The 274,782-nt window shown below is 42.2% G+C and overlaps 3 protein-coding genes across 5 annotated transcripts; 1 reads left to right on the plus strand and 2 right to left on the minus strand.

Moving 5' to 3' along the window:
• The first annotated feature begins 47,939 nt into the window (after positions 1-47,939).
• rhoua (ras homolog family member Ua) lies at positions 47,940-201,449 on the plus strand. Of its 3 annotated transcripts, none has more exons than XM_034004865.3 (5): positions 47,940-48,573; positions 49,795-49,853; positions 105,637-105,702; positions 110,809-110,907; positions 196,785-201,449. In XM_034004865.3, the coding sequence occupies exons 1-5, from the start codon at positions 48,324-48,326 to the stop codon at positions 196,947-196,949; spliced, it is 639 nt and encodes a 212-aa protein (XP_033860756.3). In that variant the 5' UTR covers positions 47,940-48,323; the 3' UTR covers positions 196,950-201,449. The 3 variants fall into 3 exon arrangements, with proteins under 3 accessions (XP_033860756.3, XP_058880327.1, XP_033860751.1); XM_059024344.1 differs by lacking the exon at positions 196,785-201,449 and adding an exon at positions 154,395-155,925 and having other exon boundaries at positions 47,944-48,573; XM_034004860.3 differs by lacking the exons at positions 105,637-105,702; positions 110,809-110,907; positions 196,785-201,449 and adding an exon at positions 62,489-65,617 and having other exon boundaries at positions 47,986-48,573.
• A 2,587-nt stretch (positions 201,450-204,036) lies between these two features.
• ccsapb (centriole, cilia and spindle-associated protein b) lies at positions 204,037-210,554 on the minus strand. The gene is made up of 4 exons (XM_034005531.3): positions 210,456-210,554; positions 209,119-209,556; positions 205,289-205,581; positions 204,037-204,534 (listed from the first exon to the last, which is right to left on the minus strand). Exons 2-4 carry the CDS (start codon positions 209,489-209,491, stop codon positions 204,355-204,357), a joined length of 846 nt encoding a protein of 281 aa, XP_033861422.1. The 5' UTR covers positions 209,492-209,556; positions 210,456-210,554; the 3' UTR covers positions 204,037-204,354.
• A 7,592-nt stretch (positions 210,555-218,146) lies between these two features.
• On the minus strand, positions 218,147-222,252 carry LOC117402814 (actin, alpha skeletal muscle 2). Its single transcript, XM_034004301.3, has 7 exons — positions 222,109-222,252; positions 220,915-221,054; positions 220,262-220,586; positions 219,750-219,911; positions 219,182-219,373; positions 218,889-219,070; positions 218,147-218,631 (listed from the first exon to the last, which is right to left on the minus strand). Exons 2-7 carry the CDS (start codon positions 221,041-221,043, stop codon positions 218,488-218,490), a joined length of 1,134 nt encoding a protein of 377 aa, XP_033860192.1. The 5' UTR covers positions 221,044-221,054; positions 222,109-222,252; the 3' UTR covers positions 218,147-218,487.
• Positions 222,253-274,782: the final 52,530 nt, after the last annotated feature.

The following is a 274,782-nucleotide window of genomic DNA, read 5'->3' on the forward strand; positions in this document are numbered from 1 at the left end:
TTACTAAACAAATAAAATTTGTACTTGTCAGAGCTGGTTATAGTTTATCGAACAGTGCCAGATATCTGAATGGAGCAATATTACTGAACTGTCCATGTAGTAGTCTGCAGCCAGGAGTCTTAGTGCTAATATCTGGAAGCTGCTTTAAATTAGCTGCTTCTGTGAGCAGGTCAGTTTATTATGGTAGCTTCATTTACTGTGCATGTATTGAAATAAGTTTAGTTTGTCTGATTACTTTGTTGCTGCATTCTATCGGCATATTGACTGAATTCAAGTGGAAGATCCATAGAGTCATAGGTATTATATAACAACGGGCTATCATGAACCAGCACACTAAACGTGAACTTTGCGTATGTTTTTGTGGAAAAGCGGTTGTACCATTCTGTGGCATGTAATGTCACAGTGGTCCGAACCACTTGAGCAAAACTATCGCACACTGTCCTGTGTAGTGCAGGGTGGTCTGACCACTCAGGCTGCCGCTGTTATATTCAGATTTTACAGATTTATTATTAATTTTGCTTTTGGCTAATTATTTTGTTTTCCTAATACTTAACTTACAGTAATAAAGGCCAGTGTTTATTCCTAATAATAATTATAAAAATGATTTCCATTACATGAGAGTAGGTGTTAAAACTTCATGCTGATATTGGACTCTCACCAAGATAAGCACCAACTAAGACATAGCTTCTTTTACTGTAAACTAATGTGATCCATCTGTGTTTCCTTCCATCTGATGATGTAAATATCGTTCTGCCTGGTGTTGATGGCTGAAGTGTAATGCTGGCTCCAGGTATCAGCCTATTTTGCCTCCCTGGCGCATCAGCACACACAACAACTGCAATGCTGGCTCCAGGGATCAACCACAGTGCAGCCTCCCTAGCGCATCAGCATGACAACCGTCTGGACTGAGCTGAGTAGGGTACTTCTTTGGGGTCTTCAAGTGGGCACCTTCCATCCTTGGTGTTTCGTTGACTAGCCCATGACACCTTAAGAGGGCTCGACAGTGATTCTGGCACCCAGCATCACCCCCCACCATCCCCCACTCAGCTAAGTCCAGCTTACTCATCTTCCTTTTCATCGACGTTTCTTTCTACTGTGCTTGAGGTCCCAACCAGAAGCTTTTCGTCTCAACCAGAGCCAGTTGCTGCTTCTCTCTGCTGCTTCAGATAAGTTCTTCACTATGTGTCGCAACTGTTGACCACTGAATCCGACATCTTTGAGAAACCGGGTCATGGAGTGCGCCACAAATCCTCGACAACCCAACTCCACAGGGGAAACCTGGACTCTCCACCCTCGCTGTTGAGTGTGCCGAAGTTTCTTCCTTTCATACATCTCATCCGCAGCATCCTCCCATGGCACTGTTAACTCTACCAGGTGAACAAGGCGTGCTGATCCAGACCACAAGACAATATCTGGTTGAAGGTTAGTGGTGAATCTCAGGTGGGAAAATAAGCCATTGTCCAACATCTGCTAGCATTTTCCAGTTTTCAACACAGGTGCTGCTGCCTCCCTCACACATTTGTCATGTGACTCTACTAATGTCACCCTAATAATTATTTCCATTACCATGGTAAAAGCCAGTGGAGAAATGGTGCATCCTGCCATTATTCCAATTTCTAGACATTGCCATCTAGTGCTGAATTCTGAAGTTGAAAAACCAAATTGCAAATCTTCAAAGTAGGCTTTCACTAAGTTTGTTATTGTCATCGGTACACTGAAAAATCAAATGCTGCCCAAAGAAGTTCATGTGGTACTGAACCGTATGCATTAGCCAAATCCAGGAATGTCACATGGAGCTCCTTCCTCTTCTTTTTTAGCTGTTTGAATTTGCTGCCAGATCACAGTGATGTGCTTTAAGTATTCTGGGAAACCTGGAATACCAACTTTCTCTACTGAAGTGTTGATGAAACAGTTCTTCAATAGGTAAGCTGTCAGTCTCTGAACAACAATGCAGAAGAAAATCTTGCCTTCCATGTTTAACAGAAAAATAGGGTGAAACTGACCCCACCTGTTCGGCGCCATGCTCTTGGTACAACCTGTTTTTCCCATGCTACTTTTATCAATTTCCACAGGATTCTTAGAACACTAGGGGCACTCTTGTACACTCTTGTACGGAACTCCATTAGGCCCAGGAGATGATGACGCCCTTGCACAGAAGTTTTCTCAGAAGCTCGTGTCCATTTAACACCAGGCTTGTGCCTGGAGTTGGAAAAATATATTATTACGTATATATCTATATTTTATAAAAAAAAATGTTGTTATATATTTGTGTCGTTTGTTAAATCCTTAAATGGAATGTAAGAAGATAAATGTAACATTTTTTTCTACAGCTGTTACTTAAACAAGAGCTTAATTTTCTTTATTTTCACAGATAATTACTCTTTGTTATTATGCTGAAATGAAAAATTATTCAAAAGTACACAGAAGCCACTGCAAATGTATTTTTCAATGAAAGCATAACTTTAAAATGCACCAAGAAAAACATGGTAAGACACTTAAGTACTACAATATCTGTAGTGAATTAGCTAGGATTACAAAAACATCTGTTACATTGCGGTTGTTGTTTTTTTTTTTTTATATCTCCGCCTTATCTATTTGTTGAACAAGAAGGCTGAAGCTGCTCCACTGGTATATAGTAAAATGATATGTAATTGTATTTCTGTATATAGTTGAGTTTTAGGGTTTATGTTTATTTCATTTTATTTCATCTAATAAAGCTGTGGCCTTAAATTGTGTTGTGTTGTGTCATTATTGGGGTGTCATGAAGATATCATCGTACATCATAATTGACAGTTGACTGTGTTGTATAATTGAAAACCCCATTAGAAGGTTATACAATAGTAATAGTAATCCTTAAAAGAAATGAGAATATTGTGTTTATTTGATATGGCTGGGACTCAGGTTAATCCCTGCAGGACGGCACAACTATGCAGTCACAATATTGACCAGTATCCTAATTCTTTACATTTGTATCAAGAAAATGTTTTGATTGTATTTAAATTACATTGAACTAAAGGTTTGTATATTGAATTAAAAACTGGGTATATAGAATACCAAGGCTTAACTTTTCACTTTTAAAGTAAAAATACTGAAGCATGGAGACATGCATCTACAGAATTATCAGTAATACACAATCACATAGGAACTATTCATACACAGCCACAATCACCTCAAAACTATTTTCATAATGCTAAATATCAAAGTAACAATAAATAGCAATTATTTACAAACCATTCATCAATAGACGTGTCTATCGTTAATACTATGGGGTAGATGTACTAAGTTGCAGCCAGTTGCAGCGCAAACAAACTGCAATTTGCATTTTCCTTACGGCAATTTGCAAAGTATACATTTTTGTTTTATGTACTGAAAGAAAATATGTTAATAAAGAGCTGCAATATACTCATTTAAATATTTGTTATGTCATTTTACCGAGATCTTTAGGTAGTTTAATCCCATCAGATTCTATAGTGGGGCCCTGTGGCAAAGTGGTTTGTAGTGCACAGGTGTAGAGGTGATGCAGTGCTTAGTAACAACAGTCCAGTCTTGTGAAAACGAAGCTTTATTAATTGCTTAAATAATAATACACAGCGATGTGTAAAGCCAGTCAAAACCATGAGGTTCAGTCCCGAAATAATAATAACACACACTTTAAAACACCTACACGATCACCAGTCCAACAGTGAGTGCTCTGGGTGCAAGTGGTGTTGTAAATAGTGATAACAGTGTTGCAGTGCAGTCCAGATTTGATGCTGGCTTAACAACGACAGCTCCTGGATATTTAGCCGTCTACAATGACAAATAACAACAGTTAAATAGACAGACAAGACAACACTAAACACTCACAGTTTCTTTTTATTCCTCCCAGTCGTTTAATACCCAGTTTTGTTGCTGTTTGCAGTCGGAAGGAAGAAAATAGCAATTGGTAAGTAACTTTTTAATGCTTGTTTGCTGAGGTAACTACATCAGCAAGTTGAAGTAATTTAATTTTCTAAAGTGTTCAGCACTGTGGTAGATTTAAGTGAATTTTAATAGTGTGTAAACTGGACCGGCTCTAGACCTGCAGGACAGTATAAATTGGCAAACAGTGTCTTAGAACGCCAGCCATTCTAAGCGCCAGCCAGTCGAAGGGACACTTGTCCAAGGGCAGTCTGAGCTATGGCAGTCAGAGCGAGGACAGGTGGAGTGAGGACCTTTTCCAAATCCCTCCCAATTATTATTATTATTATTTATTTCTTAGCAGACGCCCTTATCCAGGGCGACTTACAATTGTTACAAGATATCACATTATACATTAGTTCACATTATACAGATATCACATTATTTTACATACAATTACCCATTTATACAGTTGGGTTTTTACTGGAGCAATCTAGGTAAAGTACCTTGCTCAAGGGTACAACAGCAGTGTCCCCCATCTGGCTTCTGACCACATCACAGTTCTGAAACTGCTCTGCTCTGGATTGTGAATGATTTCCTGCTTAATGCTGATGCTGGTGCTCCCTCTGTGCTTGTCCTCCTTGACCTAACGCCGCTTTTGACACCATAGATAAAAGCATTCTTGACCGTCTTCAGAAGTATGCTGGGATCTCTGGAACCTGTCTCTCCATGATGTCCTCTTACCTATCCGGTATGCTGTATGCAGTGGTGTTGCAAACCCAGTCACTTGTGGTGTCCCCCAAGGATCTGTTCTTGTGCCCCTTCTCTTCAATATCTTCATGCTTCCCTTGGGTCACTTCATCCGCCAACACAGCCTCATGTTTCACTCCTCTGCTGACAACATCCAGCTCTACTTAAAACTCGACCCTGGAAGCCCCTTTGCCATGGTCCGGCTCTCGGCTTGCATTCAAGACATCGAGGCCTGGATGTCTGCCAATTTTCTTCAGCTGAACACTAGCAAATCTGAACTCCTTCTAGTAGGATCTAAAATTCAACTTAAGAATCTCAATATAGTTGCCCTGAACCTCGGAAACTGTCTGCTGCTGCCTTCCCCCACAGTAACAAAGCCTTGGTATACTTCTTGACAACAACCTCTCCTTTGATGCCCACATCTCCTCCGTGGTCAAATCTTCCTTATACCATCTTAGAAACATCTCCAAAGTCTGTCCCTACCTTTCCCTCCCAGATGCGGAGATACTTTGTCATCCATTTGTCTCCTCTCGACTCGACTACTGCAACTCTCTTTATCGTGGTCTCCTGGCACACACTATAAACTGACTGCAGCTAGTTCAGAATGCTGCTGCCAGGATCCTTACCAGATGTAAAAAACGTCTTGCCCAGCTGCACTGGCTACCTGTAAAGTTCAGGATTATTTTCAAAACTCTCCTGTTCACCTACAATGCCCTTCATCACACAGGTACTGAGTAACTCCTCAACCTGCTGACCCGCTATGTCCCTGCCCACAAGCTGAGGTCCTCCAACTCTGGCCTGCTTGTTATCCCCAAGCAAAAGTGTATCACACTTGGAGAACGCTCGTTTAGCTTCATGGCTCCGACTCTCTCGAACTCCCACCGTCGCTCGCTTTAAGTCAGCTCTCAAGACCCACTTGTTCTCTCTTGCTTTCCATGCTCTTTAAGCCTGATATCTGCTATTAGCTGCTGTGTTGTTGCTGCTATTTAATGTATTATGCCACTATTTCATGTATTTTGCATTTTTTACTGTATATCATGTATTATGCATTTCTCTGTATTTAAAGTATTATGGATTTTCTTGTTGTTACTGCATCTTGTAAAGCATTTTGTGATGGTGGTCCACTATGAAAGACGCTATATAAAATAAAGATGGATTGATTGATTGATTGATAACAGAGGAACAGATTGCTTGGCCACCTCCCCTGATATACCCTCAGTCACTCCCCCTTCAGCATTAAGGCGATGACTTCTGGTATTGTGACTCCGCCCCCTTTCTGGATGGCCAACTTCCGACTGACCCTGGAATGAACTGCCAAACCATCCAGTCCGGGGCACACTGTTCCTGTTATATAGCGCCCTCACAGGTCGGGAGGGAGATTGTTGACTAGGATTCATTCGCTCTCTGTCACAGGCCCCCACCTTCACCCCCAAATAAAAATGTGTTTCTATCAAAAAGCTTTTCATAATCATACAGTAGCCCCTCACTACACATGTTTGTCCGTCATATGGAGGTGTCAGGTTTAAAAAAAATACAAAACAATCGCACACAATTTAATTTATAGTGCTCAATGTGTTTTAAATGTATACATCATTGTGCTGAAATAACACTAATGTGTTTGGGGTAGGCTACACATTACATTATGTACAAATATAAATCTGTACAGTAGGCCTATACAGTATACAGTACAGTAGTAAAATCTAATGAATACCTGGTGCACTTTCTTTTAACTTTAGCCTGTAGGCTACCGGTAACACAAAATACATCATGCTGCTGCATTGTACACATTAGTGTACAATGCGAATAAAATAATATTTTTTAATTTAAACTAAATGATTTTAGCATTTTTGTTATTATTATTATTTTTAACTTGGCAGTAGCCTAGACAATTAACACAAAATAGATCACGGTGCCACATTGACAAGTTATGATACTTACAGGAGGACAGTCAATGAATTTCAAGGAACCAGCAACAAATTTTGCATTATACCACTAATTATTATTATTTATTTCTTAGCAGACGTCCTTATCCAGGGCGACTTACAAATGTTACAAGATATCACATTATTTTTACATACAATTACCTATTTATACAGTTGGGTTTTTACTGGAGCAATCTAGGTAAAATACCTTGCTCAAAGGGTACAACAGCAGTGTCCTCCACCTGGGATTGAACCCACGACCCTCCGGTCAAGAGTCCAAAGCCCTAACCACTACTCCACACTGCTGCCCTAATAATTAGTATTACCATGAGTAGCTTATAAGCCAAATGTTACTGTCAGTTTTTATTTAAGTTAGTCAGTGGTGCAAACAATTACAAACCACCTGCACATTAATAGAATAGGTGTGTTTCCTATTCCTGTACAGAGAGCAGAATGAGCTGGAGGGGTTAACGGCACATGTATTCAGTCTATTGCTCCAACACGTTGAGGAAACCAGAAATGTCATAGAAATTTGATTTCAAGACTTGTAAGTACACCCTGCTTTTAGGGGAAAATAGGTATTTGTGTGTTTGCCTTAAAAATGCATTGCGCACAACTGACAACGCACAAGAAAAAGCTGGGAAATGCCAGAAACAATTGCGATTTGGTTAAAATGTGCTTTCAAAAGTTCTTAACAAACTGATGCAATTGTAAGTGTTGCAATTACCGGCAACTTTAGTACATCTCATTATAATATTTGAGAAGCCTCATTTGCACATCTCCACCCCATTTTTGCGAATTTATGCAGGAACGCCCATAATTTGTGAGTTCACATGTGTGACTGAAAAACAGGCCTAAAATGTAGCAAATTGTTTTTTTTTTTTTTTTAATGGAACGATAGCCTGCACTACTAGGATATACAGTAATGCCTGATTTGTAGCAGATGTTTCTTATTAATATATATATATATATATATATATATATATATATATATATATATATATATATATATATATATAACAGGGAGGGTGTTAAAATCCTCCCTGCGTAAGACATGTGCGCAGGCACATTTTTGTTAGTTTGCTTTATTGTTTAATTGAATTTGTTAATTGTTTTATTGTTTAATTATCCCCTGCACCTGGGTGATAATTGTAAATTAGGGCCAGGTGCAGGGTATAAGAGAGAAGCAGTCAGTCTGCTCAGGGCTGCTGAGGAGAAGGAGGCAGAAGGGGTGCGCTGCTTCCAAGCAGTCGTGAACAAGACGGAAAGTAAGTTTAAAGAAGAGAGTGTGTTTTTGTGTTTAGCAGGTAAACGGCTTAGCCGTCCTGCCATATAGTGAGGTTCCGGTGTGTTTAGTTAGTGCTCATTTAAGAGCTAGGTGTTTATGTTGTGTTTTGTTTTTGTGTTTATTAAAAATAGCGTGTCAGCGCGTGAAAAATCCATTCCTGTGTCCTGGGTCTATTTTTAAAGGGGCAAAGAACCGTGAGTGGTGAGAGTTCATTTACAATATTTATATATATATATATATATATATATATATATATATATATATATATATATACACACACACTGAGTGTACAAAACATTAGGAACACCTTCCTAATATTGAGTTGCACCCCCTTTTGCCCTCAGAACAGCCTCAATTCGTCGGGGCATGGACTCTACAAGGTGTCGAAAGTGTTCCACAGGGATGCTGGCCCATGTTGACTCCAATGCTTCCCACAGTTGTCAAGTTGGCTGGTAGTGGATCTCTACTCCGATTAGCTTGTTTCATCTCATCCCACAGATGCTCAATTGGATTGAGATCTGGTGACTGGGCAGGCCACTGCAATAAGCTGAATTCACTGTCAAGTTCATGGAACCATTCCTGGACAATCCTAGCCTTGTGGCATGGGGCATTATCCTGCTGAAAAAAATCCATTAGCAGATGTATACACTGCTGCCATGAAGGGATGCACCTGATTGGCAGTGATGTTCAGATATCCTGTGGCATTCAAACATTGCTCCACTTTTATCAAGGGGCCCAATGTGTGCCATGAAAACACACCCCACACCATCACACCACCACCAGCAGCCTGCAATGTTGACACGCGGAATGATGGATGCATGTACTCATGTGGTTTTCTCCATACCCTAGTCCTCCCATCAGTGTGAAACAGCAAGAACCGGGACTCATCAGACCAGGCAATGTTTTTCCAATCCTCCAGTGTCCAGAGTTTTCATTCCTTAGCTCACTGCAACCACAGTTTCTTGTGTTTTGCTGAAAGAAGTGGAACTCTGTTAGGTCGTTGGCTGCCATACCCCATTCGTGTCAAGGTACGACGAGTTGTGCATTCTTTTATGGGTCTTTCAGCACCAATGTTGTACTGGACTGTCAGTTGACTAACTGTAGCCCTTCGTTGCTCTGCACAATTTGTGTCAGCCTCCTTTGGCCTCTTTCATCAATGAGCTGTTTTCGACCACTGGCCTGCCGTTGGCTGGATGTCCTTTGGGTGGTGGACCATCCTTGATATACATGGGAAACTGTTGAGCGTGAAAAACCCAGCAGCGTTGCAGTTCTTGACACACTCAAACCGGCGAGCCTGGCACCTACTACCATACCCCGTTCAAAGGCACTTAAATCTTTTGTCTTGCCCATTTACTCTCTGAATGGCTCACATACACAATCCAAGTCTCAATTGTGTCAAGGCTTAAAAATCCTACTTTAACCTGTCTTCCCTTCATCTACACTGATTGAAGTGGATTTACATCAATAAGGGATCATAGCTTTCACCTGGATTCACCTCATCAGTCTATTTCATGGAAAGAGCAGGTGTTCCTAATGTTTTGTACACTCAGTGTATACAGTGCCGTGAAAAAGTATTTGCCCCCGTCTGATTTTCTGCATTTTTGCATATTTTTGACACTGAATGTTATCAGAGCTTCATCCAAAACCTAATATTAGATAAAAGGGACCCTGAGTGAACAAACAACACAAAAATGTGATACATATTTCATTTCTTTATTAAAGAAAGTTATGCAACACCCAATGCCCAAGTGTGAAAAAGTAATTGCCCCCTTAGACTCAATAACTGGTTACGCCACCTTTAGCAGCAATAACTGCAACCAAACGCTTCCTGTAGTTATTGATTAGTCTCTCACAGCGCCGTGGAGGAATTTTGGCCCACTCCTTCATGCAGAACTGCTTCAACTCAGTGACATTTGTGGGTTTTCGAGCATGAACTGCTCATTTCAGGTCCTGCCACAACATCTCAATGGGGTTTAGGTCTGGACTTTGACTAGGCCATTCCAAAACTTTAAATTTCTTGTTCTTCAACCATTCTGATGTAGACTTGCTTGTGTGTTTCGGATCATTGTCTTGCTGCATGACCCAGCTGCGCTTCAGCTTCAGCTCACGGACAGATGGCCTGACATTCTCCTGTAGAATTCTCTGATACAGAGCAGAATTCATGGTTCCTTCAATGATGGCAAGGCATCCAGGTCCTGATGCAGCAAAAACATTCCCAAACCATGACACTGCCACCACCATGCTTGACCGTTGGTATGAGGTTCTTACTGTGGAATGCAGTGTTTGGTTTTTGCCAGACATAACGGGGCCCATGTCAGCCAAAAAGTTCCACTTTTGACTCATCTGTCCATATAACATTGTTCCAGAACTCTTGAGGATCATCCAGGAGACGAGCATTTATGTTCTTCTTAGTGAGCAATGGTTTCCACCTTGCTACTCTGCCATGAATCCCATTTTTGCCCAGTGTCTTTCTGATGGTGGAGTCATGAACACTGACCTTAGCCGAGGCGAGAAAGGCCTGCAGATCCCTGGATGTTGTTCTAGGGTTCTTTGTGATTTCCTGGACGATTTTACGCCTTGCTCTTGGAGAGATTTTGGCAGGACGGCCACTCCTGGGAAGATTCACTACTGTCCCAAACTTTCTCCATTTGGACAATATGGCGCGGACTGTGGTTCGGTGGAGCCCCAGAGCCTTAGAAATGGCTTTGTAACCCTTTCCAGACTGGATAGGCATCAACAATTTTTTTCCGGAGGTCTTCAGGAATTTCTTTTGTTCGTGGCATGATGTGCCACTAGAACCTGTGTGCCAAAGTTAGTCAGATTTATATTGGGCAGGGCTGGCCCAAATCAGGCCTGGTTGTTAACCAAAGTACTCAAACAGCTGACCCTAATTATCCCTTTAATTGGGTTGAGTTAACTAGGGGGGGCAATAACTTTTTCACACCTGAAGATTGCATGTTTGATTACCTTGCTCACCAAACAAATGAAAGAAGTACCAAACTTTGGTTTCATTTTTTCTCTCAGACTCCCTCTATAGACTACTACTACCCACAAAAAAATCTGACCAAATACAATGTGAAAAATGTGCAAAAATGCAGAAAATCAGACAGGGGGCAAATACTTTTTTCACGGCACTGTATATATATATATATATATATATATATATATATATATATATATATATATATACACACAGTATATATACCGTATAACTTCGAATTAATGCCGCCCTCGAATTAACGCCTCACTCAATAAAGAAACGTAAAGGTATTTTTTTTCTACCCCTGCTCAAAAAATAAAGAAAGAAACACGCAACTCTGCCTATGTACATGACACCCCCGAAGAGACTGCAACCTCAATCCAGCATGTAATACAAACTAATGTACACCCACCTTAGTAAGCAAATGTTATTTAATGGTACAGTCCCGACAGACAACCCAAGATGAACTACTTACAGCACAGCAGTCCTTCACATCCCTTTTTTTACCAGCAGAGTTCAGTGCCAACACAGCAGGGGATAAAACAAGGGCTGTCTGTTTACCTCGTCATCAGTCTGGATGGTGAAAACATAAACTCAGAGGAACTTAGAGTTTAAGTTTTCACCATCCAAAGCGCTTGCCTAAGCGCTTCCGAAAGCTGGCTGACGATATCTTCTTGTAGGGGGTTTAGTTATGTTTTTTATACAATTGGAATTTTACTCAGTCCTGTACAATTATATATATATATATATATATATATATATATATATATATATATATATATATATATATATATATATATATATATATATATATATATATATATAGTGCCTTGCATATGTATTCACCCTCGTGGACTTTTCCATATTTTGTAATGTTACAACCTGGAATTAAAATGGATTTAATTAGGATTTTTTGTCACTGATCTACACAAAATAGTCCATAATGTCGAAGTGGGGAAAAAAATCTACATATTTTTCAAAATTATTTACAAATAAAAAACTGAAAAGTCTTGATTGCATAAGTATTCACCCCTTTTGCTGTGACACCCCTAAATAAGCTCTGGTGCAACCAATTGCCTTCAGAAGTCACATAATTAGTTGAATGGAGTCCACCTATGTGCTATTCAAGTGTCACATGATCCCAGATTAGATACACCTGTTTCTGGAAGACCCCAGAGTTTGTTAAAGAGCATATCTAAACAAACAGCATCATGAAGACCAAGGAGCTATCAAAACAAGTCTGGGATAAAGTTCTGGAGAAGCACCAATCAGGGTTGGGTTATAAAAAAATATCCCAAACTTTGAACATCCCCCGGAGCACCGTTAAATCCATTATTAAAAAATGGAAAGAATATGGCACAACCGCGACTCTGCCTAGAGAAGGCCTTCCACCAAAACTCAGTGACCAGGTAAGAGGGCATTAGTCAGAGAAGCAACCAAGTGGCCAATGGTAACTCTGAAGGAGCTAGAGAGATCCACAGCTGAGATGGGAGAAACTGTCCATGGGACAACTATAGCCCAGACGCTCCACAAAGCTGGGCTTTATGGAAGAGTGGCGAGAAGAAAGCCATTGCTGAAAAAACCCAAATCAAATCCTGTTTGGATTTTGCCAAAAGGCATGTGGGAGACACAGCAAACATGTGGAAAAAGGTTCTCTGGTCTGATGAGACCAAAATTGAACTTCTTGGCCTTAGCGCAAAACGATATGTGTGGCACAAAGCCAACACTGCTCATCAACCTGAGAACACCATCCCCACGGTGAAGCATGGTGGTGGCAGCATCATGTTATGGGGATGCTTTTCATCAGCAGGGACTGGGAAACTGGTCAGGATTGAGGGCAAGATGGATGGAGCCAAATACAGGGAAATTCTAGAGGAAAACCTGTTTCAGTCTGCAAGAGACCTGGGACTGGGGCGGAGGTTCACCTTCCAGCAGGACAATGACCCTAAACACACAGCCAAAGCAAATGGTAAAAATCCCAATTAAATCCATTTTAATTCCAGGTTGTAATATTACAAAATGTGGAAAAGTCCAAGGAGGGTGAATACTTATGCAAGGCACTGTGTGTGTGTGTGTGTGTGTGTGTGTGTGTGTGTGTGTGTGTGTGTATATATATATATATATATATATATATTGTAAAAGACTTGACCCACTCAGGTTCGTTGCCCCTTTAAAAATTGACCCAGCACACAGAAATGGATTTTCACAGCGCGGTTGCGCTAATTTTAATAAACACAAAATCAAAACACACAAAACCAAATAAACACCTAGCTCTTATCGAGCACTAACTACACACGCAGGAACCTAACTAACGCAGGACGGCTAAGCCGTTTCCCTGCCCCAAACTTAATTAAACCACGCAGGTTTGCACCGTACCTTCTCATCCGACTGCTTGGAAGCAGAGCCCCTTCTCTGCCTCCCTCTCCTCAGCAGCCCCGAGCAGACTAACTGCTTTACTTTTATACTGCCCAATAACGCTCAGGTGCGGATAATCATTACTAATAAAACAATTAAACAATCAAACAAATGTGCATTCTCACATGTTTCTTTTATGCAGGGAGGATTAACCCCCTCCCTGCTGTCTCACTCCACCTACTTCCTCACACATCCCCCCCTTGTCTTTTCAAGACACAGGCCACGAGACGGCCACCTCCTCCCCTAAAACACAACCACCCAGCCTCAAGTCCAGCAATGTCCATTGCCGCCCTCTTCCACGGGCGGGCTTGAGGATGGGTCGGTTCTTTCGGCGCTGCCAGGAAGGGACCGCAAACCGGCGACACGGGACCCCACCGGGCTAACAGGGCCGACCGAAGCGTAGGCCGGGGCACTGGAGGATGCCGCAGTGGACACAGGTCTTCCCCTGGGGACTGGCGCAGTGATGCCCGACCACCCAGGGGGAGCGAAGCAGCGAACAGGGGGAGCGACAGCGACGTCTGGCAGCAGCCCAGCGACGTCTGGGTGCTCGGGAAGAGCGGAGCAGGTAACCAGGGGCAGAGCTGTGGCCAGTGCTGCAGACCCCTGGGCTCCAGGTCCAGCACAGGGAGGTCCAGGAAGACCGGCAGGGTGTCCCGGAGCAAGGGGTGAGGGACTGGACGCAGCGGCGCCGAACTGGACTGTAGGGGTGGTGGTCGGGGCTGTGGTGGAGGTATGCTTTCCACCTCCTCCCCGGGCTCCGGCTCCTCCCCTCTGGGCTCCGGAAGCGGCGGCTCCTCCCCTCTGGGCTCTCGGAACAGCTGCTCTACCTCCCATTTCTGGAGCAGCAGGTCCAGCTCTGTAGGCTCCGGCTCCGGCAGCCCTAGCTCCACTCTCCACTTCTTGGTCTGCTCCACTTGAGCAGCGGTGTTTCTCTTAATTTCCTCGATCAGTTCCTTAAAATCCATTTTTCCTTTTACTGGGTCGTAGGGGCACCCCACTTCTGGTACCATATGTAAAAGACTTGACCCACTCAGGTTCGTTGCCCCTTTAAAAATTGACCCAGCACACAGAAATGGATTTTCACAGCGCGGTTGCGCTAATTTTAATAAACACAAAATCAAAACACACAAAACCAAATAAACACCTAGCTCTTATCGAGCACTAACTACACACGCAGGAACCTAACTAACGCAGGACGGCTAAGCCGTTTCCCTGCCCCAAACTTAATTAAACCACGCAGGTTTGCACCGTACCTTCTCATCCGACTGCTTGGAAGCAGAGCCCCTTCTCTGCCTCCCTCTCCTCAGCAGCCCCGAGCAGACTAACTGCTTTACTTTTATACTGCCCAATAACGCTCAGGTGCGGATAATCATTACTAATAAAACAATTAAACAATCAAACAAATGTGCATTCTCACATGTTTCTTTTATGCAGGGAGGATTAACCCCCTCCCTGCTGTCTCACTCCACCTACTTCCTCACAATATATATATATATATATATATAGTGACGGGAGTGAGGTTTTTAAGGGATTAAATATCTACATAGAAGGACCAGAAACTACATTTTCCAACGACCCAGGAAACCAGGCAGTGCATGACGGAGAACGGCGTTGACTTTAAAAGGCTGCTCAGTAGTAGAGAGGGAGAGGAGAGAACAGGTGCTAGTAATACTACGGACGAAATTAAAATAGCAGACGAGAATGGGACGCTGCACTTGGCTCGAGTCTGCTATATTGCAGAGTGGTGAGCATTAAGGATTGCAAACAAAATATCAAATGAAAACGGGACTGTGACAGGGTAGCGTTGTGGGCCCAGATGTTATTCGGCAGGCAAAGAGACTCAGAGGCAAGTTAACAGTAGTTAAAGCGCTTCTGCGTAGTTTAATGAACAAACAGAAAATAAAAATACAAGACAAAACACTGCTCACCGAGCAAAAATAAAAGGTCAAACAAAAACAAATCTTGCACACAATAAATAATTACAAAATAACCGGCGCAAGAGCCAAAACAAAAGTTTAAACAAAAATCAAAACTGTTCAGGCTGGGCAGAGCCTTCACTGAACTTTGTCACACTAAATAAATGCAGCAACACAGTAACAAACTGATAACTCACCCCCAAAACTCCCTTCACCAAACAAAGGATTTTCCCCTTTTTTATACCATGTGGCTGGAGCCTAATTATCAATTACTCAATTAGCTCCAGTCACATTCTCACATGTATTTTGGCAGGGATAGGAAATTAACCTCATCCCTGCCAACCACCACCAAAATCACCACACACCAATATTATTATTTACAGGCAGGGCCCTGCCCTGCCACAGGGACGCTGCACTCGGTTCGAGTTTTCCACCTGACAAAGAGGTGAGCAATAAGGATTACAAATAAAATATCAAACAAGACCGGGATGTTGCACTCGGTTTGAATTTACAACTTGTCAAAGAGGTGAGCATAAGGAGCGCACATTTAATACCAGACAAGAGTGAGACGCTGCACTTGGCTCACGTCTGCTACATAGAACAGAGGATCACTGAGGATTACAAATACCTCCCGACAGAGGACCAACATCATGGAACAACGCGTACAACACGGACCCGGTCACAGTGAGTACGGCATGTTGTGTTTGTTCCTGGGTGTGTTGTGGTATGGGACTGGTGCTTATTTTTAAGAAACCCTTGCTGAAGTCAACGGGGTAACGGGACGGTAACTCAAAGCTCACAACATATGGGGTATTTTCAGAGGGGCTATCCACAACGGGATTGATTTCGATAAAGAGAGGAACCCTGTAAGGAAAGATATAATATAGAAATATGAACAGTACTCTGACTGTAGTTACAGTACAGTTAATAAATTATTCAACTTGAAGAGTAGTTTGTTTTTACCTTCACAAAAGGTTGGCTGGGCTGTGCAGTTCTGCAAAGGACCACCGGACAATAGTAAGTACTAACCTGGATGTAGTGAAGCCAGAGGGACCTGACTCCACAACACCATCTGCTGGAAGCTCCACAGCACCTGGAAAGAGCAAAAAGGGGACACAGCAACAAACCAACAACAGGAAAAGAATTGGAAGAGAACCATCAAGTACTTACCTGAGTCCTGGTGCAAAGGGTCGCCTCCAGAAACAGTCCATCCATGAAGAAAATACTGTACTGTGTTCACTGTAGTAGTTATTAATTGTGAAGAACCTGTGTGTTTTGTTTGTTTAATTTTGGAACTATTAAAGGAACTTAATACTTGCAATTACGGTCTGGATCACATTTGTCTGCACTACAATACAGACACCTTAGCCAGGTCCCAAACTACGTGATGCGCAATGCGCTATTTTGTTTTAATAAACACAAAAAAACAAAATAAACATCTAGCTCTTTTTTGAGCACTTAACTAAAACACATATGCTGGTCCCTGTCTAATCTTCAGGACAGCTAAGCTGTTTACCTGACATAAAACACCAAAACAAAACAAAATAAACAGAGTTTCCTCACAAAACACTACACCAGGTTTTAACACTACCTTTTTTTCCTCTTTACGGTTGAACACTCCCAACCCAGACTCTTTACTCTTCAGCAGCGCAGAAAACTCGCTGCTTTCCTTTTATACCCTGCACCTGGCTCTAATTTACAATAATCACCAGGTGCAGTGGATAATTAATAATAAAACAATTAACAAATCTAATTAAACCATTAAACAAAAACAACTAAATTAAACCCATGTGCATTTGCACATGGTTTTCTTCAGCAGGGAGGAATTTAACCCTCTCCCTGCTCACAATATATATATATATATATATATATATATATATATATATATATAAAAAACTTGCTTACTATCTATGAGAAGATTTAGTTTCGGTTTCTCTTACAGAGAAATTACAAACAAGCAGGTAAATTACAGTGAGAAAAAAAAACGAGTAGGATATATTTTAGTTTTAACAGAAATCAAACTAATATTCAGAGGTAATATTTTTCGTTAAGAAAAACGACTGCATCAAGCTCAACTACCGTTGTCTCTCCTCTTCTTGTCCTGCATACAGGAGCTGTGCACGGACAGCGCCTGCAGCTCACTGATCCACTTAGCGGAGGTGATAGCTAAAAGGAAAGCTGTCTTCATAGACAGGTACTTCAGCTCAATGGAGTTTAAGGGCTCAAACAGGGCCTTAGTAAGAGCCTCTAGTACAATGTTAAGGCTCCACTCGGGGAGAACAGTCCTCCTAGGAGGAGGTAAGTAAAGACATTTTAAAAACAAGAATCAAACGTCTCTCTTTCTGTTATTCCTGTACAGTTTATTTGGAGTTAATGTAACATTAAGGATCTCCTTCCTGACCAAGTATTGTGTAACTCAAGCATATTTTTTGTTAACTCGCGTTACTAAACATTTTTGTAATTTTGTTCAGCTGTCCTTAATAAAGACTCTTTTAGTACACTCAGTGTGTCATATAAACGTTTTTTTTTTTATACAAACTGGGCATTGCATCCCACAAGACACATTCCCTCTAGTTCCACACATAATCTCAAGCTTCTGCATCTTAATTACCTATTGATTAGGACTGATTGGAAATGCTCAATTGGCTCTCTGACAGTATAACTAAAATGTAATCAAATTTGTGACTATAATGAAGAATATGTACATTCACACAGAAATGAAAGTTGAGATTTCTCTTCAGAAATATATATATATATATATATATATTGTGACAAAGCACAACTCACTCGGGTTCGTGCCCCTTTAAAAATACGACCCAGAACAATGAAATGGAGTTTTAAGCGCTGGTGCGCTATTTTTAATAAACACAAAAATCAAACAAAATACACAAAATAAACACCTAGCTCCTCTTGGAGCACTAACTCAACTCTCAGGAACACCCTGACTAACGCAGGACAGCTACGCTGTTTTCCCGTCCTTCCCAAAAACACACTGGTGTCACACCGCACTTACTTCTTCTCTGGCTACTCGGAGACAGAGCACCTCTCCTGCCTCCTTCTACTCAGCAGCGTAGAGCAGACTGACTGCTCTCCTTATAAACCCTGCACCTGGCTCTAATTTACAATCATAGCCAGGTGCAGGTGATAATTAACAATAAAACAATTAACAGAAAACATTCCGCACATGTTTTTACTGCAGAGAGGTTTTAACCCCCTCCCTGCTGTCTCACACATCCCCCCCCATGTCTTTTCAAGACACCGGCCATACCACGGCCACCTCCCTCCACCCTTAAAAGACCACCCAGCCTCAAGTCCAGCAATGTCCATTGCCGCCCTCTTCCACGGGCGGGCTTGAGGATGGGTCGGTCCTTCCGGCGCTGCCAGGAAGGGACCGCAAACCGGCGACACGGGACCCCACCGGGCTAACAGGGCCGACCGAAGCGTAGGCCGGGGCACTGGAGGATGCCGCAGTGGACACAGGTCTTCCCCTGGGAACTGGCGCAGTGATGTCCGATCACCCAGGGGGAGCGAAGCAGCTAACAGGGGGAGCAACAGCGACGTCTGGCAGCAGCCCAGCGACGTCTGGGTGCTCGGGGAGAGCGGAGCAGGTAACCAGGGGCAGAGCTGTGGCCAGTGCTGCAGACTCCTGGGCTCCAGGTCCAGCACAGGGAGGTCCAGGAAGACCGGCAGGGTGTCCAGGAGCAAGGGGTGAGGGACTGGACGCAGCGGCGCCGAACTGGACTGTAGGGGTGGTGGTCGGGGCTGTGGTGGAGGTATGCTTTTCACCTCCTCCCCTCTGGGCTCCGGAAGCGGCGGCTCCTCCCCTCTGGGCTCCGGAAGCGGCGGCTCCTCCCCTCTGGGCTCCGGAAGCGGCGGCTCCTCCCCTCTGGGCTCTGGAAGCGGCGGCGCCTCCCCTCTGGGCTCCGGAAGCGGCGGCTCCTCCCCTCTGGGCTCTGGAAGCGGCGGCGCCTCCCCTCTGGGCTCTGGAAGCGGCGGCTCCTCCCCTCTGGGCTCTGGAGCTGGAGTCAGCGGGGTACCTCTTGCTTGCTCCCATTTTTGGAGTAGCAGGTCTAGCTCTGTCGGCTCCGGATCCGGTAGCCCCCACTCCTGTCTCCACTTCTTTGTCTGCTCTTTCTGAGCAGCGGTGTTGCGATTGATCATTGCAATTAATTCTTTAAAATCCATTTTCTGGGTCGTAGGGATGCCCACACACTCTGCCCGCATTCTCCACCATATGTGACAAAGCACAACTCACTCGGGTTCGTGCCCCTTTAAAAATACGACCCAGAACAATGAAATGGAGTTTTAAGCGCTGGTGCGCTATTTTTAATAAACACAAAAATCAAACAAAATACACAAAATAAACACCTAGCTCCTCTTGGAGCACTAACTCAACTCTCAGGAACACCCTGACTAACGCAGGACAGCTACACTGTTTTCCCGTCCTTCCCAAAAACACACTGGTGTCACACCGCACTTACTTCTTCTCTGGCTACTCGGAGACAGAGCACCTCTCCTGCCTCCTTCTACTCAGCAGCGTAGAGCAGACTGACTGCTCTCCTTATAAACCCTGCACCTGGCTCTAATTTACAATCATAGCCAGGTGCAGGTGATAATTAACAATAAAACAATTAACAGAAAACATTCCGCACATGTTTTTACTGCAGAGAGGTTTTAACCCCCTCCCTGCTGTCTCACAATATATATATATATATATATATATATATATATATATATATATATATATATATATATATATATATATAATTAAATAATACATGTACAGAATTTGGAGTTTTAACATCTAAAAGAGGCAATGTGCACTGGGTTATTTCTTAAATCGGAACCACAAAATGGAATGCAACAGTGCAACGCCATAACTTCTCTCCACTGCAGTTGGAGACATCAGCGACCGGAAGCTAGCAGCTGCACTCCAAGCCTCGTTTTGAGTCTGGCGTGAATAAGGTGTATTCCAGCATGTTTACGTGCAGGGGTGCTCCCCTGCCCTCCCAGACTGCTCCCCAACCCCGGTTGGAGGCGTCTGTTGTCACCACTTGGTGATTTAATACTACTCCCATTTGCACCCCTCTGCGCAGGTGAGAGGGAACCCTCCACCAGCATAGGGCTGCTGAGAACGCGTGAGACACAGTCAACCTGCGGTGTCTGTCGCATTTGGCGTTGAGATGAAACGCATTGAGCCACGCTTGCAGCGGGCACATGCGAAGCAGACCCAGTTGGATCGCTACTGTGGCTGCGGCCATCACCTCGAAAGGGAGGAGGTCCCGAGTGAAACTGAAGCGCATAGCCGGTTTGCACAGTAGCGAGCACCCAGGCATCTGAGGTGCAAGTGCGCCAGTACTGCAGCTGTTGTGCCGAAAATGGGGTCTGAGGCCACCAGCCTTCAAGGGCCCTGCTGGGGCTGCTGAGGCTGAGGCTGAGCAGTTTGGGGTGAGCGCGTAGCGCGCTGGCCCTGAAGACGACCCCTGGGACGCTGATATGTGGATCGCCCACAACCTGCGTTCCCTCTGCCTGCTGGTTGGGCTTGGTTACCCTGAAGGCAATGCCTTAGGTCACCATGCGGAGCAGTGGGAACTGGAACCGTTCTGGTGACAGTTCGAGTCTGGGAAGCCTCCCGCTCCCGAAGAGATTTCTGCAGAATCTCCTCCACAGCTGGCCCAAACGTATGACCCTGGGATATGGGCGCATCCAGCAGCGCAGCCTTATCTGTGTCAGGGACCCTGGCTTCTGACAGCCACAGCTGTCTACGCGCCACAATTAAGCTAGTCAGACTCCGGCCCAGGGCTTGTCCTTGAAGACCGGAGATCTGCAGCAGTGTACCAGACAGGAGACGCAGCTCCGAGGCCACCGGCTCCGGGAGCGGGGCCTCGCGCAACACTTCGTCCAGATACGTGGTCAGCACACTCACTGTGTTAGCCAAGCGGGTTGCCTGCGCCTCTGCTGCATACGCTCGCTTCAAATGCATCTCTGTCACCCTGCATGAGGGTTAGGACACATCGGGTCTCTAGCAAGCCCTCCCACTGACAGGGCCCTCACCAAGGCCACGATGGTGGAGTCTACCGGGGGAAACCCCCCTCCAAGGAGGAGAGTGGTGTAGTCTGCTTGGAGATGCTAGGACCCGAAGCCGGCCTGTCCCAGGAGGAGTGTACTTCCTCCATAAAGTCTGGGAAGGCTGGGAAACACTGTGGGCGAGGAGCCAGCACCAGCATCTGGAACACGGACCGGCGCAGCTCTGCCGCAGGTGTCCAGGGAACCTGCAGAAATGCTGCAGCACGTTCCATGAGAGCCGAAACCGAGCTCGACAACGGGGTGGTATTGGCTTCTGACACACTCTCAGAGCCGGGTTCCTCCTCCGCAAGGGTGTCCCCCACCTGCATGTCGGAGGAGAACGATGCTGAATCACCCGAGGCCACTATGGACAGAGTGTCTTCCTGTGCCAGCTGAGGCGACCCTTCCCACCCCCCTTGCGCTCTCTGCGGGGAGGGGGGTATGGTGCCTGAGGCTGCAGCGGGGCCTGGACGGGGTCGGGGCTGCTGTAGCCTGTTTGGATAGTAGCTCCAGGACCTGGGCCATCTGGGTCTTCAGCTCCATAATGTCCCTCGCCTGCTTCGATTGCTTCACCCGCTTCGCGGCCAGAGACGGGGAGCAATTGTGCTGCGCATTCGAGATGCTAGGCAGGGAGTCCTTGGACAGGGCGTCTGGGGCACCTAAGGCCACTGACGGCCCTGCCGCGGAGGACCGGAACTCTCTTTCCTGGCTCTCTCCAGACGAGCCTCTTTCAGCCTAGGCTGAAAGGCCTCGCAGATACTGCATGCTACGTCCCTCTCGAGGGCCATGGTGGCGTGTGGGACGCCCATGCACTGTACACAGAGGGTATGATTATCCTCTTGTGGGATGTTGGCGTTACAGGCGGTACAGGGTGGAACCCCGACATGGGTCTGGTCTTGTGCATAGTCGCCTTATTATAGGGGACTAGTGTGCAACAGACTACGCCTCACATTTAATGTACACCTGCAGCTCTTGAGCTGAGTTACGCACTAGAACTACCGTGCAGCGCCACAAGGTATGTGCTAGTAGCGCAGTGCTTACAAAAAGAGAGCAACGTGCACCGCACTGCTTGCCTCGAGTGTTCCAAACGCCTTGCGCCTTGCGTAGCATCCTCTCCGCAGCACCGGAGAGGATGCTACGCAAAGTGCGTACCCTAACCGTGTGGTCAACACACACACCTGGTCAGCGCTGAACGTGTACCAGGGGGGGACAGAGGCCAAAGCCGCAGTGGGTGAAGTTAGCAAAAATATCACAATTTTTCTAAAGAAGGGAGGAGAGAGAGAGAGAGAGTGAGTACACCGATTGCACACGAACCGACTCATCACAGTGGTCAGGTTCGGCCGGCGGCTCCACTCGACAACGGGGATATGGCAGTACCTAGCCCCGAGGAGGAGAGCGTGGCTGGGTCACTTGACAGCGGGGATACAGCCAGGCCTGGCCCCGAGGAGGATACTTGTGTAACTCTCAGGAATAGACAACTCACTTGCGGATGACTGCACAGACAGTCGCTCACATACGACAGACAGTAAAAAAGAGAGTGGCCCACCAAGGGGGGGGCCGCTGAAAGACAGAAAGAGTCATTGATTCCAGGAAAGCGGCAAGCCAGCCTTCAGCACGAATGCTAGGGAAATACAACTGACCCGAATCGACTCGAGGGCTCTTCCTATCAACACGCTCAGTCTAGACACAGAGGTCTTACCTTACCTTAACATCTTGAGAAGGAAAAAGAGGGAGATCTTCCTGTGAGTGACGATTTTATACCCTTGGTGGGCGCGACCGAGTGCGTCATCACAGGAAGGGGCCTTTGGCAGCTCTGATATAGAGAGCTCAGTATTACCTACCTCAAGGGCAGGGGAAAAGGAAAAAGCCTTGCATGTTTTTGGCCCCTCCCCAAAAGCAGAACTAAAAAATCTCTGACATCATAGAAAATCCGCATTACAGGCCCTGGGCAACATCGAAACGGTGGCCTAAATCTGCCTTTTTCTTTTTTGGAGCATTCACTTATGAGAAAAGGCGGCCCTGGTACACCGTTATTTAACTATAACAGGGGAATTTGTGTCCTACCCTTTAAAGGGAACCACAGCCCATTTTATAAATGTCTAAAAATGGCCATGTGAAATGTGTTCTTTCTTAAGCACTTCAAAGGATTATGTAAAAAAAAAAAAAACCAAAAAAACAACCTTGTAACTCAAAATTGGGGAACAACACAATATAAAGTTTTTTTTTTATATAGCTGAGCAAGTACCTTGACGTTTGACTTGCATAGTCACAAAGGGAATATTGGAAACGTGTTGCCAACTTAGTGATTTTGTCAGATCAGTCGCAAGTAAATATGGCTTCAAGACTGGAAGTAGCTAGTAGTAGCTCAGATTCCGAGTCCGATGCCGTTTTCCTCAGACAATAGTGGCTTAAGGGAGGATCTGTTCATGTGAAACATTTATCTACAAAGGAAATGCCGTTCAGCCATATCAGTTTGAACCATGTCTGAGTGATGGTCGAAGCTCTGCGTATAGTGGCAGTAACACCAATCTGACCGACAAAGACATTAGTCCTCGTCTAGACATACAGACTGGTAAGATATCAGGCATACTTAGTTTTGTAAGTATCTAATTTCCAAGTTATAACAAATTAATGAATGCATTTTTTATACTTAGCTAGATGAAGATAGTAGGTTTTTGCACTTTTATTGGTATGATATACTTGTACAGTTTGTTTCCTTATAGAATATACCAGTACAAAACCACTTGTTCTAGCTCACTTCATTTTGAAATAAAATTGTTGAACAGGTGTTCCTGTGGTAATTGCTAGAACATGTAGACTGCCAGGTAAAGTGTGTGTTGCCAGGAACTGGAGAAAATAAAAGGAAAATGTGAAGAACAACCTCCAAGTAGTTGTATAACACAGCATGCCGTGTGTCTGAATCAGGGGTGTTGAACACGGCTTACTACCAGTACAGACAGCAGTATAGTGTGGATGAGTCCAATAAAAGAGAAGATGAGTAAGTAGTATTAAAGTGAATGCAGGGATTACTAGTAGTTTAACAATGAGCTTAATGATTACTGGCATAGGCGCCTGTAGCAGGGAGCCGGGTCGCTGGTTCCTGCGTGTGTGTGCCTGTGAGAAATCGATGTGTTGCTAAGCAATCAGCTTAGCGGGAGGCTCGCCCTGAGCTAAGATGATCAGGAGGTCTGGATTGGCTGGGGGGCGTGCATGGGGATGCTGCGCAGACCTCAAAAAGTGGCTGCACTACAGCTCGTGGCTGCTGCAAGGCCATTGCTGTACAGACGGGCGCTGAGTGAGAGAGTGTTTGTTTATATCCAGGAGGGAAGCGTCCGCTCTGCGGGAACTACTACCACGGAGCCCTTTAACTGCAAGATGGGGCCTGTGAAGACCATTGCCCAGCCAGGACCGTCGGAATGGCCCGGAGTCGCTTGGAGGCCAGGACTTCAGAAGCAAAAGAATAGAAGTAGGTCAGCTTAGGGGATGTGGATCCCAAAATAGTATAGAGAGGGTTTACCTTAGAGTAGTAAGGTTCTTGGAGCAGGACGTTCCTTGAAGTGGGACTAGAGCTCGTCATTTTGTGTGGCAAACTTTTATTTTTAGCTTTTGTTTTTGTTTTTATTTCTTTATTAAATATGACACCATTGCTGGTACCCTAGTGTCAGCTCTGTGTTGCAATTAAATCTGCACGCCTGAGCAGCGTATCAACACCAATGCTCTGTCTGTGTCAGTATTTTCCAGTGATTACCCATACATGTAACATGTCACCCTGTTACAGCGCTGATTAAATTAAACAGCAGCAACACAATTTTAGTATTTTTTTTCTTTCTACATATAGAATATAATAATAAGGGATCACATGACCTGTGAGAGCGATGGTAGTTTAGGATTTTTTCTCCTCAGCTGCCCTTGCATATGTTACTCTTTGAGAAGGGTTTAATCCCTTGCGATATCTTTCTTTTACGGGGCGGATCATCCACTAGGGGCGCTAGGGTGCTGCCCCACCATAGCAGAACACAAGAAAAAAAATAAAAAGCATAAAAAACGACTGTGAACATTTAAGTGCTTAATTCTGACATTTACTCACGTTCTTAGTTGTTATTATCCACAGCAAATGTGCATTTTATGGAAAAAAAGTATTTATGCCAAATTGCTGGTTCCGGGGGGTCACTGTTTATGAGCATGCGTAGTTATGATTTTCTGCCGAAATTGTAGCCTAGCTTTTCGCTGCTCCTATTAATGCCATTTGGGGTGGCGAATTTAACGCCCATTGGGGAGTCTATGCAGTTACCACCTACACACTCTAGATGACGGTTTATAAAATATTGCTATATTTATCAAGATGATTAATGTTGTAGCCAAATTGCAGCCTCAGAATAAGAACATTAAACAAGGAGAAAGAGAAGAAGTAGTTTGTAGCTCGCAGCCATTTTTGTTAGAAAGTGAATGATGACAGAACAAGAAAGGCCAATGAATGCCATCCTGTCTCTACAGCAAAGTCCGTTTGAGGGGAGAACTCTGCCAGAAAAATTACAGATCTAGGGGTCCTCGTCAGGGCTGTCCGCTGTCTGCCAGTCGGTGCTCTCTGACCCTATCACTGTCAACACTACCCAACATCACATCTCGCTCTGTGCAGATGGCGTGTTATTATTTGTTGAAAATGTAAAACTGCTCACTTTCTCACCTTTTAAATATTTCTGATAATTTTAGTTTAATATCCAGATATAAAATTAATTGTTCTAAATCTGCTCTTATGCCTCTCAACTCTGCAATCTCTGCAACCCTGCCTTTTACATACCGCTGGTTAAACATTTCAAATATTTTGGTATTGATATCCATCCATCCTTACAGTCTGTATCAACTTACTGTATCAACTAATTTTAACAAAATCTTAGCTTAGGTGAAGTCAGATTTCGGTAGATGGGCATCTCTATTATCAAAATGAATATACTCCCTCGCATAAATTTTTTCAGCTCGTTGCTCCCTCTCTCTCCCCCTCACTTTGATATTTAAATTGATATGGAAAGGCAAACGCCCACGTATAAAATGTTCTACTCTACAGCGTGAAAAAGATTTCGGGAGGTTTATCACTGCCAAACTAGATTACAAGACTTGATTCACTCAAACATTCCTCTCAAGCACTGTAGGTTACGCTTCGGTCCTATAGTCACAGTTAATTACTATTTGGTGTTCTGTTGAAAGAGGCATTCCCACACACCTATCTTTAACTATGCACTCCTGTCGGGGGGTCGTCCCTTTTCTTTCCCACCTTGGAGAGATAGAGGTGTACATACTATCACTGATATTTCTGATACTGGCTGTCTTTGCACATATGCTATATTGGACACAGGGGGAAAAACAAAAGGGTTGGTTTCCTCGTTATATGTTTATCTTTTAAAAGCCTCATACAAACCTTTAGCAGCTTATACTATGTGGAATAACGATTTAGTTTCCTTAGATATGGAGATTAGCTTGGAAACTATCTGGAATAATTTAGGCTCAGCTTCTAAGAACCCTAACCATCAGTTGATTCATTTTAATTTTCTTCATAGGACATACTTAACCCCTCGTAGATGCTTTCAAATGAAGCTTGCCCCTACCCGTATCTGCTCGCTTTGCCCCCAGGTTGTACTATATTTGGAAAGATAATCCCTTGGATCCCTCTGGTTTTCTTATTGATCGACAATACATCCCTTGATTTAACACCACAACAGATACGCATTTGGTTAGCTGGCCTTACTGCAGCAAAAAAGATGGTGGCTCTGCGTTGGCAGTCGCCGCACTCTCTTCCCTGGTACCAATGGATCCTAATGTTTCTTGATATTATTTACTTAGAACTTTCTACCGCTCAGATCCATGGTGCCAGAGAGAAGATGATCCAAGCCTGGGAAAGCATAGCAGATCTTATTAAGCCTTTGTTAAATCTGAATTAATTTTGGTTCCAGGGGGGGGGGGTGGGGGGGGGGGGGGGTGTTAGCCGCCAGGAGAGGGAGGGAAGGGAGGGAGAGGGTAAAAAGGAAAATGGGCAGTTCATTTAAAAACTTGGTGCCTATGATTACTGGTACTTAATATTAAGAATATATGAAAGAGGAACAATACAATAAAATGAGAGTACCAGGAGACAAGTAGGCTGTCTATTATTGAAGTTATGTTCAATAATAATTATTTTATTATACAACTGAGGTTATCAATACAAATGATTAAAGTTGTTAGAACATAGTTTTTATTGGACATATTGACAGAAGCATTATTATTTTTGTTATTTTGCTCAGGGAAGTTCTGAGGACAGGAGAATAAGAAAGTCACTGTGTTGTGCTTTGCAAAGTTCAAGTGAACTTTGACTTTGTTTTTACAGAAAGCACTGAATAAAACAACTAAGTTATATAAATAATTTCTCACAATACCTGCAAAAGCAAAATCCAAGGAATGGAAAGCAGAGCCACAAGGTGTCCCTGTAGGATTGAATGAATAAATAAATTAAATAAATACATAAATAAAAATAATAATGTACATACCCTCGATCTCTCTCGTTTTTCAAATGCGGTTCTTGACTTTGGAGTCAATGCCAGTATCCCGTTTAAATTGGGCACAGTGTCCTCTAAATTTTTACTTTCCCAGACCATCTCTGTTGGGCTGTTCTGTACCATGAATGATTTACTGTCGTTGTCGTTGTCAGTGTCAGTGTCAGACCCATGGGGCAGAATGCGCACGTGCCCCCCAACTTTGAATATGCCTCTCCACTTGTTGAGTTTGAAATTAGTTTGCTTTAAAATCTTTAAAATAAAATATAAAAATGGAAAAGTATTCAGAGGATGGACCACATTTATAAACAATCTCAATAAATTCTCCCTACACGCACAAACACGTTGGTTTGACCCAAGGTCTGCACCGTGGCTGACATTAGCTAACAGTAAGAAAAAATGTTGTCAGTGAATGTGTACTTCGCATAGGCGGTCAGGAGAGACAACTGCATGAAATATTAATACTTAGATATAGGCATGTATTTTGTATTTATTACTCACAAAAATATCTGAAGGAAGAGAGAGTATAAGACCATGTTACAGAAACAGAATGATTCTTGGTGATAAATCTCCCTCCTGACCTGTTAGGGCACTGGATAGCCAGACGATTAATTCCCACGGTTAGGCGGAAGTCAGCCATCTAGAAAGGGGCCGGAGCTATGGTACAGAAAATCATCGACCCGGAAGGGAAACCATGTGGGAGCCGCAGATTGGAGGAGCATTTGCAATTGTTAACCAAGTGGGCGTGATTGACAGTATATAAGGGGACGCAGCGATGTGATCTGTTTCTTTGTTATGGTTAACGCTGAACCAGAAAGAGAACCGTATTGTTATCATGAGTGTTTTGTTTGTTTTGTCGTGTCTAAAATATACTTGTTTGTTGTTATTAGACGGCTAACACGATCCAGAGCTGTCGCTAAAGGCCAGCACCAAACCCGGACAACACTGCACTTGTGTCACGATTAACTGTATTTGCACCACGAGCACTATAGCACTCACTGTGGACTTGTGATCTGGTTTGTGTTATTTGTGGGTGTTTAAATACCGGGACTATTATTTCGGGACTGAACCCGTGGATTAAACAGAGCAATACACAATGCTGTATTGCCTGTTATGATTATTGTTTACTGACTTTGGATTACAAAATAAACCATCATTTCACCAGTACTTTGTTGTTTGTCCTTGTCTTGAGCACTGCACCACCCATACACCTGCACACTGCAAACCACTTTGCCACACGCGGTGTCAGAAATAAGGGATGGATCACGCTACACTGTCAGCGCTGCTGGAGGCGCTGGATAGCAGACGGGAGGCTGAGGAGAGAAGGAGAGAGGAGAGGTACACAACACCCATCAAGAGGGTTGGTCTGGCAATAACGCCAAATGTACCAGCAGGACCTGTGATAATGGCCCCAAAGGTACAGGCACAGAAGATGACGGCAGAGGATGACCAGGAAACTTACCTGGTCGCCTTTGAGTGGCTGGCTACCACCGTGTCATGGCCACAGGAGTTTTGGGCAAGACAGCTGGGACCCTGCCTGATCATGGAGGCTCAGGCAGCACACCAGGCCATGATGGATGCCGAAGCTGCCCAGTATGACCTGGTAAAGCTAGATACCCTCCGTCGTCTCAACATCACTGGGGAAACACACCGCGCGTGGTTCACGGAGTACCAAAGATCCCCGGATACACGCTCCAGTTGGCTGAACCCCACCAAGAAGACGAATCTACAGATGGGTGAGGCAATAGTGCTGGAACAGTTCTGCCATGTGGTCGGCGCCGAATCACAAGAGCGGTTACGGCGCCACAACCCCGACACCCTGGTAGATGCAGTGAAACTGGCTGAGAATTTTGAAGACTTCCTGGTCTCCACCAGGACCAGCCTACTCATTGCTCCAATCCAACAAAGCAGTCGAGCACCACCTCCTTTCTCTGCTCCATCGGGACATATATTTAACCTCTGCTCCCTCCTTCCCCCCTACCTGTTTTAGATGCCAACAGCCGGGACACCAGGTCAAGTCATACTCATCTGCGATGGAGTGTGATGTGGTGACGTGGAATTGGGCATCAGAAGCGGGTAAGCGAGGAGAAAATGGTCAAGAGGGGCCTTGTATTGTTAATGTGGTTTTAGGAAATGTGAAAACCCACGCATTAGTGGACACAGGGTGTGGGCAGATCTTAATTAAGGCAGCTGTCTTGGCGAACAACAGTAAATAATAACAATGTCAATGAGAATCAATACAGCAGCGTGTACTGCTTATTTGTAATCCACGGGTTGGCCCCCGAAATAATAACAGTCCCATTTTAATTCACCCACACGTAACACATACACAAACACAAACACCCATCCACAGTGCGTGCTCTAGTGCTCGTGGTGAAGATACAGTACTTTAGTGTAAACAAAGTGAAGTGTTGTCCAGGTTCGTGCTGGCCTTTAGCGACAACTTCTGGATTGTGTTTAGCCGTCTAAATAATAACACAGAAGTATAATTCAGACACGACAATCAACAAACAAAACATGATTTTATATCACTGGTTCTCTTCTGGTTACATAATTTAACCATTCACAAAGGAACAGATCACCTCACTACGTCCCCTTTATATACCGTCAACCATGACCCCTTGGTTAACAGGTGCATCCACTCCTCCAATCCGCGGATGCCACACCGTTAACCTTCTGGGTCAATGATTTAGTGTAACGTAGCTCAGTCCCCTTTCTAGATGGCTGACTTCCGCCCAACCCCTATGAATGAATTGTCGGGCCATCTAGTCCACGGTACTCTGTTCCCTTTACTCAGCACCCTCACAGGTCGGGAAGGAGAGCTAACACGAAGAATCGTTCGATCTCTGTCACATATCCCACTGCTCAGAGTGGAGCTGAAGGAACACTCGGCTAAATCTACTTTACCCATTACTCCCTCCTCCCGGGAAAAATAATCCGCATTTTGGTGGTCTTTCCCCGCACGGTGTACCATGTTTTTTTTTTTATTTTTATTTATTTCTTAGCAGACGCCCTTATGCAGGGCGACTTATAGTCTTAAACAAAAATACATTTCAAGAATCACAGTACAAGTATTAATACAATTAAGAGCAAGATAAAATACAATGACTTCGGTTCTAGCAAGTACAAGTATGACAAAATACAATTAAAAAACGGAGCAGATAACAGTGTTAATGATAGTTACATCAGGATATAATTAAATACAAAATACTACAGATTAAATAACACTTGGCAGATTACAGTACTCTAAAGTACAGGATTAAATGCAGTAAAATAGGGAGCAGGTAAGAGCCAATAAAGCACATTAAGGAAGAGTGATAAAGTGTCCAGAGGGAAAAGAGGAGTTCTACAGGTGCTGTCTGAAGAGGTGAGTCTTGAGGAGGCGCCGGAAGGTGGTCAGGGACTGGGCAGTCCTGACATCTGTAGGAAGGTCATTCCACCACTGCGGGGTGAGGGTGGAGAAGGAGCGGGCTCTGGAGGCAGGGGAGCGTAGAGGAAGTATAGCCAGTCTTCTAGTGCAGGATGAGCGGAGAGGTCGAGTGGGGGTGTAGGGAGAGATGAGGGTCTGGAGATAGCTGGGTGCAGTTTGGTCAAGGTATCTGTAGGCGAGTACAGGAGTCTTGAACTGGATGCGAGTGGTGATCGGGAGCCAGTGGAGTTGCGTGGGAGAATCGAGGCAGAGAGAACACCAGGCGAGCAGCGGAGTTCTGGATGAGCTGGAGCGGATGGGTGGCGGACACAGGGAGGCCAGCCAGGAGAGAATTGCAGTAGTCTAGGCGGGAGACTACCAGGGCCTGGACCAGGAGCTGGGTGGCGTAGTTAGTGAGGAAGGGTCAGATTCTTCATATGTTGCCAGGAAGAATTGGCAAGTGCGTGCCAGAGAGGAGATGTGCTGGGAATAAGAGAGGCAGGGGTCCAGGGTGACTCCGAGGTTCTTAGCTGAGGAGGAGGGAGAGAGTGTGGTAGATTCCAGAGGAATGGAGATAGAGAGATCAGAGGAGGGGGAGGAGGAGGAGGAGGGAAAGAAAAGGAGGTCAGATTTAGAGAGGTTGAGTTTGAGGTGATGCGAATGCATCCAGGAGGAGATAGCAGACAGACAGGTAGAGATACGGGAGGGGATGGTGGAGTCAGAGGTGGGGAAGGAGTGGAAAATCTGAGCATCATCAGCATAGAAATGGTATGAGAAACCATAGGATGCGATGAGGGGGCCCAGGGAGCGGGTGTAGAGAGAGAACAGGAGAGGACCCAAGACTGACCCTTGGGGGACTCCTGTTGAGAGAGGGCGAGGTGTGGAGGTTGCTCCACGCCAGGTTACCTGGTAAGTGCAGTTGGAGAGGTAGGAGGAGAACCAGACCAGAGCAGTGCCAGAGATTCCCAGGTCAACGAGAGAGGATAGTAGAATAGAGTGATCGACAGTGTCAAAGGCAGCAGAGAGGTCGAGGAGAATTAGGACAGAGGAGAGGCAGCTTGGGCAGAGTTTAGTGAGTTAGTGACAAACAGGAGGGCGGTTTCATTGGAGTGAGCAGAGTGGAAACCAGATTGGAGAGGGTCGAGCAGAGAGTGGTTGGACAGGAAAGCAGAGAGCTGGAGGTGTACAGCCCGCTCGAGGGTTTTGGAGAGGAAGGGTAGGAGGGAGACAGGACGGTAGCTCTAGAAGGAGGTGGGGTCGAGGGTAGGTTTTTTGAGGAGGGGAGTGATAGAGGCTTGTTTGAAGGCAGAGGGAAAGAGACCAGAAAGGAGAGGTGTTGAGAAGGGAGGAGATGAAGGGAAGTAGAGCAGGAGCAGCAGCTTGAAAGAGGTGAGTGGGGAGGGGGTCCAGGGCACACGTTGTGGGTTTGTGACCGTGGAGCAAGGAGGAGAGGTCAGAGTCTGGGAGGGGAGAGAAGGTGGAGAAGGAGGGTGAGTTAGTAGGGGATGCAGTGGGTGTAGGGGTTGGAGCGGGAGGGGGTGGGGGGGAGGGAGAGGTGTTAAAGAGTTTGCGGATATCTGAGATTTTAGAAGAGAAGAAAGAGGCAAAGTCATCAGAGGAGATAGAGGAGGGAGGAGGAGGGGCAGAGGGTTTAGGCGGGAGGAGAAGGTAGAGAATAGTTTACGTGGGTTGTTAGTGGAGGCTTGGATTATAGATTGGAAATAAGAACATTTAGCAGAGGAGAGAGAGGAGGAGAGGAGAGAGCGGTAGAGGTCTAGAGCAGCAGGGAGTTTGGTTCTCTTCCATTTCTTTTCAGCAGATTGCAGTGTGGTTATTGTTGAGCGGAGCACAGAGGAGTGCCAGGGTTGGGGAGGAGAGGGGCGAGCAGGTCGGGAGGTGAGGGGACAGAGGGAGTCGAGGGAGGAGGTGAGGGAGGAGAAGAGGGTGGAGATAGCAGAGTCTACAGAGAGTTGGGAGAAGGAGTCGATAGGAGGGAGGTGAGAGAGAGCGGTGGAGGAAAGGACAGAGGGGGAAAGGGAGCGGAGGTTATGGCGAGAGGTGACAGTGGGGGTAGGCGGAGCAGGGAGATAGGGGAGAGACAGAGAAAAAGAGATGAAATAGTGATCAGAGAGGTCCAGGGTGGTGTCAGAGAGGGCGGAGGGGCAGCAGGCCCTGGAGAAGGTGAGGTCCAGTTGACGACTAGCTTTGTGGGTAGATGGGGATGGAGAGAGACAGAAGTCGAAGGAGTGAAGGAGATGGAGGAATCTGGCAGAGTGGCTGGGGTTGGAGAGATGGTTATTGAAATCACCTAACAGGACAGTTGGGGTAGACAGAGAGGGGAGGGAGGAGAGTAGATAGTCAAGTTCATCGAGAAAGTGAGCGAGAGGTCCAGGGGGATGGTACAGTACAATTAGCAGGAGTTGACAGGGAGAGGTTAGTTGGACAGCACGAAATTCAAAGGTGTTAACAGAGAGTGAGGAGAGGTCGGAGGGGACAGAAAAGCGTAAGGAGGGAGAGAGGAGAAGACCAGTCCCACCACCCCGTCCAGTGAGACGCAGGGTAGGGGACAGGACGTATAGAGAGGACAGGGCGGCAGGAGTTACAGTGTTATCAGGGGACAGCCAGGTTTCAGAGAGAGCAAGGAAATCGAGAGAGAGGTGGGAGGCAAAGGCAGAGATGAAGTCCGCTTTGTTACCAGAAGAGTGACAGTTCCAGAGGGCTCCAGAGAGTGTGCGGGAGGGGGGGAGAGGCAGAGGGATGAGGTTAGAGGGGTTGGAGGAGCAGTGGCGGAGAGAGGGCAGAGGACGAGAGTGAGAGGACAGAACAGGGATGTGAGAGAAGCATGTGGTTCATGAAGGGCTGCAATGCCAGACACCACCGAGTTATCCGGGCATTGCTGTCCTTCATTGTGCTTAACCACTTGAGTGTAGCGTGGTCAGTGATGCGATCAAATGAATGTCCCAGCAGGTAGTATCATATAGAGTGAGTAGCCCATTTAATGGCCAAACACTACTTCATGGAGTAGTTGCACTCCAGCGGGAGCATCTTTTTACTGAGGTACAGGATGGGGTGTTCTACTCCGTCTACCTTTTGAGACAAGACTGCACCCAAACCCACATCCGATGCACTGGTGTGGAGGATGAAACTCTTAGTGAAGTCTGGAGTGATGAGAGCAGGGGCCTGGCAGAGTCTCAGCTTAATAGTATCAAACACCCCCTGACATTCTACTGACCACTTAATTGAATTTGGTGTGCTCTTTTTGGTGAGGTCAACTAAGGGATTGACCACTGTGGCATACTCAGGGATGAATCTTTGGTAATAACTGGCTAACCCCAGTAGAGACCTCATCTGAGCCTTGGTTTTGGGGATTGCCGCGTCCACCAAAGCCTGGACCTTGGTGATAACGGGTTTCAACCTGCCATTCCCCATTATAAATCCCAAATTTTGTGTCTCTGTTTTGGTAAACGCACATTTTCTCAAGTTAGCTGTCAGCCAGGCTGCCCTTAGAGGATGGTCGTGATCCTAGCCAAATGCTCTCGCCAGGTGGAGCTGTAAATAACCCCACTGAAATGTCTCTGGTGCTAGAGGTCTCTAGACTGGGGCTTAAGTCATCCTCTACTTCACCTGAGGCTATAAATTAGGACTCCCTTGCCTGCCAGGGCTTTAATAAATTGACATGATAAACTGATCTTTCATTACGGCGATCGGGCTGTCTAATTTCATAATTCACCTTTCTTATAGCCCAAATCACTTCGATTCTGAAGAGGGATGCAGCAGCATTACTTTGTCTCCTGGTCGAAAGATTTGAATTCGTGCACTTTGATTGTAATGGTGCTGTTGCCAGTGCTGAGCTGATTTGAGGTTGTCCTGGACCAAGCGACTGACCAAATCCAGGCGATCTCTGAGTAGGAGCACATGCTGCACTACATTTTTGGACGAGCCTTTGTGCTCCTACCACCCCTCTCTCAACAGATTGAGGATGCCGTGAGACTGTCGGCCGTATAAGAGCTGGAAGGGGGAACCCTGTCGAACTCTGCGGCACCTCTCTCACTGCAAAAAGGAGGTAGGGAAGAAGCAATGCCAATGTTTTTGCTCTTGGTTCACAAATCATCTCAGCATCTGCTTCAGGGTCTGACTGAAATGTTCCACCAAACCATCCATCTGTGGATGATAAACAGATGTCCTGATGGGACGTATTTTTTGTATTTTACAAACTTGCTTTAACATGTTAGACAGAAAGTTAGTTAATCAGTCAGGATTTCCTTGGGGATGCCTACTCTAGTCATAATCTGCAATAATTATTTGGCTATCGCAGCTGCACTAGTGGACCTCAAAAGAACTGCCTCCGGGTATCTTGTTGCATAATCTACCACCACTAATATATGCGTATACCCGGAATCAGAAGGTAGCAAACGGCCCACTATGTCCATTGCAATGTGTTCAAAGGGTGTTGAAATAATCTGCAGTGGGACCAAAGGGGCGGGGCGGGGTGCACTCGACCCGGCGTTACTCGCTGGCAGTCTGGGCATGTGGCTACATATTTTGACGCACTGGTATGAAGTCCTACCCAATAAAATCGAGCCAATATTCGCTCCCTTGTTTTGTCAGCTCCAAGGTGCCCCGCAAAAGGGATATCATGCGCCAGCCTCATGACCTCGGGCCAACAAGACGGGGGAACTAATAATTGTGTTACAGGCTGCCCGTGGCAAGGTTTACCCTATACAGTAATTGCCCCTTGATAATGAAGTGTGGAAATACTAGTGCCCCAGCGCCTTCAACATCCTTACCTTCAATAGACCGGACCTGTCCCCAAGTGTGCACTAGTGAGGGGGTTTTGTGTTGGCCCCACACTATGTCCGCACTTGAGTGCCACATGTCTGGTATATTGAAAGGGGTGGGAGTAGCATCTGCCCTAGATGGCCCAGTAACCTTGTCCTCTCGGTCACACTGCATTCCGACCCCCTTTGACTGGCGTTTGTTACCATTGGAGCATTCTCCCACCAAACCCCAGCCTTGTCTCATTAATGCCCCCTCTCTTTTTCTTATCCGTCTCTCTTTATTTGTTTTTCTTGGATGAAAAATGGGGGAAAACATTTCAGTTTGAAATGGAAAAACATCACCAATTATTTTCCTTTTCTTTCTTCCACGTTTACATGTGCGGTCGAGACTGCCATTCATTTCAACAATTCTTTATAGTTTGGCCAGTCTCAGCCCAGAATTACTGGGTGTGGTAGCCTTTCCGCCACCCCAACTACTAGGTGACATTTTATCGGCCCTACCAATAAGTATGCTTTGACTGTGGGGTATGTTGCCGTGTCTCCAAGGATACAGGAGATAGCTACCTGATCCTGTGGCTGCCATGACACACCGCCCAAAAGAGCTGTCCGAATTAAATTCTGCTCACACCGTGTCTACTAATGCATGGGTTTTCACATTTCCCAAAACCACATTAACAATACAAGGCCCCTCCCGACCATTTTCCCCTTGCTTACCCGCTTCTGATGCCCAATTGCACGTTATCACGTCACACTCCACCGCAGTATGACTTGGCCTGGTGTCCCGGCTGTTGGCATCTAAAACAGGTAGGGGGGAAGGAGGGAGCAGAGGTTAAATATCTGTCACTTTGCTGGTATGGCAACGGGGCAGGGGCAGCAACTCTACCCCAGCTGGGGGTCAACCTTGGTCTCCATGGAGGGGAGGCAAGGTTGCCCATTGGGGTCGGCGGTCTAGAAAGTCTCAGACCCGGTCCCGGTGATGGTGGAGCGGAGAGAGGAGGTGGTGCTTGGCTGCTCCGTTGTGCTGGAGCGGTGAGTAGGCCGGTCTGGGAAGAAACCAGGGAGTCTTCGAAGTCCTCAGTGAGTTTCACTGCCTTTTCCAGGGTGTCGGGTTTGTGGCGCCGTATCCACGCTTGTGTATTAGCGCCGACCACATGGCAAAACTGCTCAACCACAATAGCCTCTCCCATTTGTAGGCTTGTTTTCTGTGCGGGGTTGAGCCAGTGCACCATGTAATCACACAGTTTTTGTGCAACAACCCTGGGGCGTGTATCCAGGGACCTCTTGTACTCCCGGAGCCGTACATGGTGTGTTTCCCCCATGATGTTCAAACGGCGCAGAATGGCTTGCTTTACCAAGTCATACTGAGCGGCTTCTGTGTCAGTCATGGCCTGGTAGGCTGCCTGAGTAACCCCGATCAGGCAGGGTCCCAGCTGGCTTGCCCAGAACTCCTTGGGCCAATACAGTTCTTTAGTGAAAACAAAGTGAAGTGTTGTCTAGGTTCATGCTGGCATTTAGCGACAACTCCTGGATTTGTTTAGCCATCTAAATAATAACACACAAGTATAATTCAGACACAACAATAAACAAAACACTCACGATTTTATATCACTGGTTCTCCTTCTGGTTACGTAATTTAACCATTCACAAAGGAACAGATCACCTCACTACGTCCCCTTTATATACCGTCAACCATGACCCCTTGATTAGCAAGTGCACACGCTCCTCCAATCTGCGGATGCCACACTGTTAACCTTCTGGGTCAATGATTTAGTGTACCGTAGCTCAGTCCCCTTTCTAGATAGCCGACTTCCGCCTAACCCTGGGAATGAACTGTCGGGCCATCTAGTCCAGGGTACTCTGTTCCCTTTACTCAGCACCCTCACAGGTCGGGAATCATTCGATCTCTGTTACAAACCTATACATTCTCTTGTTTAGGCTTGAACAATTGTTATGGACTCAAATAGTGTGCCGTGTATACCTGTTTCGAAGAGTACCATTGAATAGTATGGATGCTGTAAAAACTCACCTGTTATACTACTGTGTGATGCATAGCCTGTACTGTGTTTGCCTTGCAATGTAATTAAATGCCGAATCGGATCGAGACGCATTGTTTGTATACATTAACTGTGCGTGGGCATAAGGGAAGCTAACGCTCTTGAATGGCATGGCGTGTATGCTGACCCAACAGCCTTTAGTATATGGACTGTGTTAATAATAAAACAACCTGGTTTATATGGACTATGCAAATAATAAACGGCTGTGTTTAAAGGACTGTGCAAAATAAAACAGACCGACTGGGTGACTTACCTGTGGGGGGGGGGGGGGGGGACGACTCATTATAGGAAGATTGCAAGCAGGACCTGTGAACCCAGTGGCAACCGGAAAACCCGAACTGGACTGAAAAGCTTACAAGTGTGAGTTTTTTTTTACTTTGTGCAAGTCTAGTTAGGGCCAAAAGAAGAACGTGTAGTTAGCGCCTAAGTGGGCAAGTTTTATTTTGCTGCTGATTAAAATAAAACTGCCCACTCTCAACTTCAATTTCTGTCTTCTTGAGTCCTCTCTCATCACCAGTTGGCTACCACAACAAACACACAAACACACTGTTTACAATATATATATATGGTGGTGGTTGGCAGGGATGGGGTTAATACCTATCCCTGCCAAGTGCATGTGAGAATATGGCTGTTCCCAAATTAGATAATTGGTGCTAATTGGGAACAGCCACAGAATATAAAAGGGAGCTTGAAGCTCCATTAAGAAGATGACTGCCAGTTTAAACCAAGGAGTGCTGGGTGTTAGCAAAGAAGGTATTGTGTGTTGATACCTGAAAAGTATAGTTTGGAACTAGTTTAGATTAGATGTACGGTGAGTTAAAAAGAAATCCAGTGAAGGCTTTGTCTAACCTGGTTAATTGAAAGAGCGGTTTTGTTGGGAAAACGGCTTAGCCGTCCCAACCCGTTAGTTAAGAAAACCTGTGTTTAGTCTAGGTCTCCAAGTGGAGATAGGCTTTTGTTTTTGTTGTTTGATTTTGTGTTTAATAAAAAGTGCGCTTACATGCTTTAAAACATGTAGGACTCGTTTATTGGTGCACCCATAGAAAACAGTGGTAAAGTTCCAGACCGAACCTGACAAGGAGGGGCTTTGCCACAATTTATATATATTGTAGGGGCGGGGCAACCACAATGAACAGTATACCACACATGGATGGTGTTATGGACTGTGGAAGGGGTTGGGACTCTGTACTGTACCCATAATGTAACCTGTGTTGTGCGCTGCTCTGTGTGTGTGAGTGAGTGAGTGTAAGTCTGTTTCGCCAGCTAATCTTCTCCTCATATCCTTGAGTAGCATGTCTGCCTGTCAGGATCTGTGTGTGTGTGTGTGTGTGTGTGTGTGTGTGTGAATGCGAGTGCATACAGATGGGCCAATGGTTGATGAGTGGGCAGAGTCAGCATCCATAAAAGGAGTGCTGCAATTGAGGAGAGTTGAGTTGGGAGTACTGTATGAAAGAGAGCTAGAGAGAGAGCCCATTGATAAAAGAGCACGAAAAAAATCCATTGAGACAAAGAGCCAAAATAAAACAGCAGTTTTCACTGCTTTCACTGCACCCAGATGTCTGCCTCTTCATTGACCACCAGAATCCCCTGCACATAGCCGGCCGCTACACTGATGTCAGAAATAAGCAGTGAGATACAATGAGATACAATAGAGAAGACACATAGCGGGACCTGAGAAAGTCAGGATCCCACAACTGCCGCCCACAACGAACCGACAGCCTGCCTCACCCTGAGGACCAACACTGAGGCTGCTCCAGTTCAAGGACTCTTCGTCCAGTTCGAGCTGTTTGCTGCCGACTATGACTGGACGGACCGCAGGAAGGCTACCTATTTGTCCCAACCCTGGAGGGTTTAGTCTCTGAAGTGCTGTTAGACCTGAGCTGGGAGGAGAGGGTCGACTGAATGGTGCTGACCACGGCTTTGAAGCGGCGATTCAGAGGTTGTGACTCCTACCTTGGCTTACAGGACCAGCTCCAACTCCAGAGGAGAGGACTGGGAGAGAAGCTGGGCGCCCTAGCCGCAGACATCGCACACCTGGCGAGACGGGCTTACAGCGATGAGCCCAACAGCTTCAGCCATTGGATTGCCATAGATACCTTCCTGTGCAGCCTGCAACCACCGCCTCGCTGGCCCACAAACACTGGAGGAAGCAACGAAACAGGCCATAGCAATTGAGGCCATGCTACAAGATGAAGAGCCCCTGCCACGTCATATGACCACCAGGCCCGTTCGCTCGACCGGCCCCACCCCTGAAGGAAACCCAGGCTGCGAATATGGACACGATCCCCAGCCAAGAGTAAGAGCTGCTGCCCCCAGCAGAGAGCGAGTGAACCCTAACCCTAACCTTATGGCTAACTGCTACCGCTTGGAACCCCGAGAGATGTCTCCACCAGGACAGGCGGGAAACGGGATGGGGTCTGCGTAGGAGGGGAACCACGAGCCCAGTGACTCAACCCCAAAGCTGACGACTCTCAGTCCTGACACCGCTGTGAGGGTCCACATAGAGGGAGTCCCCTGCACCGTCCTGATTGACATCGGGTCATTGATCACCATCATCCGACCAGATGTGTTGCACCAGGCAGTTACAGACTGGAGAGCGAAAGTCCGCCTAACCCCGAGGTAGTTGAAGATGGTCACTGGGGAGCTGGCACCCATGGAAGGCAAAGGATGGCTGCAAGGTGCTCACCCCTTGTGGTTATTAATTTATCATATGTATATATTTCCATTTGTATTATTTGTATTATTCGTATTGTATTGTATTATTATAGTTGTGTTTGTGTGTGGACGGATGAAAGCCGTCCGACGTTATTGTTTATTATTTGAGACCAGCGAAAAGCAGGTCCTGCAAAATGTAGTCTGTGTGGATGGGGTTAAATCCCCATCCCAATAAAGCTTGTGGGAATGTGGCTAGAGCCTTAATAAGGTAATTGTTTAATGGGCAATTAAGCCACAAAATATAAAAAGACCCACTGCAGCTCATTATAAAAGCTGAGAATTAAGAGCGAGAGCAAATGCTACCAGAAAGCGAACCAAGGTACTCGCTTTATAAAAAGGATTATTTGTTAGCGTTTATTTTGTTTTGGCCAATGTGCCTGTTTCTTTGTGGGAGGGATGTGGAGGACCGCTGCCGCTGGTGCTATGACTTCACAGCCTGCAAAGGACCCCCTGGACGGTCCCACGGCCCGCTCCAGCAGTTCCCAGTAGGGGCGCCCATGGAGAGAGTCGGGTGTAAGTCCTTGGCCTCTTCCCCGTATCACGGAGCTAGTTAAGATCCTTGGATATTTTGTGGAAAATATACAAAGTAGGAACAGGTGTTCATGCAGGATCTTTGTCTAATTCAGTAGTAGAAATACCAACTTACTGTAGTTACTGTTCTAAAGTGTGGCAGTCTGGAGACATAAAAGGAAGACAATATTAAAAATGCATTAAAATGGCTTATGGAGTACCTAGAATGATATACCTGTGTGAACAGATTGAGATGGATAAGTACGGGACTTTTCATAACTGTCCTGTGGGAGATCTGGGCTAAGGGTAATAAGTTCTGAGAAAAAAAAGATTGTAACTGTGACAGATGTCAGAAAAGAAAGGGCACAGTTAGGAGGGGAGATTGTACAGTCTGCTTTTCTAGATGGTACCATGCTTATACCAGAATTAGCCCAGGAGAACCGATCCATATGCCTGATGGAAAATAAATGGTGAGGGCAACTTGTCTCAATCACATAGAATGGGCAGCAGCTGAAAGTCCAGAATGTATACTATAATAATAATAATAATTTATTTCTTAGCAGACGCCCTTATCCAGGGCGACTTACAAGATATCACATTATTTTTACATACAATTACCCATTTATACAGTTGGGTTTTTACTGGAGCAATTTAGGTAAAGTACCTTGCTCAAGGGTACAGCAGCAGTGTCCCCACCGGGAATTGAACCCATGACCCTCCGGTCAAGAGTCCAGAGCCCTAACCACTACTCCACACTGCTGCCTGTATACAGTGTAGGGAGGATACAGAGGACATTTCAATACATTACAGGAGACAGCCAGAACTGGCTTGGCATACCTGTGACGCTAAATACTGGACAACCGGGCGTGCCTTGGAAAAGAAGGGATCTGAAGCAAGGTTTTCACACTGAGTGTATGAACCGCAGTCAGAGAAGACAGAAAAAGATGGAGAGCCTGCTTGTTTCCAAAATAACAGCTTTTATGAGCTGAACCACACATTGAACTAAACTGGGGCCTATGTGCTTTCAAAATAAATGCTTTTTTTGAGAATAACAACACATATGAGATTACCATCTAATGAACATTCCGTAAACTGAAAACCATGGTGTTGCTTGGAACTGCAATATAACGAGCGGACCATTGCGGTCTGGTGATGTTCTTCTGAAGAATTGCCACAAAATGTATTATCTGCTAAATGATCTAGTGCCAAGTCAGGGCATGATGTTTAATGAAGATGATAGTATAGTCAGCACTCACATATCCGACCGTATAAAATTTTGACTTCTGGGACAGTTAAACGCGTGTGACACATATCTGATTATTTCATTTTGGCCTGTTCCAACCCTTGTCCATTTTTCAGGGAACACAAAACAGATACAACATCAAAAATACATATCTGAAAAAAAATAAGTAGGCTTCCATTTAGATGTACTGTATTGGTTTTGTTGATACAGTATTATATTTTCAACAGAAGTAATATTTTAATTCAGAACGACATGATTCTGAAAATATCACTTGCCAAAACTAAAGAGACGTTAACTGTAATACGTACTGTAGCGGTATGTAAAATTTCCCATTAACGACCTACCAACAAAATGAAATCTAAATGTTATCCATGCACAGAACTGTGTAAAACGTAAAAGGCAATGCAATTTAGCAAAACCAAAAGATAAAAAAGCAACAACACAGCTTCCCAAGTCAGTATTTAAAATTGCAGAATATAGTGCTCGATATGTCCTTAATGTCACTGTTTTCTTGCAAATGAAAATGCACAAAAGCAAAAAAAGATCACAGATAAAAAAAAATATACATCACAGCAGCTGCACTCTGACAAGGAGAGGAAATTCGAGTCCAGGGTGCTCGCTGAGGTATGTTGCCGCCTGGGGATTAAGAAGACCTGCACCACCCCCCTTCACCCTCAAAGCGATGGTCTGGTTGAGCGATTTAATCGCACGCTCTCCACCCAACTGGCCATTACCACCAGTCACCACCAGCGAGACTGGGACCTTCAGCTGCTCCTTATCTTCCTGGCATACCAGACGGCAGTGCAGGAGCCCTCAAGCTGCACAACGGCCTTGCTTATGCTGGGTAGAGAACTTCAGACCCCCACTGAGCTGCTGTTCGGGTGCCCACTGGACACGGGTGCACTACCCCCTGTGCTGGAGTATGCCCGTCACCTACAGACTGGCTATAGGCTGCAGGAATCCGTCAAAAACAGAACTACGATGTGCGGGAGAAGGGGCGACGCTTCCAGGTCTGAGAGCTCATCTGGGTCTATGGACCCAAGAGAAGGAAGGGCCGCTGCCCGAAGCGCGACAGACCCTGGGTGCGACCCTGTAAGATCATCAACCACCTAAGAGAAGTGGTCTACTGGGTGAAGCTGCCCCCGACCAGTCGCAAATATCATCCTGCACCGAGATCACCTCGCCCCTACCAAGGAGACTACGTACCTGGCGAATCACTGCCTGCTGCCCGACGCCAATCAGCAACCCTCCTAGTCATTCCTTTGCCCTCCCCCGAGCAGAAGCATAGGAGACAGCGACATTGGCGGGACCGCCTGTCAACCCCACGCCCCCCCCCCCCAGCCTGAGGGACCTTCTCCAGTCCCTGCAACGCCTTACCCCGAGCAGTGGACTCCCCAGGGCCAGGGAACCCCCCCCAGTATCCTACTCGGGTATGTGCTTGAGTTGCCCCCGCACACCACCGTTTCTATGTTTTTAAATTACTCGAGTTTGCTCCCAATTCGGGCAGGAGCCCGAATTCTCTGGTCCGATTTCACTCCTCGGGCTGGCCTGAATTCTAAAGTCTGAATTGGGGCTGGGAGGAAATTACATTACTAAATGCCAATCAAAAATGTTGTAGGGGGCGGAGGGCGGAATCGCCACTCTGACGGAAGGGGACCCTCCCTAGAGAGGAGGTCCGCTGCCCAGTTCACCACTCTGGGAATGTGCGTTGCCTGCAGGGGCAGCAAGTTCCTCTGAGCCTACATCAAATGCCTGAAGGCAATGTGATGCAACCCCGGGGACTGTATGCCACCCTGGTGGATGACATACCCCACCACTGTTGTGTTGTCCGTCCGGACCAACACATGCGTAACTCTTAGCACTGGGAGGAAATGGCGGAGAGCAAGGGAGACCACCTGCAGCTGCAGCATGTTTATATGAAGGGACGTCCAGCGGTCCGACCAGTATCCGCTGACTCCTCTGCCTTCCCAGACTGCCCCCCAACCGAAGTTGGAGGCATCTGTCGTCACCACTTGGCGGTTGAAGACCACTCCCATATGTACACCCTCACACAGGTGAGAGGTCATCCTCCACCAGCATAGGGCTGCTGAGCATACGTGAGACACAGTCAGCCGACGGTGTCTGTCATTCTTGGGATTTAGATGGAACGCATTGAGCGACGCGTGTAGCGGTCGCATGCGAAGTAGACCCAGCTGAATGGCCGATATGGCTGCGGCCATCAGACCCAACAGTTTCTGGCAAAATAATAGGGTGACCTGCAATCTCTATCGAAACAGGGAGAGGCAACCCTGAATAGCTGCAACTCTGTCATCAGACAGGTATGCGCGCATTGTACTGGAGTACGTCGTGCACTGCACTGGTGTAAGCCAACTCTTTGCATCACTGATGGTGAGGCCCAACCACCTGTCACAACTGCCGTGTGGGCCACTGCTCCCTCTCGCGACTAGGAATGTGACAGTGAGTCAGCATCTGGAACCTCCTCTCTTTTAAGAACCTGTTGAGGAGCCTCTAGGGTGGGGCAAAAGCTGCCTTCTTTTTTGGGCACTAGAAAATACATTCGAGTAGTACCCCTCTCCGTGGGAGGTGGGGCCTACGAGACAAATGGATTGCTTGCACAGCACGGTGGCCACTTCCTTCTGAAACACCAAGGCCTGGAGAGGGTCTGTCATGAAAGTATTCGTGATACCTCAAAAGGCAGGAGGTCCAAAGCGAAACTGAAGTGTGTAACCATTGTGCACGGTGGTGAGCACCCAGGTGTCCGAGGTGCAAGCGCGCCAGTACTGTAGCTGTTGTGCAGAAAAGGGGGTCAGGGGCCCTGCCAGAGCTGCTGAGATTGCAGCGGGACAGTTTGGGGTGGCTGTCTAGGGTGCTGGTGTGTGGGCTGGCCACATCCTGCGTTCCCTCTGCCTGCCGGGTGGGCCCGGTTGTTTGCTGCTGGTGTGCCCTGTAGGCGATGCCTTAGGTCACCCAGCGGAGCCATGGGGACTGGAACTGTCCTGGTGACAGTCGCGTCTGAGGAGCCCGCCACTGGCTGGCCCAAAGGTTTGTCCTGGGGATATAGGTGCATCTAGCAGCGCGGAAAATCCGCATCAGGAATCCTGGCTTGTGACAGCCACAGATGTCTACAAGCCACAATCAAGCTAGCCAGGCTCCGGCCAAGAGCTTGCCCTTGGAGACCGGAGAGCGAGCCTCGCGCACTACACCGTCCATATAGACCGTAAGCACACTCGCCGTGTTTGACAGGCGAGTTGCCTGTGCCTCTGCTGCATACGCCCGCTTGAGATGCATTTCTGTCACCTTGCATTGACTGTTTGGGCATGCCGGGTGTCCAGCCAACCCACCCACCAGCGGGGCCTTAACCAGGGCGGTGATGGTGGAGTCTACTTGGGGGAACCCTGCTAGGCCAAGCTAATCTACCTCGAAGCCAGGTTCTTCCTCAGCAGCAGGTTCGCCTACCTGCATGTCAGAGGAGAAGGAGGCCTCCTCCCCAGAGGCCGCTATAGAAAGCGTGTCCTCTTGGGCCAGCTGGGACGCCTCTTCCCATCCACCCTGAACTCCCCTGGGGGGGGGCTGGTACGAAGCTGGGACTGCGGCCAGGGCCGCAGGTGCCTGTTTGGGCAAGAGCTTCAGGTCCTGGGCCATCTGGGCTTTGAGGTCCATAATGTCCCTCGTGCCTGGAACGCTTCACCCTTCTCGCCTGGGACAGGTCATGGAGGAGGGGCTCTGGGGCTCCAAGAGCCGCCGATGGTCCGGCCACTGAGGACGTGGAACTCGCCTTCATGGCCCTCTCCAACCTAGCTTCCTTCACCCGGGGCTGAAAAGCCGCACAGATGCTGCAGGCCACGTCCCTCTCGAGGGCCAAGGTGGCATGTTGGACGCCCAATCACCGCGCACAGAGGGTATGTTTATTCTCCTGCGGGATATTTGCATTGCAGGCCGTGCAGGGGTGGAACACCAACTTGCCTGACATGGGCCTGGTGTTGTGCATGGGCTGTGCACTGAACACCACTTGCACTGCGCTCAAGCACTGATTAACAGTGCAACGCCATGCGCTCACCCACTAGCGCTGTAACAGAGGGTATCAAACATCGTGCACACCATGCACGTACTGAGCACCGTGCACACCGAGTACCGTGGGTGAATGCACAGGCAGTCGCTCACACACGACAGACAGATAACAAAGAGCGGTCTACCACGCAAGCGAGTAGGCTGCTGAAAGACAGAAAGGCAAAAGGCTCGGTCTTTTCAAAGTCGTTGATTCCGGGAAAGTGGCGAGCCAGCTTTCAGCACGAATGCAAGGGAAATATAATCAGCTCGATTTGACTCGAGAAGCTCTTTTCTATCAATATGCTCAGCTCAACACAGAGGTCTTATCATACCGTCTTGAGAAGGAAGAAGAGAAATGGCTTCCTCAGGATGACAGTTTTAATCCCTCAGTGGGCAGGACTGAGTGCATCATCCCAGGAAGGGGCCTATCAGCAGCTCTGGTATAGAGAGCTCAGTGATACCTACCCAATGGGCAGGCATATCCCAAAAGTAATGTCATTGGTGGTCGTCTTCGAATTGAAAGGGAACCCTCCTTTTCCAAGTGCAAATTAACTCCTGATAAATTATGACAATTAACACAGATTTGCTATTAAATTCCCACGCAAAAAAAACACTGCTCATTAACATATTCCGTAAATCAACATAATTTTGGAAATCACATTAGGACGATTATTTAATAATGAAATGGGTATAATGACCGCTTGAAAATGCCAAAATCAATGCTACATACCGAATTCTTCATTAACACTGGAATTATCATTGAATTCCTTTTGAAAATCCTGCCCATTATCTTGTGTGCATGTGATACTAACCTTTTTATTTCACACCATGTACCTCGGGGTTCCGTACAAGCCATTCCTCTGATAAAAAACAAAACAAAACAGAATTATTAAGCTCCACCAGATGGTGCTGTTTCATAATAAACTGGCATCTGGACTGCCAAAAGACTTTTAAGTGTGACAATAAAAATACATCCTCAGTTGTCCTGACAGGAACATTTCGTGGTACCTTTGTAAGCACTGCGTTTATTTCACCTGCATTGATGTTCCTGTCAGGACAACTGTGGAAGTCAGCAGCTCCAGTCACTTTTTTTTTTAACAAAAACGCTTATTCACTGCAAAACATGAACTACTTTCGATGTGTAATGACTGCAGTATAGGATACTGACCTTAAGGTTACGGTTTCGGGGTAGGGAGAGGATTATTCATTGTTTTATTAACAATAATATGATAGCCAAGCAGTGTCCTGACAGGAGAATTTCGTGTTACCTTTGTAAGGACAGCGAAATAAACCCTCCTCTGGAATACATCAGTGGGGGAGGATGTGCACTTGACCAATCAAGAACTTAGAAACAGTTTGATATTTTGATTGACTTACCAGTCACCCAATGAATAAGACGTGCGTTTGTCGTGGTCCCGGGATTCCTCCAGTGGCTGCTATGATTGGTCAATGAAGAATCAGGATTGCACTTTTTTTTTTTTGAGTTACAAAGGTTCGAAATGATGTCATACTTTTAGGATAACAGGGTATTGGAATACTGGACTGACCAAGGCTCCATCTGGAGATTAGAGATACGTGAGTTTAAATGGAAGTGAACCCAACTCTTCATATCTTATTATATTATTGCAACATTTGCATTTGATTTGCGTTTTACTAATTTGGATAATATTTGTTATTTTAAATGGATTGGCACCACCAGCGCTGTTTTGTTTAATTAAAAGATTGTTCAAACCAGAGAGAGAGAGAGAAAGAGAATGTCAGAGCTCCTAATGTGGCCCGCTGTGTGTTGTTAACTGGGTACGGGGGTCGACCGCCTGGTATCAGATTGCGATGCCGCCGCGGGGAATGTCGGAATACAAACCCGTTTCAGTGTCGGAGATCCCACCAGTGCCCCCTCGGAGGGTGCGGAGCAGGGAGTTGTCCTCTGCATCACGATGTCGGTCCGGTTCGACCACAGAACGAAAGGTTAAGTGTGTACTGATCGGGGATGGAGCCGTGGGTAAAACAAGCCTTGTCGTCAGCTACACTACCAATGGATATCCAAACGAGTACATCCCGACTGCATTTGATAACTTTGCAGGTAAATATTAAATAGGGACAATCTGGCAATATAATTTACTTTAAATCGAGAAGAAACCAATTGTATGCAAACCAAATCCTGCATGATTATATTTATAATAGTTGACGTCATGACTGGGCTAGTCTAATTTTTGTTGAATAGTGGGGGGGTACCACAATTTAGAAGGTATATTATTTGTATGCAACTATGTTAGTATATTTTCACAGAATATTAATGTAACTATTGACAACTGTTTAAATGTAGTAACCATATCAGTTCAAGTGTACAAATCGAAGAAGAGTAAGACAAGTCTGTATCTATCCTCGCCGCTGTTTTTTTTTTTCTTTCAGTTTTACACTGAGCAATTCCATCTGGTGCATTTATCAGCCTTGCCTTAGAAACTCCCAGGAGATGTGAAGAATAGAAAGCTTTCCTCAAAAAATAAAAAGTGTGAAATTTGCTCTCTCAGTTGGCAGTTTTCTTTGCCAATAAACAACGTATTTTTGATAACATAAATAGACTGAACAGTGGTCTACATGTACACGGATGTGAAAAAAACACACAAAAACTACACCACAGTGTCTTGCCCGGTATCTTTTTTTTGTCAGTATTTGATATTTTACAAAGTCGTCTATTTTTGTGTACCTATATTTAACTCCAGTCTTGAGAAACCTTAAAATATTCCACCATAACTATACTATATACATATGAAAATAACATAAAAAAGAAGTCTTCCACAACACTGTAACAAATCGGAAGAAAAACGAAGCGTGGGCAGAAAAGGTTTACTGCACTAAGTGATGCATGTTAATATAGTTCTGCCTTTCCTCGCTCTTAAGTTTTTACTCCTTTTAGATTTTTCTTTTACATAACAAATGGTATTTCTCTAGTTTTTATACCTGTTCTCGTGTTTAGTTTTTTTTTTGTGTGTGTGTGTGAGTACAGATCAATGGGCAGTCTCACAGATTATTATTATTATTATTATTATTATTATTATTATTATTTAATCATTAACTTGACTAAGGAAAATACTTTTAGTTCACTGGTTCTCCAGATTCTTGGTTTGGGTGAAATTAGATGAAAAGCTTTGCAGGCAACTGGAGTGTAAGTGTAAGTGATAGACCTATTTCCAGCCCTCTGGGTCATTACATGGAAACTAATTGGAGTGAACCATTCAAACGTGGTCTTTCTCATAGAAAGTGTTGAACAGTCTCATTAATGTCCATGTTTTCCTTTTTCTAGCTGTAGTGGCTGTTGATGGCAGGCCTGTGAAACTTCAGCTCTGTGACACAGCTGGGCAGGTCAGTATGGTTAATTAAAAAAAAAACATTTATTTCTACACTTTCGCCAAACAATTCATTCTTCTTAATGGTGACACTTCAAATGTAAAAAACTTTTTTATGAACATAAACATATTGCCAGTTATAGTTTGGGTGACAAGACGTCCCAGTTTTCTATCAAAGGTCCTGGTGCCCTGACATTTCTCAAAATCTTAAAAATGTCCCAGTTTTCAACCACTTCATGTCAAAGTAACGTACACAACTGCTTTTTATATAACTTAGTTTATGGCACCTGCACTGAAAACTAAATAAAATTAAAAAAAAGTACTAGGGTAATCAAGAACATTATTTTTATGAAGTGATTAACCCAGATATATGTGCATTTTCCTCAGTACACAATGCATTTTCATTCAGTTTATATTAAATATGAATCTACAATTATGTGTAATATATGGTGATTTCGTAGCTGTTCAGATCTGGCGGGATGTAGCCCAGACAGAGCAGCGAGAGGTTACACTTGCAAGCCTCCGAATCCACCAGGTTAACCCACATCCCCAGCATCAATAAATATAGCCTGCCGCAGTGAGTAAAAAAAGTAAATATATTTAACAGCGATCTATAGAATGTATTATTATTATTATTATTATTATTATTATTATTATTATTATTTATTTTAATAATAAACTCAATACAAAAGTAGCAATACGTATAGCATAATATGGCAAGTTAAACTATTTAGCCACATATGATACACCCTGGAGTGTACAGAAATTAGCTAGCTGCTTAAAAAACAAACAGATAATACTAAAAGTGAGAGGATTGCTATTTAAATAACCATTAGAATAGCCTATATGTAAATGGTTTGGGGGGGGGGGTAACCTGTAATATTACTTTTGTCAATAGCAAGGTAATATAACACGTTAGGTTTTTAATGGGAGTAATAATATTTCCGAAAAAAATAAACGACTTTGTCTCGTTACCCTGGTACACATCGACATTAGTTGTCTTTTCCTTTTTAAAGCCAAAGTAAATTTCCGTTTCTAAACTCTAAGCAAATAAAATATCTAAATAATGTGTCAAATGTGATTTTCCTATTGCTAACTGCCAAGACCAGTTTCAGAAAGCAGCGCCACCATGTTTGTAGTATCCGGCTTAAAGAGTAAGTAGTGGGGTTCCGAAAAATATACTTATTACACATCCCCACGTGTTGCTGCAACTGTTTAAATAATGTACCTGTAATTGTTTTATTATTATTAACATCCTGACAACTTTTTACACTTACAACTTTGAAGTGTGTTTCAAAGGTCTTTTGTAAAAATAAATCGTACAGTATCATCTGTCGAGCCATGTTAGTATAAAATAGCTGAAGTCAATAGTAAATTAGGGCTAAGCCTCCTCCAGGGTAGTCTTAAAGTTAATTCCATTAAGAATAAGACAAGTCCAAATTGATGACTTGGTCAGTCTTAGATCTAAGTAAGCTTTGTGAATATCAATCAATCACAATCTTTATTTTATATAGCGCCTTTCATAGTGGACCACCATCACAAAGCGCGTATGGCCCCAGCAGTCCTGGTCTCCTTTCTCGGGTACCATGCCCTGCCTACAAGCAACAAGATAAAATACTACAAGGTTAACTGGCTTGCATACAGAGCTTAATTCAGTAACCTAAGCTCCTTTTGATGCGATACAGCAAGGACTGTTTATATATAGTTTGACTGAATGTACACTTTGAAGAACTCAAATTTCATGAATATGCAAAATACAACAGTTCAATTGATGCATAGGTTGAGATATCGCTACCCATCTTCACTTTTCTCCACACAATTAAACGGTTTGTTGCCCGACACAAAACTTGAGGTTTTTAAGCGCTGACACGCTGTTTTTAATTTACAAAATAAACAAAATTTAAAACAAAAACCTAGCTCTCTCCGAGCACTAACTACACACTTCAGGATCCTATCTAAATAACCGGACAGGTAAGCTGTTTACCGGTTTTAAAAACACAGTTTCACACGCACAAAACAAAAAGGCTTCACACAATACCTTTTGAATATAACTGAACACACTCTGTCGGGATTCTTCCCACAGCAGAGCCCCCAGTAGACTGGCTGCTGTTCTTATATACACTGCAGCTGGCTGCAATTTGCAATAATCACCATCCGACAGTAATTAACAAACAATTATCAATAGTACAATTAATAAACACTCATTTTTATGTTTTTCCACAGGGCCTTGTGCCCTGTCTCACAATAGATATATAATATGTACAGTGTCTATAGAAAGTCTACACCCCCTTGAACTTTTTTCACATTTTGTTGTGTCAGTGCCTCAGAGTTTCATGCATTTAAATTAGGATTTTTTTCCATTTATCTACACACCATACTCCACACTGTTAAGGGGAAAAAACGTTTTTATTGAGAAAAAAAATTATATATTAAAAATACAAAACTGAAAGATCATAATTGGATAAGTCTCCACCCCCCTGAGTTCATACTTGGTGGAAGCACCTTTGGCAACAATTACAGCTGTGAGTCTGTTGGGATAGGTCTCTACCAACTTTGCACACCTAGATTTGGCAATATTTGACCATTCTTCTTTACAAAACTGTTCAAGCTCTGTCAAGTTCCTTGATGGACAGCAATCTTCAAGTCATGCCACAAATTTTCGATTGGATTTAGGTCGGGGCTCTGACTGGGCCACTCAAGGACATTTATCTTTTTGTTCCTTAGCCACTCCAGTGTAGCTTTGGCTGTGTGCTTTGGGTCGCTGTCATGCTGAAGGGTGAACTTCCGTCCCAGTTTCAGCTTTCTTGCAGAGGGCAGCAGGTTTTCCTCAAGGACTTCTCTGTACTTTGCTCCATTCATGTTCTCTTCTATCCTGACAAGTGCCCCAGTCCCTGCCAATGAGAAACATCCCCTTAACATGATGCTGCCACCACCATGCTTACAGTAGGAATGGTGTTCTTTGGGTGATGCGCTGTGTTGGGTTTGCGCCAAACGTAACGCTTTGCATTTAGGGCAAAAAGTTCCATTTTAGTTTCGTCAGACCACAAAACTTTTTGCCACATGGCTACAGAATCTCCTGAGTGTTTTTTTGCATACTTCAAATGGGATTCAAGGTGGGCTTTCTTGAGTAATGGCTTCCTTCTTGCCACCTTACCATACAGGCCAGATTTGTGGAGCGCTTGGGATATTGTTGTCAACTGCACACTTTGACCAGTCTTGGCCATAAAAGCATCTAGCTCTTGCAAAGTTGCCATTGGCCTCTTGGTAGCCTCTCTGATCAGTCTCCTTCTTGCTCGGTCATCCAGTTTGGAGGGACGGCCTGATCTAGGCAGGGTCTTGGTGGTGCCATACACCTTCCACTTCTTAATAATCGTCTTGACCGTGCTCCAAGGGATATTCAAGGCCTTTTATATATTTTTTTTATACCCATCCCCTGATTTGTGCCTTTCAACTACTTTGTCCCAGAGTTCTTTTGAAAGCACCTTGGTGCTCATGGTTGAGTCTTTGCTTTGATATGCAGTACCCAGCAGAGGGAACCTACAGGAACTGCTGAATTTATCCTGAAATCATGGTGTGTGATTTTGAAGGCGAAGGTGATTTTGAATTACTTTTAAACAGCGAGTGTGAAAATAAATTGGACCTGACAGGCGCTGAATAAATGGACCGCAAAGGGTTAATGCAACACAGCGCACATGCCCTGGAGTGTTATCCCACTTATAAAACGGATCCAATTTAAAAAAAAAAAAAAGTATTATATATTCTTCAGCTTTGGAGAAAAATATTCACTCAAACAAGGTCCTGTAAACATTAAACTGGAGGTTTTCAACGTATCCATTTATTGTAATTAATTCAAATGAATGAAGCCTCCATGCTGCTCTCAATCGCTCCATAAACAGAGCTAACATAACCCGCAATGTTAGCCTTGTTAGTGACCAAGCATTTAAAAATGCCAATCATGTATTTTTGTTGATAATGAAAAGATACAGAAAAGGAGGCAAAGACAAAGTTCACTATCCACGCATTACTACCGCTGACCTGGAGAAGCCAATACAAAAATACATGAGTGGTATTTTTAAATGCTTGGTCACTAACAGGCTATCATTGCGGTTTATGTCAGCACTGTTTACGGAGCGATTGAGACCAGCATGGAGGCTAAAATAACAAAATGGATTACAGTACTCTTAACCAGCCGAACTACGCACTGAAGCGTAGAATTATCGTAACAGGCCATTTATATTTTGAAGACACTGTTTTAAAATTGATTACCATTTCTTTATGTTTCATCAAATCAATAATAAAAACACCAGCTGCACAAAATGTTTTGTTTTCTTCGATTTCATGAAGTTGTTGACTAAATCTTTGTATCTCTTGGTTTTGCTTCTTCTAATTCTAGTCATTCTACTGTCATGCCTCTGAAAAATCAAATGTGATGAAAGGAATGTCAATCATTTTTAAAAACTGTAAAAGCCCTCTCACAACAATGTGTATATTTATAGAGAGTTTAATATGTTGTGTGTTGATCATTTATTAATTGATTTGTGCTTCGGCAAAAATAAGTTCCGCCGAACTGCAGGGTAAAAATCCTCAACAGCCAATCAGCGTGCAGCATCCAAACATTCTGTTTTATAAATAAAGATTATAGCTGGAGGTGTAGAGCTGATTACGAAACAGAAGACAGACAACAAAGTTCACAATCCAAACAGACATTTATTTTTGTAATCTCGGTCTGGTGACCACAAAGAATAATTACACAGCATTTGTGTACAATTGTGAACGTAATTAAGTATAATTGGATACGACAAAACAAAACAAACACGAAACACTCATGGTACAATTATAGTTCTCCTTTAGCGGTTTGCTCGCAACCATAACAAAGGAACAGATCACCTAGCCACTCCCCCCTTTTGTGCCGTCAGTCACGCCCCCTTGGTTAACGAGTGCAACCGTTTCTCCTCCAATCCGCGGTTGCCACATTGCTTCCCTTCTGGGGTGATGACTTTGTGTACCGTAGCTCCGCCCCCTTTCTAAGTGGCCGACTAACACCTTTCCCTGAAATGAATTGTCAGACCATCCAGTCTGGGGCACACTGTTCCCTTTTACACAGCGCCCTCACAGGTCGGAAGGGAGATTTATGACCAAGATTCATTCTTTCTCTGTCACACTTTGATTGTGCTGGTACCTGATGGATGCATTGTAACTAATTCACATAAATACATTTCTGCTGTAATTATCACTTTAAAAATAAGTCTGTTTTTTTTTTCCCCTCTGTAAATTTGTGCTAATGAAAATTAAACTAGAACTGTGCTTTATGTGATTTTTTTTTTTTTTTTAAATATAAATGCTCAGTAATTGTATCCCGCTAAGCAGTAAATGGCAAAACAACGCAGACTACATTTAAGTGTAGTTCTCAAACTTAATGGACCGATAATAAAAATAATAAATGAGCACTGGAGCACTGAAACAGGACTGGCTCAGCGAGAATGGAAATACCCAAACGGCAGTGAACAGTGAGTGAGTAAGATTCGCAAGAACTGGACACTGTACAAATTCCCTTAAAACCGGATGTCTGGTCGAAAACCAGACAGCTGGCAAAGCCTAGACTGTCTACTTTTCATTGATGGTACCAACATGAATCATAGTCAACAGACTCAGAAAAATGGAGCTTGAATAAGAGTAGCGATAAAAAAAAAACTACCATGGAACCGCAGCAAGGGTTTTATACCAAAGCACTTGGGTTGGAGCGGGGGGGTACCTATAGCGGCTGTATTGCTTCAATACAATATGTACTGAATACCTAGTGCACAAGACATTGTAACAGAAGTGTTATGATAGAATAAGTATGAAACATAAAATATACGCTAACAGTAATAATTTCATTTTGGAAAACTGAGCACTGAGTAGGCTAAAGTACTGTACCTTAAAACAAACAAAAAAAAAATTTGAAAGGTTGCAGGACAGAGGAAGGCACATCTGCAGTGTCCAAGAAACTGGTTTCAGAAAGATAGAAGACATAAAAAAGACAAGAAACAGAGAAACCTCTTGTTTGTCTACAGTTTGCAAAAAGATGTTCACCCGGTATGAAGTATTTCGTTGAGCTATGTTTCGGTTTGTTTAGTTATTTTCAGCAGACTAGGATGGGACCAGGGAATACATGTTCTAAAGATACATCGGGGTACCCTGCACTGTGCAAATAAGTTGCAAGTAATAAAGTGTAAGTATCCATTTATGTTTATTTTGTAAAGGTTGCAGCCCTACTTCTTGGGTTCAAAAATAAATTAGCAAGAGCTGTATATGAAGATCCCAACGGGGGTTCCAGTAACATACGGTCTGTGTTTGGAATTGGAAACGGTTCAACAGCTGAGATTTTGTAATCGCAATTTAGAACTTGTATGAACTGGAAAGCATTTTTCAAAACACTGTTTTCTTTTTTATTTTGTAAACAAGTTAGCATTAACAAGGCACATTATCTTAGGAGGCTGTGTGGTCCAGTGGTTTAAGAAAAGGGCTTGTATCCAGGAGATCCTTGGTTCAAATCCCCCCTCACCCACAGACTCATTGTGTGACCCTGAGCAAGTCACTTAACCTCCTTGTGCTCCGTCTTTCGGGTGAGACGTAATTGTAAGTGACTCTGCAGCTGATGCATAGTTCACACACCCTAGTCTTTGTAAGTCGCCTTGGATAAAGGCGTCTGCTAAATAAACTAATAATAATAATTACAAGAAATTATATATAATTTTATTTATTCAGACCAGAATCAAGATTATCGTGAGGATTTCCAGCCGATATAATTGATAACAGAAAATTGCATTATTGTCCAACACTACTGTATATGTATGAGTATCGCAAGCGGCTTCAATTGCGTGTACATAAACATGGATTTTTATTTGTATTTAAATAATAAAAGAATGATTACTGTTCTATATAACATATTTCTAAGCTACATGTGAATGTTTTATTTCATGTATATGGATTAACCCTATAGGATTTTCAATCAAATATAAACAGTTGCTATGGTGACGGTCACAAGTAAATTATGCAAATTAGTAGAAGGTTCGAACCTTTGGTAATGTGTTCCAAACCCTCGATGGTCAAAATGTACCCTTCTTTACAACCTAATGATGGTCTTTTCTGTAGACATTTAAAGTGAGTCAGCCATTTGCTTCTAAACACATGCATCAGTTAATCTCCTGTTATCTGATTGCCTTTAACTGTCTAAAATATCCATTAGAATGTTTAGGTGCCACTAAATCATGAGAGTCGGTGTTAGTGCTACACACAGAACAAACAGAAAAGTACCAAATAACAGAAGCGTGGGTTGGAATTCTCTACATTTAATAATATCAAACTACGGTGAGGATCGGTCATAAATTATGCTGTGCTATTTTAAAAACATGTTGGGCCTTATTTTTCCTTAGGCAAGTGCAAAGCCATTTAATTTGGCAAACTTCTTGAGTAATAGGTATGATAAAACCTTTATTGTGTAACCAAACCTTTTAGCATCTGTCTCTCTATAAGAACATCTTTATAGAACTGGCATAGCAGTAACAAATGATGAGCTATAAAATATATACAATATAAAAGGGTTTTGTAATTGGAATTTATGTAAGACAGTTTATTTTAGTGTTTCATAATATCCAGGGCTCTCCAGAACTTTCCCATTGAGGGTCCAGGACTCTAAACTAAAACAACTGAAGGTCCCAGAGGAAAAGGGTGAGGGGGGCCAATAAAGTACAAAGTACGGTTTCCAGATTTCCAGCAGTAAAACCGAGATTTCTTTCTTCAATTAAAATAACTAAATATAATAACACAATCGTAATTTGAAAGTTAAACATTGTGTGTATTTATTATAGATCATAATAATTAATTGTATTCTTTCTATTGTCATCTGACCAAAACTGGCTAAGAGACCCCCCCCCCCCCCCCCCCCCCCGGGATGCCACTGAAGCGTTCTCTAGATAAGACACAGAACCGGACACAGTATGCCGAGGCCAATCGCAATATTAACAGAATAAGAGAAAAACAATAGGCAAGTGTATGTTAATAAACTATAATAATATAGTGACGTTAATAAACTAACTGACAAACTAAATGTACAAAGCGCCCCTACATCTGGTACAAATGCAGCAGCGGCTCAAACAGTAATTATGAATACAAGACTATTCAAGACGAGCATGAATTTTAACACAATGGTTTTTAACCCAGCACCCCTACACCTTAAAAAATGCAGCAGCAGCTCTAGATTAATCTTGTGATAAATCCGTTTTGAAGAGTTTGAAAAAAACATCTGAATTTGAGTTTGATGATGATGAGTTATCATGTTACAAAACAGTACTGTATTAGTTTTGAATCGGTTAGCAACGAATCGCTATTGGGGCCAAAAAGGTGTTCTTTTAGTGGAGTTCCTGTTCCTTTAGGCGGAGCATTTACAATGAGAAAAATCTGTTTCATCACAAAGTTGTTCCCTAAGCGGAAGTGCTCTCTTAGGAGGTGTTCCTATATGCGGAGACTACTGTATGTATGTATGTATGTATGTATGTACAGTATGTATATATTAGAGGTCGGCACGGGTAGAAAATCTGGAACCAGGTACCAGGCGTGAAAAATACCCGGGTACTCTGACCTTTTTCAGGTAATGATTTAAAACAAAAAAAAAAAAAAAAAAAAAATCACATTTGAATGTTTTAAGTGCATGATACATATTTAAATACTATATAGTACACATACATTTAGTCCCTTCAGATCTGTAGACTTGTGTAACCTTTTTCAGTACTGGAAACAATAATAATAATACCTTCATTGTTCATTTCTTGTAAAGACGCCGACATATCTGAATTTTGTTCATCGCGGTTTTCTTTTGAAACCTCTCCAATCACATGAAAATAATTTGTTATTTTCCTCATCTTGGTTTGACAACTTTTAGGAGTTTCAAGTGGCACACGTGCACCTAAATTAAAATTTACGTTTCCATAAGCAAATTTTTAGTCGCATATGCGACCAAATTACTCCCACTGTAGAGCCCTTCTGTTATGCTGTTTTGTTTCTGATTTAGTTCCTGAGAATAGTCGCTGCAGTTACTGTTACTGAGGTGTACATGCATGTTATTGTTTTCTGTAAAACTGATATCCTGTCAGTTAAGAAAAGGCTTAATGGAAACGTTAATGTTGTCTTTATAACGCTGGCCAGAGACCTGCGCTTACAACTTTATTGTCATATTTTCTACATTTTCTTTAAATTCTCAAAGTAATAAATCAAAACCCGGATAGTAAAGAGACCCCGGGTAGCGTCGGGTAATTTAAAACCCGGGTTTTCGGGTACCTGTGCTGACCTCTAGTGTGTGTAGATGTATGTGTGTGTATATGTGTGTGTGTGTGTGTGTGTATATATATATATATATATATATATATATATATATATATATATATATATACACACACATACACACATACACACACACACACACACATATACAGAGGTCTGCAATTCGTATCGCCCAATGTCCGGGACAACAGGATTTGTGTGAGGGACAGCAAGTATTGCCATTATTAAACTTTGCCCGTCGGACAAGTAGTTTTTATTTATTTATTTTTACTATGTTCATTCTGTTGCTAGAAAGGGTATGTTTATAAATAGTCACGCAAGTTTTTAAAATTGCGGAAGTCTACCAGTTACACAAATATTTTAAAAAGTGTTTACGTCCCACCCCTATCACGTCTGATTGGCTAGCTGTGGAAGAAGCTGATCTTCTATTGGTTACAAAGAAACCCAGAAATGGCTGCCCGAGAGCCTCTGTCAAGGCACAGTCTAATCTTATAAACTATTATTATTATTTATGTTTTTTGTAAATTAGCAAATAAGTGATACTGCTTTCTAATACATTAAAATGACATTTAAATGCAGCAATCTAGTAAAGTTACAAAAAAACAAACGTATGTTTGCAGATTACAAAAAATTGGTTTGTATAATTTGTAACACTTTGTAGTAAAGCGTGCACTTTACTGTTTAGAAGCATTTCGAGACAAACTTTGCCTGATTTTTGTTCTTATGATTTGAGTGTTGCTAACCTAGTTTGCTATTTTACCATGTTTAATTTTTTTTTTAGATTTAAACGCTATTTTATTTTTTACTAGATTTGAACAGAAGCAAAATGAGTTATTTTATTGGACATGCACAATCCATCAGTTTGTGAAACTATTAAAACATGAAGATTGACAAATATGTTTAGAATGATAGAAATTAAATGCTTATATATGAGATTATCTGTACAATATTTTGTTATTATTTTAAAATAAAATACAGGCAGGGAAAGAATGTTGCCCCCCCCCCCCCCCCCCCAAAAAAAAAGAAAATTACACCAGGCTATGAAACCAGGACCCCCCTGCTGCAACAGTGTTCCAGGTAACCATCGTGGGACAGGATGTTAGATGAGGAAAAATAGCTGTAGAATCTTGTACACTGTAAAAAATATATATAATAGAAATAAACAAAAGAAAAAACATATTTTGTCTTTGCAGAATTTGATGGAGTCTATTGTAAATATTGCATGCATTTTGGTAGCAAAACATTACAAAATGCAGAGAAACGTGACAGGTTATACACAAATCCTTTAAAAATCTGGGTTCAAAAACTGAAAGAACATCAAGGAAAATCAGAATTGCACAAAGCAGCAGTAATAGTTGGCAATGATTTCATATCAGTGATGCAACAAACTAAAACACCTGGGACCGGTTTTTCAAAACTGTAGTAATCACATTTCCACGTTTGATCTGGATAATATTGTGCAATTGGGTTTTTCAAAACATCACAATGCAATCGGGATTACTGTGATCCAGATTTCGTTTTGTTAATCCGATTGCACTTTTAATCACAATTAAATGTTGCAGTTGGGTTTTTCAGAATTTAAAGAGGAGATCAGGATCACTTTGATCCAAAATACCAGAATTATTGTGATCCTACTGCGGAGGTGGATTTAGTTTTTAAATGATCATAGAACATTGATATTTTGTTTGGATTGTCATAGCAAACGCACTCTATATGTCCAAATAGAGTGTTAGAATATAATATTTACATGCAAGCAAAAAGAAAAACATGTATTTAGTGGTTATAGCTTTAATAAAAAAGCACACGCATACCCCTTCACATACACCTCCTTAAAGGTCGTCTGAGAGATGCTGGACTCCCGACCGACGAGAAAGACGACGAAGATGTCTAAAAACACATATCCTTTTTTCAAAGGTTTTATTTTTATTCAATTTAGATTTAGTTATTTCATTTCTGCTAAGTAGCCATGAATAAAATAACCATTATTTGCATGCGTTATATGTGCACTAATATTAAAAGTGATTTAGATTTATTCATTATTACCACAATCGTATTTCTTTTGTTAAATTAGGTTATATCATAAATAAGGCCTCTTTTAAAAAATAAAAAAATATTAAAAAAAACAATAATAATAATATTAAGAACTAGCCTACTTCAAAAAACTGGATTTCGTAATTGTGATTATTTGTTATCTGGATAAATGTAATCCAGCAGTGACATTTTCTGAAAAACCAGATCAAAATGATCCAGATAAAAGTAATCTCGATCACAAAATGTAGGATTACAAAATCTTTGATCAAGATTAAGAGTTTTGAAAAACCGGCCCCTGGACATTGAGTTGGATTCAGCTTATAGAGAAAGAGTGGGTTAAAAAACAGGCAGAAGCTATTTTTATGTTTGAATCACTCCCAGGTATTGCTTATTATAGTTGTACTCTAAGTATGTTACTTAAATGTACAAGTAAATGTGTTCCAAACTGCACTGAAAGAAACATTTCCTTAAAGTATGTTATACATTTGTTGAGATCACAGGGAACCTTTTGTGTAATTTGAAGAGTTTAGTGAACCAGTCAAGCTACAAGGCTAGATCCGCCCCAGTTATTTGATTGATTTTGTTCACTGTTAAATAAAACCAAAATCATACACGTTATATTCTATTTTTTTGTGTGTGTTTTGTGGGACAAGTAGATTTTTAAGAAGTACAAGTAGATTTTTAAGAAATACAAGTAGATTTTTAAGAAGTACAAGTAGAATTTTCTAGCCAAATTGCTGCCACAGAGTTTGAACCAGTCAACATGCTGAAGCTTGCACTTCACACAGCGCAAGTGTATTACCAGCATGATAAAAAAAATAAAAATAAATGCAGTGGGGCTGCCCGTATCAGACGGAAAGACGTGCAAACTGAGAGTCTGGACAAGCCAAGCATGCGTAAAGGACGCGGGTACCGCGTCCCTGAGAGCCTTGATATCAGCATAAGGATTAAACATTTTAATTGATTTCTTGCATGTGTCACAGGGCCGTTACTTTGTGTTTTTAAAGAAGATTCAATGACAATGATTTATTAAACTACACAGATCTTTTTTGTGGCAGCAGAGTTGGTATTGTTAAGATATCAAGGTAAAGATATGTTCCATGGAACAGAAGTATTCATAATACTAATATTAAAGTGTTGAGGAAAGGAAACCAAGATAGTGCTGTGTTTTCTATAAATAAGGTGATAAAGAGCTTATACTTTTGAGATCCCAATCCCATATAGGATCTATAGCTGTAATCAATCCCTTTTCTCTGTTGGGATCCTAAATGATATCTGGTTCAATTTGTTTTTCATATACAGGATGAATTCGACAAGCTTCGACCTATGTGCTACACCAACACAGGCATCTTTTTGCTGTGCTTCAGTGTAGTCAGTCCTTCCTCGTTCCAGAATGTGACCGAGAAATGGGTTCAGGAAATCCGGTGCCACTGCCCCAACACCCCCATAGTGCTGGTGGGGACGCAGTGTGACCTGCGGGAGGACGTGAAGGTGCTGATTGAACTGGCCAAATGCAGAGAGAAGCCAGTGGACGAGGAGGAGGCACAACACTGTGCAGAGGAGATAAAAGCTGTCTCTTACATGGAGTGCTCTGCACTGACTCAGAAAAACCTCAAAGAAGTGTTTGACACTGCCATTGTGGCGAGCATCCAACACGCAGACGCCCAGCCGCTTCAGAAAAAAACAAAAAAACGGACTCCGGACAAAATGAAGAACCTCTCTAAATCGTGGTGGAAAAAGTACTGCTGTTTTGTATAGCTATAGTAGTGAAATGCACCACTGACCCACGCCACAGAATGAGATAATATATAAGCTACATTAGCTCAATATAAATGTTCTGTTTTTCTTTTTTCTTGCACTTGTTCAGAAGACTTTGAGTGGTGCTGGTGACAGTGTGCACTGAATGTCGGCGAGTCCCACAGCCTCCCCAGGAGGGTTCTGTCTTTGTTTCAAATGCAGACTGTTGCAGCAGGAGCAAGAATAGTACATGGCGATCCCCCTGAAATTGTGGCTGCTGGGAAGCTTTGTTTTGCTTATAATACTGTTGCACAACCTTTATCAAAGCTAGGGCAGAGGGCAGAGGCAATGACCTAGGAACTACCTATATGTGTTTAGAAGGTTCTTTTAAACAAATAAAAATGCTGCATAACTGAGGAATACCCCCTCCCCATTTCCCATTCCCCAGCCCTAATCAAGTAGTGCCTAATGTACTTAGAAAAATATTTTTGTGCCGTTTCAAAGTAATAAATGCAGAAGAGGAATGGGTGATAGAAAATGATCTAATTCCTAATATATTCTACAGTAATACAGGCCTAGATGTAATTCAAAGGATTAGGTCTGTTGAAGAAGGTGGTTCTATTCCCCACTCATTGGCATATGATTAGTATACAATGATTCAGATACACATCTTTTTACATTCCTGGGCTTAATTTGAAACTTTATTGTTAGCATGTTTTTTTTTATTTTTTATTATTATTAAAAATAAAGACACAAATGTTTAGTTCAGTAATATAGTAAGAATGAATGTAGGTGTACTATGATATGAAATAAAAGTTGTGTTTGTATGATCATTTAAGTGCAGTTAAACAATGATATGGATAGCCACATTATGAATGTTAGATACAGGAAAAATGTAACTAAATCAGTGTAAAGAATGTCTTTAACTAGGTTAGTAAGACAACATGGGTTTATCAGCTACTTTAAAGCTAACTATTTTTTTTTTCCAATGGAATTAACATGCCTGACCCTCAATTGACATGTAATGGGTAATGTTGGGAGGGTTTCCCGTAAAAGGTGAACATGTCTCCCTTATAAAAGTTTACCACAGTAAATTTGCATGCTAATTTTGCAGTTTTTCCATGGTTTACCATGCTTTACATGACCTCTCTGTGCTTTACCATGCTGTCCTCACCCCTTGCTATGATTTTACTATGGTACACGTTTATAAAGGTTAACCCACTTCTTATTTGTTAAAGAGTAGAGCTGTAGTATACAGTATATACAAGAAACTTGCTGTATCCTGTGTTGCTGTGATAGTTTGTTAACGTTTTTTAAAAAGACAGCTTGGGAATCAAACATTTCTCAGCTTTCACTTAATATTATTTATCCAATGCTGGCGCTTTGATTGAAATGAATGCCGCTTGCAGGACCCAGACAACGAGCCTTGTCCCAAAAGGGAGCACTATGATGCTACAAATTCACACATCATTGGTCAGAAATCAGCTGGGCAATTCAACTGAAGTCCTCTTTCTCGTCACGAAGTGAACATTTAGTAATGTGTTCAGTTTTATCCCCAATACTATTTATGACCATAATGTGTGAATAACAATAGCAAAACAATCGGCACATATATTGCTGCAATACAGCAGAGGTAAAGTAATGTGTTTCTGTAAACCTTTAGGCATACTGTGTTAATGTACACAGTCCAGCCTTGGCCTTGTATGAATTGCACATATGTTTACTTTTACTGGGATGTCCACAATGTTATTCTTTGTTTGGTGAAGTACATTTGAATACAGTTGTCTATACTAGCTAGAACCCGATGTTGATAGTCAAAATGAGTTTTTTCCCCAATCAAAGTGTCTACATAAACAATCACAGTACAACCACTGTACCTTTTAATATAAATGTAAAGCGATGAACTATATTGTAAAAATTAGAGCTGGATTTCTGGTTGGCACATTTACAAAGACAACAGGCACAAGGTATAGTTAAAGTGCAGATCAAGATAACCACGGTTTGACTGTGTCTGAATGCAGTCACATCCCCAGTGAGGTTATTTTCAATGTGGAAGCATCTAAAAAAACAACATAAGTCTTTTTTGTAAGTTATTCCACTGCTACTATTATTATACTATTATAAGAAGTAATTAAAAAATGTAGACAGGGGCATATATCTTTTTAAAATTATAATTCAACAGCGTGAATCTTGGGTAGACCTCTTGGGATATTAATATCTATCTATTGCAGGGACGCATTATAAACTGACTGAATAATTACTCCAATGTGTGAGAACGAATGCCTTTTCTGCGTATTGAATGTGAAATGAGAAGTCTTGCAGGGGTTACTACAGGGTTTCCCACTCCTTTTGCCAGTGTTCCTTCTTGTTACACCTTTTTTAGTCACATTCCTTCAATGACTTAAGTTGTTTGAGACATAGCAGGATTAAGCAGGTTGTCTGAACAAATCTATTGAAGTAGTTGACTGGAAAACCTAATTGTGGGGGACCAAACAAGGGGTTCCTTTCTAAACTTGCAAATGTTAGTTTAGTCAAAATTTAATACATGTTGTGATCTGTCTTGGGGTTTGTTTTACAACGAATCACATGTATCCTCTGTACTCAGTATCACAAGACCTTTAATAACTCAACTGCACTTTTTTACATTTGTACAGGAGTCATTGATTATTCTTTTCTAATAAAGTATTAAATTTATTCTGTGTGGTTTTTCAATCCATTTCCTGTTTGTTTAATGTTGTAATCTAGGTATGCGTAGACATTTTGTGAGTTGTTTGTATTACAGTGTTCTCTTGCAATCCAATTTACACAAAACAAAACTGAAAATATCTCGGACAGAGAACAGTAGTTAAAAGTCAAGTATTTCAATGTGAGGTGACATTTACCAAATTAACTGAAGCTACAAAGGTAGTGTAATTTTGGTAACTCCATTAAGACTCAATGGTCTGTATTTTCCACTTTATTAAATTGTGTTGAAAATGACACTTAAGAGAAATACTCCTATTAAAGGGACATGCAATATTTGTCTAAATATAAAATACAATAAAATATGAAACGAGTGCAAATACAGAAAGGGGATCATTAATTTTCCCACGACTTATTGCAGCACAGTGGTGAATGCGGCCCAATATTCTTTTCATAGGTCCATTTAGTGCTTATACTCCTCTCTTCCAAGAGAATGTACTTTAACTCAGTCTCACCTTTACAGAGCCACATGTTAAAAGCAGAGACAATGTTGTGAGAGAAAGCTAGTAAAAGGAGAAGTCACGGTTATTGGAAGTTTTAATGTTTTACTATATATTGTGATAATTATTTGCAGAGTTATCATCCAATCCTAATCCTCAATTAATCTTAATACAGCTGCATTTTAACTCAGCATTAATCCTGCTGGTGTTTTCCACCAGGTGTGATTTATTGACATCACTAGAGATGATAAAATACAGCAGAATGAGATCTGCAAAAGCAGGACTAGAAGTTTCAATTGGCAGTTAAAGACTCTTCTGTTTCTTCTGTGAATATTTTCAGCTTCAAGACCTTAAACCCCTTGTTTTAGTACTAACAGCTAATTTAATATGTATTTTAATTGCCATTGGCAATCAATAAATCAATCTTTATTTTATATAGCGCCTTTCATAGTGGACCACCATCACAAAGCGCTTTACAAGATGCAGTAACAACAAGAATATCCATAATACTATAAATACAGAGAAATGCATAATACATGCTATACAGTAAAAAAAAAAAAAAGGCATAATACATTAAATACAGTGGAAAGTACATAATACATGATAATAGCATAATACATTAAATAGTACATTACATACAGTGGAATGTGCATATTTCATGATAGTAACATAATACATGAAATAGTAGCAGCAACACAGCAGTTAATAGCAGATATCAGGCTTAAAGAGCATGGAAGGCAAGAGAAAACACGTGGGTCTTGAGAGTGGATTTAAAGCGAGCGACAGTGGGAGCATCATGCACCAAAGCTGGGAGAGAGTTCCAAAGAGTCAGAGCCATGAAGCTAAACGAGCGTTCTCCAAGTGTGGTGCACTTTTGCTTGGGCATAACAAGCAGGCCAGAGTCGGAGGACCTCAGCTTGCGGGCAGGGAAATAGCGGGTCTGCAGGTTGAGGAGGTACTCGGGACCTGTGCGATGAAGGGCATTGTAGGTGAGCAGGAGAGTTTTGAAAATAATCCTGAGGGAAAGTTAGGGACGGACTTTGGAGATGTTTCTAAGATGGTAGAAAGAAGATTTGACCACGGAGGAGATGTGGGCATCAAAGGAGAGGGGGTTGTCAAAAAGTACACCAAGGCTTTGTACTTTGGGGGAAGGCAGCAGCAGCAGTTTCCGAGGTTCAAGGCAGCTATATTTAGATTCTTAAGTTGAGTTTCAGATCCTACTAGAAATTCAGATTTGCTAGTGTTCAGCTGAAGAATCCAGGCCTCAATGTCTTTTTTTTTTTTAATAAATTTAGTCATTGCCAATTATTTTTATTATTTTCTCCCAATTTGGAATTGCCAATTATTTTATTATGCTCAGCTCACCGCTATCACCCATGCGCTGACTCGGGAGGGCGAAGACGAACACACGCTGTCCTCCGAAGCGTGTGCCGTCAGCCGACCGCTTTTTTTCACACTGCGGACTCACCATGTAGCCACCCAAGAGCTACAGTGTCGGAGGACAACGCAGTTCTCGGGCAGTTTACAGGCAAGCCCGCAGGCGCCTGGCCAGACTACAGGGGTCGCTGGTGTGCGGTGAGCTGAGAACACCCTGGCCGACCTAGCCCTCCCTCCCCTCGGTCGGCAAAGGAATAGCCTGGACTCGAACTCGTGATGTCCAGACTATAGAGCGCATCCTGCACTCCACATGAAGTGCCTTTACTGGATGCGCCACTCGGGAGCCCGCTTAGGCCTTGATGTTTTGAATGCAAGCAGAGAGCCGGACCATGGCAGAGAGGCTACCAGGGTCGAGTTTTAAGTAGAGCTGGGTGTCGTCAGCATAGGAGTGAAACATGAGGCTATGTTGGCAGATGAGGTGACCCTAGGGAAGGATGTAGATATTGAAGAGAAGGGGCCCAAGAACAGATCCTTGGGGGACACCACAAGTGACTGGGTTTGCAACGCCACTGCATCCAGCATAGAAAACAGACTGCATGTGTCCAGGTAAGTAAGAGGATATCCAGGAGAGACAGGTTCCAGAGATTCCAGCATACTTCTGAAGGCGGTCAAGAAGAATGCCATGATCTATGGTGTCAAAGGCTGCTGTTAGGTCAAGGAGGACAAGCACAGAGGGAACACCAGCATCAGCATTGAGCAGGAGATCGTTCACAATCCGGAGCAGAGCTGTTTCAGTAATGTGATGCGGCCGGAAACCAGACTGTAGAGATTCAAGCAGGTTGTTGTCCGTGAGATGTTTCATCAGCTGACTGGCTACAGCCTTTTCAAGAGTTTTTGAGAGAAAAGGGAGATTGGGGATGAGATGGAAATTAGATAAGTCAGCTGGGTCAAGGGAAGGTTTTTTGAGTACCGGCGTAACTCGGGCAAGCTTAAGGGCAGCAGGAACCAAACCATGGACAGCCCATGGACAGGTTGAGAGTGTGCATAATGGAGGGAGCAAGATCAGAAGCACAGAGACGGACAAGGTTAGTTGGCCAGGGGGCACGTGGCAATAGTTGATTTCAACAGTAACCGGAGATATCAGCAATGGAGAGAGGAGAGAAGGAGGAGAGGGCAGGAGGGGCAACCGGAGGAGCATCAAGGCGGTCAAGTAGTAAACTGGGTTTGTGGTGGGAGAGCGTAGAATAGATGTTGTCGATTTTGTTCCGAAAGAAAGAAGAGAAATCATGACAGGTAAGAGAAGGATGAACAGGAGATGGATCTGTCGGTGGCTGGATGTAGGATTTGGTCAGTGGTCTTAAAGAGAACATTGGGTTTACCGTGTCCCATAGTTATGATTTCAGAGAAGTATTTCACCCTGGCCGTGGTGAGCGCACACCTGTAGCTTTCGAGATGATCGGTCCAGATCTCTCTGTGAACCATTAGTCCAGACGACCTCCACTTGCACTCGAGCTTGCGGCAGGCAGACTTAAGCAATCGAAGTTCGAGGGTGTACCATGGGCAGTTTCGATCTTTCTTGACGGTTCTGGTTGTAAACGTGGCAACAGTGTCAATGATTTGAGTAAGGGTAGAGTTGTAGAGGGTCACCACATCGTCAACAGAGGACGGGAGAGTACCAGTTAGAGGAGATGCAGAGACACATTCTGAGAGTTCCAGAGGATTCGGCAGATTCTTGGGATGGAAGGAGATAACAGTATCAGTAGCGGAGGAAGGAGCAGGGAGATTAATATTAGCAATGATTAAGAAATGGTCAGAGAGACAAATATCTGAGACAGAGAGATTGGAGATGTCAAGGCCCATGGTGATGAGCAGATCCAGGGTGTGAGTGGGGACGTTGACAGATTGAGAGAGTCCAAGACAGTCTAGAATTGTGTTGAAGTCGGTCACTAGGGGGGAGGAAGGCAAGTCAACATGAATGTTGAAGTCACCGAGGAGTAGGATTTTGTCAGTAGAAGTGCAGACGAGGGAGAGGAATTCTGAAAACTCAGCAATAAAAGCAGTTGCTGTTAGGTGGACAGTAGATAACAGCAAGGGTGAGGGACATGGGAGAGGGGAGCTTGATGGCAAGATGCTCAAATGAAGAAAAGGCAGGCAAAGAAAGAGCTGAGGAAGCAAGCACAGATAGTGCAATAACAATAGTGCCGCTGACTCAGTCAGGAAGGCGAGGTTTGTCAAAGAGGGAATAGCTCTTTGGGGTGGCTAGATGCAGTGAGTTCATGTGGTTTACAGAGTGCCAGGTTCCAGCTAGACAGAGAAGATCAAGATTGATATCGGTTATAAGTTCGCTGAGAAGCAGAGATTTGTTAGTCAGAGAGCGACAATTGAAAAAGGAGATTTTCAAGTTTGTAGCTGCCTTTGGGGAGAAGGAGTTAGTAAGGGTATGTGCAGCAGGTAATTACCAGTGTTCATTCTGGAAGTGGAGAACGAGTGAGCCGGCTTTGTCTGGCGTTCTAAGACACTGATTGCCAATTTATACTCACCTGTCAGCCTGGAGCCATATACTTAACACTATATTTGCATCAACCTCACAATTCAACACACCCCAACACAGTTTGGATCACTTAATTACTTTAAAATGTTTAATTTAAGTGCAGACTGCTTATCTAAGCAAGCAATGATAAACTACAATCCACTTACCTATTTCAACACCGATTCAAACAGCAAAGTGAATTCCAGCCAGGGGAAGAAGCAGAATCCACACGTGTGGTCTGCTATTTCTTCTTAAAATTAAAAAAAATGTTATTCTTAGTTAAAGGTATTCTAACCAAGACTTTAAAACACACTGGCAGAATTTTCACATTCCAGGATATATACCTGGTGCACATAACAACATAATAGCCTCTATGTCTTACCTCTCATTAGAATACCAGTATTCTTACAAGCCCTCATTGTTATGTTAAAAATATATTTTAGTTATCCCGACTTTATTGCCTAAATCTAATAGTTAATTTTCCAGTTACAGGAAATAACCCTTTATATTGTCTTACATTTGCATTTTAAGTTGCATATAGGAATCAGTGAGGATTACAATGGGGCAATGAAATGTAGGAAAAAGTGGTTCACTTGAGTCAGCAAATATCTGAGATTTTTTTAAAATAAAATTATGCAAAAAAATGTATCCCTAGTTGTCGTCCACAGACTATGAATAGAGACAGGGATATAATGGAGATGCGTGAACGAATATATACATATATGAAAATGATCACCTTCTGATTTCGCTAGATTCCCATTGACGGCAATAATAAAAAGGGGATATAGCAACTGTGTCTGTGAAGTTTCACTATCTCATTACATTGGATAGGTAGATACTGAATCAAGTTAGCGCAAGTTAACAACAATTACAGGTCATCCTGGTGTTAGAATTGTAATCAGTAATTATTATTATTATTATTATTATTATTTATTTCTAAGCAGACACTCTTACCCGGGGCGACTTACAGTTGTATACAAAAAATACATATCAAGAATTACAGTACAATTAAGAGCAAGATACAAAATACAATGACTTCAGTCCTAATAAGAGCAAATACAAAACACAGTATGATTTGATATTGGGACAAGAGCAGATAAGTGTTGATAGTTACATCAGGGTTAGATACGAGTGCAAGTGAAATATAAAATACTACAGATTGGGTTAAGTGCAGGATTAAATACAGTACAATAGGGAGCAGATAAATGCAAGTTAAAGTGCATTAAAGGCAGAGTGCTGTATTGTGCAGAAGGGAAGAGTTGAGTTTTACAGGTGTTGTCTTAAGAGGTGTGTCTTGAGGAGGCGCCGGAAGGTGGTCAGGGACTGGGCAGTCCAGATATCCATAGGAAGTTTGTTCCACCACTGCGGGGCGAGGGTGGAGAAGGAGCGGGCTCTGGAGGCAGGGGAGCGTAGAGGAGGTACAACCAGTCTTCTAGTGCAGGCGAAGCAGGGAGGTCGGGTGGGGGTGTAGGGAGAGATGAGGGTCTGGAGGTAGCTGGGTGCAGTCTGGTCAAGGCATCGGTTGGTGAGTACAAGAGTCTTGAACTGGATGCGAGCGGTGATCTGGAGCCAGTGAAGTGAGCAGAGCAGTGGAGTAGCGTGGGAGAAGCGAGGCAGAGAGAACACCAGGCGAGCAGCAGAGTTCTGGATGAGCTGAAGCGGACGGGTGGCGGGCGCAGGGAGGCCAGCCAGGAGGGAGTTGCAATTGTCTAGGCGGGAGTGTACCAGGCCTGACAAGGAGTTGCGTGGAGTAATTTGAGAGGAAGGGTCGGATTCTTCGTATGTTGCTCAGGAAGAAACGGCAAGTGCGTGCTAGAGTGGAGATGTGCTGGGAGTATGAGAGGCAGGGGTCCAGGGTCACTCCGAGGTTCTTGGCTGAGGAGAAGGGAGAGAGCATGGTAGATTCCAGAAGAATGGAGATATAGAGATTAGTAGAGGGGGAAGATGAGGAGGGGAAGAAAAGGAGGTCAGATTTAGAGAGGTTGAGTTTGAGGAGAGGCGAGTGCATCCAGGAGGAGACAGCAGAGTGACAGGTAGAGATACGGGAGGGGATGATGGGGTCAGGGGGGGGGAGAAGAGGAAGATCTGAGCATCATCAGCATAGAAATGGTATGAGAAACCATAGCATGCGATGAGGGGGCCCAGGGAGCGGGTGTAGAAAATAAATAGTTTGTGGATATCAGAGATTTTAGAGGAGAAGAAAGAGGCAAAGTCGTCAGAGGAGATAGAGGATGGAGGAGAAGGTAGAGAATAGTTTCAGGGGGTTGTTAGTGGAGGATTGGATAATAGATTGGAAATTGGAGTGTTTACCAGAGGAGAGAGTAGAGGAGAAGGAGGAGAGGATGGAGCGGTAGAGGTCTAGGGCAGCAGGGAGTCTGGTTCTCTTCCATTTCTTTTCAGCAGAGCGCAGTTTGGTTCTTGCGGAGCGGAGCACAGAGGAGAGTCAGGTTGGGGAGGGGAGAGGCGGGCAGGTTGGGAGGCGAGGGGACAGAGGGAGTCAAGAGAGGAGGTGACAATGACCCAAACAACAAAGCCAAAGCCACAATGGAGTGGTTGAACAAGAAGAGAATTAATGTTCTTGAGTGGCCCAGTCAAAGTCCTGACTTGAATCCAATCGAAAATTTATGGCGAGACTTGAAGATTGCAGTCCATCGACGATCCCCAACAAACTTATCAGAACTGGAGCAATTTTCCCGTGAAGAATGGGCAAAAATGTCACCATCCTACTGTGCAAAGCTAGTAGAGACCTATCTAAAAAGACTCATAGCAGTAATTGCTGCAAAAGGTGCTTCTACCAAGTACTGACTTAAGGGGCTGAATACTTATGCAACCAGTAAATTTCATTGAGTACATTTTCTTTGCAAGTTTTGCTTACATTTAACCTCCTCCTCATATAACAGTGTTCAGTTTAACCACTAAAGCTTTGAATAAAAAAAGTTTGTTTGAAAAACTGTGCATATATTATTTGTAATTCAACAAAATGTGACATTACTGGTAGGGGGTGAATACTTCTGCAAACCACTGTATGTATGAGCTTACAAATTGAAATTGAATGTCTATTTGATTTTAATATTGCATTAACAGACAGTTCCCGCTAATATGAACAAAAAGCACTGCAGGCATGGTACGATCCGATCGTCCATGACTATAATGACATACAGCGAAAAAGTAAAAAAACTGTGGGAGTTAAATCCCCAGAAAGCTAACATTACTGCCGTGGATCCGCAAGATATGTACAATTCACGAAAACATGGAAAAACGAAGGTTACCGCCAGCCCCCATTTAACTCGCAACACGGGAGGGGATGGGGAAAAGGCTATCAAAATGAACAATGCCCACAAAACCAGGGAGGTTGTGGAACTTGGCAAAACTGTGAAAATAATGACAAATGGCCATACCAGGACCTGCAAAGGGAATTAGATTAACCTTAACAGAAATTTCAGGAAATGATCGAACTGGGTCCATTCCAAACCAATTAAGTTTGTTGCCGCATCCTTAACTATCGTTCATACAATACAGCCTGACCAGTCACCTTTTGCATCAAATAAAACAATTGAAAGAAGCGGGTTTGAAGGCTCTAGTGTGCAAGGCAGGTTATCAAAACCTATAACAATTCAAACGGAAATGGAAATGGAAATGTGTATTGTGTGCTTTGCCAGATAAAATATCTATTATGGGCTCCGATTACATGAAAACACATGGGGTATGTCATTGACTTGGCTAACAGAGTGCTGTGGAAAAATATAGTCTAGGGGGACACTATGTATTTTTGACTGTCATGCTGTGTTTGCTATTAAGAAACCAGAACTGTTTGATCTCGCAAGCTTAACCACAGAACTCATTGAACCGATTAAAACCATTTCCGATTATGTGAGACACAAGCATCTCTCTGGGTATATATCTGTCTGTGTAAATATTCAGGGCACAGTCCCTCCAGCACATAAGTTGTTGAACCATTGTTACAGCAGGGCTTTTTACGAAAATGTGCATCAACAAACAACTCCCCAATTTGGCCCGTTTGAAAACAAGACGGCTCCTGGCTATTAACTATTGACTACAAGAAGCTAAATGATGCAACCCCAGCGTGTGTCCCTCTGGTAGCATCAGCACCAGACACATTAGCAAAACTAAATCCAACTGTTAAATGGGTTACAGTGCTTGATATTTCAAATGGATTTTGGTCTATCTCACTCACACAGGAATGCGAGTACAAATTTGCATTTACCTTTGACAGTCAGCAATACATTTGGACTTGATTAGCACAGGGAGTTCATAATAGCCCCTCAATTTTCCACCAGCATATGACCAACTCTCTGAAAACCTTCTTGACACCCCATAATTTATTGCAGTATGTAGATGATTTGTTGTAAGAAACCGAAACTGAATCTCTTTTTAGAGGAACTTCTAAAACTGTAGCAACAAAATGGCTTAAAGGTTCACCCGAAAAAAAATCCAGATTCTCAAAACAGAAGCAACATTTTTAGGGTTACAATTGGTAGAAATGGTTGCACCCCCGATCAACATAAAGTTAAAACTGTACAACGCCTCCCACTTCCTACTTCGGTAACTGCACTCCGCTCGTTCCTGGGTTTAGTAGGTTACTGCAGAGATTTCGTTGAAGGTTTATCTACCATTAACACACCATTGTACCACTTATTGAAAAGGGAGTAGAATGGAATTGGGGTCCATAACACACTAAAGCAATAGATAGCCTTGTTTACTGCGCCTGTCTTACTTAGCCCTGACAGAGCTTCCCTTTCATCACGAGATTGCAGCTGCGGAAGCTTCACTCTCTGCAGTTCTAATACAATCTAGACATGACAAGCTGCATCCTGTTGCATACGCCTCCAAAATGCTGACACCAGTGGAATTGACATACAGTGCTTGTGAGAAACATTTGTTTGTAACATTTTGGGCTGTTAAACATTTGACCTATATTATAGGATTGTGTTAAATACTTGCTACACCTCCACAGAATTGCTCCTGAAAGGCTGCATTAAGAATGGCACGCTGGACTCTTATGTTACAGGACAGGGATATTCAAGTAAAACATGTGCCAGGACCACCCATGTTGGCTGGAAGTCTGCTGTATCAAGCTACCCCACATGAGTGCACACTACACAGCCACACACGTTAAGCCCTTTTCTAACAGCCTCACAGGAAAATGCTACAGACATTTATGTAGATGGTTCAAGTTATTGCATCGAGGGAAAACGACATACAGGGTTTGGTATATTTTCACCCTAACTGCCCACCGCACTGGGTTTTCAGTTCAACTGCCCATGGCATGGGTCCTTCAACACATTGCTGACTTTCCCCAACCATGTAGCATTCTTTCAGATTCAGCCTGGGTCTGCAACGCCACATGGAGTAGTTGCCCATATGGCATGCTCGTGGATACACTTCAGCCTCCAGTACACCCCTCACGTATGCCCCTTTACTGATGCATATCCTCACCTTAGCACATCAATAGTATTGTTAAGGTTAAAGCCTGTACAAAACTCAGATCCTACTGGATCGGGAACCATAAAGCCGACCTTCTTGATAAAGAAGTGGCTCTCTCTGGTTCTCAATGGACTCCAAATGGGGGAGGAGAGTATGACACTGAACCTGTGGAAACCAGCTCAGATTTCTGCCTCAACACCAACAACACTTGATTTAGAAACAGCACAAAACCACGACCCTGTATTCAAACAATTGAAAATAGCTTTGACTAATAATGGCTCACTACCAGACACCTACGAGAAATACAAAATACAACTCCAGATCACTGAAGGCCTACTTATGTACCAGCATTTATACAAAATGACAACCAAGTTATGTAATGAATGTATATACATGGTGCATGACACACCTACAGGGGGACTGCAGAATAATTTGTACACAGTGTAATCCAATGCCCGCAAGCAAGCAAGCTAAACTAAGGCACACAAGACCAACAGAAGGACAGGGATGGCTTTAGTGGTGATGTCAGGCCAGATGCAGGAAGAACTCAGACACTGCAGGTACGGTGCAATGGCGCTTGCGGCGTTTTGTTTTTAAATAAAAAAAATACAAGTTTAACAAAAAGACTGGCTCACAAAGCGAAAATAAATATTTAAACAAAAACAAAATCATGAACACCAAAACAAATGCCTCGGTCAGGCTGAGCAATCGCCTTCACTAATCTGATAGTATAGTAGTTTAGTTTAGTTTAGTTTAGTTTAGTTTAGTTTAGTTTAGTTTAGTTCTGTTCTGTTCTGTTCTCTCGCTCCTGTTTGCTCCTCTGAACACCCACCCAGAGCAAGGAGAGCTGCAGGCTTTTATATTAGTGACTGAATGATTAACTAGCTGTCAATTATCTGATAATCCCTCGGTCACATTCTGCACAGGTTTTCTAATTACTACTGGCAGAGGACGAGCTGCCGACCTTGCCTCTGCCAGAACACATTTAAATAAAAATAATAACAAAACAAAAACGCACGGTTAAGCCGTCATATATATATATATATATATACATAAATAAATCAACACTAATCATTATAATAATAATAATAATAATAATAATAATAATAATAATAATAATAATAATAATAATAATAATACAAAACAAATATACTTTATAGTCTCCTGGCCCTTTTACAAGGACCTTTGCCAAGTACAGCTCCAGCAAATAAATATGCATTAGTTATTTTAGATTTGTTTACAAAATGGGTGGAAGCATTTCCAACTAAAGTGGGTATCTTACTTTTTTTTTTTTAAGTTAGTCGTTGCCAATTATTTTTTATTATTTTCTCACCAATTTGGAATGACCAATTATTTTTAGGCTCAGCTCACCGCTACCACCCCTGCGCTGACTCGGGAGGGCGAAGACGAACACACGCTGTTAGAAGCAGCATTACAAAAGTCACTATAGAGAATCAGCAGAGTTGATTATCTTGGTAATATAGAATAGATTTGGTTTCAGGCTTTAGCTATCAGAATGTGCTTGTGAGAGGCATGGTTCTATGGAACAACAGCACTTCTCCCCATTTCTCTGTGTACTGGACCTTTCTTTTTTCATTTCAAGTACTGCCTATTATTTTATGTGTTTTGTACATTTCACTAATGCTGCTTCTGCTTAGATACAATTTACCAGGCTTACTAACTGAGGTCCTTTTTTCAACCACTGGGACTGCTTCTGAAACAGAGGGGTTTAGAAATGACCCCTGCTAGAAGGGGTTTCGATTAGAAAAGAATAATGCAACACTCGGTCGAGTTTAGGGTCGGATCAATTAATGTTAAGGTCTTACAGTGTACCCCATCTCCATAACGCAAAAGGTGATTTTCTTTGCTAATGGTTTTTTTTACTGCTGATGAACCTCTCACAGTACCGTTGTTGTGCCCGAATTCTGCATTGTTTAGAGGCATGCGCGTGTGTTCCAGCATCAAGTGTTGCTAGTGAGGCTGCTTTTAGTATTGCAGCCGGTCTTACACTGGAGAATCGGTGCACTACTCTAGGAACAGCATGTCTAAACAATCTTTTATTTTTGAACAGCAATATGAAATGAAGTTATATATAAGTATATGTTTTGAACTCTAATCCTGCTGTGTGCGTGTATCTCCCCCTACATAGTGTTTCTACATTTCTGGGACTGCACTCGTTATAGGAATAGCCCGAAAAGCAGAGGAGCCATTATTCTTCAGGTTCGGGTCGGATACAGGTCTAGTACGCGCTTGGTTCGAGTCGAGTAAAAACAATGGCGGTTCCAGGTCAGATCGGGCTGTTAATTTGCACTAGTGAAGACCTTGAAGTTGCACACCCCTGTCACTTTTCAAACCACCTCAAATCAGGAATTGACCCAGTGGTTGAAAACTTACTTTTTCACTGGAATAGTGTGTATGGCAAATACTGATCTAACCAGAAACAACATGACTGAGAACACACACAAAAATAAAATATTATGAACATATAGATTTATATAAAGTATTCCTTTATACAATATTATCAACCCTAACCTAATGTTTTTAAGTTATTGTGTCTAAAGTTCTGCATTGTTTTTGTAAAGACAGATAAAACATGAAAATGATTCCAACATAATGTATTTCATGAATAACAGAGAGTAGTCTCCATGAAATTACACATTCAGTCCTGAATTTTCAAGATTGACAGTGATCAGCGTTCCAGTTTGACGGTTTTAGGAAATACTGCAATTACCAGGGAAAGCCCTGCAGTGTTACAGGAAAACCTTTAATATCTATCTATCTATCTATCTATCTATCTATCTATCTATCTATCTATCTATCTATATTATTTTTATATATTTTCCCCTGTGTAAAATATAGGTAAAACAAATAAATTAAAACACAAACAGTTAATTTTCTGCTTTTCTGTTCTTAGTGAACATGGTTTAATTAACTTTTCAGTTTATTCACTTTTTAAATGTAATGTGACTTTGACAGCTCTACAAAGCTGACTGAAGGCAGCACTTCCTTGTTTTAAAACTACCTAGAACATCACCAGGTCACATCTCTCTCTGGAACAGCAGAGGCCAAGGATCTGCCTCATGAACTTTGTTGCCTGGTCACTTCCTGTTGTATAACAAACACAGTGAGTGAAATTTGGAGTGGGAATATAAACAAACCACATGCTTCTGCTTGTACCGTTTCTTTGTAGACGATGTGTCTGACCCAGTTGCAAAGGGCTACATTGCTGGAGTTTGTATTGAATTCACTTTTGATAGTATTGAATTTTAACAGGCTTAAATCACAATAGCCCTCAAAAGTAATTTATAGAATGTTTGTTTTTGCAAAGTCTTTTTTATATTCATAAAACCATTTTAAACTATAGTCAAAAACTGTTGCATGAATACAAACTGTTTTATTCATAAAAACAGACTGAAAATAAATTGCAGTGAAAATCTGGCAACATGTTTTTGTAATTCCAGGGAATAGCAATCCCAAAAGTATGCTGCAAGTAATGGTTTCATCATGTTTTGCCATGTTCTGTTATTCTGTTCACAGAAACAATGCAGTAACTGAATCTTTGTTGAAGTTATTAAACCAGGTTTATTATATACATTTAGTTTTCAGTTTCTAAAATATGTAATTAAATTATATCATGTTTTCTTTTACATAATACAATAGAGATCAATGATGGCACTTTGAAGTTGGTATCTTATGTAAGCAGCCAAGCTTCTTATTGTGTTAAAATCCACTTCTATTATTTGTGATAAAAGAATAGATAGTCAATGTAGAGTGAAGATTGTACTCTGCAGTTCGTTTGTGGTAGTCTTGGCAAAAAGCCATTCTTTGTCTATAAACATAATGATTAGTGCTCTGACATCAGTGGTGTCAGCATTCACCAGACACTGAGGAGAAAGGTTTAAAGCCTGTGAGGCCGCAATGCATACAGCAGTGGGGGGTTCCGAGAAACAAGGGAGGGACAGGCTTGCCATATTAAATCAAACCTCACCCTTGATACAAGCTTTTTCCACTGAAGGCAACCTTAGACAGATTTATTGCTGAAACTCCCTCTGATAAACCTTGGTTGTGGTAAAAACAGGAAAAGAAACTTGAATCATTGATCCTGGCCTCTGAATTCCATTACACATGGTTCTTTTAAACTCCTGGGCATGTTATCTAGCTACAATTACACTGGCTCATGGTAGTAGCAATTTATTTGGGCATCAGAATTAAATCCACCTGAAAAATAGAAAATTCCTCTGCTTAAAATTGGCAAGCCTGAAAAATCCATTGGCAGTATAATTTAAGTTTTGTTTTTCACTAAAACATTGATCCTTCATTACAATGCATACAGTGCCTTGCAGAAGAATACTCCCCCCTTGGACTTTTCCACATATTGTAGTGTTACAACCTGGAATTAAAATGGATTTAATTGGGATTTTTACCATTTGATTTACACAACATATTTAACACTTTGAAGGTGCAAAATATTTTTTATTGTGACACAAAAGTTAATTAAACAAACAAAAAAAGACATTTGTTGGTTGCATACATTCATTTAAGTTTTGGTCTCATCAGACCAGAGAACCTTTTTCCACATGTTTGCTGTGTCTCCCACATGCCTTTTTGCAAAATCCAAACGGGATTTGATATGGGTTTTTTTCAGCAATGGCTTTCTTCTCGCCACTCTTCCATAAAGCCCAGCTTTGTGGACCGTCTGGGTTGTGTCACTGTTCATTGGTTGATCGAGAGAAGACTTTAGCCGTTCCACGTGAAAACAGCGGTATGGAGTAATTATTGTTTTCTTTAGTGCGGCAGAGAAAATATCTGACTATTCCAACAACCATTGCTGCACAAATTTGAAGGCAAAAATCCACGTCAGTGTCCGCCATAAATGACATAGTTGATAAATATTAGAAATAATTATCACAACGTGTTTTGCCTTGCACCGATTTACCACCTTCGCAGAATCTGCGCAAAACTTTCTAAAATGGTAAGTGATGTGTGGGACAGTAGGGATTAACATTAAGAGATTAACATTAAAAAAAAAACAGGTCAACAAAGTGCTGCTTCAGATTTGGTAAGTGCGTCAGAATCGGGATACAGATGTAGGTGTGCTTCACACTTTCCAAACACTGGCCCAACTTGCAAGGTATATGTTAAGTATAGTGATAAACGTTTTGTTTTGTTGTGATCCTAATATTTTCTGTTATGAGGACGTGTGGCAGGGTAGCCGAGTGGTGACGACAGGCCAGAATGCAGGAACAAAAACAAAGAAGCAAGCACTGCGGTGCCAAGGCGCTGCGGCGCTGTTTATTTAAACAGAAAGAAAATAAAATATTTAAACAAAAACACACTGCTCACAGAGCGAAAATAAAAGTTTAAACAAAACTCAAATCACAAACACAAAACTTACTACAGGTCAGGCATTCACCTTCACTTTTCCTCTCGTGGAGGATTATGGGACTGTGGGAAGAGCTTGCAGAAAGGCAGTAGCATTTGAACGCATTTTTTAGAATTTTCTATAATTATTTCTTAATTGTTTAGTTTGTTTATATATCTTTGTTTCCTTGTTTTTGCTTGTATTTTATTGTGTACTGAGTAGGTGTGTGTGTGTGTGTGTGTGTGTGTGTGTGTGTAGATCCCGTTATGGGATCTCACTCTGGAGGGCTGGGGGCTCTCTGCCGTCAACACTGGGTTAGCTGCTTGCCGGATACCGGCGTGTCGGTGGAGGAGTGCCTGCTGGCAGTGGGAGAGGTAGTCGGGTATGACAATATAGTGTCGGCATCCCGCATGAATAAAAAATTTGTCATCTTTTTAAAAGAGGTATCGCTGGTCAATCAACTAGTGGAGGAAGGTTTTTTAGTCAAAGGAGATTTTATTCAAGCATCCCCCTTAGTAACCCCTATTCCCAAGTTAATTATGTCTAACGTGCCGCCGTTTTTAAAAAATGAGACCTTGGAGAATGAACTTGCCCGATATTGCAAACTGGTGTCCTCAATTGAAATATTCCATTAGGGTGTAAAAATACTAATGTTTAGCACATTCTGTCTTTTCGGAGACAGACGTTTTTACTGCTGAATAACACGGGGCAGGTGACTGATGTCGCTTGGAGCTTCAGTGTGGAGGGGACGGGCTGTGTTGTATTTGTTAGCTCAAACACAATGCGGTACTTTAACTGTGGGGAACAGGGACACCAAGGAGAGCCTGCCTGAGGAAAAATAGAAATGAGGAAAGGCAGGAGCAGTGTACTGATGGCAGGGAGGAGGCTGGGGATGTTGGGGGTGAGCGGGAGGATGAGGCAGCTCCCCCGTCGCAGCGGCAGCCGGAGTCTGCAGAGACCAGGGAGACGCCGAATGGGATAGAGACACACCACGCTGCGTCACATTTCAGACCACGCCCACAGTTTGGGGGAAAACAAAGCCAACCCAAAGCCATAGAAAAGCTGAGGACTAGCCTACTACTCCATTCCCCGCCCAACACCATCCGTCAGACTCAAATCTGTTAAATTCATAACAATGTCGAAAAGCTGCTGTGTTCCATTTTGCACAGCTAACAAGCTATAAAAACCAAGAATTAAAATTTTAAATGATTCCATGTCGCCGTACGGAGCCGGAGAGAAGGACTCAGTGGCTGCAAGCTATTCGCCGGGAGGAGGGTGGCAAAATTTGGGAACTCAGCACTCAAAAACCCTAAAAACAGTGATAGCAGTAGCAACATGAGCAAACATGACTATAGAAGAGACCTCATAATCAAAGATTCAGAAGGTTGGTGTATATCTGATAACATATAATATAACTTTAGCTAGTTAGGTTTAACTAGCTAGCTAACTGACGCAAATCGCTAAGTATCTTAGCTCGTTAACTAACGTAAACTCGATTTGACCTAGCTAGCGTGTCAGATAAAAGCACAAAGTCATTTATAAAAAGTTCAAAGAAATCAGTACATACCGGGAGATTCGATTAAGTAGCTATATACATTTGGATATGTCACCTCCGGCCAGCTTTTTGGGTCATTCCTCCAGCAATCATTTTGCAATGCGAAGGGACAGTCTGCAATCCCTATATTATTAAGTTTTTAAATATATCTGGTCCGGTGTTCTGGGCCCAATGAATTAAAGTAGTCACGGGACATACATTTTACATGTTAAGTTAATATAGCAAATTAAATATGTATTAATCGATTATGAAAATAAGCAGGATTTCAGTGGATCCCTATGAGAAGCACCGGTTTGTTTTCCACCAAGCGGTGGGCATGCCCTAAGCGTGGTGTGTATCTATGGAGCCGCCCACACCACAGCTGACACGGTCTATCACAAAATGAAGGTACTGAAAATGAGGAGTCATTTGTGGTGGTAACTAAAAAAAAAAAAAAAAAATAAGAAAAAAATAAAGAATCTGCAGATATGCCTAAAAGCGAGCGTGGAACGGATCAGAACCCTGAGCCTGTGCTGGAGGGGAGCCTGCAGTCTAAGGCAGGGGTGTCTGTCCCTCCTGACATGGAGGGAGAGGGGAGCGGCACAGCGACAGGCTTACAACCCGGCGCTGTGCAGCGCTCTTCTCTCTCTCTGAACCCCAGCAAGAGGAGGCAGAGGCAGCGGTGACGGCTGTGGCTGTGCTGAGAGGGGAAGAGGAGAGCGGAGCTGTAGAGGTGGAGAGAGCCACGAAGGAGCTGACAGCCGTGCACAGCGGACCAGACAGCAAGGACGGAGCAGAGGAAATAGAGGGGGAGCTCTCTGACTCCTCGCTTATCTCTGACATCCCTGATAGCCAACCCATTAACAGGGGGGAAAAAGTTTATACCCTTGAATAATTTAAACAGTTCACGGAGAGTACAAAAGGGAAAAGGGGGCTTGAAATTGAAAACTTCTTCCCAGATTTGAGATTATTCCTCCACTCAGCACACATCGTCACATGAAAGGCAACATTAGAGGAATTTGACCAGTAAAAAAGGTCTTAAAAAATATGTTAAAATAATTAAGAAAAAGATCGCTAATGTTGCTAAATAATAATTTTAAAATGGATACTTCTTTTAAGAATTATTTTATTGTTGCTTGTTTTATTTTTTTTAGCTGCTATGGAAAAGTGTGTTTTTATTCATTTTAATGTTAACATCTTTTAAAAGAGCGCAGCTGTGTAAGTTTTTAGAGCAGAAGCGGGCGTGGCTGGCAGAGTGGATGGGGACATGTGTTTCTGAGCCACGGCTCAAACACTAGTGTGGGAGTATTATTTAATCCCAGCCTTGGAGCAACAATTTTAGATATTGAAGAGATTGTAAAGGGGAGGTTATTAAAAGCAAGAGCAAGGTTGGGTGGCACTGTATTTGTTTTTATTAATATTTATGCACCAAATAAGGGGAGGGAACGCATTTTAATTTTTACCAAATTAAAGCAAGCTCTTTTAAGTATTGATGATGATGTGGTGGTAGTGGGAGGAGATTTTAACTGCACCATTAATTTTACCATGGATATAAACAATGAGGAACCCAATCCTCGAGTGAATTAGCTGCAGTTTTTCAATTCAGTGGCCTGGTTGATGTCTGGAGGTGTCTGCACCCTAATGCAAGACAATATACCTGGTCTCATTGTCACTCACAACAAATATATAGAGCAAGGTTAGACCGCTTCCACACGTCATACACTCACCTGAATAAATTTATTAAAGCCAACATCATTCTCAGTAGCCTCTCTGACCACCACTGCCTGTTAGTCACAGTATTACTTACCACTGACTCTCACAGCCTCCTACTGGCATTTTAATTTAAAGTTATTACAGGACACACTTTTTGTAAAGCAATTTCATGAATTCTGGAACATATGGAAAAAAAGACACACTATAAAAATATAAGGCAGTGGTGGGACATTGGCAGATTAAAATCTTTTGCCAGCAGTACACATTTAACTCAACCGGGTCACTGAACGCAGCGGTGAGAGAGCTGGAGGTTAAAATTCTCTAGTTAGAGAGCAGCCTGGACACAGACCACCAGGAGCAGACCCTGCAAACCCTGAGGGAGCAGAAACACATGCTGGGCAGTCTGCTGAAGGAGAGAGTGAAGGGGGCACTGGCGCGCTCTTGCTTCATGGAGCTCAGAGACATGGACACCCCCTCCAGTTTCTTCTTTGGCTTGAAGAGGAGGAGAGCAGGCAGCCGGCAGATGCACTGCATCCGGATGCCTTGCAGCAGGGAGCTGTACAGCCGGGAGGAGATCAGCAGGGAGGCAGTAAAATTCTATACTGAATTATATAGCAAAGAGCCATGTGACCAGCAGGATACAGATCTGTTGGTCCAGGATTTGCCCAGTCTGAGCGAAGAAGAACAACATCAGTTAGATAAGCAGCTAACATATCAGGAGCTGACCACTGCTGTTACACAGCTTTCGAACGGAAAAGCTACTGGCATTGACGGACTGGCCCCTGAATTAAAAAAAAAATGCTGGACTGTGATTGGTGAGGACTTTTTGCAGGTGCTGAGAGAGAGCCTCTGAGATAAAGAACTGCCCCTCAGCTGCAGGAGGGCAGTAATCACATTACTGCCCAAGAAAGGAGACCTGTGTTTACTAAAAAACTAGAGACCTGTTTCGATTTTATGTTCTGATTATAAAATAATTTCAAAATGTCTGGCCAATAGACTAAAAATGTGTATAGGAGCTGTAATTCACATGGACCAAACTTACTGTATACGGGGATGTTCCATTTTTTATTTATCTTTGGGGTTCCCTACAGTTTTAGAAAGAGAAACACATGTGTTTTAATTAATTTTATAATGGATCAGGCAAAATTGGCCATTTTTAAATCCAGAAAGAATAGTATCTCTGGAGCCGGGCTGACTGATGTTGTGGTGCAGTTCAGGGTGTTGGTGGTCAGCCGGATAAGAGTGGATTTTGAATTTTTTTAACTAAATAATAACCCAGAGGACTTCCATGAGAGGTGGTGTGTGGGAGACGCCTTGTGTGCTGTGAGTGAGGAGGGGGAGCTCCAGTTTTTGTTCAAGTTTTAATTTGAATTTTATTGTTTTACAGTGTTTTTATTAATTTTGGCTTTAATCTGTTTTTAACAAATATTTTTTATGATCCTTTTATTTTGTTTAAAATCTGTTTTTAAGGAGAACATGATGTATTTTAGGATTTTTTAATACTGATGAGGCAGTAGGAATCTTAATTTTGTTGTGTTTTACCTTTATTGAATTTTAAAGGATTTTAATTGGAATATTTAATAAAGGATCTTAAAAGTCTCTCTCTCTCCATCCACGCTGCAAAACAATACAAAACATATGGCTCCACCATCATATTTATAAATAAATAAATCATAACAATAATAATACTAATAATACTAATAATACTACTACGACTAATAATAATAATAATAATAATAATACAACAAAACAAATACAAAATAATAAATTGCACAGGGGTGGAGGGGTACCCTGTTCTAAAAATAAGCAATACATTAATGGCAGGGCAAAGCCCTGCCCCCTTTTCATGTGCAGGGCTCCTCTCCCTGCCACAGGACTGTAATAAACGAAAACCAAAACACTGAGGTGTTTTTTTCTTTGTGCAATGTCCCCTTTTCTAAATTTTAAAAAAGTGTATTTAAGTTAAATTTGTCTACATGTAAAAAAGGCATAAGAGTAAACCCCCGTATTGGCATTACTTTATGAAAATGTGGAGATTAAAATGAACTATGGAGATAAAAATGTTCCATTAAAAATTAGAGAGGAATTTTAACCCTTATTGTGCATTGTTTGATTTAGGCCTTTCAATGGGGTCACGCATACTTGTGCAATTATTATTATTATTATTATTATTATTTGTTTATTTAGCTGACGCCTTTATCCAAGGCGACTTACAGAGACTAGGGTGTGAACTATGCATCAGCTGCAGAGTCACTTACAACTACATCTCACCTGAAAGACGGAGCACAAGGAGGTTAAGTGACTTGCTCAGGGTCACACAATGAGTCAGTGGCTGAGGTGGGATTTGAACTGGGGATCTCCTGGTTACAAGCCCTTTTCTTTAACCACTGGACCACACAGGCTCCAATTAAATATATATATACAGACATGCTCAAATTTGTTGGTACCCTTACAGCTCATTGAAATAATGCTTCATTTCTCCTGAAAAGTGATGAAATTAAAAGCTATTTTATCATGTATACTTGCATGCCTTTGGTATGTCATAGAATAAAGCAAAGAAGCTGTGAAAAGAGATGAATTATTGCTTATTCTACAAAGATATTCTAAAATGGCCTGGACACATTTGTTGGTACCCCTTAGAAAAGATAATAAATAATTGGATCATAGTGATATTTCAAACTAATTAGTTTCTTTAATTAGTATCACACATGTCTCCAATCTTGTAATCAGTCATTCAGCCTATTTAAATGGAGAAAAGTAGTCACTGTGCTGTTTGGTACCATTGTGTGCACCACACTGAACATGGACCAGAGAAAGCAAAGGAGAGAGTTGTCTGAGGAGATCAGAAAGAAAATAATAGACAAGCATGGTAAAGGTAAAGGCTACAAGACCATCTCCAAGCAGCTTGATGTTCCTGTGACAACAGTTGCAAATATTATTAAGAAGTTTAAGGTCCATGGAACTGTAGCCAACCTCCCTGGGCATGGCCGCAAGAGGAAAATCGACCCCAGATTGAACAGAAGGATAGTGCGAATGTTAGAAAAAGAACCAAGGATAACTGCCAAAGAGATACAAGCTGAACTCCAAGGTGAAGGTACGTCAGTTTCTGATCGCACCATCCGTCGCTTTTTGAGCGAAAGTGGGCTCCATGGAAGAAGACCCAGGAGGACTCCACTTTTGACAGAAAAACATAAAAATGCCAGACTGGAATTTGCTAGAATGCATATTGACAAGCCACAATCCTTCTGGGAGAATGTTCTTTGGACAGATGAGTCAAAACTGGAGCTTTTTGGCAAGTCACATCAGCTCTATGTTCACAGATGAAAAAATGAAGCTTTCAAAGAAAAGAACACCATACCTACAGTGAAACATGGAGGAGGCTCGTTATGTTTTGGGGCTGCTTTGCTGCGCCTGGCACAGGGTGCCTTGAATCTGTGCATGGCACAATGAAATCTCAAGACTATCAAGGCATTCGGGAGCGAAACGTACTGCCCAGTGTCAGAAAGCTCTGTCTCAGTCGCAGGTCATGGGTCCTCCAACAGGATAATGACCCAAAACACACAGCTAAAAGCACCCAAGAATGGATAAGAACAAAACATTGGACTATTCTGAAGTGGCCTTCTATGAGTCCTGATCTGAATCCTATCGAACATCTATGGAAAGAGCTGAAACTTGCAGTCTGGAGAAGGCACCCATCAAACCTGAGACAGCTGGAGCAGTTTGCTCAGGAAGAGTGAGTCAAACTACCTGTTAACAGGTGCAGAAGTCTCATTGAGAGCTACAGAAAACGTTTGATTGCAGTGATTGCCTCTAAAGGTTGTGCAACAAAATATTAGGTTAGCGGTCCCATCATTTTTGTCCATGCCATTTTCATTTGTTTTATTATTTACAATATTATGTTGAATAAAAAATCAAAAGCAAAGTCTGATTTCTATTAAATATGGAATAAACAATGGTGAATGCCAATTACTTTTGTCAGTTTCAAGTTATTTCAGAGAAAATTGTGCATTCTTTGTTTTTTGTGGAGGGGTACCAACAAATTTGAGCACGTCTGTGTATATATATATATATATATATATATATATATATATATATTAGTTTAAGAAACAGGCATGTTAATTTATTATTATTGGCACTTTTTACTGAGTCCTCATTTTCTCTTCCTGCCTTTGTCTGAAAGTTCTGAACTGGTTACCTAGCAACCAACTAAGGCTTTTATATAATTATAATTGGGTTAAATCTGTGCTCGATTAGCTAATTTGGAGATTGGCGGGAGCTTTTGTCCGATTGGAAAACGATAAAGTGGTAATTTTGTGTTCTGCTGCATACCACCTATCCCTCTACCCAGTTTCTGTCCTTGTGCCTTCTTTGCCATAGCAATAATATTTTGTTACAGTTTTTTAAAATGGAGCGTTTTCTTAAGAGTATTGGAAATTGTACTAATGAAGGGGAGTCAAACATCACTATAGGACACCATTTGTGTCATGCATCATTTTGTCCACAAAAGGGCCTTTCATGCACAAAATGAACATACTTGTGCAAAAATGTAAAAAAAAAAAAAAGTAAAAAAAAACCCCATGAATTTCATTGTGTACACAAAAGGCAAAAATGCTTTTACTTTATGTGGACAGTGATTTTACTGATTAACATTTTGTGTTTTTCTAAATTCATTTAGCAAATTATGCTTTATCTTTTCTCACCAAAATTATTTAAAATAAAAATACGCAAAATGCTAATTTTATGGATGAAATGTGTATTCTGTGGACAAAATACATAATTGTGTGGACAAAATGTGCATTTTGTGGATGAAATGTACATTTTGTGGACAAAATGCATAATTTTGCAGGCGGAATGTACATTTTGTGGACGAAATGCATCATTTTGTGGACGAAATACATAATTTTATGGACGAAATGTGCATTTTGTGGACGACATATACATTTTGTGGATGAAATGTGCATTTCGTGACATCATTGATGACACACAATCACATAGTACATGTGTCAGCCAATGGTTTGAAACTGGTGCTGGATGGGGCATATCCATCTCCTTTGCTGTGCTTGCTTCCTGGTGGTACGGCTGATGGAGGGAGTAGAGTAAGTGGGCCTTCTCTGAGGACTCTTGTGGAGGGGGTCACCTCGTTAACTCAACTGGTAGAGTCTTTAGTTTCACCAGAGAGAACTAATACTGTTGCTTCTGTAATCCCCACTGCTGTTCCTGTCAGTAACCCACACCCTCAAACACAGCTCACACTAGAGATGTCTCCGGTAGGTTCATCTCATTGTTTATCAAATTATGGTGCACATTCTGTGCCTGTTGGGCAAACCATGGTTCTACAGTGCTACAGTTCTACAGTGCTAAATAGGAAATAGGTATTAATTGATAGGAAAGAAAGGCAGGCAGAGCCCTACCTCGCTCCCGAGAACCTTGCCTACTTCAAAAAATGAAAAGCTATAATAAAATAAACATTTCAAAAGAAACTAGTGTGTAAACAGGTATATATACATACAGAACTTGAAAATTGAAAGTAGTTCTGAATTTAAAATGAAAGTAACATGTTTTCTCTCGTGTGTGTGACTTGGTGCAGCATAGAATCAAGATTGAGCTGCGTTTCCCTGCTGCTTTGTAGTTTTCTGATCAAAATGTTTCTGTCAAAGTGCTGTGGCTAGCTTCAAGATGAAATCTCTCCTACTGATATTTTCCATGGTGCATTCCGTTTTTAAAAAAATGAAAAAATTGATGGCTGCCAGGTCCAGTAGAGATAACAACAGGCTTGTATATACAAATTAAATATTGTAAGGTTTTTGGTTCCCGTAGGCAGGGGTTTCTCACAGGTAGAGGTGGGACGCTAACCCGGGACCTCCTGCACTGAAGCGTAGTGCTGATACCGCTGCACATAAGAACCTGCTCCCTTGCAGGAGCATATATCGGGCTTATGTCTTTTTTTTTTTTTTGATTGCGTCACCTACCAGCCCTGACCCCTACCCCTGTGCACGCTACTCTATATTGTAGGTTATATTCGAAATAAAAAACCTGTATTGTAAAAGGCAGTCACAATGACTGCTCTGGCAGTTCTAGGTAGAGGGGATTATAACCTTTTTTATTTTTTACCTGCCTTTCAAACACCATCAGGTATTTAATACATGTATTTAGGAAAGGACAAGAATGGACAACCGCGTATCTTTCAATCACAGAGTAATTTACATTTTAAAAGTGAAAACCATCAAAATGACTGCCGTAGTGGTTCCCTTTCAATTCGAAGATGACCACCAGCATTACTTTTGGGATATGCCTGCCACAGGTCAGGTATTTACTGAGCATTTTATGTCAGACCTACCAATAGGCCCCTCCGGGGAGTGACATCCTCAGTCCCGTCTACCAAGGGATAAACAGTCAACCCACGGAGGCCATTTCTTTTTTTGCCTCTCAAAACGGTAAGATAAGCTTCTGTGTACTAAACCCGAGTGTGTTTTTGAAAGAGCTTTTATGAGTTGACTTCAGTTCTCTTGCATTCGTGCTGAGAGCCGATTTTGCCTCTTTCATGGAATCAGTGGCTTTATTTTTGAGTTTCTTTCTGCTTCTTACTTTCACAGCCTGCTTCGCTTGTGTCGCAGGCTGTCTGTACCACGACTGTCTGTGGTATGTGAGTGACTGCCTGTGCAGTATTTGATTAAAGTGTGTGTGTGTTGTCTTTTCAGGCTACAGTCTCAGGGAGAACACTGTTACTCTGCCGGGGCTCGGCTTTGCTGTATCCCCGCCGTTGAGTGACTCCGCCAGCTGTCGTTCACGCAGCTTGGGCGAAATAAATATAAAATAAATATTATTTGTGTGTGTGTTGTTGTTGTGTGTTGACCCTGTCGCACAACCCTGCTTTGCCTGTGTTTGTGCAGTGAATTTTTGCTGCCAGTCAGCGATGCACTTCCTCCACTGGAGCTGTGTTTCTACCTGCCCCGCTGTTGAGTAGATCTTGCCAGCTGCCTCAGCCCATTCACCTCGGTGCATCCGGCCATAAACCCCCCCCCCCAAAAAAACAAAAGTGTGTTCTCTTGTCCGTCGCGGCTTTCTTCAGCCTGTGTGTCTCCTCTGGTGTATGCTGCGCGCTGACCAGGTGTGTGACTACACGCGGTTAAGGTAGGCACCGTTGCATTGGCTGCCCCCCGGTGCTTCGGTACCTCGGTGCATGCTCAGACCTTAGTACTTCGGTGCCTGGTGCTCGGTGTGCACAGTACTTTGGTCCTTCAGTGTGCATAGCCCTTGGTGCTTCGGTACCATGGTGCACACGGTGCTTTAGCACTCCCGTGCCTTGCAAACATGCTCCAGGAGGATGGGCATTCATTATGTGCACGATGCTTGGGTGTTCAGCTTGCCACTTCGGCCCGAAGGGATGAGACTTTCTGTGACATCTGTGCAGCTTTTCAGCCCCGGGTGCTTCGCAACAGGCTTGCCAGGGCCATGGGGGCGGAGTCTTCATCCCCTGTGGCCGAGCCTTCAGCGGCCCTGGGGGCCCCGGTCCACTCCCCCCTCCTCCAATTTTATTTTATTCCATCATGAACCTACGCAGAGGACTATAAAATTAAATATATAATATGTTTGTGTAAAAGATACAAAGATAAATACATTATCTGAAAATCAAATGAACTGAAGTACGATCTCGTAAATGCGTGATTTTATTACAAACTTAACATAAGAGCAAATGGAACCGAGATGTAAAATTTCTGTTTTGCAAAACTTGTGTCGCACACCGTAGACCTGCATTTTTCTGTGAGCTTTTGATCATGGAATTTGTTTTTTTTAAGTTTTTCTTTCATAAACAAATCCATTACTCCAACTTTCAAGAATGATCTAAAAGAAACACCGTCGATATGGGTCGTGTGTCTGCTGCTGCGCTCTGCAAGCCATGTCGTGTGTTACTGGGGGAAGCCAATCCACGCAACATGAATTATAAACAATGATTTTTAGTACCAAAGAGAGCCTCTTTAACAGTAATCGACAGTTTGTGTATTACTGAGTAAACAAAATCGGACCCAACCCAAACCGAGTGTTACGTGACAGTTTTGCAGCCGAAAACCCGTTTGGTACGAGTCGGGTCTCTGGTCCTCAGGTCCGGGTAGACCCGTGAAGACCTCTACCTGAGACTCCTCAATGAGTTTTTCAAGGAGAGGAAGTTCCAAATGCTGACTCGCCATCACATTCTCCAGACCGACTGGTCAGGCGACTTATTTACCACCGTGGACTTACGGGACGCGTACTTCCACGTTCCCATTTGTCCCATGCACAGGATATACCTCTCGGCCTCTCCTTAGCTCCTCGTATGTTCTCAAAGTGCGTGGACTCTATCCTGACCCCCTTATGGTTGCAAGGGATCAGAGTATTGAACTACCTCGACGACTGGTTGATTTGTTCCCAGTCGCGAGAGGGAGCAGTGGCCCACACGGCGATTGTGACAGAGCATCTGGCGAGGCTGGGCCTCACCCTCAACAATGCAAAGAGTCGGCTTACACCGGTGCAGTGCACGACATACTACGGCTGGACTCCAGTACGATGCATGCCTACCTGTTGGACGACAGGGTAGCAGCTATCCAGAATTGCCTCTCCCTGTTTCAGCAGGGATCAAGAGTTACCTTGGTGTTGTGCCAGAAATTGTTGGGTCTGATGGCCACAGCCGTATCAGCCATCGAGCTGGGCTTACTTTGCATGCTCCCGCTGCAAGCGTGGCTCAATGCATTCCACTTGCATCCAAAGCACGACAGACACCGTCGGCTGACAGTGTCTCGCTCGTGTTTGGCAGCCCAGCACTGGTGGAGGCGGGCCTTTCAATTTCATGAAGGCAGGCGGATGGGAGCAGTGGTGAGCCACCAGATGGTGACGATGGACGCCTCCAAATTCGGTTGGGGGTCAGTCTGGGAAGGCAGAGGAGTCCGCGGCACCTGGTCGGGCCGTTGGACATCCCTGCACATAAACATGCTGGAGTTGCAGGCGGTTGACCTTGCTCTCCAGCACTTTCTCCCAGTGCTCCAAGGGGCACATGTGTTGGTCCGGATGGACAACACATCAGCGGTGGCGTATGTCAAACACCAGGGTGGCCTTCGGTCCCTGCGGTTGCATCGCATTGCCTTCCTGCTCCTGACTTGGGCACAATGGAACCTGCTGTCCCTACGGGCGACACATCTTCCTGGAGTGATGAACTGGGCAGCAGACCTCCTCTCAAGGGAAGGTCCACATCCGTTGGAGTGGTGGCTCCACCCTTAGGTGGTGGAGCACATTTGGGAATGGTTCGGGAAGGCGCAGGTCAATCTCTTCGCCTCGGCGGAGATGACACACTGCCCGCTGTGGTACTCCCTCCATCTACATCTTCAGGGCCCAAGATAATGTATTACATTATATTTATAAATTAAGGTGAGTAGACGACAGTCCAAGGTTTATTATAATTATTGCTATTATTATTTTAGGTTAATTTGTGCCAGACCTTTGCAAATTTAAAATAAATAAAAACGTATGTTCATCCTGGCTATATTTATGGAATACTTTGTTATCTTTGTTGTTGCAGCTGCTACTGCAGTAATATTAAGTAAACTGCTTTTTTACTGAGGCTATGTGTAGCGCCCCCCTCCAAAACACCGTTCACTAGTTCACCAAGGATAACCCCCTCGGTTATCCCTATAATTAAATTGACTATCTTAAATAACCAATTTAAGTAGAATTAATGACTACGCCAATTTGAAGCTAATATAACTCCAAATAAATAACAGGTTCTTTAAAAATCAAGACAGCACAGTGTGTAAAGTGAGGACAACAAGGTATAAAAACAACAAAAATTTTATTTAAACAAACTATCACAGCTTTTACCTATAGCAGCAGATTTGATCGCAACAACCTTTAAACTATAGCAGCAGATTTTTAACAAAGAGCGATCCCATCAGACCCTAAGCACTAGGATACTTTAAACTAAGTCATGTCACACCAACACTTCTAAATAAAAAGATAATTCACAGCACAATAACACTTTTAAATAACAGCCTTCAAAGCAAATAGTGGTTTCCACAAACACAATTCCAAACAATAAAATAAACCTTAAATAACACACTTTAAAAAAAAACTAATAATCAGTGATTTTCATAGAAAAACAGAAAACGTCATGCAACCTAAAAAATGCCTAATGCTTAAACACTCCAATAGCCGCTATTTTAGTTAATACACAAGTTGATAAAGTGCAGGTGTGCAATCAACAGTTAACAGGCCTTTTATAACTATACATTGTAAACACATACACAATTACAGTTAGGATAATCAGGACAAAGACGCTACTCTAAAAGTCTAAAACAACCAATAATACATCAAAATTCACAGGATCGTAATTACCAACTCAGAATATTCTCTTTTGTAATCAACCCCATACAATTGCGACCGACGTCTAAGAGCACGGGGGATACTTCACTGAAACCACTCCAATATAGAGCGGACCAAACTATTCAATATGAATAGTCGTAGTTTACCATTAACTTCTAGCGCTTCAGCCAATTCACAGCGCCTCAGTATTACACTTGTAAAGTTACAATCCTTACCAAACAGTAGTTCCCCGACCCGTGCTCTCAGCTCACAAATCTCACAAACCCGATCGCTCTCCTGCTGATTAACCCCACCTGTTTTTATACAGCTGGCTCCATTATGAATTAGCACTGCAATTACTATGGAGACCAATAGTCTCCCTGAGGTTTACAGGGACAGTGCAACAGTAAAAATAATAAAAATCACACAATAAAACTCAATCTTATTACATTCAAAAAAATAAACAATACATCCATTGCACATCTGTTACATATGCGAAATATGTACAACAAAGGTAATAGTTTTATGGCAATTAAAGTACTTTCTATCTAACAACTAAACAGCACAAAGGAGAAAACAGGCAAAATGATCGATGTAAGTTATGTAGAAAAAGCCTCTTGTTAACCAGTTCTGAATAACACTAAAAAATCGTTCATCCTCTCCTGAACAGGATGTGTTGACTATTCACAAACCGTGGGTGTGATCAGTTGTTTTATTACAGCTTAAAATAGAAGAGGGTTGCTTTCTTTTAATTATTACAAAACAACACAAAATTCAAATACTGTGTTTGATATAATTAAAAAGATAAATCAATGCATGCTTGCCCTGACCTTCAACAACCCCCACAGAACTACTTATACTGATTTCTTTTTTTTTCTCATCACAGTTTTTCCTGTTAAATGCAGTACTGTTCCATTCCTTGGTTTGGATTAGATAAAGCAAGGTGCTTTTTTAATTATAACTTGTACAGCAGCCTTCCATATTTAAACATTTGTAATTTGCTACTAGGCCGCATCTGCTTTGAACAAAATCAATAATCAGATTTACGCTAGTATATCCACACTTCATTATCAAGGGGCAATTATTATATAGGGTAAACCTTGCCACGGGCACAGGACAGCCTGTAACACAACTGATGGTTCCCGTCTTATCGGCTTGAGGTCATGAGGCTGGCACATGATATCCCTTTTACGGGGCACCTCAGAGCTGATAAAATAAGAGAATGCATTTTGGCTCTATTTTATTGTGTAAGGCTTCATAAAGAAGTGTCGAAATATGTAGCCACATGCCCAGCCTGCCAGCGAGTAGCGTCGGGTCGAGTGCGCCCCACCCCTTTGGTCCCACTGCTGATCATTTCCACTCCCTTTGAGCATGTTGCAATGGACATAGTGGGCCCTTTGCTACCTTCTGATTCTGGGTATACACATATATTAGTGGTTGTAGATTACACTATGTAACACAATTTTTGTTCCTGGGTAGTAAGTGTTATTTCCTAATTGCTTATGCCTCAAAAGTATAGAAAATGGCTATTATTCCCCACAAACTTTGCTTTTGTGACCAGGACAGTGATATTTTGAAATTTACCTATTTCCAATGAGAAAACGGGCGAATTTGTGTCTTTTCGTTCACATAAAGTCAGAAAAAACAACGTATGAATCCAAATTAACATGTATTTATACTAAAGTAATACAAAAATGATTACAAAAGATTTAGAAGTGAGTAGTTTTTCGAGATTTACGATTATACTGTAAATCACTGTGGCAGGATGGACCGAGGTTTGAGACTCAGAGACAGTTTTAAAGTTCAAAAATAAAGTTTTTAATGAACAAAAATACAAAATAAACCAGCACAAGGGCCAAACAAAATGTTTTAAACATAAAATACAAACACAAAACAAAAACTTACAAAATAAAGTTTCCAGGCTGGGCGTTGCCTTCACTGGAACCAAAAACTTACAAAGACACAGCACAAACAAAACACTCCTCTTCTGGAACTCTCTTTCTCCTCTCTCTCCCCTAGCCAGGGCCTCTCCCCTGGCTTTTATCCCCTGTGGCTGGAGCCCAATTATTCAATAATTAATGATTGGTCAATTAGGGCTCCAGCCACATTCTCACATGTTTTTTCTGGCAGGGAGGAATTTTAACCCCCTCCCTGCCAGTCCCAACATTGATCATAAAGACGGGGCAGTACCCCGTCACATATCCCCCCCCTTGTGCCAAGCACAACATGGCCTAAATGGCCACCTCCCCCCTCAGTCTCAGTCCCGGAAGAGGGGGAAGCACAGTGTCCATGGGGGTGGCCATGGTGGGACGTCCGGCACCACCCAATTCTTCGTGGCCAGCAGCTCCCTCTTCCGGGGCTCTGGCCACACACCATCTTGCCGTGAAAGTGCCGCTGGGGGAGCTGGTCTCCTGACCTCCCTCCCCCTCTTCATGGCCAGCAACTCCCCTCCGTGGGGCTCCGGCCATAGTGTAGCGACCCCAGGCGAAGCAGGATCCCTGGCAACCCCAGGCGACGGCAGCAGCAGCGGACCCTCGGGAGGCGACGGCAGCAGCAGCGGACCCTCGGGAGGCGACGGCAGCAGCAGCGGACCCTCGGGAGGCGACGGCAGCAGCAGCGGACCCTCGGGAGGCGACGGCAGCAGCAGCGGACCCTCGGGAGGCGGAGACGGGAACGGCGGCCCGGCTCCCTCTGGTGGCGGAGGCGGGAACGGCGGCCCGGCTCCCTCTGCTGGCGGAGGCGGGAACGGCGGCCCGGCTCCCTCTGCTGGCGGAGACGGGAACGGCGGCTCGTCTCCCTCTGGTGGCGGAGGCGGGAACGGCGGCCCGGCTCCCTCTGCTGGCGGAGGCGGGAACGGCGGCCCGGCTCCCTCTGCTGGCGGAGACGGGAACGACAACTCGTCTCCCTCTGCTGGCGGAGGCGGGAACGGCGGCCCGGCTCCCTCTGCTGGCGGAGACGGGAACGACAACTCGTCTCCCTCTGCTGGCGGAGGCGGGAACGGCGGCTCGTCTCCCTCTGCTGGCGGAGGCGGGAACGGCGGCTCGTGTCCCTCTGCTGGCGGAGGCGGGAACGGCGGCTCGTCTCCCTCTGCTGGCGGAGGCGGGAACGGCGGCCCGTCTCCCTCTAGTGGCGGAGGCGGAAACGGCAACTCATCTCCCTCTGCTGGCGGAGGCGGGAACGGCAGCTCGTCTCCCTCTGCTGGCGGAGGCGGGAACGGCAGCTCGTCTCCCTCTGCTGGCGGAGGCGGGAACGGCAGCTCGTCTCCCTCTGCTGGCGGAGGCGGGAACGGCGGCCCGGCTCCCTCTGGTGGCGGAGGCGGGAACGGCGGCCCGGCTCCCTCTGCTGGCGGAGGCGGGAACGGCGGCCCGGCTCCCTCTGCTGGCGGAGGCGGGAACGGCGGCCCGGCTCCCTCTGCTGGCGGAGGCGGGAACGGCGGCCCGGCTCCCTCTGCTGGCGGATGCGGGAACGGCGGCTCGTCTCCCTCTGGTGGCGGAGGCGGGAACGGCGGCCCGGCTCCCTCTGGTGGCGGAGGCGGGAACGGCGGCCCGGCTCCCTCTGCTGGCGGAGACGGGAACGGCAACTCGTCTCCCTCTGCTGGCGGAGGCGGGAACGGCGGCTCGTCTCCCTCTGCTGGCGGAGGCGGGAACGGCGGCTCGTCTCCCTCTGCTGGCGGAGGCGGGAACGGCGGCTCGTCTCCCTCTGCTGGCGGAGGCGGGCACGGCGGCCCGTCTCCCTCTAGTGGCGGAGGCGGAAACGGCAACTCGTCTCCCTCTGCTGGCGGAGGCGGGAACGGCAGCTCGTCTCCCTTTGCTGGCGGAGGCGGGAACGGCAGCTCGTCTCCCTCTGCTGGCGGTGGATGTGGGAACAGCCTGTATTCTTCCCCTGCGGGTCCCTTCAGCCCTGGGCCTGTGGGCTTCCCCTTCTCGGGCCGTGGACGCACCGACTCCTCCCGCTCGGGCCGTGGACGCACCGACTCCTCCCGCTCGGGCCGTGGACGCACCGACTCCTCCCGCTCGGGCCGTGGACGCACCGACTCCTCCCGCTCGGGCCGTGGACGCACCGACTCCTCCCGCTCGGGCCGTGGACGCACCGACTCCTCCCGCTCGGGCCGTGGACGCACCGACTCCTCCCGCTCGGGCCGTGGACGTTCGGGCTCCTCCCTCTCGGGCTGTGGACGTTCGGGCTCCTCCCTCTCGGGCTGTGGACGTTCGGGCTCCTCCCTCTCGGGCTGTGGACGTTCGGGCTCCTCCCTCTCGGGCTGTGGACGTTCGGGCTCCTCCCTCTCGGGCTGTGGACGTTCGGGCTCCTCCCTCTCGGGCTGTGGACGTTCGGGCTCCCCCTCTCTGGGCGGCGGCAGCGGCCCCCATTCTGGCTCTCGGGACGGCAGCTCCTCCCCTTCTGACTCTCGGGACAGCGGCTCCTCCCCTTCTGGCTCTCGGGACAGCGGCTCCTCCCCTTCTGGCTCTCGGGACAGCGGCTCCTCCCCTTCTGGCTCTCGGGACAGCGGCTCCTCCCCTTCTGGCTCTCGGGACAGCGGCTCACCCCTCTCTGGCTCTCGGGACAACAACTCACCCCTCTCTGGCTCTCGGGACAACAACTCACCCCTCTCTGGCTCTCGGGACGACAGCTCCACCTTCTTTATTGGAATGACTGGGGCATCTCCCATATCTACCGCCAGGTAGTTAACAACCATCAGGGCAGGACGCCGGGTGATGCTGTTCCTCCCACTTTTCCCACCTCCCCCCATCTCGACGCCACAGCGTGTTGATAACTATGGGGAGGTCATGGAAGAGGTCCGCCTCAGGGTGCATCAACCAGTCCCATATTTCCTGGGATGGTGGTGAAGGCGGTGATGTAGGAAGTGGTGGGGTGGCTGCCGAGGACGGGGTTTGCAGCTGCTCCTGGTCCCGATTGTGGGGGCATCCTGCCCAGTTGTGGCCATCCACCTCACAGTACCCACACCAGTCAGCTGGTAGCCCATCTGGACAGGACCTCCACCGATGATCCTCCTTCCCGCACCAGGAACACCACGGGAAGAGGCTCGCTGGGTCCTCCAGCTGGGGTGGCTGTTGTTGCAGCAGCCTACATTTCTTCGGCTGCTGCATCTCCTGCCTTTGCCGCTGTCTGCTCTTCTTCCCCATTTAAATCAAGTTTCAAAAAAAAAAAAAAAACTCCCAAAAAAGAAAAAGAAAAAAAAAAAAATAATTACTGCTCTGAGCCTCCAGGTGGCGCTCTCCCGTTTCTGACACCAACTGTGGCAGGATGGACCGAGGTTTGAGACTCAGAGACAGTTTTAAAGTTCAAAAATAAAGTTTTTAATGAACAAAAATACAAAATAAACCAGCACAAGGGCCAAACAAAAAGGTTTTAAACATAAAATACAAACACAAAACAAAAACTTACAAAATAAAGTTTCCAGGCTGGGCGTTGCCTTCACTGGAACCAAAAACTTACAAAGACACAGCACAAACAAAACACTCCTCTTCTGGAACTCTCTTTCTCTTCTCTCTCCCCTAGCCAGGGCCTCTCCCCTGGCTTTTATCCCCTGTGGCTGGAGCCCAATTATTCAATAATTACTGATTAGTCAATTAGGGCTCCAGCCACATTCTCACATGTTTTTTCTGGCAGGGAGGAATTTTAACCCCCTCCCTGCCAGTCCCAACATTGATCATAAAGACGGGGCAGTACCCCGTCACAATCACTTTCACGAATTAGCCCCCAAATGTAGTCTCCCATAATGTTCTCGTTATACTGTCCTTGGTAGCGGTGTTCAAAGTCCAGTATATCCTGGTGGAAGCGCTCACCTTGCTACTCCGAGTACACTCCCATGTTCTCCTTGAATTTATCAAGATGAGCATCAAGGATATGGACTTTGAGGGACATCCTACAGCCCATTGTGCCGTAGTTCTTCACCAGAGTCTCAACCAGCTCACATTGCCCAGGAAGCCCCGAACCACTGCGACAAAGCTGTTCCAAGCCATTTTCTCCTTACTAGTGAGCTTCTTGGGGAATTCATTGCACTCCAGGATCTTCTTTATCTGTGGTCCGACAAAGACACCGGCTTTGACCTTTGCCTCAGACAGCTTAGGGAAGAAGTCTTGAAGGTACTTGAGGGCTGCCGACTCCTTATCTAGAGCTCTGACAAATTGTTTCATAAGGCCCAATTTGATGTGCAGTGGTGGCATCAGCACCTTCCGGGGGTCCACCAGTGGCTCCCACTTGACGTTGTTCCTCCCCACAGAGAACTCGGTCCGCTGTGGCCAGTCCCGTCTGTGGTAGTGCGCCTTGGTGTTCCTGCTGTCCCAAAGGCAAAGATAGCAGGGAAACTTGGTAAAACCGCCTTGGAGACCCATCAGGAATGCCACCATTTTGAAGTCTCCTATGACCCTGATGCCATCTCAGAAAAATGCAGATATGTATCCACTTAGGCAGCTGGAACTAAACTGAACTGGTGGGCTTAAGGCCCCTGTATTTATACTACTATTTATATTACTGGAAAGTTCTAGAAAGTTCTAGAAGTTACTCCAAGTTTACTCAGCACTGAATCTATCTGGAATGTTCTGGAAAATAGGTAAATTTCAAAATATCACTGTCCTGGTCACAAAAGCAAAGTTTGTGGGGAATAATAGCCATTTTCTATACTTTTGAGGCATAAGCAATTAGGAAATAACACTTACTACCCAGGAACCAAAAAAAAAAAAAAAATTGTTACACGGTGTTATGCAACGAGATACCCGGAGGCAGTTCCATTGAGGTCCACTAGTGCAGCTGCAACAGCCAAAGAACTAGTGCAAATTATGTCGTGAGTAGGGATCCCCAAGGAGATACTGACTGATCATGGAACTAACTTTGACTGATCATGGAACTAACTTTCTGTCTCAAATGTTACAGCAGATGTATAAAATATTAAAAAATACGTTCCTGTGTAAGGGTGTGGGAAAACACAAGGCAGACACAAAGCTCAAATATGAAATGCCAGCACAGGCGCCCAGATTTATTAGTCCATGCTCAATTGGCAGGTGCTTCTGTGACAGTTCGGGGGCACTCTACCAGCAATGGTATTGTGCCCTGTCTTTATAAATCACACACGCAGGTGTGTAAACCAAAAATGAATAAGTAAAAGACGAAAGGAAAAAGGAAAAAAAAACACTTTCTGGAAAAACTACAAAATAAAGTGTGCAGGTTTTTAACCGCAGCTCGTTGCTCCCTCTAGCAGTGGAAGCCCCGAGAAACAGGCACTACTCAATATCCTCTCTTATACACTGTGGGACGGCATAGTCCCACTAAGCTAACTATCTAAGATAGTAACAAATATATAACCAGTGTGTGGCTTGCTTGCACCACCGGGTCTGTGTGCTCCAGAGTTTCCAGTTTCCCTTCAGAGTCTCAGGATTCCGCCGTGAAGTCACGCTCCACTATACTTCCTGTATGAGCCAGAGAGGATACAAAACAGTGCCTTTTTATTAAGTCATTCACCCCGTATAGTCCCACCCCCCCAGCCAATGACAGAGCGTCAGCCGATTTCTTCACAGCTGACTTCTGTCAACAAGACATTGCCTGACAGCGTGGGAATACACGGGGTGTCCGAACTCCCTACAAGCTCACGCATGCGCCTGACAGCCAGTCCAGATCCCTCCCCTCTCACAGTCCCACATGGACTTCTGTTTATCATCCAGAGAAGGACGGTTTGGTGAAACATTTTAATCAAACATTAAAGCAGGTGCTGAGACGATTTGTGAACCAAGAGCAGAAACATTGGGCAACGCTCCTTCCCCACCTCCTTTTTGCAGTGATAGAGGTGCCACAGAGTTCGACAGGGTTCTCCCCCTTCGAGCTCTTGTACGACCGACAGCCTCACGGCATCCTTTGATCTGTTGAGAGAGGGGTGGGAAGAGCGCAAAGGCTTGTCCAAAAATGTAGTGCAGCATGTGCTCCTACTCCGTGATCACCTGGGTCGGTCATTTGGCCCAGGACAATCTAAAATCGGCTCAGCACCGCCAACAGCAGCATTACAACCAAAATGCACGTATTCTGACCTTTCGATCAGGAGACAAGGTAATGCTGCTTCTTCCCACTTCAGAATCCAAACTGTATGCTAAATAGCAGGGGCCATATGAGGTGATTTGAGCTACAGGGAAAGTGAATTATGAAATTCAGCAGCCCGATCGCCTCAGTGAGCAGGAAATTTACCATGTCAATTTATTGAAGCCCTGGCAGGCAAGGGAGGCCTTATTTATAGCCCCAGGCAAAGCAGAGGATGATTTTGGAGACCCCTAGATACAGAGCATTCCAATGGGGGAACAGTTACTTCCAGATCAGCAGAAGTTAATTGATGTTTTTTCTGATATGCCCGACAGGACTAATCTTGTTGAATATGACATTATCACTCCCCCAGGTACCATGGTTCGAGAGAGACCTTACCAGATCCCGGAAAGTCGACAAAGTGGCGTTAGCAAAAGAGGTGCGGGCGATGCTCAAACTTGGGGTGATTGAGACTTCCAGGAGCGCGTGGTGCAGTCCAAATGTGATAGTTGCCAAAAAGGACCGCACCAACCGCTTCTGCGTTGATTTCCATAAGGTAAACGCTATTGCCAAGCCTCGGGTCGACGAGCTTCTCGACAGACTGGGAACGGCAAAGTTCATCTCGACTTTCGATTTGATGAAGGGATACTGGCAGATCCCATTAACCTGCAGATCACGTGAGAAAACTGCATTTTCTACCCCTGATGGTCTGTTTCATTTCACAACCATGCTGTTTGGGCTACGTGGTGCGCCCGCTGCCTTTCAGAGACTAATGGACCAGGTCTTACACCCACATCATGAATATGCAGCAGCGTATATTGATGATGTGGTTATTTACAGCTACACCTGGAGAGAGCATTTGGCTAGGATCACGGCCGTCCTGCAGTCTTTGAGGGTAGCCCGGCTCACAGCCAACTTGGGTAAATGTGCATGTGCCAAAGTAGAAACACAATATTTGGGATTTGTTATGGGACATGGGCAGGTGAAACCCGTCTGTCTATTTAACTGTGTCTTCTTGTCATTGTAGATGGCTAAAGATCTGGGAGCTATTGCTGTCGCTGTCAAGCCAGAATTAAACCCGGACTGCACTGTACCACTGTAAAGCACTTGTTTCACATTCACAACACCACTTGCACCCGGAGCACTCACTGTTGGACTGGTGAACATATAGGTGTCTTAAAGCGTGTGTTTGTTATTATTATTTCAGGACTGAACCCAGAGGTTTTGCGGACTATACACATTGTAAATAAATATGTAATACTAATCCACTCACTGGACCAAAAAATAGCAACACAATGGCTATGTAGGAGCTTAGTAATATGCTCTGCATAATATGTTATTAAGTAAATGTTCCCTCACTGTATGTTGTGGTAAAAAAAAATCCTTATGTATTGGCCCAAGTCCAATATTTCCCAAAATTGGGTTTCCTGATTATAACCTTTTAAGAAATCAACTTACCATAACACTCAATGTTTCATCATACAGTTTTATTCCAAGTAAATGCATATACATTATCTTCTACTCAACAGAAAGAGCACTGAGAGTGTTTTAAAAGAACTCTGTACCTCAGTTTTTGTGGACAGTTGGCAGACTGTGAAGGTCAGGTGGAAACATGCTTTCAATAATTTGTTTCGTTGGATGAACCGGCCTGATTATTGTTGGAACAAGCATCTCAATGTTTGTTTCTTTGGTGAATTTGGGATTGAATCTGGAGGACCTAAGCGCAACCTAATGGAGTTGAATGTTCGTGGCTTGAAAAACTGGGGAGGAGTTTGGAGATATATATATATATATATATATATATATATATATATATATATATATTTGCACTAGTAGTATAATATAGGCATGTGTAATGATAATCTTTGTAATATACTGTAGCACATAAATACTGTTTACACAAAATGCTAAACAGTTGGTAGCGTATTACTAAATTAGAAAGTTTAGTATATTACACCAAATATGTTATAGCTATAACTGGATGATATCAAGTTTTTTGCAGGTATGCTTAGTGTATAAAAGTCATTAACGGGCTTCCTCCTTTTGTAGGTTTGTAGGATATCTAAAGATATCAGTTTTTTAGGGGATGTCAATGACACACCAAAGCTGCTGCAAGATATTACACATCTGTAGTCAATCAAGCTCAAATTGAAGATTTTAAGGAAGGCCTTGAAACTTTTGGAAGAGTTTACGCTTTCTCGAAAGATTCCGTGTTCAGTCTTAACTTCTAGAATAGTGTATCCCAACCTGACCTGAATTGATCCGTTCAATAAGAAATCCCTTACCCACCATTATTCCTTTTAGTCCCTAAATCAAAAGCTTATTAGTAGAAGAATATTCAAAGACTTTTACTTTTAGGTAGTTCTGACTAGCCATGAAAGTATTTCAAAGTATACCTGGTTTGAATGACTTTATTCGCTTAAGATAGTTTTATTATTGAATAGACTGTATTTTTGTTGACTGTATTTTCATTCAAGTCTTACAATTAGTATAATTTTTAGTGACATGTTCTAATGTACAGCCTTTTATTCTCAACAGTATGACTGGTGCTCAAGTACTCAACTATAACTTGAAATTCAAAACCCTAATGTTGTGGTATACTTTTCCCCTTTATTACAGATGTGTTTAAGTCACTTTTGTGTGGTCACAAAAAAAAATTAAACCAGATGAAATATATGACATGTATGAGGCACAACTAGAATCTGGTTCTAATCAAAGGGATTTGGAGGAAGAAGCAATGATGCATTTCATGATGTTTTTAAGTGGCTTGACAAACCTAAGCAAGCTGTATTTTTATCGTAAACTCTTAATCTATGCAGGGTCATACATCGGTCCCATTCACATTTGGGAGTGTAATTTTTATTTAGATTCCGTTAAAGCTTGTTAGCAGGACACATCTAATGGTTCATACTGGAAAGCAACAATAACGACTCTGCAATGAACATTAGTGAATTTAACAGAAATCATCTCTAAAAAACTGTGGTTTGCCAATTTAAAAATACACACAATGTGTGAAATCATTGTTCTGTATACTGGATATATAAATAACGATAGGACATAAGCCTGCATGTAAACATGACCATCAGGATTGTGATATAGTATCTAGCTACAGTTGATCTTAATTTAGTGTCCTGAATGAGGCAAATATTCTGCTTGCAATTCCATTGTTAATGATATGATTATAGCAGCCCCATTGTTAATGAGTTGTTTTCCTGATTACAGATGGACCATGTACAACTGTTGAAGTGCCTCACTGGAGCAAAACAGTTTCCTATTGGTGGATATGAGGTACAGCCTACAATTGAGTTCTTAAGAGATGCACAGTTTCCAACAGTCAGCACTTGCGCTCTTATATTGAGGTTGCCCATTGGATTGACAGAAGAAGCATTCAAGAACAATTTTGAACTAGCAGTCCAAAGCTGCCATGACTTTTCTTTTGTTTAACCATCAAACCAGATTTTAGTTTGACATTTTTTATTTTATTTTGAATTGCTGTTTTGGAGGTGATGTGCAAATATGTCAACAAGTAGTCCTGTGGATATAATGATACAACTTAAATAGCTGAGCCAGTCATATGTAAGTACTCGAACACTACTTACTGCAACCTACAGTTACAGGATGTTGAAAAACATCCTTCAGATACCAATGCAGAGTCTCTTCAGTTTCAGTATTAAAAAGAGAAAGGTAATGTAAGCACACAAAATGTGAAAATTATATTAAAAAATATAGATCAGGACGTTTCTGACTACAAGTCCTTCAGCTGGATGGAAAAAGCAGTGCTGTTGCTATAAATGAGTTGTCTTTCAAAAGAAAAGTTTATGACATGATGACTTGTAGAAAATTTATTCCAAGAGTTTCCAAAGTGCCTAAATTAAAAACCATGCTCTTTTTGCTTCCTGGCTGTGTTATTCCTATAGCAGTGATTTAATCCACAAAGTGTGATGTCTTCTGTTGCAGTACTTTATATAAAATTCCTAATTATGATCCAGCAGCAGACTTGAAACAGTATCCAAAGTCAGTATTCAAAATTGCAGAACTACAGTATATGCAAGTGTGCAGCAGTGTGGAGTAGTGGTTAGGGCTCTGGACTCTGGACCGGAGGGTCGTGGGTTCAATCCCAGGTGGGAGGACACTGCTGCAGTACCCTTGAGCAAGGTACTTTACCTAGATTGCTCCAGTAAAAACCCAACTGTATAAATGGGTAATTGTATGTAAAAATAATGTGTAAAAAAAATAAATAAATAAATAATGTATTTGTTTGTAAAAATAATGTGATATCTTGTAACAATTGTAAGTCGCCCTGGATAAGGGCGTCTGCTAAGAAATAAATAATAATAATAATAATGCAAGTGCTCGTCACAGTGCAGTTGTAAACAAAAATGCACAAAAGTAATAAAGATTACAGATGAAAAAATATATTGCAGTATCTAAAACTGTTTAATGCTCAGCTGTTTTACATTACTGTAGCTGGAATCGATGTAATTTTTTTTTTGTTTGTTAGGTTTTTTTTTACATTTTCTGCTGCCTTCTGCCTTTTTATCTTCGCCCAAATAAGGCAAATTTGAAATCAGCCTTAATTTCTGGACCCTTATAGGGCCAGCGCAGCGCATCATAAATCTATTTCTAATATCACAGACTTCATTTACAAATGAACCCCACCTACAATTTTCCCATGCATATAATTAAGGCTTGACACGCCTTAAAATGCATGACTAATGAGCGGGGGAGTGCGTTTTGGCGGCACTAACGTGGCCTTAAGTTGCCAAAAGTGTCTTTATGCATACAGGGCAATTTTTAAGGCCGACGTAAACTCTGTGCTATGGCCTTAACGCCAGTGTAAATACTTGATACATGACCCCTTAGTCTTTAAAGGTACTAGAGTAGTAATCCTGTATTTGGGGTGGGGTGGGGTTTGTGGTGTTGGGTTTTTCCCATAGTTGATATAAAGGTTGTTAACTGTTCTAGCTTGAAAACAAACACTCCATCTATCACAGAAGCACAAGGGACTTTCAGAGATGAAGTTTGTTCTCTAGTGTTGTGCCGGCTGAGACTTTTTTAAAGTTAGAAAAGCATATTATAGCGTTCCGGGGGAAACAAAAGGGAGGCAGGCGACCGCTGCAAGATCTCATTCAGATTTTATTGATGTCAGCACACCACAACACAGCCCACAGCAGCGTGCAAGCTGCAGGTCCTCTTACCTGTTATATCTAAAGTGTTAATGAATAATGAGTAACATTAACATTAACTAAGGAGTGCACAGTTATCTTGATTTATGTAATCTGCAAAATTACTTGCTCAAGGCAAAAAACTAACAACAGTTCTTACAATAAACAAAGTATATTAACTATTTTGGAAATTGAAATTGACTACTTTGGAATCTAATGGTGTTTTAAATAAATAAAAAAATGCCATTAAACAAGATGTTGCACTGTGGCAAAGTGGTTTGCCGTGCACAGGTGTAGAGGTGATGCAGTGCTCAAGACAATGACAAACAACAAAGTGAGCAAGTGCTACAGTGCTAGTGGTGAAATACAATTTATTTGTGTATAGTTGTTAAGTGTTGTCCAGGTTTGGTGCTGGTCTTAAGTGACAGCTCCAGATCGTGTTAGCCATCTAACAAGAACAAACAAGTAGAATTAGACACGGCAAACAAACACTCACGGTTATTTTACAGTTCTCCTTTAGCTGTTCGCACTTAGCCATAACAAAGGAACAGATCACCTAGCCACGTCCCCTTTAGTACCTTCAGTCACACCCCCTTGGTTAGCGAGCGCAACCGTTTCTCCTCCAATCCGTGGTTGCCACATCGCTTCCCTTCTGGGGCAATGACTTGGTGTACCATAGCTCCTTTCCTTTTACAACAATGATATAATCACATTTTCAATATGGATAATATAAAAAACAAATAATTCAGCGGAAATTTTCCAATTTTTGAGCAATGGTAGACATTTTTAACTTTTAAGTGGTTAGTATTTATCCTTTTAAATTTGATTGCTTTATTTAGACAACCAGTTAGGTAATAATGTTTTAACCACAAAAGTTGTTAAATATTTTTAATTCAAAAAACAAATTCTGTACACTCTGTGAAAGATTTCACTCGTTGTTGGTTCTTTTATACCTTTTTAATGGACACAAAACAGGACTACATACCTCTCCTCTCCTTTATGACTACGGGGAAGTATTCTTATTTTTACCATACCCCAATGATTTTCATGCAGTTCACCTAGAAGTTGTGGCTGTAACATTTTAGGAACCACTACCTGGTAACCCCATAACAAACTTTCTACACTCAGTTCTGTTTTCCTAAACCAGTAGGGTTTTATCTCTGTATTCATTATATGATTAGGCCAACCTGTGAGTGTGTAGTGTTTCACTTGCGCTAACACAGGGTCCTTTTTAGATTCCTGAGCTATATCTTGTGCGGAGACAGGCAGCTTATCCAAAAAAGACACTCTGAAATGTGGATTACACTTAGGAGACTCCGCCTGAATAGGTAACCTTGATAATGCATCTGCATTACCGTGTAGTAAGGAGGGCTTGTACTGTATATCATATTGATACGCTCCAAGGATTAAAGGCCATCTCTGCTATCTAGCACCGGCAAGTGCAGGCACACCTGTTTTTGGTCCTAAGATCTTAACGAGGGGTTTGTGATCAGTGATTAGTGTAAATTTTCTACCAAAAAGGTAGTCATTAAACTTCATTACCCCAAAGATAATACCCAGAGCTTCTTTTTCGATTTGTGCATAGTTGCATTAGGTTTTTGTCAGAGTGCGTGAAGCATATGCAATAGGTTTTTCACTGCCGTCTGGCAATCTATGTGAGATAACCACCCCTATCCCATAGGGTGAGGCATCACAAGCCAGAATTACTGGCAAGTCTGGGTCAAAATGTACCAATACAGAAGCAGAAGACAACTGTGTTTTTGCATTGTCAAAAGCAGCCTGACATTTTTCTGACCACTTCCATATTTTACCTTTTTGCAACAGTTCTGTCATGGGTTTAATCAAAGCTGACAGGTTAGAAATGAACTTTCCATAGTAATTTAGCAGTGCTAAGAAAGCTCTGAGCTCTGTTACATTAGAAGGAACAGGAGCTTGCTCTATTGCTTCTGTTTTCTCTTGTATAGGATGGATTCCTTCTGCATCAATTTTGTGACCCAAATAAGTTACACTTGACTGAAAGAATGCACATTTCTGTTTTTTTACTCGTAACCCAAATTTTTGCAGTCTCTGCAATACTGACTCAAAATTGTGCAGATGTTCTTCTGTGCTTTTACCTGTAATTAAGATGTCATCTAAGTAACAGACAACCCCATCTAGCCCTTGCAAAATCTGATCCATGGTGCACTGAAAAACCGCAGGAGCACTGGCTACCCCATAGGACAATCGGTTATACTGGTACAATCCTTTTTGCGTGTTTACCGTAAGGAATGGTTTACTGTGACTGTCTAATTCCGCCTGTTGATAGGCTTATGTAAGATCTAACTTGGTGAACCGTTGTCCACCTGCCAATGTGGAGAACAAATCTTGTGTTTTAGGAATGCGATATTGATCAACCTCCAGCCAGGGGTTGATAGTTACTTTGTAATCCCCACAAACACGTACCCCACCATCTTTTTTTGGTATACAAACAATGGGTGCAGCCCATTCACTATGTGCTATTGGGGAGATTATTCCCTGCTGCTCAAGTTCGTTTAGCTGCTGGTTTACAGCTTCCCTCACTGGTCTGGCTTTGCAGAATTTGGGACTTGCTTTCTCTGACACATGTAATTTAGCTTTAATTCCTTTAACCAAACCCATTCCAGCCTTGAACACTGATGCATATTTCACACACAATTGCTCTATTAGACCAATCCAAGTTCAGATGTTTAATCCAGTTCCGACACATGAGGGCCTGGGCTTTACCACGGGAAACTAGCAAGTTTAGCTTCACTTTTTGCTTTCCGCATTCTACTGTTACATACATTTTTCCAGTAACTCTAACGGTTGGTTGGTGTATGTTCTAAGACTAACATTACACAGGTCTAGTTTAACATGTTTAAACTTGCTTTGGTACAAACTTTCAGAAATGATTGACATGGCTGCGCCAGTGTCCACTTCCATTCTAATCTTTACATTATTACATCTAATCATGACCATGTACGGTTTTACATACTCGCAATCAGAGTTCACAGCATAAAGTCCCAAATCAGTCTCTGTATCTTCTTCATTGCTGCTGCAGCCGCAGCAGCTGTGTGACGTCACCAGGGGGGCCTTCTCGCTGTTGTCCTGTTCGGTTGCCAGGTAACACGTTTCACTCACGTTGCTGCTGGCGTGCGTGTCTCGTGAGCAGGGCCTGGCGGAGCTATGCGGCTGGTTCCCTGATTTCAACGAGTGGGCCTTGGTTTTGCAGGCCCGTTCAAGATGCCCGGACTGTTGGCAGGCTCTGCACTGGAATTCCTTGTATCTGCAGGACTGCGGCGAATGTCCGGTTCCAAGACAGCGAAAACAGGTAGGATCTGATTTTCCATTCTTCTTTGCTGATGAATCGAAAGCTTGCTTCCTGTGTTGCAGTCCTCTTGAGTTCCCTTTAGTCGTGCCCACGATGTCGGTTTTCAGCTGATTAGGTTGGGTGAACTTTTGCATACTTTTAGCTGTGCTCTCAAAGTTGCTTGCAACATCTACAATTTTAACCCATGTTAAATTTCCTCCATACGCGGCACTCAGCAATTTGCTACGCAGTTCTTTACTGTTTATTCCTTACACCAACTGATCTCTCAATTGCTCTTCCAGCGTAGTGCCAAATTCACACGTTACTGTCAAGCCTTTCAAAGCTGCAATATACTCAGCTACTGATTCACCAATTTGTTGTCTGCGAATTCTGAAACTGTACCTTTCCGTTAGTACATTCTTTTTAGGCTAGTGAAAATCCCTTAGTGTTTTCATTAACACAATAAACTCAGTCTCACCTGGCTTTCTCAGCGCTACCAGATCCTTCAGTAAGGCAAATGCTTTTGGTCCGACAACTGAGAGAAACACAGTTCTTTTCTTGTCCTCCTCGATGCTGTTTGCTTCCAAAAACTGTTGAAATCTTTCTTCATACGTGCTGAAGGTTTCCGAAGCCTCATTGTAGCACAACCCGGTCTCACTGCTAAAGAGCGCCATTTTTTTTTTTTTTTCTCCAGTGGCTCTCATTGTGATCAGGATTTTACCCGACATCCCATCGCCAAATGTTGTATCTTGGGTTCATATATGTACACAAAAAACAACAACAGAGTCCAGAGATGTATTTCACCAAAAAGTAATTACTTTCTTTATTTATTTATTTTTTATAAATTTAGTTGTCGCCAATTTTTTTACCCCTGTTTTCTCCCCAATTTAGTATGCCCAATTATTATCTGTATCCTTGGCTCACCGCTTGCAACCCCCCCCGCTGACTCGGGAAACCGCAGCTGGAGCATGCGTCCTCCGAAACGTGCTCCTGCCAATGCCAGACCTATAGTGCCGGAGGACAACACAGATCTGGCAGCTCCATTGCAGAACCAGAGGTGCCCTATCGACCACAGGAGTCGCTGATGCGCGGTGAGCAGTGGATTCCCCTGCTGACCTAAGCCCTCCCTACCCAGGCAGCACTCAGCCAATTGTGCGCAGCCCCCTAGGAACTCTCGGTCACGGTCGGCTGCGACATAGGCTGGATTTGAACTTAAGATCTTCAGGCAATAGGGTGCATCCTGCACTCCGCGCGAAGCGCTTTTACTGGATGCGCCACTCGGGAGCCCCTGTAATTACTTTATTTACTCCATTACAGACCTCACTATTTCAATAGCCAAGCTCAGACTGCCGCTAAGCGCAGGAACATACCTTTATGAGTCCATGAGCCAATCACACGAAGCCAAACAGCGGCTTACGTATTCTTAAAGAATACAACAACATTTATTAACCCTTATGGCGTAATACACCACATTGTCCAGGTATTGGTGGAAACAAAATGAAACACTGATGGGGACTAATGTTTTTAAGTGGAGTCATGAGTTTTGGGATCAGTAGGTATCACCTTCCCCTTTAGGCAACAACATAACAGGTTCAGACCCAGCTGTAGAGGAGCCTGAATGCAATCTATCTCCCACAACTCCTACAGGTTGTGTGGGGTTGGGGCAAGGTTCTGCCTTCCTTTAAATTAGATGCAAAACAGAGATCCTGTCTGACAGATAGACAGAACCAAAATGTAATTGTACCGGGGTGACCCATGTCACTTTATTTAGGCACATTTGATTTTGTTATTGTAATATTGTCATGTTTTGATTTGTCACATTTGATTTAATGTTAGATTGTTTTTGGTCCAGTGTGATGTGAACCCAGGTTTGTCTGGAGTGGAGGCTGGACGCACAGCCAGCAGGAGCAAAGAAGGCATTCGACTTGTTGGGGTGGGTTGGGGAGAAAAATGAAGGAAACAGCCGCCGACATTTAGAGTGAGTCTCCTGCTGTGCTTCCTGTCTGCCTCCGTGTGTGTGTGTGTGTGTGTGTTTTTAACTGTTTTAGAAATTAGTATTTTAAAGGCATTGGGGTTTTAGAGGAGTGCTGGAAAAAGTAAAAGTATTGGTTTTATTGTTGTTTTTAGTAAGCCCCGTCTCAGCTGTATTGAGCAGCACTGCACTTTGTTTTTAATTATAATTAACCATGTTTTTTTTATTTTTTTATTTTTTTTATTGAACAGTGCAAACCCCATGCCGTGACTGTGTATTCTAGACTTGTCCTGTTTGTTAAATATGGTTAACCATCTGTATTTAATAACACAATGTCCGTTGCCCTGCATATTGTTGTGGTCTTAGTTTATTTCCTTCAGGTATTCTGCCTTGACTGATCCCACCCCGATCGAAAGGAACGAGTGCCCCTCCCGGGTGCTACATTATGTTGCAGTTAACAAGGAATACTGACCTTAGTGCTCCTGCTATATCCTATCACTTAGTCATGAGAACAGGGTATATCAGCAAGATTGTCTAAATAGATAAAATATGATAAAATATGAACCATGCTATTAAAAAAGTCCTTATCAATCCTGATAAAAGTTTACAGTAAATTTGAAGTTTTCCCATGCTTTTCCCAGTTTTATTATGCTTACCATACATTATCATGGCATGCCATGTTTTTTTAATATGTTTTACATTGCTTACCTCTGCTTTACCACTGTGCTTTATTATACTTTGCTATGTTTTTACTGTGGTAAACTTTAATTAGGGGAATGATATTCAGTAGTAGCAGTGCTGCAACACTACTGGTACACTTATATGAGCTATTGTTTTGACAAACCAACTGTATCACAATCGTATGAACCAACACTAACTTGTAGTACCATGGTTAGTGAATGGTTAGTTCTTGAATGTACTGTATGAAAATGTCAACCATGTGAACATGTGAGCTGCTTTTATGATATACACTCTCTTGTTTGTGTTAGATGTTTCATGTGCTATTTGTCCTGCACCTCACCAAGAGCTGCTTTTATGAGTGGAATAAACGATTCTGTTAAACATTAACCATAGTCACTGTTTATTCTATGTACTGTTTGTCTATTCTTTACAATAATATAATTAAACCACAGGACCAGCTTCGTCATCCACTTTTCCCTGAACTGTTTACAAGAAGCAATAGCATATGTTCCTCAATGGATGTGCTGGCTTTATAAATAGTGAAAATAAAATCCCTGAATAACCAGCCATTCTAGTAACGCAAGGGGTTGTCAAAGAAAGACGGTGCCTCTTTAAGGTTTGGCAATTTAATCCATGAGGGAGTGTAATGTAATGTAGAATGAGATTAGACAACCACTTTGAAAACACAGATAACTGAGCATGCTGGTCACCCTCCAACTCTGAAGAGAATGTTTCTTTTGCTTTTCTGAAGCAAAGTTTATAAAATAATCAGTCACTCTGCTCTAGCATGGGTTTCAGCCAAGAACTGAGGCATGACTTATAATGAGCCATTATCCTGGCCTCAAAAACCAAAAATAATTGTGCACAGCTGTTGGCAAGTACAATGGCTGATTCTTTTATTGAGCAAACTTATCCCTTTGTTGTACCTCCCCATTTTTTATTCACACTGCGGGGCACCTCAAATCTGTTTTGTCTTAAACTGGAGATAAAATAGAAGCCACATCTTCTTTTTAATGTGGGCTGCAATATATAGATTGTTTATTTAGTAAAACATTTTAAAAGGGCATGTTTATGTAGCAACCCTGCAACTATATCATTGATCATTTCTGTGTAACTAGTTACCTTGGACTTTATGATCTCCATTCAAATGTAAGAGCATGCTGGGCACTGAAAGGACTTGATTCAGCCTCTAGGTTACAGAAAGCTGAAATCAGATGCTCTGGGTTATTTTCAGCTTCACCAGTCCCAAGCTGACTCTTGGCTTTATTCCAGAGGCTTTGTCTCATTTTAACATCTTGTGCCTTTGTGTTGTCAGGCATGGACACTGTGCTAGGAAAGTCTAAGCACCTGCTGTCCTGAAAATTTCCAAATTCCTGCCAGTTGCTTGTATATTACCAAAAAAGAAGGATAGTGGGAGACATTGAGATGGAATTCATAACTAGCCTTGCCAAGAAATATGTGTTTCTGTCATAGTCATAGATGGATTCACATGATCATTCCAGATTTTTGGTAATTCCTTTTTATTGCCATTTCAAATAAATACAAAACCAATACAGTAAAATAAATAAGGTATAAACATTTCTAATTGGGGTGCCCCCAGATTAAATAAATACTGTACATGTAAGAGCTGTAAATACAAGCTTCGATCATTTTTGATTGTACTACTGTATAAGTCAACATAATGTATACTCTACAAGTATATTAAAGATTATTACATGCAAGCCTGTGCATTTTATGAATGACACTAGAGTCAGTAAGGTCAGGAAATAAACTCAACGTCCAGCTGTCATTCAAGTGAAATTGTGACTTTCTCCTACTGTGTAATGAACACATCTCTAACCTAATATTGTGCAATTGCCAGCTGAATAAACTGCTATGGCTGTCCTTTACCCACCCTCTTTTGAAAACTCCGGCTCCCCAGTGTTTGACGGCAAAGTAAACATGACATGGCTACTTTACATGAGTTGTAATTACAGGATAATTAGTAGTATATTGAAAGTTGTCTTAATGTATTGTTGACATTCTTGATGAGGACTTGTTAAGCAGGTCAAACAGTAGAGCCTAATGAAAATAGTTTAATAACATTCTGAGTCAGGCTTTGTAATACACGTTATATTCCCTTAAAGAAGTGCAAAGCAAGTTATCACTGATCCCCATTTCCTCTGTTAAAGATATTTAGGTTCTTCCCTTATAAAAGTTTCCCAAGGTAAAATCATAGCAAAGTATAATAAAGCATAGGTAAGCATTCTAAAACCAAGAGAGGTATTGTAAAGCATATATAAAAATGGTATTTACAGTGGTTTGCTTGTATTTTATACTTCAATTTAAAATATTCAGATTTATATCCATATCTATGGTATAAAACTACTTCCTGCACTGTACCTCCGTTTCACCCCAGTGATCTAGCTGTAATTATGCTTTGTGACTTACCACTTTTTTGTCTACATCACTGTATTTGAAAAGTCCATATATTCGGATTTAAAGCAGGGATGGAAATAAGACTGGTTTTGCTATGAGTTTAGTAAGACATACCTGAGCGTGTTACCGATACACTGAGGCTAATCAAGTCAGTAGTAAAACCTGGAATAGGTGAAACTGCTATGCAATAGTATACCAGTGGCGGCTGGTGGCCAAATAACTGCGGAAAAAAGCAAAGGGCAAGTGTAACAGGGTGATGTTACATACGTGGGTCATCACTGAAAAATACAGAGGCAGTGTCATGGATAGCTAGAGTGGTGCGTGTGGGTGGTGGTGTCAGACCAGGAAACAAAACAACAACACAGGATGGTACGGGCAAAATGGCGCTGCTGCGCTTGTATTTAATAATAAACAAAAAATAAACAAACAGTTTAAACAAAACACACCAAAAGAAAAGGGCACATTGGTCAAAGCAAAATAACCAACACACACTAACAATTATTGTCAAAAACGAGTACCTTTGTTCGCTGTAATTCAGTAGCATTTGCGCTCTCTTTCTCTATACTATAGTTTCTCCTCTAACTCTCCTCTCTCTCAACACAACAACAACAATACATAAATAATAAAAGGGGCAGGCATCTTGCCACAGGCAGACACAGAGCATTGGGTGTTGACACGTCGCACAGCAGTGCAGATTTATTCAACACAGTTGCTGCCACTACCAGCAATGGTAGCCCTAGTGACAAATTGAATAAAGAAAATTCAGTAGTTCGGGACAAACACCAATTGAATATTTTTAGTACAACTATTTATTGGGAATAATGCAGAGTATGCAAAATTACACAAATTTTATGCGCATTCATTTGGCATCAAACCTAACTCGACTGAACGAGGCGGAGACCCCCCATAGATAAAACCTACATTTTTAAAAGAGGTGGTGATGGGGAGGTGGTGGGTTATGATGAAATCAAAACGCAAATGAGAGGTAAGTGAAGAGGGTATTTATAGTGCTAACAATTAGATAATGTGTAAACTGAATGATTCAATTTGGTGATGCAAAGGAATGCGGCTACAGCGACCGGATACATCTTGTACAATGACAAGGACTGATCAGGTATAGGAATGGTGCTGAATTCTTCAGGCCATGGAGCAGGCATAGTTTAAATGGCCTAGGAGGGACAGAATATTACATTTGGCAGGTGTGGGACCGGAGAGAAAAGTGGAAATAATAGATACAATACATTTTTTTTCCCCCAGGGGAGTGAAGCTGAAAAAGATTGAGAATCCAGGGTGATGCCTAGAAACTCGATGGAAGTGAGAGGACTCCGGGTCTTTTCTGGTGCTAGGGGGATGCCGAGATTTTAAAATAATGATTTGAGAATCGTTTTTTTTGGTTCTGGGCAGGGCAAAGCTGGGGGTGGTGGAGTTATGGGGAGCGGAATGCATGGGAGGAAAGAGGACGATTGCGAGGGAGGGACATGAGGGAACGGGGTATTAAATGGTGGGGTGAGCAGTGGAACCACATACAGAGCATGCTAGGATACCAGTGAAGAGGTAAGGCATAGAAGAGGGCTGCAGTTCCGTGTTGAAAGCCCGCAGCTGGAAAGGCAGAAGGAAGAGAAACATTTGACAGAGAAGGGACCACTATGGGGGCCTGCTGCACACTCATAATGGCGACGGAGGTCACTGCAGGGGCCTGCTGGATGCCTGCAGTGAGGGTGGGAGGGTGACTATTTGGGAATGGGCTGCTGGATACCTGCAGGGTGGGGGGGTAACCTGAAAGGTTACAGTTGGAGGTGCAGGGGGGGGGCTTGTTGGAGAACAGTGGCAGGTGCTGGAACTCCGGGACGGATCGCGGGAGCAGCCGGTCCTCACTGTGAAACAGTCTCTGGCTCCAAATGGTCAGAATCTGCTGAATGTACCTTAGATTGACAGGTATTGTGAAGGTCCCGCCTTCGGTGTCTTCCGGATATAGACACAGGGTTTTGTACAGTTGGGGCTATAGGTGTGGGGCGAGCTGGAAAGCGACAATCTGTGCTGTCGTCATAACGCCTGCGACGGGAAGGATGCTGCAGAGTGGACAGAAAAAGATTAAACAAATTCTCCTTATGTGCTGCCGATTTTAGCCTTTTCACACTTGCTGAGCCGAGTCGAGCCAGAACCAAGCCGAGCCCACCCAGTGCGGCTCGCGTGTGTTTGCACTACTGTTCAAAGTGCAAGCTGCACTGTGGAATGTGATGTTAAATTCAGTGAACACAGGCGCACAGAGGAGTGGTGTGGATTTGTTTTGAGAATGGATCCCGAGGTCATGGTTCTCTTCTTGTTTGTATTTGTTTTTCACATGTTGCTGAATACAAATACAAACTGAATAATTTAATTTCATGTTATTAAAGTTAGATTAATCACCACTACTATGAATAATAATAACTTTAAAAAGTTACAGATAGTATTTGAAAAATGTCAGTAAACACTTCAGAAAAATAGATTTAAAGTAGGCCTATTAAAATCAAAATCTAAACATAACATATTTAAAGATATTTTTCTTTACAACTTGTTTTTATACATGAAATGTTAATATATGGTATTTAAAAAAATAACCACATTGAATGTGATTTTCAGATACTTTGCACATTTCCAATATATGTATCTTATTTTTTATTTATTTATTTTTCTGTTAAGGACTGGTTTATAAAGGAACCACAAAAAGTGCACAATTACTGATCACTTTATTCATTAGAAAAAATATATGGAATACAATTAATGAAACAGCAGTAGATCTTGCAGTTAACACACTAAGTTTTTTTGCCACTGTTTTAAATTATACCTGTCAGCGTTAAACAATTTAAAGGAGAAATACTTTAAAAAAAAAAAAGTGGCAAAGCTTAAAGAATGTTGTAATATGTAAACTCTCCTTCATTCCGTGTGTGACTGCACATCGATTCCAGAAGACAAGTCGCCGAATTCAACATATCGGCGCCAGTCATTGCAGGTCTGTGACTAAGAACTGAGTCCCTTAAATCATAATATTTACTTTTTTTGCGGCCTGACCCACTTTTATTGTTATGCTCTTTTATTTTTTTTGTAATCCTGATTTAATGTTTTTATTTTTTCACAACACTGTTTTGTGCTGTGGTTTAGTCCCAGATTTATCAATTACTGTGAAATCTTTTGGTAGACTTTATCGTTTCGGACAGTACGAGTAAACCCTGCCTCCAGCCTTACTCAGCACCGAGCCAGTACCAGATATCTTGCAAGGTCAGAGTTTCACGGTTCCGGCTCTGCTCAGCTCGACAAAATGACCAGCGTGAAACTAGCCGTACCGTGAGGGCTTGGCTCAGCTCGGCTTGGCTCGGGTGTGCAAGTGTGAAAAGGTAAATAGTGTACTCGGAAATAGTCACATCGTTTGTTGCAGATTTTAATACATGCATCACTATACTAGAATTTAAGATGCAGATCATTTTGAGAAGAAAAAAGTGGTTTACAAAGTGTGTCTTAAATTTGAAGGAATACTGTACTTTGCATATAATATTGTTAATAATACACATCCATTTACAAAATGTAAAATATTCAAAAACAGACTTAAATACCATAGCTGCTCTGAGGTGTTACTGCAAACAAGTGCATCACCTGAGAGGCAGCGGGTGTCCTGCTTTTAAGCTTGTAATCAGGGGGCATGTTAAACTACAGGTTATTTTCAATTTAATGCCATAATTGCCAACTGGCCACATTAAAAATGCCCAGCTCTCTGCACACATCTCTAGACAAGCTAGACAATCCACTTACAAGTGAAGAGTTGAAAAAAGCTGTGCTTGCCATGCCTCATGGGAAATCCTCTGGCCAAGATGGATATCCAATTGAATTTTATAATCACTTTTGGTCTCTGTGACAGAGACAGAATGATTCTTGGTGATAAATCTCTCTCCCGACCTATGAGGGCGTTGTATAAAGGGAACAGAGTGCCCTGGACTGGATGGCCTGACCATTCATTCCTAGGGTTAGGTGGAAGTTGGCCATCTAAAAAGGGGGTACAGCTGTGATACATTAAGTCATGGCCCCAGAGGGAAAGCAATGTGGCAACCGTGGATTGGAGGAGAAACGGCTGCACTCGCTAACCAAGGGGGCGTGACTGAAGGTACAAATAGGGGACGTGGCTAGGTGATCTGTTCCTTTGTTTATGGTTAAGAGAACCCCTGAAGAACAAGTATAAAATTACCATGAGTTTTTTGTTTGTTTGTATCGTCTAATTGTACTTCTTGTTATTTATTAGACGGCTATTACGATCCAGAGCTGTCGCTTAAGGCCAGCACAGACCCGGACAACACTGCACCATAAACTGTATTACACTACGAGCACTATAGCACTCACTTTGGACTTCTGACAGTGTTTGTGTTTTGTGTGTGTATTTAACTGTGTCTATTATTTCGGGACTGCAACCTGTCGTTTATTGAACTGTACAATACACATCGTTGTGCATTTCTTTACTGTTGTCATCAGACTTTGGATTATAAATAAACCACCATTTCACCAGTACTTTGTTGTTTGTCATTGTCTTGAGCACTGCATCACCTCTACACCTGTGCACTGCAAACCACTTTGCCACAGTCTCTTATATCTCCAGTCTTTTTTTAAATGGCTAATCATTTACTTGTATTTCTAATTTACTGCCATAGTGTATGAACACAGCCTTAATTAATCTTCTTTTGATAAAGATCCTTCACTTTGTGCCAATTACTGTCCATTATTATTAAAATAATACATACAACTATTGTATTAAGGTGTGACAGGGTGGTCGAGTGGTGACATCACAGACCAGGAAATAAACACACAGGCAAGGTACTATGGGTGAGTCGCAAATGCGCTCTTTCTTTAATAATCAAAATAAAATGTTTAAACAAAACATAACACTGCACAAAACAAAACTGCATGATGGCCAAAATAAACAGACACAATAGTACTGGTTGAAATCCAGCACGAGTAGCAATTGTATTTTTATATCTTACTTCTTACGTTCCTCCTCTCTGAACAACCAACCCTGATGAGCGGCTGATCCGCTCTTAATATATACACTACCGGTCAAAAGTTTTAGAACACCCCCATTTTTCCAGTTTTTATTTGAAATTTAAGCAGTTCAAGTCCAGTGAATAACCTGAAATGGTACAAAGGTAAGCGGTAAACTGCCAGAGGTTAAAAAAAAAGTTTAGGTTACCAAAAACTGAAAAATAATGTACATTTCAGAGTTATACAAAAAGGCCTTTTTCAGGTTTTTACAGCTGTTCTGCAGCAATGGAAGTAAATTAAGCCTTGAAAGTTGATGCTAACAATTCCTACAGGTGTCCCAACTTTTGTTGATTACTTACAAACCCTCTGTCTGTATACAAGCAGTGTTGGAACAGACTGTGTTACTACACCCTCTTAAGCATTATTTGGACAGTATTGTACTGCAGGAAGAGTATATTGCTCTCATAGTGACAAGAAAAAGGCAATTAACAAAGGAAGACAGACAGACCATTATAACCCTTAAAAGTGTAGGTCTTTCCTTTAGAGAAATTGCAAAGAAAGCCAAGGTGTCAGTGAGTACAGTTTCCTACACCATCAAAAGGCACTTGGAAACTGGAGAAAACTCTGACAGGAAAAGGTCTGGCAGACCCAAAGCCACAACATAATCAGAAGACAAGTTTCTGAGAGTCAGCTTGCGTGATAGGCGGCTCACAGGACAACAGCTTCAAGCACAGCTTAACACTGGTCGAAGTAAGCAAGTCTCAGTTTCAACTGTGAAGAGAAGACTTCGAGCTGCAGGTTTGACAGGTCGAGTGGCAGTAAGAAAGCCATTGCTAAGATGACAAAATAAGAAAAAGAGGCTTGCCTGGGCCATGAAGCACCGCCAGTGGACTACTGAAGACTGGAAGAAGGTCTTATGGACCGATGAATCAAAATTTGAAATCTTCGGTTCATCACGCAGGGTTTTTGTACGCCGTCGAGTAGGCGAAAGGATGGTTCCTCGGTGTGTGACACCAACTGTCAAACATGGAGGAGGAAGCGTGATGGTCTGGGGCTCTTTTGCTGGATCCAGAGTCGGCGACTTGCACAGAGTGAGTGGCACCCTGAACCAAAACTGCTACCACAGCATTTTGCAGCGCCATGCAATACCCTCTGGTATACGCCTAGTTGGTCAGGGGTTCATCCTACAGCAAGATAATGACCCAAAACATACCTCCAGGCTATGTCAGAACTACCTTAGAAGAAAAGAACAAGACGGTAGGCTTCAAATCATGGAATGGCCAGCACAGTCTCCAGACTTAAACCCCATCGAGCTGGTTTGGGATGAACTGGACAGAAGAGTGAAAGCAAAGCAACCTACAAGTGCAACACATTTGTGGGAACTTCTGCAACAGTGTTGGGAAGAAGTTTCCAAACAATATTTGATTTCCATTGTAGAAAGAATGCCACAAGTGTGTTCGGCTGTTATTTCTGCAAAAGGTGGCTGCTTTGATGAGTCAAAAATTTAGATTAAATTTTGTTACACGAAGCGATTCCAAAACGATTTCTTTTTTATCTCCAATTGTTTATTTGTTCTATGCTTTAATTTCAGAGTACATTGAGACATTAAACTGCGTAAATTTCAATAAAAACTGGAAAAATTGAGGTGTTCTAAAACTTTTGACCGGTAGTGTATGTGGCCATCTCCAAATTGGTAATAACTTCATTCATTTGGAGATGGCCACATTAGGCACGCATTTAGCTGGATAGGGAATTTTAACCCCATCCATGCGCTAAAACAATAATAACATAACACTGTGTTTTTAAACACCAACCGATATATTTAAATCATATAATACAACCAATTATAAAACTCGGTTTATGAAAAACAGACACTCATCAGATAACACAAGACCTCTTTTTAATATCATTCATCTGGCTAGTAAAACTAAGAATCATTAGTTTATTATCATAACCCTGGTTCCCTGAAATAGAAGTGTAACCACTACCTAATGGGTATTTACTTGCTAAAGACCCAAAACCTGAATAGATATATCAAAGTTGCACGCAGAGCCTGTGATGGAGTCATGCCCGTCCCCGAGGGCATGTAAGGATTGCCCGCACAGATTACAGCATCATTTTTCCTTCAAGCCTGCTGCAATCATGGATGCAGATACCTTGAAGGTTAATGCTTACATTTCTATTTCAGGGAATGTGGAAAAGTGGTTAACAGTGTGCAGGTGTAGGAGTGATGCGGTGATCAATAACAGACAGACAACGATAATCCAGGTGCAATGGTCTTTTATTTGTAATCCAAAATCTGATGACAAACGGTAAATAATAATGAATAATAGTACACTAGACTGTGTACTACACAGTTCGTTCAGTCAGTGAGTGCTGTAGTGCTCGTGTTGCAAATACAATTTATTGTGAAACAAGTACAGTATTGTCAGGGTTTTGCGTCTCTGTTTTGACAAACGCACATTTTCTTAAGTTGGCTGTCAGCCGGGCCACCCTTAGAGACTGAAGGACGGTCATAACCTTAGCTAAATGCTTTCACCAGGTGGAGCTGTAAATAACCACATCGTGCCAGTATCCTTTCTCGAGCCCTAGGTCGAGATTAACTTTGCCGTTCTTAGTCTGCTGAGAAGCTAAGGTGACTTTCGTCATGGTCACGAGACCTTGGTAAGGGAAGTCCCGAGTTAGCGTGATGCCTTCTACTGTCGGGAGGCTGAATTACAGACCGAAATCCCTTTTACTCATCACAGGCTGATTTTAAATAAAAAATACAGTACCTGTTAAACACAAACAGTAATGAACATTCCGCTGTCCCTTTTCATTCCCAGCTACAGCTAGAACAGCAATACAATGCAAATTATTTTCAATGTTTTACAACAACACATTGCAAATAGTATAACACATTATATCATGTCTGTGGCAAATGAGTGAAACATTGTACCTTCATTCTCTACAGTATATAATGTTATGGAGAAAATAAACAGCATTCGAATATTTTATACCTTTTTTGTTGGGGTTATTATACATAAATATACTTTTTTTCTAATATGGAAATAATAATAAATGTCAATGATAAAATTAAAATGCAACTCCAACCAGTCGATCATCTCTTTCTATACACGGCAAAATATATCAAATTAAATAAAGATAGGATCCAAAATAACCTATTTATATTCCGATTTACTTATCAATCATAATATTCAGCATAAAACACTCTTATTATTTATTTTTCCAGATTTTACATGTACATATAGATTGGGAGAGCACAAAGCAGTGCTTACCTTCTTTTCAGTGTCATAGCACGAACTGAATTAAAATGGCGATCGTGCTTCACAGATCTCAGAGCCAGATTGTATTATTGATACCATAATCTTTAATTTCCAGCAAGCTGTCTTACAGTGGAATAAATGAGTATTTCCAGGGCTAATTATATATTATTCAACCCTCAACAGACTCACAACTGAACAATGAAGGTCCTCTTATTAAAATGATTCCCCCTTACACCATACAGTGCCACCACCCACACTCACAGTTTGTGCTGCGCTCCCCACCCTCCTACCCACATTACATTACCTAAAAAAGAAAATCTGGGTGCACTGGGGAGGACACGGAAGAGGCAGCAGGCTCATCATGAAAGATGGACTGCCTTGTCTCATCTATAGGCCAGGGCACTTGCAAAACATCGTCCCTCTTAATCAGTGGCAGAAGCTCTGCTGACAGATTAACCACTGGGGATTTGCTGTCTGACTCCACCTCCTCAGAGGGGAACGCCAGCTCTTGTTCGCCCACTTCCTCAGAATCGACGATGGAGAGCACACCATCCTGCTGCCAGTCTGTGTCTGTAGCCCCTTGGTGCCCCAAAGGGACAGGAGGGACAGGCGGAGTCATGCGCTCAAATAGCCGCTCTGCAAGCAACATTCCCTGATGGGAAACAGCTGCCAAGAGTTTCTCCAGCTGCTCGGAGTCTGCCGCCTCTTGGATTGGTGACTCTTTCTCTTTCTCTTCCTTGCAGAAGGAGAAGGAGAGGCAGAGGATGATGAGGAAGACCGTGAAGATGGCTTCCTACGTGGAGTCTTTCCCCAGGCATGTCGCCTGCTCTCCTTTGGCACAGAGCTAATTGGAGAGTGACGGGGAAGTGGACTGCCCTGGGACTGTGGACTGCCCTGGTGTAATGGACACCAAGCGCTCTGTAGAGCTGTGAGATATACTCCAGCGTGCGCTTACAAAAACTGGCACAAAAATCACAGGAACTGCAGTCAGTGAGTGCCTCTTTGGCATGCTCCGGTACCAGGCAGGAAGAACACCTGCCGTGCTTATCCTCAACGGGCAGCCTTGCACAAGTTACAGAGATAAAACACAGGCATGATGCAAGCAGCAACGCAGTGTACAGTACTGCTGCCTCAGTCTGCTCAAGCTCTATAATGCAACGGGGCAGGTCAAGACCCAAACCGAGTCCTCTGGTACTAGACCAGGGATGGTACCGCAGTTGGGAACCGGTTTGGTGACTTTGCACGAGTCGATATGGTACGGTACGGTACCAGGATGTTGCCAGGCCAGTTCAGTACCGGTTCAGTGCCTTAGCGCCGGGTCAGTAAGGTACAGTACGGTATGGTACGAAGGTTTGAACCAGAATGGTACCAGGGCGGTACCGGTCGATTCGTTAACGGTACGGTGCCTTAGCACTGGGTCGGTACGGTACAGTACCGTCAGTGCGGTACATGAACCGGAGTGGTACCGGGATGGTAACCCGTTGGTACGGTGACTTGCACCAGGTTGGTACAGTACCGGTGCAGTAACCTCATTCCCTGTTCAGTACGGATACCGGATTGGGAACGGAGTGTGTCGGTGACCTACAGGTCTACTCAGTTTGCGTTACAGCAGGATGCAATATACAGGGATGCCCACCTCTAGCAAAACCACACAATCACTGAGGGAAGCCTGCTTGTTAGAGCCCTAACAGCCTTTGTAATGGTGCTGCAAGCAATCTCCAAGGCGGCAACGAGATACTGTGGCAAAGACTGCAAGCAATTTCAGCCAAAGCATGTATCTCGGTGTGGCAAAGTGGCTAGTAAGGGGAACAGGTGTAGCGGTGATGCGATGCAGGAGTGACAGGCAGACAACGGTAATCCAGTGAAATGAAGTGCTTTATTTATAATCCCGGTCTGGTGACCGTAAAATAATAAATCCCTGGCTATACACAACAATGTGTAAAGCACGGGGATAACAAAACAGGGCACAGTCACGAACCAAATGCAAAACACGGTCACCAGTCCGGGGTGAGTGCAGATGTGCAGGTGCTTGGTGCAGACACAGTGGGGTGGTGTGTAGTGGTGCTCCGGATAGTGCTGACCCGATTTCGACAGCTCCGGAGGTGCTTTAACTGTCTAAGTGAAAAACACAGAACGTTAACACACAAACACAACACGTAATCTCTTATTCAATACGAGAGTTCCTCTCTCGCTCCTTCTCTCTCCAGCGTTTACCCAAACGAAGGAAAAGATCAGCGTTACCCTGGCCCCTATATGTAATCCCGCATGATATCTAGGTAAACGGTTGCAGCTGCTTTATTACTTGCAGCTGCCTCTCGTTTACCTTTCAAGTCAATACGGTCTTACAACAGTCTCGCTTCTTTCCAGGCTGACCCACTTCCCGGTCCCGGAAACGAACTGTCAGGCCAGCCCTTCCAGATACTTCTCCTCCCGTTCTTTAGCGCCCTCACAGGTCGGGAGGAAGATTTATCACCAGAACTCATTGTATTTCTGTCACACTCGATCAATGCAGAGCTGCTGAGCCCAGAAGCTGGACTCGTTTTTCTGTAAAAAAAGACAGAAAAACACACAAGAGAAAGACATTTTCTCACAGAAAACAGTAATAAAACAATTACAGTTCAGAAAATAATAATATCATTTACAAAAACAAAACTTTTAATTTTAACTGCTTGGTCTCTGGGAAGGGGCGACAAGAGCCGTCGGCTTCACACGGGGTACAAGGCAGCTGCGGGATGTAACAAACAACAAAATTATGTGTAATTAGTAAACTAATACAACTTAAAGAATTATCACATTAATTAGTGTAATACACACATAGCGAGTAATATATGCAGATAAAAGCAACAAGAACTCATCTGTCTATGGCTCTCCATTCAGGTTCAGTTCTCTGAAAGGAAAAATTATGCTGTGATCTGTGCGGACAGTCCTTACATGCCCTCAGGGGTGTGCATGACTGCGTCACAGTCACTGCGTGCAGCTTTGATATATCTATTCAGGTTTTTGGGTCTTTAGGAGGTAAATACCCATTAGGTAATGGTTACGTTTCGTACTTGATAGGGAACTGTGCATGGTTCTGCAGGGAGAGGGCAGCAACCCGTAAGATCCACCTGTCAGTCATGGCAATGACACAGAGAGGTGGGACGAGGGTGTGTGGTCTCTGCTTCTCTCTCAATGGTTGTGAGGCAGGCCTTGGGGGATTGCTGGGTGTATAAAATAACGCTCTGTTGTTCCCTCAGGTTGGCCCCTATAGGACGACAAACAAGCGAGCAGAAGCTCTATTGCCAGGCCGAGAACAAAACAAAACAAAAGAAAATAAATATAGGGCTAGCGGAGAAACTGTGGACAGGCCCTAAAAGTATAGACCGTAGTCTGAGGGAACGGTGGAGTGTAGGACCTTTATTTTGTACTTTTGTTAGTAGTGTTTTGTTTTCCCTTTTTCTTTGTGCCTTTTGTTTTCATTATTATTTTGAGCAGTTGCATGTGCACTGGACTGTACACCTGTATTGGTAACCCTGTGGTACTGTTTTCTGTTGTCAGTATTCAGGCCACAGACAACAGCGCCCTCTGCGGGTAAAAATAAATCAGTGCGCCTGAGCGGCATTACAAATAAAGTTATGTCTCCTGTGTGTCAGTGAATTGCCCACCACCCTTCCACACGTGGTGTCACAAGGTGGGATTCACAGGCACTGCCCATACAGCAGTGCAAGAACCGAGGGAGACAGAATGGATCATGATGGACCACATGTGGGACCGGACCCAGGACTACAGCGGTTGACAAAAATGGCATCAGAGGATCGACCCGATGCCTACCTGGAGATATTCGAGGCTATGGTAGGTGGGCTCAAGCACAGTGGGCTAGCCACCTCCTGCCACAGCTGATTGGGGAGGCGCAGGCGGCGGCGGCGAGGACCTTGGATCCGGTGGCAATGATGGACTGCCCCACGCTGAAAGCTGCCATCCTCAACCATGTGGGCGCGACTCCGGAGGGCTACTCTGCCGAGGATCACCCCAGGGCCATCACTCACCGCTTGCAGGATTACACCCGGAGATAGCTGAGCCCAGGGGTGACCACCACCGCCAGGCTGGTGGAATTGATTATAGTCGAGCGGTTCCTGGAGTGCTTGGCTCCGGGGCCACACTTATGGGTGCGATGACAGGCACCTGTCACCCTGGATCGGGCAATCCAATTGGCAGAGCGGTACCCGGCAGCAGAACCAACACCCACTAAGCTGCCTGGAAACAGCGCTACTCCAGTATCACCTCCTCTACTGGCCCCAAGGAGGGCGAAGGGACTGAGGGGGAGGGGTAGTCAGGTCTTTGGATGGAGTGTGGTGGCCTGAGCTCCCGGCTTGAGAACCAGGGTAGGGTGGGGTCACCCACGGGCTGCTGTGGTGTTGGACCGGGGTCTCACCCGGCCACCCTACCGTCAAACCCCTTTGATGGCTCCTTTGTTTCAACATCCTGCTGAAGCTTCATGGCAAGAAACCAGTTCACTGATGTGTTGAACAAGCTGGGAGGTGAGCCACATCAACCGGGATTGCCCCGCTATGTGATCTCATCTGACCAGGTAAGACTGTTCCATTTTATCAGTCACTCCAGCAGACAGGTTTTGTTATTCCTGTGTCAGTGGATGATACACAAACCCAGGTTCTCTTAGATTCAGGGTGTAGTCAGTACCTAATACAAGAGAGTTTAATCTCACCAGGGCATAAGCAAATAAAGGGGACAGTTATTTATTGGGAATGTACGCACTTATCCTAAAATGTATGTGAATTAAAAAATTGGCCGCGAGTGCAATTGGGTTTGTGTCCTTGGTTGCCAGTGCCTATAGTTCTGGGGTGGGACTGCAAGCAGTTCAAAGATTGTTTGGCTGCTGTAACGGCCCCGTCCTCCCTATTGGCTAAGAAAGAGGAAGTAATTGGAGAGATCATTCCCTTTCGCGATCCGGCATGGTATTGCCATAGATTTAGACCCCGAAAAACTAAACGGGAACGCCGGGCCGCTAAGAATGAGGGCTGGCAATGGAGGGAGTCCGAGAAGTTTCAAGTGGTGGTGATTGGTTTAGAGTCTGGGGGGGAGGCCACAGAGTCAGCTCAGGGGTCTGGCTCGGCTGCCTCCACTCAGGACTGACCCGATCCCGAGCTAGAAGCCATGGGAGCTGACTCCCGACTCAAGCAAGGGCGTGACGACATGCTGGGCAGGCTCTTTGACCAAGCATCTGTGGTTAATGGTCAGGTGATCGAGCCCAGACGCGCCGCCACGTACCCTCACTTTGAAATTAATTGAGATCTTTTGTACTATGTTGAAAAGTTACCCCAGACGGGGGAAGTGCTTCACCAGTTGCTCATTCCTCAGCCCTTTAAGGAGGATTTGTTGCAATTAGCTCACGCTATTCCCCTGTCTGGTCATTTGGAAAGGGACAAGACCAAAGCAAGGCTTGTGACACGGTTATATTGGCTGGGGCTGGACGGTGACGTCAGCTGTTTTTGCGAACGCAGTGGGGAGTGTCTGTAGGCCACATAAGGTTCAAAATAAAGCTTTTTAATAAACAAAAATACAAAATAAATCGGCACAAGGGCCAAACAAAAAGGTTCAAAACACAAAATACAAACAAAATGAAACTTACAAAAGAATAAAGCTTCCAGGCTGGGCGTTGCCTTCACTGGATTGCAAAAACGAAAAAACACAGCACACACAGAAAAACACAGTGGCCTCCTCTCCTTCTAGAACTCTTCCTCCTAATGGGAGGCTGAAACCTCCTTTTATGCCAGGTGGCTCAGTCCTTAATTGAATAATTAATTAGTTGATTGCTCCCACCTGGAGCAATCAATTTGGGCAGGGAGGAGAATTTAACTCCTTCCCTGCCAGTATTTCTAAGGGCAGAGCCCTGCTCTGCCACAGTGCGCCTGAGCAGCGTTACAAATAAAGCTCTGTCTCCTGTTTGTCAGTGAATTGCCCACCACCATAGAGAGGCCTAATTTTGTCCAATTTTGTAAGGTGCTTTCATTTTTTTGGATAAGAGGGAGGAGGTTATGTTTTCCAACCCTGGGGTGAGCTTTATGCCCAGATAAGTCATTCCAGTTGGAAGCCATTTAAACTGCCAGTGTTCTCTTATACACTGGGACATATTTTAGACAGTGGAATAGCCTCTGATTTTGTCCAGTTGATTTTATATCCTTATATCTATGAAAAGGAATCTATTAATGAGAGAATATGTGGGACAGCTGTCTGTGGGTTGGATGACAGTAGTAATATATCATCCGCATAAAGCAAAAGCTTATGTTCTTGCTGCCCTGCGCAGATACCCACAATGTTAGAATGATTTATTTGGGCTATCGCAAGAGGCTCTAGAGCAAGGGCAAAGATTAGTGGGGAGAGGGGGCACCCCTGTCTTGTTCCTCTCTTAAGCAGAAAAGGGGAAGACATTAGTAAATTTTTAAAACTGCTGCCATAGGGCTAGTATATAACAACTGTAACCAATGTATATATGATGGACCTAAACCAAACAATTCCAGAATACGAAAGAGATACCACCACTGGCAGAAGGCACAGGTGTCATTGTCCATCCATCAACAGTCCAATTTATGTGTTCTTGTCCATATTTTAGCCTTTTAGTCTTGTTCCAGTTTCTTAACAGAGGTAGTCTTACTGCAACACATCCTTTAAGTCCTGATTTCAAGAGTGACCTTCGTACTGTTGATTTGATGGACAACGACACCTGTGCCTTCTGCCAGTTCTGTTGTCAATTCAACGCTTGTCTTCTTTCTATTCCTTAAGGATATTATCTTCAAGTATTGCTGATCCTTGTTAGACAGCTTTTTGGTCTTCCAGTCCTTTGTTTGTCAATTATAGATGATGTTTCTCTGTACTTGGTGATTATGCTTTGGCTACCACACCTTGAAAATTGAGTGATGCGAGCAATTTTTTTCCTTCTTTATGCAAGTCAAGGTTGTTATAATAATATAAAACACTAGTGGAGGCTTTGAGTAAATTGTTGATGTTGAGGTAGAGTTGAAAAATTCCACATGTCTAAGACATTTGCAGAGCAGTGTATATATACATAAATATAGATACATACTTACAGATACATGTATACACATACATACCTACATACATACCCACACATATACATACACATACACACCCACACACCTAAACATACATACCCGCACACAAACATACACATACATATACATGTATACACATACACATTCATACACATATACCGCACATAAATACATACCTACACCCATACATACACATACATACACACACATACGCACATACTGCACATATATACAGTACTGTGCAAAAGTTTTAGACAGGTGTGAAAAAATGCTGTAAAGTAAGAATGCTTTCAAAAATAGACATGTTAATAGATTATATTTATCAATTAACTAAATGCAAAGTGAGTGAACAGAAGAAAAATCTCAATCAAATCCATATTTGGTGTGACCACCCTTTGCCTTCAAAACAGCATCAATTCTTCTAGGTACACTTGCACAAAGTCAGGGATTTTGTAGGCATATAGTCAGGTGGATGATTAAACAATTATACCAAACAGGTGCTAATGATCATCAATTCAATATGTAGGTTGAAACACAATCATTAACTGAAACAGAAACAGCTGTGTAGGAGGAATAAAACTGGGTGAGGAACAGCCAAACTCAGCTAACAAGGTGAGGTGCTGAAGACAGTTTACTGTCAAAAGTCATACACCATGGCAAGACTGAGCACAGCAACAAGACACAAGGTAGTTATACTGCATCAGCAAGGTCTCTCCCAGGCAGAAATTTCAAGGCAGACAGGGGTCTCCAGATGTGCTGTCCAAGCTGTTTTGAAGAAGCACAAAGAAACGGGCAACGTTGAGGACCGTAGACGCAAGGAAACTTACTGCAGCAGATGAAAGACACATCATGCTTCGTTCCCTTCGCAATCGGAATATGTCCAGCAGTGCCATCAGCTCAGAATTGGCAGAAAACAGTGGGACCCTGGTACACCCATCTACTGTCCGGAGAAGTCTGGTCAGAAGTGGCCTTCATGGAAGACTTGCGGCCAAAAAGCCATACCTCCGACGTGGAAACAAGGCCAAGCGACTCAACTATGCACGAAAACACAGGAACTGGGGTGCAGAAAAATGGCAGCAGGTGCTCTGGACTGATGAGTCAAAATTTGAAATATTTGGCTGTAGCAGAAGGCAGTTTGTTCGCCGAAGGGCTGGAGAGCGGTACACGAATGAGTGTCTGCAGGCAACAGTGAAGCATGGTGGAGGTTCCTTGCAAGTTTGGGGCTGCATTTCTGCAAATGGAGTTGGGGATCTGGTCAGAATTAATGGTCTCCTCAATGCTGAGAAGTACAGGCAGATACTTATCCATCATGCAATACCATCAGGGAGGCATCTGATTGGCCCCAAATTTATTCTGCAGCATGACAACGACCCCAAACATACAGCGAAAGTCATTAAGAACTATCTTCAGCGTAAAGAAGAACAAGGAGTCCTGGAAGTGATGGTATGGCCCCCACAGAGCCCTGATCTCAACATCATCGAGTTTGTCTGGGATTACATGAAGAGAGAGAAGCAACTGAGGCTGCCTAAATCCACAGAAGAACTGTGGTTAGTTCTCCAAGATGTTTGAGCCAACCTACCTGCCGAGTTCCTTCAAAAACTGTGTGCAAGTGTACCTAGAAGAATTGATGCTGTTTTGAAGGCAAAGGATGGTCACACCAAATATTGATTTGATGTAGATTTTTCTTCTGTTCACTCACTTTGCATTTTGTTAATTGATAAATATAAACTATTAACATGTCTATTTTTGAAAGCATTCTTACTTTACAGCATTTTTTCACACCTGCCTAAAACTTTTGCACAGTACTGTGTATATATATATATATATATATATATATATATATATATATATATATATATATATATATATATATATACACACACACACACATATGCCCACACAAAACTACCTTCCTGTCTCCCTTTCCCTTTCCTCTCTAAAACCCTTGCGTGAGCAGTACATTGCCAGCTCTCTTCTTTCCTGTCAACACACTCTCTGCTCGGCCCCCTCCAATCTGGTTTTCACCCAGCACACTCCACTAAAACTGCTATTTCTCAGTCACCAACTCTCTACTCTCTGCCCGTGATGCCTCCCTCTCCTCTATCATAATTCTCCACAACCTCTCTGCTGCCTTTGACACAGTCAACCACTCTATTCTCCTTTCCTGGGACTCTCCGGCACTGCTCTTGCCTGGTTCTCCTCCTACCTCTCCAATCGCATGTACCGGGTGTCCTGGCGTGACTCATGCCTCTTGCTCTCTTTCAACAGGTGTCACCCAAGGCTCAGTCCTGGGACCCCTCCTGTTTTCTCTCTACACCCACTCCTTGAGTCCCTACATCTCCTCCCATGGCTTCTCGTATAATTTCTATGCTGATGATGCCCAGATCTTCCTCTGTTTTCCCCCTTCCGACATTTCCACCCGTATCTCTACCTGCCTTGTGGCCATCTCCTCCTGGATGCACTTGCATAATCTTAAACTCAACCTCTCCAAATCAGACATCCTTTTCTTACTCCTCTTCCTCCCCCACTGCTGATCTCTCTATCTCTATTCCTCTTGAATCCACCACCCTCTCTCCCTCCTCATCCATCAAGAACCTCAATGTCACTCGACCCCTCCCTCTCCTACTCTTAGCATATCTCTACTCTGGCACACTCCTGTCGCTTCTTGCTCAGCAACATACGTAGAATTTGCCCCTTCCTCACAGATTACGCCATGCAGCTCCTAGTTCAGGCTTTGGTACTGTCCCGTCTTGATTACTGCAACTCCCTCCTAGCTGGCCTCCCTGTCTGCAATCCGTCCACTCCAGCTCATCCAAAACTCTGCCGCCTTGTCGTTTCCCTTCCTCGTTTCTCCCATGCTAAACCGCTGCTCTGCTCCCTCCACTGGCTCCCTATTGCTGCTCGCATCCAATTCAAAACTCTTGTACTCACCTATATCTCGACCTTTCTTCTCCCTCCTATCTCCAGACTATTATATTATTATATTATTTCTCCCTACACTTAATTGTACCCAGCGCACACCATTGCAGGGCCGGGTCTGCGTACAGGTATCTCTGCAGGGTCTGTAGGCGAAAGGTGTGCACCTGGCTCCTGATGCAAACCAAGCCTTGACCTCCCTCTTCCAGAGGGAGCCACAGAACCCCAACAGAGACCCAATGCTTTCCGGCCCAGAAGTCTGTCATCTTTCTCTGGACCCTGGCGACAAATTCTGGGGACGGATGGTCAGTCGATGACATAGCTAGCTGGTTGATCACCAGGGGCCGGTTGTACTAATGAGATAAAAAAAACTGGGTCAGATCTGGGCTTACTGGAGCCTGAGCATGAAAAGGCATTGTACTAAGCTGATCAGGATCAAGCGCCACTGATCCGATCCTGGAGCTGCGCAGCCGTACCTAGGGAAACTGACCAATGAGAAGCGAATATGCATGGTGCAGAGATTGAAGATTCTGAATGTCAGAAAATGAAGTGCATTTAATTTAAATGACATAAATCAGAAGCAACTACTGTACATTTATAATTTAAAACTTCAACGATTATATATGGAGTATATTAATACCGGTATCTGTTTTTGTTTTGTTTTTTAACTTCTAAAAATGTTTTAATAACTATTACCATAATCACGGTCGTGCGTATTTTCTGACTGACACACAAATATTATTTTACAGCGGTATAGCCACCATACACACAAACATCTAGCTGCAGCGTCAGTTCAGGGAAAATTATCAGCACATTTTGAGCAAATGTAATCAAGTGCTGACAGACAGCTGCAACTAGAAAATGTGGCGGACAGGGGGCGATTGAGGCTGTCAGAAGTTAAGCTTGAGTTATTGAGAAAAAGGAATTGGAAAAAAATGACCGCCCTATGCATTAAAAAAGACAATGTTAAATCTAATTAAATCAATGATTTAATTGTAATCGATAACATGATAACACCAGTATGACTTTGTCAACACACAAAATGTAGAAATAATATTTATGAAACCTTATTACGCAGTCAGGTCTATTTTTTTTCTGTAGCTATACGGTGAAAACAAATGTCAGATATAGCTAAACACAACTAAACTAGTATTGTACAACTTTTTTTTTCTGACTGATATTATCTTAATACAGTACTGTTACAGCTATTTTTAAATGCATTGTTGCTTAATGTTTTCTAAAACGTTAAATCATCTCCGTTTCAATCTGAAGGAAATATTTTTGGATATCCCTGCAAGCAGGTTTTAACACTAGCACCGCCATAGCCGCTTTTTGAACGGCTTTTGCAGTTCAAATTTAAATATCTCCGCGTATGTGAATATCTCGTGCATGTCTGTTCTTAACTGTTACTAAATATTTTTATTTAATACCCATGCGGTGTTTCAGCTGCAGAATCGTAAAAATGAAAAAGTTATAAGCACTTGCTTCTTCAACCGCCAGACCCACAGTTTATGCGGCATATTGAAGTCAATACAATATAGCCGACAATTTAGTCTGGGCTTTGTAATAAAATCAACGTCATTGTGAAATAACGTATTATAATCCTGTTGAGTGCTTGAAACACTGATGAAAGTCATTCTACACATCATATATTATTATTATTATTTACACTACATTTCTCAGGCAGAACGACTGTGCCACCCTGAGTTTGACGGTGCAAAAAAATTAAAAAGATGTGTGTATTCTAAGCTCTCTGCACAGATCAGTGACCATCGGGACTGATGCTAAACAAAAGCTAGAGGCTGTTGCATTTTACAATGCAATAAAGTATGGTGTGGATATATTGGATCAAATGGAATGGCTGTATTCTGTCAAAGGTGGTACTCGCAGGTGGCCTGTGTGTTTTTTATAATGTTTTGGACCTGCCAGCCATCAACGCTTTGGTTTTGTACAAGGAGTGCACCAGCATGGTCTGAAGCCGAAACTTAGCTCAGGATCAGCGCTGATCCTTTTAGTGCAACCCAATACGTCATAAGAGCAAGATTGGAGCCTGGATCCCCTGAAAAAAAGCAATTTAAGCAGACCCAACCAGGACCTCAGTCTCGCAGCATCCTTGTCCTCCAACTCCACCCAGTTGGCTGTACCTGAGGTCTTCGCTGGGCTCAGGTGGACTCCCAGATATTTGATGCTGTCTGCGCACCACTGGAAGTGTTGGAGCATGACAGGAAGGGAGTCCACCTGCCAGGGACCTACCAATAACCAGGAGCATTTGTTCCAGTTGATCCTGGCAGAGGACATGGTAGAGAAAACACTTTGGCATCTCAGAATCCTCTCCGGATCAACCGGAATGGCGGCCACTAGGAGCACGTTGGTGGCATAAGCCGAGAGTACAACCTTCGTGTCCGGTCCGCCGAGCACCATCCTCGTGAGTCTCCTTCGCAGGAGTCAGAGGAAGGGCACAGTGCGTATAAGTGACTGGACAGAGGGCATCCTTGACGTACTCTCCTGAAAGTGAGGGGCACCGTCAGGGACCAGTTAACCTTTAAAAGGCACTCAGCAAAGGTGTACAGCATTTGGAAAAGCCGATGAACCATGGCCTGAATCCAAGGGTTCCAAAGAGATCATCATGATCCACCCAGTCGAGAGAGACAAAAAGGCGACTGTCGTCCTTTTGTAATGCAGCAGGTCCCGAACCAGGAAGATGATGTTTAATATCATCCAGTGCGGTACCGTGTAGGACTGGTCTGGGTGGATCACATCTGCCACCTCAGGGAGGTGACCTTGGCCACAATGTTGTAGTCTGTGCATAACAGCACCAGTTCTTGAGGCAGCACAGATCCCAGGCTTCCGCCAGGAGCTGCACAAAGGCAGGCCTCAGCAAGATCCTAAACATTTTGTAAAACTCCACAGTCAGGCCGGAGATGCCCGGCCATCTGTTGTAAGGCATCGGACGGAGGGTGTCAGAGAGCTTGACCAGGGTCAGTTGGCCTTCAAATGCTTCCTGACTGTGGACAGCCCATCCCAAAGAACCCTGCACGTCTCAGAGTTGATAGGATCCGGAGAGAAGAGAGCAGATGCTCATCGTATCTGTTAGAAGGGAGATCCTCTGCTAGAAACAAGTGATGTTCTTCTTGTCTCCCTTCTTTTTCTCCAATGCATATAAGAAGTGTGTCCTGGAGGAACTGGACCCGCAAGTACACAAACACCCCCCATGACCACTGGAGCTGCAGGTCCCACAAGGTGCACTTCTTCTCCTTGTATGCACGCTGCAATCGTTGGTCCTTGAGCGCCAGGCAGCGTTCCAGCTTGAGCAGCTCCTTTTCCAGCTGCTGAATCCGTGAGTTTCTCCGCCTGCTGGCACCCCTCGTAAATTCCTGACAGAACATCTTGATCTACTCTTTCCCCATGTCCCACCACTGGCGCCACGTGGGTAAGCGAGATCGTCTGCCATGCCAGGCCATCCAGTTGTCCCAGAAAGACTGCGCAAAGTGCTCATACTCCAACAAGCGTGCCTAGCTTGCGTTAGGGCTACCATCATGGCCACCAGGTTGTGTTCCATGAACGGCGCCGGCTTGATGTTGGAGGAGTGAACGCAATGCGTGTGGACTGAGACACCTGCCCCTCCCTCACCCTGGTAAAGGTGAAGGCAGAGGCGTTCAAATGTTGCCATCGCCTGATGTCGACCAGTGCAGTTGAAATCACCCCTGAGGACCACAAATTCGTTGGCGCTAATGGTACTCATGTAGGTCGGTGAAAGAACTGGACTCTCCCCAGACCCGAGGACGGAGAGTACACGTTCAAGAAGTGAACCATACTATCTCCATCCTCCACACCATGCCGGGCCGTGGTGTAAAGACGGCCCGGCATGACGTTGTTCACATTGAGTACCATGGGATGAAAGGACCGGGAGAAGAGCATCACCACCCCACAAGATGGTCTCAGGAAAGGCTAGATTAACTTTGAACCCGAATGAGTTTGTAGTTAGGAGGGAAAATAGAGAGGTATTTTTGTGAGCTGTGGAGACAAGTTATTAAAATGGAATTCGGCAAGCGATCTTGCAGGTAAATGTGCAGGCTGCAATCCAGTTAGTTTTGGAGAATGGAAGTATATATATACACATACACAGAGATGGGTATCCTGAGTAATTATGTTAAGACTGCGAATTCAGAGACACTCTGACTGGTTTCTAACAATTAATCAAGGTAATTTACTCAGAATCTAAATAACATGGGGTAAGCAGTAAACCTTAACACCTCAAAGGAAGACCATTTGGCTAATTAGGTAACACTCAGATTTACTGGCCTCTCAAAGGTCCTTGAAGGTAAATGGAGAATGTATTTAGGGAATTAAAAGATTTAAAACTAAATACATAATACAAAGTCCATAGGAGTTACGTCAACACTGAGACAAAATAAAGATATCCTGAATCAAACAAATCAGTAATAAATAAGATAACATTAAGAATATCTAAAATGAACTAAATTAAAGCTCTGATCTGTCTGCATTGAACACTGACGTGTTTAATACCAAAAGAAAGGTACATTTTATAGGAACATATAAATAAGACCTGATATAAATTAGGCATGATGTGACAAGTTTTATTACCTTAAAGTTACAAGTACTAATTTTAAAAACTCATTCTGAGATTCAGAGCTGACAAGAGACAGTGCTCAACACCTTCATTTCAAAGGAAGCATGAACGGTCATATGACTGGCCAATCAGAAACTGTCTCTGGCCTCCTTTGTTTCAAAATCACATAAAACAAAGGGGGCTTCCGAGTGGCGCATCCAGTAAACGCACTCACTAGAGTGCAGGATGCGCTCTATAGCCTGGACGTCGCCAGTTCGAGTCCAGGCTATTCCACAGCCGACCGTAGATGGGAGCTCCAGGGGGCGGCGCTCAATTGGCCGAGCGTCGTCCGGGGGAAGGGAGGGTTAGGTCGGCCAGGGTCTCCTCGGCCCACCGCGCACCAGCGACCCCTGTAGTCTGGCCGGGCCCCTGCAGGCTTGCCTGTAAGATGCCCAGAGCTGCGTTGTCCTCCGACGCTGTAGCTCTGAGGCGGCTGCACGGTGAGTCTGCAGAGTGTAAAGAAGTGGGTGGCTGACGGCACATGCTTCGAAGGACAGCGTGTGTTCATCTTCGCCCCTCCCGAGTCAGCGCAGAGGTGGTAGCGGTGAGCTGAGCCTAAAAAATAATTGGGCATTTCAAATTGGGGAGAAAATTATAAAAACGAATTGGCAACGACTAAATTAAAAAAATAAATAAAAATAAAAATCACATAAAACAAGAATTTTAGCAACTAAAATTGGTCCTTCAAAATGACTGCGAAGTTGTTAAATTGTACCACTCCTCGTCTTCAAAAATGGCTTCCAAACTATTAGTGCGGTACCATGTTTTTCAAGAGGAACCCAGTCTTGCTGCCATAAGAAGTCCTTACTGCTAACTATACAACTGAATCTTCATGCAAGTATTACAGAAGGCTAATTAGGGTTACCTAAGAAGAGAGGTGAACCATGATATAGGTGTAAAATATATGCATGTTTATGATTACATAAGAGATATTACAGTATAAATGTTAGTTTAAATAATGTTTTAGGATTAATTAAGGTACTTCTTTTGTTAATTCTATGTGTTGATGCATGTGCGTTGTAAGAATGTACTCCGGTAACCTCAGCCTCAACCTGCAAGCCTTTCTGTTTACGTGCATATGCTATTTTATGTTTGTAACCCATTACTATCTTCTGTATTCTTGTAAATGGGGAAGGGTGTAACTGGTTCTAACTGGTTCTAAAACCACAAAAGTGATGCGCTATAACTTTAGGTAAGCGTCACGAAACACCTACTAACACACCTCCTGTAAAGGGGGGCCAACTCTGATCACTGGTGCAGAGATGCCAAAGGTTGCCTTTCCTTAATAGTCAGATTTACAGCCCCAAAGAGTGAGATTCAAGGTCAAAGAGTGAGACTTTCCAGGTGTGGTGTTAGGTCATTGCTTAAGACAGGGACTCTCATCTTTGGTCCTTGGCGACATCCATTCAGGTTTTTAATAGTTTGTTTGTAAAATGTACACTGCTTAATATTGAATATGAAACACTTAAATGTCCTAATTCATACTAAAGTCTAGGGCATGTGAGAATTCTATATGCAATGCAAACCAGTGGATTTTAATAAAAACAATTACTTGCTGGTTGAAATAAAAACCTGGATGATTGGAGATCCCTAATGACCAGAGTTAATAAGCCCTGGTTTAAGCACACCTGGTTGTGGACAGACAAGAGAAATATTCAAAAATAAACATTATACCAGATTTTCACAAGCATGTATGTTAATAATATAATACAAATAGTTTTTTTGTGATATACGCATATCAAGTTTGTGTCTGTAACTTTGTATATGTAACATACTGTATTTTAATAATCATGTTGCCTTGGATAAAGGCACCAGCTAAATTAATTAATATTTAACCCTCATAAGGACACACTGAAAACTGTACAGAAAACAGAAAATCCTGAGAGAGAAGGAGGAGGAGAGAGAAAAGAGATTAAAGACGCCAATAACAAATGTATTCATAAAAGCAATCAAAACTTTCTGAAAGAACATTGCAAACAAAGTTTCTAACAAAGTACTAGGAATAAATTACTGTACTACCAAAAAAAAAATAAGTCTTGCCTGCTACAATGAAGGACAGTGAAGGGCCATGAATTTGTCTGTTGTGGTTTAAATTTTGAACTGTATTTTGCAGAAGCTGCTAACTTTCGATAAAGTCCCGTTTTGGGCGAACTCATACTTTTTTTGCCTGTCACATGCTCACACTCACAAAAAAAACCCTGCGTAGCCTCCTCTCTCCTCTTGCACGCGTATAGAACACGGGCCTGTAGTCTCCATGGTTACCACAGTACACAAGCTTGGAAAGCAGCTTTCCATGCTCTAAGTCTCGTGCCCGAGGCCCCGGATGTACTGTTGTCTCTTGCAGCCCTTCAGAAAAAATAGTTTAAATCTTTATATATTTACTCAAAAAATGGGCTACGGGTACCTTGTACACGCAAACCCTATTTGACATTGATCCGAGTTACAAACAGTAACATCTCATTCAACTTTGTTGTTAATCACGAATTTAACTGCAATCAATTAACACCACTAACATTTTCTCAAAATGCGTGAGATAATCTTAGGAACGCGTGTGAGCTTGAGATAGCATGCCAGTGCGTAAGACTTGACATTTGTGTTGGTGAAAGTAGGTGATTTCCACTCCCTCTAGGGGGAGTTCCACTCCCAGTAGGTGTGCGCTTCATAGGTACATTAGAGCTTATAACAGGTCTTTTGGGGCTCGGATTCCACCTACCGAGACCTGTAAGTTTACTTGAAGTCCTGTTGCTGATGTGTTCTGTAATACTTTGAATTTGTTTGTTCCAGAATAAAACAATTTTGATTGAACTTCTATGAAGAGACCACCTGGATGGGGAGGCCCGCTTGAGATTAAACATCGGTCAAGGGAGGACCGGGAGGACCCTGAGGCTATATTTACCCTCCTATTGGGGTTAGATAGCTGTTCCCAGTCCTACACAGGACTATATAAACAGCTGCCTGATTATTATAAAGAAGAAAACCAACCTTACAGTATCATGACAAGTAATAAATCAATTTGTATTTATTGATTCATATCGTGATTGGCCTTGGCATTTTGTGTCCGGTGTCTTAGAGAACACTTCGGCTAAGAGAACACTTTGCTTGCTTCTCGTGTCCAAAGTAGCTTGACAAGTAATGCCACAGAGTTGCATGGAGGACACAAAGGTACACCAATAAGCAGGCAAAGCAGCATTGGCTTAAAAAGGTTGCTGAGGGACAGATACAGAGTCAGCTCAATATAACTTTAAAAGGACATAAAGTGACCAAAAATAAAAACCGAAATGAAGAGCCCTACCTATACTACATTCTCCACATTAAACCTAATTACATGAAATATAATTACATTTAAGCAAATTTAATAATTAGTTAGTTACATAGTTTGTGAAAAGTAACTTTAAATTAACCTGTAAATAACTATAAGTTAGATTATCTCATGCATGTACATTTAACTTTTAAAGTAAACTGGATATTTGTAGAGAAGTATATTTAGATAAGTTACGTTCAAAGTCTGATGCTATTGATTATCTTTGATGCATAGTACACACTTAAGATTTGCTTCAGATTTTTGAGATTTCTATTCTTTAATATTTCTGTATTCAATAAACTACTGCTGCTATTATTTGAACTTCCCTTGTGTCTAGTGTGAGTGTTCATAGTAAATCCTTCATCTCTCTGAACCTAAATGATATTAATATTGGAACTAATCAATTTTAAATAATATTTCAAATGATACATTACTCAATTGTTCCTGCACTATGAAACTGTGCACTTTGTCCGCAGGGTTGAAGGATTGAGCCCTGGGTGCTGTATCTGCGATGAAGATGTCTCATTCATTACTATTTTGCACTGTGGGCATGTATGCAAAGTAAAGCCTTGCTTGTCACATTTGAAACAGCTCACAAACAAACTGGTCTTGGTGATTGTGGCAGAAAGACAATGATTCTTGGTGGTAAATCTATCCCCCCAACCTGGACTACTTGGCCTGACACTTAGTTCCGAAGGTTAAAAGGAAGTAGGTCATTTAGAAAAGGGGCGGAGCTTTGGTACACTAACTCATCGACCCGGAAGGGATCATTTACCAAAGAGTCATGAGATGGTATAAATAGGGGTTGAAGCGATGTAATCTGTTCCTTCATTTTGGTTTATGAAAAGTGACCCGGAAGGACCTGTGTTTCGTGTATCCGTATCGTGAGTGTTTGTCTGTTCTGTCTATTTGTTTGTTTGTATTCACTAGACAGCTAACACGTTCCGGAGCTGTCGCCAGAGGCCAGCAAAAACCCGGAACAGCACTGCACTTGTATCACAAATAATTGTATTTGCACCACGAGCACTAATTCATACACACTCGGACTTGTGTATGTGTTTTGTGTTTTGTGTGGGATATAATAAAAACTGGACTATTATTTCGGGACAAACCCGGGGATTACAAATTAAGTAATACAATGCATCACCATCCTGAGGGGGTGGCCTGACCTTAGCCCTAGCCCCTAAGGCATCATTTGAATCAGTGTCATTATCTTGATCTAGAAAATCAGTGAATGTACTAGTACGAGACTCCGTGGTGTATACGTGGTATAAATAAGTTGTGATACTGTACTACATAAATAACCAACAAAATTGAACATTCAGTTGACCAGGTATTGTTACTTCTTGTACTGTTTTATTTATTTTTTTACACTTACAGGGTTAATATTAAGTGGCTGGAGTGTGGCAGATATTTATAACTTAATATTATTATCTAGTGTGAATTAAGTTAAACACAGTATCTAAATGAATTACTGTATAGCAAAAGAAAATGGTATTTTACCAGCTAATTTAAATACATTAAATTAAAATACTTAATAATTCAATAGATCCTTTTTATGTTTATATAGCTAACTGAATATTTTAAATAATATTCCCTACTGGTTTAATAGATGTTATTTCTAACAGTGCTTAATTAACATTCAAAAATAAAATCAGACAAATCGGTTTACAAGTAAAATTACTTTTGTGTATTTCAATTATAAGAAATGAGGTAGGTTAAAGGTATTAGCATGTATTTATTTATTTAAATGGCAAGATGACCAGAAACAGACAGCAGTAATTTCACATCCCTAAACTATAATGCAATAATAATAAGGATTTCTAATAACTAATTTTGTAATTAGTTGTGTGTTCAGAAAATTAACCATTATTTTATGAGTTTACGTATTGTTTACGTAAGATGTGTGTATTGTTTTAATTTTTTTTTTGTTTAAATTTTGACCAATACACACACCTTACGTAAACAGTTGTAGCAACACATGGGAACATGTAACACAATAAAATAAAAAGGTCCTTATGTACCCTTAAATATATTCTATCAAATTCAGAATTCAAGATATGTTCAAACAATGGATTAACTAATCATTTCATCATACACCATTTAAACAAATTAACCCTATAATTCTATGCACCATCTTGTATAGTTACCTATCCTTATATTTTAGGAATAGGTTGAAACAGAATAGCTAGGATTCAGATGAGGAATAAATTCCTGTGTTGAAAATATTATTTTTGTCTGATACTTGAACAAAGGACAAAAGAAGCAAGATGGCGTCTGTTGTCCGTTTCGTTGCTTTATGAGCCTGCATTTTATGCAATGGTATTTTCCTCAGCTTGGTTTCACAACCGCCGTCAATGTGAGGAAAAGTAGAATGCAATCTTTTGATTTTCCTTGCAGTGTCATCTTAGAAGCTTGTAGTGATGTCGAATAGGATACACAGCTGTTTATAATAACAGGCCACTCTGTGTATGAAATGACAGTCAGAGGACGCTGAAGAGGTCGAAGGTGTTTATTTTTTTGTGTGTGAAGAAGAATAGAGAAGACAGTGGTTCTTTGGGAGAAAGCGCTTTTAAAACCTCAGAAAGTAGGCAATCCCTTCCCAACTTCTGGTCCATGATTGGGCAGTTTGAAAATAAACTAAGGTAATTTTGTTAGCTCCATAGCTCCCCCCATTTCCTGAAGACAAAGCCATTTCAGAACTATTGAAAAGACAAACAACACTTCTTTTGTCTACAGAGGGTGCTGTTACTCTATATTTGATATAGTTAACCTCAGAGGAGTCACACTGTCTCTATAATTAATTTAAAACGTCTGTGGATTGTATCACTTTTATTGTCTTAGGTGACAATTAAATTACTTCTGCAGCTTGGTGAGTAATTGGGTTTCAACCCTAATCTCTTTTGAATGGAGATTTTCCAGAGGCATGCAGTCTGGCTTGCAGGCTTTTCCAAGCTTCATCAGCTTCACTTTGTCTTGATAAATCCAAGACAGATTTATTTAAATTCTACATAATCTATACAATATATTTAAAAATGTTATAAATTGTAGACCTTTTTACTTCACAGGAGTAAGCAGTAGAAAATATCCAGCAAATTGCAAGCGAAAATAGCCTTATTTTATCTTCATGTTAAAATAATTAAAATATAATTTTAAGTATTTGCATCCTTTGGCACCAAAAGGGTTCATACTTTTTTCCTTTCTTTTTTTAATAGCACTATTACATTGTAACAGCAGGGGGCGCTGAGCTTCTAGGGGCTTATTATATAGTTACTTATAAATATAATTGCAACGCTGTAGTCAATTCTGCAGGTGAAATACTGTAATATAGTAACTCCAAGGAAAATAATAAAGTAGTTAAAACGAGAATAACGAGAAGCTAATTATTAAAGTATACTGCAATCATTAAACACTAGACCATGCTTTGTAGCTGTGCTAAACAACATTAACAGTCAGTGTACTACATTATTATTATTATTATTTATTTCTTAGCAGACGCCCTTATCCAGGGTGACTTACAATTGTTACAAGATATCATTATTTTTACATATTATTTTTTACATACAATTACCCATTTATACAGTTGGGTTTTTTACTGGAGCAATCTAGGTAAAGTACCTTGCTCAAGGGTACAGCAGCAGTGTCCCCCACCTGGGATTGAGCCCACTACCCTCTGGTCAAGAGTCCAGAGCCCTAACCACTACTCCACACTGCTGCCCTAAAACATGCAATTTTAGTTACTGTATATTAATTATCCATTTTGCAATTTACCAAATTGTCTATGGGCTTTATGCAATCAAAATAGTTTTTACTTGTTACAATTCAATTTCACGTTCAGTAGCTTATATTTATATCTTACTGTACTGTAACTTTTGTTAGTATAAATTGTCTGCTGTATATCACAGTAACTAACAGTCTGTCTTTATTTTCTACAACCTGTATTATTTATTTATTTATTTATTTATTTATTTCTTAGCAGATGCCCTTATCCAGGGCTACTTACAGTTGTTACAAAATATCACAGTACAAAGTATCACATTATAGAATTTCACATTACAGATAAGAGCAGTTATAAAGTACAGTAAAGGCGTTCCGCGTGGAGTGCAGGATGCGCCCTATAGCCTGGAGATCGCAGGTTCGAATCCAGGCTATGTCATTGCCGACCGTGACCGGAGGTTCCCAGGGGGCGGTGCACAACTGGCCAAGCGCCGCCCGGGTAGGGAGGGCTTAGGTCAGCAGGGCAATCCACGGTTCACCTCTCACCAGTGACCCCTGTGGCTGATAGGGTACCTGTGGGTCTGCAATGGAGCAATTCAGATCTGTGTTGTCCTCCGGCACTATAGGTCTGCTGGCTTTGCTGTGGATCCGCAGTGCGAAAAATGACAGCTTGGCAGGAACACGTTTTGGAGGTGTTCCAGCCTCTGTTTCCCGAGTCGTCAGAGGGGTTGCAGCGGTGAACTGGGATTAATAATAACACAATTAGCAATTCCAAATTGGGGAGAAAACTGGGGTAAAAATCATTGGCAATGACTACATTTACAATAAATAAATAAAGTTCAGTAAAGTGAGTAGAAAATGAGATCAAATTCAAATAAGAGCAAAATAAAAGCAATTAACTAAAAGCAGTTAACTTACAGTAAAAAAAAAATTTGCTTATACGAGTAAAGTCCATTAAGGGCACATAGTAAGTACAATTAATGGATAAGAATGATTTCAAATAAGAGCAGTTACAAAAAACATGAATATGGATACCTATAAGAGTAAAATTAAGTACAATATACAGGAAATACTTACAATTAAGAGCAGTGGTAGAATACAGCAAGGCATGGAGCAGTTCAGTGCAAGCTGATGCAAGAACTGGTACAACTGGGTACCGAATAGTCCAGTATAGTCGAGAGTTGTGAGATTTACAGATGATGTCTGAACAGGTGTGTATTGTACAAGTCCAGTTCTCATTTCTTTATTTTCTCTGCTGAAGATCCATTGGCTGTACAGCCGTCGGTTTTAACAATGAGACAAGAGGATACTCTCCAAGTGGGAGCGATGACAGGGCTCCTCTGCCTATAAGATATATTTTTTATAGCAAGCAAGTTCTCATTGCCAAACTAAAAATGAGTGGGTTTTCTTTATATTAGGAGTCCAAAAAAATATAGACTTAACTGAAAGTGGGTATTTCCTGAAAAACAATATCGTACTGTCACTTATAACTGATGCTCACTTGGTAAGCTTGTCTGGGTGGGGTTGAAACACATCTGGATGCCACGTTGTAATGAAATTCTCCCCTTGGTCTAGGTAGCAATGAAAGTCCATCACACTAGCGGGGTCCGTGAAGATAGCAAGCTGGCTAGGGAGTTATTGTTAACATCAGCCGGAGGCACAATTGCAGCATCTTTGTTACGTTTATTTGAGCGTACAGGGTAAAGCAGGTTCCTGTCAGAATCTGTTCTGTAGTGAAACCAATACAAAATACAACTTTACTATAAATAATTATTAACATTTATTTTCACAAGGACCGTAGCAATTTATTTTCATGGCAATTATTACAAGTGAAAATATTTATGTAAATTATATGGAGAGCAGCATAAAAACAGGAGTGCCACATATGACTGACAGAATGCAAAGAAATGCTTGGCAGGGTCACGTGAAGGTTTGGGGTGTGGTGTGTGGTTTACTGAATAGTTGAAATTCATCAATATGAGTAAAAAAAATAAGATCACTAATTTCTTTACAAGAAAGAGGAAATTCTCTGATTCTGACAGTGAGGAAATTAGTGGTGTTAAAGAGGAGGAAAAGGCAGTGCAGAACGTCCCCGAAGAATCAAATAAACATACTGGAGGCAGAGCGTCCCAATTAATCAAATAAACATCCTGCAGGCAGAGCGTCCCCGACAAATCAAATAAACATACTGGAGGCAGAGCGTCCCCGACAAATCAAATAAACATACTGGAGGCAGAGCGTCCCAATGAATCAAATAAACATCCTGGAGGCAAAGCGTCCCGATGAATCAAATAAACATCCTGCAGGCAGAGCATCCCCGACAAATCAAATAAACATACTGGAGGCAGAGCGTCCCAATGAATCAAATAAACATCCTGCAGACAGAGCGTCCTGATGAATCAAATAAACATCCTGCAGGCATAGCGTCCCGATGAATCAAATAAACATCCTGCAGGCATAGCGTCCCGATGAATCAAATAAACATCCTGCAGGCATAGCGTCCCGATGAATCAAATAAACATACCGGAGGGAGAGCGTCCCGATGAATCAAATAAACATCCTGGAGGCAGCACGTCCCCAACTAATCAAATAACCATACTAGAGACAGAGCGTCCCCAACTAATCAAATAACCATACTGGAGACAGAGCGTCCCCAACGAATCAGATAAACATCCTGGAGGCAGAGCGTCCCTGACAAATCAAATAAACATCCTGGAGGCAGAGCATCCCGATGAATCAAATAAACATCCTGGAGGCAGAGCGTCCCCGACAAATAAAAAAAAACATACTGGAGGCAGAGCGTCCCTGACGAATCAGATAAACATACTGGAGGAGGTTCCGATTTTGTTTAGCCTGTTTCTACACAGTACGGAACACTCTGTTTTTAGTTTCAATATGCTGTGACTGCCCTTGCACTTGACACAATATAAATGTATCTTTTTGTGCCTCATTCTGAATACTTTTGGCTGCTTTCTGACTCTCCGAGACTTTGTGCTCACCTTTTCCTCAGAGACTTCATTTGTTTTAATTTACTGTCCCCATAGCATGAAATATCACAAGTAGTTCAAGCTTTAGCAATCTTCAAGCCATGACCTCTGTTCATCACTCCAAGGGACAGTACTTGCACATGTCCTCATTGTAGCTGTTTTCTACACAATGAGCTTTCTGACATTGTGCGATTGTAACACAGTGGTTAATTTATAATTATATTCACATTTACTTTAAATATCCACATTAGATTTACACTTTGTGGCTGTTGGGTTCCGGGAAATATTCCATGAGAATTTAAGCCCTGGTCAGAATAATACATTTTATAAACCAGGGCTGGCAATGGAACATGAAACAAGTAATGTGATTGGTCGAGCAAGGTTCCAGCTGTCTGTATATTGGATGGATATGGACAGTTCAAGCCTTATCACATATTAGAAATGACTGCGCTTCCTCACAGAATTTGCAGTTTACCAGCAGCCATCTTATTTACAGTTACAAAGTTATAGCAACTATAAAACTGAGTGACCAACTATCTATTGGCGTAAGGATATTTGATAAAAATGATTTCTGCTTTTTTTTTTTTTTAAATCCACTGTTTGACCTGGATTATAAATGCAATAAGACCCTTCAGGGTGTCTATACACGTCCAATATATGGACTTCTTGGGGGTAGGAGGCACTGTGCTTCGCCTTATGGCTTACAACGCCCCAAGGCGTCCATATATTGGATGTATACCGACACCCTGTCAGGCCTTATTGCAAACATATTATACCAGTACATAATTCCTTTACACATCAGAAAAGGTTCCCACTTCAAAAGATCATCTGTTTTCGTTACAATCCTAAGGTCGGAGATATGTCGCAAGCGACTATAAATTAGTTGGAGTTGTAGTCCATGGGCCAGACCAGATATTGGTACCACCTGAGGCGGCAAAATCTCATTGTGATTTTTTTAAAGGTCTATGTCTATGGATTATATTTTTTATGATAGCCATGGCAGAGTGGCAGCTTAGTGGTAGTTTACAGCATCTGAACATATCCACCCTCAGAGTGACTTTTTCGCAACTGGATAGGCATTATGATGTATGAAAATGTATGAAATGATCAGTCTGGACTTTTCTGAATATCATTGCACATGTGCTAGACCAAGGAAACACATGTGTTGACATGATGACTATGAAATGTCATCAAAATAGTCTTGGAACTGAGATGTGGTCATTTAAATATGAAATCGCACCCTGTTTTTTGGACATTTTGTTATAATTCAACCATAGGCATGGCTATCACACTTGTATCCCATTCCCCTGTTATTCAGAAAGTTATTATGCAGCTCTTCCAACAAGCCTCATGTCATTAATTTCTTGGTAGAACAATGGAAACTGCTGAAGTATGGAGAGGTTACAGGGCAAGTCAAAAGAGTGCAGTTGGCGACAGATGATGATGGCAATCTTGTCATTGAGTGGATGCGTACACACCAAGCTCCAGATGCAGTTTTGGAGCTGTTGTCATGCGAGTGTGTGCGTTCCTGCAAACTCAAAAAAGACAAAGAGGTCGCAGTCAAATTGGGGGACTCTGATGATGATGGCGTTGACTATGGGAGTGATCATGAAAATTAGAATACTGCATAGCTCAGCAGGAATTAGCTTTTAGTAGGGTAAGTGGTTAAATAGGGTAGTAGACCAGATGTGGGTGATACAAATGCAAGCAGGCCACTTGAATGAAGTATAGCAGGTTTATTATTACAAAACTGTATTGTATATATCATATATGTTCCTTTGCTTTGAACTTTTTTATTTGAAGTCTTTGGCTGGCCACAGTTTCATAGCTGTACACAAGTTACATGTGCTGCCAAACTGGTTTATATGTACAGAATGTTTTATAAGCCAAAACTATGTTGATTGGTTAATATTACTAAAACATGACTATAACCTGGTGGAAATGGAGACACTAATGTTACATTCAAAAATATCAGTGCTGTTCTAATTACCTACCAGTAAATGTTTACCAAGATAAGTCCAAGTTCTGACTTGTAATGTATTGTACAGTCATTGTTGGTAGCGTGCACAAGTTTGTTATTTTGTGTTATTGTTAATAAATACTGCGTGCCAGTGCGGCATGTTCACCACATCTATGAGTCACCGTGCTTCCATTACACCCCTCACCTGCCTGCCTGCCTGCTTCAGCTGCGGTAAATGACCCAGTCCATCAGACATGTACTCCCACACATTTTATACAGGGCTGTGACAGAAATACAATGAGTTCTGGTGATAAATCTTCCTCCCGACCTGTGAGGGCGCTAAAGAACGGGAGGAGAAGTATCTGGAAGGGCTGGCCTGACAGTTCGTTTCCGGGACCGGGAAGTGGGTCAGCCTGGAAGGAAGCGAGACTCTGTTGTAAGACCGTATTGATTTGACAGGTAAACGAGGGGCAGCTGCAAGTAATAAGGCAGCTGCAACCGTTTACCTAGATATCATGCGGGATTACATATAGGGGCCAGGGTAACGCTGTTCTTTTCCTTCGTTTGGGTTAATGTGAGGAGAGAAGGACTGAGAGAGGAGCTCTCAGAAATATAAAAGAGAACTAAGTGTTACGTGTTGTGTGTTATTTCTGTCTGTCTGTAATTGTCTGTCTTTTTTCGCACTACTAGACAGTTAAAGCACACCTCCGGAGCTGTCGCTACGAAAGCACTATCCGGAGCACCACTGCACAGAGCACCTGCACGGTTGAATTCACACAGGACTGGTGACCGTGCCTTTGTTTTTCTGTTCAGGACTGTGTGGGATTATTCACGCTCCCCGTGCTTTACACATTGTTGTGTACTGCCGGGGGTTTATTATTTGACGGTCGCCAGACCTGGAAACAGCACAATAAACACTTATTCACAAAATTACCGTTGTCTGCCTGTCACTCCTGCATCGCATCACCGCTACACTTGTTCCTCTTACCAGCCACTTTGCCACAAGGGCACATAGGAAAATTGCCCAAACTAAAGAGATTAAAACATGTTGGTAGCAGTTACATTATTCTAAAGACATTAATAAGTTCATGTTTATAGTTCATAACAATAAAAGACTGATTTAGTGAGCTTTATGTCTGGAGACTGTTTCATGTATCATTCTCAAAAACTGTTAAAGGGATAATTGTATCCTCATTTGTTTGTAAAATTTTCTCTGAATGCCACGTGAGTTACACTAGAATTGCCCATAACAGCTTCAATTTGTGTTATTTCTGTACAATTTTTGCACCACATTGACTTGAATAACAGGGGAATGGGATACAAGTGTGATAGCCATGTCTATGGTTGAATTATAACAAATTGGAAAAATTTCAAAAAACAGGGTGTGATTTCATATTTAAATGACCACATCTTAGTTCCAAGACTATTTTGATGACATTTCACAGTCTGATCATGTCAGGCACATTGTTGCTTATTTTGTATCACTGTGTTTAAGTTATTTACTGTCAAGTGTGTTCTTATTTGTAATACAGCAGAGGTGATCAGAGAGAGAAAAATAGTTCCATTCTCCAATTCCAAATGCAGCCACAGGTGTTTACCATTTGCACCAATTACAGTACCTTGCATAAGTATTCACCCCCCTTGCACTTTTCCACATTTTGTAGTGTTACAACCTGGAATTAAAATGGGTTTAATTGGGATTTTTACCATTTGATTTACACAACATACTTAACACTTTGAAGGGGCAAAATATTTTTTATTGTGACACAAAAGTTAATTAAACAAAAAAAAGACATTTGTTGGTTGCATAAGCATTCACCCCCCTGAGTCAATACTTGGTAGAAGCACCTTTGACAGCAATTACAGCTGTGAGTCTTTTGGGGTAAGTCTCTACCAGCTTTGCACATCTGGATCCTGCAATTTTTGCCCATTCTTCTTGGCAAAATTGCTCAAGCTCTGTCAAGTTGGATGGGGACCGTTGGTGAACAGCAATTTTCAAGTCTTGCCACAGATTCTCAATCGGATTGAGGTCTGGGCTTTGACTGGGCCATTCTAAGACATTCAGGTTCTTGTTTTTAAACCACTCCAGTGTAGCTTTGGCTGTGTGTTTAGGGTCATTGTCCTGCTGGAAGGTGAACCTCCACCCCAGTCCCAGGTCTCTTGCAGACTGAAACAGGTTTTCCTCTAGAATTTACCTGTATTTGGCTCCATCCATCTTGCCCTCAATCCTGACCAGTTTCCCAGTCCCTGCCGATGAAAAGCATCCCCATAACATGATGCTGCCACCACCATGCTTCATCGTGGGGATGGTGTTCTCAGGGTGATGAGCAGTGTTGGCTTTGCGCTAAGGCCAAAAAGTTCAATTTTGGTCTCATCAGACCAGAGAACCTTTTTCCACATGTTTGCTGTGTCTCCCACATGCCTTTTTGCAAAATCCAAACGGGATTTGATATGGGTTTTTTTCAGCAATGGCTTTCTTCTCGCCACTCTTCCATAAAGCCCAGCTTTGTGGACCGTCCGGGTTATAGTTGTCCCATGGACGGTTTCTCCCATCTCAGCTGTGGCTCTCTACAGCTCCTTCAGAGTTACCATTGGCCTCTTGGTTGTTTCTCTGACTAATGCCCTCCTTACCTGGTCACTGAGTTTTGGTGGACGGCCTTCTCTAGGCAGAGTCGCGGTTGTGCCATATTCTTTCCATTTTTTAATAATGGATTTAACGGTGCTCCGGGGGATGTTCAAAGTTTGGGATATTTTTTTATAACCCAACCCTGATTGGTGCTTCTCCAGAACTTTATCCCAGACTTGTTTTGATAGCTCCTTGGTCTTCATGATGCTGTTTGTTTAGATATGCTCTCTAACAAACTCTGGGGCCTTCCAGAAACAGGTGTATTTAATCTGAGATCATGTGACACTTTAATTGCACACAGGTGAACTCCATTCAACTAATTATGTGACTTCTGAAGGCAATTGGTTGCACCAGAGCTTATTTAGGGGTGTCACAGCAAAGGGGATGAATACTTATGCAATCAAGACTTTTCAGTTTTTTATTTGTAAATAATTTTGAAAAATATGTAGATTTTTTTCCCCACTTCGACATTATGGACTATTTTATGTAGATCAGTGACAAAAAATCCAAATTAAATCAATTTTAATTCCAGATTGTAACACTACAAAATGTGGAAAAGTCCAACAGGGGTGAATACTTATGCAAGGCACTGTAACTATCATTGACAATCTCCTATAAAAAGGGAACTAGAAATACAAGAAAGGAGCACATAGTTCCAGGGGGAATCAAACAGAAGTACGGCAACAAGGATGATATGGAACTCAGAAAGGAAGACAGAAGGATAAAGACACGGCAGCCTGATGGAAGGAAGGACCAGTCAGAAACTGACAGCAAAGCGAACTATTCATCCTTAAATTACGCTATTAAAGCGGCACACTTTTGATCAAAGGAAGACTGTTAAGATTATTAGGCCAAGGAATGTGTGGCGTTTGACAATTGATTCAAAAGTAAAGATATTTGGCCGAAACATATATAGTTACCGTTATTAATTGTGGTTTATGACAAGGCGTTGTATTGCTTCCCTTCAAGGCACCCCCCTCCATGACCGACGCCCCAGAGCAGAAAACAGGCACCAACTGAGGGACGGACTGCCAACTCCCTGTACACACCCGAGACACGAGGCCTTACCCTACTTAAGCTAAGTACCAGTAGCTGGGTCGGAAGACCAAATAAGAGTAGGGAAGGCCGAGATCGGGGTGTACGTAGGGACAGAGGGAGTGTGAACAGAGTGTTGTTCGTTTTTCCGTTGCAGGATTCTGCGTCGTGGTGCTGGAGAGGGGGGATTGAGCCTGAAGGGGGCCAAATAAAGGCCTATACTGGGACAAACAAATGGATTAGGAGGTTCTTGGACCAGTCACTTTCAACTTCACCTTTCCTTGTTGGTGTTTCTACCGAGACAGGTCCGACATTACAATTATTCCTTTCTGGTCCGACATCATCAAAAAGACGTCAAGCACAGGTCTCTAGTTGCTTTTTCTCCTGAAAAAGCAGAGAAAACCATTCAATGGCCGAGAGAGAGCGATAGGAGCTGAGAGAAGTAAAAAAAAAAAAAAAAAAGAAAAAAAAAGGGAAGATATGAGCAATACACATAAACCCTACACCACAGAGATAACACGGACATAAACAAACAAGATAGCTGCTTCCGCATCCAGCGCTCAAAGAATATCACAGACATTTGCAGAGCTTTTGGAGATGTTATAGTAATAAAATAATGACTTGGATCGCATTATTGAGGAGTTTGGTGATAAAACGAGTGATCAGAAGACGATTTTTCAGTATGCACGTACTGTGTGTGCTGTTGATATGCAGTGCCTTTTAAACCTGTTTTACTGTGAAAAAAAATACTTTTAAACGGCGCATGTAAAGTAAACAGCGCGTGTGAAAATAAATTGGACCTGACACGCCTGTGATGCGCTGATTAAATGGACTGCAAAGGGTTAAGTATAGCATTTACAAGTTTTCTAGGCCTTTTTGAAGTCCATGTGAATTCACCACATTGCTGCTTATATTGTTCGGGACTATGTTGTGGTAATATATTGTGTGGAGTTACAAGTAGTCTGCTAACAGTGGCTTGGTTTACATGCATGTGAAAATCAACTCTATAGTCATGACTGTGTGTCATGCGAATACATAGTGAAACAGCAAAAGAACGTCCTTTAATCAGTGCGACTTTAAGGGCAGGATCAATCCCTTTGTGTGTGTGTGTGTGTGTGTGTCTGTTGTAAAGATAACAAGACACAAACAAATAATGCGTGATAATTCGGAATGTGCGCGACAAGTTGATTCTTTTCTCTTCTTAATTTTTTGGCAATGCATGAAGCTCTCCTCATGATATTCAAAGTCGTTCTTTTCCTAATTACTAGGCAGACATGGACATTAAAATATCCCCTCCCTTAAATTACTATGAATTTAGTAGTCTGCATTGGTACGGACAACTTTTTTTCCTAAATCAGAACAGCATAGCAACGCATTTCCTGAAAAGTACGGCAAAAACATTGTGAGGACTTGTCCACATAAAAGTGTCATTGGAAGGTTTTAGTGGTTTTATTGGGGGAACAGTTTTAGGTGTTTTTAGGATAGCTTTTGTACTGAGATATACTGCAAGGTGTTTTGAAGGGGGGGGGGGGGGGGGGTTGTAAATTCTTTCATAAGGTAAGCTGTAGTCAATTGTATTATTTCCTGTATTAAAGAAATCATTATTTTTACTTACCTGTTTGTGTGGTTCCTGTACACTCATTGGGAAGGTCCGGGTGGTCAGTTCGAAATCCAAAACAAACAGTGGGCAAAGGGTTATAAAGATAAACGTATACTTACCTGTAATTAACAGTATAGGAAACCCTGGCAGATACACAAGGATTTAATTTGTTAATTCTAGTTGACAGCAAAAAATTGACAACATAATTGCAGTTGCTAAATGTGCCACACATGACACAGTACAGTATTCATAAACAATTAACGGTTCTTCTGTTCTACCCAGTAATCTTTGGGACAAGCACTATGGCAACTGAGAGCATGCACGTGACCAGAAATAATATACTGTAGAACTGCTGTTGCAATTACCCATCGCATATATTTTATGAATAATATATTTCACGGCACATTCATTTTGCAGATTTTTAATAAACACAAAATTTGCAAACATTTCTTAAAATGTGATGGTTTTACAGTACTGTCTCCACCTTTTAAAAATGAAATGCCCAGTGATGTCGCACGGAAAAAAAACAACCAGGCAGTGAAATTCAATCCCTCCCCTGCCCAATGATATATGTTTACAACCTGTACTGCAAAGTATGGTGGCCCAGTAACTCAAAGAAAGGAAGTGCGTTTTTTATCGTGTTTACCCGATCATGGGCCCAGAATGACACTTCAGTATTACTGTGTTTACACCATCATGGTCCTTAAAGGGTTAAAGGGGCCGCACTCTGGCCATTATTAACACTACCATTATTTAATGCATTTCCATAATCTACATAAAATGTAGTGTGATTAAATCAAATCTGGGAAAAGAGCATAGTTTTGACTTGCTAAAGTCCTATTTTGTGAAAACAGAATGGGCCTATTTTTAATGGCTTCATGACCTATTTGAAAAACAATAGGAATTAAATGTGTTCTTTACACTGTGTGGCAGGGCAGAATCATGTCATGTAAATAGTGTGTTTGTATATATTGTGGTATAATAAAGATGTATTTATTTTGTATTCTTGATTGAATCATTTATGGTCAATCAAGCCCCAGCCACATGGTTTATAAAGGGAGCCAGACCCTTTTTGTTGGAAGCAGTGGAATTTGCAAGTCCAATGAAGCCATGGCTCAGCCTGGACAAGCAGAATCATTCATTTAAAGTAAAGCAGGTATTGTTTTGTTTAACCTTTTATTTTGGCCCCTGCACCTTTGTTTCTTTGTTGTATTTTTATTTGTTGATTAATAAACATGCACAACAGTGCTTTAACTGCAGCTTCCTCTGAGTCTCCTTTATGATGCAATCCTGCTACACTCTGTAACTGTTTATAGATATTGAGAGAACATAAAAAACAGATGATTGGACTAGAATTCTTGTGAAATATTGCATGCCATTTTCACATAACCTTTGTATATACAGTGCCTATAGAAAGTCTACACCCCCTTGAACTTTTTTCACATTTTGTTGTGTCAGTGCCTCAGAGTTTCATGCATTTAAATGAGTTAAGGGGAAAAAAAAAATTATTGAGAAAACAATTTTAGATTAAAAATACAAAACTGAAAGATCATAATGGATAAGTCTCCACCCCACGGAGTTAATACTTGGTGGAAGCACCTTTGGCAGCAATTACAGCTGTGAGTCTGTTGGGATAGGTCTCTACCAACTCTGCACACCTAGATTTGGCAATATTTGAACATTCTTCTTTACAAAACTATTCAAGCTCTGTCAAATTCCTTGGGGAGCATTGATGGACAGCAATCTTCAAGTCTTGCCACAAATTTTAGATTGGATTTAGGTCGGGGCTCTTGTCACATGCACACTTTGACCAGTTTTGGCCATTAAAGCCTGTAGCTCTTGCAGTCTCTGATCAGTCTCCTTCTTGCTCGGTCATCCAGTTTGGAGGGATGGCCTGATCTAGGCAGGGTCTGGTGGTGGTGCCATACACCTTCCACTTCTTAATAATCGTCTCGACCGTGCTCCAAGGGATATTCAAGGCCTTTGATTTTTTTTTTATACCCATCCCCTGATCTGTGCCTTTCAACAACTTTGTCCCGGAGTTCTTTTGAAAGCACCTTTGTGCTCATGGTTGAGTCTTTGCTTTGAAATGCACTACCCAGCAGAGGGAACCTACAGGAACTGCTGAATTATCCTGAAATCATGTGAATCACTACAATTTAACACAGGTGGAGGCCACTTAACTTGGTGTGTGATTTTGAAGGCGATTGGTTACACCTGAGCTAATTTAGGATTGCTATTACAAGGGGGGTGGACACTTATCCAACTAAGCTATTTCAGTTTTTATTTTTAATTAATTTTCTACAAATTTCTAGAATATATTTTCACTTAGAAGTTGTGGGGTAGGATGTGTAGATAAATGAAAAAAAACTATTTTAATGCATTTTAATTCCAGGCTATAAGGCAACAAAAGGTGAAAATGTTGAAAGGGGGTGTAGACTTTCTATAGGCACTGTATGTTGTACCTGTGACATTTAAGCTATTTATGTTATCATACCACTGAGGTTGTATCATATATTTGGCCTAGGGATAGGCAGATTTGCATGTTAAGGATAGGGAGTCCAGTCTTTAATGAATATATAAAAGAAAGGTGCTATGCTGATGTTCTCATTTAGTTCATGGCTTCAGCGTTACCTTGTTTAGACGTAGTACTCCAATAGCATGTATTTAATCTCTAGATGAATACTTATTTTGCTTCATTAAATCTAATAAAAACATTGCACTTTTCAGCTAAATGCAGTTCCAAGACTATATAAAATTGAAGCTCTCGTTATTCCACAGAGCTGGCCCCTGATTCAAGATTTCAGGTCCTGTTCATTTTGGCCTAGGTTATGTACAGATTAAATTTAAGTAATTGATCACTCAGCACCTTCTTTAATTTTAGCTGGAAGCTTCCAAGCATATAATAATAATTACATCATAATTTTTATTGTGAGGAGAGCTATCAACATCTGCTCTGTGCTTTGTTACTGTGGCAGTGAGAGAATGAATCTGAGCTGTAAACCTCCCTCCCAACTAGAGAAGGTGCTGTGTAAGGGGAACAATACACTCTTCACAGGATGTGCTGAACTTCAACCCTGGAGAGAACCGGAAGTCGGCTATCTTGGTGAGGAGTGAAGCTGTAATACAGCTGAATTCTGTGTATTCGCAATCAGCACTGTTGTATTCGCCGATTGGATAGAACGTAGCGACATGGTAATTGTGTGGGTGGGATTTAGGGGTGCAACGACAGAGTCTCCCCTTGCGACTGGAACCTGTTGTATGCCGAGCAACACCATGTTTGTTGACTTTTGTGTTCCCAGGATACTAGTGCGACTCAGGAGAGAGAAGACTGGAGCTGAGAACCTCACTCAGCACAAGCACCAGCACCTTCCCCAGCACACCACAAGCCTGCACAGCACAGCACAGCGAAACACAGAGCACAGTTATTGGAATTGCACTGTTGTCACCATTATTGTGGAACTATATTATACACTGTGTCACTTTAATTAAAACCCTTTCTGGTTCAACTGGAATACTTGTGTGTGTGACGTCACTTCCTCCTTATCACTCTCCATCTGTGACATGTGGTGTCATCGCAGGATTTTGAACCAGGAAATGGATCCACAGGAGATGGCGGCACAGAGGAGGAGAGGCCAGGGAGACACAGAGGCAGTTAGAGGAGGCTGACATTGCCCCCACCTCCCTGGTGACTCCCCTCCGCCAACTTTCCGGGATTCAGGTTAGTTCTGCCAGGCAGATCAGAAAAAACATCCTCAAAGCTCCCAATCAAATCTCGCAATTCCCATTTCTGATCGGGAAGTAACGGTTCCCCCATTTAAATCTTTGTTGTGCCAGAGCCATTACTACTGGGTCCGGATTCGAGCATTATTGTTGTACTGCTGCTCTTGCCAATGTTGAGACAATTTCATTTTTTCATGTGCCAATCGACCGATCAATTCGAGACGATCCCTCAGTAGTAGTACATATTTAACTACATTTTTAGTACTCATTTTGTTTTCTTTCCAACCTTCTTTTACCAGATCGAGAATGCGTCTGGGTTGTCTGCCGTACAGCAACTCGAAGGGTGAAAACCCTGTCGAGCTCGCTGGTACCTCCCGAACTGCAAAGAGAAGGTATGGAAGCAATGATGCCCAATTTTTCTGATCGACAAATCATCTCAACAGCTGCTTCAAAGTCTGATTAAACCGTTCCACCAGCCCATTCGTCTGTGGAGGTAGACAGAGGTTCTGATGGAACGAATATGCAACAATGTATACACTTATTTCAGGCACTGTGACGTTAAGTTAGTTCCCTGATCAGTCAAAATCTCCTTCGGAATCCCTACTGTCGACATAATCTCCACCAACTCCTTGGCAATTGCTGCTGCATTGTGGACTGCAGTGGAACTGCCTCCAGGTATCACGTTACTTGATCCCCCACTACTAAAGTATTTGCTTGAATTGTATTTGCTTACGATTGTAAGTCGCCCTGGATAAGGGCGTCTGCTAAGAAATAAATAATAATAATAATACTAAAATGGAGTCCGCGGGACTCAGCGGCCCCCACAATGTCCAGAGCAATGAGTTCAAAGGAGGTACCAACAAGGGGTAGTGGGACCAACAGAGCTGGGCGAACCCGGCAAGGCGCTACTCTTACCCTGACATTTAACTGGAAAAGCAAAATCTCCTACCGACCCCAACCATGTCTCATTGGGATACCTTCCCATCATCTAAAGTGTGGGTGCTCACTCTTCCTACTTTCACATCAATGATACAAGGCCCCTCCCTATCAATTTCCCGGGTCTTACCTGTGTCCGATGTTGGGTATCTCGAGGCCACATCACACTTCATGGCTGCTGGACAGAACCTGGCAATGTGGCACCGGAAACATTGCAGGGGAGGAGGTGCTGTCGGACCTGTCATCATGTTAGGTTAGGGGAAATGGTTCTTACCCAGCTGGGGGCCAACTGTACGCTTCCATCTTTGGGAGGTTGGGCTGCCCATTGGGCTTTTCGGGCGAAAAGCTCTGGGTGTAGTTGAGGTGCTTGGAGGGTTGGAAGGCTTCGGGGCAGCCGCTGGTGTCGGACGGGTGGAGACATGAAGGGGGCGGTCACTGTAGCCAGAGAATCTTTGAAAACCAAGGCTAGTAGGATGGCCTGCTCCAGGATCTTCGGTTCATTCCGGCTGACCTAGAGCTGGGTATTGGGCCCCACCACATAATTAAATTGCTCTATGGCTATACTTTGTAGTATTTTCTCTTTTGTTTTATGGGTGGGGTCCATCCAGCGGGTCAGCTGATCAAACAAGTTTCTGAGGGAAGCCTGGCTGACAGTCAATCTGGGTAAGTATGCCTTTGGTAAGGAAGAGACTGAATATTTAGGGTATATGGATAATGGTGAGGTAAAGCCATTAGCCTCCAAAATCCAGGCCTTGATGGATGTGGCGATCCCGAGAACCAAGAAGCAGGAGAGGTCCCTTCTGGGGTTGGCTGGCTACTACCACTGATTTATCCCTGAGTATTCCACCATAGCTAACCCACGAGTGGAACTCACCAAGAACAGTGCACCCAAGTTAGTAAAGTGGTCAGTTGAGTGTCAGGGGGTATTTGACATGATAAAGCAGAAATTGTGCCAGGCCTCTGCTTTGATTACACCTGATTTCAGTAAGGAGTTCATCCTCCAGACCGATGCCTCCGATGTTGGTCTGGGGGCAGTCCTGTCCCAAGAGACAGACGGAATTGAATACCCAGTTCTGTATCTGATTAAGAAGATGGCCCAGAGAGAACAGAACTATTCAGTTATCGAGAAGGAGTGAAGGAGAGGGCTACTCACACTCTCCGATATTATCTCTTGGGAGTTGTGTGGTAGCGTGACTGATGGTCAAGGCTGGCCAGCGGCAGCAATTAGCACACACCCAGAGGCAGTAGTACAGTTCAGCGCTTTCTGTGCATGTTTCACGGGGCGTGAGCTGGGTTGAAGAGTAAGGCAGAAGAAGCAGCAAGGAGCTGTTAGTAGGACAGAAGGTGGTCACTGACTGAGGGCGACGATGCCGACACATCCCAGGGGTAGAGGACCCAGCAACCGAAATGAGATAGACAAGATGATCGCTGACTGAGGGCGACGATGCCGACACATCTCAGGGGCGAAGGACCCAGCAATCGAGGACAGGATAGAAAAGAGGTCGCTGACTGAGGGCGACGATGCCGACACATCCCAGGGGCAGAGGACCCAGCAACCGAAAACACTAATGAGGGTTATGACTCGAAAAGCCGCCCCTCGAGTGGAGATTGGAGAGGTACCCAGCATCTGAGACTTCTGTAAGAGGCGCTCGTAAAACCCCTGATAGGCCGAGACGTCACGCTGCCTGGGACCTGAAATAAGGACAAAGCATTGAGGTTAGTATAGGACTCAGTACGAGTGACCACGTCCTGAAAGAGAGGCAGAATAGAACAGAACCTCGAGTAAGGCAAGATGAGCGCAGGAGCTGCGACAGGACAGAGTTTGGCCGGGGGTCCGCTCTGACTCACATGGTGAGAACCCCCCTGAAGGTAAGGGAGGCAGATGCCTAGCCCTGAGGTCGGGGAAGTGAGACTCACTTGCCCCCCAAAGGATGGACCCCCGGCACCTCACGAAAACTCCCACACCGTGCGACAAACAAGAGACAGTACATGCCTACGCATAACATAAACAAAAGACCAGAAGGACCAACAGGACATACAGAGGGAGATTAGTAATTTGTTAGTAGGATGCGACTATGTGTATACCTGCCGCTCAGTGGAGAGGAAAAAACCCCTTGAGGCCGATTAGGGGAAAACCTCTGGTGGCTCCGGCAGACAGGTAGCCCCCACTCCGGGCATGCTAGCGATTTTAAAATGGGCTGCAACTTTATGAGAGGAGAATGAATGAATGAAAGAATCCACTGCAGAAGAGGGCCAACTCCCCACACTCATGATCTGACTGTGATTGATGTTGGCCCTTGCAGTAGAGGGGGCTGTGCCTACGGAATGATTTGGGGGGTGGGGTAGGGGAGGCGTGCTCTGGAGGCGAGGTAGGTTGAGATCCAGTGACGAGTGATCCGAGGAGTGGGGTAGAGTAGAGGAGGGAGGCTTGCTTTGGAGGGTGGAGAGATGGGTTGAGAACCAGTGATGAGAGATGATAGGAGCGAGAGGAATCAATTAACTGAGGGTCCTTGGGGGGGGGGGGGGGGGGGGGGGGTAGAGGAAGGAGGCTTGCTCTGGAGGGTGGAGAGGTGGGTTGAGAACCAGTGATGAGAGATGATAGGAGCGAGAGGAATCAATTAACTGAGGGTCCTTAGGGGGGTAGAGGAAGGAGGCTTGTTCTGGAGGGTGGAGAGGTGGGTTGAGAACCAGCGATGAGAGATGATAGGAGAGAGAGGAATCAATGAACCGAGGGTCTAGGGGGCAGGGGGGGGGGTTAAGGTTTCTTGCTGGGGAGATACCTTGATGTTGAAAAGAAGGGAAGATAGTGGATTCTACTTGACAGCTGAATGAACTAACCATGCTGAAATTGATCCATCTTGGAGGTACGGCCAAATGATGAAGTAAATTAGAAGCAGAAGAAACTTCGAGTTCTGAGGAGACTGAAGAAGGCTGAGATGCAGAGAAATACCTTGACATTGAAAAGAATGGGCAGATAGGGGACTCTGCTTGACCGCTGAATGAAGTGACCATGCTGAAATGGATCCGTCGTGGAGGTACACAACTGAATGATGGAGTAAAATTAGAAGTAGAAGAAACTGTGGATTCTGAGCTCCTGAGAAGACAGAAGAGGGCTCAGATGCAGATGATCTCCATAGGTAGATCCTTGTATGGGGTGAAGTGGCGTTTCCGAAGAGTAGAATGAGCAAACAGAGAATGTTCATTGATGTAGACAGGCGGGAAGGGGAGGCAGAAGGGAAGGCTCTTAAGAATCTCACGGAGGGTCAGGCGAACTGCTGGTATGGAGAAAATGGGGGGGGGGGGGGGTGGGGGGGGTGGAGAGAGAGAATCCCTACCATGGATGATGAAAGCCAGGATCTGGTTTGTTTGAAGGAATAGGATGAATCTGATTCTGGGCACAGAAGGCTGAACACACTGATCAAGCTGTCAAATATGAAGCTCTCGAAGAAGGGCGAGGGATGCAGACATGAAATGCGGAGCAGATTGAAGCAGGTTACTGAGAGTAGGATTCAGTCAAATAGCAGCTGATGAAGCTGGGGAGTCTGGAGGGGGGGGGGGGGGGCAGCAGACGGGACCAGCTGACGGAACTTGGATACCGAAAGTAGAGGCCGAAGGGGAGCTGGAATTGAGGGTTGAGGTAGCGGCTGGAACTGAACGAACATTGTAAATTGACTGCTGGGGAAGCTCAGCACCCTTTGTGCTCCATTTTCTGGAAACAAGGGAAGAGAGGAGATGTCGACCATCCTATGTGTTAGTTAATACAGGATCGATCAGCGGTCTGCTACTATCCTGTCTGCTTGAAATGGAAAAGGTGAACTCACGTTCAGAGATTGGGTTTCACAACTCCAGTCGTTCTCCTAGTAGTGGAACTCCTCAACTCATAATCAAGACGGATTTCCAGTCTCATACCACGTCTCTCACCATGCATTAATGCTGTAATATTTGAGAGGATGTGAGGACATCCGAATAGATTGCTGAGAAGGTCAAGCACCTCGTATTTTGATTAGATGGGGATTAGCATTAGCCTTGATTGTGGAATGCTGCCGTGATCTGCATATTGGAGGAAAACTGAAGCGTTGGAAGCTCTGGAGTAGTGCAGGTACAGATTTAGACTGTAAACTAAAGCAACTTTGCATGCTATAATAGTGAGTAGATCTGAAGAGGAAGCAGAGATCTGCTGCAGTGAGGAGCAATTAACAGAGAGGACGGGATCTGCTGAACGGTGCAGAGATCTAAAGAAGTAACGATGAAGCGCGGTCAATGATGAGCAGTGGTCTGCTGCAGAAAGAGAGATCTGCTGAAGCAGTGATTTGTTATTGTGAATGGTGGACTACCATTGGAAGAGTGTGGTGGTCTGCTGCAGAGCGCAGAGATCCGCTGAAGCAGTGATCTGTAATGGTGAACGGTGGACTGCCATCGGTAGTGTGGTGGTCTGCTGTAGAGCACAGAGATCTGCTGAATGCGGTGGATATTGGTCTTTGAGTGAAAAGTGATTTAGATAAAGCCAGAGATGAAGAATGCATAGAGCTGAGGCCGCTGTGGAACCTGAGAGGATAAAGAATGCGTTGCTCTGAGGCTATTGCAAAATCTATTGATTTGGTCGGAAGCAGTCGGAGTGTATTGTCTAATCGCAGGGTAGGAGGACACTTGACTGAAATGATGATAGTTGTAGGACATGGTTTCCATTTCTGACTGGCAGCTCACGTTGCTGAAATGAAAACTTGAAGGTTGAATAAAGTGCCTTGGTGAAATTTGTCGGTTTGAAGGAGAGAAGCCAGATGAGGAAGCACGAATCCGGGAACAGGAAGAGGTCACTGGGATGGAAGCCTGGTGCAGGGAAGCTGGAAGTTAATGTGACGGTAGATTCGGAGCATCACAGAAAGCCGACAAGAGCGTGGCTTCATGAGCATGTCCTCGAAGGGTGGGGGTGGTAGGTAGAGTTGAAATTGAAGAATGTCAGTTGATATAGATAGACAAAGGATGAGGCAGGAGTGGAACTCCGAGAATAACTGCGAGAATAAATAGAAAAGCAGTAGTGTCCGAGCTTCGCAGCGATACCAAACTCGTTTAATATATAGAGAGAACTTGTGGTATTATACTGCCATCCAGAGGTTATGATTGGAATTAAACCATGACTTGAGTGAAGCAGGGTAGAATCTATGAAGTTATTACGATTAAAATCCTTGTCTATGTAGAACAACATTTGCTTATTCCCTTAGATTTAAATAATAAATGTTCTAGAGATGTTAGGACAGCTAGTCATGTATATAAATAAGTAAACGCAGTACTTAGAGGTCATGATTCGGCGCGTTGAATTCGTCTCCACCAGTTGTGAAAGCGCAGCAACAGGAAGCCGGAAGACAGCAGTACTGAGTCACAGAGCACGCAGAGCCTGATGAAGCTGCCTGGTCACCATGACAACTTACCACTCCCCGCAGTCACTCAAATGAGGGCGTTGCCGTGGTAACCATGGTCTGTAAGGCGCGGGTGGAAAAGTTGCAGTGCAGCACTGTCGTTGGAACATGTTGTGACCAGTCAAACCACGAGCCGCCACTGGTTGAAATGGGCAGGATACGTCTTTTAAAAGATTGAACGTAGCTAATGGAGGTCCAGGGCAGGATCTTCCGATGGAACGGTAACTGTGCTGGCTCTGTGGGAGCAGGGGAGGGGCGTCTGATTGCAGGCGAGGAGTAAAGAGAGATTCTGCAGCCAAAGCTTAATGGTGGATTTAATAGATTTAAAGTAAGGCAATCGCTGACAACGTGAATGTCGATGTCTTGTCGAAGGAGCTTGAAAGTTTAGCAGAGGACCAGTCTTTCTGAAAAAGTTGCAGACAGGTTGAGTAATGACGCTGCGCTTGAACGGGGCTGTTGCTGGATGGAACAGGAAAGACAAACGTTGGAGCTCTTGAAGCCGAAAAGAGACGCTGTCTGAAAAGAAGGATCACCTGAGCAGGTAGGAAAATGATTGATAATATATCTTGGCAGCGCTGTGTAGAGAAATGACCTGCAGAGCGAGGCAACGAAGTTTAGATATTTAGCGGTGGAGCACGAAACGACGGCGTCTGAGCGTTTGCTACAAAAACGAAACACTAGACAGAAAAGGTGCAGGTGATCAGGGCTTAAATAGAAAATAGATGCTAATTAAGAGGAAATTAGAAAATTGGGAGATTGAAGGATTGGAAGCACCCAGCTCCACGCCCCCTGAACCACGCAAGCTAACATTTATTGTTTACACAAATTAAAAGGTTTAAACAGTTCACTTAACAAAACTTACAAAACAAAACGTACCTCGATAACGAGGACTAACTCAGCATGAATACTTTCAAATGACCTACTCGAATGCATGTACACAGACTCCATGAACTCCTTCACTTCCCCACCCTGAACAATGTTACACTCGTGGTTTAAGTACTGTGGTTAATTACAAATGATCCATTTACTAATAGAACAGCTGTGCTCTATTACCCTTCAAACCGTAATACATATATTAACATTTTAGTATTGTGACGACCCCTAGTGGTCATCCTTAAAACTACACCATACAAACCCAATAGTTTGCTTAACATGGGACAATAGCACTTTTCATACGGAGGCAAATATATTCTCTGTTCACCACTCTCCCACAGTGGTTAGACGCGATGAGGGACATGAATGCCCGGATAACTTGGTGGTATCTGTCGCTGCAGCCCTTTGTCTTCCAAATGAACACTGACCAAAAGCAGCTGAAAAACAAAAGGTTGCTGTGCAATGGCAGTGCGCTGCCCCTTCTAAAAAGGAGGTCCTGCTGACACACACATTTTAACCTTGTGGAGTGATCAATTACCAAAATGAAGTTGTTGTTTTTTCCAAAAAATAGAGAAGGCTATTTTCAACTTCAGGGTTGTATGTAACTTCTAATCATAATAGATTTATAGTTGATTGCAAATTTGAGCCTAAATGTCTGTGAAAATGATTACTAGTCTGATGAGCAGGGTTCTCAACAAGAACTCATCTTAGCATGCACCTGAAAACCATAACATTGGGGCAGTGGAACAGCAGCTTTAGTGTCCTACCAGTGAAAGCTTCACCCCCCTATGCTTTTCATGCATAAAATAGTGAATAAACAAAACATTTTGGTCAATAGATGTCACAAAGAATCCTGCAGCATGAAGTGCATTTAACATTAATAACTGTATTCAAATGGAGATTTATTATTATTATTATTATTATTATTATTATTATTATTATTATTATTATTATTATTATTATTATTATTATTTCAATGTTTCCTCTACTTAAATAGACTACAAGTCTACAGAGCTGAAGGGAATAAATGTATGTGTACTATATAGTATTTACATATGTATCATGCACTTAAAACATTAATAATTGTGATTTTTTTATTATTATTGCCCAAAAAAGACCCAGATAGCCGGGTATTTTTCACAGCGAGTGCCCAGTTCCATTTTCTACCCTATATTATATTATATTATATTATAGTATAGGGGCGCCTGAAAAAAGGGATGCACTGTCCCCTGGGGTAGATTGGTGTGGAATGTAGCGTTCCAGTCGCTTGTGCAGTTTTTGTGATACAGGTAAAAATGCATAAAATCGATTTCTCCCAAGCCCTGTGCCAATACGGTCTGTAATTTTGTTGTAGAACACACCTGAATTTGTTTCATGTAAAAATAATAATCAGTTCAAAAGTTATTCACATTGTTTTAATGGGATTCCCGCCTTTGTGTATATTTATTTATTTTTTATGTTGTAAGCAGGGCCGGATTTTGGTATCATGGGCCCCTGGACAAGGAACCAGAACAGACCCCCACCCCCCAGACTGAGACCAGATTCAAATAACCACTCCATTGTTTTAACGTGAATACCAAACGTGCAATATATTCATGAAACAATTAGCTATAAAGACTTGGCATTACACAGCGCCATCTAGTAACTTAAATACACTACTTTTAATAACTGGATTAATATGAAAAGAACCTTTAAAAGACAATGGGCTGAATGGCCTCCTCCTTGTTTGTAAACTTTCTTATGTTCTTATGTTCTTAATGTTAGGAACATTAAAATGTTAGTAAGTGCTCAATATCACAATCTATCTTAAAACTAAACAGCATGTTACTTAAATTTTCCTAATCACCTCTGTTCTAAGTAAACCTTGCATCGCAGAGTAATTAAATCAGACTTACCTTACCTTCTCGATTTCATCTGTGCAAAGTCTCTAATAATGTCAGTAAAATCCAGTTTTCTGAGTATATCACGTTCCGTGGACATGATGGCAAGGCTGTTTAGGTGCTCCTGGTTCATGGTGGCTCTCATTTCATTTTTAGTGAGTCCCATGTGCGATCATTCTCCAGAACAGTTTGTGCACATTAAGGATAGGTAAATGCACAGAGCATTGTTGACAATCGGAAACGTGGAAATCACTTGAGAATTCAGGATAAGTTGAAGGTGGTCAAACGCTGTTCTCTTGTCCTTGCCAGAAACAAATTTAGTAAACTGGAGCATTTCTGATGGGAAATATTCGTCCAGATCTGAAGGATAGGTTTGCACGAGTGTAGCAGCTTTGTTTTTGATGTCGTATTCTGACATGTTCTGAAAGTCGGTAAGGAAGCCAAACAAGTTATGCACAGTAACATATGCTTTTGATCGGTGCAAGCAATCTGAAAGAGTATCCAGAATCTTTAGGAAAATATGGACACGAAATCTGTCTCTGACCTCTAGTAAAACTTTAGTTACACTGGGGCAATCGTGATCCTGCAAAGCACTGAGTGGTCATCTCTGCCGTCACTCTTCGTCCGATATTTCTTCAGCACTGCAATTTCCATTGCATGGTTTTCAAAATCATCAACATAATCACGAATATCATCCAGAAATGTTTTCAGAGATTCAAGTAATTCAACTATTACTGACAGTTCGATGTTTTGTGCTTGAATGGATTTACTAGTTTTGTCAAATCTCTCCAGAATGTTATTCCACAAGCCTGTGGGTTAAAGCGAAACGAAAGGCAGGGTCCTGTTACCCTGATCGTTGATTGGCGATGTGGGCAGACTGGGTCCAACTCCTTGTTCTGTACTACTTTGTAATTCTTCAGGCACGTTATTTGGAACAGTAGCGCCACCAAAACTCTTGTTCACCAGTTGTTCAGGTTCATTTGTTGTTGTCGTTACTTCATTTGACAGTCTCATAATGTTTTCCAGCAGGCAATTTTCACTAGCTTGCTTTTCCTTTTGTTTTTTTCATTTCGCTGCACTGCTAAGTTTTTCCATTTGTTCTGTATTAGTCTCTCTCTCGCGCGCTCTCTCTCTCACTCTTGCTCTCTCTCTCTCTTTCACCGTCCTTCAGCGTGCCCGTGACCAGTAAGAGACGCAAGTGTTTAGTGTATAGCATTTTTTATTTATGTATTTATTTTAACCAGGCTGCGGGCCCCCTCGGCAGCTCAGGGCCCTGGACAACTGTCCCGGTTGCTCCCCCTTAAATCCGGCCCTGGCGGAGAGTGACGAGATGCTCAGACTGGGTGTAATAGAGGAGTCCCAGAGTGACTGGAACAGTCCGATTGTTTTAGTGGATAAGCCGGACAGGTCAACTTGTTTTGCATTGACTTCAGGCGAGTTAATGAAAAATCGAAGTTTGACGCTTATCCCATGCCCCGGATAGATGAGTTACTGGAACATCTAGGCATGGCTCATTTTATGACAACACTGAATTTAATGAAGGGGTACTGGCAGATACCCCTGACCCCGGAATCCAGAGAAGGGGTGGCGTTTTTGACTCCCTTCGGGTTATACCAATTTAGGACCATGCCCTTTGGGTTGCACGGAGCACCAGCCACTTTCCAGCGGATGATGGATCGCATTTTGCGGCCCCATCAGCAATACCCCACTGCTTACATAGATGACGAGGTTATCCACAGTGAGGATTAGCCGAGTCATCTGTGTAAAGTGGCGTTGGTATTGCAATCCTTGCGGGAGGCTGGGCTCACTGCTAACCCAAAGAAGTATGCCATTGGGAAAATTGAGTTGGAGTATTTGGGGTATCGAGTAGGGAGTGGCCAGATCAGACCGCTGATTGCTAAGGTGAAAGCCTTGGCTGACTGGCCGGTCCCTATGATCAAAACCAAGGTGCGCTCTTTCTTGGGACTAGCGGGCTATTACAGGAAGTTCATCCCGAGCTTCGCCACGCTCGCTAATCCCTTGACAGACCTCACCCGGAAGGCTGCCCCAAATATGGTTCAGTGGACGGAGCCATGCCAGAGAGCCTTTCTCACTTTGAAGCGAAGGCTGTGTAGCAAGCCAGTGCTATACAGTCCTGATTTCAGTAGGAGGCTCACCCTGCAGACGGATGCGTCAGAGACAGGTCTCAAGGCAGTGTTGTCTCAGGAGGTGCGGGGAAGCGAGCACCCGGTCCTGTATATCAGCAGGAAGCTCCTTCCCCGCAAGAAAAACTATAGTACCATCGAGAAGGAGTGTCTTGCAGTAACATGGGGAGTCGAGTCGCTCCAGGACTACCTCCTGGGGCGACACTTCACCCTGGTTACAGATCATGCACCTTTAGCATGGCTTCACCGGATGAAGGATAACAATGCCAGAATCATGCGGTGGTACTTGGCCCTGCAGCCCTATGCCTTCAGGGTAGTCCACCGAGCAGGGAAACATCAAAATGCAGATTTTTTCTCTCAGGAAGGCATGGGGTTGTAGGATTTTAGAATGGACCAGTGGTGCCATTCTGAGGGGGAGGATATGTAACGGGGGGGGGGGGGGGTCTGCAGGAAGAGGACGGCAGCCTCGTAAGATCCGCCTGTAAGTCATGGCGATGACACGGAGAGGTGGGGAAGAGGGTGTGTTGGCTTTCCCTCTCTCTGAGTGGCTGAGAGGCAGGCCTTGGGGGATTGCTCAGCCCATAAGAACTGCGCTTGGTTGTGCATTCGGTTGGCCATGATTGGGAATACACAGAGACGCTGGCCATTGTAAACATAGACCAGGCAAGAATGCCAGTGGTTGGAGCGAGCGACCAAAACAGGCAAGCACGGCTGAGGAAGACAAACCATTTATTTAAATATCTGGTTACGTACCCGAGGGGACGTGTGTAGTGATAGGGGAACCTTGGCCACCCTAGTGTATTGTGCACAGCGAAGCGTAGGACGGAGACCCGAGCTGACCCGCATAGTGGCAGTGGGGGCACTGCGTAAGCAGCACTTTTGTTTTGTAATTTTATTACTGTGTTTTATTTTCCTTTTTCATTTCACCTTTGGTTTTCATTATTATTTATGAGCACCTGTGAGTGCACCTGTGTGGGGCACATGTAATAATGAACAGCGAAGCAGAAGGGGGGGGGGGGACTATTTCTTATTTTTCTTTATTTTGCAAGGTTCAATCTGTAGTGTACTTACCTATAGAGACCAGTAGGTGGCAGATGCGAGCCATTTCATTGTGAAGTGAACAAAACACGAAGCTGCAAGGTGTAACGCTCGCACTGTCTTGACGAGTTTTTCTTTATTTTAAAATACTTACCAGGCAGATGCAACACCTGCATATACCTGTGTTGGTAACCTGTGGTCCTGATTACCGGTGACAGTATACAGGCCACAGACAACAGCGCCCTCTGCGGGCTAAAATAAATCAAAAAGAAAAGAAATAAATCTGGGCACCTGTGCAATCTTCTGTCTCCCGTGTCAGTGAATACCCCCACCCTTCCACAGGGACGTATTTTTTATATTTTATATACTTGCTGTAACTTATTAGACAGGCAGTTAGTTCCATGATCAGTCAGTATCTCCTTGGAGATCCCTACTCTAGACATAATCTGCACTAGTTCCTTGGCTATTGCAGCTGCACTAGTGGACCTCAATGGAACTGCTTCAGAAGGTAGCAAAGGGCCCACTATGTCCATTGAAATGCGCTCAAAGGGAGTGGAAAAAAGTTGCAGTAGGACCAAAGGGCCGGGGCGCACTCGACTCTGCGCTACTCGCTAGCAGTCTGGGCATGTGGCTACATATTTTGACACTTCATTATGAAGCCCTGCCCAATAAAATCAAGCCAATATGGGTTCCCTTGTTTATCAGCTCCGAGGTGACCCGCAAAAGGGATATCATGCACCAGCCTCATGACCTCGAGCGGACAAGATGGGGGAACCATCAATTGTGTTACAGGCTGTCCTGTGCCCGTGGCAAGGTTTACCCTATATAATAATTGCCCCTTGATAATGAAGTGCGGATATACTAGCGCCCCAGCGCCGTCAACATCCTTACCTTCAATAGACCGGACCTGTCCCCAAGCATGCACCTGTGTGGGGTCGTTGCTTTGGCTCCACACTAGGTCCACGTTTGAGGCCCACATGTCTGGTATATTGAGATTGACTGGAGTAGCCTCTGCCCTGGATGGCCCAGTAATGTGTCCACTAATGAGTGGGTTTTCACATTCCCTACAACCACATCAACAATACAAGGCTCCTCCTGACCATTTTCCCTTTGCTTATCCGCTTCTGATGCCCAAATACAAGCCCCACGTCACACTCCATCGCAGATGGGCATAACCTGGCAATGTGTCTCAGTTGCTGGCATCTAAAACAAGTAGGAGGGGCAGAGTAAGCAGAGGTTAAATATCTGTCCCGTTGCTGGTATGGCAAAGTGGCAGGGACAGCAAATTTACCCCAGCTGAAAAGGAGGTAAGGTTGCCATTTGGGCTGCCTGTCCCTCCCCGATCAAACAGGGTCATCCTCTGCCATCATTTTCTGTGCCTGTGCCTTTGGAGCCATCATCATGGGTCCTGTTGGTGCATTGGGCATTATCGCAAGACCGACCCTCTCAATTAGAGCCGTGTAGCTCTCCTCTCTCCGTCTTTCCTCGACATCCCATCTGCTATCCAGCGCCTCCAGCAGTGCCGATAGTGTAACGTGATCCATCCCGTTTGATGACATTACATGTGGCAAAGTGGTTTGCAGTGCAGAGGTGTAGAGGTGATGTGATTATGAAACAGAAAACAGACAACAAAGTTCACGATCCAAACAGGTTTTATTTTTATAATCCTAGTCTGGCGACCGCAAAGAATAATCCCAGGCAATACACATCAATGTGTACTGCACTGTTCCAAAACAACGGGTTACAGTCCCGAAATAATAAGACACAGTTTGTAAATAATAATCACAGTAGAACACACACAAAGACACACAAGTTCACAAGTCCAGAGTGAGTTTAGTGCTGGCCTTTAGCGACAGTTCCGGATCATGTTAGCCGTCTAATAATAACAAACAAGTAGATTTTTAGACACGACAAAACAAACAAAACACTCACAGTAATTCACAGTACTTCTTCCAGTTCAGCTTAACCATACAAAGGAGCAGATAACCTCACTACTGTACTGTCATTCACTCCCCCTTGGTTAGCGAGTGCAACTGTTTCTCCTCCAATCCGTGGTTGCCACATCGCTTCCCTTCCGGGTCGATGACTTGGTGTACGGTAGCTCCGCCCCCTTTCTAGATGGCAGACTTCTACCTAACTCTGGGAATGAATTGTCAGGCCATCCAGTCCAGGGCACTCTGTTCCCTTTACACAGTGCCCTAAGAGGTCGGGAGGGAGATTTATAACCAAGATTCATTCTTTCTCTGTCACATGGGGTAATATGGGTGAGAAGTAAAAACAAATAGGTGGTAAATGATAAACTACAAGAGACTATAGATAAATTAGAGTTAGGATTTAAGATTTCATTAGAAAAAAACGAAAGTGTGTTTTTTTTCTAAACAAATCAAAGTAAATAAATTAAATATAAAATATGGACAACATATAAGTAAAGAAGTGGATGGGGCCAGATATTTGGGGGTTTATTTAGATAAAAAAAATAATGTGGCATAAATATTCTGATAGACTAGATTCCAAGTCGGGTATATTAGGAAATTAAATTGTGGATTTTGAAGCAAAAAAGGCAACTCTAAATAAACAAATAGACATAATAATAATAATAATAATAATAATAATAATGATAATAATAATAATAATAGCGTTTTAGCCAGAGTCAGAAAATGGAGAGGACATGCTCTTTTCAATTCCAATAATTCTTTATTTTGGACGCTAGCTCAGCACCCATTCAGAGACCACTGCTCTGTCAGCTTCACTGCATTCATTTATTGATTCAAGAACAACACACACATTTGGCGTTGCAGCGCCCTCTTATACCTTCAGCTCTGCCCCTTATGCAGATCAGGGTACACATCCCATTCACCATCAGCCGCACACCAGAACCAATCGTCACAGACAAACAACAACCAATCACAACAAACAGATAACAACCAATGGGGAGTGGACCAGGGAAGACAAACAGGCAACAAGTTACACAGTACACGGGAATATACACACAAAATGTAAACAAAGCAGCAGCAGGATACAGCGGGGAGGGAATAACAGACAGCATGTAAACAGAAACAGACAGCAGGGAATACAGTACATAAACACAAATGCACGGTTCACTACAATACCCTTGAGTCCTTCAGAGGTGAATGCTGTGGCTAAAGCAAAGGTAATGGATGTATGGCAAGAAAAAATGGGAAAACAATGGAAAGGGAAGATTTTATTATAAAAAGCACTCAAAAATAGGGGAATATAAACATATGAGAAAAGGGAAAAACAGGGAGGAAGAAACTAATATAAATAGACTAAAGTTAGACATACAGCATTAAATTATATCATTTATACAGTTGGGAGTCATAAAAATGGGGCATTTAATAATTGTGGTGAACAAGAAACAATGGAACATTTATTCATGGAATGCAATACATATGATCAGCAAAGAAACAGAGTAAATAGAAAGTTGAGGGATATAGAAAATGGAGTAGAAACAGTAAATGATATTTTGAAGGTAGAAGGGAGAGAAAAACAAATGAAGAAAGATACATGTATATTTAAATTTATAAAAAGGATAGGGAAATGAGGGAAGATATAAGGGAAGAACTATGTACATATATAATGGCAGAGGGCGATCATCGTCTCCATTTAGATGGCAAGCGCCAACAAGCCCTAAGAAAAAGTAGTCTCTGCTTATAGGAACACCTCCTAAGAGAACACTTCGCCTTAGGGAACACCCTTGTGGTGAAACAGATTTTTCCCATTGTAAATGGTCTGGCTATAGGAACAGGAACTTCACTTAAAAGAACACCTTCTTGGCACTGATAGCGATTGGTTCACAACGGATACAGTACTGTTTTGTAACCTGATAACTCATCATCATCAAACTTAAATGTAAATGGTTCATTCAGCCTATTCAAAAGCGACTTCTCATCACGAGAGTGTCTTGAGGCACACTGATTGGTTTATTAAATCTTTCCAGAACCGCCGTCATATCATTGACTCGTTTTGTATTCTGATTTCCATAAGTGTGCCGTGGTTTCTCTTGCTACAAGTTGGAAATTGTGAACCTGAATCAGACGAGCAATTTGGTGTTTCCCGTTCTGGTGAGTTGTTTCACCATTCTGTTAAGTAATGTGCATGTCTTGTGCATATAGTTTGAAAGTTTATTAACATTAGTTTGTCTGTTACTTTATTATTATAGTTTATTAACATACACTTGCCTATTGCATTTCTTTTACTTATTCAATTCATTTCATATGTTGATGCACGTGGAAGGTGTAAGGAAAAATTGATGAAACCTGAAAAACAATATTAGTGAAGCCAAAAATATGTTTTGGTTTTTGGTGTAATACAAGAATAGAACTATTTGAAGAAAGCAGAGACAAATGCTCTGGGTCACAGCGGTTGGAATCTGTGCCACAGACAATGGCTGCAATCACTTTTTAATAACATAGAACACTCCCCTATAATGACATCATTTGAGACCCTCCCCACCTAAACCTGTATACGTGGCCAGTCGCCAAGCCTCTCCCACATTCCTTTGCATCTGTAGATTCTCTGAGATTCTCCCATTCCCCCATGCAATCAAGCAGAGCAGAACAGAGACCCTTTCCACAAATGCCCATAAATGGTCATATTTGCTGTCCCTGCATTCCAAAATACCCCACCTAAACTCTGTGCTCAATGTCTCTCCATTGAAAGTACCATACAAACAATATATTAATATGGACTATCAAATTTCCTTACAAAGGCCAGGCCAATTTAACCAAGAAGCCATTAATTGGACTTGCTGATTCACTGGAAGATGTGTTTATAACAACTTTAAAATGAACCTGCAACAACTGTACAGGAGTGTGACAGGCTGGCTTCAGTGATGACGTCAGACCAGAAAGGAGTACACAGACAGGCAGTACTGATGAGTGAAACTGAGCCGCAATGGCTGCGCTCAGTAAGTTTATTAAACAAACAAAATAAAAGGTTGAACAAAACAGAAAACAGGACACGGCACTTTACGACAAAATAAATAGACAAACAAAACGGATTAACACTTAAACAGCGGACGAACAGACAAACAAACAAACACGGTGAGTAAAAATAAACAAACACCCTCTTTATACGCTATATCCAGTTACATGACAGCTAGCAGACGTCTGAAACTGTTTTCATGGGCTGCCTTTAAATAGCCCTCATGCCAAAGCAAAAATGATCATTTGTTGCTTATCATAGCCTCCATTAACCCCAACATTTAGCTCTGCACTTTTTGTTGCATTAACTGGCCTGACCTTTAGCCATACACAGGAATGATACTCACTAAGGAGGCTCACAGCTGGTATCTATATTTGTGTTTTCTCAATTACAGAAATTGACAAGGGGGTAGTAGTTTCTTCAAGATCTATCTTGGGACTCTTGCTATTTTTGGTCTCTCAGTGAGCTCCTGGATTTATGGATGCAGCTGACGCAGTACTGCAGGGACCTGCTTTATACCCATATTAACAGACATCTTTCACAAAAGCCTTTCAATGATTTGAGCTGAATGCTATTGTACAACTTTCATACAAACCCCAAGCCTTTTATAGGTTGTGAATAGATATTAACACAATATGGAGTTATGTGGAAAGTCTGAATCACTCCTATTAACAAACTAATGTTAACTGTATGTAAGATTACTGCAGAATAACTAGTCACAAACCTTTTACATAAATCAGAGGAGCAGTAAATATCTGAAACAGTACATTAGCGTTAAACACTTACTGGAAAATTGTCTGTTGTATTTTTTTTAAATTTAAGAACCCCACAATTCATTCTGGCTTTGTAAAATATATTTCCGTGCACTGCTGTTTCTACTGTCTGTTTCCTAAATGTGATAGTTATGTTCAGGATTTTAGTTTATAATGCTGTCTTAATTCACTGTTTTGAGTGTTCAACAGTGTACCTTTTCTGTCTGTACAGAGAAGGGTCGGACCTTTTACGAATAATCCGTTGTAAAAATAATAATTGATTTATACAAAATGCAAAACATACGATTATTCGGTTACACCAGATTGGGCTTAAAGGCTGTGCAGTTCACTTCCTTTCCTTAATCGAGACAGTGTTGGAAATACCCAGAGTGTTAAAACCCTAACCCCAGCCCATGCTTGTGGCACAGCACACAAAGCCCAATTTGCCCAATACAGACATGAGTTCATTTTTAAAAACTGAATCATCCCCATAACCTCTTGCTTAAGTATTTCATGTATAAAATATTGATCACACTGTAAATCTTCTAAAAGAGTGTTTTAATGACTGAACTACAGAGAATTAAAAATTGATTACACTAATGGTTTTAATTAATTGCTGTATCCCATAAACCAAAAAATGTTGAAATCATTAGTGGGCTTAATCGGCTTAGTTGTGTCTTACTGCACAAACGAGTTGTATTGGTTTGTTAACTTTTGGTTTTGTTTTATAAATATTGGTCCCCTAAACTCTAATGTCAGTTCTGGTTGCCAGTGTGATTGTTCTTAAGTTGGTGTTTCCTAATACTTTTTTGTTGTGTGTGTTTTTTTTAATTTTATTTTTTTATAAATTTAGTCGTTGCCAATTATTTTTTATTATTTTCTCCCAATTTGGAATGGCAAATTATTTTATTCTGCTGTTCAATATACAGTACAGTGAATTTATTTTTTAATCCCCTTTCTCAGTTCATGTCATATCAAAAAGGATTGTGTAACAGGTACGGTAACTACCAGAAAGGTGAATGAATTAGAATGCTTACGGGACTAATGAAGCATTAAGGCTTGCCAGGGGGTGGATTCACATGATATAACTGCACACTTCAGGCTGTGCCTTTAACCCTGAAGTGTGCGGTTATATCATGTCAACCCATCCCCTGGAGTGTCTTAATGCTATTATAAAATGATTATAAAATGATTAGATGTATTTATTTTTTAAATTAACACAGCAAATTAAAAAAAATCTTTCCAATAACAGTAAATATCACTACGCACAAGAAAAAAAAGTTCCAGTGAAAAGTAAACAACATGTTTGAAAGTGTTTTATTTTAATAAATTAACATCGGTTTATTCATAAATATAATAAATATTGATTCAAATGTGTATTAAGTAAATCATTTCTGTATGTCAATTATATTAACATATTTACATACATAAATCTGTGTGACAGAGATAGAATGATTCTTGGTGTTAGATCTCCCTCCAGACCTGTGAGGGCACTGTGTAAAGGGAACAGAATACCATGGACTGGATGGCCCGACAATTTATTCCCAGGGTTAGGCGGAAGTCGGCGATCTAGAAAGGGGGTGGAGCTACGGTACACTAAATCATCGACCTGGAAGGGAAACGATGTGGCAGCCACGGATTGGAGGAGTGGTTGCACTCGTTAACCAAGGGGTCATGGTTGACGGTATATAAGGGGATGTAGCGAGGTGATCTGTTCCTTATTATGGTTACGCTAAAACCGGAAGGACCTGTGTACGATAGAGAACCATGAGTGTTTTGTTTGTTTTGTCTGTCTGTCTGTCTAAAACTCTGTTATTTGTTCACTAGACTAGACAGTTAACACGATCCGGAGCTGTCGCTTCTGGCCAGCACTAAACCTGGACAACACTGCACTACTTGTTCACTATAAATTGTACTTTCACCACAACCACTACAGCACTCACTTTGGACTGGTGACCGTGTTTGTGTTTTGTGTGTATTGGATTATTGTTTATTATTTGCGGGACTGCAAGCCTTAATGTATCGCCAGCCCTCCTATTGTTTACTGTTTGATCATCAGACCCCTTGACTTAAAATAAACCGAAACCATTTTACCCGTACTTTGTTGTCTGTTTCATTATTGGATTACTACACCTGCTCTACACCTGCGCACTAATTACCACTTTGCCACAATCTGATAAAACTTGAATTAACTTTAATTATAGATCAGTGATTTTTGGAATAAATGTTCAGTTGAAAATGACCAGCTATTGTACATTTTGAAAAACTGCCAGAAGGGGAGCTGCAGTTGAAAGCAGCAACATCTGTGTGATAATGCTCACTTTGTGCCTTGCAAGGGAGGGGAGGGGTGCTGTGTGTGATTTTTTTTAAATAATAGATGCTCAGTAATTGGATCCCGCTAAGCAGTGAATGGCAAAATAACGCAGAATACATTTCAGTGTAGTTCTCAAACTTAACGGACTGGTAATAAAAAAGTAAACATTTGGACAGTGGAATGGAAATACCCAAACAGCAATGAACAGTGAGTAAGCAAGATTCGCAGGAACCAGACTTTTGCTGTCCGGTCAGTGGTTCTGACCGTACAAGGTACAAATTCCCTTAAAACCAGATGTCCGGTCCAAAACCGGACAGTTGGCAACCCTAGTTACTGGGGGATAGTGTGTTGTTTTGTCTTTTCCACTTTGTCTTTTAATTACTGTTAAGAATATGTTGTTAACATTACACTACATCTTTTGCTAAATTCACTTTTCTGAGGGTTTTTTGGTGGGTTATTCAAAAAGTGATTGATACCAGCTTGCAGACTTATATAGCTTGATAGGCTGTATTGTGCACCATCTTTTTTCCTCACTGAACCAACATACAATTCCCAGAGGAGACTGTCCTTAGAAATTACATTCAATATAAGTCTACCTTTTTCTTGTAGGATATTCACAGCCCATTTAGGACCTTTATTGTGGGTTTGTTCGTTTCAGTGAAGTTCGAGTTGATTCATTTCTGGTTCTGGTTATTTCACAGTGCTTTCTTTTAAAGAAATTTGAATTACTGGTACTTTGTCCAGTTCAGAAAATTCATCTTCATACCATTCTTCAGCAGTTTTTTCATTAAAAAGATCAACATTTGATTCTGGGTCTTTTTAAGTTAGTGGTTACTTATATATATATATATATATATATATATATATATATATATATATATATATATATATTAAATGTTATTGTCATATAATTGAGCCAAGAATTGTTTAACTTCTGTTATTCGAAACACAACATACAAAACACGTTTTCAGGCAGGCAGTGTATCACATCACTTCCGTTGCGATCATTATTACATTCCGGGTCATAACCCCCTCAATACAATTTTAGTCCCGCCTCCATAAAGAGATAGGTCCCTTTTATTAATAGTCGCATTTCACTACATCTCCATTGCAACAAATGCAACACACATTTCCTAACTGGACCTTGGGGTAGACTGCCCTTGGTCTGACAGCAACTAGGGGATTATTCTGCCCCTGCAGTAGTTTGCTGTCTCTTATGTAACAATCTTCTCTGTAGCGCTCACAATTTTTCCACTTGATGTTGTTCTTAATTCCAGCTTTGATGTTTCAGGTGGTGGTGAAAGGTTGGTTGGGGACTGTTATTGCTGGATCCACAGGCTCAGTTATGTTATGTGGCTGCAAAGTTTCCTTTTTACTCTGGGCAATTGGGAATAGCTGAAGATGTTTACAGTTTCTGCGAAATGTAACACTATCCTGTGTCTCCACTATGTATGACCTTGGTGTTGCATACTTACTCCTTACAACAGCTGGTGTTCTCCATCCTTTCTCTCCATCCAGCTTGATTTTGACATACTGTCCAGATTCCAGATCTGGTGGTACTCTTGCTGAATGTCTCTGGTTAAAGAAATGCTGATAACCTATTTTGGCTCTCTTGTCTTTCTGCTCTACTGATCTGTGGTTTAACCATTTGGGTTTAACCATTTTCCTCCAACATGAGCTGAGCTGGGCTGACTCCTGTGGCAGCAATCAGTGTTGCCCGATAACACATTAATGGGATCCTGTTGTTTCAGGATTTGCTTTGCAGTCTGAACTGCCCTCTCAGCTGCTCCATTAGCCCGAGGGTGCTCCAGCATGCAAAAATACTTTTGAACTTGGTAATCACCTGACAACTGGAGATCTCTGACAGGTCGGCCATTTCAATGAACCTGGAATAGTAGTCAACAACTAACTACAAGGTACTTTTGTCCCTTTTTTGTCACACAGGTCTGCTGCAGTCTTATGCCAGGGCCCCTGTGGCAAGGGGGTGGTCATCAAAGGTTCCTTTCTTTGAATTGGTTTGTTAATTTGACAGAACTCACATGTCAGCACTTTTTCTCTTATATCATTGCTGATGCCTGGCAACCGTTCGTGACATTTAGTCATGAATCCTAATGAGTATCTCTTCCATCAGCGAGGCTGGTATCACGAGTCTATCCTGGTAAATAAGCAAGTCATTTACTTCACACAGTTCTCCACGTACAGCATAGTACTCTTGTAGGTCATTGGGAACATGATGAATGTATCTAGGCCAGCCTTGTCTTGTGTACTTAACAGTCATGTGTAACTGTTTGTCAAGCCGTGTTGCAGCTCTGATGCACTCCAGTCTTTGTCCTGACACCACTTCCGCTTATGCTTTTATCTCTTCCTTAGTTTCTGACACAGCTATATCTGAAAGAGGGTTTCTCGACAGTGTTCGCTATAATGAGATCTCTCCCTGGAACATGCTGTGCCTTGGCATTAAATCTTATAAAACGCATCAGTAGACTTTGGCATCTCAGTGGCACCAGAGGTTTGTGTTCAGTTTGGAGATGAAAACTCTCAAAACCGTGCAAGTAGCTGGTAAATCTTTCACAGGTCCAAACTCCTGCCAAGCCACTCCTTCTCAATCTGGGCATACCTCTTCTCTGCCTCTGTCAGAAGGGTACTGGGAGGAGTCTGACACCATGCTGCTGCAGCAGCGCTCCTCCTAAACCAAAGTTGCTTGCGTCTGCAGTAACCACTGTGGGTCTGCTTTCATTGTTGAATGTCAGAACTGGAGGAGCTACTATCATTGTTAAAAGCCTGCTTACTGTGCATGACCCCATACCCATGACACATCTCCTTCCAGCAGGTCAGTCACTGGATACATGACAGATGATAAGCTGGGTAGAAATCTGCCTAAGTAATTGACCATACATAACACCTGGCAAAGCTCTGCAACATTTTCCAAAGCAGGCAGTTCTGTGATTGCCTTGACTTTGTCTGGGTCGGGTTTAATTCCGTCTTCACTGGTTACATGTCCAAAGTACTGTAACTCACTCTTTCTACAGCTGGTATTTATCTTTATTTAATTTTGTCACAGTTAAATACAGCATGTAGACATGCATCATGCTCTTCAACTGTCTTGCCATACACAAGAATGTCATCCATTATAGCCATAGTGTCTTCTAGCTTCTCTAAAAGCTTGATCATCTTCCTTTGGAATATTTCTTGTGCAGAATTAATTCCAAAAGGAACTCTTTAGAAACAGACTACCAAATGGGGTGATAAATCTTGTGAGCTTGGTGCTGCTGGGGTGCAGAGGTATCTGCCAGAACCCACTAGAGGCATCAAGTGAAGAAAAAACTCCAGACAGCTTGGGTGCAACATCTTCTAAAGTGGGCAGTATGAACCGTTCCCTCTTCACAGCTTCATTTAAATGTTTCAGGTCTACACAAAGCCTTACTTAACCATTTGTTTTCATTACTGGGACCATTGGTGCACACCAATCAGAAGGCTCAGAAACTTCTATAATATCCATTTTCCTCATTCTCTTTAATTCTTCTACTTTTGGAAGAACTGAGAAAGACACTCTGTGTGGTGTAGTTACACTATAGGGGACTGCGTTGTGCTTCAGCTCAATATTCACTGGCTCACATTTTAACAATCCAATATCCCGAAATACATCCACGTTAACATCCTCAGCTCTGTATACTAAGCCTATTTTTCATGTAACACTTCTGCTTAAAAGATCACTTACGTGTGTCCCTTGTACAGTAAAGATCCAAAAATTGTACTCTTCCCCTTTAAATTCAGTCAGTGCTGTAAACTATCCCAAACACTTTAATTTCCACCAAGGTCTGTGCAGATTAGCTTCTGATGGTTCCAACAGAGAGCGCTGTGGCAGACTTTGGTACATACATTGAGACATGACTGTAATGTCAGTGCCCGTGTCAATTTTAAAACTCACAGTTTTGCCATACAGAGGTAGCTCCATGCACCATGTTAGATCTGTATCCTCCTATGGCTGCATGGCAGGGTGAAAGCCCTGCCAGTGCACGGGTGTGTGTGTATATGTGAGGAGTATTGGGTGGTAGGGAGGGAGTTCAATTCCTTTCTGCAAATACACGTGGGAATGTTGCTGGAGCCGTCAATTTAATACATTTTCACTGCCAGAGTTGCCCCTGCTGGAGGAGCCAGCCTTGCCACTGTCAGTATTGAAGGCTGACAACATTGCCGCTGCAGAAGGAGGTGAGGAGACCTCCACCACAGCCCCAAGCATCAACCCATCCATGGGAGTCCATGCGGGTAAAGATAGACATGAGGGGAGGGGGATGATGGCAAGGGTGTGTGTATATGTGGGGAGTACTGGGTAGCAGGGAGGTATCCTGCAAAGATGTAGGAATGTGGCCAGTCACAGGTGTATACATAGGATGATCACAGGTGTTAGTTATAATTGTGTTGGTGAAGGAACGGTGTGGTGGACAGTGCAGTTTGTTGTTTTTGTGTTTGTAAGTGTAATGTAAATAACTGCAGCATTATGGTCTTTGAGTCTCCTTGGTAACATGCACGCTGTCACACCTCCTTGCACATTATCAAGCCCAAAAAGAATGCTCCTTCACTGGCAATCACTTCCTTTACATATATATATATATATATATATATACAGTACTGTGCAAAAGTTTTAGGCAGGTGTGAAAAAATTCTGTAAAGAATGCTTTCAAAAATAGACATATTAATAGATTATATTTATCAATTAACTAAATGCAAAGTGACTGAACAGAAGAAAAATCTAAATCAAATCCATATTTGGTGTGACCACCCTTTGCCTTCAAAACAGCATCAATTCTTCTAGGTACACTTGCACAAAGTCAGGGATTTTGTAGGCATATAGTCAGGTGTATGATTAAACAATTATACCAAACAGGTGCTAATGATCATCAATTCAATATGTAGGTTGAAACACAATCATTAACTGAAACAGAAACAGCTGTGTAGGAGGAATAAAACTGGGTGAGGAACAGCCAAACTCAGCTAACAAGGTGAGGTTGCTGAAGACAGTTTACTGTCAAAAGTCATACACCATGGCAAGACTGAGCACAGCAACAAGACACAAGGTAGTTAAGGTAGCATCAGCAAGGTCTCTCACAGGCAGAAATTTCAAGGCAGACAGGGGTCTCCAGATGTGCTGTCCAAGCTGTTTTGAAGAAGCACAAAGAAACGGGCAACGTTGAGGACCGTAGACGCAGTGGTCGGCCAAGGAAACTTACTGCAGCAGATGAAAGACACATCATGCTTACTTCCCTTTGCAATCGGAAGATGTCCAGCAGTGCCATCAGCTCAGAATTGGCAGAAAACAGTGGGATCCTGGTACACCCATCTACTGTCCGGAGAAGTCTGGTCAGAAGTGGCCTTCATGGAAGACTTGCAGCCAAAAAGCCATACCTCCGACGTGGAAACAAGGCCAAGCGACTCAACTATGCACGAAAACACAGGAACTGGGGTGCAGAAAAATGGCAGCAGGTGCTCTGGACTGATGAGTCAAAATTTGAAATATTTGGCTGTAGCAGAAGGCAGTTTGTTCGCCGAAGGGCTGGAGAGCGGTACACGAATGAGTGTCTGCAGGCAACAGTGAAGCATGGTGGAGGTTCCTTGCAAGTTTGGGGCTGCATTTCTGCAAATGGAGTTGGGGATCTGGTCAGAATTAATGGTCTCCTCAATGCTGAGAAGTACAGGCAGATACTTATCCATCATGCAATACCATCAGGGAGGCATCTGATTGGCCCCAAATTTATTCTGCAGCATGACAACGACCCCAAACATACAGCGAAAGTCATTAAGAACTATCTTCAGTGTAAAGAAGAACAAGGAGTCCTGGAAGTGATGGTATGGCCCCCACAGAGCCCTGCTCTCAACATCATCGAGTCTGTCTGGGATTACATGAAGAGAGAGAAGCAACTGAGGCTGCCTAAATCCACAGAAGAACTGTGGTTAGTTCTCTAAGATGTTTGGGCCAACCTACCTGCCGAGTTCCTTCAAAAACCGTGTGCAAGTGTACCTAGAAGAATTGATGCTGTTTTGAAAGCAATGGGTGGTCACACCAAATATTGATTTGATGTAGATTTTTCTTCTGTTCACTCACTTTGCATTTTGTTAATTGATAAATATAAACTATTAACATGTCTATTTCTGAAAGCATTCTTACTTTACAGCATTTTTTCACACCTGCCTAAAACTTTTGCACAGTACTGTATATATATATATATATATACACACACACACACACACACACATATGTCCACACAAAACTACCTTCCTGTCTCCCTTTCCCTTTCCTCTCTAAAACCCTTGCGTGAGCAGTACATTGCCAGCTCTCTGCTTTCCTGTCAACACACTCTCTGCTCGGCCCCCTCCAATCTGGTTTTCACCCAGCACACTCCACTAAAACTGCTATTTCTCAGTCACCAACTCTCTACTCTCTGCTCGTGATGCCTCCCTCTCCTCTATCATAATTCTCCACAACCTCTCTGCTGCCTTTGACACAGTCAACCACTCTATTCTCCTTTCCTGGGACTCTCCGGCACTGCTCTTGCCTGGTTTTCCTCCTACCTTAATTAATCATTTAATAATTTATTCAATTCACGGCTCCAGCCACATTCCCACATGTTTTTACAGGGAGGATTTTAACTGCCTCCCTGTCACCACTATTCCACACACACGCAAACCCACATCCCTGTGCTCACATACATAACCCAAACTATACAAAATAAACCAGAAATACACCCAGGGGTAACCGGTCACAGTAAGGTAAATAAATTAGTTAATCTGTTTACAAAATGCTTTTGTATTTGAAGAGTATTCATGATATATTCAATACCAATTCACATTCATGATATATTCAATGCCAATTCACATTAAAAAGATGTTCTGTGTCATAATCAGAGAAACAAAGAGTAGACGCACACCCAGTGCTTAATTTGAGCTGGATCCTGCCGGAACAGGATCCGGCACCTCTCAGATTTTACTTTTTTTGTTCCGGCACCTAATTTGCCCCGATCCGGTACCTCTCACGGCTACTAATCCCGCCAGTTCAGCATCACCACCGGCACGCCCTCCACTAGCTAGCAGGCCACTAGTGAGTCAGACTCGGCGGGAGAGGGGGACGGGGTCGGGGAGGACTAGTGATGGGCAGTTCGATTATTTTTAGTGTCTCGATTCATTTGATTCAGTTCAGTTTGGTGAATCGATTCATTTCGTTCATTTGATTCACTGATTCAATGACACAAAACCAATCAATGTAGACCGCATTAAGATTGTTTACGTAGGTTTATTTGAACCGGAAAGAACAAGTCGTTCACGAACTGCACATCACAAAAGCTAGGGAGAATCTATATTTGGTTGACTTGGTTCATAAACATTAAATTAAATATAGTTTAACAAAAAAATAATAATATATATTTAGAATACTGGAGATAACATAACAGTTTGAACCATTAGCATTGTTTAGCCATCAGTATCAATCTAATCTAATCTAATCTAATTTAATCTTTTTAAAAAAAATAGTCAGTTACAATACAAGTAGATGTTTGTATTTATTTATTTTGGAAATGAGGTGTATATCTCAATTATTATTATTATTATTATTATTATTATTATTATTATTATTATTATTATTATTATTATTATTATTATTAATATTATTTAGTAATTTGGCTGACTTTACTCAAGATGACTTAGAAGTATTAATCATAGGGAGGGATGAAACTAGCAAAAGAGTGGGTGGAATGTACAGTAATGTCCTCTGCCTCCGACGTAAAAAAACAACAAAGAGCCCTCAGAAAAAAGGTTTTTGAACATGCCCGAACCAAGGCCCATTTAGCGGCAGCAAGCATTGTAGCCAAGGCTAAAGATGACACCTTAACACGGGTTATAGATATATTGTCTAGCTACATTGTGTTTGTCACTTTTTTCTCATGCATTCCGGTACCTCAGAGCCCCCGGAACACCCCCCCTCTTGCGCTCACTATGTGTTCCGGGACCTCCCGATTTACAAATTAAGCACTGCGCACACCCAAGCAGCATAGCCGAGGTGCTGGACAACGGAGCAAAGCTTAAATCAACAAAGAAAAAGGGAAGCCGCACACTCAAACATACTCCCAAAAGTTTTCAAAACTTGTTGAGAAAGAAACCAAAGCCTTCCTCAGGGTATAGAGAACCACTAATAGACAAAGTAGCAGATGTTAACAATCAACAAATTAAGAAGTCACAATCAGTCTATATAACTGATAGTTGTGTAAAGACATAATAGATTATAACAAGTTATGAATTAAAGATAAGTATAGAATCACTTGAATAATGTTGCGTAATTCATCAATAGTAATAATGCAATGGATAATGCTAATATATAACCAATTATACTTTATAATGAATAATTGTAACACATAATCATTAGCTTTTAAAATTAAACTAAATGAAATTAACAATTTAACAAAAACACAATCTTTATTATTGATCTGTAAATTCCCCCAAAAATATATATAAAATTAAAAATGTATCACAGAAGAAAAGCAATAAAATAATAATAATAATAATAATAATAATAATAATAATAATAATAATAGTAATTTAAAGCAACGGTCTGAGATTGAAATCAATATTCATACCATTAGGAATAAGAGTTTTTAGATTATGGATCCAAAAAGCTTATTTTTTTAAGAGAAAAGTATCAAAATCACCACCCCTCCTTGAAAATTCAACCTTTTCTATACCAAAATATCTAACAGATGAAATCAAATGTTTGGCTTCTATAAAATGAGCAGCAACTAGATAGGTTTCATTTTTACATCTTATCGTGCTACGATGTTCAGCTATTCTAGTTTTAAGAGCATGTTTAGTTTTACCGACATAAGATTTACCGCAAGGGCATTGGATTAAGTATATCACTCCCTTTGAGGAGCAAGAGATAATACCTTTAATAGGAATCATTTAGCCAGTAAATGGATGTTTGAAAGAATGGCATTTCAAAGTGCTGTTACATTGAGCACATGCTCCACATTTATAATTACCATCTGGTATAGGTGTTGAGAGTACTTGTTGAGGAGAGAGAGGCAGATCAGTTTTAACCAGACGATCCCTAAAATTCTGTCCTCTTTTAAAGACAACAAGAGGGGAATCCAAGAACAGATGTGTCAAATTGCTATCAGATTTTAAAATGTGCCAATATTTATGTAAAATTCCTTTAATTTGTTCAGAACATTTGGTATAATTAGTGGAAAAAATTACAGAAGTGTGCTTAGTTTTAGTTTTAGCTTTAGCTTGTAAAAACATTTCTCCCTGTATCCCCCATTTCCAAAATCTTTCTTTCGTATCCATAAGGTTGGATGAAAAATCAGAGTCTTGTTGACAAATACGTTTAATTCTACAGAATTGGCTGTAGGGTAAACTATTTTTCAACAGAAGAGGATGGTAACATAATCAAACATTTGTTTAAAAACATGCAAGCCGGTAAAACAAAAAAAAGTTAAGCATGCAAAGTCAACATGTTTGTCTGTGTGTCTATTTGTCTATACCCTATACAGAATGGTTATCTCGGATTCAAAGTCCACCTCACATTTAATGACATCACCGGATCACTGCCTGTATTTAACACATACTTGAACAGACATAATTATACTAGTCCAGCTCCATTTGGCTTCAGCTTCAACAGTGGTAGTCAAGGATTCATGTGTTTGTGTTACTGAACAAACTTACCATTACTAACTGTGCTATGTATCTCTGCAATATCTTTTCCAACATACTTATGATTGCTTTTATTTTACTATTCGTGTACTGTGGGTTTAATTGCTCAAAGAAACATAACAGATATCCTGGCAAACTAAAACTGGAGAGATCATCCTATCTTTGTGGCATATTCAAAGCTCCCCTTACAACCACATGTAAAAACCAACAGCAACATGATTTTCATTACACGAGAGTAGCTGTTACCTACTTAATGCTAATTGCCAAGATAAAATGAGATAGTAGTGGTGGGGTCATGAAGTGCGTGATGAATCCCTGAAAGCCCACCTCTACTTGATAAACCCAGACTTCCAATCCCCACTGTTCCACCTCAGTGGCTAACTTAGCAAACCAGAGTTTCTTCCTCTCTGGTCAGCCTCATCCACGGAATCCTCCCATGGCACTGTTAGCTCCACCAGGAGAACAAGGTGTGCTGAGACACACAGGACAATGCCATTCAGAAATGAGAATCCACGATTGATGTAGAATGATCATTTATTGATTTTTAAGGAAACATTCCCATAGAGATATAAAATATGAAAACGTTTGGCCCATGGCCTTGTCCATAAGAGCTTGTTAGCTGCCCCTATGCCATCAGAATATCGTGAAGCAACAGAAGTAGTTGTGCCAATTCTAAAAGAATGTCCAGAATAATTGTTGGGCAAAAATCCAGCAAAGAGAAGACACAGACGTAGAGATTTGATAAACCAAGTCCTTGAAGCGATTGTTCCTTCCGGGGTGCAAAAGAGGGGTTGGGTGCATTGATAGGTAGCTGAATAGAGCAGACAAGGAACAAATAATATGATTAGTTTTAAATAAATAAACATATGCTCCCTTTAATCTCCCGATCGTTTTTTGACTGTTTAAAAAATAAAGAATACATGACTTGAGATTGGAGTTTGAGATCGCTGATGCAGAGGTCCGTAGATGGATCGAAGGACTGATTCCGGGAGGTAATTTCACCGCTCCGAAGGAACCCACAGAAGGCAAAGGCGAACATTGCTTTTAGCAGGACGTCCTTGTAAGGGGATAAGCATCCAGCGTGCAGAATGTTGATTGGGGACTCCAGGATTTCCTTAGTGATGGGCAGTTTGTGAAGGATTAGGAGCAGAGTTTTGAATGCCCTGCAGTATCATTTGTAACCGGGGTGGGGAAATTAACTGCGAGTAAATGAAAGTGGTATTGTAAGCCTGCCCCCACTGAGACTGGTACCTTGAAGTGGTGGGGAAGCTTGCATGTCTTATTGATCCACTGAGCTATGCCAGCAGGAGTTTATACTCCTGGCAGGGTTATCCAGGCTGGACAGATCACGTGGGGAGAGGCCAGACAAGAGTCAGTCTCCTGGTCCTCCAGGTTGGGGGTTGGGCGTGAGACTAACAACCTCACCCTATAAAAAATATATATTTGTTACGGAAATTTACACAGAATCTCTCAGATGTCCTAGAACAATGTATGACACTGGGAAGACAGCATAAGTAATCAAAGAGATGCAAGCATATAGGCTCCACATTCTAGAGGTCAGCAAAAGTAGAGAGACCATTCTGTTTTCAGGTAGAGATGATGACCAACACAGGGCTGGAGTCACTCTTATCTTGAAGAAGGGAGTTGAGAAAACCTTGCTTGTGGTAACCTGTGAATGAACGGCTAATGAAGGCAAGATTCCACAGCAGACACACCAAACTCACTATACTACAGTGCTACACTCCCACTAATGATGCTGATAAAGAGGGCAAAGACACTTTTTACGAGGCTATCCAAGCTGAGCTTGAGACAGTACCTGCCCATGACTTACTGGTGATCATGGGAGACCTCTACGTCAAGGTGGGCAAGGACAACAGTGGCAGGGAGAGAAGCATGGGACAACATGGATGTGGTGTTATCAATGAAAATGGAGAGAGACTGTGTGATTTTTGTGGGATCAACAAAATTTGTCATAGGCGGCACACTTTTCCAACACAACACAATTCACAAGCTTACTTGGGTGTCCCCCAATGGAAGAGACCAGAACCAGATTAACCATATTGTTGTGAATGGAAAATGGCGCAGATCACTATTGGATGTAAGAACCATGTGTGGTGCAGACGTTGGCAGTGACCACCATCCTGTTATAGCCAGCCTCAATCTGAAATTGAAGAAAACTGGGGCAAACATACGCCATCGCCAGAAGAACTACAATGTTGACCTACTCAAGAATGAATGCAAAAGGAACACTTACTCCATTGAGGTCAGAAATAAATTTTAAGCCCTTCAAAATGAAGGGTCCACTACAGACGATGATGATGTAAATGTCAAATGGAATCATATTAAAACTGCATATTGCCAGAGCAGTGAAAAGGTTTTAGGTTTCAAGAAAAGGAAACATAAAGAGTGGATCAGTGCTGCAATGTGGGCTCTTATCCAGCAAAGAAAGAACATCAAGTGCAAAATCAACCAGACCAGTTCAGAACATCTGAAAGATAGATTCAGCATGGAGAATCCGCTATGAATGAATGGCAATGAATGAATGATGATGATTGCAATTGCAGATGATTTATGAACTGTGAAGGGCGCTTAGGGCCCGATGACTGTGGTGGGCACTCAGGCCGCCAAACCATGAATGGAGAATAATAATAAATAATGAACTCACCCCACAACGGCAAGATAAATTTGGCTGGAGGCCTCGTCTGTGGGTGCCCGATGTCTACGTGCATGAGGCTGGCTGGAAATGGTGGTGGCTGGGGAGGTTGGACGCTGTATCACGACTGTGTCTCTGAATGGGTGTTTGATTAGGTCCTTGAACAATGGGCATGAAAACTGGTTGAGAGACTTGTGCTAGAGAGCCAGTATGGGCTACAGAGCGGTCCCGGCTCGGGGAGGCTCAGCTCTGTACTGACGGCTGAAGCCATTAATTATTGTTGCGGCTTATTCAGAAAATAATTTACCATTTGAATTATTCGTTGATTTGGAAGAATTGAGTGAGAATGAGTGGAGTGAGACAGTTGACATTCAGAGAAGCCGGCATCTGGAACAAGAATGAGCGTCACTGCAATAGCAGCATGTATGATGAAAGGCACCGTTTGTTTGCCGGATGGATTGTTTGACCTTAACTTTGCTGATTTGAATAATATTACATCTGATCTTAGGTGGGAGGGTGTCGGTGACCCGTTGAAGCTGGGTGGGCCAGCACAACGCAGCACCACACAGCGCCGCACCACACGGCACAGCACAGCGCACATCTGCTGACAGCATTGCCGGTGCCACCGTTGCCACTGACAGCATTGGCGTTGCCAGGATCGCCTCGGCTGGAGGAGTCAGCCTTGGTGCTGTCAGCATGTCTGTTGACAGCATTGCCATTGTCAGCATTGCCGCTGCCAACATTATCCATGGCAGCATTTCTGCTACCAGGATGCCCCTACTGGAGGAGCCAGCCTTGGCGCTGTTAGCACATCTGCTGACAACAGTGTCACTGACAGCACGGCCGCTGCCAATGTTGCCCAGGGCAGCGTTGCCACTGCCAGGATTGCCCCAGCTGGAGGAGCCAGCTGGAGGAGCCAGCCTTGGCGCCGACAGCATTGCCACCAGCAGCCTTTCCGCTGCCAGTGGTGCTACGGGAGGAGAAACTCGCCCCGCTGATAGCAAGGTCGCTGCCAGAATAGCTTAGGCTGGAGAAGCCTGTGTTGGAGCTGTCAGCATTTCCCCTGACAGAATTGCTACTGGCAACATTGCCACCCATGGGCCCCTTGATGCCTCTGTTCTTGGCCCAGGACTATAGGCAGTGTGGAAGGGTGGTGGGCAATTCACTGGCACAGAGACAAAACTTTATTTATAACGCCGCTCGGGCGCACTGATTTATTTTTACCCGCAGAGGGCGCTATTGTCCGTGGCCTGAATACTGGCAACAGTAAACAAGACCACAAGGTTACCAATACTAGTATACAGTCCAGTGCACATACAAGTGCTCAAAAATTATAATGAAAACAAAAGGCGAAAGAAAAAGGGAAAATAAAACACAGTAATAAAACTACAAAATAAAGGTGCTGCACTCTGCAGCATTACCCCGACCGTCGCTATCCGTCCTATGCTCACCTGTTCCTTCAACCAGCTAGTACTATTCGGGGTTCTGCCCAAGTTTTTCCCTGCTCCTAAAAATTCCTTTTCTTTTTCCTTCTTAATTAATTATTTGGTGTGCTCGTTCTTCTCCGGCCGTGCTCGGTCCGGCAGCAGAGCTTCCGCCATCTGGCTCGTTTCGTCTTAGAGGGGCAGGCCGAGGGAACAACAGAGCGTTATCGTCAGCAATCCCCCAAGACCCGCCTCTCAGCCACTCAGAGAGATGGAAAGCCAACACACCCTCTTCCTCACCTCTCTGTGTCACTGCCATGACTGACAGGCGGATCTACGAGGCTGCTGCCCTCTTCCTGCAGTACCACGCATGTGCCAGACAGTCAGCACAGATCTCGCCCCCCTTACAGCAAGACTTTGGGGGGTTTTAAGGGGGAGGTGGCCTTTTAGGCCATGTGTGCTGTGCACAAGGGGGGAGATGTGTGACGGGGTATCCCCGCCCCAGGGTGTATTTTAGTTATTTATTTTTTTAATTTAGTTGTCGCCAATTTTTTACCCCAGTTTTCTCCCCAATTTAGCATGCCCAATTATTATCTGTATCCTCGGCTCACCGCTCGCAACCCCCCCGCCGACTCGGGAAACGGAGTCCTCCAAAACGTGCTCCTGCCAAGCCGTCATTTTTCGCACTGCAGATCCACAGCAATGCCACCAGACCTATAGTGCCGGAGGACAACACAGATCTGGCGGCTCCACTGCAGAACCACAGGCGCCCTATCGGCCACAGGGGTCACTGATGCACGGTGAACTGTGGATTCCCCTGCCGACCTAAACCCTTCCTACCCGGGCAGCGCTCAGCCAATTGTGCGCCTCCCCCTAAGAACTCCCGGTCATGGTCGGCTGTGACATAGCCTGGATTCGAACCTGCGATCTCCAGGCTATAGGGCACATCCTGCACTCCGCGCAGAGCGCCTTTACTGGATGCGCCACTCGGGAGCCCCATCCAGGGTTTATTTTTGGTTTATTTTGTATAGTTTGGGTTATGTATCATGGGAGAGCTATCCTGCCACATGCCAGTAGTGGTTTATTTAGGGTGTCTTTAGCGCTGCTGACCCTTGTGCACTGCCTGTAAGGATTGTGTTCACATGACCCAATCTCAGATACAAGTCATATCCAGTCATATTGGAAAAGCGTATTCTTTCCTCCCTGCTGCTGCAATGTGATTTGATGTGTATGTGTGGCAAACTGGTTCGCAGGCTACAGGTGTAGGAGTGATACGGTGCACAATGAAGAGATAGACAGTGATAAACCAATCAGAACATAGATTTAATTTATAATCCAGGTCTGGTGACCAAAACAATAATCCCAGGCAATACACAGCAATGTGTATTGCACTGTTCAAAACAAAGGGTTTGCAGTCCTAAATAATAAACACAGTCCAGTTACAAACACAGTATACAAACACGGTCACCAGTCCTGGGTGCATGCTGCAGTGCTCGTGGTGCTAATACAATAATTATCGTGACACAGGTGGAGTGATGTCCGGGTTCGTGCTGGCCTCTGGCAACAGCTCCGTAACATGTTAGCCATCTACTAATAATAACAATCAACAATTAGAGACAAGACAAAACAAACAAAACACTCACGTACGATATCACAACAATGGTCCTTCTGGGTCGTTTCCATAACCATAAACGAAGGAACAGATCATGTCTCTCCATCCCCTATTTGTACCGTCACACATGACCCCTTGGTAAACAAGTGCAGCCGCTCCTCCAATCTGAGGCTGTCACATCGTTTCCCTTCCGGGTCGATAAGTTAGTGCACCGGAGTTCCGCCCCCTTTCTAGATGACCGACTTCCTTTTAACCCTGGGAGGCCAACAAGTGCAGGGTACTCTGTTCCCGTTACTTAGCACCCTCACAGGTCGGGAGGGAGATTTACCACCAAGAATCATTCTATTTCTGTCACAGTATGATTTAGAGTAAAATGTGGGAGCCAATGGAACGTCTGGAAATTCAGTTAGCCGAACCCACCCACCCCGCTGAACAGTTTCCAAATGTTGGTAAGTATGCAAACTGAGCTGAAACAAGTACTGTGTATGAATATAGCAATGGGAAATAACAATGCACGTTTGGAAATGACTTGTACAGTATGTTACATTGTGATCTTGTTGTGCGTGTGATCACTCTCGCATTCAGCTACTCCTAACACACTGATATATTCCTGACGGCGCATTAGATATGTGTCATGGTGCTGTCTCTATGAACTAAAATGAACAAATTCCAGGAAAGTTACTTTTTGCACAAGCGAGGTGTCACAGTCCAGAACTCTATGCCATAAATTTCAAGGAAGAAGTAACAATAACAACATTTACGTTCCTACCTTCGTAAATTTGAGCATGGAGTTTTACTGGAATGAGGGCATTAGGCACCAGAGTGACTGGACAGATAATCGCTGGTCTACCAACACTGTACCGGGAGCTGACGCTTAAGGCCAGCACCAACCTGGACAACACTTAACCACTGTGCACGAATAAATTGCATTTCATCACTTGCACGTTAGCACTCACTTGTGATCACGTTTGTGTCTTTGTGTGTGTTTATTATTTTGGGACTGTAACCTGATTATTATTTAAGGTCGCCACAACCTGGATTAAAAACAGAACCAGTAAAGAATTGTTTGGACCGTGAACTTTGTTGTCTGTCATCTGTTACGCATTGCTTCACTTCTACACCTGCGCACTGCAATCCACTTTGCCACAACTCGTCACGTGATTCCATGTGTCATATCCATCCCAACCTTAGCGAGCTTGAATTCCTCAGAGCTGCGATTTCCCTTTACCGTAGAGTGCTACCCTGCTAGGCATCGTGAAACTCACGGCTATTTCCTAATGTTTGAACTAATCAAGGCTTTCTGTCTCTCTGCTATTGACAGGGAAACCTCATACCCAGTGAGGAGCCACAGCAACCTTGGAAGAAGACCAAGCTGGAAGCACCAGACTTTAACATGGTTGATGGCCACAAGAATGAAGCTCAAGAATATGACACATTTAAACAAACATTTTTTCAGTTAATGACTATATTGAAAAAAATATTGTGAGGAAATGTACAGCCCAGTATATTGTTAGTTCTAAACACTACACATACCATTCTTTAAAGCTACACTTACAAGGGACTATGAAATGTTTTTTGTTGTCCAGCACCCTGTAGATTGGTGTATACATCACTGAACCCTCACACTTCAGAGGCATGACTTGCAGAGACACTGTCGTTTATGTAACACCACTACACACCTAGCTCTTAAAGTAAAACATATAACATAACTTTAATGTACCCTCAATATACACAGCAACTGTATTATTATATTTTGGGTTCCCTGTATTATGATCACCAAAGGATTCTACATGGATAGCTTTGGCCTGTTATTTATATGATATGAAAATAAATAATTTACTTTAGAGAATACTGTAACACAAAATCCCCTTTTTTTGGGCCACACAGTATTTTATTAAAGCATTACTATTGAAACAACAGCAAAGCACACTGGCTGCACATACAGCTTATTGTACTGTAATGAGTCATAAATAGATTTTAAAAATGACTAATAAGAGATGAAAAATACAAATTTCTAAAGCATATTATCCCTTACTTGACTTGTTATAGTGCTTCATGTCAATAATGGTACAAGCAGTTTCTTTCAAATTGTGTATAACCATGGATGTTTAAATTCCTATTCCAAAGGCACATCCTATATGGGGAAAATGATGTATGCTCTAAACTACCCGGTTTAAAAATTCTTGCTCAACAGGTACTTTAAAGAAATTTATACATTCTGGTGCTGGGAATGTAAGAGTTTAAGGAAAGAAAATGAAAATAAAACACAAAATCATCCTAGCAATCCATCTTATTAGAGTCAACAAAACAAACATGACAGCCCAGATAATAATGTATTGGTGACGGTCATAGATTTCAGAGATGCTGCTAGGTGCCCTTTTGTGTAAGCCTGTTTCAATGTCAAATTATACAACTAATTATATGTGGCGCTGACCCAGATACAGATTAAAGGACTTTTCAGGAGTGGAAAATAACTCTGGCAGCCTCCAGGTTTGCTCTAATGAACCTGTGACACTGGATCATGTTGCTGTACAAGAAGATGACATTGCCTTGAGAGGATGAGCAATGTCAACAATAGGGAATTTGCTGAAAGTAATTTGCCAGGAGAACTACAGATAAGTCAGTAGTGATTAAGGATTTTTTTTTATATCATTGTGCTTGTTAGTGTATTGTAGCTAGACATAGGTCTCATTAAAAATGTCTATTAACCACCTGTAGGAATGTCTATTTTATAATTTATACAAACTAAACTACAGCAGGAGAGGTAGAGCAAGTACAGTAGGCAGATTTGTTAAAAATTGTGTGAATAGAAATAAACACAATAAAAGAGCATTCATTTATATTGTTTAATATATCTGCCATTAGGTTGTTAAAAACTGTATTACTTGCACAACAAAATTGGACTCACATACTGAGGTTTATAATACAAAATACAAAAAATGTCAACTACTGTAGCCATTATAAGGGCATTTATTTTCAATACAGATATAATTCAAAATTACATCAACCAAAAACATCCACACACATTATTTTACCCAATATATCAAATGTAAACAATTGTTTTCTACATTTTAAATAAAATCTGTTGACCCCTTTATGTGCAGCACCATGTGATAACAATGCAAATATTCATAGTGACAAATAGAAAACACGTTTTCATAAGCTCCCTGCATTTAAAAATCACAATTTTACAAAACACTTAAGTTTACACTATGTGCCTAAATGTATGAGTCCATAGTGAATTTACAGTTGGATTTCCTGTAAAATATTATCCGCATAATAAAATCATCACGTGGAAAAAGAACCCTTTTAAAATTTTTAGTATACTTCCTCAATTTCTAGATGACATTTATCACCTGTCATATTTCTTCCAGAATCAATGGGCAAGAAGTCTGTGACAAACTTCCTTCATTTTAGAAATGTAAACAAATTGGAATGTATACAAGCTTGAACAATAAAAAAAGATGTTTAAAAAAGGGTGACCCTTCAGCTTTATTTCTAGGTAATGTTACTACAGAAAACACAGATGTATCACAATTAATATATCTGTGTTAAGTATAAATATAGCTCAATATAAATTCTAACATTTTGCACACTGGTGAGAAAGAGGATAGATACCTGTTTCAGTAAATGAATACAGTGCCTTTCACAAAATGTACTATAAACTGCAGGGACCACCTACATGCATTTATTTATTAATAGTGAGGTACAGAAATTTGTAAACCAACCCCTGAAAAGTCATACATGTTCTTTTTAAAAGCAAAAAAACCTTGACCAATATACTGCGAAGATAATCACAAAATATATATACCGGCAAAACTGGCAAAAAAGGTGGGTAGTAAAAAAAAAAAAGAAAACTGTATTATAAGATCTTTGTGGGCACAATTCAGAATGCAAATGTATAGAAATAGCAGGAAAAAAAAGCCTTGATCACAGGCTCCTGTTTCCATTGCATGAACTGTAACCGATTGTGTATCCGGACCCTACATTGTGTCTATCATCGCGTGACCCACTACAGCACAACCCCACCACCGCATGACCCAGTACAGCGCAACCCCACCACCGCGTGACCCAGTACAGCGCAACCCCACCACCGTGTGACCCAGTACAGCGCAACCCCACTACCGTGTCACCCAGTACAGCGCAATCCCACTACCTTGTCACTCAGTACAGCGCAACACCACCACTGCGTGACCCAGTACAGCGCAACCCCACTACCTTGTCACCCAGTACAGCGCAACACCACCACCGCGTGACCCAGTACAGCGCAACCACATCAGCGCGTGACCCAGTACAGAGCAACCCCACCACCACCGCAGGGCGATTATTATAATAATAATCCTAGCTTCAGGAAAGAACAAAACAAAACAAGTCCTAAATTACAAGACAGGGTAGCAGACATACAAATACAAGTGCTCACATCGAATTAATAAAAATGTACATAATTAATAAAATAAAGTGCAGTTCCAAAATATATAATAAAGCATAAATTAATAGTTACATGACCACCACTGTGTTACATCAACATAAAAATAAGTCAAACGCAAATGTGATTACAAACCATGCACCCTGTTAGTAACTTTAATATAAAATATCTATAAGGTGATAAATTCTCAAGAAACTTCTCTTGAGATCCTGAGATAACTCAACTCAATTTTAACAAGTTATTTTCATATTATTTTCATGTTATTTCCAGCAGCTATATACATTTTAGTTGTACACAAAGCCTCAAATATAATTCTGTCTTTCAGATATGTGGAACTGTTACGATGCGGTGGAGCAGCACCTACCACGCACAAACAATTCGGTGGAAGGATGGCACTGCACTTTCGGGGAACTTCTGGGATCCTGACACCCCTCCATTTGGCCGTTCAGTGAGGGAATAAAAAAGGAACAGGCCCTCAGAACTGAAAATGGAGCAGCTTGTTGCTGGCAATCTTCCACCAGTGGAGGGCGAGATACCGCACAATTGCCAGGAACATTGAGTTGATTGTCGCGGATTACCTCAATCGCCCTCTATGCGACTATTTGCGTGGCATTGCACATAACATTGAGTTTTAGGTGTAACTCCCCCTACTACCAGTTTCCCATATCTCAAATTATCAGACAAAATGAGCCTCCCCTTAAGTAGCCCTTCTGAGGGGCAGGTGCAATTTCTCCGTTATATCTGATAATATGTGCCTCCCCTCTAAATGGTCTACCTCAATTGAAAAATACATGGTAGCCTATTTGGATGGGAGCTATTTTCTGTGCACCTCTGTTATCTGTAATGGCGATTTCATTATTTTTGACCGCAATTTTTGTTAGTTCCATCACAACTTTTTACAAAAATGTGTTTTCTCAAATGATCAACATTATCTGTTGAGTCTTAATTTACACTGTTCTATCGTTAGCCTATTTGCCTTACCTAAAAACCCAGGTAGTAGACATTTATAAAACCTGTACTTAAAAAATAAAATAATAATAATAAAGACATAACGTGCATAACCAATCACCATGTTTATTTGGTTTGTTTTGAATATTTATTTATTTATTTTGGTACTGTATGCCAAATAATAATAATAATTAAAAAAAAAAAGTTTGAACATGAATTGAATAATTCAGGAAGGTTAAAAAAAAAAAAAAATCCTGCATAACCGACTGTCAAAAGGGTAAAGTTAGCAGTTAAACAGAAATCTTCTGAGACACTTTTTTTTAACATTGTTTTCGTTATTCGTTTGTTCAACGCCTAATCTTAATTTACCATAGCATATCTTAAAGTAGCACAAAAGAGGAACCATGGGATTATTATTATTATTATTATTTATGTATTTTTTTTATGTTTTATTTTTCAACCAAGCAGATATTAGTGTGACACTGGAACTATTTGGAGAGGGAAGCAGAATGTCGTTTCGACTTTATTTATTTATTTTGGTACTGTATGCCAAATAATAATAATAAAACAAATGTAATTGCTTCTGAAGTGTCCTTTATCGAAACTCTGCAAGGAAAATTTGTCTTTACTGAAGAAGAGCAACTTGTTAAGGTAATGTGTAAAAAAATAAAAATAATAAATAATAACAATATCTTGCAGCTACTTCACAATAATTTAAGACCCTGAATGCATCTTGGGCAGGCAGCTACAAAAAGTTGTACAGCTACAAAGTTGTGTGCGGTGATGCGCTGTAAACGGGGCTCGCAGTGGTGGTCCGTCATTGTAAAGATGTACCATAGTAAGGGGGGGCCGCGGTGATGGGGTTGCGCTGTACTGGGTCACGCGGTGGTGGGTTTGCGGTAATGTTCTGTAACCGGAAAAGATGCCTTTGATCACAGGCTCCTGTTTATTATTATTATTATTATTTATTTCTTAGCCGACGCCCTTATCCAGGGCGACTTACAATTGTCACAAGATATCACATTATTTTTACATACAATTACCCAGTTGGGTTTTTACTGGAGCAATCTAGGTAAAGTACCTTGCTCAGTGTTCCCCAACTGGGATCGAACCCACAACCCTCCAGTCAAGAGTCCAGAGCCCTAACCACTACTCCAGCCTGCTGCCCTGTTTCCATTGCATGTACTGTATCAGATTGTATTACACTTTTAGATGTCCTTATTATAAAATGCATGTCAGTGGATCTGTTTGTATAAATATCACAAACACATAAATCACACCACTAAGAAGATAATCTATATTATCTTCTTAGTGAGAAGTAATTAAGAAAATTAAGATGTATCCCAAGGAACATTCCTGATAATGGCATATGAAAGTTTTAAATGATGTTTTTACATTTCTCATACAGCGATTACCTGTGCATTGAAAGTATAGAATGTGTAAACTTGCAAAATATATGCAATGGGTAAAAAGGGAGGTCTCCTCTATCTTTTTAATTTTACTAAATATCAGGTACCACTTACATAGGAAATAGAAGTCCCCTGGATTAATACCAAATATTTTGTAATTGCTAATAAAATGATTTACATTTCTCTCTGGTTTTAGTTTAGCCATCATGCTGGTGACTTGCCACATATTCATGAGTGCAGAAACATTATTATATAATGATTAATAACACATACAGTGCCTTGCGAAAGTATTCGGCCCCCTTGAACTTTGCGACCTTTTGCCACATTTCCGGCTTCAAACATAAAGATATGAAACTGTAATTTTTTGTGAAGAATCAACAACAAGTGGGACACAATCATGAAGTGGAACGAAATTTATTGGATATTTAAAACTTTTTTAACAAATAAAAAACTGAAAAATTGGGCGTGCAAAATTATTCAGCCCCCTTAAGTTAATACTTTGTAGCGCCACCTTTTGCTGCGATTACAGCTGTAAGTCGCTTGGGGTATGTCTCTATCAGTTTTGCACATCGAGAGACTGAAATTTTTGCCCATTCCTCCTTGCAAAACAGCTCGAGCTCAGTGAGGTTGGATGGAGAGCATTTGTGAACAGCAGTTTTCAGTTCTTTCCACAGATTCTCGATTGGATTCAGGTCTGGACTTTGACTTGGCCATTCTAACACCTGGATATGTTTATTTGTGAACCATTCCATTGTAGATTTTGCTTTATGTTTTGGATCATTGTCTTGTTGGAAGACAAATCTCCGTCCCAGTCTCAGGTCTTTTGCAGACTCCATCAGGTTTTCTTCCAGAATGGTCCTGTATTTGGCTCCATCCATCTTCCCATCAATTTTAACCATCTTCCCTGTCCCTGCTGAAGAAAAGCAGGCACAAACCATGATGCTGCCACCACCATGTTTGACAGTGGGGATGGTGTGTTCAGGGTGATGAGCTGTGTTGCTTTTACGACAAACATAACGTTTTGCATTGTTGCCAAAAAGTTCGATTTTGGTTTCATCTGAATAGAGCACCTTCTTCCACATGTTTGGTGTGTCTCCCAGGTGGCTTGTGGCAAACTGTAAACGACACTTTTTATGGATATCTTTAAGAAATGGCTTTCTTCTTGCCACTCTTCCATAAAGGCCAGATTTGTGCAGTATACGACTGATTGTTGTCCTATGGACAGAGTCTCCCACCTCAGCTGTAGATCTCTGCAGTTCATCCAGAGTGATCATGGGCCTCTTGGCTGCATCTCTGATCAGTCTTCTCCTTGTATGAGCTGAAAGTTTAGAGGGACGGCCAGGTCTTGGTAGATTTGCAGTGGTCTGATACTCCTTCCATTTCAATATTATCGCTTGCACAGTGCTCCTTGGGATGTTTAAAGCTTGGGAAATCTTTTTGTATCCAAATCCGGCTTTAAACTTCTCCACAACAGTATCTCGGACCTGCCTGGTGTGTTCCTTGTTCTTCATGATGCTCTCTGCGCTTTAAACGGACCTCTGAGACTATCACAGTGCAGGTGCATTTATACGGAGACTTGATTACACACAGGGGAATTCTATTTATCATCATTAGTCATTTAGGTCAACATTGGATCATTCAGAGATCCTCACTGAACTTCTGGAGAGAGTTTGCTGCACTGAAAGTAAAGGGGCTGAATAATTTTGCACGCCCAATTTTTCAGTTTTTTATTTGTTAAAAAAGTTTGAAATATCCAATAAATTTCGTTCCACTTCATGATTGTGTCCCACTTGTTGTTGATTCTTCACAAAAAATTACAGTTTCATATCTTTAAGCCTGAAATATGGCAAAAGGTCGCAAAGTTCAAGGGGGCCGAATACTTTCGCAAGGCACTGTATGTAAATTCTGAAGGCATAAACAGAAGTGATTTGGTTTTCAAGGCAATACCAAAATCTGGAAAAGTGAACATGAATAGGAAGCAGAATTCAGGTCAGTTAAATAGGGTCTGTACATTAGACCGCCCCCTTAAACGAACCTGTAACCGAAGCCTTACAGTTCAGTCCCTGTTTGTGTACAGGGCACTTCTGGAGTTAACTTGCTTACTCATTTTACCGAGTCCTTGCAGAAAAGCACCTCATGTATTCTGTCATCCATGGGTTATCTGCTGGGGGAGGCTTGGCTCTTTGTGCCTGCTCCAGTTCAGCTGACCGAGCCCGTCTTCTCTCTAATGTTTTCATTCTCTTCTCTATCTCACGCCTGGTCTTGGCTCGCAATGCAGATGCATGGATCTGTCAGAATAACAAATAACACATTTCAATGCAGGCTTCACTCACAAGGTGCCTTTTTTAACCAATATTTAATATTTAAGAAGCACTGCTTCACGTAAACAGGTCATTTGAGAAGTTATACTGCTCAACATGAATATGTGTTCTTATTATTGATTTCTTATTAATTGCTGTACAGGTAATGGACATTGTCAAAAAATCTCCCCTTTAAAAAAACCAAACAAAAAACAAGAGAGACTGGAAAAGTAGAAATTGTATTTGCTACCTAGATAGCCTACAAAACAACTATTTCCTGACCCATGATACCTAACCAAAAGCAAATAATAAAAAAAAAAACTAAAAGCAGAAATCTGCTTTTAGTTTTTTGATTGGGAGAAGCAGTTTCCATACTAAACAGCTGTATCTCCTAGGATGATTAAAAAACTCAGGTTGGAGACTATGGTCCATATTACAAAAGCATCTTAAGTGACATTCTTACCTTCAGCGATAGAATGTCCTAACTGAAGTTTAGGAGTGTTGATATTACAGAAAATTCTCTCCTAACGTATTTTCCTGTCTTACTTTAAGATAAGAAATAGAATACTACATAATGTTCTTAACTTGGTCATTCCTAAGTTTCTTTCCTAACATTTAAGGACTTGGTGGAACCTTTCCTATCTGATGGGTTGGAAAAAGAAAATAGTTAGTTTGCAAGATCTGAACAAGCCATGCAAAAAACAAACTCGCAAAACTTGAAATGAAGAAAGTGCAAACTGACCTCCTTTGTGGAAGCTGAAGGGCAGACGTTGTGGGTTTTCTTGTGGCCCGTCTCACACGTTTTCTCTGCCCAACCATACAGTGCAAACGGGTGCTTGTTTTCTTTGCCCGTCTCTGGAGGGTCAGGCTGCTGGCTCTTGCTTTTAGTGGATTTGTGAACGGTGCGAGTGCATGCTGACACGCTGCCGCTTCGGGCCTGCTCTTGGGAGGTACCAGGGGATCTCTCCTTTTTTTTCATCTCTGCTGACTTTCTGTCTTCATCCTTTGCCTGGCCCTCAATTATTGTCACTTTCCCTGTTATGAAAATATTTTAAATGTTTAAAAAAAAAAAAAAAAAAAACTCCACTAATTTTAAACCATTCACCAAGGTTAGAATGGTGAGTTTACTGTAGTTAAAGGACATCAGAATAATATATTAATTACGTATTTCTCAGTCATGGTTATGAAGTAACCACACTATATAGGAAAAGTGTATATTTTAGCCACAGCCTCATAACAGGCACTGTTCAGCCAGCTTTTTCCCATCATAAAAGTCACATAATGACATGTTCCAGTGGCTGCTGGGAAACAAATGTTTCCTGGGCAAGAACAACAAAGGACATCACCACCTTTTCTTAAAGTCCAGATTCTCCATTGGGCTTACCTTGGTTATACTCCTTAAGGTCAATATACTCCTTAAGGTCCTCTCATCATGCGACAATAAGTTTGAACATCCACTGCGGACACAGTGGGCAATATTACTGAAATTACAACCCAATGTTGAGATTCACTTTGAATTTATTTATTAAATAATATTTTTTTTTTTCATTGTGATTGTATCATTAAAAAAAAAAAAATTAAAAAATCATAGGACCATAGGAACATAATTTACTAACGAGAGGAGGCCATTCTGCCCTTCAGTGCTCGTCCAGTTCCTATTTGCTGATTGATCTCAAAACTTTGTCAAGGTCGATCTTGAAGGATCCAAATGATTCAGCGTCACAAACATGTCAACCCATGCCATACCGTCATCAATCTCTGTGTAAAGAAGTGTGACATAACCTCTCTTTTAAGTCTCTAACTGTCATCTGGTCCTGGTTTCGTGCTGCTGATAGTGTTCATTTTATCCTTTTACAATATAAATCAAACCCCCTAATTCTTCTTTATTCTAGACTAAATACATTCAGTTCCTTCAACCTGTCTACATAGCTCATTCCTTAAAGCCCTGGGATATAATGACATAAGAAAAGTAATAACCAAGACGAGAAACAATTATAACGCCGACCTACTTGGAGTGGAAGACATCACCTTATAGGTCAACAAACAGGAAGTGAACAGGGCCCTATATATATATATATATATATATATATATATATATATATATATATATATATATATATATATATATATATATAGTTTTTTTGTTTTGTTTGTTTTCAATTAAAAAAAAAAAATTAAAAAAAAAATCAGATAAGCCCCCATTGGTGCTGTGAACAACCAATGTCAAGTAATCCCGGTTTTACTGAAAAGGATACAACAGGGATACATACAGGGGTACCCAATGTTCAGTAAAGCTTTAAATAATCAGACTGGCAGGGCATAACATACAATCTGTGGTTTAGCACTGCAATTCAAAGACCCTAATTTTATGTAAATGTTAGCCGACCCTTCTTTCTGTTGCCACTGTTGTAGTTTTCCTTCAGTTTCCCTGATGGGTTCACCTTGTTAGCACAGTGCTGGACACATTACACCAGACAGTGGAGGTGCTGTCAATCAAGGAACAACAATGCCCATGCTGCAGAGGAATAAGCACCCACAATGGAAGAACAGATGCAGTACAAAAGAAGAGATGCTTTTCAAAGCTCCAGTGTAAATGAAAACCGACCTGTTCTATTCTTGGTGGTGACTGAAGCTGTTGGCTCATGAATGCCACCTAGGCAGCAGTGTTAAGTGCTTAGGGAAATGAGCTAGACAAGAGGATTGCTGGACACCCTTTAAATATAACAGAGATGCATTACATGCATTTTCAAAAGTAGACTTGACTAATTTTTATTTTAGTTGTGTATAGATTTCAATTGTTATGTTTATTTTCAAGATATCAAAACATTGAACAATGATTACACTCGTATATAAAAATCAAGGCAATATCCTCACAAAGTACACTTTCAATTAAATGTTACATTCACGATTTATTAGTATTTATATATTTTATAAAACTTGTCCCACAATCATGTTCAATTTTGCAGATAAAATAATTCCTTTGGTTCCTTGTTTTTCCAGTCTTTCATATAAGCCCTCTGTATCTGAATGCAAATCTGGTAAACAGTCCACTTTCTTTATATTTTCAGTGGTCCATGCTATATCTCCAAATTCTGTAACAATTCATCCTAATTAAAATGTGTTGGATTTTTTGTGTACATGGACATGGTGTCCATACTGTAATATAATTTTACAGGGTCACCAACTAATATTTTCACATGGACTTAAACAATCTGTATTTGAGTTTGAATAGGATACTGTAGCAGCTGACATCACAAGTGAAGCCAGAAATTGCAATTATGTTCAAGAAGTAAAAAAAATTTCACATGTGATATATTATTAGCCTGTTAAAGCGGGTAGAATGGGAAAATGTTGTGCTTGAGAGTTTGAGGCCAGAGACCTTAATATATTTCAAATCTGGACACCTTATAAATGGCTGGGGAAATAGAAGGCATCACATTCACAATTAACTTGGTCATCTGCTATGAGACACACAATCTAAATCTAGTACAAAAATATAGAAACATTTGTTCAGTTTAACAGCTGTCAACTAAGCATCTCTTATCAGCTCTCTATCAGTTATTCAGATCTGTGGTCTTTCCCTTTGTGACTGAAGCTGATGACGCAACTAAGCTATGTTTGCGTAACAAAAGAATAACTCAAATGATTTAGAGCCCATTTACACAAAAACTGTTTAATCCTGGTCTGCAGTGAATGCTTTTTTATTGATTTCTATTAGCCAAACTTTGTATGGTTGAAATAGCATTTAGTGCAGTGTACTGAAACTGTGTAGCGATTAATGCAATGTACTGATAAACTGTGTAGCGTTTAATGCAGTGTACTGATAAACTGTGTAGCGTTTAATGCAGTGTACTGATAAACTGTGTAGCGTTTAATGCAGTGTACTGATAAACTGTGTAGCGCTTAGTGCAGTGTACTGATAAACTGTGTAGCGTTTAGTGCAGTGTACTGATAAACTGTGTAGCGTTTAGTGTAGTGTACTGATAAACTGTGTAGCGTTTAGTGCAGTGTACTGATAAACTGTGTAGCGTTTAATGCAGTGTACTGATAAACTGTGTAGCGTTTAGTGTAGTGTACTGATAAACTGTGTAGCGTTTAGTGTAGTGTACTGATAAACTGTGTAGCGTTTAGTGTAGTGTACTGATAAACTGTGTAGCGTTTAGTGTAGTGTACTAATAAACTGTGTAGCATTTAGTGTAGTGTACTGATAAACTGTGTAGCGTTTAGTGTAGTGTACTGATAAACTGTGTAGCGTTTAGTGCAGTGTACTGATAAACTGTGTACTGATATCAATAAACAAACCAATTTAAAAAAAAAAACTACAGATTCAAGACTGCAAAATGTTAACAAAAAAGTAAACCCTTTAAATTTAGTCACTTTCTATTTTTCAAAATAAAGCATTTTATAAATACATTTTGACATTTGAAACTGGCACAAACATTAGGTGGGGTGTGGGCACTTCACCACCTTGTAATTTCACCAGGTCTCATCTTAGAACAGTGAACATTTTTTGTTGAATATCAGATGGGACATTTTGGGTTTCTAAATATATTTAAAAAGTAAATACTGCACCTGTTGCATGTGATATCTCTGAAGCGTTATCCTCTTGGTGCAATTCATCTCTTTCTTTTCCATTAGAGATTTTAGATTCAAGCATTTCTTTTGGAGTGGTTTCAGTTTCTGGCAATTCTGTCAGTTTGTTCTCGGTTTCCTTTGTGGCTTCCTCTTTTAAGGGTTCTACCTTTTTTCCATTCTGAGGAGTAGATTTGCCACTGGAGTCCGAGCTGTTCTCCCAACCCTCCCACATCCAAGGGTTATGTGCCTGTTCCAAAAGCCTTCTGGTCAACCTGTATTTTAGCATGTCTTCATAGCACTTGGAATAAGTATCCCATTTGGGGTCTTTAAATTTCTTCATATACTCAGTTCTAATCTTTTTTGAAACCATGTTGTATTATTTTTCTTGTGTTTTGCTGTGCACTGTGCTCAGTTTGTGATACTTGGCATCTAAAACTGGGTTGGAAAAAAAATTGTGTTATTGACACGCTAATATAGCTAAGCAACACAGCCAAACGGCAGTACTCGGTTACTCTACACAGAAATCAAGCACCTAATTTAGGAAAATGCCTCCACCCCGCTCCGCCTCGCGCCTGAGATTTAAACAAAAACACGACATGCAAAACCAGCCCTGCTTCCTAAAACAAGCCAATGAACAGGCAATGGGTTGTGCAATGGAGTGGCCTGCTGCTAAGAGAGGCACACCCCCGCCTACTGTAAACATGGCGGAGAGATAGCTATAAAGAAAATAATGAAAATACATTTTTAAAACCATCTCACAATATCCAAAATCGTTTGAATTTAGTAATTAAAAACATATGTCCTTTGGAAGTAGACAATATTAGTCTAATTATAATTTCCTGTCATTGTACCAATGAATTAGTTAATTATCCATGTACTGTGTTTCAGTTACAAATGTGCACGGGACTGGATTACATTTAATAACATTATTTTGACAAAGCAGTTTGTTTGTTAATGCTACCTCTTTAAATATGTGTCAATGTTTTTATCTATGCTTTGGGGCGATTTATCGTGGAAATGCGCAATATAAATAATAAAGATTGATTGGTTAATGCGTTATTAATATTATGCAAGAAAAATAATAAAAAAAAAAAACACCACTACCGTAGCAAAATGTAAAATGTACCCATAAATACGTACAATGCTATATATGATCTTTGCGTTAATTATTTTAAAACTAAGCTTCGGTTGTTTATTTAGCTGTACAAGGTTTTACCGGAAAAAAAGACGAAACACAAGGAAAAGCCGCATTTCCGTCGTTGTGGCTACATGTAAACAAATGCTTTGGTTTATTAGAAAAACACTAGGCTAGATCAATCTTAGGTATTACTTACAGGTTCAGGTTACATGCGCAACAAAATACAGTTCTAGGAAAAGCAGATGGTGAATGTAGAACCTGTGATGACTCCGCCCCGTGAGTTAAGAGTAGGGGGTGGGGAGGGGTGCGAGGGGATGGTAATCCCGTTTTAGGCTGTCTGACAAATTGGTATTTATAGTTAAACAGTAAAACAAGTAAGAACATTATATTCATTTGGTATACATAAAAACAGGCGATACATTGAAAAAAGGATTCAGGCAATTCCTTAGCCAAAGCATGATACTGTATAAATGCATTGGTACACAGGGCTAACCATTGCAAGGAGTACATTTCAGTGTAGTGACGAAAGTACATTAGCATTACCTTAAAATGATATTATGAATTCTGCAGCAAATTAAATAGTAAATGTTGACTAATATCTTTTGTTACACTGTCCATGATTGATTATGTTTGATTTGTATACAATATTTTTATTCTGTTATTTTTTGGTTGTTTTTTTAGATTTTTTTTTTTTTTACTATGTGAAATATACTTCATTAGAAGCCATGTTGGCTGTCCATTTTGTTTACATTTTCAGCTGCAGGAGCACAATCCTTATATATCCATATATATATATATATATATATATATATATATATATATATATATATATATCCATATATATATATATATATATATATATATATATATATATATATATATATATATAAATACAGTAGCACTGGTGTGTCTTCCTGCATCTTTTTCCTGCAAGAAAAAATATTGTCTTATCCTTATGGTATATAGTAAAAAAAAACTGCAATGTGTAAAGAGTGAAAATACCAATCAGATTGTTCATACGTTTGTTTGTGAATGTTTGCTCTTCTTGTTTTTTCTTATACCCAGAAAAGAAAGGGGGGATCTGTGGGCACAAATTTCTCTTGGTTTCTTATGACCAGCTAAGAGGAAAAGCAGCTTATTGTCATGTCTGCAAATGGGTTAAACCAGGTCCAAGTAAATGACAAGCTTAGAAGTAAAAAGGACAGCCCTGAGCTTCACTTCAGTGAGTACAGTTCTTTTTATATGTACATCGAAGAGCAATATTTCAATATTTGCATTTCATAGAAAATACAGTAAATGTATAGATGATTGGATGGCAATTTTTTAAAACATTTTTTTTTTCCATTTTTAATCTTGCTTAATATTAATTATAAGAATGTTTAATTTCATTGAACAAGTATTTTTGTGTGTATGTATATATATTGTAGTGAACCTCAGTTCCCGCAGGCAGGCGCATCACACAGGATGAGGCGATTCACACACAGGCAGAGGGCGGGCGTGAACCCGGGACCTTTACACTAAAAAATAGCGCCGATACCGCTGTACAAAAGACAAGACTCCTTTGCAAACATCGTATATCAGGCTTATGTCTTCGTGTGTCATTACGTCACCTACCAGCCCTGCTGCTGCCTCCCCCGTGCACGCTACTATCTATCTTAGATATCTATCTATCGAGACAAAATGGGATAAACACCCAATCGAAACCCTGCATGCTGAATTCTATAAAAACATACTAAATAATAAAGATTGATTGGTTAATGCGTTATTAATATTATGCAAGAAAAATAAGATATAGTGCATATTTCAACACATATCAACGAAAAGTAGGCCTAATAGCAGAACGGAAAGTGAATTTACTTATTGATGTATTTCCTTATTTTATTTCGCTGTGTTGTGAGCTTGTAAGCAATTCCATGGTGTCGTAAATTTTAACAAGTTAACTGAGATGAAGAATTTCATGTTAAATCCAGGACCAAAGTACCGTGGTAAAGTTGGTTTGACGTTCGATATTCATTTGATATTCGAAACTGTATCACCTAGGCTTTCCAAACCACCTTTAATTTATAGAAGACCAATTGTGAATTGTTTCACAGCATTTTGTGTATCTTTGAATTGTACCAATAATTTATGAAAAGCAATGCACTAGCATAGACGCATATACTTACCTGACATTAACAAAATAGGACAGATATCCCAAACCACAGCAGCCACAGTTTATAAACCACTGTTTATCTAAAGAAGACCAATTGTGAATTGTTTCACAGCCTCTGTGAATCTGTGACACAGTGGCTCATTCATAATTATATTCCCTTTTGTACAATTACAAGAAAATCACAGTTCATGCACCTGTATTGAGTACAAAAACACTATCAGAAATCTCTGCCATATGTGGAAGAGAAATGTATAATTTTGTTGTATAGGTTTGTTGCATTGTTTTGGCATTATATAGGGAGGGGTGATTTCCATTACATGAGAGTAGGTGTTAAAACTTCATGCTGATATTGGACTTGCCAAGATAAGCACCAACTAAGACATAGCTTTACTGTAAACTAATCCATATGCGTTTCCTTCCATCTGATGATGTAGATATCCTTCTGCCTGGTGTTGATGGCTGAAGTGTAATCCTGGCCCAGGGATCAGCCTATTTTGCCTCCCTGGCGCATGACACCTTAAGAGGGCTTGACAGTGATTCTGGCATCTCAGGATCACCTCACTCATCTAAGCCCAGCTTACTTACCTTCCTTTACATTGGCGTTGTTTTCTTACTTACCTTCCTTTACATTGGCGTGAAAATATAATAGCATTGCTAGTGCATTGCTTTTCATAAATTATTGATAAGATTCACAGATACACAAAAGGCTGTGAAACAATTCACAATTGGTCTTCTTTAAATTAAAGGTGGTTTGGAAAGCCTAGGTGATACAGTTGCTGATTTACAGCGTATTTAATGAACCCTGTTTGCTCTAGGCGCATATATGGAATATTGCATTGATTTTCACAAATTATTTATAGGATTCACAGTGGAAGCAAAGGTCGTTGGTTTGGAAAGCCTAGGTGATGCAGTTTCGAATATCAAATGGCTATTGAACATCAAACCAACTTTACCACGATGACCAAAGTAACGTAATTATTTCCGGTGTTTGATAACTGCATAGTAGTGGTTCTAAGTCATGTGACTGTGAGGTGAAACATCACAGTTCTTAATAGGGTGAGTTCAAGTTCATTATAAGTTTGGAGCGTAGTTAATTTTTACTTACTGAAACATTTTTATAAATTATTACCCATCTGCATAAAACAAGTTGAAACCGCCGATCACTGTGTGTTTTAACCAGGGACACCATTTTCACGGCACCTTTCATTTTATAGTTTTTGTACAATGTTTGTTTTTGTTTTCGTACACTGTGTTGCATGTCCATGACCGTTGCTGGTAGTGTCACGTTAGCTATTCCTATGTTGAATGTAAATAAAACCTGTTCGCCTCTGGGGCGGTGTATCAACTACAGCCTCTGTCTCGCTCTCGTGCCTGTCAGCAAGCACCCACACGGCTTCACGCTGTCATACATACATATATGAAAAAGGTGATGATCATGACATCTATAAACAGAATGTACAGTATAAGCAATGACCTGTTTAATCACAATTTTACTGCTTCTCTGGATATTTGTAAAAATGTGGGTGATATTCAGATGGTCAGATGCATGGTCAGAAAGACAACCCCCTATATCCCTATCCCTCTGATATTCTCAATATCTTATGCTAAATAATCTTAATACAAAATTTGGCAACAGTTGGATAAGCAGTTCTTCAGGTATATGCACAAATGTAAATATGACGTACCGATGTACAGGCAGAAAAATACCTTCATACTACAGTAATCCATAGTGTATCTGCCTGTCACATATCCTCCCTAACCATTTATCCGTCATGATCAAGCTCTTCAGCAACGTCACCCATTTGTACAGCACTAATGCAAAATGGCTACAGGAAAGCGAAAGCAATTTGTGCTTACAATTGATTTTTTTTTTTTTCCGTAAACCTATGCGTTTTGCTGCTGTGCAAATTACCAACGCTAATGTAAGTGTATGCAGCACTGTGGCAGGACAGAAGCCTTGCGCATGAAGATGTGTTTTTTTTTTTTTTGCGTAACTGTATATTGTAAATAGTGTGGTATGTGTTTATTGTAATGAATTAATGAAGTCGCTGACACTCCTGGTAGAGCCTGCCTGTTGTGTGTGATTACCAGGAATCTAATCGACAGGTTGCAGCAGGGCGTCAGGTGTAAAAATATTGTATTTATTCACTGGGCTGCTGCAAAACCAAAGCCAACTGGAATAAAGAAGCTGAAATTCACTGATTTGTGAGTGTGGTAGAACCAGGGTTGGATAGAAAGAGTGAGTAAGCAAGTCGAAATCGCCGATAGCTGGGCGAGTAGCCAGAGTTCATTTATTATTAAACAAAGATTGTAGATCCCACCAAATCCTCGTACACTGTGTTGTATGTACTCTGTGCACTACCATTGCTGGTAGTGTCATGTGAGCTGTTCGGTGTGTTGACTTGATATGTAAATAAATCCTGTTCGCCTGCGGGGCGTATCAACTTCAACCCCTGTCTCGATCTCCTGCCTGTCACTCAGCAGTGAATGCACGCACCTACACGGCAGACGGCTACCTTGGATCTCCCTAATAAAAGCTGAATCTCAAAACAATACTTGTGTGAAAATAGTAATTGTTACAACTGTGTGGTATTTAAAACAGGATTCATTTATCCAGCTTTTTACATATCCACCCTTACTCTGGTTCCACCGCAGTCAGATACCAACAGACTATACATAATACTAAATAATGTTAATACAAAGTTTAATGACAATTGCATAAGTGGTTTTCCAGATGTATGGAGAAATCTGTGAAGTGTGATTGCCTCCACTATATCCCATTTGATCTTCTGTACTGTGTCATGGTATTTCTTTGTTCAAGCTGAACAGAACTGACTTTAATATTCCTGAAATTAAAAAATGGAAATTACAACACATCTGATGGTTTGACTCAAACTATCCCACAAATTGTATTGAAATACATTTTACAGAATTCAGTTATATGCAGGGTTCTGCAACTTGTCCGTACACAGACGTGCATATCCGTGGCAAGAGTTATCAGTGTCTGTGGCAGTGAATATGTCCAGCAAACACACTCACGGAATTGTATATAACCTCCCTTTTGTTTGTCCGTGGCCAGGATGCAGTTTTTTTTTTAAATGTCCGTCACCACCCGACCCCTGGTTATATGTTCAATAAAATCTGCTTATTTTATTTCAACCTTGAGTACTTGTTATTGTAACCTTGTGTGTGGTTTTGTCCCGCCAATAATATCTGTCAGTCTCCCTATTTAACCCCCAAGTCATGCCCTTATTCTCTGACTTCATTTTTTAGTGTACTCACTCTCCCCTTCATCCTCCACTATGCTGCTTCAGCTCTGCAACAGTCTCCAGGGTTCAAGCCCCCCCCCCCTGCCAAATCTATCCTAACTCTTTTGTTTTCCTGTTCTCTCCAACTCTAGGTTCCCCTTGGGGGCCGATCGGTTCTGTCTCCCCTCTGCGAGCCAAGGGGAAACCCTGTACTCTTTCCCAGTCACAAAGCACTTCTCTCCTATTCTCAATTTCTGACAACTTTTTAAACGTAGAACTTTAAAGTCTGTTTCAAAGTTCTTCTCAAAATGTCTGCTCTAGTGCATTGGGGTTTGAGATCTGTGCAGCGATTTAAAAAAAAAATCGAGGATCATTATTGGTGTTACCTGTTTGACAATGTGGGCAATAATCCTTACACTATCAAAAAGAGCTTTGAAACAGACTAAGTGTAAAAAGTTGTCAAGATGTTAAAAATGAAAAGTCCAGGTGAGGTAGTGATCCAGAAATAAAAATCTAAATTAATCCATGTAGAGCCCTTGGTACAGTACATCTGCTAAGACTGCTTTTATGTCCAGAGCACTGAAGAACTGTTTAAATTGACCATATATCAGGAAGAAGTGACTTCCAAGCACATTGTGCTGAATAAGCACATGTCTTCCTGCCAGTTAAGCATTTTGATACTGGGTACTAATAAAGTGCATTAGGAGGCAACTAGGTTGTTGTCTTGGAATAACTTTCTTACATTTCTTGAATTGTCTTTGTGCACTATTATGATACTCATTTTGAATATATACAGTACATAATATTTTCTGAATTTGTCCCTTGTACAGCATATTTAAGATGTCTGTAAATTCAGAGCAACACAAATTTAAGCAAGAACATAATGTATCAGCACTGGGTAATCTGACAATGGCACTTTTTGTGTTGGTGTAGGCTATTTTATAACCTAGTTTACATGAAAATCCTATTTTGGTTTACATGGATTATCGTGATACAGTAGTTCTTAATTACATTACTTAACATTATTACATCTACTGTAATATAGTTATATCACTTTAATTAATGAGTAAATTACAAATAAATTAAAACACTAACAATCATGGGTTGTGTTGCTTTTATTGACTGCAGAATTCATATGACAACCATATTCCTTTTATAGTATTTTGTGACACTGAATACTTCTCTTTAACTGCTCCTGATAATATATGACTGCATAATGCATAAGACAACAAGATAAACTTCTCACAATGAGAAATGTGATTCAGTAGGAATATCTATTCAGGCAGCTACAACTTACAAATATATTAATTATTATTATTATTATTATTTTTTTAAATAACGTGTTGGCAAACTGGATTTATACAATATTCAGGCATTGAAGCATCTTTGTTTAGTGAATTTGCTTTATCAGTTAATACAAAAATAATCTCTGGTAATCTTAACTGCATTGAAGGGGGAACTGTTGGCCACCAGGCATGCCTGCAATCTTAAGTAGTCAATGGAGAGTAAAGGTTAAAAAAAGTTTTTGAGATTAAACTGTAATTGACTTGAATTCAGTTTGCAGCCCTGCTTCTTTAAAACAGCACGCTCCTAAGTGCTGTGCCAAGTTTGATTTATGCAAGTGTAAATATAACTAACGACAAGGAAGGAGTATTTTTGTAGTTCAAGATAGGGCTGATCTCTAGGTTGCAGGAATACAGAAATGCAGCTTTGTATCAAGGAAAGCAGAACATCTAAAATAGTCCTGCTGTGTAGTCATGATATCATGTCTTAGTAAGGCCTGGTCAGGGCACACACACTACCATTTGTAATTGATGTTAACCAAAGACAGAATGTAGCCAGAATACACATTTTACATTCACTATGTTAAAATTAAATTCATATTGTTTTATGCTAGTATGTGTTTTTATCTCTTGCACCAATCTATTTAAATATAACAGAATCCATTATTGAGGTTCTGCAGTGTTTTATTGGATGACATGCTTAATACCAAGTGACGAGTAAATCATTTTGTAGAGAATATTGTCTGGAACTTCCAGTTTGTTCTGTAGCCTGACATGCATCATTTATCTGAACGATAGCTTAGTGTGTAAAACTATTACCTAACCTTAGTGTGTAAAACTATTACCTAACCTTGTCTTTCTTTTTATTCTTTTTACTGTAATTAAACATCACAGTTTAATTTTATCTGATATTGTGTTAGCAGTTATTTCAAGGCTTATAGGATGTTTGTTGGGAAATATATTATTATAAAGTTGCGTAAGGTTGATATTTCATTTTATGCAGGAGTGAGAATAACTGGCACTGTAGTCTATAAGTATATACAGAATATTGAATCTTGTCCACTTTTTGAAATTACCAGGTGGCATCAAGTTTCTTTTGTGGTATGTCAATTCTGTTGCTCTAGTTTTATGTCAGAACATTTTAAACCTTCAGTTTTTTCTAAAATCTGAAGACAAATTTTAAAAGAAAGAAACAACAACCATATTTGAAAATGTTTGCAATATGTATTTATTTTTGTTACCTTCTGATTTAAGTATTAGACAGCAATGGGATTGTGAAATACTTTATAACCAGGTCATGAGAAACTGAAATTTTGATTTCTGTAAACAGGCAGTGTTCTCAAACATAACAAAAAATGGGCTTTAATAAATTAATATTTATGTACATTTTACATTCACATGTTGTTTAACATGGCATTTTTGCAGCATTTAGAGTAACAAAAATTGTTACAAAACTGAATTTATACACAGCTGGCCTATGACTGCAATGTGCTCTGCTACAAAGGGATCCTGAGCAAGTATTGGATACAGGCAATGGAAACTGGTTTAGAAGCATTTGCGGTGGACGATGGAGGGACCTGCTTCATCGTATTCCTGTTTGGTGATCCACATCTGCTGGAAGGTGGACAGGGAAGCCAGGATAGAGCCACCGATCCAGACAGAGTACTTACGCTCAGGTGGGGCAATGATCTAAAAAAACACAAATGTTCATAAGTAAAATCCTTGACCCTTCACTAACAGTCAGCATAAAATGGTTCAGTGAAAAAGGCTCAGTATCATTTGGTTATCAATAGTATGTATTGGGCATTTTGAACAATTACACTATGATAATACTAGTAAGACTTATATACACAATTGCTGAGTTTCCACTAGCCACCCTGTGGGTATGAATGAGACTGAAATTATTGTGATTTTTTTAAAATTATGTTTTAAAATAATCCCAGTACCTTGATTTTCATTGTGCTGGGAGCCAGAGCAGTAATCTCTTTCTGCATACGGTCAGCAATACCAGGGTACATGGTGGTGCCACCAGACAGGACATTGTTGGCGTACAGGTCCTTCCTGATGTCAATGTCGCACTTCATGATGCTGTTGTAGGCAGTCTCATGAATACCAGCAGATTCCATACCTGTTAGGATTGATAGGAATGTAATTCATCCTTTCGCACAAAGCAGCTACAAAGGCCTATTGCAAGTAAAATATTTAGGAACTGGAATTTTATACAAGAGGCTGATCTTACCAATGAAGGATGGCTGGAAGAGGGTCTCAGGGCAGCGGAAACGCTCGTTACCGATAGTGATGACCTGACCATCGGGAAGCTCGTAGCTCTTCTCCAGGGAGGAGGAAGAGGCAGCTGTTGCCATCTCATTCTCAAAGTCCAGAGCCACATAGCACAGCTTCTCCTTGATGTCGCGCACGATTTCACGCTCAGCTGTAATACAGAGTTTTTCATCATTAGACTGGTGTGTAATCAATAACAACAAACTAAACCTATACTGTAGCAATTTCAAAGCAGTGCGTAAAGTAGCCCTAGACGCATAGGTAATTCAGGTAATTCGCTTTAATTTGTATCTGTTATTTTAGAGATGTCATCACCCTATCTGTTATCAAGGTTTAACAGTATTTCCAATGGCCTTGAAAGACATTATTATATAGGGAATTTACCAATAAAACAGGCACCGGATGCATAACTATAATCCTGCTCAGGTGCTTATAAATAGAACTACTGTCAGTTTAAAAACTGATAGTGCTTAGTTATGTGTTATGTATTTAGCATAGAATACAGAATATAATAATGATAAATTTACCGGTTGTGACGAAGGAATAGCCACGCTCAGTCAGGATCTTCATGAGGTAATCAGTCAGATCGCGACCAGCCAGATCAAGACGCATGATGGCATGGGGCAGGGCATAGCCTTCATAGATGGGTACATTGTGGGTAACACCGTCACCAGAGTCAAGCACAATACCTGAAAACGAAAAATAAACCATTGTCAACTACCAAGTCTTTTACAAAAGGGTGTAAAGTATCTAAAAACAGTTTTAAAATACATCAAATGCTATTTGCTTTAAATTAGAATTATAGGCTTTATAGATAAATACAGGTTGTTGTGAATGTAATTTCTTTAAATAGTAAATAGTATTTCATTATAGTAGTTCATTTTATAAAATATTAGAAGGAAAATACCTACATTTATTTTTTTTGTTTGTGAAATGCATTCATTTGATTTCCCTATGCTAATTGTAAATAGTTTTGTATGTCAATATTTAGAAGTATACATTGTGTTGTAAGTAAATAAGTTAAAAACATTTTCCTCACCAGTGGTACGACCAGAGGCGTACAGGGACAGGACAGCCTGGATGGCCACATACATGGCTGGTACGTTGAAGGTCTCAAACATGATCTGGGTCATCTTTTCACGGTTAGCCTTGGGGTTCAGGGGAGCCTCAGTCAGCAGGGTTGGGTGTTCCTCGGGGGCCACACGCAGCTCATTGTAGAAGGTGTGATGCCAGATCTTCTCCATATCGTCCCAGTTGGTGATGATGCCATGTTCAATTGGGTACTTCAGGGTCAGGATACCCCTCTTGCTCTGAGCTTCATCTCCTACATATGAGTCTTTCTGACCCATACCCACCATCACACCCTGGGTAAAGAAAAATGCACACATTTAAACACAAATCCAGCCAACAACACTGCATGCTGAGTATTCCGGAGAGCATTAGTCATCTTTTAAACTTTTATTAATTATGACCTGTGACAAATGCCACTGCAAGATAGAACAATGTATTTGTGGCTTTAATGGGTATTGCAGTAAGATATTTTTATTATCAAATTATACATTTTTCTTTTGTAAACTATTCCATTTATGGATCTGATGTTTATGGCTCATGTCTTTAATAGAACATGTATAACTTTCATTTTGCTTCCTTTATAGAAATCTGCTTGGAAATACTTGATCAATTCTACCATACCTGGTGACGAGGACGGCCCACAATAGATGGGAAGACGGCTCTGGGAGCGTCATCACCAGCGAAGCCAGCTTTCACAAGTCCAGAACCGTTGTCGCACACCAAGGCGGTAGTCTCTTCATCGTCGCACATTTTAGTGGTTTCTGAAGAGGAAAACAAATGACAATTATTAAACATTCCTATTGTTCTCTAATGCCATGCCTAAAGCATGCAATCATCAAGCACAGAGGCTTACAAAAATGTAATAATATGTAATCTGGTGTAACGTCCAGCAATTCATATGATTCTCATTAAGATAACAGAGACAAAAGATTTTGAATTTGCGTTTACTAGCCAACATAAAAATATACTGAACTGACAAAGTTTGAGTTATGTGATTCTTGGCTTTACTATAAGAGACAAATCCTAAAGGAATCCTAAGTGTAGTAATGGGTTCAAATCCATCTACTGCAGCTGAACAGCTAAAGAAAATGGGTTTGCCCCAACCTTCCCCTGTGCTACAGAAACATAAACTGAAAAACAATTACACACCCCCCTCCTATCTATAACTTAGATTACAACAGTACATTTCAATATTTAAATAATTGTAGCCTTCATTTTCATCAATCCCGTTCTATTTTAGCATGTCTAAGTAGCACCAAAATGTATTTAAAACCACTCCCAGAATTGCCATAAAAATGTTATATCTAAGTATAGGCTAGAATAAAAGTTCTAGCAGTAGATATGTCACTTTTGACCTATCGTCTATGCAGGCACTTTCAACAGCAGGTGGCCACAACAGTACTAAAACTCCCTTTAACTATACTGAAGCGAGAGAAGATGTTTGAACTGAACCTGTCATGAAATCTGGTCGCACCTGTGAAACATAAGTCTATTTTAAAACTTCTAAATACAGAATTAGATTTGCGTCAGTATTTAATGTTACTGTATCACCACCATGGCATCGCAAGTTTAAACATTTATTCTTGAGTAAATGGACTAACTACTCGTTCAAAATTTAAAGCGCAATATAGTTGTAAATAAATGCACTAAAGACAGACTGCTTTGAAAATTGCAGCTGACTGAATATTATTCTTTTTGCCTTTTTTAATTATCAGTTTCCTTAAAAACGTAAAGCATTGAAGAAATATCCAGTGTATTCATTGTCCCCAATCCACATCCATTCTTGGGTGTGTTGTTCGCTTTCCAGTTTCTTACCTTTGGTGGTGACTGTCTAAGAAGAAGCTCGAGTGTAGGACAACCCAACCGCTGCCAGTTTCCAGCTACCACTTCACATCAAACCTGCAAGCTTATATACCCAAACGCCTTGATCTTTTTTCCAGCAAGCATTAGGAATGTCTGTGTATTACAAAGGAATTTTTTACAGGCTTTCTCCATATTTGGTTCTCCTAGGGTGAGTAGAGGGTACTCCGCTTCCAAGCTGTGAAGCGCCCCGGTTCGGAGTGCGCAGGACTGCCCATATAAGGAGCGATCATCCCGAATCTAAACCACAGAGCTCGGTCCGTATATGGAGAGCGTGAGATTGGCAACCAGTCTTCTTCCTTCATGGGAGATCAAACCCGACGTCAACTGTCTGTTATGTCTCCCAGTCGTTACCTTATCAGAAGAGCTTTGAGTTAATGCTGTGAGGAACCACACCTGTGACTTTTTCTGCACTTTTTTTTCTCTGACGGATTATTATTTTTTATCAGTCACTATACAAAGCAATAGGAAAATGAAGAATAAATGGATCAAAGTGAAACGTGTTTATTGCTATTTGCTTTTAGGTGCATTTTGCACTTCATTTTTATAGCTGAAGTGCACTTATTGAGGTAACATTATTATGACTTCATTATAGTGTTAAAGTTGAATGCAATCTAGGGTCTGTAAATATTTCTGGCAACTGTAGTTTTACTGTTAACGTATGCAGTGGGCTTGGGCACGTTATAGAATCAGTGGCTGCCCTGGTGCAAGGGAGAGCAAACACCAGTTTCGGTTTTGCAGGGGGACGCTACAGAAGTGAAATGTAGGATATTTTACGACGCTGCATCTTATGTAATGGAGAAAAAGTTAGCATAACAGAGACCGAGAATGGTGTTCATATATAGATAGTTGTATTTTTCCAAAAATAAATCTAAATAAGAGAAGAAAAAAAATCGCACATTATGAAATTGTACTTGCATTAATACATTTACAAACTAAAGTGGCCATTCACTTTAGTTTCATTACTGTTGTCATGGCTGGATATGCAGATATTACAGAACTAAACTTTGGTCACCAACCATTCGTAACTTCCGTATTTACCACAGTACAGCACGTACCCCCAAACGGAAAACCCGTCAAAAAACGGGGGTGTCTGAAAACAGCTGTGTAACACAGACGCAAAATGGCAGCGGAAGTCAAATTAAATACCAACCCCACCATAGTTCAACTTATATTTTGCCACTAAATCAGACACAAACCCGAAAGAATTTTCACAGCTCATTCCACTGTAAAAATTAAACATTTAATTGTTTGACAATATATATATATATATATATATATATATATATATATATATATATATATATATATATATATTTAACACAAGTGTTATCAAAACAAACGTGTTATCTGCTTCATAACATTTACATTTAGTTTGTAAACATTTGTTTTACAGTACTTTAGACTTTTCTGTACTAAAAGGTGATTTTATAAACACATAAGAAAGAACAAGGTTTTAATGGACTCCAGAATCACATACTGTAGTCTGTAACCCGGCTCTTAAGATTGTGTTAATTGGGTTAATGAGTGTGATTACTTTGATGTGTAAACCGTATTGTTTAATAGTAACTCGCTTTTGCTGATGACTTATTTATAAAGAAGTATTTTTGCCCTGTGGTCTGAAAAGCTAGCCAAATGTCAGTATCATGCTTGTTAAAGGAGTGGTGTCCCATATCCAGGGCTTGGAGAACTTCCTAACTTATACTGCTGCAATGAGTATCCCCTTTTGGAGTCACAGAGAGTGATATTAAGCATGTTCACTGAGTGGAGAGCACACTGGTGTTGCTTTTCAAGTACCTGTTTTATTCTTTATGATGAAGAACAGAGGTTGAACTGGGAAATAATGTAAAAGTAAGTATACACCACCATTGGTGGACTGTAGCTTTTCATTGTCTGGTGTCAATATTCTAAAAAGCTCTTAACAGTCTTCAAACTGTATATGGTGCTAATGTGTATGTACACTGCTGTATTTACACATTACACATATACACTGCTGTATATACACATTACACATATACACTGCTGTATATACACATTACACATATACACTGCTGTGCAAAACGTCTTAGACATGTTGTGTTTTTCTACTGTGATGCATTATGAGCATCAACAATTTACTGAAAGCCTCCACTAGTGTTTTCTACTATTATAACAACCTTGACTTGCATAAAGAAGGAAAAACAGTGTGTGAAATTATTATTATTATTATTTATTTCTTAGCAGACGCCCTTATCCAGGGCGACTTACAATCGTAAGCAAATACATTTCAAGAATCACAGTACAAGTAATAATAATACAATTAAGAGCAAGATAAATACAATGACTTTGGTTCAAGCAAGTACAATTCAGTAATACAGCAGATAACAGTGTCAGTGATAGTTACATCAGGATATGATTAAATACAAAATACTACAGATTAAACACTTGGCAGATTACAGTACTCTGAAGTACAGGATTAAATGCAGTAAAATAGGGGGCAGATAAGAGCAAGTAAAGCGCATTTAAGGAAGGGTGATAAGTGTCCCAGGGGAAAAACAGAGCTCTACAGGAGTAGGAGTTCTGTAGGAGTTCTACAGGTGCTGTCTGAAGAGGTGAGTCTTAAGGAGGCGCCGGAATGTGGTCAGGGACTGGGCAGTCCTGACATCTGTAGGAAGGTCATTCCACCACTGGGTGGAGAAGGAGTGGGCTCTGGAGGCAGGGGAGCGTAGAGGAGGTAGAGCCAGTCTTCTAGTGCAGGCGGAGCGGAGAGGTCGAATGGGGGTGTAGGGAGAGATGAGGGTCTGGAGGTAGCTGGGTGCATCACTCGATTTTCAAGGTGTGGTATCTGAAGCATAATCAACAAGTACAGAGAAACATCATCTGTAATTGACAAACCCAGGACTGGAAGACCCAAAAAGCTGTCTTACAAGGATCAGCAATACTTGAAGATAATATCCTTAAGGAATAGAAAGCACACAAGCGTTGAATTGACAACAGAACTGGCAGAAGACACAGGTGTCGTTGTCCGTCAAATCAACAGTACAAAGGTCACTCTTGAAATCAGGACTTAAAGGATGTGTTGCAGTAAGAATACCTCTGTTAAGAAAGGGGAATAAGACTAAAAGGCTAAAATATGCACAAGAACACAGAAATTAGACTATGGAACAATGGTCAAAGGTGCTTTGGATTGTTGATGGATGGACAACGACAACTGTGCCTTCTGCCAGTTCTGTTGTCAATTTCTTTTCCTTAAGGATATTATCTTCAAGTATTGCTCATCCATGTTAGACAGCTTTTTGGGTCTTCCAGTCCTGGGTTGTCAATTACAGATGATGTTTCTCTGTACTTGTTGATTATGCTTCATATACCACACCTTGAAAATCAAGTGATGCGAGCTATTTCACTCAATGTTTTTCCTTCTTTATGCAAGTCAAGGTTGTTATAATAACTTTTGCACAGCAGTGTGTATGTGTGCATATATATATGCACACAGATGAAGCAGACAGTATTTTCAACACAAATCAAAGTTTTATTTGGGTCCTGAAACTCCCAAGAAAAGGCTCATTCTTAAACAGAAAAGACAATTCTGTTTGCGAGATGATAACAAAACAAAATAAACAGTTTGAACAGGATTCCTAGAAAAAAAAAACAACCTCAAAAGACATTGTAAACCAACTGGTCTGTTAACCACGTCCAGCTGGTGAGTAAAAAGGTTTTTGCCGGATTATCCACCAGGCCACTAACAGTCCAAGGACTGTCCCTGAGGCAAGGTTAGTTTTTAATCCCCTAGTCTGGTGGGGGAACACATGCAAAGTCCGTCTCCAGACTTTGGGTGGAAATCCAAGCCTGCAGCGCATTGCAAGACCCCGAAGAGCAGCCAACCTCCACTCGCAGGCTCCAGCCCTGCAGGTACAACTCTGTCTGGTCAGTGGTCAGTCCGGGGCAATGGTAGGTAGCTCCAACAGCACCAGCAAAGGAAAGGGGATATCAGGCGCATAGCAGAAACAGCTGCTTGGGTTTTGGATCACTGGTAGTATTGTAAATTCTGGGCGTAGATAATCCCAGTCGAGGTTGGAAGACAGATCCGACTGGCTGTAGAGGTGCTCTTTTAAGCGGGTGGTGAGTGTTTTGTTATGACTGCACACCACGAATGCTAGCTGTTGAAGAACTCTTTATTAGTACATTCAGTTATATAGCATAATGTAACACTGCCATCTACTGTCTGATTAGTGTAACAGTTACTTAAGTCTTACATCAGTATATCTCCCTTTCTTAAACAAAAAGCATTGTATACAACAAGAAATAATAAACTAGGTAATATTATACCACTAGTACCAGTACTGTATTGACTGGTAAATGCAAATATTATTGGTTTTTGTTTACTTTGCTATTAAACAAAAACATTCTCATTTACTTTAATGAAACCTCTTAAAGGCTCAGCAATCTGTTAGGCTTTCTTACAAGTCTTTTGTATTATAATATTGCCATCTGTCTTTGCTTTGTTTGTGGTGGTTGGAATTATGTTGCTGCTGTCTGGCACGGGTGTGCTGTGTCTCTGGATCTGTGGTTGTTTCGCGTGATCCAGTGTGTAACAGTTCTTGTACCGGGGGTTCCTCTTCACAAGGCAGATTGCGCAAACGCACTTCACTTTTCTGCTGTATTTTTTCGATTATGTCTGTCAGCGTTTCATCCTTTAGTTTCTTTCACAATCTGTTGCCATTTCTCACCCGAAACTGGGAGCAGTGCCCTTACAGTGTCAACGTGGATCTCCACATCACTTTCACTGGAGCTGGTTTCTGAAACATGCAGGTAACCTCTGAACAGTGAATCTGTGACAATCAAGTGTTTCCCTGATGTGAACTCAAATGTCAGGTCATATTTTTGCAATCTTAACATAAGCCACTGTATTCGTCATGGTGTGTCTCCCAAATTTTTGTTTGAGATGACTGTCATGGCTTATGGTCAGGTTCCAGCATCATCGATTGTCCATAAATGTATTCGTTAAACTTTTCGCAGCCGAAAACCGCTCCAAGTGTCTCTTTCTATTTGTGCATAATGTTTCTCAGCAGACGTCATTGAGTGACATGCAAATGCTACAGGAAGCCAATCTGTCTCATGCTGCTGCAACAACACTGCACCAGGCCCATCCTTTGATGCGTCGGTTGACACTTTCATAGAATTTCAAAACAGTTCCCCAGTGAGAATTTGTTTCAGTTCTTTCCACTCTCTGGCATGTTCGTGGTTCCACTGCTATTCTGTCTTTGCTTCTTTTGTTTTTTTTCCCCAGTTCTGTTTATTGGATTTTACACATTTAGACATTTATAATCACTGTTCACATATACAGTTCACAATCAGTGTAATAAATGGAAAGATTAGAAGAAGAGAAGAGAGAAGAAAGGACAGAACAGAGGAAAATTAGGGTCACAGGAAGACACAGTTGAGTCAGTTGGAATTTAGACTATAAAAGACTATTAAAATAAGAAATAAAGGGGTGCCACACAGTAAAAATTTGTCAGTGGAGCCACATAAAGTATATTTTATTTTCTCCAATTGCAAGTGTCACATAACATCCCTCATCCAGTGTGTATAGGTAGGTGGGGCAGCCTGCCTCCAATTTAATAAGATCATTCTCCTAGCCAGTAGCATAGCAAAGGCAATAGAATCCGACTGTAGTTTGGGCAATGATATGTTACTGGGTTGGATGCCAAGGACAGCAGTTAAAGGATTGGGATCAAGGGGTCTTTGTAGGACATGTGTGAGTGTCTGAAAAACAGAGGTCCAAAAGTTAATCAGCTTGGGACAAGACCAAAACATATTAGAGAAGCTGGGGCTTGACTACACCTGTCACATGTCAGATCTGTCATGGGATACATTTTTGAAAGTTTCGTTTTTGACAGGTGAAGGCGATGTAACACTTTAAATTGTATAAGTCCATGTCTAGCACAGACCGAGGAGGAGTGCACTCAAAAAAGTGCAGACTCCGATTCAACATCGGATCAAACTAATCCAAAATCATTGTCCCATGCAGCTTTCAGTGCATTAAGTGAGGTACATTGGGCAGACAAATTGGTAAGCATTCTGGAAATCGTATCCTTATGGGAGAAATTTTCAGCAAATAAAGTGTCAATTGGGGTTTGGCAAGGTAAAGCAGGGAAAGAGCTTGTTTTTTGTGCACAAAGTCGCATATTTGAAGGTAGCGAAAAAAATTTGATCATGTAAAATTAAATTTAGAACTCAACTGTTCGAAAGAGGCAAAGATATCATTAAGATATAGATCTTTGAAAGTTTCAATGCCATTTCTATGCCAGATTCAAAAGGAGTTATCTGTTAATGAAGGTAGAAACATATGATTTGCATCAATAGGGGCCAAGATTGAACTAGATTGCCAACCGAAATGTCGTCGAATTTGCGACCAAACAGATAGCGACTGTATAACCATTGGGTTAGAGCTAAAGCAAGTTTTTGAAAAGAAAAGGGGGAGCATAGTAGAGCAGACAGTGAAGTGGGCTTGCAGGAAGCTATTTCCATGTGCAACCAGGCAGGAGGATCCTCCTGCAAATGGGAGGGCAACCAGAAAGAAAGGGTTTGAATATTATAAGACCAGTAATAAAACTGAAAGTTAGGCAATGCAATTCCTCCTGCCAGCTTTTCAAATAAAAGAAGAAAATATTTAATCCATCGAATTGAAAAAACACTTTTTAATAAGTATTGGTATACACTGAAATAAATCTAGAAATTTGGGGAGAGTGTTCATTTTAACTGAATGAATACGCCCAGCGAGTGACAGGGGAAGAATAGACCAACGGTCAAAATCCTGTTTAATGCGTTCTAACAAAGGGGTGACGTTAGCTTGAAAAGATTTGAAGGAGCCCGAGTTACAGAAATCCCCAAGTATGTGAAATTGCTGGTAGTTACATTAAATGGAAATTAATTAAAAGAATACTGTAGAGCAGATGCAATGACAGGAAACAGTTCACTTTTATGGAAATTAAGCTTGTATCCAGAAATCTTGCCAAATTGGTACAAAATTGACATAACACGTGGCAGGGAGATAGTCGGATATATATACAGAAATAAGTCTGCATAAAGGGAGACCTTTTGTTCCTTTCCTCCCTGTACAATACCGTGGATGTCTCGATCCGTTCTCAAAGAAATTGCTAGAGGTTCGATTGCTAAAGCAAACAGCAGAGGGGAAAGGGGACAGCCCTGTCTGGTGCTGCGATGGAGCTGGAAGTAGTTAGATTGTGTATTATTAGTGCAAACAGATGCTAGAGGGGAAGAATACAGTAACTTCACCCAAGATATGAAATTGGGGCCAAAGCCAAATTTGTCCAGTGTAGCAAAAAGATAGTCCCACTCCACGCGGTCAAAAGCCTTTTCTACATCAAGGGAAATCAGTACTTCAGGAAGGGGTGATGAAGAGTCTGAGGTGTAAATTATGTTAAAAAGGCATTGAAGGTTAAAAAAATGAATGCCTACCCTTGATGAAGCCAGTCTGATCTGGGGATCAGAAAGTGTCTCAAAAATAGAGGTCCATAGAGGACCCAACCTGGGACAGGACCAAAACATATGTAAGAGGGATGCTGGATCAGGTTGGGTCTAAGTCGGGATAGATCTTGGACAATCTCAACTTGGAAAAGTGAATGTGGTGTACAACTTTGAACTGTATTAACCCATGTTGGGTGCAGACAGAGGAGGAATGTACTCGCCAAAGAATGGAGTTCCAATCATTTTCAGATATTATCAGGCCCAAATCTTGTTCCCAAGCAGTTTTCAGTGTAGACAAGGAGGGGCAAGAAAGAGATCAAATATATTTATATATTTTGGAGATCAAGCCCTTACACCCAGGATTAGAGTTAAGGACGGGCTCCACAGAGGGATCGTAGGGCAGCACTGGGAATTGGGCAGTCTTGCTCCGCATGAAGTCTCTAACCTGTAGGTAGCGAAATAAATGACATCTGGGTAAATTATATTCACTTGAGAGCTGTTCGAAGGAGGCCAAAGTGTTATTGAATACAGGTCCTTAAGAGTGGTAAGACCAGCTCTGTGCCAGGTACGGAAGGATAGGTAATTTACAGAGGAGGGGAAAAGATGATTTGCGTCAATAGGGGCAAGCATAACCATCGCTTGTAAGCCAAAGTGTAGCCTAAATTGGCCCCAAATCCTAAGAGAGTGTCGAACTAGAATGTAAAAGCTAAAACGGGATGTAGACAGAGGGAGACTAGAGCATAGCAAGGCCGGTAAGGAAGGGGACTTACAGGAAGCTGCTTCCATATGAAACCACTCAGGAGCTTGTTGGAGGTGAGAGTGTAACCAGTAGGAAAGATTGCGGATATTAGCTGACCAGTAGTAGAATATAAAATTTGGTAGTGTCAAACCACCCTGAGGCCTGGGTCTCTGAAGGGAAGCTCTACGTATACACGTCTTCTTTATTCCAAATAAAGGAGGAAATCATCTGATCTAGGGTATGAAAAAAAGATTTAGGGATGAAAACTGGGATGCACTGAAAAAGATAAAGAAATTTGGGTAGGATATTCATTTTTATTGAGTTTATATGATCAATAAGAGAAAGTGGCAAAGCAGACCATCGCATCAAGTCTTCTTTTGAGCGCTCAACTAATGGAGTGAAATTAGATTTGAAAAGATTAGCATACGACCGTGTGACTGGGATTCCCAACTATGTAAAGCTACTAGTAGCAACTTTAAACTGGAAGTTATTTTTGGGCAGCAGAGTTAATAGGGAATAGCTCACTTTTACAAAGATTAAGTCTGTAGCCAGAAAATTTGTCAAAATCGTCAAGGATCAAAAGCAGATGGATATAGCAGTTTGACCCATGCAATAAAGTTGGGACCAAATCCAAACCTCTGAAGCGTAGTAAGCAGGTAATCCCATTCAACACGTCCAACACCTTCTCAGTGTCAAGTGAGATAACCACCTCGGGAGTGGGTGAAGCTAATTGTGTATAAATTATATTGAAGAGGTGTCTAAGGTTAGATAGCGAGTGTCTTTGCTGTATAAAACCAGTTTGGTCAATGGATATAATAGAGGGATGTACAGCTTCGAGGATCTTGGTGAGGATTTTCACATCGGCATTGAGGAGGAAAATAGAGCGATATGTACCACAATCTAAGGGGTCCTTATTATTTTTTAAATTAGAGATATTGATGCCTTACAAAGTGTTATTATTATTATTATTTATTTCTTAGCAGACGCCCTTATCCAGAGCGACTTACAATTCTTACAAGGTATCACATTATACAGATATCACATTATTTTTACATACAATTACCCATTTATACAGTTGGGTTTTTACTGGAGCAATCTAGGCAAAGTACCTTGCTCAAGGGTACAACAGCAGTGTCCCCCACTGGGGATTGAACCCACAACCCTCCGGTCAAGAGTCCAGAGCCCTAACCACTAGTCCACACTGCTGCCCAAAGTGTTGAGGGAAGGGAGTGAGAAGTAAAGGATTCAGAGAACATTGAGCTTAATACAGCATAAAGCTGGCCTGAAAATTTCTTATAAAATTCAATGGGAAACCCATCAGGCCTGGGAGTCTTGCCACTTTGCATGGAGCTGATCTCTTTGGATATCTCTTCTAGAGAGAAGGGTTCTTCCAGGTGGGCCTTGGATTCAGGATCGATAATAGGAGCGTTGGATTTATTAAAGAAGGTATCTATAATTGAGGGAGTAGGCAAGGATTCTGAACTATAGAGGTTTGCATAAAAAATTTTGAATTCCTCATTAATTTTGTGGGGATCTGTAGTTATCTCACCTGACTGAGTACGTATTTGAGGAATCAGATGAGAAGCAGTAGACTGACAAAGTTGGTGAGCTAAGATCTTATGGGCTCCCTCACCATATTCATACCTTGTATGACGTGATTTTAGTAGCATTGGTTCAGCCTGTCTTGAGGATAATAGGTTGAATTCAGTCTGTAACGTCAGACGTTCTTTATACATGTCAGGAGTAGGGGAAGTAGCATATTTTCATCCAGTTGTAAAATAAGGTCCGATAGTCTAGAAAACCTCTCAGTGCGACACTTATTAGCCTGGGCTGAATAAGAGATAATCAGTCCTCGCATATAGGCTTTCAAAGTATCCCATAGGGTAGCCACAGACATTCCTGGTGTAGAGTTAGTGTCAAGGAAGAAATCTATTTCTTTAGTTATAAATTGAACAAAATCCTTGCCTGACAGCTAAAGAGGATCCAAGCGCCAGGAGCTGCGTGGTGAGATCTGGTTTGGTAAGGTTAACTCCAGGACCACTGATGCATGATCAGATATCACAATGCTGTGGTATGTGCAAGAACGGACATACGAAAGTAATTTATTGTCAATGCAAAAATAGTTAATGCAGGAGTAGGTGTGATGGACAGGGGACAAAAATTAATACTGTCTTGCAGTGGGAAAGAAAAAACGCCATGGGTCAGAGATCCTATATGCATCCAAAAAGGAGCGAATAGCAAGAGAAGATTTGGAGGGTGTGAGGGCCTGGAGGAGGAGCGGTCTAAAGCTGTGTTTAGCACACAATTAAAGTCCCCACCCAAGACAAGGTGGTGGGTGTCAAGATTGGGCAAGGAAGACAAAAATTGCTAATAAACTGGCTGTCATCAAAATTGGGAGTGTAGACATTGGCTAAGATTAAAGGCGTATTAAATAGTTTGCCTGTTACAATAATGTTTGGATCAGATATAAGGTGTAGATTTATTGACCAAGGTGGCTGCACCTCTGGCCTTGCCATTAAAGCTGGAATGAAACAGCTGCCCCACCCATCCCCGGTGGATACGGAAATGGTCTGAATTACTGAGATGAGTTTCTCCACCACTGGATAATGCACTAGAATTTACCATTGTGGAACCAATATGTTAAATAAAGTCCTTTGCAAAGGAACTAGAGCTGAGTCCTCAACCCCCAACAAAGAAAAAAGACTAGACTATAAAAAGAGAAAAAAGGCAAAGAAAAAGAGAGAAAAAATAGAGAAGGGAGAGAAGTAAAAAGCAATCCCCATCATCCTCCCAATCAGGGTGAAAGCTAACCAGTTTATCTATCAAGCATCAAACCACTCGTAACATGGCTGTCTGCCCTCTTGTCAAGTGTAAAACCTATCAACATACAACTCTGTAAGAGCCCCAACACATCCAACAGAAATACTGAGGTGAGCAATAAAGAATAACCAGACTGTGTGGTCCAGTGGTTAAAGAAAAGGGCTTGTAACCAGGAGGTCCCCGGTTCAAATCCCACCTCAGCCACTGACTCATTGTGTGACCCTGAGCAAGTCACTTAACCTCCTTGTGCTCCGTCTATCGGGTGATGTAATTGTAAGTGACTCTGCAGCATGATGCATAGTTCACACACCCTAGTCTCTGTAAGACGCCTTGGATAAAGGCGTCTGCTAAATAAACAAATAATAATAATAACCACTGCCACCCAAGCCCAGTGAAAGGCAAGGGCTGCAGCAATGACCCAACCATAAACTGCAAACTAAAATAAATAAATAAATAATGATGATAGTAATACTCCCAAAATGCTTTAATTCTTATATAAAAGGGGAGAGACAAAAAGTAAATAAATAAATGATATTAAATGATTTCCATTACACGAGAGTAGATGTTAAAACTTCATGCTGATTTGAACTCGGCTCTCGCCAAGATAAGCACCAACTAAGACGTAGCTTTACAGTAAACTAATGTGATCCATAGGTATCTCCATCCATTTGCGCTTCCTTCCATATGATGATGTAGATATCCTTCTGTCTGGTGTTGATGGCTGAAGTGTAATGCTGGCTCCAGGGATCAGCTTATTTTGCCTCCCTAGCGCATCAGCACACACAACGGCTGCGATGCTGGCTCCGGGGATCAACCACAATGCAGTCTCCACAGCGCATCAGCATGACAACCATCTGGACTGAGCTAAGTAGGGTACATCTCTGGAGTCTTCAAGTGGGTACCTTCCATCCTCGGTGTTTCGTCGACTAGCCCACGACACCTCAAGAGGGCTCGACGGTGATTCTGGCATCCCAGAATCACCCCCCTCCGTCTCCCACTCAACTCAGCTCAGCTTACTTACCCGTACATCAGCGTTTCTTTCTTTCTATTGTGCTTGAGATCCCCAACCAGAATCTTTCCTTCTCAACCACAGCCAGTTGCTGCTCCTCTCTGCTGCTTCAGATAAGTTCTTCACTGTGCAACGCAACTCTTGGTCACTGAATCCGACGTCTCTGAGAAACCGGGTTGTAGAGTGTGCCACAAATCCTCGACAACCCACCTCCACTGGGTAAACCCGGACTCTCCATCCCGGACCAATTTATTGGTCATGTTACACTTGTCTTCCAATGCTAAGGCCAAACATCGCCAAACTGATCCTGCTCTGTTCCATTGACCACTTGCCAGCCAATGTTGCGTTGTTCCACACTCTCCCATCTCATCCATTCTCCCTGCTTGGCCTGGGAAATGGCCTTTATACACCTCATCCTCTCCTCCTGCTTTTGCACCTCGTTGACTACCAGCTTCCTCCATTGAGCTGGGGCTGCCTTGTGCCATGTAGGAGGAGCTGAACTGAGACCAAGACCCCCTCTTCCATGCTGAACTTGCCCCATGATATCACCAATTCGAAGGGCAGCCTTTGCATCCTCCACAGCTTTCTTTGCCGCCCACTTTCTTCCAGTTTTCAGCACAGGTTCTGCCTCCCTTAAGCATTTGTCGTAATGTCATTTCCAGTCTGACCTTGGCGCACTTAAACTCCTTGGTTAGAGCGGATGCTGGTAGCTGCAGTATTCCTTTACCATAAAGTCCCACTCTACTGAGGCAGCGTGGAACTCCCAACCATTTACTGATGTATGAACTGATTAAGGCTTCCAGCTTCTCTACTGTTGTCAAAGAAACCTCATACACAGTCAGTGGCCACAGCAACCTCGGCAGTAGACCAAACTGAAAGCACCAGAGTTTTAGTTTGCCTGGTAAAGCGCTGCTGTCTATGCTCCAACCCTTCAACCCTTCCACTGCTTGTTGTCTAACTTCTCCCACACGAACTGTGTCCTTTACATCCCTGTCATACCATATCCCAAGACTCTTCACTGGCTTCTCAGACACTGTTGGTATTGCCTCACCGTTAATGAAGAACGTTTTATCTACTACTTTACCTTTAATTATTGAGATGCTCCTTGATTTAGTGGGCTTGAATTGCATTCGTGCCCATTCAATGTTATTGGTTAATTTGCCCAATAACCAATTAGTGCAGGCTACTGTTGTAGTCATGGTTGTCATGTCATCCAATAAATAATATAAAACTGTAGTGTACCAAATTGAAGGCATATGAAAGAAAAGTTTTTTTTTTAAATGTACACAAAAAGTTAAAAAGATTAAAACATCTTTTATTTTCAGGACGTTTTGGGCAAAAGCCCTTCTTCAGCTGTTTAAAAAGAAAAGTAAACACAGTGCAGTAAACTTGTTGTTATTCAAGAATTGTAATTATACAGAAATTCTGTGGATGATGTCAAGATTATTAGAATAGACTGTTCATTCCCAGAGGTTCCAAAGTTCCCAGTTTGAAGATAAACTCTCGTTCCTTTTGTTTCTGAGCAACATTTGTTCCATAGCACTGATTGATCACACAGACTTGATGTCTTCAGCAGTGTGATCACTGTTGAAGTGATGGGCTGCTGGAAATGCAGTGGTGTTAATGCGAATGCTTCTTAAGTGTTCTAGAAACCGGTCTGCTAAACGCCTTTTAGTTTCCCCAATATACAATTTGTTGCATTTCTTGCAGATAATGCAGTCGACTATTCCTTTAGAGGTACATGTAAAATGTTCATGAATCTTGAGTGAAGATTTAATGCCTTTAACCTCTGTTTCAGAATGAATGTATTTACAGGTATTACATTGTGGTCTATTACATGGATATGTGCTTTTCAACGGTTCCCCAGAAGGACAAACAACACTGTGTACCACATATTCTCTTATATTCTTGTCTCTTCTATATGACATCAAGGGGGGAGTCTTGAAAATAGGTGCTGTAGATGGGTCTTGTTGTAAAATTGTAAAGTTTCTTTGCACAATTGTCTGTATGTAGGTAGGTAGGGTAGGTTGATATGGTGGTAAGTGAGGACCAGAGGGATTCTATCATCTGTGTGTTGTATATTGTTATTATATAAAGCATTTTTTCTATTTATATTTGAAATGAGTGATTTAGCTTTAGTGATGATCTTGTCTGGAAAGCCACAATTTCCAAAAAACACACACATTTCCTCACTTCTGGCGAAGAAGTCGTGATCGTCGCTGTAAATATGTCTTAGCAGTTGTGAATAGAGAATCGAGTGACGGCAAGCCTTAGGGTGTGAGGAGTCATAATGCAGATATGAATGAGAATCAGTTGGTTTGTAGTAGACAGTGGTGTTATTGGTGGAATTCAAAACAGTGATGGAAATGTCTAAGAAAGATATACTATTGCCAGTTTCTGATATGTTCCATGTGAAATCCAGCGCTGGGTGGAAATTTGTTCCTGACTGAATGAAATGTTTTAAATCCTCACTGGAGCTGGTGGTAATTCCAAATATGTCGTCAATGTACCTAAGATATAGTTTAGGTGTGTTTCCATTGTATTGCTGTAAAGATTGGAACTAAAACCAGAAGAATCCGAGGACCAATGGTATATACAATAGTATGATTACCACTATTGTAGCATTCCTTGAAATTGTTGTTGAAGATGGATATGAGATGGAGATGAAGAGAAGCATTCTGTTGCCTCTTCTGCAACTGTAGAAATATTTATGTTTATGGATGTTTATTACAAAACACCACAGAAGTGCAGCACACAATATCAGGACTTTCTCCATAATTTTCTCCCAGCATTCACTTCAAGGAGATCATGTGATTTTCTTGTGTTCTCAGTACTACTGCAGATGTGTAATGTGAAAGGGAAGTGTTATCGGTACACTTGAAAAGATGGAACTGTGAAAGAGAAACAATTTGAGGACGTTTCCTCTGAGAAGCGCTGAGCATACTTGGTAAATGTACCCAGTGTAAATAGGGGGTTGCCGGGATGTCCTCTTCCTGATTTGCCTCCATTCTTGAACTTGACTCATCTTCAATGAAACTTTCCACAATATTCTGTGGATTGGAACACGGGAGCGTCCCCAAAATAATATCAAGCTGGTCATAATAAGGACATTTTGATTTAATTTCTGGTGACTCCCCACTCCTTCACAATATGTCCCTGGTTTTAATGTAGGAACAGGGTAGTTTTTTAAATTTTGCTCTGCATTGTTCAGAAGTGATGTTAAAGTCCCGTTCTTTCAGTCGACTGGAAAACACTTTGAACACTTTGGTGTTTTTATGGGTATTGGCAAACAGCATTTGTATATGGGCATCTGCCCAAATTTCAAGAAGAGCTTCGATCTCTTCGGAACTCCACAACATCCCCCTATTCGCCTTGTTTGCCATTTTTGTTTTGCTATCATTTACCACGCAACAACTGCTTCCGATTCCAGGAGTTTGATTGACACTTTGGTACATTTGACGTTCACAACTGAACTGAGAACATTTTTCTTTCACACTGAAGCCAAAATTAGCAAACCGTCCCCAGAATGGATACAACCATACCGAGACCACTTCCTTCATGTGGTCTCGGTACGATTCATTTTAATCATTCCTGGAAATACTTGGAGCATTCAGACTGAAGGGCAAACATTCCAAACTCAAACGAAACGTACCGGGAAACGGAATATCGATATTTTTTAGTTTTTTTTTTTTTTTTTAACTATGAAGAAAAAAATATTGGGGAGCTGTCACAAAGACGGCCAGAGTGGGTGGCGTCAGACCAGAGCCAGGAAATAAACAGACAGAGATTTGGGGTTTGGTGAAGCTGAGCGAATGCTTTCGCTCAGCATTTAATAAACAGAACAGAAAATAAAAGGTTTGAAACAACAAAACACAGGACACGGCACTTGAGGCCAAAATAAATAGACAAACAAAACGAACTAACACTTAACAAACGGTGCACGGAGACAAACAAACACGGTGAGAACAAACACTTTACGTTTACGTTTTTCTTTCTCCTTCTTTCTCTCTCCCGTTCTCCACTCTCAAACACCCAACCCCGACTGAATGAAAATGTGCATCTATATATACTGTTGTGCTGGGATTCAATTACTAATTAATTATTCACTTGAATCCCAGCACGTGAATTAATTCTGTGCAACCCCGTGCTCACATATTACATTTAACCAGCACGTGAAGTGATTTGTGCTCTCCTCGTGCCTAAATACAAATCTACACTTTTTAAATACACATGAAACACAGACCCGTTTATATCCCGTGTACCAATCTATACACCAACATTAACACACGCACGCAACACACAAATGCACACAGGGACGGGGCACATTGCCACATATACCCCCCCTTGTGCGCAGCACACATGGCCTCAACGGCCACCTCCCCCCTTAAAAACCCAGCAGTCCAGGACAAAGTCTCGGGCTGGAAAGGGAGGCTTCAGTGGGCCCATGGCTGGCAATGCTGTCAGCACCCCTGCCGGTAGTGGCACGGCTGACAGCATGCTGGTCCACTCCTGCAGCGAAACTGCTGCTGGGGAAAGTGGTCTCCTGACCTCTCCCCCGATCTCCGGCAGCGAAAGTGCGGCTGGGGGAGCTGGTCTCTTGACCTCCCCCAACTTCTTTGTGGCCGCCAGCTCCCCTCCGTGCGGCTCCGGCCACCGTGTTTCCTGCCACGGAAATGCGGCTGGGGGAGCTGGTCTCCTGACCCCCCCCCCCTTTCTTCATAGCCAGCAGCTCCCCTTCATGGAGCTCCGGCCACAGTGTAGCGACCCGAGGCAAAGCAGAGGCCCCGGCGACCCCAGGCGACGCAGGACCCTCGACGACCCCAGGCGAAGCAGGATCCCTGGCGACCCCAGGCGACGGCAGCAGCAGCAGACCCTCGGGAGGCGACGGCAGCAGCAGCGAACCCTCGGGAGGCGACGGCAGCAGCAGCGGACCCTCGGGAGGCGACGGCAGCAGCAGCAGACCCTCGGGAGGCGACGGCAGCAGCAGCGGACCCTCGGGAGGCGAACTTGGGAGGGGAGCCCCTGGCCATAGAGGCGGCAGCGGGAGCTCCACTTCTCCCTCTCACTCTGCACCCTGTGTGGAGCAAAAGGCAGCCCCAGGCGATGCGGAACAGGCAGCCCCAGGCGATGCAGAGTGGCTGGCAACCCCAGGCGATGCGGAGCGGCTGGCAACCCTAGGCGATGCGGAGCGGCTGGCAACCCCAGGCGATGCGGAGCGGCTGGCATCCTCGGGCGAAGCGAGGCAGGGAGTCAGGACACGCTGGGGTGCGGGTTTTAGCCCTCTTCTCGGCCACTGCGGCCGGGCGGTTCTTCCCCATGCTTTCCTCAGCAGCCTATGCAAGGGCTGCTGAAGACCGCCAGCATCTAGTCCTGGTTTTTCTCGTGAAGGGAGAGGTAGCTCCTGCTCCTCTCCTCGTGACGGTGGGGGAAGTGATACCAGCAGGCATTCATCCTCTGCTGGTTGGGGAAGTGTTACCAGCAGGCATTCCTCCTCTGCTGGTGGGGGAAGTGATACCAGCAGGCATTCATCCTCTGCTGGTGGGGGAAGTAATACCAGCAGGTATTCATCCTCTGCTGGTGGGGGAAGTGATACCAGCAGGCATTCATCCTCTGCTGGTGGGGGAAGTGATACCAGCAGGCATTCACCCTCTGCTGGTGGACATGGCAGAGGCAGAGGCAGCTCCTGCTCCTCTGCTCCTGGCGGTGGTGGAGGCAGAGGCAGCTCCTGTTCCTCTGCTCCTGGCGGTGGTGGAGGCAGAGGCAGCTCCTGCTGCTCTGCTCCTAGCGGTGGTGGAGGCAGAGGCAGCTCCTGCTCCTCTGCTCCTAGTGGAGGAAGCGGTGGAGGTGGCGGAGGCAGAGGCAGCTCCTGCTGCTCTGCTCCTTCCGGTGGAGGTGGCGGAGGCAGAGGCAGCTCCGGCTGCTCTGCTCCTGCCGGTGTAGGTGGGAGCAGCGTGTAGTCTCCTGCCGATGGAGGTGGGAGCAGCATGTAGTCTCCCCCTTTTCCAGGGGACTGGTGCTGCTCTGCCTCTCTTGCAGGGAACTGGTGCGGCTCCGCCTTTGACGGGGAAACCAGCAGGCATTCTCCCTCTGCTGGTGGAGGTGGAACCAGCAGGCATTCTCCCTCTGCTGGCAGCTTGGGTCCTAGGGCTGTGAAAGCCCCGACTTCCCTCTCTTCGGGCTGTGGACGCACCGACTCCTCCCTTTTGGGCTGTGGACGCACCGACTCCTCCCTTTTGGGTTGTGGACGCACCGACTCCTCCCTTTTGGGCTGTGGACGCACCGACTCCCCCCTCTTGGGCTGTGGACGTTCGGGCTCCCCCCACTCAGGCGTAGGACGTTCGGGCTCCCCCCACTCAGGCGTAGGACGTTCGGGCTCCTCCCACTCAGGCGTAGGACGTTCGGGCTCCTCCCACTCAGGCGTAGGACGTTCGGGCTCCACCCACTCAGGCGTAGGACTTTCGGGCTCCTCCCGCTCAGGCGTAGGATGTTCGGGCTCCTCCCGCTTGGGCTGTGGACGCTCAGGCTCCTCCCACTTAGGCTGTGGACGCTCAGGCTCCTCCTCATAACTGCGGAAGGGACAGTTGGCGAACAGATGATCCTGGTCGCAGAGGAGGCACCCCGGCGTCGGCTTGTTAAATCGCCGTGGATGTCTGGCCCTTAGGCGGCACTCCTCCTCCCTGTCCTTCACCTCTTTATCCTCCTTCCATCCCATTTTATTTATTTATATATATATTTTTTTGTAATCCAACAATTTTTTTTTTTTTTTTTTCCCTCAAAAAATGCGGTTCCTGCTCTGGCCTGAGTCCTGGAGGCGCTGTAGATCAACAAAACACAGGACACGGCACTTGAGGCCAAAATAAATAGACAAACAAAATGAACTAACACTTAACAAACGGTGCACGGAGACAAACAAACACGGTGAGAACAAACACTTTACGTTTACGTTTTTCTTTCTCCTTCTTTCTCTCTCCCGTTCTCCACTCTCAAACACCCAACCCCGACTGAATGAAAATGTGCATCTATATATACTGTTGTGCTGGGATTCAATTACTAATTAATTATTCACTTGAATCCCAGCACGTGAATTAATTCTGTGCAACCCCGTGCTCACATATTACATTTAACCAGCACGTGAAGTGATTTGTGCTCTCCTCGTGCCTAAATACAAATCTACACTTTTTAAATACACGTGAAACACAGACCCATTTATATCCCGTGTACCAATCTATACACCAACATTAACACACGCACGCAACACACAAATGCACACAGGGACGGGGCACATTGCCACAGGAGCACAGGAGAAGAATGAAGGAGATAGTGAAAGAGCGATCTTGTCGCCTTCACGTTATCGGAAAAAACAGCAGCGGACGAATGAGGATGGCTAGAAGACAATACCGGCAGCAACTGCTGAAGCCCTTATTGATGACAAGACTACATGGCAACACAACTTCACTGAACAGGTAGGCTACGGTTATTTTTATGAAAATTAATCCTGTGAATAAAGGTGTGAGATCTCACCTCGATGTGGATGTAGTTTACTGCTATTGTATTGGTATATCCTAAATATGGGACTCATATTTCAGTAATTGCACCAACAGAGAAGAAAACTGACTTTTACAACCACAAAAGAACTGTAACAGGGGAGATCTGTGCTGACTATCTGGCGTATCCGTGGTTCTGCAGGAAGAGAGCAGCAGAACAGGCAAGCACGGCTGAGTGAGATAGCCTGCCTTAAAAGAAACTAAAAAGTTAAATAAATAATTACGTACCCGAGGGGATGTGTGTAGTTGTACAGGGAACTCTGGCCACCCCAGTGTATAGGAATTAACTGAGCGTAGGTTAGCAGCAGTGGGGGCACTGCGTAAGCAGCACTTTTGTTTTGTAGCTTTATTACTGTGTTTTATTTTCTCTTTTTGTTTTGCCTTTTGTTTTCATTATTATTTTTGAGCACTTGTATGTGCACTGGACTGTATATCAGCATTGGTAAACCCATGGTCCTGTTTACTGTTACTGTTTACTGTTAACAGCGCCCTCTGCGGGTAAAAATAAATCAGTGCGCCTGAGAGGCGTTACAAATAAAACCTTCTGTCTCCCGTGTATGTCAGTGAATTGCCCACCACCCTTCCACAGGAACGTATTCACTTATTTTGCAGGCAGTAGTGGATCACAAACATAATTTCCTGTGTTCTGGAAAACTCAGCGTTGTATCGGAGGCACAAGAAGGAAAACTCTTCCCAAACTGGACTGAAAACCTTCACGTCCACAACATTGCTGTTGTGATTTTGGGTGATGCTGCATACCCACTGCAGAACAGGCTACTGAAGCCTTTCCCAGAAAGACCTGAAGCACAGAAGCTTTTCAATTACAGACTGAGCAGGACCAGGATGTGCGTAGAGTGTGCTTTTGGTAGACTAAAGGGACATTGGTGCTGTCTATTAAAGCGTACTGACTTCCATATTTCTATAATTAACACCATCATTGCAGCATGTTGTGTTCTGCATAACATGTGTGAGACACATAATGAAAGATCTGAAGGAGAGCTTCTGCCTGAAATGGAATAGCAACCTGAGGAATGTGGAGAAATACCTGAACCCGGTGTGGGTGGCCAAGAGATCAGAACAGCACTAGCAGATTATTTCTCCTTACTGTAAAGTACAACTGCAACACCACTATGGTCACAATGCATCAATGTGCTCTAGTAAAAGTGCTTTACATAGAACTTACCTGTAAATTGATAACCTTGCAAAACTGCTATTATGTTTTTTTGTTCATTTTTGTAAATAATCAATAATAAAGATATTTTTTTAAAAAGGCTTTCATTGAGAAATGAGTTGTTTTCTGACTGTTCCTACAATATATAACAACATTATAACAAAACAACTATTCTTCCATTTTTCTGTAATCATTTTTCTGTAATATATACAATTCCAAGTTTACAAAAATAAAACAGCAGTTTTACTCAAATTCCTTAACTTTTTAAAAAATAATACTGATATATTTTTCAAATAATTCTTGCAATAAATATTGCAACTTGAGTGTTCACAGCTAACAGTATACTCGTAACGAATTAACTCTTTCATGTTAATCTTCCAAAAAAAGAAAAATACAAGAAAAACAGCAAAAACAGTACCTGAATGTTTAGTTGTCTTGCTTTCTTTTTTTAAACAAAAATGTATAGTTTTCAAACCTGTTTATAATTATTATAATACTTCTTGAAATGAATATTGAAACTTTAGTGTTGGTGAATTTTTAGCTAACAGCATTCATTAACAAATTAACATAACCTGTTTGTTTCCAAAGTTTTTTGCTTCTGTGCAAAATTTGATCCACTTTATTCAACTCAAAAAAAACTCCATATCATTTTTTTAATTGAAAAAGCATTTGTATAATTTCTCTTTTCTAATACATACTTAAGCAGATTACCTGCTTTAAACTTTTTAAATTTTATTCAGAAAAAGTTAATCAAAGTTACGTAAATGTATTTTTAATTGAAATTCTCATTGTCTGCAAAATTGATTTCATGCAGCAGAGGGAAAAAACTTCTCTGTTCTTTTGGTGGATGACCAAAGTGATGTGGCACCACTTGCAGGGGGGCCATTGCTCCGATGTTCATGAACATCTGGGATGAATTTAGAGGGACTGTAGAAGTGGATGGTATTGGAGCTGTTGGAATCGGGTTTGGTACATTCTGCCTTGTAACGGCTTGAGCAATATTGCCAGTTATGTTTACCACCATTGACATCATTTCCCGATTGTGTTCCATTTGGAGTTTCTATCTTTTCTCCTCTGCAGCTAACAGCATTTGTGTTCTTTTATCCTCTCCCTCCTAACACGCTCTTCTTCATGTTTCATATTGGCCTCCAGCTTTTCCATGCTGGGTTCTCTTTCTGTGCTTGTTTTTGCCAGGGATTTCTATTTCCTTTCTCTGTGCTGGCTCCAGATGTTGATGATTTGTCACTGGCATCTTCATCTGACTCATCATTCGGAAGAAAGCTCTCCCCTTCATTGCTTGCTACAGAACAGCTACCTGGGGAAAAAATTAAATAAAATGGATTCAGTTTGACAGAGTTCACCCAAAATTGCATGCTGCTGTGGAAATAGTGTTAGTGTGTGTTTCCAGTGATGTGTGTTATGTGAGTACTTAAGAGGCAGAGTTATGTTGATGACAACACTGAGTTTTGTTAAAATAGGAAGAAGCAAACATAACTAAAAAATAAAGCACATAGCAATACAACAAAAGGAGTATTTGCCTTCCCGAGGTAGCATCTTTTTACTGATGTACAGTATCGGGTGTTCTACTCCATCTACCTTTTGAAACAAGACAGCACCCAAACCTACATCCGATGTGGAGGATGAATCTTTTGGTGTAATCTGGTGTGATAAAAGTGGGGGCCTGGCAAAGTCTACGCTTAATAGTATCAAATGCTCCCTGACACTCAGCTGACCACTTAATTAAATTTGGAGCACTCTTTTTGGTGAGGTCAACTAAGGGTTAAACACTGTGGCATACGCGGGGATAAAGCAGCGGTAATAACCGGCTAATCCCAGTTGTGACCTCACCTGGTTTTGGGGATCGCTGCCTCAACCAAAGCCTGGATTTTGGTGACCACAGGTCTCACCCTTCCATTTCCCATTAAAAATCCCAAATATTGAGTCTCTGTCTTGGCAAGCGCACATTTTCTCAAGTTAGCTGTCAGCCGGGCTACCCTTAGAGACTGAAGGACGGCTGCAATCCTAGCCAAATGCTCTCGCCAGGTGGAGTTGTAAATGACCACGTCATCAATATACACTGCTGCATATTCATGATGTGGGCGTAAAACCTGGTCCATCAGTCTCTGAAAGGCAGTGGGCGCACCATGTAGCCCAAACGGCATGGTTTTAAAGTGAAACAGCCTCTTTGTTGTTGAAAATGCGGTTCTCTCTCTAACTGCAGGTTAAGGGGATCTACCAGTATCCCTTGGTCAGGTCCAAAGTGGAGATCAACTTCGTCTTTCCCAGTCTGTCTAAAAGTTCATCGACCCGAGGCATAGGGTATGCATCGACCTTGGCAATAGCGTTTACCTTCCTGAAATTCACACAGAAGCGGTTGGTGCCGTCTTTCTTAGCCACTATGACAATAGGACTGCACCACTCGCTCCTGGAAGGTTCAGTCACCCCAGGCTCAAGCATGTCCCATACCTCTGGGATCCGGTAAGGTCTCTCCCACACAGTGACAACTGGTGGAGAGATAATGTCATATTCAACCAAGTTAGTCCTGCCGGGTCAGAAAAAACATCGCTGAACTCCTCAATAAGCTTACGCAGCTCTCGTTGCTGATCTGGAACCAACTGTTCCCCCATCGAAATGATTTTTGTGCTAGGACAGGGGCCTAAATCATCCTCTATATTACCTGGGGCTATTAACAAGACCTTGCTTGCCTGCCAGGGTTTTAGTAAATAATTTCACGTTCATTGCGGCAATCGGGCTGTCTAATTTCATAATTCATCTTCCCTATAGCCCGAATCACTTCATATGGCCCCTGCCATTTAGCACACAATTTCGATTCTGATGAGGGAAGTAGCAGCATTACCTTGTCTCCTGTTCGAAAGGTTCGAATTAGTGCATTTTTGTTGTAATGCTGCTGTTGTCGGTGCTGAGCCGATCTGAGGTTGTCCTGGGACAAACGACTGACCAAATCTAGGCGATCTCTTAGTAGGAGCACATGATTCACTACATTTTTGGATGAGCCTTTGTGCTCTTCCCACCCCTCTCTCAACAGATCGAGAATGCCGCGAGGCTGTCGGCCGTACAGGAGCTCGAAGGGGGAGAACCCTGTCAAACTCTGCGGCACCTCTCTCACTGCAAAAAGGAGGTAGGGAAGGAGCGATGCCCAATGTTTTTGCTCTTGCATTACAAACCGACTTCAAGGTCAGATTAGAGCATTCCACCAAACCGTCCGTCTGTGGATGACAAACAGATGTCCTGATGGGACGTATTTTTAATATTTTATATAACTGCTGTAACGTGTCAGAAAAAAGTTGGTCCCATGATCAGTCAAAATCTCCTTGGGGATCCCTACTCTAGCCATAATCTGTACTAACTGTGGCTATTGCAGCGGCACTAGTGGACCTCAATGGAACTGCCTCTGGATAACATGTTGCATAATCTACCACTACTGATATATACGTATACCCAGAGTCAGAAGGTAGCAAAGGGCCCACTATGTCCATTGCAATGCGTTCAAAAGGAGTGGAAATAATCGGCAGTGGAACCAAAGGGGCGGGGCGCACTCCACCCGGCGCTACTCACTGGCATTCTGGGCATGTGACTACATATTTCGACACATCAGTATGAAGACCTACCCAATAGAATCAAGCCAATATCCCCTCCCTTGTCATGTCAGCTCTGAGGTGCCCCGCAAAAGTGATATCGTGCGCCAGCCTCATGACCTCGGTCCAACACGACGGGGGAACCAATAATTGTGCTACAGGCTGTCCTGTGCCTGTGGCTAGGTTTACCCTATACAGTAATTGCCCCTTGATACTGAAGTGTGGATATACTAGCGCCCCAGCGCCATCAACATCCTTACCTTCAATAGACCGAACCTGCCCCCAAGCGTGCACTAGTGACGGGTCATTATGTTGGCCCCACACTATGTCCGCGCTTGAGTACCACATGTCTGGTATATTGAGAGGGGCCGGATAAATCTACTTTTAGAGTGGGGTATGCCGTCGTGTCTCCATGGATACAGGAGATGGCCTGACCTGACCTTGTGGCCTAATCTAGGTTTGCTCACATCCTATGTCCACTAATGCGTGGGTTTTCACATTACCTAAAACCACATCAATCACATAAGGCCCCTCCCGACCATTTTTCCCACGCTTACCTATCTCAGGTGCCCAATTACACGCGGCCACGTCACACTCCATGGCAGCGGGGCATGACCTGGCCAGATGTCCCAGTTGGTTGCACCTAAAACATGCTGGGGGGGACAGAGGGAACAGTGGTTAGGTATTTGTCCCATTGCTGGTATGGCAACGGGGCAGGGGCAGCACCTCTACCCCAACTTGGGGCCAACCTTTGTCTCTATGAAGAGGCGACAAGAGGGCCCATTGGGGTCAGCGGTCTCGGAGGTCTGGGTCCCGGGACTGATGGTAGGGGTGGTGTTGGAGGAGAGAGAAGTAGGGGTCGGCTGCTCCGAGGGGTGGAAACCGACAGTATCCCAGTCTGGGCAGTGACCAGGGAATCCTCATAATCCTCCGCCAGTTTTACGGCGGCTTCCAGGGTGTTGGGGTTGTGGCGCCGTATCCAGACTTGGGTATCGGCGCTGACCACATGGCAGAACTGCTACACCACCACTGTTTCCCCCATTTGCAGGGTGGTTTTCTTCTCGGGGGTCAGCCAGTGTACCATGTGGTCACACAACCACTCCGCAACCACCCTGGGGCGTGTCTCTGGGGATCTTCGGTACTCCCTGAACCATACCCTGTGGGTCTCGGCAGCAGTGTGGAGTAGTGGTTAGGGCTCTGGACTCTTGACCGGTGGGTCGTGGGTTCAATCCAATCTGGGGGACACTGCTGCTGTACCCTTGAGCAAGGTACTTTACCTAGATTGCTCCAGTAAAAAAACTGTATAAATGGGTAATTGTATGTAAAAATAATGTGATATCTTGTAACAATTGGGATAAGGGTGTCTGCTAAGAAATAAATAATAATAAATAATAATAATGTTGTAACTGGCAGCATTGAGGTCACTCATGGCCTGGTAGGCTACCTGAGCCTCCACGATCAGGCAGAGTCCCAGCTGGCTTGACACGGTGGTGGCCATCCTCTCGAACGCAACCAGATACACCTCTGGGTCATCCTCCGCCATCATCTTCATCGCCCGAGCCTTCGGTGCCAACATTGCTGGTGTTGTGGTAGGAGCTGGTGCTGTGGAAAGTCCCAGTCCTACCCTTTCAATGAGCGCAGTGTAGCGCTTCTCTCTCCTTCTCTCCCCTGTGTCCCGTCTGCTCTCCAGCGCCTCCAGCAGCTCCGCTAGTGTGTTGCGATCCATGTCCCGTGTCTGACACCACATGTGGCAAAGTGGCTGCTGATTAGAAACAGGTGCAGAGGTGATGCAGTGCAGGAATAATCACACAAAAGGAAACTGTAATCCGGTTTGGAAAAGGGGTCTTTTATTTGTAAAAACTCCCGGTCTGGCGACCAAACAATAAACCTCCGGCAATACACACCAATGTGTAAAGCATGGAAGGAATGATAATAATGGTTTGCAGACCAAATAATAATAATATGTTATCTGCCCCACAATAATACTTGACACAGTCACCAGTCCGGGTGCGTGCAGTAGTGCTCGTGGTGGGTGATAACAATAGAACAGTGACTGTGGTGTTGTTGTTCCGGGTAGTGCTGGTCCAAGGCGACAGCTCTGGAGATGTGTTAGCCATCTAGTGAATTTACAAAACAAAAGACAATTACTAACAGTGCTACAAACAAACAAAACACCCACAAACTCTTTTCTTTGAATACAATACAAATGGGGAACTCTCTCGGTTCTTCCAGTTCCTTGTCTTTCTGAACCAAGCGAAGGAAAAGATTTACGATTCTCCGTCCCCTTTATGCTATCACGCATGACCCCTTGGTAAACGTGTGCAGCTGTCTCTACTGTCTGCAGCTGCTACATCGTTTCCCTTCTGGGTCAATACGTTCCTGCAACGGAGTCTCGCCTTCTTCCAGACTGACCGACTTCCTGGTCCGGGGAAAGAACTGTCAGGCCAGCCCGTCCAAAGACCTCCCCTTTCACTGCTTAGCGCCCTCACAGGTCGGGAGGGAGATTTACAACCAAAACCAAAACCAAGGAATACGCTTTATAATCGCTCCATTTGCCTTGTAAGTGCAGGTTAACCACGCGGAATACCAACATTTGAGTCTGTCCCGAAGTGAATATTTTTGCCATGTGCCTCTGTGACAGGGTGGCTGGGCGGTGACGTCAAGGCAGAAGCAGGAACGTAAACAAACTGACACCAGGAGTACTGCAGTTCAAAAATAAAATATACGGCGGCGCCGTTTTATTCAAATAATACAAAAATAAATAAAATATTTAACACAAAAACACTTGCTCACAGAGCAAAATAAAACAAAAACAAGTCACGAACACAAAAATATGGGGCTACCCATCCACGCTACTAAACAAATACAAACAATGCGGCTATGCCGTCATTTAAATACCTTTCTAAATAAATAAAACAACAAAACACCCGGCGCTTCACCATCATATAAATACAATAATAAATCATAACAATAACCCTAATAATAATAAACCACAAATACAAAATAAACTGCACAGGGGCGGAGGGGGAAACCCTGTTCTAAAAATAAACAAAATCCATGTACAGGACTCCTTGCCCTGTTACAGCCCCACACCCTAAATTGCCGCCAAAGGGAACTACACTACGGAGGGATGGTGTAGTGGATAGGGCGTAGGTAGCGATTTGAGACACAGCTTCAACGACCCGGAAGGGAAACGACGTGGCAGCCGTGGATTGAAGGAGCGGTTGCACTAGTTAACCAAGGGGTCATGATTGACCGTACAAAAGGGGGTGTAGCGAAGTGATCTGTTCCTTTGTATGGTTCAAATGATGAACCGGAAGGAAAACACGTATTGCTATCTTGAGTGTTTTGTTTGTTTTGTTTGTCGTGTCTAAAGAATACTTGTTTGTTATTATTAGACGGCTAACGCGATCTGTAACTGTCGCTAAAGGCCAGCACTTACCCGGACAACACTTCACTATTGCTTCACGAATAACTACATGTACACCACAAGCACTATCGCACTCACTGTGTTTGTGTTTTGTGTTACTTGTGGGTGTTTAGGAACGGGACATGCCGCTGTATTGCCTGTTAGCATTGTTATTGTTTACTGTATTTGTGTCATCAGACCATTGGATTTACAAATAAAATATCATTGCAGCTGGATTATCGTTGTCTGTCTGTTCATTGATCACTGATGCATTCCTGCACCTGCACACTGTTAACCACTTTGCCACACGTTGTGTCAGATAAAAAGGGATGGATCACGTTTCACTAGCAGTGCTGCTGGAGGCGCTGGACAGCAGATGGGAGTTCAAGGAAAGACGGAGAGAGGAACGGTACACGCCACTGATCGAGATGGTCGTGCTGGCGATACCATCTAATACACCAGCAGGACCCGTGATGATGGCCCCAAAAGCAAGGGCACAAAAGGAATTCTGGGCAAGCCAGCTGGGACCCTGCGTGATCGAGGAGGCTTAGGCAGCCTACCAGGCCATGACGGACGCCGAAGCCACCCAGTATGACCTGGTAAAGCAAGCCATTCTGCGCCGTCTTAACATCACGGGGGAAACACACAGAGTACGGCTCCGGGAGTACAAGAGGTCCCCGGATACACGCCCCAGTGTTGTCGCACAGAAGTTGTGTGATCACATGGTGCACTGGCTCAACCCCGCCCAGAAAACGAGCCTGGAGATGAGGATTTCGAGGACTCCCTTGTTTCCGCCTAGGCTGGCCTACTCACCGCTCCAGCACAACGGAGCAGCCGAGCACCACCTCCTCTCTCTGCTCCACCATCACCGGGACCGGGTCCGAGACCGCCTAGACCGCCAACCACAATGGGCAACCTTGCCTCCCCTCCATGGAGACCAAGGTTAACCCCCAGCTGGGGTAGAGTTGTTGTCCCTGCCCCATTGCCATACCAGCAACGAGACAAATATTCAACATCTCCTTCCCCACTACCTGTTTTAAATGCCACCAGCCGGGACACCAGGCCCATCTGCGATGGAGTGTGACATGGCAGCTGGCAATTGGGCATCAGAAGTGGGTAAGCAAGGGGAAAATGGTTGGGAGGTGTGTTCTCTTGGGAGGTGTGTCGTGGCAGCCACAAGGTCAGATGGCTATCATCTGTATCCATGGAGACATGGCGACATACCCCACTAAAAGCTTATCGGTAGGGCTGATAAAACGTCACCTAGTAGTTGGGGTGGCAGAAAGGCCAACACACCCAGTAATTCTATGGCCGACAGCCTCACGGCATCCTCAACCTGTTTAGAGAGGGGTGGGAAGAGCACAAAGGCTTGTCCAAAAATCTAGTGAAGCATGTGCTCCTACTGAGAGATCACCTGGATTTGGTCAGTCGTTTGGCCCAGGACAATCTCAAATCGGCTCAGCACCGGCAACAGCAGCATTACAATCAAAATGCATGAATTCAAACCTTTCGACCAGGAGACAAAGTAATGCTGCTTCTTCCCTCGTCGGAATCGAAATTATGTGCTAAACGGCAGGGGCCATATGAGGTGATTCAGGCTATAGGAAAGGTGAATTATAAAATTAGACAGCCCGATCGCCGTAATGAACAGGACATTTTTCACGTAAATTTATTAAAGCCCTGGTAGGCAAGGGAGGCCTTATTTATAGCCCCAGGCGAAGTAAAGGATGATTTAGGCCCCGGTCTAGAGACCCCTAGCACTAAAGACATTTCGATGGGGGAACAGTTACTTCCAGATCAGCAACGAGAGCTGCGTAAGTTAATTGAGGAGTTCAGTTATGTTTTTTCTGACTTGCCCGGTAGAACTAACCTTGTTGAATATGCCATTATCTCCCCCAGGTGTCACAGTATGAGAGAGACCTTACCGGATCCCAGAAAGTCAATGAAGTGGTGTTAGCAAATAGATATAGGCGATGCTCGAACTTGGGGTGATTGAGCCTTCCAGGAGCGAGTGGTGCAGTCCAATTGTGATACTGGCCAAAAAGGACGGCACCAACCGCTTCTGCGTTGATTTCCGTAAGGTAAATGCTATTGGCAAGTTCAATGCCTACCCCCTTCAACAGAACTAACTGAACTATAGTAAGTCAATATAATCAGTAAAATGTGTGGATTATAAAGACATTCCTAAATATATTTACAAAATATAGCAATACAAGATACAGCTGTAGCGTTGGTCTATTAATTTTTGAACACCATTTGTTTGCGCATCTTTTGGCAAACTGAGTTAATTAATAATAATTAATATCAACTGTCTTTCGTTGCGTGTGATGTTAGTAGCACGGCCTGGCTCTCCTCAACCGCACCGTGAGAGCTCGGTAAGTCCTGTGAGCTGGCTCACTATATATATTATTATTATTTATTTCTTAGCTGACGTCCTTATCCAGGGTGACTTACAATTGTTATAAGATATCACATTATTTTACATACAATGACACATTTATACAGTTGGGTTTTTACTGGAGCAATCAAGTACCTTGCTCAAGGGTACAGCAGCAGTGTCCCCCACCTGGGATTGAACCCACGACCCTCTGGTAAGAGTCCAGCGCCCTAACCACTACTCCACAGTGCTGCATGCACGCACACACACACACACACACACACACACACACACACACACACACACACACACACACACACACACACACACACACACACACACACACACACACACACACACACACACACACACACACACACACACACACACACACACACACACACACACACACACACACACACACACACACACACACACACCATCATAATCATCTTCAGCCTTTTTCAATCCACTGCTGGATGAAGGCTTCCCCAAGATTCTTCCACAAAAGCCTGTCTGCTGCGTCCCTCATCCACGTTGCTCCGGCGTGTTTCCTAATTTCATCTTTCCATCTGCCATTTCAGTTTTTTATAATAAGATTGCATACTTTTGTTTGTGCTCTTATCCATTCCTTCCTTTTGCTGTCTCTTATTGTTATTCCCAGCATGCATCTTTCCATACTAGGTAGAGTCATTTGTAATTTTTGAGTCATTTTTGCACTGAGGGTCCAGGTTTCACATCTGTAAGTTAGCACTGGCAGCACACATTGGTCGAAGACTTTCCTCTTGAGGCATAACGGTAGTTTCCCTTTCAGAACCATGCTTAATCTTCCAAAGGCACTCCAGCCAATTTTTGCTCTTCTGTTGATTTCGCACATTTGGTTCTCCATTTCCGAAACTAACTGTTCTAAGTATACGTAGTTATTGACTTCTTCAAGCTTGATCCCATTGACTTCAATTGCCTGTGGTGTGTTATATTTATTGAACATGACTTGAGTCTTCTTCAGGTTCATTTTCAAACCCTCTTTGATGCTAGCTTTGTGTAGTTCTTGTATTCTTGTTTGTAATTCTTCTGGGCACATTGTAAATATGAGGATGTTGTCAGCAAAAAGTAGGCTCCATCGATCTTCAGCCCCTTATTTTCCCAATCTAGTGTTTTGAAAATGTCTTCTAGGGTGGCAGTGAAGAGCTTTGGGGAAATTGTATCTCCTTGACAAACTCCTTTTTCAATCTTGATTTTGTCACTGTTTTTTTGGAGTCTTACTATGGATGTTGCATTCTTGTACATGGTGATGATCAAGTATCTGTACATTTTTTCAATTCCTTGTTTCTTCAGAGAGCTTGATACAGATCTTGTGTAAACAGCGTGTGACAGGATGAATGATGTGGTGCAAAAGACTGCAAATGTCCAAACATATTCTCCCAAAACAAGTAATTTAATAATCCAAACAAGAACAGAAATATTCACAAAAATAATCCAAACAGAAAAATAATACACCCCAATACCAGCGATGGTAATCGGGGCAAAACAAAACAAGGTCCACGTTCCAAAAATAACAAACAAAAAGACACTCCTTAACCACAATCCTCCGTGCACAAAACTGTGCTCTTTCCAAAGGGGACTGTGGTGTGTGCGCTGTGCTGTGTTGTGCTGTGCGATGAGTGGCGTGCTCTGGGGTTAGTGCTGGCTCGGTAGCGACAGCCTCCCGTCCTCCTGCTCCTCTACGAAAACACAAAACAAACACGTAACAAAACAAACATACACCAGCTCCGGACGGTCAATTATTGTCTCAGCACAAGGGGAGGTACTGACGTAGCTGCTTCCCCTTTGTACCCAGAAAACTCTTCCCTGCAATCACCGCATCGCCTGGTTTCTCCAATAGAGGGCTGCCCCGCAGCTGACTGCAATGGAATCGTCCTGAGTACTTGCAGCTACACGCCCCTCCTAATATGGTTACCTTCCGGTTTCCACCTACCACCGAGGTGGCAGATCTAGGAGGCAGCTTACCTTCCCCCTTAAACAGGCTATGCCATCTTCTCCTGGTGCCTTTCTTGTCTTCATATGTTTGATAGCATGTTTCACTTCTTCCGGTAGAACGTCTGGAACTTCCTCGGGTTGTGTTTTTTCCGTCTCGTCTTCATCATCTGCTACGTTGTTCTTTTCATCTTGATATAATTTTCTGTAAAAGTCTTCGACTCTCTTCAAAATCAATTTGCAGTTCTTGATAACAGTCCCATCCTCTTGTCTGATTGTAAAATCTGTTTTTTCCAGGCGATTAGTCTTTGTTTTGCTTTCTTCATACTTCGGTTGTTTTCAATAGTTTTCTCTACCAACCTACAGTTGAATGACCGTATATCCTCAGTAATGCGCTTTCTTATTGTCTTGCAGAGCTCAACATATTCAATCTGTGACTTCAGAGCTGCTGTTTGTTTCATGTCCCTTCTTTTTTTCATGAGGTCTTTTGTCTCTTGCTTCTTGTTGGTGAGTATGTAGTCAATTTCATTCTTCACTCCATTGGGTGACTACATTTTAGTCAGACGTCTAAAGTTACACCTTGTCTTAGACGGGCTTGTTAGAGCTGTGATTTTCCAATGTGACTGCTGTAAGTTGACGTTTCCAGATGACCAGGAGTGCTGTTTTAGCACACAGATGACTAAAACCCTTCATAAGGTTACATAGGATTTAGATGAGCAATTTATGTGAGTTTTAGACTTTAGTCTGTTCGCCGTCTAGGAAGTTTATTGTAATGTATGCAAATGAACAGTAAATGATGCATTTGTCTAAATGTAGACGACTACACACAGATTTGAGAACACAGGTATAGAGGGATCCTTAATCTACATTAGGAAATATACAAAACTGAAAGCATTGCCATTGCAATGGGGGAACATGTGCAAACCAAGTACACACGCGTCCATAACTGCACGTTATGAGGCAATACGTTCAGTTTGTGAGTGTCAGTGACAGAAAGGGGAAACAAAATACAATGACAAGCAAAAATCTATATTTTGGAGATGATTATTGGAGGGGCCAGTGCCCCTGCTTGCCCCTCCCCTGTACACGCCCCTACAGGTAAATAAGGCTATGATGGTCCTGTTGCAGTATCACCAAGATCCAAAATACAGGATTTAGTTGCATTTCAATGTAATTCGAGGAGACAATGCTTGGCTGGTTTAACGTCCATTCTTCCCGCCTATCTGAGCACCATATAGATATTCGAAAGTTTACGGTAAGAGTGCAGTTATTGCAAATACACCTTATGAAATACATTGAATACCCCTTATAAGTACGATAGTAAGTGCATGTTTAGAGGCTTAATAGTCAGTATTAATAATTGCTTTAAATTGGTGTGAAGTGATGGAAATGGTGTTCGAAACTGGTGTAGGTACTGTAGGACTGCAGAACAGGTTAACGGATTTAAAGGTTTTAAAAAAACAGCTTGTTATCCTGACTGTTTTTTCTAATTTGCTTAAATAGGCTTAACATGTTTTAAAGTACAAGCTAGTGCTATATTAAACGTCATTTATTTGGCCACCTTATGTTGGGAAAAAAACAATATATTTAACATCCCTGAGTGGTTTCATGATGCCGAAGTTGGCTTCTTATTCGCATTCCAGCTTCTTATTCGCTTACAGCAAATGTAATGCAAATTGAATAAATAATGGGTATTTCATGCATTAAATCATTTTGGACCACTTATTTCAATGTTGATTCTCACAGAGGGGGAACTCCTCTATGTCACTGTAACAGGGGAGATCTGTGCTGACTGTCTGAGGCATGCATGGTGCTGCAGGAAGAGGGCAGCAGCCTTGGAAGATCCGTTTATCAGTCATGGCAGTGACATGGAGAGGTGGGGAAGAGGGTGTGTTCGCTTTCCCTCTCTGAGTGGCTGAGAGGCGGGTCTTAGGGGATTGCTGGACCTATAAAATAACGCTCTGTTGTTCCCTCAGATCTGCCCCTCTAGACCGACAACGAGCTAGCGGAAGCGCTGCTCTAAGAGACCGTGAACGGACAGAGAAAGAAAACCAAAGAAAAACCAAAGAAAAGAAAAATATAGAGAGCGGGGAACCCTTGGGCAGACCCCCAACAGTGTATAAGAACAGGTGGACGGAGAACCGTGTCGTACGGCTAGCGACGGTCGGAGAAACGCTGCAGAGTGCAGCAACTTTATTTTGTAGTTTTGATTAAAAGTGTTTTATTTTTTTCTTTTTCTTTGTACCTTCTGTTTTTGATTATTATTTGTTTAGGCACCTGTGAGTGTCTATCTGTTCGTTTCTCATTTACCATTGCTGGTATCTGGGAATGGCAGACCTCTAGTGCCACCTGCCAGTGAACAATAAACAGTGCACCTGAGTGGTGTTTAGCACTACAACTTTCTGTCTCCTGTTTCAGTGAATTCCTCACCCTTCCACAGTCACCCATGTGTATTTATCCTGGCCCAAAATGGATTTTGATATGAAAACAGCGGGCAAACATGGCACAGATAGCAAGTTGGCATGTTATACAATTAATGCAAATTGAGTAAGTAGCTGGGGTATTTCGGGGGTTAAATCACTTTGGGCCACTTATATCAAAGTTGATTCTCACAGAGGGGGAACCCCTCTATGGAGGGCTGGGTTTACAATAGCGCCACGGTGCCGGGCCCACACTTGGAAGAGGCCCATAACTACCTAAATACTGTATGTTTAAGTGTACACATCGCAATACATTTCAATAGAAAATGTGTGTTTATATTGTAACGACCTCGAGGGCTGGTGGCCCCTTTAAGACCCTCGGAGGACCTCTGTAATGGACAGGTGGCGGGAACGCTGATTGGGCGAGAGGCGAAGGCTACCGAGAGGTCTCCACCATCCAGATTCTCAGAAGCAGGAGGGGGTGGGGCAGTATATAAGGGCTACAGGCTCGCTATGAGGGGGAGAGGGAGACGACCACCATTATAACCTCTAACCAAGTGTTTTATCTACTGTTGTGATCCTCCGTGGAGCCTCTGCTGAGGGAAGTGAGAGAGGACAGAAAACCATTCTGGATAACGGGAGTGACTGAAGTTGATAACACTCTAGAGCAGGGGTGTCAAACTCAGTTCCTCGAAGGCCGCAGTGCCTTAATCGGTCTAATTATTTGATTAATTGGACACATTTAACATTTCTCTTCAGGCCTCAAAATGTTTCATAGATAGTCTACCTTGAATCAAGTGCATTTTTAAAACCATCAACTGTAAAAGACCATGAAAAATATTAAATATGTCAAATTCAACAAATAATTAGATCTATTATGTTAATTGAGAGCTTAAGTTGGAATGAAAACCAAAACCCTGCTGCCCTTGAGGATTGGAGTTTGACACCCCTGCTCTAGAGTGTAATGAGCATACGTTCAAAACGCTCTGCTGCGCTTTGAATTCATGTTCAAAACACTCCCTTTCAAGGACAAAACACTATAGCTACGTACTCTGAAAACACTCCCCTGTAACACAATCAAATGAATAAACAATTTAATACTAATACATACATATACCATATTTTCACTGCTTAATAAATAAAAACAGCTACATTTAATACATTTAGCCTATAAGTTTTATTTCATCAATGTATTTTGTTGTCAGCAGTCTATATATTTTCTTATAAACATGCGTAAAACGTGTGTGTAATAAGACTGTGTTGTTGTTTTCGGAGACAATGCCAGCGTTTTATCATAACAGATGGCCAACTAATGAACAAACACAAGGTACACAAAAAAACAACAAAGGTGAGCCACAAAATAGACCCATTATATCAGCATGTATGTATCAGACCAGTATTATTATTTATTATTTATGTCTTAGCAGACACCCTTACCCAGGACGACTTACAGTTGTATACAAAAAATACATATCAAGAATTACAGTACAATTAAGAGCAAGAAACAAAATACAATGACTTCAGTCCTAATAAGAGCAAATACAAAACACAGTATGATTTGCTATCGGGGCAAGGATGCGAGCGGTGATTGGGAGCCAATGGAGTGAGCAGAGCAGTGGAGTAGCGTGGGAGAAGTGAGGCAGAGACAACACCAGGCGAGCAGCGGAGTTCTGGATGAGCTGGAGCAGACAGGTGGAGGACGCAGGGAGGCCGGCCAGGAGGGAGTTGCAGTAGTCTAGACGTGAGAGTACCAGGGCCTGGATGAGGAGTTGCATGGAGTAGTTGGTGAGGAGCGGGTGTAGAGAGAGAACAGCAGTGGACCCAAGACTGATCCTTGGGGGACTCCTGTTGAGAGACAGTGAGGTGTGGAGGTTGAGCCGTGCCAGGTTACCTGGTAGGTGTGGTCGGAGAGGTAGGAGGAGAACCAGGCCAGAGTGATCGACAGTGTCAAAGGTAGCAGAGAGATCGAGGAGAATTAGGACAGAGAAGAGGAAAGCAGCATGGATAGAGTTTAGCGAGTTAGTGACAGACAGGAGAGCAGTGTCAGTGGAGTGAGCAGAGCGGAAACCAGATTGGAGAGGGTCAAGCAGAGAGTGGTTAGACAGGAAAGCAGAGAGCTGGCGGTGTAGTGCCCACTCAAGGGTTTTAGAGAGGAAGGGTAAGAGGGAGACAGTAGTTCTGGAGGGAGGTCAGGTCAAGGGGAGGTTTTTTGAGGAGGGGGGTGATAGAGGCTTGTTTGAAGGCAGACAGAAAGTGGCCAGAGAGGAGAGAGATGTTGAAAGGAGGAGATGAAGGGGAGTAGAACAGGAGCAGCAGCTTAAAAGAGGTGAGTGGGGAGGGGGTCCAGGGACCACGTGGTGGGTTTGTGGCCCTGGAGGAGGGAGGAGAGGTCAGAGTCTGAGAGGGGAGAGAAGAAGGAGAAGGAGGGTGAGTTAGTAGGGGAGACAGAGGTTGTTGGGGTTGGAGTGGGAGGGGGTGGGGGGGTGGGGGTAGGGAGTGGTGTTAAAGAGTTTGTGGATATCAGAGATTTTAGAGGAGAAGAAAGCGACAAAGTTGTCAGAGAAGATAGAGGAGGGAGGAGGGAGGAGGGGTGGGGGGGTTGAGGAGGGAGGAGAATGTAGAGAATAGTTTCTGAGGATTGTAATAGATTAGAAATAGGAGCATTTAGCAGAGGACAGAGTAGAGGAGAAAGGGCACCAGAGAGAGTGCGGGAGGGGAGAGAGTGGGAGGGGGGAGAGGCAGAGGGATGAGGTTATTATTATTATTATTATTTATTTCTTAGCAGACGCCCTTATCCAGGGCGACTTACAATATCACATTATTTTTACATACAATTACCCATTTATACAGTTGTGTTTTTACTGGAGCAATCTAGGTAAAGTACCTTGCTCAAGGGTACAGCAGCAGTGTCCCCAACAGGGATTGAACCCATGACCCTCTGGTCAAGAGTCCAGAACCCTAACCACTGCCCTCCACACTGATGAGGTTAGAGGAGCAGTGGCGTAGAGAGGACAGAGGACGGGAGTGAGAGGACAGAATAATACGGATGTGAGAGACAGTCATAGCAGGACAGTTGAGACACATAGGTACAGTAGTAGTGGGAGCAGGAGCGGTGGGGGGAGGGTACAGACCTGTCTAGTAGTTGACGTCTTCCAGAGCGCTGCTAGGTTCGGATTTTCTCCAACAATCTCTCCTCGCAGGATTCTCCACACTGGACTCCCACAGCTAGGGAGCTATTCAATTTAACCACACTCACCTGGTACTAATCACAAACAGCAGATCACCCAATTAAAACAACACCACCTTTATAATGTTACTTAAATACAGCTAATGTTAAGAGTTGGAATGAGGCCTCTAGTAGTCACTGGGAGAAATCTGGAAAAGGTTCTCACTCTACCTGTCCTCGCTCGGACTGCCACAGCTCAGACTGCCTTTGGACGTGTGGCCCTTCAACGGCTGGCGATTAGAACGGCTGGCGTTCTAAGACACTGTTTGCCAATTTATACTGTCCTGCAGGTCTAGAGCTGGTCCAGTTTACACGCTATCTAAATTAACTTCAATCAACCACAGCTATGAACTCTTTAGAAAATTAATTTCTTCAACCAGCTAATGTAGTTACATCAGCAACAAGCATTCAGTTGTACTTCCCAAAATCGCTACTTTCTTCCTTCTGACTGCAAACAGCAAAACACAATCCAAGCAGGTCAGTTGCTAGAACAACTAATTAGCCAAGGGAAAAACAATATGCTTGAAACAAGGTAATCCGTTAGCCATAGATTCCAATTTACTGTTTTGGTGTGCACGTATGTGTGCGTTCACGCGTGTGTTTCAGGATGTAGTAGTTTTTATTTCTTACATAGTTAATTTTGGTAATTTTTTATTTTTTGTTTGATTTGTATTTTGATAAACAGTACTGTGCAAAAGTTTTAGGCAGGTGTGAAAAAATGCTGTAAAGTAAGAATGCTTTCAAAAATAGACATGTTAATAGTTTATATTTATCAGTTAACTAAATACAAAGTGAGTGAACAGAAGAAATCTACATCAAATCAATATTTGGTGTGACCACCCTTTGCCTTCAAAACAGCATCAATTCTTCTAGGTACACTTGCACACAGTTTTTGAAGGAACTTGGCAGGTAGGTTGGCCCAAACATCTTGGAGAACTAACCACAGTTCTTCTGTGGATTTAGGCAGCCTCAGTTGCTTCTCTCTCTTCATGTAATCCCAGACAGACTCGATGATGTTGAGATCAGGGCTCTGTGGGGGCCATACCATCACTTCCAGGACTCCTTGTTCTTCTTTACGCTGAAGATAGTTCTTAATGACTTTCGCTGTATGTTTGGGGTCGTTGTCATGCTGCAGAATAAATTTGGGGCCAATCAGATGCCTCCCTGATGGTATTGCATGATGGATAAGTATCTGCCTGTACTTCTCAGCATTGAGGAGACCATTAATTCTGACCAGATCCCCAACTCCATTTGCAGAAATGCAGCCCCAAACTTGCAAGGAACCTCCACCATGCTTCACTGTTGCCTGCAGACACTCATTCGTGTACCGCTCTCCAGCCCTTCGGCGAACAAACTGTCTTCTGCTACAGCCAAATATTTCAAATTTTGACTCATCAGTCCAGAGCACCTGCTGCCATTTTTCTGCACCCCAGTTCCTGTGTTTTCGTGCATAGTTGAGTCGCTTGGCCTTGTTTCCACGTCGGAGGTATGGCTTTTTGGCCGCAAGTCTTCCATGAAGGCCATTTCTGACCAGACTTTTCCGGACAGTAGATGGGTGTACCAGGGTCCCACTGTTTTCTACCAATTCTGAGCTGATGGCACTGCTGGACATCTTCCGATTGCGAAGGGAAGTAAGCATGATGTGTCTCATCTGCTGCAGTAAGTTTCCTTGGCCGATCACTGCGTCTACGGTCCTCAACGTTGCCCGTTTCTTTGTGCTTCTTCAAAAGAGCTTGGACAGCACATCTGGAAACCCATGTCTGCCTTGAAATTTCTGCCTGGGAGAGACCTTGCTGATGCAGTATAACTACCTTGTGTCTTGTTGCTGTGCTCAGTCTTGCTATGGTGTATGACTTTTGACAGTAAACTGTCTTCAGCAACCTCACCTTGTTATCTGAGTTTGGCTGTTCCTCACCCAGTTTTATTCCTCCTACACAGCTGTTTCTGTTTCAGTTAATGATTGTGTTTCAACCTACATATTGAATTGATGATCATTAGCACCTGTTTGGTATAATTGTTTAATCATACACCTGACTATATGCCTACAAAATCCCTGACTTTGTGCAAGTGTACCTAGAAGAATTGATGCTGTTTTGAAGGCAAAGGGTGGTCACACCAAATATGGATTTGATTTAGATTTTTCTTCTGTTCACTCACTTTGCATTTAGTTAATTGATAAATATAATCTATTAACATGTCTATTTTTGAAAGCATTCTTACTTTACAGCATTTTTTCACACCTGCCTAAAACTTTTGCACAGTACTGTACAGTACATTTGTACAGTTACAGTTTCTATTTGTACATTGTTATGTTGGTTAATTCAGTTCAATTTGGCTGAAAAACATTTTGGGAAAATACAAATGTAATACCATAACTGTAAAAAGCAACGTAAATGCTTTGAACTGAATGTACTGTAGAGTGTTTTGAGCTTGAGAGTGTTTTGAAAGTACATAGTGTGTTGTTTTGAACGTAGAAGTAGAGTAATGATCGTGACCTGAGTGTTTTTAAAGTGAGTGTTTTGAACGTACACTAAAAATACTCCTCAGTGTTTTTTTGCGTGAATGTTTTGAGCGTACTACCTGTGCATGCCCTGTTGCAGGTGCGAGTGAGAGGCAGAGTGGGAGAGTAAGCATAGAGGAAGAACTAGTGACTAAGAAAATTATTTAAAAATATTTAAGCTGCACTCAAAAACGTGATATGTCAAAAACAACTTCTGTGTCAATCTCCTGTCTTTTACAATGGTTCCACAAATGGAGGCCCACAGATCTGTTTGGCGCCAGGCAAACAAAAGGTTAATCTGGCCCTGCCTCTATGTCACCCTGTGGCAGTCTGGCTTGCAGTGGTGAGGTGTGGTGACGTCACAGACCAGGAAGTAACTGAAACCAAACAGTGGATGGGCGGGTGAAGCTGAGTGCAGTAGCACTCAGCATATTTATTAACAAACAAAAGATTTAAACAAAACACAAAACAAAAAGGCACAAGGGCCAAACGAATAAACAAACAAACAAGTGTCTTGCTGGCTAATCCAGCACGTTTTAGCAATTGTTAATTATGTCTTATTCTCCTCGCGCTCCTTCTCTCTCCGCTCTCCCGTACTCTCCTCTACACTCAACCCCGAGTGCAGAGAGCTGCAGGTTTATATACTCTGGCCGAGGGATTAACTAGTTGTTAATTATCTTATTACCCCTCGGCCAGAGTCTGCACGCGTTTGGTAAGGATGCATGACTGTCAGCTAGTTAAATAATCAGTAGCTGATCAGCCATGCATCCTCACAGGGTTTTTAAATATAATAATAAAAGATGCAGCGCTTTTATCCGCGCCGCAAACAAAAATACAAATAATAATACATAGGGGCGGGACACTCCGCCATACACCCATATGTATTTATCCCGGCCCAAAACAGATTTTGATGCATTATACTACTTAAAGTTACCAACCTTCCGAAGTCTAAATCCAGTAGTCACAATGTGCAAAGATTGTAACTCAGTAAGAGTTTCCACACTCATCCAGTCTGCAGTAACGAGGTGTGAACTCATGTCATATAGTAAGAAAACAACCTCAAGATTACTTTTTATTAATATATAAGGCATTCTAAATAAAATGACACCTCGGTTTAATAATATTTTATGAGCAGTGTCTAGATTAGTGAGCCACTGTGAGCTGACTGGCAGGAAACAGATTTTTTTTTTTTAATCTCTAGTTGTTGTTCTGCATTTTATTCTGTGTATCTGAGCTCCCATATAAAATACTAATGTAAATAAAAAGATTTGATGTGGATTTTACTATTGTATCGGCATGCTGCCTCGTGGTAATTAAGCAACCCTATCAATTTTACAAAATTTACATATTTGTCCTGTTTTACGGTGTCTTGGGGATTATAGGGCCAGTTGGCTTTAGATTTACCTCCGTCCTTCAGGGTGCTGCTTAATTACAGTTGAGCCTATGGCCAAACACAGACGTTCATGAAAAATGGGACAACTAGCCAAAAGCGGGACAAAAATAAGATTTGACTAAACTTGTGGGGACACCAGAACATGCTACCTAAAAAAAGGCTGTTGGTAGCATTACTACTACTGCTACTACTAATAATAGTAATCATATTATAATAATACTAACTTTGGAATATTTTTAAATATTGTATTTTCTATTGTAATATTTGTAAGTCACTTTGGATAAAGGTGACAGCTAAATTAGTAAATAATAATAATAATAATAATAATAATAATAATAATAATAATAATAATAATTCTGGATCATGTCATATATTTCCTCATAGATAGCTTTAAAATAGCATTTATACATTTCTGAAAGGATAATGCCGCCTGTGTGTGGATTGCCTTGCCCTGTGTGATGTGCCTGCCTGCGTTAACCGAGATCACTACAGTATCTTTCAACTGTGTTTTTTTATCCTTGGTGACATTGTTTCCCGTATTTTAATTCTGTATCTGAATAAAAAGAACCTCATCATTTATCTAATATTCTGTGTTCATTGCACTGAACTGGCACAGCCAAACTACATATAAAAAATAGAACCCTGTGTTTTGTAGCCCGTCTGACCGAGAGGGTGTTATAGAAGGGCAGGAAGAGGCTTAAGCCAGTTAATTAATCAATTTGCGTTATTGGCCAACTTGCTGTGTCATGTTTGGGCCGGGACAAATACACACAGGTGACGTAGAGGGATTCCCCCTCTGTGAGAATCAACTTTGAAATAAGTGGCCCAAAGCGATTTAACCCCTGAAATACCGCAGTTACTTATTCAATTTGTGTTACATTTGCTTTATGCGAATAATAAGCTGGAATGCGACTAGAAGCTGGCGAATAAGAAGCCAACTTCAGCGGCCAAATAAGAAGCTGGCGAATACATTTCCTGTGCCATTAGAGGAAAAACAGCCCCATAGAAGGATATTACCACCTCCATGCTTGACAGTAGGTATGGTGTTCTTTTCTTTGTACGCCTCACCAGACTTTCTCCAAACATAATGACTATCAGCGTGACCAAATAGCTCGGTTTTCATTTCATCACTCCACAAAACCTTTGACCAGAACTAAATCCATCATTCAAGTGCCGTTTTGCAAACATTAAGAGATTGTCCTTGTGCCGTTTTCCTAAGAGTGGCTTTTTCCTTGGCCTGCGACCATTGAGACCTTCATCATGCAAGACTTGACCTATGGTTGAAATGGAAACCCCAGTCCCACTTGCAGCCAATTCACTTTGAATATCTTTGGCTGTCAATATTGGATTGTTATTAACCTTCCTCACAATTCTTCTACTTTTTCTTGGTGAAGGAACCTTCTTTCTTCCAGATCGAGGGAGCGTTGTGACAGTACCATGAGTCTTGTACTTCTTGATAATAGAAACAATAGTTGAAATTGGGATACTCAAATGCTTGGAAATCTTCTTTTGTCCTTCTCCAGCTTTATGACAAGAAATCATTTCTGCCTAAGGTCTTCAGATAGCTCTTTACTTTGTCCCATATTGACTTATTGGTAATGACAGCAATCATCCTATGCCTAACCCTTTTATACTCTCTAAGAATGTTCACCCACAAGCCAGCATTGTCTAGATTTTTCTAGAATTAGAGTTTTGCAAAAACATTGATGAAATAAATAATTGTAGACATCTATTTCTTGCATTTTTTTCCTCATCCACAAAAGCAAAACTTTTGATACAAAATTTTTCCTAATATTCTTTGTTTTTTGAGAAATTTCTAGAAATTATAAATTTCCATTGGGGTATGTAAGCGTTTGACTACAACTGTATATAATGTGTGTATATGTAAGCTTTTGACTACAACATTTGACTACACCCTGTGTTAACTGAGATCGCTACAATATATACACAACACACTTAAAATCAAAATTGCGCAGATCAGATCAAATCTAACCATGATAAAATGCCTGTACATAGATGCGTTTTAGTTGTTTTTTAAAAGAATCAATGGTTAATAACCCTATGCTGTTATTAATAAAATAAATACTTACAGCTAGGAGTCCTATATTTCTCCACATTGCCAGAAAGATTGTGTAAATGTATTTTTAAGTTCCCTTTATGCTTTATATTAAGTTGCATATCCTTAAAAACACGTGTTTGCTATAATGACCACAACCAAAAAACACCACTACAGACTGCAGACACGTTTACACGTGTCTCCTGAACACTATGAGACATGACACGGCAACATTGTAATGTTTTGAACAAAGTTGTTATTGAAGCAAGTAGTAACATTACATTTTAACATTCTGTTTGTAACTGAACAATTACATGTTCAAAATATACCAAACTGTTGAACACAATGTGTAGCGCTGTATAGCCTACTTTTTCTTTGGTGTCTGTATGTTTATTTACCGTTACCGACAAAGTGCACGTGTAGCGATCTTGGTTCCCGCAGGCAGGCGCATCACACAGGGCGAGGCAATCCACACAAAGGCGGAGGGCGGGCACGAACACCCGGGACCTCTCGCACTAAAGCACAGCGCCAATACCGCTGTACAAAAGAGCCGGCTCCCTTGCAAGGGGCGTATATCAGGCTTATGTCGCTGTGTGTGATTACGTCACCTACCAGCCCTACTGCTGCCTTCCCCCGTGCACGCTACACACGCTATTATTATTATTATTATTATTATTATTATTATTATTATTATTATTATTATTATGTATTCATGTACAGTATTTATTTATTGGCAGACGCCGTCAACCAAGGCGACTTACAGCTGTAACAAAATAACACATAAAAAAGAAATATCACAATAAAGTTAAGCTTTTACATAAGCTGATGCTTTTACCTTCTAATAATATTACACAAATAGAAAGGGGCATGGGAATCCCATACAAAATAAATGAGTATTTTTTCACAGTCAGCAAACATATTTTGCATACGTCTGCTATACATTATTTATATATTTTATTTAGACTTTAATAGCAAAAAATAAAAGACTACCTACATTTTTAATCATATAGTATAATCAGATCTTTGTGCATCTCGTACGCAGGGCAACCACTTCTACCAATAAATCCGCTATTGTGCTTTGGAGGAGTTCGAAAAAAACATTCTGCTTTATTGATTTAGATGTCAGTTACACCCCCGCTAACACAAAACGTTTTCCTAACGTTTCTGGAAGGTTCCTATTTGGTTGCGACAAACACAACGTCGCTACAACGTTCTTGGCACGTTTTTGGTTTGGCATAACGTTGTAGGAACGTTACAGTTAAGTGAAAGGGAAACGTTCTGTACATGTTGTATCTCAACCAACACACAACGTTGCTGCAAGGTTCTGGTTTGGTTGTGTTTTACACAACGTTGAGAGAACGTTCTAAAAACGTGATATTTATATAGGTCTTCAGAAGTGAAATTATTTTCCAAATTATGTTTTATTTTAAAAAATGTGTACGCAATTATTTAATGAAAAAAAACCCGGATAAATTCTTACCCCGCGACACCAGTTTTCTGTATGCATAGCACTTGAATCACAGACAAGTTCATATACAGTTCTGCTAATTTGGGGTAATGCAGCTTTCGGGGGAATATTAGGGAGGGGGAGGGGTGGTGAGAGTTACACTAATGGGCTGCAAACTCAGAGCAGCACACTCTTAATATTTCCTTCTAATAAAAGAAATAAATAAAAATAATAATCTCCTGCAACGCTCTGTTTATGTAACGTAATATGCCCTCGAGGACTGAATGTGCTCGAGCGATGTTCTGAGAAGGTGACGGTGACAGGAAAGCGAAAGGAGGATGCTAGAGAAATATTTTATTTGTGTGTGTGTTTTAGTCATTTTAGGTCGTAGTTTGTTAGTTATAGTTAGTTACTTGTTAGGTTCATTTTATTTATTTATTTAGCCAGCTACATCCGACAATTTTAAGATAAGCTTCACATAAATATTTTTTTAAAAATGTAATGTAGAGCTTAAACTTTAAGATTAAAGTACGTAAAAGAAAAAGTAGATGATGTTTACCAATCGTTTTGAAAGTTAATGTGTCTTCTATGGAAAAAAATGTGTAGAAATTAAAAAAAATATAAGTATAACTATTTATGTAATCAAATAATACGATACGTTTTATAAACGCTAGTGTTTTTATTAATTCATTTTATTCATTAATATTTACTCTGAATTTGTACTTTTCTGTCAATATGGAAATATTTTGTTAGACAGGAGTGTCACGCGGCGCTTTCTCTCGTGCCCTCTCCCTGGCTGTGTGTGTAGCTTTCTACTGTTTCCAAGCACCTGCCTATTCGTATACTTGCCAAGACATTTTTTTACTTATTATTTTTGTGCTTGAATTTGATTTGTTCTTATTCTAATTTTGTTTTATATCAACTAAGAATCTGAAACTGGGGGCCCCGAGGCCCGCCCATAGGCCGGGGCAATCAAATTTGCTTGCCTCTTCTTTGAACGCTTTAACAACAAGCTTTTTGTATGTTTTCAGATGGAGCACCAAGAGGATAGTGAATGAAGATTTCATCAACTCAGGTGCTATAGAATTATAAATAAACTGTAGAATTATTATAAATAAAAAAATACATAACTATACAACCTTTTATGTTTGTTATTTTTCCACTTTAAATTAACTAGCCTTAGCCTACAAAAAATAAATAACAAACTATAATTCATTTGTTTTTGTAGACATTATTTTGAATGTTGCTGCTAATTGTGAAGTTACTAAAGTTCTGATGTTCTGATGTTGCAGTAGGACGCAATAGTGTGCACGGTATTAATAAGACGCTGCTCCAGCGCTTTCTATTTCTGTGTGCCCAGTAACTCTGCAGGGAGGTCAAATAAAAATAAAAGTACTTGCAGATATGCTCCAAAGACTCCGTAACCCTGTTCAAACCCCTGCGTCTCCCCCAAGAGAGAAGAGGAAAGGATCAAGGACAGGTTTTAATGGTTGCAATAATAATAATAATAATAATAATAATAATAATAACAAATATTCTTTACTTGTGTGGTGGTGATTAATTACACATTTGTCTAAATTTAAAATGCAAAACGGGAATTCATATTCTTAATTTCATGTGATAAGTGGGTACACATTATTTGTGTAATATCTGATAATATAATGTTTTGAAAATGTATGAATATTAATTCTAATCAAAATAACGTTCTAAGCATGGGAACGTCTTCACCTAACTTTACCACAACCTACAACTAACGTTCCAGTAACGTCTGGAAAACCTTCTGGGAACGTTTTCTCCTAACTTTACCACAACCTACAGCTAACGTTCCAATAACGTCTGGAAAACTTTCATGAAAAACGTTCTGGGAACGTTCTTTCCTAACGTTCCTGTAACTTAAAACAAACGTTCTTGGAACATTCTGGGAACTTAAAATTGTTAGCTGGGACCCAGTGGAAGCAGGTGTAACTTTCGACATCTAAACTACTGTTTTATGACATCTACATACTCTGAAAATCACATGTAGCCTAAAAATGTTAATGAGGTCAAAAAAGAATAGATGCCATTAGACGACATGAGACACCTAAGTGCATAAGACGAACATTTTAGAAGCTTTAGAAAATCTATTTTACACTAGACCCCCGTCCAAACGTCTAAAAAGGTGAGTTACATCCGTCTAAAGTCCTTAGTTGCCTTTGAAAATCTACCCGTCCATGCCCATTTCCTGAATGGTTTCTTCTGGAAGAAGGTGTTCATGATGAATAACTTCAAGTTCTGTGCAAATTCGACTAGTCTGTCGCCCCTCTCGTTACTGTCGCCATGTCCAAATTTGCAGACTGAATTGTCATTGCCTATTTTGGCGTTGAAGTCACCCATTTTCGTGTAGTTCTTGTACTTCTTCATAAAAATCTTCAACTTCTTCATCCAAATAGCTTGTTGTTGGTGCATATACTTGGATGACCTGAAGTTCATACTTCCTTGAAACTTTCACTATCAGTCTTGCGGACCTCTCTGACGCGCTGTCAATTTCTACTACGTTATTCTTGATTCTCTTGTGGACAATGAATCCAACGCCTCCTGTTTGTCCATCTGTAGTGCATCGGTAGAAGAGAAGACGTCCACTTTTGAGTTCTAGTAGTCCTTCATCTTTTCACCGTACTTCGCTCAGATCAAGCTCTCATTGGTGTGCAGATCACTCAGATTGATTGTGGTGCTGAGCGAGGGAGACAACTGCCTATCTTAAGCTCTCACAGGTGTGCAGATCACTCAGATTGATTGTGGAGCTGAGCGAGGGAGACACTGCCTATCTCAAGCTCTCATTGGTGTGTAGAGCACTCAGATTGATTGTGGTGCTGAGCAAGGGAGGTACTGCCTATCTCAAGCTCTCATTGGTGTGCAGATCACTCCGATTGATTGTAATCACAATCATTGTAATTCCAGAGAAACTGTCACTTTTCCTGGCTAGACAGCAGATTTACAGATAAAAAAACAACTTTGAAAAGGAATAAATATCACTGTGATTGCTGTTGAGATTTTGTAATGAGAATGTCTTCAAGCATGTATAGTTGTGGCAAAGTGGGTTGCAGTGTGCAGGTGTTGAGGTGATGCAGTGCTCACGTAATGACAAACACATAAGTTCACGGTCCAAACAATGTTTAATTTGATAATGTTTATAATCTAGGTCGTTATGACCGCAAATGATAATCACAGGCAATACACAGTAATGTGTATTGCACTGTTAAATATGGGTTACAGTCCCGAAAGAATAAACACAGTATCACAAGTCCACAGTAAGTGCAAACGTACAAGTGGTGAAGTACAATTTATTCGTGCACGGTGGTGAAGTGTTGTCTGGGTTTGGTGCTGGCCTTAAGCGACAGCTCCGGATTGTGTTAGCCGTCTAACAAGAACAAAACTGCTTTTGCAGCTACACACACTTTGAGGCCAATGAAAAGCACCCTATGAACCCAGAATTAGTGCCATTATCTAAGTAGTCTTTGCTCAAACTGTAGAGTAAGCTACTTTGCCTAAGCTACTTTCAGTACAATCATACTTGTATGTTTTTCTATAGATTTACAGTGCTGGACAAACATTTGCACAGCCTTAACAGATAATCTATAATAATCGTGGTCAATCTTACACACAAAATGTCAATAAAGCGACTAATACATTTGATATCAACAAAATGTTTGTTAAACTCAAAAAATCACATTTGAGTTTTTTGATGAGGGCCAGCATAGTTTACCTTTGAGGCAGTCCCTGGGCAAGGTGGGGTTTCTGTAAAGAAATTACCATGTATGTTCAGTTTTGAAAGAAGCATGTTTTTCACTAAATAGAGAATACTGCATGGGGCAGTGCGTGATATGAGAATTTAATGCCCACCCGAGGGGTTTATCCAAGCATCCCACCCTGAGGGTAGGCATTAAATTCTCATTCATCACACACTACCCCAGTATTTTTTATAATCTCTGGTGAGCAAATTTCTTTCCCAGCTGAGAAGCGAGCGAGAGAAGACAGTAACACTGCGAGGTATGTTTTTTTTTCCCGGCTGAGAAGCGAGCGAGAGAAGACAGTAACAATGTGAGGTATGGGTGGAATTCCTTTCAGTTTCACAGCTTGCACCTGGTTCGGCCTCTGTTCCTGGTGTTAATGAGCGCGTTTCCCATATCAACTGGCCATGTATTCCAGGAAATATCAACTGCATGAGCTCATTGAAAACATTTCTCACCAGTTTATAGAGAATAATGCATGGAGTAGTGTGTGATATGAGAATTGAATGCCCACCCGAGGGCAGAGATTGAGCCACTTTTTTTTCCCGGCTGAGAAGCAAGTGAGAGAAGACATCAACTATGTGAGGTGCAGTTGGAATTCCTTTCAGTTTAACTGCTTGCGCTGGGGTCATGCTGGAGTCGTGCTGGGGTCACGCTCTGTTGCTGGTGTTAATCAGTACGTGTTTCCTGTAATAACCAGTCGGTTATTACTGTAAATATCAACTGGATGAGCCCATTGGTAAAATTGCTCACTGTGACAGAAATACAATGATTCTTAGTTGTAAATCTCCCTCCCGACCTGTGAGGGTGCTAAGCAGCGAGAACAGATTTCCCTGGATGGGCTGGCCTGACAGTTCTTTCCCAGGGTTCAAGGGAAGTCAGCCAGCTAGAAAGGGGGTGGGACTCCATTGCAACAACATTAACCCGGAAGGGAAACGACGTGGCAGCTGCAGATTGGAGAGGCGGTTGTGCTGTCACACATGACCCCTTGTCTTACTTTCAGAAAAGTATGTCAACTTCATAAGCCATTTCACCTCAGCAGTGTCTTTGGGGATGCAAAGGCTTGCAGACTGAGAGCTTTAATTTAACCATAAAATGAAAATACAGTACACCCTTGCTATAATGCTCTTCATTATAATGAACCTGGCCCTTGGACCTCAAATAAAAATGTATAAAAAAGTTACAATATATAAAAAACACTGTCAACATCCCGGTCTATACGCATGGGATGCCACCTCCACAGTTAAATCAGCTCTTTTGTCTTAATAAATATGCCTGTGTAACTACGCCTCCAGAACAAAAATCATTTTATGTTGCACAAAGCTGGAAACTATATTGGTCGTTAGAAAAAAAACAGTAACGCCGGAATGTCTCCGTCGTGAATATAGGTTGTCAAAAAGCACTTTTTTGGCTTGTTCAGCAACCATGCGGCAAAGCAAAATCGATTAAAGAAAAAACAAAAAAAAACAAAAAAAAAACTTTTCATGTCAAACTTTCATGTCGAGATTTGGAATAAAAGCTTTGGAATTCTTGCATGTTGGATTAAGATTTGGTGCACTTTGAAACAGTTCATGTCAGATAGATTTTGAATAGAAGTTCAGCTTCAATTCTGGGTTTTTGCTTTTTGTACTGTGTTTTAATTCTTTAACGGATAGGATAAAGCAAAGGCAGAATACTGCATACATGAAACGAACAGGTATGTGTAATTCTACTTTTATTCACAATTTCATCTCATTAACTCACTCCAACAGTTTATCATTAATTTTGATTGTCCTTTCGCTACAACAAACCCCTCGATATAACAAATAAAAGGCTTGGACCCCAACAGGTTCGCTATAGCGAGGGTGTACTGTATATGTTTGTTATAACACCTTTGTTATTAGACTGTGCATCACAGACCTACGGAATGAATGGAAAAGCATGTAAGATATGATTTGTGAAATTATAGAATTAGTGATAACAACTTTAAAAAGGTTAAAGTGTGCTGCCATTCCTGATATTGTATGATGTATTTAGTATTGGTGAACTTCAGTTACTATTACAGCAGGTACAATTAGCAGACAATTGTTTAACAGTGTTTATTGCATTATTCCAGGCACGCCAGATATTAACAGCAATTCAATTCCTTAAACAATGGCCCAGCCAATTTGGACAGCTTTTTGGATCCACCATTAGGAAAGCATAATGTGATCTCAGAGAAAGGCTGATAGATAAGATTGTCCTTATAGGTGGTAATAATTTTAAAATCAGTAGTTAGTACAATAATGCATTACCATGTTCAATTAAAATCTCACTAACTTCAGCCATAATTTAATATATTGCAGTTATATATAACAACTGTTCAGTTAAATACAGTGAAATATTTTTTTATGAGTCCATTAAAACAACAGCCAAGTGTAATATTTAGAAAAAAGTCACCAAATCCCCAAATAATGTACAGTGATAACCTTATTAAAAGGGAGTGAAAAGTTTGCACCAGTTCCTACTGTTACAAAGAAACAGTACATAGTAACGTAAACCTTTTATTCTGCATTACCATTAACATGTGATTTTTCCTTTTAATGTAAAACATAACTTTTTGCCATTGCCAAATGATTAGCAAATAAATCTCAGGGAGTGCTTCTGATCCATTTCATTGCTACAACAGACAGAAAAAACAGAAACCCTGTAGGCTGAACTTCATTTGAAAATGGATAAGCCAATACACTTCAATTCCAAAAGGCAACACAATTCTAAGCGCAATGCCAGCAAGTAGTAGAGGAGGTAGTAGATGCATCTCATGTTACAGACATAATCCACCAGACAGTAAAATGTACTCTGTACAGTGTGTACATCTGCAGCCAAAGCGTTTTATTGTAATTTGCAGCTTACACCAAATATATTTTACACTATGTATAAGTTACGTCCATGTTTAATGCTTCAAAACATTTGTAATTTCACACCAGTGCCCCTTCTGAAAACCTTCTTAAAGTGTCACTAACTTATACACAGGTGTAACAAAAGGCAAATGTGAAGTTACGTTTACCAAAAACAAACTATTAGACATTGGCTCAATCCTTGTAGACACAAGTGGTATAAAATAAAATAAAAATACACAAGTAATACAAATTATGGCATATTTTTTAACTTATTAACTTATTTGATTGCTTTGAAGTCTTTTTTAAATGTTCATGTGACTAATGACTCCACCACTGGAGAGCAGGCTTTTCTTTTCCATACCTTACTCTTATATTTGTGCTGCCTATTCTTTACTGTGAATTTAAATGAAAATCCATAGTCGCTCCTTGTTAGATTTTTTTTTTTTTTTTAAAGTTTCTCTCTTTAGTGCAAAACACAGTATATCCAAAGACATTATCTAGTGTTCTTAGCTTTTTGGAGACAGAAAAATAATTAAGTGAGAAAATAATTCCAAACTGATCAATTCTTTGCAGATCTGACCACAATCTTGTGTCATCTGGCACATTATAAAATACACATGAAATAAAGAGACAATAAAAGACATAGAAAACACATACCATTGAGAATGGTATTTAAGTAAAAACAGCCAACCATCACAGTTTAAATAAATGTATTTTTTCAAGGCAGTAATTTACTTTGCATATTGCAGCGAGGAAACATGTTATGACGATTATACCACATGTTTTTCGTAATCATTTTGTTAAAATTAAAATGTTTTAAGCAGAATGCTTTTCCGGTTTCCATTATATTTTTCAG

The sequence above is a fragment of the Acipenser ruthenus genome, chromosome 5, assembly GCF_902713425.1.
Source record: "Acipenser ruthenus chromosome 5, fAciRut3.2 maternal haplotype, whole genome shotgun sequence".
Classification (NCBI taxonomy): Eukaryota; Metazoa; Chordata; class Actinopteri; order Acipenseriformes; family Acipenseridae; genus Acipenser; species Acipenser ruthenus.

What these genes read in the sequence shown, in the direction of transcription:
- rhoua (XM_034004860.3), top strand. Translation starts at nt 48,324, where the DNA reads ATGCCGCCGCGGGGAATGTCGGAATACAAACCCGTTTCAGTGTCGGAG. An exon ending in TGCATTTGATAACTTTGCAG is followed by an intron (nt 48,574 to 49,794) that starts GTAAATATTAAA and finishes TCCTTTTTCTAG; the next exon opens with CTGTAGTGGCTGTTGATGGC. An exon ending in TCTGTGACACAGCTGGGCAG is followed by an intron (nt 49,854 to 62,488) that starts GTCAGTATGGTT and finishes TTTCATATACAG; the next exon opens with GATGAATTCGACAAGCTTCG.
- LOC117402814 (XM_034004301.3), bottom strand. Translation starts at nt 221,043, where the DNA reads ATGTGCGACGATGAAGAGACTACCGCCTTGGTGTGCGACAACGGTTCT. An exon ending in CGCCTCTGGTCGTACCACTG is followed by an intron (nt 219,912 to 220,261) that starts GTGAGGAAAATG and finishes TTTCGTTTTCAG; the next exon opens with GTATTGTGCTTGACTCTGGT. An exon ending in CCAGCACAATGAAAATCAAG is followed by an intron (nt 218,632 to 218,888) that starts GTACTGGGATTA and finishes GTGTTTTTTTAG; the next exon opens with ATCATTGCCCCACCTGAGCG.
- ccsapb (XM_034005531.3), bottom strand. Translation starts at nt 209,491, where the DNA reads ATGGTTTCAAAAAAGATTAGAACTGAGTATATGAAGAAATTTAAAGAC. An exon ending in AGAGATATCACATGCAACAG is followed by an intron (nt 205,582 to 209,118) that starts GTGCAGTATTTA and finishes TTTTCATAACAG; the next exon opens with GGAAAGTGACAATAATTGAG. An exon ending in CTTCAGCTTCCACAAAGGAG is followed by an intron (nt 204,535 to 205,288) that starts GTCAGTTTGCAC and finishes TTATTCTGACAG; the next exon opens with ATCCATGCATCTGCATTGCG.